The 288,358-nt window shown below is 44.2% G+C and overlaps 1 protein-coding gene across 4 annotated transcripts; it reads left to right on the top strand.

Moving 5' to 3' along the window:
* Window positions 1-163,716: 163,716 nt before the first annotated feature.
* On the top strand, window positions 163,717-278,331 carry ZHX2 (zinc fingers and homeoboxes 2). Of its 4 annotated transcripts, none has more exons than XM_037892063.2 (4): window positions 163,864-164,091; window positions 165,715-165,878; window positions 268,999-271,698; window positions 277,164-278,331. In XM_037892063.2, the coding sequence occupies exon 3, from the start codon at window positions 269,184-269,186 to the stop codon at window positions 271,692-271,694; it is 2,511 nt and encodes an 836-aa protein (XP_037747991.1). In that variant the 5' UTR covers window positions 163,864-164,091; window positions 165,715-165,878; window positions 268,999-269,183; the 3' UTR covers window positions 271,695-271,698; window positions 277,164-278,331. The 4 variants fall into 4 exon arrangements, with proteins under 4 accessions (XP_037747989.1, XP_037747991.1, XP_037747992.1 ...); XM_037892064.2 differs by lacking the exon at window positions 165,715-165,878 and adding an exon at window positions 170,280-170,427 and having other exon boundaries at window positions 163,895-164,091; XM_037892065.2 differs by lacking the exon at window positions 165,715-165,878 and adding an exon at window positions 177,859-177,890 and having other exon boundaries at window positions 163,925-164,091.
* The last annotated feature ends 10,027 nt before the right edge of the window (window positions 278,332-288,358 follow it).

Raw genomic sequence — 288,358 nt, 5'->3', positions numbered from 1 at the left:
CCCGGCATGTACTTTAGGAGGTGAGGGCCAATTTGCCGCCCGCTCCTCGGGTTTACCTCAACCGGGTCCTAAGAGAGGGCACGCCCCGCCCACCCTCCACCCCAGGCACTCCGGACCCTCTGCCAGCGGGCCTTGATCTGGGCGACCTCACCCCGGCCCCCCTTTCCCCATGCTCCCTCCCCCTAACTGCTGCTTCTGCTCCCGCCTCCGAGGGTCCCCTGGACTATTCCATCTGCCCGGCCGCAGGTGGCACCCCACTGATGGCCACCCACTTCCTGGATCCCAATAGGATCACTCTTCTATAGCCATCTGGCTGGACCCTGTCACAATATATAATAGACCATATATATATACATATATGTATAGCTCATATACATACAATAATTGCATTTTCCTTTAAGTGACAGGTTAACCACTGGGCCAAAGGGGCCTGTGGCCAGGGGCCCTGGCCAATTGCGGGGCCATGGAAAAATGGGCGCCTCGACCCTGCTCACCAGGAAGCCCCAGCACCCCGATCTCAGCTGCAATCCTAGGATTGGAGGAGCGCCAGCTCCCTGCTGTGGCCTCAGAGCTGGGGGAGTTCTCACTCCCTGCTGCGGCCCTGGCAGGGGGGGAACAGAGCTTCTCTGATCTTGGGGCCGCAGTGGAGGGGGCAGAAAGGAGCAAATGTTAGCAACAAGAAGAAAGTCAAGGAAAGTGTGGGTCCCTTTCTGAATGAGGGAGGCAACCGAGTGACAGAGGATGTGGAAAAAACTAATGTACTCAATGCTTTTTTTGCCTCTGTCTTCACGAACAAGGTCAGCTCCCAGACTACTGCACTGGGCAGCACAGCATGGGGAGGAGGTGACCAGCCCTCTGTGGAGAAAGAAGTGGTTCGGGACTATTTAGAAAAGCTGGACGAGCACAAGTCCATGGGGCCGGATGCGTTGCATCCGAGAGTGCTAAAGGAGTTGGCGGATGTGATTGCAGAGCCATTGGCCATTATCTTTGAAAATGCATGGCGATCGGGGGAAGTCCCAGAGGACTGGAAAAAGGCTAATGTAGTGCCCATCTTTAAAAAAGGGAAGAAGAAGAATCCAGGGAACTACAGGCCAGTCAGCCTCACCTCAGTCCCTGGAAAAATCATGAAGCAGGTCATCAAGGAATCAATTCTGAAGCACTTAGAGGAGAGGAAAGTGATCAGGAACAGTCAGCATGGATTCACCAAGGGCAAGTCATGCCTGACTAATCTAATTGCCTTCTATGACGAGATAACTGGCTCTGTGGATGAGGGGAAAGCGGTGGACGTGTTGTTCCTTGACTTTAGCAAAGCTTTTGATACGCTCTCCCACAGTATTCTTGCCAGCAAGTTAAACAAGTAAGGGCTGGATGAATGGACTATAAGGTGGATAGACAGTTGGCTAGGTTGTCGGGCTCAACGGGTAGTGATCAATGGTTCCATGTCTAGTTGGCAGCCGGTATCAAGTGGAGTGCCCCAAGGATCGGTCCTCGGGCCGGTTTTGTTCAATATCTTCATAAATGATTGGAGGATGGTGTGGATTGCACCCTCAGCAAGTTTGCAGATGACACTAAACTGGGAGGAGAGGTAGATATGCTGGAGGGTAGGGATAGGATACAGAGGGACCTAGACAAATTAGAGGATTGGGCCAAAAGAAATCTAATGAGGTTCAACAAGGACAAGTGCAGAGTCCTGCACTTAGGACAGAAGAATCCCATGCACCGCTACAGACTAGGGACCGAATGGCTAGGCAGCAGTTCTGCAGAAAAGGACCTAGGGGTTACAGTGGACAAGAAGCTGGATATGAGTCAACAGTGTGCCCCTGTTGCCAAGAAGGCCAATGGCATTTTGGGATGTATAAGTAGGGGCATTGCCAGCAGATCGAGGGACATGATCGTTCCCCTCTATTCGACATTGGTGAGGCCTCATCTGGAGTACTGTGTCCAGTTTTGGGCCCCACACTACAAGAAGGATGTGGAAAAATTGGAAAACGTCCAGTGGAGGGTAACAAAAATGATTAGGGGACTGGAACACATGACTTATGAGGAGAGGCTGAGGGAACTGGGATTGTTTAATCTGCGAAAGAGAAGAATGAGGGGGGATTTGATAGCTGCTTTCAACTACCTGAAAGGGGGTTCCAAAGAGGATGGATCTAGACTGTTCTCAGTGGTAGCTGATGACAGAACAAGGAGTAATGGTCTCAAGTTGCAGTGGGGGAGGTTTAGGTTGGATATTAGGAAAAACTTTTTCACTAGGAGGCTGGTGAAACACTGGAATGCGTTACCTAGGGAGGTGGTGGAATCTCCTTCCTTAGATATTTTTTAAGGTCAGGCTTGACAAAGCCCTGGCTGGGATGATTTAGTTGGGGATTGGTCCTGCTTTGAGCAGCGGGTTGGACTAGATGACCTCCTGAGGTCCCTTCTAACCCTAATATTCTATGATTCTATGAAATGGGTTGCGAGGCTGCAGTGGGGGGACGAATGGGATGGAACTGTGGGGAGAAGGAGCAGAATGGGGTGGAGCCATGGGTGGGGCCGCAGGCAGAAAGCGCGGAATGGAGGTGGGATGGCAGGCAGAAGGAGTGGGGAGGGGCCCCCACTTGCTCTGGCTCAGGGTCCCACAAAAGCTTAATCCACTTCTGTGTCCTTAGATCAGGTTTAGTAGCAGTGATGTTTTAGACTGTGGGCTTGGCAAGTCTCTCTGATAACTTCCAAAAGATTGGAAGGTCCTCAATCCACAGGTCAATGTGCTCCTTTTAGTTGTAAATCCACAGTCCAGAGAATCAGGGCAGGAAAGAGGCAAAATGGAGTCATTCCAGGGGTCTTTTATACCCTTTGCCATATGCCTGGAAACTTTCTACCTCAAACAAAGCTCACAGCCCAGGCTGTGGAAAGTTACTGTGACAAGATGGAGTCCAGGGTCACATGAGCATATCCATATCCTTATATGACTTGATGACTCACAGGCAGAAGCCATTGGCCTCTTGGAGGCTGAGGCATCTGCAGGAAGAGCCATCTGGGCGGAATGAATTTCTTCTGAGGCCCACTGTGAGAGCTAAGTGTCCTTGATGGGCCATCAAACTTAAATAGTCCATTCACAATGTGCTGACTAGACTGGATGTAAACTACCTTGTGGGTGTCACCCCAGGAACAAACACAATTGTGATACTAGTATATAGACAATATTCATAACTTCAGAAACAGTGATGATACATGGATTTAAAAACAATAATCTTATTTAGAAAATCTTAATTTTTCCATTGACAGCTTGGACCAGGTGTCCAATAATATAAACATTATTATAAGAGGCAAGCTTTTGAGCTCCACAGAGCTCTTCTTCAGGTCTTCTTCTTGATCTGAAGAAGAGCTCTATGGGCTCGAAAGCTCATCTCTTTCACCAACAGAAGTGGGCCAATAAAAGTGGCTACCTAACCCACTTTATCACTGTCATATCCAGGGACCAACACGGCCACAACAACACTGCAAACAAATATTTTTAAAGTGAATTGAAAAACGTTCTACCTGTTAGGACCTGTTCCTAGTACCGTAGCTATTGACATCACCAGCACCTAAACAGTGGAGGGAGCTGAATACCTTACATTGCTTTAGGCGATAATGATGCCAGTGAAAATACAAGATTCTGAATCCAGGACTTGGTGTAAATGAGGAACTAATCTTCCATTGCTTAGTTTTAAATTCCTGAAACGGTATATATTCTGCTAAGGATTAGGAATCTTTAAACACTAAATATTCAGTATATCATATATTAATATAAGTACATGAACTTACTTTTAAGATATACATTTGCTTTTAGTCCAAAGTTCTTCGAGACAACATGTTCTTTTCCTAAATTATTTTTACTAGACAAGTACTGAAGATAAAATGGACCAATACAAAATTTAAAACTACACAATCCTTCCAGCCAAAACATTCCCTTCTTCAAATGAACTTTTTGGCCCTGGAAGCTTGTGTGTTCTTTCTAATATACTTGTTGGTCCAATAAAATTGTTCACACTAGCTACCTTGTCCACATTTTCTGATTTTTCTACTTTGGTTTATTTCATTTTCATGTGCTTGCAATGTTCTAAAACTTAAACAATGAGTGAAAAAAGTAATGTTTTCATAGTACAGTATATATCCTTCAAACCACAAAAAATAAAAATATCACAAAACAGAAGGCCTAACGGGTTCTGAAACTAGTTTAGTCATCCCATTATCACTGGAGATGGGCCCAAACCAAAACCATGGGTCCAAACAGCCTCAGACTTTGGGAAAGTTTTGATCCAGTGTCGAATGTTGCAGTTTGAGGCCACTTCTAATTACAATAAGCCAAACGTAAGAAACATATGTAGGATCTGTTCCTGCTCTTATTGAAGTCAGTGGCAAAGTTCCCATTGATTTAAAAAAAAGCAAAGATCAGGCTCAAAGTGTAAGTAAAGGGAACCTCTGAGGGAAATATATAGAAGAAAACTGCGGGGGGGAGGGGGAGTGGGAGGAGGGAATGGGGCTTTCAACTACAAGTCCAAATTTTCTGTGGAAAGCAAGCACTTTCTGTGACATTTTTTGTTAGACAAAAAGCCAATTTTCTGTCAAAAAGAAGTTTAGATGGGAAATCTTCAACCACTCCTACCCATTATTATATATGGAAAAAGTGGTCTACATCCCCTGTTTATTTCTTGCAGAGATGCAGACTTTTTATAGTGTGTCCTTTAATTTTTAACCCACTGCCAGTTTAAATATTGTATCACTAACTAACTATCACTCTTACTTTTTTTTCTCTCTCTGGATTCTTATATAGCCCCTTATATCGCATTTATTTTTAAGTTTCATGAGATCACCCTGGTGTTTATTCTTTCCAGTGAGAATAAGCCCAATTCAATTAACTTTTCCTCTTAATTTATATTTTTGAGATTCCATCTTCTTTGCTGCTGTGACAGCGTGCAAGGGAGCAAATGCAATATCAGGCAAGCAAGGCATTAACCTCAGCTCAGCTCCCCCTTACAAGGATTATGGGGAATGACTATAAATTGTCTTTTGGGTACAGGTGCACAGGGAATGGAAGGTCTTTGAGAAGGTCAGGTTGAACACCCAGGGACTCAAAGGACTGAGTTATCTCCAATCTGGGGAGATTTCTGTTTCCTTTTCTAATTACGTTAATTTATTTTGCTTTCATGCCATGGTCCTTATTCCTTAAGGAACAGATTTTGCTGACTGCCTCTGCTTTTATTTCCTCATTGGGCATTCCTCCAGTTTATGGTTGCCCTACCTCAGACCCTCTCCAAGACAGGCATATCCTTCCAGTTGTGTAATAACCAGCATTGCATGGAGTTTGCCAGATGGAAATCTGAGGTCTAGTCTACACACACCTTTTTGTACCAATGTCAGAACATCAGAACATAAGAATGGCCATACTGGGTCAGACCAATGGACCAGCTAGCCCAGGATCCTCTCTTCTGACAGTGGTCAGTGCCAGATGCTTCAGAAGGAATGAACAGAACAGGGCAATTTATCGAGTGATCTATTCCCTTTCTTATTTGCTTTCTCCACGCCATTCACGATTTTATAGACCTTGTTAAGAAAAGTTAGCACATGTGACTCCATTTTGGTTTGGGGCCCACCATTGTCTAAATGCCAGCACATCATACACCAGGAGGAGTAATCCTTAGATACCGAATCCGTGTGAAAATCCTCCTCCTTGTCTCCAGCCTGCCTTGATTTGCAGTATCTGGTTTTTGTCAGCCTCTGACTCCCTGTCTCTTGGCCTTGATGTGAGGCCTCCCATCCTGATAATAAAAGTTACTGATGCATGGCTTTAGGACCATGCTGTATAATTAACATACTGGTATAGCACGAGGAATGCACCAAGCAGGGATAGGTGGTAGATAAGACAAGGGTTTGTTTATTGGCTAAGGTTTCCGATGCACGAGGGCAACATGCTTTGCTAAAAAGTATATAACCTTTGTATAATCTGTATTCAGGGTCCCCTCCTGGCTAGCAGGGGGGCACCACGCTCGAGCGTAATAAACTTAGTGCCTTTTGGGAACTCTGCAGTTGTGGACTTTGTTTCTGTGCCTCAGCCTAGATTCGAACTGTGCGTGTCCTATCAGGTATAATTCGCAGCACTTGTGTGCGTGTCCTAACAAGGTGTAATTCGTAGCACTTGTGTGCGTGTCCTAACAAGGTGTAATTCGTAGCACTTGTGTGCGTGTCCTATCAGGTGTAATTCGTAGCACATGTGTGCGTGTCCTACCAGGTGTAATTCGTAGCACATGTGTGCGTGTCCTACCGGGTGTAATTCGTAGCACATGTGTGCGTGTCCTACCAGGTGTAATTCGTAACAGTTTTGGCGACCACGAAGGGACTCTAGGCTCGCCCCAACAAGCGAGACTACACTCCTCCTCTCGGACAGCTCCAGCCGGCACAGGGTGAGTTCACCTTTGAGTACTCCGAGGAGGGGGGGGTGTGAGCCGTCGCTTAGGCGATAAGGTGGCACATTTTGTGTTCTTTTGGTAGCCCACTATGGGTTCTGGGCAGAGTATAAGTAAGGGGACCCCTTTGGCTGAAATTCTCAAGAATTGGGGAAATATTTCTGGCACCCATGGGTTAGGAAGGAAAAAAGCTGTTATTTTGTGTAAGGTTGAGTGGCCAGCACTAACAACTCAGACATCTGTTGAATGGCCACCGGATGGGTCTTTTGCTGGGGATACATTAACGGCGCTTAGAAGGAGGCTGGAGGACAAAGCTCCAGCCCAGATGGATTATTGGTATGTATGGGACAACTGGGCTTATGCGCGTGCGAAAGGACGTCCTCTTTCCTCCTCCTATTCCTATCTATCTCAGGGGTCTTCAGCCCCACTCTGTGCTATGCCTGTTTCTTCTCCTCCCCGGCCTGCTTCTGCCCCTCCCCCGGCTTACCCCCAGCTTTCTGATTTATGCCTATCATCTCCCTGCTCGCCACCCCCCTGCCCGTGCGGGCCCACCATTGACCCACCGGTTACTTTGCAAGCTCCCCTCATTCAGCAACCCCTTGTTACTCATGGCACGGACGGGAGCGAACGGTTTGCTTTCCCCTATGTTCACCGCCCTTTTGGCCCAGGCGATTTAGTAACATGGCAACAGCAGATGCCTCGCCTGCGTGACGATCCAGAGAAGGTTCTGCAAACCATTCGGTCTGTATTTACCGCATTTAACCCTACATGGGGAGATGTCCAGGTAATCCTGGACACACTTTTTACCCCTGATGAGAAATATTCCATTCTGGATGCTAATAGGCGCTGGGCAGGGGAGGACAGTACCCGGGCTTCTTGGCCCCTGACTGATCCCAATTGGAATCCTAATATAACCCCTCAGATGGGCCTTTTAAAGGCGGGTAGAGACGGCCTTTTAGAAGCTGTACGTAAAGCTGGTAGTAAAACGGCTAACTGGTCTAAAATTCGTGAATGTCAGCAAGAGCTCACTGAGCACCCCTCCGCCTTTTTGGCCCGGTTGTCCAAACAAGTTCGTGTATACGGGGGCGGCATAAACCCTGAGGCGGAGGAAAACCGTCCTATGATGGTCTCCTTTTATGTTGATCAGGCAGCATCAGATATAAAAAAATACTTTTCTAAGCATGTGCCCGATTGGCCAGGAAAACCCCTCCAGGAGGTTGTCCGCCTGGCCACCTTTGTGTTTAATGGCAGGGATGAGGAAAAAGCACGGGAAAAACGTAAACAGAAGAAGGAGGAGGTAAGTATGTTAGCTGCTGCCTTGCAGGCTCCTTCGGGAAACCAGCATTGGCAAGGGCGCGGAGAGATGAGGGGAAGGGGGCATGGACGGGGGACAGGAGGAGGGGGAGGTTGGAATAGAATGAGGGAAGGGAATTGTAATTATTGTAAACAATCAGGGCACTGGAGGAGGGAGTGTCCCCTAATTCCCCGAGGGGCTCCTTGGAAGAGCCAGGTAGAGGCTAATCCTTCTTTTCCCCCTAGCTCCCCCCAGAACCTTGTTAACCCCCAGTGACTAGAGGCGGAGGTTTTGGGGGTTTTGGGAGAGCTGGAATGGGACTTGGGATTACAGTCACAAATTTATTTAAAAGTTGGGGGACACCTTGTGCCTTTTCTAGTAGATACTGGGGCCACCCTCTCCACTTTAACTTTTGTTCCGGGCTCTCTGTCCGATACCAGGGTTTGGGTGCAGGGTATAGAAGGCAATCCCTGCCCGGCTCCGTTATCCTACCCTGTCCCTATCGAGCTTGGTTCTTTAAAGCTATCACATAGGTTTGTTGTAATGCCGGAGGGCCCCGCGAACCTCCTCGGGCGGGATGTGCTGGGCAAATTGGGGGCACACATATATTGTGCCCCCGAGGGGCTCCGCATGTCCGTCCCGGATTCGTCGGTTGCTTCTCTTATGGCATCGGTTACCCCTATTCCTGGTGTGCCCTCTGAATTGTCCAGTGTTCCCCACACTTTGTGGAGCACAAATCCTACTGATGTGGGTCTTCTTAAATCAGCAGTTCCAGTGAGTCTGGAAACAGGGGGCGGACTGCCTCCCTCCGTAAAACAATACCCCTTGCCGAAGGAGGCGGAGGAAGGCATCTCACTCCTTATTGACAGCTATTTGACTCAGGGAGTTTTAGTCCCCTGCAGTTCACCCTGTAATACTCCCATTCTTCCAGTAAGGAAGCCTAAACCGGGACCAGACGGGCGTCCAGTCTATCGATTTGTTCAGGATCTACGGGCTATAAATGGTTATGTTATAGCCCCCCACCCAGTTGTCCCTGATCCGAGCACTATTTTAACGCTAATTCCTCAGTCAGCCACTTGCTTTACTGTCATAGATTTGTGTGCAGCATTTTTCAGTATCCCTTTGCACCCTGATTCTCAATATTTATTTGCATTTACCTGGAAGGGTCAGCAGCTAACATGGACGCGTCTTCCCCAGGGGTTCTCAGGATCCCCTACTATTTTTCCCGGATTCTCACCGAGGATTTAAAAGACATTGTTTTGCCTAGTTCGTCTGTCCTGGTTCAGTATGTGGATGATTTGCTAATTGCTGCCTCAGATTATAACGCATGTTTAATTGACTCTGTTGTTTTGTTAACTGCATTAGCTAATAAGGGTCATCGTGCATCTCCATCCAAGTTGCAGCTGTGCCTAGATCAGGTAATTTATTTGGGCTTTGTAATTAGGCCTGGGGAGCGTTTACTATCCCCTAATAGGGTGCGGGCAATCCAGGATTACCCGCGTCCGACTACAAAAAGGCAGTTACGGGCTTTCCTAGGGGCTGCGGGGTTCTGCCGACCCTGGGTTGTGGCTTTTGGGGAATTGGTAAAACCATTAGTTCAAGCTACTACAACACTGAACCTCGATCCTGTCTCCTGGACCCCGGAAATGGAAAATGCTTTTAAATCCATCAAGAAGGCTCTGATCTCTGCGCCCGCCTTGGGATTCCCGGATTACGGTAAACCATTTTCTCTTTTTACTCACGAACGGCAGGGAGTGGCTAGCGGCGTCCTTTTGCAATACCTGGGGGGTCGCCCACGCCCCGTAGCCTATTATTCAGTACAACTGGACCCTGTAATTAAGGGCTCTGTCTCCTGCGTACGGTCTGTTGCTGCTGCTGCTGTCATGGTTGAACGGTCACGACCTATTGTTTTGGGGCACCCTCTGACTGTTTGGGTCCCTCATGAGGTTGAAATTCTTTTAAAACAGCATTCTACACAGGCATTGTCTCCACAGCGGGCTCACAAATATGAACTAATCCTGTTGGCTGCTGACAACGTTACTTTACGCCGCTGTAACGTCCTCAATCCAGCCACAATGCTACCCCTCCCGGAGGACGGTACCCCTCACCATGTATGCATGGATGTCGTCGCGCAAGATGGTAAGCCCCGCCCGGATTTAGTGGACTCCCCTTTAGTTAAGCCCGATTTACTTCTTTTCACAGATGGGTCCTCGTACTATTTAGATGGCCACCGGGTCTCGGGCTATTCGGTTACCTCTCAGGCAGACGTTATCGAGGCTGCCCCCCTACCACCTTCCTTCAGCGCCCAGGGTGCAGAGTTACACGCGCTTACCAGGGCCTGCTTATTGTCTTCAGGAAAAACTGTTACCATTTATACGGACTCTAAGTATGCTTTTGGGGTTTGTCATGCTACAGGCCAGCTCTGGAAGCAACGAGGATTTTTAACCTCCTCAGGCACGAAAATCGCTAATGGCCCTCTCATTTCTGCCCTTTTGGAAGCTATTCAGGCCCCTCGCCAGGTGGCGGTGGTTCATTGTTATGCGCACAGGCAGTCTAACAGTGTTGTGTCTCAGGGCAATGCATTAGCTGATTCAGCTGCAAAGGCTGCAGCTCTACAGCCCCTTCTGGTTTCGGCTTCCCTCCCCCTGGATGTGTCCTTCCCACCTGCTGACTGGACACTGCTGTATGCTGACATATCCTTGGAGGAGCTGCACGACTGGAAACGCTGGGAGGGATCTAAGGGCTCTGATAAGGTTTGGCGAATCGGAAACAAACCTATTCTCCCCCGTCGTTATCTACTCGCAGCTGCTCATTATTTTCATTCCCTGGGTCACGCTGGTATTCAGGGCACAGTGGCTGCTATACTAAAGTTCTGGGCAGCACCGCATGTTTATCCTGCGGTAAAGCGAGTTCTTGGCTCCTGCCCTACTTGCCTGGCCTTCTCTGCTAAGACTCGGCTCGATGCCAACTCAAAAGGGGGGAGACCCTGGGCAAACTTCCCGTTTCAGCGCTTGCAGATGGACTACGCAGAAATGCCTAAATGCGCAGGGTTTCACCACCTTCTTGTTATAGTGGACCAACTTTCCGGATGGCCTGAAGCAATACCAACCAGAAAGGCAGATGCAAGATCTGTGGTCAAGTTCTTAATGAAAGACATTGTACCCAGGTTTGGTGTCCCTGAAGTCATTGATTCAGATCGGGGCTCACACTTTACTGCAAAGATTTTGGAGGAACTGTACCGGTGCTTGGGGATCACTCGACAGTTACACACCCCGTACCACCCCCAGTCTGCAGGCCAGGTGGAACGCATGAACCGAACAATAAAGACTATGGTAGCAAAGTTTTGTAAGGAAACCGGACTTAAGTGGCCAGAGGCCTTGCCTATAGTTTTATGGCATATAAGACGGACGCCACGCATGCCCCTAGGCCTGTCCCCATTTGAGGTGCTGTTTGGGAGGCCAGCTTTAGTCCCGGGAACTTATGTTCCTGTACATGCTAGCCTCTTGGATGGAGATGAAACTTTGGCCAGATATGTTGCTAGACTGCAAAAGGAGCTGACTGACAACCAGTCTGAAGCTCAGTTGTTTCAAACCGCACCCTTAGGGTTACAGGTTCATTCCTTTAAGCCAGGGGATTGGGTAATGGTAAAAAAGATCCCCCGCACCGACCCCCTGGAACCCCGGTGGGAGGGGCCGTACCAGGTTCTGTTATGTACTTATTCTGCTTTAAAAGTTGCAGGTAAAGGTTCCTGGATTCACCATAGCTACGTCAAGTTGGCAGCAGAACCCCCACCTGACCCTGGCGAGCCAGCAGACGAGCCACTTCACGAATGAACACTACAACCAACCCATGGACTGAGCTTTCCAGCTACTGGGACCTTCACAGCCCACCAGGACTTTTTGTGTTCCTGTCTATTGGACTTACATTAGGGGTAGTGTTTTTTGTATGGTACAGGGGAGGATGTCGACATTGGTATGGTTTGCCTGGGGGGCCCTCTCCCTATTCCCAAGTCCAGTACAAGGATGGGAGGGCAATAGCTTCTTAAATTTAACCCGTGCTATCAAACAGGGTGTAAATCGAACGCAGTGTTGGATTTGTATTCATACCCCCACATATTTAGGTCAGGGAGTCCCGTTGGTAGGGGTACCAATCCCCCTTAATCGAACACTTCAAACTAAGCTATGGGCAAACACTACATTTAATTGGAATGTTACAATCCAAATATGGTCTATTGATATGGTGGCCCAGGGTAATTATGCTTTATGTGTGTCACGACGTAAGGGCATAGAAAATACAGTTTTTGTAGGAAATTTTGTGGGGTGCAAGGACACCACCCAAATTAGCTCTGGGGCAGGAGGCCCCTCTACCTACTCCAGAGCCCCGTGGCCAGTCCCCGAGGGGTCTGGCTGGTATTGGTTATGCAATCATACAGCCTATAAGGTTCTCCCAGCAGGATGGTGTGGTACATGTACCTTAGGGGCTGTAGTACCCGCCGTGACAGTACACCAGAACCTGACCCGGGGAGAGATCCGCAATCTAGTATGGAGGGACCGACGAAGTACTCCTTTAAACCCCCTTTCTCAACGGCCCAAAGGCTTTCACTCCTTTGTGCGTTGGTTTCTGCCATGGTTGGGAGTAAGCGAACTGGAAAAAGCTATAGTTAATATTTCAGCTGCTTTGGAATTAATGGCAAATGCTACTGCAGATGCTCTGTCGGCCCTTCAAATTGAAGTCACTCAGCTATCCCAAACTACATTGCAAAACCGCCTAGCCCTGGATTATCTCCTTGCAAATCAGGGGGGGGTTTGTGCTCTGGTCAACTCAAGCTGTTGTGTATTTGTAAATCAGCACCATAGGGTGGAAACTGACATCCACATCCTCAAGCAACAGGCAGCCCTATTCCACCGCATCAGCCTCGACACTACCAGCGCCGGATTCCAGGAGGTCTGGGACTGGCTCACCGCATGGCTCCCGGATGTGGGGACTTGGGGACGGCGTATTTTGTATTTACTTTTTTTGACTGTTATTGTTTTTGTGTTATTTTTTGTATGCCTGCAATGCTGCAGTATGTGCTGTCGGCAGTTGCTAACCCTGCAGCGCGGTTACTCAGCCCCGATATAGCTTACTGACGTACAAAAGAAAGGGAGGACTGTTAAGAAAAGTTAGCACATGTGACTCCATTTTGGTTTGGGGCCCACCATTGTCTAAATGCCAGCACATCATACACCAGGAGGAGTAATCCTTAGATACCGAATCCGTGTGAAAATCCTCCTCCTTGTCTCCAGCCTGCCTTGATTTGCAGTATCTGGTTTTTGTCAGCCTCTGACTCCCTGTCTCTTGGCCTTGATGTGAGGCCTCCCATCCTGATAATAAAAGTTACTGATGCATGGCTTTAGGACCATGCTGTATAATTAACATACTGGTATAGCACGAGGAATGCACCAAGCAGGGATAGGTGGTAGATAAGACAAGGGTTTGTTTATTGGCTAAGGTTTCCGATGCACGAGGGCAACATGCTTTGCTAAAAAGTATATAACCTTTGTATAATCTGTATTCAGGGTCCCCTCCTGGCTAGCAGGGGGGCACCACGCTCGAGCGTAATAAACTTAGTGCCTTTTGGGAACTCTGCAGTTGTGGACTTTGTTTCTGTGCCTCAGCCTAGATTCGAACTGTGCGTGTCCTATCAGGTATAATTCGCAGCACTTGTGTGCGTGTCCTAACAAGGTGTAATTCGTAGCACTTGTGTGCGTGTCCTAACAAGGTGTAATTCGTAGCACTTGTGTGCGTGTCCTATCAGGTGTAATTCGTAGCACATGTGTGCGTGTCCTACCAGGTGTAATTCGTAGCACATGTGTGCGTGTCCTACCGGGTGTAATTCGTAGCACATGTGTGCGTGTCCTACCAGGTGTAATTCGTAACAACCTCTATCATATCCCTTCCCCCCCCATAATAGTCTCTTTTCTAACAGTCGCAGTCTTTTTAATCTCTCTCCTTATCTGGAAGCTGTTCCAAACTCCTAATCATTTTTGTTGCCCTTCTCTGTACGTTTTCCAATTCTAATATATCTTTTTTTGAGATGGGGTGACCAGAACTTCACAGTATTCAAGGTGTGGGTGTACCATGGATCATATAGTGGCCTTATGATATTGTATGTCTTATCTATCCCTTTCCAAATGGTTCCTAACATTCTGTTAGCTTTTTTGACTGCCACTGCATATTGAGCAGGTATTTTCAAAGAACTATGCACAGTGACTCCAAGATCTCTTTCTTGAGTGGTAACAGCTAATTTAGACCCCATCATTTTTTGTATATATAGTTGGGATTATGTTTTCCAGTGTGCCTTACTTTCTATTTATCAACATTGAATTTCATCTCCCATTTTGTTGCCCAGTCACCCGGTATTGTGGGATCCCTTTGTAACTCTTCACAGTAAGTTTTGGACTTAACTAACTTGAATAATTTTGTATCATCGGAAGACTTTGCCACTTCAGTGTTCACCCCTGTTTCCAGATCATTTATAAATATGTGGAACAGCTGCAGTCCCAATACAGATCCTTGGGGGACCCCACTATTTACTTCTCTCCACTGTGAAAACTATTTATTCCTACGCTTGGATTCTTATCTTTTAACCAGTTACTGATTCCATGAGAAAATCTTCCCTCTTACCCCATGACTGCCTATTTTGCTTAAGAGCCTTTGGTGAGGAATCTTGTCAAAGTTTTTCTGAAAGTCCAAGTACACTATATCCACCGGATCACCTTTGTGCATGTATTTGTTGACTCCCTCAAAGAATTCTAATAGATTGGTGAGACATGATTTCCCTTTACAAAAGCCATGTTTACTCTTCCCCAATATATCGTGTTTATCTATGTGTCTGATAATTCTATTCTTTACTATAATTTCCACCAGTTAGCCTGGTACTGAAGTTAGGCTTACAGGCCTATAATTGCCAGGATTGCCTCTGGAGCCCTTTTTAAAAATCGGTATTACCTCATTAGCTATCTACCATTCAACTAGTAGAGGCTGATTTAAACAATAGGTTACATACCACAATTAATAGTTGTTAAGTTCCTTCAGAACTGTTGGGTGAATACCATCTGGTCCTGGTGACTTAATTTATCAATTTGTTCCAAAATCTCCTTTACTGAAACCTCAGTCCGGGACAGTTCCTCAGATTTGTCACCTAAAAAGAATGGCTCAGGTGTGGGAATCTCCCTCACATCCTCTACAGTGAAGACTGATGCAAGGAATTCATTTAGCTTCTCCGCAACTACCTTGTCTTCCTTGAGTGCTCTTTAGAACCTTCATCATCCAGTGGCCCCACTGATTGTTTGTGAGGCTTCCTGCTTCACAAGGATTTCCCTACACTCCCCCATGGGGGTGTTTAAACCCCCCTCCCCCCGAATTTCCCCAACACCTCCCCAGTTTTGTGAACTAGTTAAATGCAGTGTTGCCAATGTAGTGATTGTTTGGAAATTTGAATTGAAATTGAAACATGAATACACACTTTAAAAGCATATACAGTGTATGATAAAGTACGTGTGTCTGAAAAAGTATAATAGATTTGAAAAGTATGAACATAGACTAGCTTCCTTATACAGCTGTTGTTTTTATGACCATGTCAGTGCATTCATTTCGGTGATGTTGGCCAACCTAATAATTTCAAATTATGATTTGTAAGCAAAGTCTAAATGAGCTCTCCCTGACAGCTAGTGATGAGCTGGGGGCCGGGGGAAAGGCTTCAGGACCAGATTGTATTTACATTCGCACCTAATCTACTAGGTATCCAGCAAATAGAGCTGTGTTGCCCAAGTGATAGATTTTGGCTGGGGTTGGGTTACAAATCACTCGAATGTGCGGGGTAAAGAAATGTAGTTATTCTTATTGTATGAATAAAGGGCAGTAGAACTGTACTTAGCCTCTGCTGATTGAGGGCATCAAGAGAGAGGGTGGGGACAGGTGTTTTGCTTGATGGTCTGCCTGAGTCACAAGTACTATTTGACCTGCCCCTCTCCACTGTTTAAAGACAGAGCTGATTAGGCTCCATAGATAGTCTTTGTTCTGTTAAGTGAGCCCTACAGCTGAAATCACTGATAATCAGGTCTAAGTGCTTAGACCTGCTGTGGGACAGTGTTTCTGTGGAAGAGATGGCCCAGTCTGCACTAGCAGCAAGGTTCCCCCACTGAGAGCTCAGCTGAAATCACTGAGAGCTGGGTGGAACCTCAAGAGACCAACCTACAGAGGTCACAGTGGCAGGTGGCAGCAGAAGGTGACGGCGCAGGGCCATTGGCAACAGAGTGATGGAGTGAACAGTGGCACAATGAACAACAGTGGCCAGAGCAAACAGTGAGCAGCTGGAGGAACGAGCAAGGTGCCTTCTTGCCCCCCACCTGGGAGGTGAACTCATGTGAAAGCACCTCTAAACTCTGAGTCTCCACTGACCAAGGACAACACTGGTGAGTGTTAATGAGGCTGTTACACAACACAGTTCATGTGAACAAACATGGCTGTGGCATCATACTTTCTATTTAGGCAAGAGGTACCACACACTACAAACTGGAGACCAGTGTTAAGTGCATTGTCACTTGTTCATCCTGAAGTTGAACACTGGTTCCGAACAAGACCAGCAAATGCTCACTATCTTTCTGCAAGAAACTCAACTGACTGGCAAGACACATGTGGTACAACAGTGAAAGACTCAACAGTTGAAAAAGTGAAGAACTCTCTCACCACATTCAAAAAAATTGCATACATGGCTGATGAATGCACCAATGCAAATGGTCATCAAGTATTAAGCCATTGTGTAGGTTATCTTGATGTCTGTGGTAGGTCAGTGCATGCATTTCTAGATGTTCAAGTTATAGAAGACAGATTGGCTGCATCTGTGACAACCCACATCTTAGAAGAGTTAAATGCTTGTCATTTGGACCCCAAACAGATGGCTGCTTGTGCATTTGATGGAGCTGCAAACTTCTCTGGAAGACATGGTGGAGCACAAGCTTTGCTCAGAGAAAAGTGTAACCCTAGTCTCTCCTATACACACTGCAGAGGCCATCTACTGCAACTAGTGCTAGTACGAGCTGCAGACTCTTCAAAAGACATTTTAAAAGCTATAAATTTAATATCTTCATTATATTCTTTTTTCAGCAAGAGTCCAAAAAGACTGAATATCTTGGAAAATATAGACGATACACTGGGACTGAAGTTCAAATTAGTCCAACCTGGGAAAACCCTCTGGCTTTCTCATGAGCAATCTTTGGCTGTTGTCTTAAAATTACTCCAGCCATTATTACTGGCTTTGGAAAGTATCTACAGAGATGGGATGGATCTAAGGAGTGAGGCTGGTGGATTACTTTTGCTACTACATTCAGAGAAGACTATTGCTATTCTTTCTCTTGTAAGTCTACTGTTGAAACCACTTGGGTCATTAAACAATGCCATCCAGGCATCTGCTACAATAGTAGTAGATCTTTGTCCAGCAATAGAAGCTACATTTGGATCAATCAGAGAGCTATCCATTGAAAAAGTACTGGAAGAAGCAAAGACTTCAGTCCAACTGTTGACTAATGAAGGCATTTATATTGAATCCTTAAGTGAAGAGAACAAGAAGTGTTTGTTAAGATAACTGAAAAAGTACACAGACTTGATTCTTAAAAATCTACAACAGTGACTTCTAGATTCTACTCAACTTCTACGTAGCTTTTACAGATCCCTGTCCTATAAAACAGCGACAGTTGAGCGGAGTGAGACACTACCAGCAAAGGGGTTGCCATGTGCTCAAGACAGGATAGAGAATTTGAACACAGAGTGGAATATCATAAGACGAATTAATGAAGATTTGACTTCAACTTCTTTTTTGCATCACTAGTGGCTCAACCCGATCTTTCTGCTGTGTTTCCTGGGCTGAAAAAAGTAGGAATTCATCTCTTGCTACTCCCAGTCACAAAAGCTACAGTTGAGCATTCTTTTTCATCACTGAATAAAATTTTGCGTTTTGAAAGAAGTCGCTTTCTGCCTGATAATGTGAATGAACTAATGAGCATATCAATTAAAGGAATGGAAGTACCAGACATATGAGAAGCCACCAAAGATGAATGCATTGCATTCAAGAAATTCATTAACAGGGTAGTGCAAAATTATAACAAGAAACCAAGAAGGATGTAGATGTAGTGCTTCATAGAAGGCTTGAGTAGCCAACCTTAATTTGTGTGATGATTTTAAAATCTAATAAAACGGTCATGAAACATTTTTCAGTTTTACTATGGTGCCATATAGCCCACCTTCACCCTCATAGTCTCACCCCTCATTGGCCTGTAAATTTGAAACCCCACCACCACCACCCAGTTTCAATTCCTGGGGGAAACACTGCTTCAGATGTACTTTAAAAAAAATTGCTGTTAGTTTTTCTGTCTTTTGCTAGTTGCTCTTCAGTTTCTTTTTTTGGCTTGCCTAATTATACTTTTACACCCGACTTGCCAGAGTTTATGTTCCTTTTATTTTCCTCAGTAGGATTTGATTTCCAATCTTTAAAAGATGTATTTTTGTCTCTAACCACTTTTTAATCTGTTGTTTAGCCATGGTGGTGGTCTTTTTTCATCCTTTTACTGTTTTTTTGTTTTTTCTTGTCCTCTTACTGTGTCACTATGTTGGTTGGGGTGTGACTTTATTATCAGTAGAGTTACACCAGTATAAAGGTGCCTGTAACGGTATAGTATATTCCCTTTCCTGTACAGGAATAAGCTGTAAGAATTAAGCATATTTATATGGGTACAGCTGTGTCCACACTAGGATAGTTAAAGTGGAACAACTTATGTTTCTATACAAGGCCTTAAAAAGTATTTTTTCTATTAACTCTTTGTATTCCATCCCCCTACTAATACATGTTACAACCTTGGATCGTTTGTATGGGGCTCTTTCAGTAGAAGTTACAGTGTCCAGGCAGATGATGAGCTGATTATTCCATTTTATTCATACTCTCTGTCATAAATATAAAGGGAAGGGTAACCACCTTTCTGTATACAGTGCTGTAAAATCCCTCCTGGCCAGAGGCAAAATCCTTTCACCTGTAAAGGGTTAAGAAGCTAAGGTAACCCTGCTGGCACCTGACCCAAAGTGGCCACTGAGGGGACAAGATTCTTTCAAATCTGGAGGGGGGAGAACAAAGGGTTTGGTCTGTCTGTGTGATGCTTTTGCCGGGAACAGATCAGGAATGCAGCCTTACAACTCCTGTAAAGTTAGTAAGTAATCTAGCTAGAAAATGTGTTAAATTTTCTTTTCTTTAATGGCTTGTAAAATAAACTGTGCTGGAGGGAATGTATATTCCTGTTTTTGTGTCTTTTTGTAACTTAAGGTTTTGCCAAGAGGGATTCTCTATGTTTTGAATCTGTTTACCCTGTAAAGTATTTACCATCCTGATTCTACAAAGGTAATTCTTTTACCTTTTCTTTAAATAAAATTCTTCTTTTAAGAACCTGATTGATTTTTCATTGTTCTTAAGATCCAAGGGTTTGGGTCTGTGTTCACCTGTACCAATTGGTGAGGATTATTATCAAGCCTTCCTCAGGAAAGGGGGTGAAGGGCTTGTGGGGGATATTTTGGGGGAAGACATCTCCAAGTGGTCTCTTTCCCTGTTCTTTGTTTAAAACGCTTGGTGGTGGCAGCATACTGTTCAAGAACAAGGCAAAGTTTCTACGTTGGGGAAGTTTTTAACCTAAGCTGGTAAGAATAAGCTTAGGGGGTCTTTCATGCGGGTCCCCACATCTGTACCCTAGAGTTCAGAGTGCGGAAGGAACCTTGACACTCTCTCTCTCTCTGGGATTCCTGTTCCTTACGTTATACCCCAAAACAGTTATTTCACCCATGTCTTCTGTCCTAATCAGCCTGTACTGTATATGGAAGATATACAGCATCATTTTCCAGTATGGAAAAGTGCCTCTCCACAAGCCAGGAAATATACATCTTGAAGCCTTAAAGGATTAAATCTATTTTGGCAGTTAGTGTAAATACAAAAGAACGCCAAAAAATGTATAGCCATGGTGCAGTTTAACAAGCTTTCAGGTTAATATCATGTTCCCTTCCTTTGGTTCAGATTGTTTGATCCCCTCAAGAGGGATAAACTAGCCTAAGAAATTCTTTGGAAAAAAAATATTGTTCATAAACCACATAAGAAACATAACTTTACTAATTCTCTGAAAGCCATCATTTACATGTCTGTGACTGTGTTTTCCCCCAACTCCCAAAGGCGTAGTCATTGTATACTAAGAAAACTTAGTGCTTTCTCATAACAATGGCATGTATCTTATGGTAATAATATATATTGGTCCATAAATATTAGGGATGGGAAAAATATTTGTAACAAATTTTATTTTGCGGTTGAGTTGTGGTGGGCAGAAGGTGGTGAAAGAAATTTGTCTCATTTAAAATTTGTTTAAAACTTCTGTGAAATTGGAGCAATTTTACAAATAGTTTTCACTATCTGGATGTTGCAAAAAACCCACTTTGATTGAAAATTCACACTTATGAATTCTGAAAAAGCTGCGAGAGGAGAAGGTGGCCTACAAAAGACACATGGTCTGTAGAAAAGCAAAGTGCCAGGAATCAGGAAGTCCTGAGTTCTGCCCTTAATATTTTGCACCTCTAAAACACAGTGAAGCACGATTGAGCAGGCAAATATTACTTACTTCCATATGAGCAATATGGAAATGTTGGATCTAATTCTGCTTTTGTAACACACACACCTCCTGGGTGTGGTGCTCTGTGGTGCCACAAGTACTCCTTTTCTTTTTGCAAATACAGACTAACACGGCTGCTACTCTGAAACCTGTCCCATCTAGTGGCACCAAGACCACTTTGAGATTAATGAGTCTGTTCTACAGTCTTAGCTAACAGCCATATGGTTTTTAGCTCATGCAGTAGTGGCTCATGCACTAAGCTCCAGAGGTCCCAGATTCAATCCTGCCCGCTGCCGCCGGGCATCTGTCTGTCTTACGCTGTCATTTGCAATCAGTATAAAAGAGTTATTTCACTAGAGCCATTGGGGTTGCCTTCATCGAAAGCTGGTGTACGTGAGATGAGAATAAGGCTCAGTATTTATAAAGTCAGTCAATGGTATTTCACAGTGCAAGTCCATACTTGTATATGCTTTTGACATTATGCTGCTGTGTCAATAGTGAGATTAGAATTTTAAGTCCCAGTCAAGTGAGGTAGTTAAATCTGTGCCTAATTTTAACCACGTGAGTAGTCCCATTGACTTCAATTGGGACTGCTCATGTACTTAATGTTATTCATGTGATTGCCTTCTGATTGCCAACCTGATTGCCTTCTATGATGAGATAACTGGCTCTGTGGATATGGGGAAAGCAGTGGACATGATATATCTTGACTTTAGCAAAGCTTTTGTTACAGTCTGCCACAGGATTCTTGCCAGCAAGGTAAAAAAGTATGGATTGGATGAATGGACTATAAGGTGGATAGGAAGCTGGCTAGATCGTCAGGCTCAATGGGTAGTGATCAACGGCTCAGTGTCTAGTTGGCAGCCGGTAACTTGGCATCAGAGTGCCCCAGGGGTCGTCCTGGGGCTGGTTTTGTTCAACATCTTCAATAATGATGTGGATGATGGGATGGATTGCACCCTCGGCAAGTTCACGGATGACGCTAAGCTGTGGGGAGAGGTAGATATGCTGGAGGGTAGGGATAGGGCCCAGAGTGACCAGGACAAATTGGACTATTGGGCCAAAAGAAATCTGATGAGGTTCAACAAGGACAAGTGCAGAGTCCTTCACTTACGACGGAAGAATCCCATGCACTGCTACAGGCTGGGGGCCGACTGGCTAAGCAGCAGCTCTGCAGAAAAGGACTTGGGGAGTACAGTGGACGAGAAGCTGGATATGAGTCAACAGTGTGCCCCTGTTGCCAAGAAGGCTAATGGCATATTGAGCTGCATCAATAGGAGCATTGCCAGCAGATCAAGGGAAGTGATTATTCCCTTCTATTTGGCACTGGTAAGGCCACATCTGGAGTACTGCATCCAGTTTTGGGTCCCCCACTACAGAAAGGATGTGGACAAATGGGCATAGTCCAGCGGAGGGCAACAAAAATTATTACGGGGCTGGGGCACATGACTTATGAGGAGAAGCTGAGGGAACTGAGCTTATTTAGTCTACAGAAGAGAAGAGTGAGGGGGGATTTGATAGCCTTCAACTACCTGAAGGTGGGTTCCAAAGAGGATGGAGCTCAGCTCTTCTCAGTGGTGGCAGATGACAGAACTAGAAGCAATGGTCTCAAGTTGCAGTGGGGGAGGTCTAGGTTAGATATTAGGAGAAACTATTTCACCAGGAGAGTAGTGAAGCACTGGAATGGGTTACCTAGGGAGATGGTGGAATCTCCATCCTTAGAGGTTTTGAAGGCCCGGCTTGACAAAGCCCTGGCTGGGATGATTTAGTTGGGCTTGGTCCTGCTTTGAGCAGGGGGTTGGACTAGATGACCTCCTGAGGTCTCTTCCAACCCTAATCGTCTGTGATTCTATGATTAAATACCTTGCTGAATCAGGATCCCCAAGGAGACCCTCAGCCAGAGAGATTTAAGAGGACCTTGTTAAACATGTCGGGCATTTTGAATCCTAAGCAAAGACCCAAGTGGAGTCTGGATGTCTGCTTCCAAGTACATGTCTATAAATGCGCAAGGCATGAATTCACTGGATATTCCTCATACTATCTGATATTTGGGAAAGAAATTAGACTGCCTGTGAGTTTGTGTTTTGGAGTATCTGCTAAGGGAGTTTATCCCGAAACCTCCCTCCAGTTGTTACCCAGGGTTCTTTCAACCCAAAGCTCTTGGTAACTTTTACTCTGTGCGAGGTGGTGTCAGGAAATAAATCAGTGGATACACAGCCGTCCGACCGATATATGGCTGGCACAAACAGGACAACACAAGAGTGCTTTCACTTAAAGCTAAACTTTACATAGTCTCAAGCACTAACACACATCCACAAAAGGTTAGTAAAACACCCCTAACCACTGATAATTAGCAAAGCTGAGTGTGGCTCTCAAGTGGCACAGCGGCAGGCTTCCGGTGGCCAAATCTTCCGTCTGCTGGTGGGGACTGCAAGATATATCCAGAGGGAGAGTCCAAAAAGAGTCCAACTACCTCAAACTTTTCCCCCTTATTTATACATTAGTAATAGAATGGCATGTCCCTTAAAGAAAACTTGTTAAGTAAGCAGTTTCAATAGTTAAGCAAAAGGTTACTTCTGATTATCGATTAACCAGGTGTGGGTTTTTCCAGAGTTTGCAGCCTTGAGGCCCCAATAGACATTCCTGGGGCACATCCTGCTCTTCGAAAATGTATGTATCAGCCACTTCAACACAATTCTTACCAGGAAGGATGCGGGGTCAAGCTGCCCTTTCTGTGGCGCCCAAAAAACCCCCTCCCCTCCTGCCTTGGTTAAGCTAAGCCTGCTGACTTGGCTAATTTACAGCCTTGACTTGGCTGCTTTTAGCAATAAGCCATAGTGGTTTCAGGCACTTTACTGGTTTGCCAAAGTCTCCCCGTACACAGTTTGTCACCCAACTGACAGAATAATTGAAAAAAGCCGATAAAAATAACAACAGACACCACAAAGAAGACAGAGGAGTCCAGCAAAGCCAGATATGATACCCACATGAGGCATCAAGCCCTACAGCCCAGTGACTGGATCCTGATATGGAATTTTGGACTCCAGTAAAAGCGTAAGACTGCTGACCATTGGAAGGCTGAACCCTACTTCACAGAAGACAAGTTGCCACACCTTCCTGTCTACAAAGTTCAGCCCGTGGAGGGGAGAGGGCATAACAAGACTCTCCAAAGAGTTGCCAATTGGAGAGCTAGTCGCTAATACTAACACTGCCTTACCACCTCCTGTCCAAAGATCTCCTGTCACTTGGAGAAGGAAGAAAGATAAGAGAATCTTGTTGTCTCCAGTGCTATCTCCCAATATAGCTCATTCAGCTACACACAAGGAGGAATCTCTTGCTTCTGATTACAACGAGTGTAGTTATCCACGTGGAGTATTAATATAAGAGCACCCCACACACACACACACATTTGTTCTGGTGGGACTAGCACCCTGGAGAACCTGAAATCCCAGATCCAGAAGAACCCCCTGTAACACACTGCCTATACCCTGGTGTAACCTCGTGGTCCGAATAGGAGTCTTGCCTAGTGGTCAGAGTAGAACCAAAGGGCAGAACTGGAGACATGGTCAGAAGACAAGCCAATGGTCAAAGCCAGGAGTCAAGGGCCGGAACAGAGCAAAAGGGCAGAGCTGGTGTCATGGTCTGGAGACAAGCCGATGGCTGCAGTCAGGTATTAGGAGTTCTGAGGCAGGTAGGGACTAGGGCTGGAATAGCAGCAGGCATGGATTGGAGGAAGGGCTGGTACAGGAAGTAGTTCTGGAACATCTGCAGGCATGGAAGACATTGAGCAGCCACTGTGTTGTTATTGCTACAAGGCTTAAATGGTAATGTTTTGGCCCTTCTGTCCAGTTAGGGAACACAGCCCACTTAGTGAGAATTTATTGGGCCCAGCAGAGCTCATTGAGTTGCTAGGCAACAGTGCCCAGAGTCAGCTGAGTTCCTGACACCTCCAATACCTGCCCAGTCCATCCTTGATGCACCTAGGCATGAGCTGAACCATCTAGCCAAACTCTTCATACCCACCCAGGAATCTAGAAGGAGCAGCCACAGATAGAAAGGAAAGGCCTAGAAAGGGAGAAGTTGCCGAGCCAGGCATGGAGCCTGAGGTAGGAAGTGCACACCTTACTGCCACGAAAGATCCATCAGTATCCAGGTGCACTGGCTAAGAGGAGATGCCCATCATCCAATTAACCTATGACTCCCCTGATGTTTCTTCTAATGTGCCTCTTCTTGTGACCCATAAATGTGTGTCAGGAGTGTTCTGCCCACTGTTGGCATCCCCTCTACATTGTCCTCAAGTTTCATTAGGACACTGTATTGGGGTGCACGAGTGTTATTTGTATTATGTATTATTTTGTGTGTATATTGAAGTTCTTGACAGGGACATTAAGTTTCCCAGGCAGGGGAGGGTGTTTGTAGAGTCTGCCAGCTCCTGGAACTTAGACAGGAACTTGGAGTTTGCCCAGCTCCTGGAATTCTGGACTGACTATCTAGGAGGTTCTACCCCGTAGACTACAACAATAATGGCTACCAGAGCTCTTTGACACCATTTCCCAGCTGCTAGGAGTAAGGGGTGGGGACGGAATGGAATAAAAACTCCTGCTGAGGCCAACAGAGAGACTGCAGTGTGGGGTAATATGGTCAGGAAGGTTGCTGGGCCAATGATGAGCCAGGGCTGCTGCGACCCTCAATGGGTGAAGACATCCTGACTCAGAGACAAAGACACTAGTTTTACTTTTGAACCTTGAGTTTGGGAGCTGAGAGAGAAGCAGAACAGCTCAGGGAGTCTCTGCTTAGGTCCCAGGGCCTACACAGGGAATCTTTGATCTGCTGTGGGATCTAGTGCATGGCTCAGGCAGGTCCAGCTTGCAAAGACCAGTGTCCGGAGTGGCAGAGATCTGACCCAGACCAGGGAGCGAGGGGAGGGCCCCCACACCTGCAAGCAGGACCAGAAAAAAACTCTAAGCCTTTAAAGTCACAGCTTACAATTTTAATACACTTTTCAATACATCAAACTCCTTTTGAAGGCAAGGCAAAACTTCCATTGATTTCAGTAGAAGCAGGATGGGGCTCTACACTACAGAATCAAGAAATACAGCTAGTCTGCTCACACCACGTATAACTAAATACAAATATGTAGTATGAATGCAACATTAAAAGGTGAAAAAAGAAGCACTGAAAAGTCAGGAAACTGTATGCTTTAAAGCTGAAATCCCAACTTTAATTTGGCCCCAGTGCATAGACCTCATAAAAGATGGTCTGTCTTTAGGTAATTGTAAATTAAAATATCAAATAATGCAGTATGGAATCGCTTATACAAACTTACATACAGTATATGCTATACTATTGGCACTGTACATGGTTAATAATTATATATAACAGGGTAGCTGGCCCCTTAATTGAAATCAGGCCCAGCTTTCCTGTACCAGTCCGGGTGTGCCCTAGTTTGATGTAATGAGGACAACAGGACTGGCCCCAGAGTTATAAATGAGAGACAGTCCCAAGGCAAGGGAGAGTCCAGAGCCCAGAGTGAATCCAGAGCTCAGGAGAAGAACACCACCACTGGTCTGCTAGCTTAATAGAGGAGATGGCCCTGAAGGAGGGAGCTGTGAGAGTTCCCTTGTTTAGCAGTGGAGCCAGATCATAGAATCATAGAATATCAGGGTTGGAAAGGACCTCAGGAGGTCATCTAGTCCAACCCCCTGCTCAAAGCAGGACCAATCCCCAATTAAATCATCCCAGCCAGGGCTTTGTCAAGCCTGACTTTAAAAACTTCTAAGGAAGGAGATTCTACCACCTCCCTAGGTAACGCATTCCAGTGTTTCACCACCCTCTTGGTGAAAAAGTTTTTCCTAATATCCAACCTAAACCTCCCGCACTGCAACTTGAGACCATTACTCCTTGTCCTGTCCTCTTCTACCACTGAGAATAGTCTAGAACCATCCTCTCTGGAACCACCTCTCAGGTAGTTGAAAGTAGCTATCAAATCCCCCCTCATTCTTCTCTTCTGCAGACTAAACAATCCCAGTTCCCTCAGCCTCTCCTCATAAGTCATGTGTTCCAGACCCCTAATCATTTTTGTTGCCCTTTGCTGGACTCTCTCCAATTTATCCGCATCCTTCTTGTAGTGTGGGGCCCAAAACTGGACACAGTACTCCAGATGAGGCCTCACCAGTGTCGAATAGAGGGGAACGATCATGTCCCTCGATCTGCTCGCTATGCCCCTACTTATACATCCCAAAATGCCATTGGCCTTCTTGGCAACAAGGGCACACTGCTGACTCATATCCAGCTTCTCGTCCACTGTCACCCCTAGGTCCTTTTCCGCAGAACTGCTGCCTAGCCATTCGGTCCCTACTCTGTAGCGGTGCATTGGGTTCTTCCATCCTAAGTGCAGGACCCTGCACTTATCCTTATTGAACCTCATCAGATTTCTTTTGGCCCAATCCTCCAATTTGTCTAGGTCCCTCTGTATCCTATCCCTGCCCTCCAGCGTATCTACCACTCCTCCCAGTTTAGTATCATCCGCAAATTTGCTGAGGGTGCAATCCACACCATCCTCCAGATCATTTATGAAGATATTGAACAAAACCAGCCCCAGGACCGACCCCTGGGGCACTCCACTTGATACCGGCTGCCAACTCGACATGGAGCCATTGATCACTACCCATTGAGCCTGACAATCTAGCCAACTTTCTACCCACCTTATAGTGCATTCATCCAGCCCATACTTCTTTAACTTGCTGACAAGAATACTGTGGGAGACTGTGTCAAAAGCTTTGCTAAAGTCAAGAAACAATACATCCACTGCTTTCCCTTCATCCACAGAACCAGTAATCTCATCATAGAAGGCGATTAGATCAGTCAGGCATGACCTTCCCTTGGTGAATCCATGCTGACTGTTCCTGATCACTTTCCTCTCATGTAAGTGCTTCAGGATTGATTCTTTGAGGACCTGCTCCATGATTTTTCCAGGGACTGAGGTGAGGCTGACTGGCCTGTAGTTCCCAGGATCCTCCTTCTTCCCTTTTTTAAAGATTGGCACTACATTAGCCTTTTTCCAGTCATCTGGGACTTCCCCCGTTCGCCACGAGTTTTCAAAGATAATGGCCAATGGCTCTGCAATCACAGCCGCCAATTCCTTTAGCACTCTCGGATGCAACTCGTCCGGCCCCAGGGACTTGTGCACGTCCAGCTTTTCTAAATAGTCCCTAACCACCTCTTTCTCCACTGAGGGCTGGCCATCTACTGCCCATGCTGTGATGCCCAGCGCAGCAGTCTGGGAGCTGACCTTGTTCGTGAAGACAGAGGCAAAAAAAGCATTGAGTACATTAGCTTTTTCCACATCCTCTGTCACTAGATCAGGCTAGTGAAATCAGAAGGAAGAAAGGCAGTCAGGGGGCAGGCCCACCAACAGGGAGGGGCAAACGGGGCAATTGCCCAGGGTCCCAGGCGATTTAAAAAGGCTCCAGAGGTGATCCTGGCAATCATAGGCCAGTAAGCCTAACTTCAGGCAAATTGGTTGAAACTTTTCAACATATTCATAAATTATCTGGAAATGGGTAAACAGTGAGATGGCAAAGTTGGCAGATGACACAAAACCACTAAAGATAGTTAAGTCCAAAGCAGATTGTGAAGAGGTACAAAGGGAAATCACTCAACTGGATGACTGAGATATGATAGAGGTCTGTAAAATCATGAATGTTGTGGAGAAAGTGAATAACGAAGTGTAGTCTACCCCATCACACAACACATGAACCAGAGACCACCCAATAAAATTAATAAGCAGTAGGTTTAAAACAAACATGAGGAAGTACTTCACACAACTGACAGTCAACCTGTAGAACTGGTTGCCAGGGTCTGTCGTGAAGGCCAAAACTATAACTGGGCTCAAAAAACAATTAGATAAATTCATGGAGGATAAGTCCGTTCGTGGCTATTCGTCAAAATGGTCAGGGATGCAACTGTACTCTCTGGGTGTCCCTAAATCTCTGACTGCCAGAAGCTGGGACTGGACAACAGGGGGATGGATCACTCGATAAATTGCTCTGTTCTGTTCATTCGCTCTGAACCACCTGGTACCAGCCACTGTCAGAAGACAGGATACTGGGCTAACTGAACCATTGCTGTGACCCAGTGTGGCCATTCTTATGTTCTTACTGTTTGGCTGTTTGGACTGTGCTGGGGAATTCTGGATTATGATTGTGGGACTTTTGTAATAAATTAACCCAGCAAAGGGTTATTAATATGTGGAAAGCTCTCGTGTAGAGTTAATGGGGACTCAGTCAAGAAAGGGGTAACTGAGGCAGGTGTACCAGTCATGGTGTGGCCTGCTACAGGCAGGTGCCCCAGGAACGGGTCACCTTCTCGTTTTATTATATTTTGTTAGTAAATTAACACCATACTAAAACTTTTAATTATCCAACTTTAATTCAGTTTGAAAAGTCACCAAAAGACTTGATTTTTTTCTTGTTTTGTTTTTCGTTATTTCTATACTGGTATGAATGATTTTCTTCTAACTCAAGCCCTAATTCTGTAAACTCACACATGTAGTCCAACTGAAATCCATAGGACTACTCACATGAGTAAAGTTACTTATGTGCAAGTGTTTGCAAAATTGACTTCGGCTTGTAACTCTATTGTTTTATTAATTAGTCCAATGCTAATGTTCTGTTTGGAATATACAGGAAAAAATGTTATTTGAGCATGAAATGCAAAATTCAAAAATGGCTCAACTAATTTACTCAAACTTGCTGAAAAAATGTACCTTTGAGATGAGACCAAGCATGGAATATGTTAGCCGCGGAGGAGCTAATTTGAAAAGTTCTGAGCAATTAAAAGTGAGTGGAAGGGTTAGAATAAAATCTGTATGCCAACCTTAACTGTAGTGGCTGCTTCCTAACCCCAGTGCCTAAGGGTCTGACTCGACTACTCACATGAATAAATGTTGCACTTACTCTTGCATATCATCCCACTGATTTCAGTTGGACTTCCAGTGAGGGAATGCTCATGTTAGTATGAGCTGGAGGATAAGACATTTGGGCACTGAAACAGTTAATACTATATGAGATGGGTCCATAATATACTGAAAATCATACACTTAATGCCACACTCTCACAGTAACCATGAGAGACACCCTTAAAAACATTGTTTAAAGAGTGGGAAAAGAACTTTGCAGCTTGAAAAATGAAACTGTTCATTACAAATTAAGTCTGACTGGCTTCAGTAGACCTGATTCAGTTATTCTGAGTCATCAAGTGAAAACAAGCGATTTGCCATCTGGTAATTACCTTTGGGGCTGAGGTGTAAATCCCTGTTCCTTAATTTTACCCCCTTTAAGAAAACATTTTCTCATAGGTGGTCCAGATGGTGAGATGCCTTTAAACAATGAATAGAGGTGACCAGTGATATGAGGCCCCAGTGCAACAGGAAGTCACTATGGAAAATGCACTAAGGGAGGGATAGCTTTCGTTTCTAAATGGCTCGTTAGACAGCTGACAAGTGGCTGCTGGAAATGAAAGATCTATAACTGATGGCACAGTTATCCTGCACGAGGCATTCCCCTTCTTATTTTGTTGGAGGCAGTAGATAGGGATGGGAATAGGCATATACAAAAATGGTTGGCATTGTTGTTAAGGTCACTTATATAAATAATCAACACCACACACTTTAAATGTCACTGTAGACTGTGGTTCTGATTAAATGACAATCATTTACAGTTTTTCTCTCCCTTTGGTACAGACTGAAATTCCTGTTTACTTTAAGGATTTAAGTTAAAGAGTCTACTGGACATCAAAGCCAGTTAAATAGGAGTAAGAAATAATATTATTTCAGAGGCTATTTAGTCACTGTATCTGTAGAGCTTTACTATAAGAGGATGGTGTCTTCCGCTTACTCTCAAGTTTAAATGTAGCCAGAGGCTAAATCAGGTTACTTGAGCAGGGAGGCTGTTGTTTCTCAAACCATGTCACCACCACTTTGAGGAATTCTTGCAAGATGCCAAACAGCTCAACATGGGTTTCTTAATATTTTTGTTAATAGCAGCTCCCATACACTGCCCTTGAGCGGCTTTACCAAGATTAATGCATGAAGTTTCATGACCTCCCAGTGAAGTAGGCAAGTATCATCTCCTTTTTTCCATTGAGGAAAATCAAGCATGCGGAGTAGAGAGAATTTTTTTTTATTTGCTCCGCAGTTCACCTTTCTCATCACATAGGAGCTAGCTTACTAGATAATTGATTGATTTTTAGAAAACTACCATGTCCCTATTTTCCTTACCATTCAGGTGGCTGATATCCCAGCAGAAAAAGATGCAGCACTGGCATGTCTTGATAAGTGAATTTCTATAATAGAGAGGTAAATAAATATATTAAAAATCTGCTCTCATAGGGTGTGAACCCCAAAGCTCAAGGCCCATTGCATTATGTAAATGTTAGGACAATATGCAGGAGTTTTAAAAAATTGTTCAAAGGTAGCATGAGAATCCAGGGTTGGTTGAAACTGACCACCTAGTTGGGACATACCTAAGTCTCCAGAAATAGAAAGGGAAGGGTTCTGCCAAAGTCACACTAGCCATACAGCCCTTACTCATCAACCAATGCAAGTACCACCAACGACAACCAATTAAAGTAAGAAACCATTATAATTCCCCCATGCGTTCACTGATAGTTGGCTTTCAAAGATAGGAAAGGTGATGTTAACAAAACTGCTTCTTGGGAAAGAAAATGTTTACATCCATTTTTCTCTTATAGATAGCAGCAAAAATAAGCTAAATGCATCGGTAGTGAGTATATTTTAAAACAAACAGAGTATACCAACTTCTATAAGAACAGATAGTCAACAGGGCTTGAAAAAAAATGGTTTCCATGGAGATTAATTTAACCCAAACTGAATATTTTATTTAAGGCTCCATTGTAAATATAGTCTCCCGCCCCCAAATTAAAGCCATGTGACGTTTAGATGTCATTTTCCAAAATGCTAAAGTCAAATAAAATGTACAGTTAGTTGCAACTTTAATGCCTAACTTGGCATTCATTCTGCTCCTAAACCATCTGCTAACTTTCTATTTGTTATTTGTAATAAATAGCAATATTTTCCCTTTATATTCAGGGAGTTTTTTAAAATAAATAACACCCACAAATGGGGAAAAGCAGCATGAGTGCCAAATAGGATTGTGATCTTTTCAGTGTGCAGTGTTCCATATAGATTAGCTGCAGGAAGTGCCACACCACATCACACTAATGGTCTTTTTAGTCTGGTATCTTGCCTCTGACTGATGCTTCAGAGAAGATGCAAGAAATTCTACAATAGTTATGGACTAACTTGCTGGTAATAGAGGTTTCCTCTTAGTCCCCACCAGTCAGTGGCTGGTTTGTACCCTTTACACATTTTATCCTCTCTCTCATAACTGTAGATGTTCTTATTAGTAGAAAGGTCTAATCCTTTTTTCATCCCAAGATCTCAGCTTGTGTCAGTGAGCACTACAGGTTAATTATACACTGCTTAAAAGAAGTATCTCCTTCAATCTTAAAAGTGTTGCCCTTTAATTAAATGTTATGTCCCCCTCTACAGTACAACTCCAATCAAGCAATGCTGCTTGTTAAATAGCTTGCATCTCTAGAACCCCAAATTGACAGAACAAGCCACATTTCTGTCTATTCAACCGCCAGCTATATATGTGGCCTTCATCACCATGATATCTGATCTACACTAGCCACTTCAACCTTTTCCTCTATTGACCCCAAAACAAACCACTTTTTGCTGCCATAATGCACCCAATCCTATAATCCTTTGTGGCAAAAAAAAATTGGGCATTGAGTGTCACAGTAAGAAGTTGCAGGTGGTTTGGGGCGGTGTGGAGGCGGGATCATCACCAGAACAAACTGCAAGTTGAAATGCAACTATATTGCACACAAACATATTTGAAATGTAGCCCTGTGAACCTGTGGACTGGTCACGATGTATTATGATTTTTACTTTACAATTATGGCCAGGTGCTCAACTAGTGTAAATCAGCATAGCTCCAGTTACTTCAGTGGAGCTATGCCATTTACCCCAGCTGAGGGTCTGCCCCTTAATATAGCACAGTAGAATCTTAACAGTGACCTTGGAGGTGTTAAGGCAGAATAACTTCCCACACGCATGGAATGTGGGACAGTGAGATGTGCCAGTCTGCTGGGATAGTGGATATCAAAACATATGAGGTCACTATTAAGGTGTTACATTGGATGCAAGTTTGGTGAAGGTGTGGGGATCTATTGCCTTGAGCTATCTGTTGAAGATGGAAGTGTAAGCCTTCTATGAAACACTGAAGTGTGTTATCAGCACCACTGTAGGCAATCCAAAGGTGGAAAGGAATACACAAGTCTTTCCCTTTAATTTCTTATTTTCATACTTTTAAAGTTTGGGGTAAATGGAGTGTGTCCATCGCAAACTTAACTGTCACTAATGTAGTTTGTATTGGGTAATGTATACATATTTTATTTATTTAGGTCCCAATAAAATGTCCCAATAGAAGTCTCTGAAAGAAATTGGGACTCTGAGGGCAATATCTTCATTTGGCAAAATAAAACAACGCTGCAGAGTGTACATTGAAAGAAAGATCACTGATGATCATTGTTTACAAATGAGAAATACTTTAGAGGCTTTCAGAAATGCAGGGGTTATTCAGCCATCCAAAAGAAATAATCATAAACCACATTTCTTTAAAACAAAACTGACAAAGTAAACAACATTGAGTAATTTATCTAGTGTTGCATCATTTGACATTTCATTTTCCTCCTGTTTAAAGGAAAGTTGAAATGCAGGCTTTGTAGTCACCTTCTCCTGGTTACAAAGCCCTTTCTTGTCTATAGTGAAGTCACAGATCATAATCAAACACAGTTCCCAAATCAGACACTGATATGACACTACATTGTGTTTTCTGTTTTAGCCCATACAATAATAGGAGTCATTATTTTTTATATTGCAATGGTACCCAGAATGAGCTGGAGGCATGGAGGCTTCCAGTCTAAAAGAAACACACTAGTCCTTGACCTGAAAAGCTTACAATCTAATAAGACAAAACGTTTGCCTTCATTAGCACAATGTGTCAGCAATGGGTGAAGTTGAAGCAATACTGAATAGAGTTGATCTGTCAGCATAGCCAAGGACAATCCGTGCTATTTCAAAAAATATAATTAAATGTAGGGCTGGCCAGAAAACAAGAATTCTGTTTAATGAAAAATTTTGAGGTTTCAGAATTTATTTTTGTTCTACAGCAGAACAAACCTGAGATCTTTTTAAATATGTCATGAAAACACCAACCAAATACTAGTCAATAGCTTGGCAGTTAGGGAACCCACCTGGGATGTGGAGAGCCATGTTCAAATCCCTGCTCCATACCAGAAAAGCGACTCAAACTTGAGTTTTCCATAGTTCAAGTGAGTGCCCTAACACCATAATACTCTAATTTGGCTAATGGCTATTCAGGGGTAGGTGTCTCTCTCATATTCCATCCTGGATCTGAGAAACCTTCCTGATGAAATGTTCATCGAAACAAATCAATATGTGCCCCTGAAATGTTTATTTTGATAAATCAGCAATTTCTGATGAAAAAACATTTTGTCAAAAAAGTCCTGACGAGTTCTGAGGAGTCTAGAAGGACTTCAACCAGCTCTGCAAGCGTTTTCAGACCCTCCAGTGAATCTGTGGGTTAAATCTCATTTGATTTGCTGCCATTCTCCATTCCCTGTGTCCTGGGGAAGGAAAGCCAATCAGAACAGCTGTACATTCTGAGAAACAGCCTGACTCCTCAGCATGCGAAACAGCCAGAGATCCCTTTCTTCTCCTCACACTAACGGGCTGGGAATGCTACTGGAGCACTCAGCCCTCCCCCATCAGAGTTGGCTGGGATGTCCCTGGTCCTGCCTTTCTGTCCAAACCCTGAAGATGAGTGTGATGAAGAGCTGCCAGTTCTGGTCCCCTAACCCTAGGTGTGATGCACGGAGTTATCTTAACTCAATAAGCAGTGACCAGTAAAGTTGAATTCCACTGTATTTATTTCCATGAGCCTAAATCCAACTCTGAGTCTTTCCACTGACTTCAGTGGGCCTTGTATCTTGCCCATACCAGCTTCAACCTAAAGTTAAACCTACATATGAGGAGTAACATTTTAATATGAGTGGTGTCATGGGTATTATATTAATATATTTTAATTTTTTTTTAAATATTAGATTGCCAGGATTGGTGTTTGCAGGGTCCTGATAACACAATTCAAGAGTTTGGGTGTACTCCAGGAATGGTTGATCAGAGCCTAAATGTTGCATTATTTGTTTGTATTGCAAATGCAATGTGCAGAATACACCTTACAGTACAACTTCCATTATCTGAGCCTCAATTACCTGAAACATCTTGTTGTCCAAAGTAAGGTCAAGTCCTCCAGTGTCTATTAATTACTCCAAAAATGCCCTCAGTTACCCCAGAAACCCTGATCATCTGAATTTATTTGGTGAATAGAAATTGCACTGTGTTATAATCATTGTATTTTTTGTGCATTGAAATCTTGGGCAAGTTATTGTTTGGTGTTTCTTTTCCCCCACACACTTCACCCAGTCCTAGCAAATGCAAATGTACAATATCATTCCTTATAGTAAATATGTGGTAACTTTATTGTCTTCACCCTAGCAAGCAACTAGATGAATGGCAGTGGTGGATGATTCTATAAGAGAAACGCCCAAAAGGGGGTCTGTGATAAGCTAGCCAATGAAAACTGAGCACAGCACTGTTTAAAATCATCTAAACTTTTTCCATTAACATGAAACATTTGAAAATGTGGAACTCAATGTTTGATGAAACACAGTGCCCTGTTGTCTGTAGCCCTGTTCTAGCCCCTTTTTTAAATGTAATCTTTTATCAAAGTCACATATGGTTTCCATAAATTCACATGTGGCTGCAGTTATACCAGGAAACTGATTCACAAGTACTTCAGAGGCTCCCCTATCTTTCAGGCCCACCTAAAGCTTCTTTCCATCATTTTTTTAGTGAGTGTACGGGGGGAAATAATCAGTTTCGTTTGCTTACCACATAACCTCCATGATCTGAATCATAAGTATGACATTGTTCAAAGGAACAGCTGGTACCTAGTCCAGAAGTGCAAGCGTCCCCTCCGAACAAAAAACTCTGTTCAATGTGTTAGTCATCAAGTCCCCCAGGTATGATTCAAGGCTACAGTTCTGCCTAGCCCTGCCCCGGCTAAAAAGATTAGCTGAAAGGTTTTCGGAAGGGAACGATTCCACGCACAAGCAAACATACAAATGTTTCTTTCTTGTCTTCTAATCTTCATGGTTATTGTATTTTTTTTTAATCGCACATGGGCCAATTGCACTTTAACAGAAACAATGAAGCTTTAAGAACCATTTTCTGCAGCAGTGGATTTACAAAGCCAGCTTTTGACCTCGGGAGCCTGAACTACATCAACAGCATTAAGGGCGTCTTTACTGGAAATACTGTTGAATACAACTGACTTTTTCAACCAGGAAGGACATATTTTGTGATGGGCTCTATTTAAAAAGATATTCTGGCACAGCAGGAATTGAACTCCAACTATACCAGACTTTCAAAGCAAACTAAATATGAGTTAACTTATTTCCGTGCTTCTAATTGTATTGCCCTTCCAACCCAACCCAACCCAAAGGAACCGCTCTGAAGAACTCCTTAACCGACTTTGGGAATGTGCTTATTCAGTGCTTTTAAAGTGACCTCATGCTAGTGACTTCATTGTATATTTTGAATCTACATCAAGGTGTTCTAGGATGTTACATTGACAATGAGTGTTCATCATATGTTTTACCTTCAATCACTTCTATTGCTTTAATCTGTAGCAGGGCCAAGCTCAGAGTGGGATATAGGGAAATTTCCCAAGACCCCACCAAGCAGGGTAGTTTAAGCACAGGTCCCTTTAATCTGTGGACCTGAGTTATGGCAGGTGAGTTCAGGGGCCAAAATAACTTAGTCCCCTCCACCGACGTGAGGGATTAAACCACTGGAGGAGAGTCAAGCCAGGAAATGGGGATTCAGGTGCTAGTGAGAGCTGGCTTTGGCTGCCCTCTATTGCCTCTTATTTGAATTCAGCAGGCTACTGTGTGAAGCATAAGGCCATGTTTTGAGACACCCTGTGAAGCATAGTGCGGCAGCGTGCCAAATTCAAGCACAAGTGGCAGAAAATAGCAGGAGAGCAGTGTGTGTGATAGGCCAAGTACTGAGCGTCACCCAAAGCCTAGGTGGAAATCACAAAGACTAAGCTACTCTTTCAACCTAAAAAGGTGATGATCCTTTCAGAATAAAGTTAAGGAACAACGGTGCAGAAGCTCATACTCCTGCTGTCCTGGTTTGTACCTCCAAGACTGTCAGCCCATTATCTTTCACTAGCTCTAACTTCATATTTAAAAAAAACAACAAAAAAAACTGTATTATGGTGCATGACTCCATAAGCTTCCTCTCTCAAAGCGTCATTTATTTCAGCTATTCCAGACAGTGGGCTTTCCAGATCAGGCTGAATGCAGGAAAACAAACATAACAGCAGTGCTGACTGGAGCTGCCAGGCAGGGGTGGCAGGTTTGTAGAAATTTGGGAGATGCCCAGAACCCGCCCCCCCAAACTTCGCCCCCCTCCTGCCTAAGGCTCTGGGAGGGAGTTTGGGTGAGGGGAGGAGGTCTGGGATGCAGGCCCTAGGCTGGGGATTAGGGTGCAGGAGGGATGCAGGGTGCAGGCTCTGGGAGGGACTTTGGATGGGGAGGGGGTCTGGGGTGCAGGCTCTGGGATGGAGTTTGGGTGCTGGGTGTCGGCTCTGGGAGGGGGTAGGGGTGCAGGCTCTGGGAGGGAGTTTGGGTGCAGGCTCTGGGCTGGGGTTGGGGGTGTAGGGGGGATGAGGGGTGCAGGCTCTGGGAGGGAGTTTCGGGGCAGGAGGGGGGGTGTGGGAAGGGGGAGGGGTGCAGGCTCTGGGATGGAGTTTGGGGATAGGAGGGGGTGCAGGGGTGAGGGCTGTGGGGCTGAGGATAAGAGTTTTGGGGTGTGGAAGGGGGCTCAGGGCTGGGGCAGAGGATTAGGGTGTGGGGGGGATGAGGGCTCTGGCTGGGGATGAGGGGTGTGGGAGGGGCTCAGGGCTAGGGTGGAAGGGCAGGGTAAGGGCAGCCTGCCCTGCCATTAGTGAATCGGGGGCACTAGGGCCCTGTAGCAGCAGTTGATGCGGGGAGCCAGCAGAGCAGAGTCAGCGTGAGCTGCAGGCTCCGGGGCCGAGGGAGGTGAGCGGGGGCAGCAAGCTGGGGCCGGGGGACATTCGGCAGAGGTGCAAGGGGCAGCAGGCGGGGCCGGGGGAGAGACCTGGCCCCAAACATTGGTGGAGCCGGGCCCCCGGGCCCTGAATATTGCTGGAGTCTGGGCACCACGAGTGTATATAACTCACCGCCCCTGCTGCCAGGGTCCCTTTCTGACCAGGTGTTCTGGTCGAAAACCAGACACTTGGCAACTCTAAATGTCTATATTAATATATGCAAGGCACTCCATTACTACTGTAATGGGGGCCAAAGAATAATACCTACCTCTTGTATAACACTCTTCAACAGTAGATCTCAAAATGCTTCATGGAAGAGGTCAGTATTATTATACCCATTTTACAGATGGAGAAACTGAGGCAGAGAGGGGTGAAGTGACTTGCCCAAGGTCATAAATAAAATAAATATAAAGCGACTACAGGATAATTTACCTGTTAACATAATATGGAGAGACTAATTATGTACACTATTGTCTCCATTGTTATAGGTGTGTCCTATCCCCCCTATGCTGAAGACATAAAGATATTTTAAAATACAATAGTTGCACTTCATATGTTTTACCAGTTTGAAAGTTGTTACTGGTCTGAGAGATATTTCCTGTCTATATTATGGGAATCACAGTAGAAACATTTTAAGAACCATCCGTATAGATTTATATAAAGTATGAGTGACGAGCTACTCTTTAAATATAAGCCGCAAATTTTCTACTACCCAGCTGCTCTGTAAATGGCTTTGTCTGATTATTTTGTTGAATGTTTTAGTTATACAGGAACTCAAAACATTTGTTTCAGAGCTCTTTTCGGGAGCAGAAGTGCCACAATTGCTCTGTGACGCAGTAGTACAGTCCATTGTTATGTCTAGCCTCTGTTTTCTCCTTGTTCAAGTAATGTCACACATGGTACAAATGACATTATGGTTTCTATGTAATTGTATTTATTACCTGAAACGCAATGATCAGGTTATTGTTTTAAAAGACTATATAAATCAATCTGTTATTCTCAAAGGATGAGAAATTCGGTCTAAAAACAGACCTGAAATTTAAAACACAAATTCGCAAATTGATTCACAAATCTTGTGCCCTCAGACACAGCATCCGAAACTAAATTTAGTTTTCTTGTATTTTAAAAGGAGACAGAAAATCTTATTCCATTTTACAGCTAATACACCATGGTATGCAATAAGTGTTCACAGAAATGCAATTTGGGCCAAATTCTGCTTATTAGCTACTCCACGTAAATCCAGACTATCTCCATTAACCAAAGATTCCAAGATAAACAGTAGAATTTTAATGGAGTTACTTTGGATTTAAACTAGAATAACTACAGAATTTGGTCTGGTGAATACAGCTCTCCTGGAAATCTCCAGAACAAATTCAGGAGGGGTGAATGTTATGTTTTAAGAGTAGGTTGGTCAAAAATGGTATAAATGGTACAGTGATCGCTTGGACCAATTTGGCATTCAGCAAAAAAGAGCATAACTTGCATGCTGAAGGAGCCTGTAGAAGCAACTAACAGGAGGGAGTAAGAAAAAGCAAGCCATTTGTTTGCTCGGATGAGATTCTGCTCTCAGATAACATAGATGTAAATCTGGAGTAACTACTGACTTCATTGCAAACACTAGGTCTGATCCTCCTCTCACACTGTTGCAATTCAGCAATCCTGTTGAAGTTATTAGTGTTACATGAAGGGGAAAGTAGCATAGGTTAGATCAGAGTCAGCCCCACTTTTTAAGTGTATTTTTAATGTCCATGTAATTGAAACAATCAATGACTAGGACTTTTTTGCAGTGTCTCAGCTGTGGGAGGACTACTTGTTCTCTACGAGGGGGGGGGGAACACTTTCTTAATTTTAAGTGCAGTGCTTCCGAAATGGGTGAAGAACTTAAGAATGTGAGCATCTCTCCTTGTAAATGGAGATCAGAAGGAGAGTGAATTGTGCAAAAGTTGTATGGTCCAACCAGTAATTTATTTGTAAAGGAGAAAGCCAAGGAAATTCTCCCCCTTTTCTTTTTCTTCTACATAGTCTGTTCTCTGGCTTTAAACATGGAATAATGTCGCAGGCAGGGAATATAACATCCCTCTTCTCTATATGTTTCTCTGGTTTGCATTATCATGTGATAAATGTATTACAACATGTTATTTGCATCCACAGTTTTGAGATCTTTGAATGTTTTTCTCTCCTCTTAAAAATTGCACAAATTAAATTACTGGATCCCACTAGATTCACGATGGCACCCTGGGGAAAAAAATCATGCAACAGTGCTGCATCTGGCACTGAATGTTTATGTGTTCTAACCACACATGCTATGTTTCTGCAAAACAGAGTTTCTTGAAAAGCACCAGTGTGGAGGAAACGGACCAGTTCACTGAAAGGACCTGTACTGTTCTCATAGTCAGCATGCCAGTCAACGCTCTGGTTGAGTGACTTTCATGTACACTCAATGATTTGGTGAGCCTCGTATTCAGCAGGAATTCCTTCTGAAGTCCAAGAAGGTAAACGATCAGAATCCAGAATGAAACCTAAGAACTGTATGCTTTACTTGTGCCCAGGATCAATACTGAGTTCAAAGTCAACCAGTGAAAAAAAAAGGTACAACACTCAGATCAGGATGTATTTTAATGTTAACTCTATATTGCACAAAAAATCAATAACTATATTCTCAAAATTCAGCAAACATTTAGGAGCAGCATCAATTAATCATCTACAAACACGACTAAGAACCTGATCCAAAGCCTATTTAAGTCAATGGAAAGATTCAATAGGCTTTAGATCAGGCCTTAATTTGAAAAGCATTATGTCTATCCTCTACTCAGCGCATTATATTCCTATAGAAGGATTTCTTTATCCTTTTTACTGGTTACCTAAAGCTTTGCTACCCTGCAATATGTCTGCCTGCATCTCCATACGAAGAATCACCTGAGTCAGTTCAGGAAAGATGCTAATTATATAATTATTGCCGGTCAATAAATCAGAGAAACCTCAGGATCATGCTGATCTTCCAAATCTCCTTGAGGTCTGAGAAACTAGTTGTATAATACCATGTACGGCGTTGTTACAAAGGAGGTAGCTAGCAGTTAGTAGTAGGTGTAGTTGCAGTCGTAGTAGTTGGCAGTGATGAGCTGCCAACAACTGAAGAAGCGGTTCCTTCAGTGGCTCCAAGTCTTCGGCGGCACTGAAGGACGTGCCGCCAAAGTGCCGCCGAAGACCCGGAGCACTGCCGGGGGTAAAAATTAAAAAGGGATTCTCAGGGGAGCCTCCCCAGCCAAAAGCTCAGGCAGGCCAGACAGGACGGTCCCACGGGCCAGATGTGGCCTGCGGGCCGGAGTTTGCCCACCCCTTTAACAACCGGTTCTAAACCGGCTTCAAAATTTAACAACTGGTTCACACAAACCGGTGCGAACCGGCTCCAGCTCACCCCTGGGTATATAATGATTAACAGAGATAGCCCTGAACCAAAACCACAGCTTCAAACACCCTTGAATCTTTGCGGGAGCTTGGATCCAAATCAACATGGCACAGCATCACCCTCTTTCCTCTCTTGGGCCAAATCAATCCCCAGATGAGAACATCACTAAAGTCTGACAAAGATCAGATGAGGATTCAAATTTTGCAGCTCAGCCCTATTATTTGAATTAATTAAATGATCAATTTAGAATGTAAAATTGAGTCCCTTTATTCTGCAGCATAAAGACACAATCTCGCAACTTGCTTGACCAGAGTGAACCTATTAACTCCATGGAGGATCCACACTGGTAATCACCAAAGTGGAACAAGTCACAGGTGTATCAATTACAAAGATACACTCAGGAGAGGAAAATTTAACTACACCTTTCTTACCTATTTTCCCCTTTGGTACCCATGCAGTTAACAAGTTCCCTGTTGAATACTAGCTCATAACAGTATTGATTAATTATAATATTTAGAGAAACAACCATTTCTAATTCTTCCATAAAAGGCAGGGTTTACCCTTTCTACAATTCTTGTTGCAGCAGAATCTGATGGAAAGGCTACATAATAGGTATTTTGTCTGCTCCATTTAGCATTCATTTTCTTTTTATAATTGGCCTATTTATTTTATAGACTTGTTAATATTAAATATATATATATATTTATTAAGCAAAAACTAGAGACAGACCAGAGCCATAGAAGTGGCAATCCAGGTTAGAGTCCAGATTTCAAACCCCTTGCAAAGTTTGGGGGGTGTTTGGTTTCAGGTCCCCAGTTTGGTCCCACATCTTCTGCAAACCGTAACCTAAACAATATGTAAAACCTAGGCCCAAGCAACGGAATCCCAGACAAAAACTATTGTTAATGTAACTGCAGAGTTCATGCAGCACCACGTATGATGTTTCTCATGGGTAAGAGAGACTGTGTGGGTCTAAGGGATATCATTCTTCTGGGGTCAGAGGCCTGCACCTGGCTGGCTAACTAGCCCTGCTCACTGCTGGATAAAAGAGCTGGAACTTAATTAGCTGGTCCTTATAAAGAGGGCTGTAGGAAATGAAATGGGGAGACTGCAACACCCTTCAGAGAGCTGAGGGGGGCCTAGGTGTTGTGCTTCCCATAGATTGCTGTTGGCGCTACTGCAGAGAGGAATTGCTCCAGAAATCAAAGGGATAGAAGAGAGACTGTGGAGTCCTTTATTACTGAGGCTGTGAGGTAAGAGACAGGAAATTTTGGGTTGCTGAAATTACTGGTGTGAAGGACAGACTTGAGTAAGGGACTACTTGGCCTGCACAAACTTTTGAGAGAAGGGTCTGTGAGGTTTTGTTTTTGTTAAGAAGGCTTACAATAAAAACAGCCAGCCCTGCCGGCAACTGCTTCCCTGGATTCTGTGAGAGGGCTCAGACAGAATTACCCCAGGGAGTGAGCTGGCTCAGCAACAGCAAAACCTGGTTTGGTAGCATGAGGGTGCTTTACAGACAGTCCCTCTTTTCCCCCACATGCCTACCCTTCCCCAAGCACTAATAAGGATAAGATGTGGAGCTGTACAAAATTTGGTAGGTGGGTGCTGGGCTAAGAACGGCCATACTGGGTCAGACCAAAGGTCCATCTAGCCCAGTCTCCTGTCTACCGACAGTGGCCAATGCCAAGTGCCCCAGAGGGAATGAACAGAATAGGTAATCACCAAGTGATCCATCCCCTGATGCCCATTCCTAGCTTCTGGCAAACGGAGGCTAGGGATGCCATTGATGGACCTATCCTCCATGAACTTATCTAGTTCTTTTTTAAACCCTGTTATAGATTTGGCCTTCACAACATCCTCTGGCAAGAAGTTCCACAGATTGACTGTGTGTGTGGAAAAAAATACTTCCTTTTGTTTGTTTTAAACCTATTATTAATTTCATTTGGTGACCCATAGCTCTTGTGTTATGAGAAGGAGTAAATACTTCATTTACTTTCTCCATACCAGTCATGATTTTATAGACCTCTATCATATCTCCCCACCCCCGCCATTAGTCATCTCTTTTCCAAGCTGAAAAGTCCCAGTCTTATTACTCTCTCCTTATATGGAAGCCGTTCCATAGGCCTAATCATTTTTGTTGCCCTTTTCTGAAACTTTTCCGATTCCAATATCTGTGGGCTCTCTGGCAGTGCTGGTTGAGACTGGATGAGGGCTGTCTGGTGGCATCAGGGTGGAAGTAATGGAAGGTAGCTGGGTGGAGGAGTCTGGGGCCAGTATTGAGTCCCTGTTGCTCTCTGTATTTGCTGCTGGTGCCCACATCTTCTCCCAGGTGCTCCTTCTTCATTCTGATTCAGCAGGGGGAGCAGAGAGGCTGCTTGCAGAACTTCATGCTTTTCAAAGAACAGCTGCTATGGGCCATTTTTGTGGCCCAAATAAATGAGACCAGTGCTACAAGACAGCATTTCAGGGCTGCCGGGTGCATGAGCATGATGCAAGATGGGTGATGTTTGGCCTCAAGTAACAATTGGGGTAACAAATTACAATATCCTAAAATGCCTATGTGATCCCCTCAGTGAGATGTATCCTCCGAGGGAGGTAACTGTGTGGTGGGGAAAAGATCCCAATACAGAACTGGGAAGCATAGCTGCTATCCCTCTCTGTATGGCCCCACTACAGTTTTCTCTGCACATTTGCTCCCTTCTATGCTGCACAGCAGGGGTCACATATGGCCAACAGAAGAATAAATACAGCGGTAGGATCTCCTCGGCAGCTTCTGCATCAAGAGCAATGCTGGCATCTGAGTCAGGGACTCTAAGTAAGTATTTTGAAGAACTTAGATTTGCAGCCTCATAAATTGTACAAAATACCTCCTGGGCATTGGAAGAAGCATGGGGAAACTGAATAAAATGGAAACAGCTGAAGTGGGGGAAGAGGGATAAGTGTCTAGGAAGTTCCAGCTGTGATGATTTATTCTCTTTTCTCTAGAAAGGACAACACTTCAACGAACAGAGTGAACAAAGAACAAGCACAAATCTATAGAAGCACGTAAAGTTTGGGGTGTTCCAGAGGAATCTGAACCTGGTGATTTGGTGGCTTATTTCCTGAGTGGTTTGCTGACTCTATGGGAATTTTATTGATGACTGATGTTTATCCTCAGATAACATTAGCATTCTTGGCCTGGGACTCAAATCAAAATTATGTAAAATAAGTGATCCATGTGTCTATTTCTCTGCTATCTCTGGCTACATACAGCAATTCTATCCTTTTCCAGTAGCATACTTCTAGGAAATAATTCCTTAAGTCCGTTCAAGATGCAGCTATAATATCTCCCTTGATCATTGTTCTGGCCATCTCATCCATCTCTGGGAGTTCTTCCACTGGCTTCTCCTCATAATGGCTGCGCAAGGGGTGAGCTGTGGTCACTGCTGGTAACTGGTGAAGAACTGTGCACACCCTGTTAGATGTTGTCCTGTATCCCCTACCCCAGCCTGCTTGTTTCTGAACCATCTTTGTCTTCAGTCCCTGCCCCCAAAGAGCTTAGTCTATCATTTATTCTATTTGTACAGTATAATGGGGCCCAATCTGACTAAGACTGTTAGGCACTACTGCAGTATAAATATCTAATAATAAATACTTTGCATTTACATAGGGTTCAAAATGGGGAAGCCCCCAGCACGTTTAATAGGAATCATGTAACCCACCGGAGAAACGCAGCTACTGCCTCAGTGGAACGTGACACTGTTTAATCATGTAGAACAACACTATGCAACAGCTTAGGACAAGTGAAAAATCCTTTAAACTACAATCTCAATGGGAATTTAGATACACCCAGTATTTTTGGCAAATGTGGATAGCCACATTAAGCTCTTATTTTTGAAAATCTTTGCCAAAATGAGGTGCCCAAATCCATATTTAGGCACAAATTTTTTAAATAGAGCTAATTCTCAAATGTGACTAGCACCCAAGTGCTCCCATGTTATTGGGAGCTGTTGGGGGCTAAGCATGTTTGAAAAATCATGCCAATTTTATTTAGGTTCTTAAAATGAGGTGTTTAAATCCCTATTTAAGTTCCTATTTTTTAAAAACTGAGACCTTGGTCAATTCCCAGTCCTGAACACACTTATGCATAACTTTACACATGTAAGTCGCCTCCCTAAATTCAATGGGCCTACTCACCAAAGCAAAATTAAGCATATATGTAATTGGTTGCTGGATCAGGGCCTAATTTCTCATCTCTTGCAAAAAGTGTCATGAAATCTTTAATGCTGAAAAGTGATTAAGACCACAGTTCTCCATTGCCTCTAAAGGATGACACCCTTGCATCACCACATGCTCCTTACCACCACACTAGGGTTTTAGTAGCAACCTATATGGAATTCGGAGGGAGAAGCACAGGCTGCTGAAGGGAACAGTTTGGCAAGACACCAGGAAGCCAGTCTGTGGACGCATGGCTGGAATGCTAGCTGCAGTTGCAGCACTTCTATAAATAGTTCTCTTAACAAAGAGCCAGTTTAATTTTAGACACATAGAATCCTCTCATGCTCTTAACCAGCACCCAGTATGTGAAACAGTTCCTATCCAGTAAGAACCTAGCAGAGTAGGGATTGTTCTTTGTGCTGCTGTATAGTAAAAGCTTACCCTGTAAATAAGATTTACGGAAGCTTAGAAAGTTCATTAACAACTACAAAAGTAGAAGGATAGGGATCCCCTACTGGTAAACAAGCCCTGTCTCACCTCCACCGTGTATTTAAAAGAATTACAAGAGTAATTTTTTTTTAGTATTACTGAATCCTGTGGATTATATTTAATATTTCTGGCAAGCTACTCCACTGTGATCAAACAGTCCAAAACAAGAACAGATGCTATCAAACTTATCGGTATCTAGGATCTTGAATATCTTCAATTGTGCATGCAAAAGGAAGACCTGTGTATTAGGATTTTTTTTTTTTAATAAAAGGGAAATAGGAAAAAATGCAAAGAAGATTTTATAATTAAAATAGGGGACTGGGCAGTTGACCAGATTAGATGGAAGGTTTTGAATTTTCACCTTTGTTACAGGGTCATCTTTACCCAGGACTGGAAGTAACCAAGTGTTAGTGCCATCCAAGGAGTGTTCTGTATGCTTTATGTAATAAGCTGGTGCCCTCGTATCTGTTTCTACTGGACACCTTTCAGCAGTCTGTAGCCATAGACTATGACAAGGTGACCTTTCAAATCATTTAACCTCTCTTTCTCTCTCTCTCTCTCTGCCTCAATTCCCCATCTATAAAATAGGGATAATACTGGCATACTTCACAGGGATGATTTGAGGATACATTCATTATTGCTTTTGAAGTGCTCAGATACTACTGTGCTGATGTCATATGGGTAAATAGATAGCTAATCTATATGCATGCAGCATGGGAAATGGAACGCATGTTCTTCTCCACGAAACTACTAACCTCTACTATGTCACATCAAGAAGAATCTCCATTGGTTATCATTAGTATTAGGATTTACACAGTCTTCCCTTAGCAGGCCAGCCCAGGGCTTAGAGTAATAAGTAGTGGGGGTGTAAGGAAGTGCAGCTCCACCTCCTCTGCTAAAAGTAGAAGGTAGTCAGCCCCCCTGTTGCTCTCTGTCTTAGGCAATCAGTGCACCCTCAGAACTCTTCTTTCCTCCTTTGCTGGTGAGATGACTCTACTGCTTCAGTCTACTTCAACCACTGGGCCACAAGGGACTACTACCACTGGAACTGGGTGAAACATTCCCAACAAGATTGACTAAGGTTCTCCAAGTTGTGAAAGGTCAGATCTTCGCACCAAGTCATGCACAGACTCCAACTAGATTTTGTAAATAGCAAGCGAGGAGGAAATGTCTCGGCGGCATAATTCCCCCCACTTGCTAAAGCAAAACTGCGAATATGGACTTTGTGCATAGCCAAAAATAAATAAATTGCTTTAAACCATATAGATTCATAGAACAGAACAGCACGTGCTGCAAAGGGATGCTTGTATCGGAGCGCCAATCCTACCCCAAATGAGCAGACCTCTGTGCCTGCACCCACTCAGCATTGGCTCAGCGGGTGCAGGAGTGCTCCTGGAGCTCATTGGAGGATCAAGGCTTTGAGTAATCCGGTTCACAGTTAAGCAAATTAATCCAATGACAAGGTACAGTGTGCCCTCTTTATAATTCCACTGGCAAAAGCCAAAAAGTTATAAAGAAGGCTTAATTCTAATGATGGTATTCACTGTGGCCCAGAACAAAGGAATAATAGATTTATATCAGAGAGCATTTATACAGTTTGATCTCTCTCTTGATTAAAAAGACAGAAGCATATTAGGGGCAATGCTGTGCAGTTTTTCCCCACATCTATTAAAATTTTTCTCAGCAGCTACAAGGAGGAAGCCTTTTCTATTTAGCACAGATTAGAGACTCTCTCTCATGTTTCCTGAATCATAGAGTCTCTTGGTGCCAAAGCCAAGTCAAATGATGAGAAATGCAGGAGAGGAGTCAGTAGGTAAAAAGCTAAGTTGTCTAATTCTCTATGAATATCTTTTAAAGAAAAATCAAATCACTTGATTTTTATTGAAATACTTCCCCCTCCTGATAGATTATTAAACTGACGAGGAGTAAAGTTAAAGCAGACTGACTTTTACGGTACAATGTGATAACAGAATTAGAAAGCTGAGAAAATCCTAAAACTTATTTTGTTTGGCTTAAATCCTCACATTTGTAGTAATTGTGAGCAATGTATGGGTATGCTTCCTATTTAAAAAATTATTTGCTAAGTATGAGTCATTCAAGACACAGAAACAGACAATTCAATGTTTTATCAATTTACTCCGAACATTATTCAATTTCTTTGTTCAATCTAAAGTCAAATTACAGCTTAGCTTAATAGACACAGCAACCTGAATTCAAATTTAGCCTCTGATCTTGAACCAGTCTCCAATAAATTATGTATTTCCCATGCTGTAACACCTCACGCTATATCACAAGACCAAACACAAATGGAGCAATGGGTTTAAGCTGCAAAAATTCAAATTCAGATCTGGAGCTAAATTTTGAACACCTCAAAGTTCAGAGGTGTTTAGATCTGGCATTTTGGTTCTGCCCATTATAGAGATGGAATCTTTTGGGAAAACAGAAATCCAGATCTGAATTTTAAACACCATTAGAATTCCGGAGTGTTGGAACGTTCGTTGTTGGCTCAAGCCTGTTTCCCGGTATAATAAAAATATTTAAAATATAGTTCATGGCCAAAAAAATAACTTCATACAAATTGAGGGAGAACATTCAAAAATAACATACTCCACTGTAATTTCTGAATGGCTTAATTTAAAAATGAAAAAACAAAAAAGCTGTTCAGGCTATCTACAGTTTGACTGCTTTTGGAGCTGTTAAATAATGGTAATTTGCATTGTTTATGACAATTTGAATATGTTGGGTTTTTTCATATTTATTTTCTACCTGTTTTCTCTGGTCCCCTCACACCAATCAATTACAGTGACTGCAAGAACTCATTAGCAAACATTTCATTCCCTGCCATTGGATCAGACCTTCTTCTAGGCGCAAAAAAAAAAAAAAAAAAAAAATCACATAAGAGATGGGGAACTCAGTTCTGTTCAGAAGTGTTCGCCAAGTCATTTCTGCAAATACGCTGAGTCGCTCATCTGATAACATTTCACTGCAAGAACTTGACGTGTGAAAGTCAAGCTCTTAGTTTTGATTGGACATATAGGTCACATGGTATTTGCTTCTGTTCCCAGACTGGATAAGAACTCTTAAGGTATGTCTGCACTTAAAACACTAAAGCAGCACAGCTGCAGCTCCACCCTTTGCAGTGTAGACACTCACTACACCGGCAGGAAGGGTTCTCCCATCGCTGTAGTTAATCCACGTTCCTGAGAGACGATAGCTAGGTCAACGGAAGAATTCTTCCATCAGCCTAATGCTGTCTACACCGGGGCTTGGGCTGGTATCGGTATGTCTCTCAGGGGGGTGGATTTTTTACACCCCTGAGCAACATAGCAATCCCAATGTAAGTTTCCAGGGTAGACCAGCCCTTAGAATCAAATTTTCAGTGCAAAGTAGGAATTTTTAAAATTAGAATTTAGAAATTTGAAACTTACTTTCTACAAATATTTGTGGAAAGCATTTGATCAAGCCCAGATTAATTAATATGTATTTGTATGGGACCCCCAACCACCTGGCCCATTTTTTAATCACCCAACTGCTTTTTTTCCCCCATGCTTCTGATTGCAGTGTGCTTGGGACAGGAGGTCCCTTGTAATTTACAAGTTATTTGTGAGTTATAAGTGGGGATAAAATGCCGTCACATTACATTCAGCAATTGTTGCTGTGCACACTACGGCATACAAGTAATGTGGCTGCTGGAAGTGCTACCAGCACGGCACTCAGGTCCCGCTTCACAAGCTGGGCCCTCAACATACCAACATGGTTGCTCCTGCTCCCCTCAGTGCCAGGAAGCAGGACGGACCTGATTCTCACCAGCAGAACAGAGTAAGGAGTGAGGACCAGAGTGTGGAAGGCAGGGGCACCTGGGAGTTTGGGAGAGGACAGTAGGGGGCTCCCTGGACTGAGGCTCCTGGAAGGGGGTGAGTACTGGGGCTTATGTGCTGGGGAGGGGGGTCAGGCTGATGGGGAGGTGCCTCAGAGAGGAAAAGGATGGTCAGGCTGGTGGTGGTGGGGCACCTGGGAGGAGAAAAGGAGGGTCATGCTGGTGAGAGTTGGGTCACGGGTAGGTTTTCTGACTCTTGGATGTGGCAATCCTATTTGGGCCCCAGTCAGGTTTGGTCCAGGCACACACCCCCACCCCAGGTCATGACTCATGATAGAAAGTGGGCATGCCAAACTTCAATGAGTGTCATTGCAACCTGGTGCCTGGAGTTGCAGCACTGTTCAGGTTTCGTACCCTAGGCAGATGCACAGGGAGTTTTGGCCCCTAGGCTACCAGGCCTCTTCTCAGCGCCCTCCCAGATAGCCATAGTGATCAGAGCCATGAAAGAGTGGGGCTAGTGGGGGGGGGGGGGTTTCTCGGAAGGGTCAGGTTCCCCAGGTCCCTTTCCAGGGCTCAGCTCTTCTTTGGCTCATTCTGCTTCCTTGCTGGCACTGATGTCATGAGCCACCAGAGCCATGGTGTCCTCTTGGGGGTCCGGGTAGTTGGATATCATGGCACCCAACTCCACTGTTTTAGGAGGAAAAGCACCAGCTTTCTTGCTCACTCAACTACTGAAGCCCAATCCCACAATCAGTGTCTGAGTCAGTCCCTTATTTGTATTGATTCAGATCAAATTTGTGTCCAGACCCAGGTAGGACTCAGTCCCCCTTTCCCTGCCTGTTTTTCAAAAGGCAGCAAAATGTCAGGAGGCTCAAATATTCAATGCGCTAATGTCCTTGCTCTTTTCTGATTTGTATGGTCTCCAGCAAATTCCACTTTCACCAGGAACCCTTTCCCTTATAACTGGGGAGCCAGCTCGGCATGGTCGAGTTCATTTCTAAGTCACAGTTCATAAATACACACAAGTGATTAGCCTACGTAACAGATGTTTCCCACAGCAAAAGAGGAGAGAGGTGTGGTATTCAGCTTTAAAAAATCCAGTTGCCATGTATATTTAAATATTTTAGATCTATTAATATATTTGTTAGATTTTGTCTTCTCCAATCTAATAATTAATGGAGATGTTCTCATATTCACAGATGGTTTATCACACGCTCTGTGTAGTTTAAGGAAGGTGTGTGGGGGTTGGGGCACTTTCCATGCACAGGGCCCCAAATTTCTGAGCTTGACCCTGCAAGATGCTGATATGACTCAAGTTAAAAGAGTGAGTCTTTGTCTCCATCTACTGGCTTTTCCCCACTACTGTTTCCAGCTAACAGATGGATGCCTTTACCTCAAGCAGCAGAGGTTCGTACATGCTTTTAGCACTGAAGGTCCCAGGTTCTCATTTCACTGACAGCTCAGGCAGGGCCTGTTACATATCAGGGTTCAGCACCTTGCTGGACCAAGCCCTCATGCATTATGTCAGCAAACATTCCTGTTTGTAGACTCAGTCACTAGCTAGTGATGGAAAGTGAACCTGAGATGGGTGTGAACAGAGCCAAAGGGCATGTGTTTAAAAATGTGAATAGGTGTGTGGAAAAGCTTTTACAGCATTCCTGCAGCTCTGATTAGCAAAGATTCATTGTGCTTTTATACAGCCAGTCATCCACAGCAAGACCTGATCTGGGAGAGGCAAAGGAACCTTTCTGTTATGGGGAAGCCTCCCACACTGGGGGGAGATGAGGAGGGGCTATTGGAAAAGAATACATGCTGAAGAGAGTAGGTTTGAGGAAGGAAGGAGTGGGGTTTGGTGAAGGGCAGAGTCAGTAGAATGAGAGTCTAAGGTAGCACGAGGCAAAAAAAAGATCAGTAAAGGCCAGAAAGAGTCCAGAGCTGCAGCTGGGGAATGAATGGGACAGCTGTGAAGTAATTTAGGCTCTGACATTGGAGGATATTGCACAGGCTAAAAAATTGCCTCCCCCACTGTTGCTATGTTGTTCTAACTGGGGCCTCAGGCAAAGTGAGGTTTTTAAGCTTGCCTGCCAGGGCCCTGGTAGTGGAGGCCATACTGGAGGTCAGTGAGGAGGTTGCAGGATGAGGGGGGCACTGCCACGTTTTTAGCCCTAGTACTCCTGAGCAAATTCCCCATGATCTGAGTAAATATAGTTTGCTAGATGGTCGGGTAGCCGGAGGGACAGTATGTCACCCTTTTGCTTGGTGGAGTCAGCAGTGACAAGGGGCAGGTTCAATAGCTAGGAGTTCCTCTTAACAATATAACATAGAACTGGCTCAAGTCCCCACACAGTAACCTGGGAAAATGACACACCCCAACTGGGTGCCTGTAAGAGGCAATACTTCCCCACTTACAAGCAGAGTCTGAGTATGAAAAAAGAAGACTTCATTTTTTAAAGTGGAGGGGGGGGGAAAGAATCCTGCATTCATTTGGGGAAATTCCACAAGCATGATTTGCAAGCATACGGCCAAGAGTAAAACACCCGCCCCAGAGTACGTTGGGCAGTGAAAGTCCAACAGACAAATGTTCCTTTAACTTGCCACTCCCTTCTCCCTCCACTGCACCCCTCTCACAGGTGTTGTCCTTGGTCAGCAAAGACCCAGAGTTCAGAGGTGCATTTCTGTGAGTTCACCTCCCATCTTTTGGGGGGGAGGGGCATTGAGCAATTCACTCTTCATTGCTACCTGCTGCATCATCCGCTCTGCTGCTGCACCACTGCATCACTGTTCACTCTGCTGCTGCATCCTTCTACTACAACCTCTGCGATGTTTTGAGGTCCCACCACTTAACACAGCTCTCAGTCATTTCACCAGTTAGTGAGGGAGCCTCACTACTAGGGCAGGCTGGTCAGTCTCTCTCACTGGAGATACTGCCCCACTGGTAATCTGGTTATCAATGATTTCAGCTCTGGGGACACATATGTAAGCAGGGTCTGAATGAACTCTCCCCTGACAGCTAGTTCGGGTTGGGGAGAGACTGTAGGAGCAAACTGTATTTACATGAACACACCTACTCTGCATAGGTATCCAGTAGACAGGAGCTGTGTAGCTCCAAGTGATCAGCTTTGGCTGGTGTCGGGTTACAAATCACTTTAGTATGCAATGCAGGGGTAGTGAAATGTTGTTATCTTCATTGTATGACTAAAGGGGAGCAGAACTGTGCTGAGCTAGTCCTGATTGAGGGGTCATCCCCAGCTGAAAGGAACTCACTAAGCCAGGGGCTCAAATGCCAGACCCCTGTGAAAGCAAGAGGGGTGGGGATAGGTGTCCTAGCCAGGAGGTGTGGCCGCTCCCTAAGGGTCGCCCATCTAGTTTAACCTATTCCTCCCCACCATTCAAGAATAGAGCTAAAGAGGATTTATTAGGAGCTTTTTTATTACGTTAAAGTGCTTAAATGAGAGCTGAAATTACTTGTGGTGGGGTGGTGTTTCTGTTCAGCCTGCAAAGAGCTGAAAAGCACTAAGAGACTAATGTGTAAAGGTCACAGAAGAGAGGCAGGTGAGTGACAGTCAGCCTGCAAACAGAATGAGTGGCTGGCAGGGTGACTGGCAGAGAGGAACCATGCCTGGTGGGATGGATGGCGGAGAGGAACCGTGCATGGTGGGGCGGCCAGGTGGTGAGGAACAGTGGTGGCCAGGCAGAGCAAGTGCTCAGATGGTAGAGCAAGCCAGGTGTCTTCTTCCCCAGGTGGGAGGTGAACTCACACAGATGCACCTCTGAACCCTGGGTCCTCATTGACTAAGGGCAACCACTGTGAGTGGGGTCTGGTGAGGGAGCAGAGAGGATCTTTTGGTTGTAGAACTCAGGAACATGAGGCAGAAGAATCTACCTCATGCAGTCTGGGGTGGGTGTCCTGCTCACACTTTTATGTTTATGAATCCTGCTTCTAGCATTTTCCCTAATTGTTGGGAAACTTCCCTGCTTTTATTAAAAGTTTCTTTTCTACACTTAGACTCTGTGCTTGCAAGTGGGGAAGTATTGCCTCTCAGAGGCACCCAAGGGTGGTGTGTAATTTTCCCAGGCTACTGGGTGGGGGGTTGAGCCAGTTTTGTGTTGTATTGTTGAAGAGGAACCCCTAGGTATTGAACCCAGCCTTGGTTGCTGCCAGCTCCACTTGGCAGAAGGGTTACATATAACAATTGAGTTTAATAAGCTCTGTCATTAAATAGCAGAGAAGGGAAGAGTCAAATGGCAGCTCACATTCTTCAGGCAGACAATACACCACCAAACACAAATATCTATCCCCACCCTCTCATCTTCACTGGCCATTGGCATCCCTGCTTAGTGAGTGCAGTTCAGTTGAGGGTGACCACCTGCAATCAGGGCATGCCAAGCACAGTCCTGCTGCCTTTTACTCACACACATGGGTAGCAACAATGTATTACCCCTGCAATCCAACACCAGCCAAAAATGATCATTTGGGTAAAGCAGCTCCAAGGTGCTGTGCACCTAGGCTGAGTAGGCATATCTATGCAAACCAGGTCAGTTAATGGAGTCTTTTCCCCTAGCTCATCACAGATGTCAGGGGAGAGCTCATTCAGACCCTGCTTACAATAGAAAACTAGAAGAGGAGAGTCACAAGCCAGATGGAGCAGGCCTCAAAGGAAGTGAAGGAGTGGGAGGGCAGAAGTAAAAATACAGAACCCATTGCCATCAGGTCAAGGAAAATAGCAACCACCTGCCAGCAAGAGATGGTGTTGAGTAGAAGAGCAAGCTAGGTGTTAGAGAAGTCAGGTATCAACGTGAATTTCTTGGCAATGGTATTCTAAAGGGAGATGCTCGACAGAACAGACAGAACACGCTCATGGAAGGTTGTTAAGCTGCTGTTTTTCTCTCCATCAATCCTACCTAGGTTAAAGCATTTTTTCTAAATGAATCATAGTGGATGCTTTAAGACCTTTTGATATACAGCCACTTGGTCATTAAGTGTCTCTCATTAACTCTCCCGAGGGAAACACATCCCTGAAGAGCCATTACCCAACTACAAATTGGTTTGCAGTTCTTTGCCCCAATTGATGCTCGTGGAAATAGCTCACTTTGCATTTATTCAGATTAAGTCTCTGATGTAAGAAGCACACACAATTTAGAGCAAAGGGGAATGTCAACATACAGAGGATTAATTATCGTCTAGAAAAGGAAGGACAGTCTGGTGGCTAAAGACCAGGACTAGGAATTGGGAGATGTGACCTCCAGTCACAACTCTGCAATGCTTCCTTCATGACCTGGATCAAGTCTCTATACCTCAGTTTCCCCATATATAGAAGCACTACCTCATCAGCAGTAGTTAATCTTCATTCATTAATGTGCACAAAAGGAATCTGAGATCCTTAGACTGAAGTTGTGATATCAAAATGCTGATAATTTTGTTCATCATTACATATTGCATTAAAAGACTTTAATAAAGTTGCAAAGTTAAGCATTCAGATGTTGGGAAATACCAGAATTAAAGTTGTCTGTGCTATCTTAATTCAGTCTCATTGTGCATATGTATTATGGTACAGTCTTAATAACATACTATTTTTCCCACTGGACCCCTGCCTCCTTCGGTGCACAGGATGGACGGTGCTCAAGGAATGGGTAGCTACTCAATAATATTTCTTGTTATGCTCATCATTCAATGGGTGACCTATTGCCTTATTTACTGCACACTATCCAAACCCTGCACTTTTAATACAGAATTATTAATTTTCTCAGACTTTTCGATTACATTTATCGTTGCAGTATGAGCATTGCGCAAACATTAATGGTGTTATCTTTACAATACTCATGTGAGTTAAAGTAACATTAATATCCCCATTTTACAGCTGGGAAACTACAGCTCAAAGACTAAGGCCAAAATTGTCATGTGGCCACTAGTTGAACAGAGTGTCAGACAGAAACCGTCTGGTTACATTGTTAACCTCTAACAAGATACAGGCAAACATAGACTACATAGACAATCACTATCTTCTTCCAATTCTTTAACAATACAAGCCTACATTTCAAAGCTGCAGTCTGGGATGACCAACCTGAGCCTGAGAAGGAGCCAGAATTTACCAATGTACCTTGCCAAAGAAATACCTCAGCAGCCCCCCAACAGCTCCCTCCCCCCGCTCTCAGCACCTCCCACCCACCAGCAGCCCTGCCGATCAGTGCTCCCCCTCCCTCCCCACACTTCCCGATCAGCTGTTTCGTGGTGTGCAGGAGGCTCTGGGTGGGAGGGGGGAGGAGCGAGGTCATGGCAGGCTCAGAGGAGGGGGTGGGAAGGGGTGGAGTGGGGGCAGGGCCTGTTGCATTGCCAGGGGTTGAGCAGTGAGCACCCCCTGGCACATTGGAAAGTTGGCGCCTGTAGCTCCAGCCCCGGAGTCGGTGCCTATACAAAGAGCCACATATTAAATTCTGAAGAGCCACATGTGGCTTTCCTAGTTGTTTAGAAGGAATAGCCCTAATTACCATTTACATACTTTCCCAATATGTCTTTAAAGGTAGAATTTGGGTCATTTGGCCTGCAAGTTGCTTAACCCTTTCTGGCTCAGTGTCACAGCAGGACCTGCTGCCAACTGAGGAAGATAAGGAACCTGAGTGGGCCAGCCTCTACTCCACTCTGGCTCCATGGCTCGCCAGGAATATCAGCTGGTGGCTCCTTCACAGAGCTGTGAGCATAGGTGTGTGCCTGGCATGGTTCATGAACTCTCCCGACACCTGTCCCTTGTGTGGCGAGAGGGGCACTCTGGCACACATCTGTGTAGAATGCATCAGGTTGCAGCCCCACTTCCAGCTCCTTCAGAACCTCTTACTGAGGTTCTGGCTGCAGTGTTCCCCACACCTCCTGATCCTGGCCCTGAGAATGTACAGAGAGCTTTTGGGCAGAGTGCTGGCTGAAAGGAGCTTGGAGCTGTGAACAAAGAAACTAGTTCCACTTTGAGGCCTTTGTGTTCAGGGAAACAAGATTTCATACACTCTTTATTAATAAACAGGATTACCTCAAAGAAATATCTAACTTCATCATCAATTTCTCCTCCTAGCAGAAAGAACCCCCAGAGCCCTGAACTTCAGCTAGCAGTTCATGTAAAAAAGGATTACAATATCCTGAGATCCTATATAACTCACTGGTTATAGCCACTTTTTAAGCCAATTCAAAAAGTTATAGTTTTATTACTTTTAATTTTAACAGTTAGGCATATCTTAACTAAGACAGAGCTTGCATTTTGTAATAGCCGATCATGAGGACCTCAGGCTTGTTCTGTCAATGCAATTAGACAAAATTGTCACCCAGGTGTGTCTAAATACAATTATAAATATGATCCCCAGTTTCCCATCTCCTGGAAGTCTGGACTGAGCTTTTTGGTGGTCCTTCACCATTGACTACAACAATAGTGGCTACCAGAGCCCTCTGACACCATTTCCCAGCATGCTTGTGTAACTCACATACCTTCTGGGTGTGGTGTTCTGTCCCATCTAGTGGCACCGAGACCACTGAGAGAGAGAGAGAGAGAGAGTGTAATGAGTCTGCTCTACAGCCTTAGCAAACAGGCTTTTACCTCATGCGATAGAGGCTCATGCTTTAAGCTCCAGAAGTCCCAGGTTCGATCCCACCTGCTGACGACCATAAAATGGACTAGAAACTCCTGCAGAGGTCAATGGGATGCTTCTGCATGCAGTGATATGAACAGGCAGTTTTCTGGGCCAGTGATGAGCCATGGTTACTCACCCCTCAGTGAGAAAAGACAGCCTGACACAGAGACAAAGAAAGAAAGACTAGTTTTAGTTTTGGGAACTGAGAGAGAAGCAGAACCACTCAGGGAATCTCTGATTAACTCCCACAAAGGGAGTCTGAACGGCTGTGGGATCTAGTGCATGGGTCAGGCAGTTCCAGCCCTACCGAGACCCCACCCAGCACCAGCTACCAAGAGCCAGCCAAGACCTACACAAGACTTCACACCAGGCTTCCCAGTTCAACTTGCCAAACAGGCCACAACTTGAAACACTGACATCCCTGGATGGGCTGGTCATCAGCAGCGGGGATCAAACCTGGCTCCTTTGTCTCAAGTCCTATGGAGGTTTCGGCTGGCTCTCGGTAGTGAGCACCGGGCTGGAACTCTGTCACTCTGGATGCTGCACTCTGCAGGGATGGAATTGCCGAACCCATGCAGTACGCCCGCTGCATTTCAAAGACTCCCTTTGTGGAGAGTGGGAGTTACTCAAAGACTCCCTGAGATGTTCTGCTTTTCTCTCAGCTCCCAACTTCAACAGCTCAAAACTGAAATCAGGATGTCTTTGGACAGACGCCAGTTCTGTAGTTTTAGTACTGGTGACTAACTGTCCAATTGGTAACAGACAGTTTCTGTGGCTAGCCTTGCGAGTCCCTCTCCTCATACAGGCCATTACTTGTAGCACAAACACACCAGGGTGAGTTGTCAGCAGCAAGGACCAAACCTGGGATTTCAGGATCTTAATGTATGAGCCTCTACAGCTTGAGCTTAAAGGACTTATCTCTTAGCCAGGGCTGTACGAGGCTCATCAATCTTTAGTTTGCGTCGCCACCACTAGAGGGGGAGTGAGGGCACACAAGCTAGGCATAGTTGACATAAAGAAAGGTTTTTAGTATTTCTGTCATTAAAATTGAGTGACCAGAATCTCATAAGTTCTGAACATTCACTGTAGTACATGCACCGTATACAGCTCATTTATTTCTCACATTTCTATGCTGCTAATCATCATAGCATCTGCATGCTACAAGGATATGCCATCATCTCAGCTATGAGAGCATTTCAAAGCCAGGAGAAACTACAGGAGGAACCAGAATATTTACTAGATGGAAAAAAGAGGGGTACTACGTGCAGCAGCTAGCTATAACACTGACCACTTTAGAGCTGCAATTGGTTGTATCTTCCAGATTGAAAGGGCCAGCTACCAGAGCGAAGCATGCTGGGAAAGTCCCTTAAAAAGAGTGAGGCCGAAGCAAAGAGCTCAGTGGGGTGAGCATACAGCTGAAGACACAGCAGCTCCAGTGAAATGAGATAATTTCCCCTTTGTGGGCTGGAGTATAAAAAGCCTTCCATTTGGCAATCAGACAGGGTGGGGGTCAGTTAAAGGGCAGTGGTTGAGGTGATCACAAAAGCAAGACTTTAGGTTTCAGCAATTCCATGCTAAAAGGAAATGCAACTTCTGTGGCTGTGGAACCTTGGACACAGAGAGCCTTAGACGCACTTATAAGCAGAGGGGAACCCTGATTTATTATTATTGTTTAGATCAGTTTGTTTCTTATGGTACCTTGGGATTGGGTGATCACAAAGGTTTACAATAACTAACATACTATAGCGCAAACCAACATTCCAGAACAGCTTTGTTGTCCTGCCAATTAGGTAGTGAGGGATCCATGGCTGACAAACGTTCCTGCTTAGAGGGGGGCAGAATCATTACCTAATTAGCTTCATATATTTTTGGCTAAGAAGCTTTCTCATAGTTGCAAATCATTTTCTTATGGCATCAGTAGCCTTATTACATATGCAACTAATTTGTGCTGTAATTTAAAGCAGCAACAAAATGAAAATTAAGCTCTTATCTCTGATATCTTTTCTGAAATTCAGTTATGAGAGGCTGTGCTGGTTCTTCTCCCCCCCCTAAAAAATAGTACCATATACCTGGCATCTCAAAACCAGGAATGGCATTCTGCTTTCAGCTGGCAATAGAGAATGGAACAGTAAACAGTACATAACAATCCTGGGTCTTTCTAACTTCCATGCATCAATAGGCAAATACCATTCTCTGCCAAAGCTACACTACAAAGTCAGTTTTAAAAACAAGTTGTATTGCTCTGATTATTTTCTTTATCACATGGAATTAATGAGCTCCATCCTGTTCCCAATGAAATCCAAGAGCACAGCTCTCAATTGACTTCACCAAGAGAAGCAGCAAGACTTTGATCTGATTTGAATTTGCTGATTTTTGAAGAATTAGAGAATGTTAGTAACAGCGCTGAGCAATATAAACATGTACATTAGTCTCTAGCAAACAAACAGGTTTTAAGTAGTGTGACAAAGTTCCTGCTCTACCTTGGTGGGTCTTGCGCTTATTGGACCACAATATCTTTGATAACCTATTTCTGGTTTGGGACCTTTTGGAACTCAGGTGTAGAGACGGTCTGTCGTTCGCCCTCCTGTTCCTAGATCAGGAGAAGGCGTTCGATAGGGTGGACCACGGGTACCTCCTGAGCACTCTGCGGGCGTTTGGCTTCGGACCCCAGTTTGTGGGTTTTCTCCGGGTGCTGTACACTTCCACAGATTGTCTGGTTAAGCTCAACTGGACCCTGACCGAACCGGTCAGCTTCGGGCGAGGAGTACAGCAGGGGTGTCCCCTCTCGGGCCAGCTGTACGCTCTGGCGATCGAGCCCTTCCTCTGTTTCCTCCGCAGGAGGTTGACAGGGTTGGTGCTGCGGGAGCCGGAGCTGCGGCTGGTCCTGCCGGTGTACGCCGATGACGTGCTCCTCGTGATCCAGGACCCCGGTGACTTGGCGCGGGTGGAGGCTTGCCAGGCCATCTATTTGGCAGCCTCCTCCGCCCGGGTCAACTGGGTCAAGAGCTCTGACTTGGCGGTAGGAGACTGGCAGCAGGCGAGCTCCCTCCCACCGGCGCATCAGACCCTCTGGTGGAGCGCCGGTCCGCTGCTCTACCTCGGCGTTTACCTTTCTGCCACGCATCCCTCTCCCCCGGAGAACTGGGAAAATTTAGAGGGTGGGGTGATAGAGCGGCTCTGGAAATGGACAGGACTACTCTAATGTCTCTCCCGCCGAGGGAGAGTGCTGTTGCTTAATCAACTAGTCCTGTCCATGCTCTGGTACTGGCTCAACACCCTGGTCCCGGCCCCGGGTTTCCTGACCAACCTCCGGACATCGATTCTGGGGCTCTTTTGGTCAGGAACGCACTGGGCCCCTGTAGGGGTTCTTCATCTACCCCTGAAGGAAGGAGGACAGGGCCTGAAGTGTCTACACACTCAGGTCCATATGTTCCGCCTCCAGGCCCTACAGAGGCTCCTTTATGGTGCAGGCAGTTCGGCGTGGAGCACACTGGCGCACGCCATCCTGTGCCGCATCCGGGGGCTCCGATATGACCAGCAGCTCTTTTATCTCCGGCCGGGAGGTCTTCCACGAGACCTCTCCGGGCTGCCAGTCTTCTACCAGGACCTCCTCCGGACTTGGAAACTGTTTTTAATGACCAGGTCCGTGGCGGCCACCGAGGGGGTAGATCTCCTCGTGGAGTCCCTGCTACACAACCCCCAGCTCCGTGTGCAGGTGGCGGAGTCCTGCTCGGTGCACCAGAGCTTGATCCTGGCAGAAGTCACGAGAGTCGGAGACCTCCTGGACTACGACCGGGGAGACTGGCTGGATCCCCTGACGCTCGCCCGGTGCATGGGGCTCTCCAGACCTCATACCCCCTGGTGCGTACTTCAGGAGGTGAAGGCCGCTTTGCTGCCCGCTACTCGAGCTTACCTCGACCGGGTCCTGCTCGAGGGCACGCTCCGCCCACCCTCTACCCCAGGCCCGCCGGACCTTTTAATTGGACCCCTGCCCCGCAGACCCAATCGACCCCCTCACCCCTTCACTGCGAGCCAGCTGCATGAACTGCAGCCGGTACGCTTCCAAACCACGCCAAGGAAACATCTATACACGCTCGTGCTCCACACCCTTCCCGCCCTCATCCTAGTGTCCCGCCCCGACACAAAGTGGCGAGACCTTCTGCCACCTTTGGAGGGTGAGCAGCCCCGGTGGGCCAGCCTATATTCCACCTTGGTTCCGAGGCCCATCGGGGACATCAGTTGGCGGCTCCTTCACGGAGCTGTGAGCACGGGCACGTACTTGGTGTGGTTCACCCCCATCCCAGATACTTATCCCTTTTGTGGTGTGAGGGAAACCCTGGCACATGTATATTTGGAGTGCGCCAGGCTGCAGACCCTGTTCCAGCTCCTCACAGATCTCCTATTATGTTTTTGGTTGCATTTTTCCCCTCACCTTTTTATTTATGCACTCCCCATCCGTGGCCTCACAAAGTCACGGGATCTCCTAGTTAACCTCCTCCTGGCCCTGGCTAAAACGGCCATCTATAAAACCAGAGAGAGGAGGTTAACCGATGGAGTTTCCTGTGACTGTGGGGCCATTTTCCGATCCTCGGTCCGTTCACATATCAGGGAGGAGTTCCTCTGGGCGGTGTCCACCGACTCCCTTGATGCTTTTGAGGAGCGTTGGTGCCGTCCGAGGTTCTCTGCTCGGTGTCCCCATCCGGGTCCCTTTGTCTGACCCTTTGATTGGGGGAGAGAGTAAGGGACCCCAGCCCAGCCATTGCTGCTGCAGACACCACCACCTTACAGGGGTCCTTTCACACGTGGGTGCACCTGCCCCCCCCCGGATTGTCCGCCCCATAGCCTGCCCCTCTTGTTGGGTGCTTTCAGAGGAGGGAATTGTTGGTGACACTCGGGTGTGGCGCCAGGTAACTCGAGGGGGTGGAAGACCACGAGAGTCGATGAAGCCCCCTCGCTCTGGGCCACCAGGTAACTCGGAAGGGTGGAAGTCCACGAGAGTCGAGGAAGCCCCCCGCTCTGGGCCCAGACAAGCCTGAACACTTCCCTCCCCTGAAGCTAATGAGAAAACAATTGTGATTGGTTGCTGTGTTACACATTGCATATGCTGCTGTTTTTACTTTGCAAGTGGGTTATGCAAATAAAAACATCTTTTGCTTCAAAAAAAATGAGCAGATTGTTACAGCTTAATGTACTGCTATCTATCGAAGAAGTTCTTCTTTGTGCAATCTATCCTTAATAGTAGGTGAGGGGGAAGAAGAGAAGTTACAACTGTTAAAAAAATGTGTGTTGTGGGGAACATTCAGTGGTTCCTAATTGTACAACTTTGTTTGAAATGAAATACTGTTTTTTTAGCCATCATGGTTGTAGAAATAAACATACAAAAACATGACAAAAAAAATTACTCTCCTATAGCCATCTGGCCTGACCCTGTCACATATCCCCCCCTCTGCTCAACACTATGGGGTTGGGCAACTTGGGACGTCAGGCAGTGTACTCGTGACAAGCCATCTGCATTGCCATGGTGGCTTCCAGCCCGGTGTTGTATGGTGAATTGGAAAGGTTATAGGGACAGGAACCATCTGGTCACCCTTGCGTTCTTCTCTTTATTTCGCTGCATCCGCTGGAGGGGTGCATGGTCGGTCACAAGGGTAAACCACCGTCCCAGAAGGCAATAACGTAGTGTTTCCATGGCCCATTTCACAGCTAGGCACTCTCTTTCAACCACAGCATACTTCTGCTCTCTCAGGAGGAGTTTCCTGCTGAGGTAGAGGATTGGGTGTTCTTCATCTCCGACCATCTGCAATAGGACAGCTCCCAATCATACTTCAGATGCATCTGTTTCTAAAATGAATTCTTTGTTGAAGTCTGGGGCTATAAGCACGGGGTTACTGCGGAGGGCTGTCTGTAGATCCATGAATGCTTTCTCTGCGGCATCTGTCCACTCCACCATGTCTGGACCCCGGGCTTTTATCAGGTCTGTCAGGGGACTCGCTCTGGTAGCAAAATGGGGAATAAATCGTCGGTAGTACCCCACCACACCCAGGAATGCCCAGACTTGCTTTTTCCGATTCGGCCGGGGCCAATTTTGGATAGCCTCTTGTATTTGTTTAGTTGGGGCTTGACCATGCCCCTTCCTACAATGTAGCCAAGGTATTTAGCCTCTGCTAGCCCTGGAGCACACTTGGCTGGGTTGGCTGTGAGGCCAGCCTGTCTTAGCGTGTCCAGAACCGCTTCCACCTTTCCTAAGTGAGTTTCCCAGTCGGGGGGTGTGAATAATCACATCATCCAGGTATGCCGCTGCATAACTGGTATGGGGCCGTAGGAGCTTGTCAATAAGACGCTGGCAGGTGCCCCATGCAGTCCAAAAGGAAGAACAGTATATTGAAACAGACCCTCTGGTGTAGAGAATGCCGTCTTTTCTTTTGCATCTTTGGCAAAGGGAATCTGCCAGTATCCCTTTGTTAAATCAAGGGTGGTCAAAAATCGGGCATTGCCCAGGTGGTCAACTAACTCATCGATACGGGGTATGGGGTATGCATTGAATTTGGATATCTCATTCAGCCTGCGAAAGTCATTACAAAACTAGTGGTGCCATCAGGTTTGGGCACCAACACAATCAGGCTTGACCACTGATTGTGGGACTCTTCGACGACTCCCAGCTCCAACAGCCTTTTTACCTCTGCCTTGATCTCCTCCCTTTTTGCTGCTGGGACCTGATAGGGCCTTAAAGTTACCTTTGCCCCAGGGTCTGTGATAATGTGGTGATATACTTCGGTGGTCGGGCCTGGTTTGGTTGAAAACACGTCCTGGTATTGGTTGATCATCTCAGTTACCTCCTTCTTCTGGTTTGGTGTCAGATCAGTGGATATCCTGATCTGCTCCTGCATATTATTTCCCTGGATCGGGGTCTCTTGGGCCACTACACACGCCTCTCATTGGTGCCCAGGCTTTAAGAGGTTAATGTGATAAATTTGTTCTTGTTTCCAGCGTCCTGGCTGCCATACCTTGTAGGTTACTTCCCCCACGGGTTCAACCACCTCATAGGGCCCCTGCCATTGGGCCAAAAGTTTGCTTTCTGCCGTGGGTACCAACACCATCACCCGATCCCCTGGTTGGAACTGTCGGACTTTTGCCTGGTGATTGTAATGGGTTCACTGGGCCTCCTGCACCTTTTCCAAATGTTCCCATACAATAGGGGTGACCTGGGCTATCCGTTCTCGCATCTGCAACACATGGTCAATTATATTTCTCCCCTTGTCAGGTTCCTCTTCCCAGATTTCTTTTGAAATATCTAGTATACCATGGGGGTGGCGTCCATATAATAATTCAAAGGGGGAAAACCCAGTTGAGGCCTGAGGTACCTCCCGGATTGCAAACATAAGGTAGGGTAGTAGGGTGTCCCAATCCTTCCCATCTTGACTTACCACTTTCCTTATCATTGCCTTGAGGATTCGGTTAAACCTTTCTACCAGCCCATCAGTCTGCGGATGATAGACTGAAGTTCTCAGGGTATGTATATGGAGCAGCGTACAGAGGTCCTTCATTAGCTTCGACATAAATGGGGTACCTTGGTCTGTTAATATCTCCTTTGGTAGCCCCACTCGGGCAAAGATTCCCACCAACTCTTTAGCTGTCGTTTTAGAGGCCATGTTCTGCAGGGGGACGGCTTCTGGGTAGCGAGTAGCATAATCCAAAACGACAAGTATATATTGGTGGCCCCGGGCTGTCTTCTCCAGGGGTCCCACAAGATCCATGGCTATTCATTCGAAGGGGACCTCTATGATGGGAAGGTGTACTAAAGGTGCCCTCAAGTGGGGACGGGGACTGTGCAGCTGACACTCCGGGCAGGACGCACAGTACCTCCACAATTCTTCATGTACTCCGGGCCAGAAGAATCGTTGCAGGGCCCGTGCCAGGGTCTTCTTTACCCCCAAATGCCCCCCAAAAAGATGACTATGGGCCAGACTTAATACAGCATTCTGGTGTTTTTGAGGTACTAGGATCTGCTGTACCTTCTGCCCCTGTACTCGTGCAACCCGGCATAAGAGATTCTTCTTCATTATGAAGTAAAGTCCTGGTCCCAGGGTTTTCCCCTCCTTGGGTTCCCCATCTATTTCGGTCACCTCCTTCCTAATGTTGTCGTACCTTGGGTCTTTAGCCTGGTCCTGTCCAAAATTTCCTCTCCTGGGGCTAATCTGCCTGAGATCTAGGGGGCCAGTCTCTGTTGCCTCTACTGGTTCAGAGGCGTTAGGGTGTGGGTCAGACTCAGGTGCTTCTCCCTCCTGGATGGCCTCCTTTTCAGCTGCTCAGGTCTGCCTACCTATGAGAGCGACTCTTTGGCTTTGGGCCAGTATTCGGATTCCCAAGGCCTTAGCTGCCCTTCTTTCCCTTTTTGTCTTTCTATGCTGTCTGGGAGTGGAGAACAAATCTGGGGATACTTCAGAGAAGGTTGGGGGTTGACAGTCTACTGTGGATGCCTCACTACTTTCAGGGCTTCCCCCTTTCTCCAATTCCCTTACTGGGAGTATGTCTCCAAACCCTGGGAAGTCCCTCCCTATGAGCACTGGGTATGGGAGTTTAGGGACTACACCTGCTGCTACCTCAGTAGTGTTTCCCTGAATCTCGATTTTTACTGGGATGGTGGGGTAATAACCAACTGTCCCATGGACACATGTTATCCCCGTATGCTTAGCCCACAGTAGCTTCACGAGCTTCCCCAAGACAAGTGTGATAGCACTCCCCAAATCAACCAGTGCTGTGGTCTCTACCCCATTTAGCTTCACTGGTCTGGTGTACATATGTGGGATTAGTGAGATCCCCACAAGGTGGATTAGGGAGCATGGGTCTGCCCAGTTTCCCAAGTTACACTGCATAGGCTCCTCGGCATTGGGACACTGTGCAGCTGTGTCCCCATTCCCCGCAGGCGTAACATCTGTATGGAGCCCTAGGCATTCCCCGGTCTCTTGGTTTGGGTAGTCTAACATCACAATCCTCTTCCCCCTCAGTGCTCCGACTCTTTGTGGCTTCTGGTGGGCCTTCAGCCCCTCTCTTCTTCCACTTGGGTTCTCCTGGTGGCCCAGTCACCCGAGCTTTAGGGCTTGGTGCTGCTAGTTTAACCCGGGGTGCTTCTTCCTTAACTGGTCAGGTCAGCTCCCTCGCCGTCCTTCGCCTTTCTACCAGCGCGACAACCTCGTCGTAGGTACAGGGTTCGTTCTGGCTTACCCAGGTGCAAAGGTCTGGCGGTAGTCCTCTCATGTACAGGTCGATGACCAGAACCTCTAGTATCTCCTCCGGACTCTGGGACTTAGTTCGTAACCACTTTCATGCGAGATGGATGAGGTCATATAATTAGGACCGCGGGGTTTTGTTTTTCCTGGTACCTCCACTCATGATATCGCTGGGCCCGCACTGCGGTCATTACCCCAGATCTGGCCAGGATCTCTACTTTCAGCTGGGGGTAGTCTGCCGCAGCCTCTTCAGGCAAATCATTGTAGGCCTTCTGGGCCTCCCCACACAGGAATGGAGCGAAGATGCCAGACCACTGTTCTTGGGGCCAAGCCTCCCGCAGGGCTGTCCTCTCAAAGCCCAGGAGGTATGCCTCTACATCATCCTCCCGCGTCATTTTCTGCTGCCAATTGCTGGCTCGCATGATCTGCGTCTCATCATGGCCGCGGTTCAGCTCTGTAAGGGCCTTTACCTGGTTTACCAGTTCCCGCAACATTGTCTGGTCTTGAGCAGCCTGGTCCATCAGCAGGCGATTAGTCTCTTGCTGTAGCCGCACTGCCACCTGTTGAGCGGCTGCCTGGACACGAGTAGCCTCCTGCTGGGCAGCCGTGGCTTGTGTCAGTGCCCGCACTATCTCCTCCATTGTGGTGAAAAAAAATAAAAATAGACCCTCTTCCCTTTTGTTTGTTTTTTTTCTTCCTTCCAAACACCCTCCTTCTTCCGCCGCGCTGTGGACACCAGATCCCACTTCCAACACCAGTTGTGACAAAGTTCCTGCTCTACCTTGGTGGGTCTTGCACTTATTGGCGGATTTGCTCGCCTTGGAGCTTCACGGCAGCCCTCAGCTTGGCCATTTTTCTGAACCCACAGTCCAGGTCGACTCCTCCTGTGTCTGACCAGGAGCTGGGAGGATTTGGGGGGAACCTGGGCCTGCCCTCTACTCCAGGTTCCAGCCCAGGGCCCTGTGGAATGCAGCTGTCTAGAGTGCCTCCCAGAACAGCTGTGTGACAGCTACAACTCCCTGGGCTACTTCCCCATGGCCTCCTCCCAACACCTTCTTTATCCTCACCATAGGACCTTCCTCCTGGTGTGATAATGCTTGTACACCTCAGTCCTCCAACAGTCCGCGTTCTCACTCTCAGCTCCTAGTGCCTCTTGCTCCTAGCTCCTCACATACACACCACAAACTGAAGTGAGCTCCTTTTTAAAACCCAGGTGCCCTGATTAGCCTGCCTTAATTGATTCTAGCAGCTTCTTGATTGGCTGCAGGTGTTCTAATCAGCCTGTCTTAATTGTCTCCAGAAGGTTCCTGATTGTTCTGGAACCTTTCCTGTTACCTTACCCAGGGAAAAGGGACCTACTTAGCCTGGGGCTAATATATCTGCCTTCTATTACTCTCCTATAGCCATCTGGCCTGACCCTGTCACAGTAGTCTTGATTATAGCTGGTCAGCGCATTTCAATTTGTTGGTGAAAAATCAAAAACTGAAATATTTCAATTTTGACATGCCACCATTGTGCCTCATGGGTGTTATAGCTTGAGTCTCTTAAGTGGCTGGATGGCCCAGTAGTATCACTTTTGCCTCCAAGGCCGGAGTTCAAATCCCTTAGGTGCTGGGCCTACAGGATTGAAAATTATATGCGGCTGGATGGCCTAATGGTACGGCCCTCATCTATAGGGCCAGAGTTGCTGTGCCTGGGGGATTGAAAATTATGACACACTATTGGTGCAGGGAGGTGGTGCATCATGGAAGTTGCATAACCACAGTGTATCATGGGCGAGGCAGGCCATTAAGGATACATAGAACTCTTTAACAATGATTAATAGCCAACTTTCAAAGGCTTAACAACCATGCTCAGAAAATGGAACTTGCATTTAGGGAGCAGATGGATTACTTTCCTGTGAATTTCCCAGCTTTTTCAGTATCAAGACCTTGTACTTTCCATGATTCTGTGGCTTTGAATCCCCCGCTGTATAATTGTTAGGCTTGGCAGAGTTCAATTTTTATTATTTTATCATTTTGCTGGGTAACGCCAATGTTTATTTTTAAGCATATTTTTATTTTTATCCATTTAAATATTCACAGTTGTGAGAAATTATGGCATGGGAAGACCATGGTGCAGCAGATGATGGTTATTTCATGACAGTAGATGTTGCGACTCAAAAAGATAAAGCTTCATAACCCTTAAAACACAAATGGTCAATATCACATGTCAAAATGCACAAAGTAAATATCCTTAAATCAAAGTTCTCAAGCAGCATTTCTCTGACTGTGCCTATCTGTAAATTTCAAATATTAATGATGACAATATTTTTCGTCAGTTTGTGTGTGTTCGGTGAAATCAACATTTACTGACATATACCAATAAATATCTAATCCTTCCAAGGCTAATAATTCTCCTTCAGAATCCTGAGCTTTTATTAAAACAGAACATTTTGGTCCATTATGGTTGCAAAGAAAATCTGCTAAATGGGAAACCCTATAACCCAAAGTGGTGGTCTCTTCCTGAATCTTCTAATATACAGCATGACCCAGCATCTCCGGAAAGCTGTTAATTATCCATTGAATCTCAGGAGGGGAGTTCACTCTGAAGTCCAGTGATTGCAATTTAAATGTCAACACAACTATTTAACTGGAAATATTAAAATTACTCTGAAGTTTAATGTTGTATGCAGTGTTGTTGTAGCTGTGTCAGTTCAACAATATTAGAGAGACCAGGTGAGTGAAGTAATATCTTTTAGTGGACCAGCTTCAGTTGGTGAGAGAGACACGCTCTCAAGCTACACAGAGACCTGAAGAAGAGCTCCGTGTAGTTCGAAAACTCTATCACCAACAGAAGTTGGTCCAATAAAAGATATTATCTCACCAACATTGTCTCTCCAGACTTTTAAGTCATGCAAGGGATAACTTGGCCATAAACCCTGACTTAGTATGCACTGGTCTCAGTGGAAAATCTGGGGTGGATTCGTAGGATACACTCTCATCTTTGGGTCTAAATTCCTGCACTAGACTCCAGAGAGGATCTCTATGGGGCATTATGTTTTTCTATATATTAAAAGGATTGACCCACAGCTCAAAACAACTACTTGTTGATGTTTCTTTTTTCATGTGTTTCTGCACTTTCTGGTATGATCAGTGACAATTGGGCTCAGAATTTGACATGACATCTCTATTGTCTTACACCCATCCCCATGTGTGCTGGTGCAGTGGGAAAGCAGATAGCTGGTTCAATATCTGGGATGAAGGCTCCTGTGTATCCAACTCTATAGTACAGAAGAAACAGGTTTTTTTTTCCCCTCTTTAAAAGTGATTTTTGCCTCTCCTCTCCCTGAAGCTCCTCTCACTTTCACAATAGCTTAAGAAGTTGTGTAGACAAAGGAGAGTGCCAGGACTTTCTGTTCCACTGCTCTTCATGCTGCCTGGATTAGCAACACTGGTAGAAGAGGCCTCCTTTGGACTGTGAGTTAGATATTCCATTCTTAAGTGAAGAGTTTTGTAGATAGACAACATTTACAACTAGAGCCCAGTATTACCACCTTGATTCTTAAAGAGAATGTTGTCATCATTATCAATGGCCTATACAGACAGAGGAAATTCAGGATTATGACCATGAGCCTGTAACCATAATTTACTTGCTTTGCTTTATTGATAAGGACTGCGGGACCAGGCTTTCGGCACTGGAACTAATGTTGATTTTAATTTCTTCAAAATGTGGCATTTTCAAGAATGACTAATAAAAAAGTGAAAACACAGTAGTAATATTTAAGGTTGTCTGCCTCAAAACCAGAATCAGCTCCTATTGCCTGAAAGCACAAGAGTTTCACCTTTTTTATTTTCTGTTGCAAAGATTAAGTGGAGCACAGAGGCAGGGACTTTTTGTTTTGCTCCAAGCGTACTTGGACTGTCGACAAGAGTAGTTTCAAAGAGGGGTTATGTTCAACGGGTGCAAATTGTGGTTTTCCTTCTCTACACTTGTCGTTTGCATCAGTGCAGCTATGCTGGTCGCTGGCTACTGATGGTTGAATCCCAAGTAGATACAAAGCCTAGGGCAGTTTCACCTTAATCAACCTGTGTTGACTTTAACTACCTCTTATGGAATGACAGACTTCTCTGATTGCTCATTATCTTGCCAAAATAGTTCATTTCAAGTGTCTCTTTTAAGTGTCTCCAGAGCACGGGTCATGCAATGCCATATAAATCTCAGCATTTACAGGGTGCCTATATTATATGCAAGATAGTCAGGAAATTGTGCCTAATAGGAAACTGTTAGCAAAAGATGATAAGAGAAATATACAAGACAGGTAATGCTGGTGCTGTAGATTTGCAGGAAGGTAGGGAAAGCACAGGGTAGGAAACAAAGGCCAGTTCTAAACTAGAAACTTTTCCTACTATAGTAAGGACAGGTAAAGGGCTAATTTTTATGACATTTCTATACAGGCAAAAAGCTCTAGTGTAGATGCAGTTATACCAGCATACAAGTGCTTTTATCAAGATAGCTTATTTTGCCCGGGGAAAACTGTTATATATATATATATAGGCAAAAGGACTTTTTTGCTGCTCCAAACTGCATCTGCAGTAGGCAGGTTTGCTGGTATGGCTCTACCAACAAGTTTTTTTAGCATAACCCTGACTGGACATCGGTTGGCTCCAAAGGGAATTTCAAGGTGGCATGACTTCTGAATGTTAGTGATGTGCTTTTCTCTGGCTGACAAGTCTGTAAGGTCAGCCAGGAAGAGTTATTTATGGGAGCCATTCGCTTCTCCCTTTTTTAGCACTGATAAGGGGGTGAGTGGAAGGGTAGAGGTAAGTGGCTAGATTAAACAGCTCTTCCTGGCTGACCTCAGAAGGAAGTGTGCCCGCCAAGGAAGAGCAAGAAAGGGGCTACACATGGATCAAAGATTTCGTAAAAGTAAAGAAAGCTGGTCTTGATGATCCACCAGTGCCAGTACTCACTACTCAGAAATCCCTCCCCTCCCCACCTGCTACCCTCCACTCCAGCTAGTTTGGATGGCTGCTACCAAGCCCAGCCACCACATGGTATCCCAGCAGAGTTCCAGCCTCAGCATCCTTTTGTAGCAGGACAGTGGGCTGAAGGAAAGCCCTGGGTATTTTCTGCTGAATGGGCTGTCAATGAGATGATGCATGAGGCAAGAAAGATAAGCTTGACATTCTGCAGGCAAACTGGCTCTGCATCCCTGACAGTAGTAAAACCTCCCTCTTGTTAGTAAATAGAAGTGCTTTAACTCAGAAGGCACGCAGGGAGTCAATATGTGCTGTGACCAGGTGAAATCTTTAGAATCACTTTTCAGACCATAACCCTAGCTCAGAGGGTATGTCTACCCCATATTGTAAACCCTGGTCTGTGGACCCAGGATTGTGCTTTTCAAGCCCGTGTTTGAGTGGCCACACTGCATTGTAAACCTGGGCTTACAAGTGCTGGACCTGGGTCTCATGGCCATGCTAATGTGTCCACACTGCACTACACATACCTTCTGACTTGGGCCTGCAGCTTGAGCCGCAGTCACACCACAAAATGACAGGGCTTGGACCCAAGTTACGGGGGCACTTGGACTCTACTCTATCCCTCCCAAGTGGAGTCTTAGGACCCTGCGTGCTAGCTGACCTGAGTCAGACTGATGTGTGTGGATTGAAGGGGGGCTTGGGCTCAAACCTGAGCCAGAATCTAGGCTCAGGGTGCAGTGTAGACATACCCTAAGGTCTTGTCTACACGGCTGGTGGCATGTAGAGTATGTGTAGCTACATGACACAGTGAAAAGCAGGCTGCAGCCACATTACAATGTGTAGCTACCTGCAGCAGTGAAAGGCTCTGGCAGGGAGCCTTTTCACACTGCCTGCCCCCTGCTGGAGTCTTTCCCTGTGATGGGGAAAGGCTCCAGCAGTGGGACACCACACTGCTAAAGATAGCAGGGTAGATGGCAGAGAGCCATGTAGTGTATATTCCCTAAGGTTCTGGCATGTCTTTACTTGCCTAAGCAGGGCTTCAACATTTACACTGCTATTTCTACCTGTGCTGGGCAGGGGGAGTACAGTGTATGTACTCTACACCCCACTGTGAAGGAGTGTGAAATGTAGACGTGCCCTCAGAGGTTTCCTTGTGTTTAGGGACTACATGGATTGCTTTCCTTTGAATTTCCTTCCTTTTGTCAAGGTCCTATTGAGGTTAATAGGACACTTAAAGTTAAGCATGTGCTTACGTGCTTTGGATTGGGGCCAAAGTGCTCTGCACCTCACAGGATAGAGCTCATGGTGTGTACACGCTGGAGTCATTCAGATGCAGCAACAGAATTCTTCTTCTTTGGACACGAACTGCTTGGGCAGTGCAAATGGTGAAGCCCTGCATATGCTTAAGTGCTTCGGACTGGACACAATTTACTTTTAAAATATTTTTCTCCCTGCAGTTTGTGATGGGCAGTGGCTAATGCTAAGCTCTCTGTGTTGAAAAAGCTAAACTCCTCTCTGCTTTTTAGTTCCCAGTCCTGCTTTTGTCTGATCCTCTTTCGTTGCTAATCTCGTTGTGGCTCCAGAGGCAGAGCTCTTATTGAGTTCAGTGAGCACGCATCACATTTTTTGTTCAGAAATGTTTTGTATTTTAAAAGGGCCTATTTTAAAGCTAAAACTTTTGCAGAAATTGTTCGCTTTAAAAAAAAAAATCAATTCTCACCGGAAAAAAAAACAACCCAACCATTCGGACAAACCAAATAATTAGCAAATTTTCAAAATGGAAAAAAAAAAATGTTCTGTTATTGATTTTCTCCCTTTTTCCCTCCCTCCCTCTCGCTTTTAGTGGCAAAATGGAAAAAGGGGTGTGGCAAAAGAGATGGGCCTCTGTCCTTTTAAGCTCTCATTTCTGATAACTTATCTGACATTCAGGTACGAGAGGCTGTGGTAATTTTTCATCTGTACCAATAGCACTAGATACAGGGCATCTCAAAGACAGGAATGGCATTCTACCTTCAGCTGGCAGGAAAGGATTGGCATCCTTTCTGCAGTCCTAGCAGAGATGTCACAGGCAGAACTACCCTGCTGCCCTCAGATGTGCACACTTCAGGTCATGGTTGAGGCTTACACGGGGCTAACAGCCTTTCCAGCTGTTAAGATCTGAGTCAAGTTAAACTTTGAAAGCCCCGATTATGAAGTTGTAGGCCCCTCGTTCAGCAAAGCACTTAAGCACATGCTTAACTTGAAGCGTAGTACTAGTGCCACTGACTTCAGTGAATGCCTAATCAGGGCCTTAATGAAGTAATAATATAAATTTAAAGTGGGACACAAAGCAGCGTGTTTTCGTTCAGCAAACTTCACCCATTACTCAGTTGGGCTAACACATCTGATTCCCTTTTTAGCCACTGAGAAACAGCAGCTTTTATTTGCATTTGGGTCCCTCTAGTGGAGCAAGAGAGAACTTGAAAGCACTGCAAAATATACACAAAATAAAGCTGAATTATGGAACTGCACAAATTACTTATATTGATTTTCAGGAAGGGAAAGAGCCACTTTGAGCACCAACTCACCAACCTAGTGAGGAGGCTGTTAAACTAGGTTCAAGGTATGTAAGCTAAATTATGACTTAATTGGCATCACAGAGCCTAGGTGGGATAAATCTCATGTCTGGAATATCGGTACAGCGGGGTATAGGTTGTTCAGGAAGGGGAGACAGGGCTAAAAAGGGATGAGGTGTTGCCTCATATCTTAAGAATATATACACTTGTGATGTCCAGAAGGGGGTGAGAGGCAAAGTAGTTGAAAGTTTTTTGGTGACGATAACAGGGGGAGAACAGCTGTGACATCATTGTAGGAGTCTATATTGGCCACCACATCAGGAGGTGGAGGTGGAGGAGGCATTTCTAGAACTAATAAGAGAAATATCCAAAACACTACACCTGGTAGTAAACAACCCAGACATTGGTTGGAAAAGTAATACCGGAAACCACAAAATTTCCAGCAAGTTCTTGGAATGTATTAAGGACAATTTTTGTTTCAGAAAGTGGAAGAAGTAACCAGTGGACCAGACATTTTAGATTTGATTCTGACTAACAGGGAGGAATTGGTTGCAAATATGAAGGTGGAAGGCAATTTAGGTGAAAGTGATCCTGAAATGGTAGACTTTCTGATTCTAGGGAATGGACGGTGTAAGAACAGGAGAATAAGGACAATGGACTTCAAAAAACAGACTTTACCAAACTCAGAGAAAACTCAACCATCACCCGCATTGCTTTTGTCTCTAAACTTAATGCAAAGACTCTCAACAGGATTTTCTCCAGTTTCATACTGGAGCTCTGAGCAATCATACTGCTCTCTTATGTACAGTGCAACTCGTCCACCTTTTCTCCCCCGCCTGTCCTTCCTGAACAGTTTATACCCATCCATGACAGTGCTCCAGTCATGTGCATTACCCCACCAAGTCTCTGTTATTCCAGTCACATCATAGTTCCTTGACTGTGCCGGGACTTGCAATTTTTCCTGCTTGTTTCCCAGGCTTCTTGCATTCATGTACAGGCATTTAAGGTAACTAGCCGATTGCCCTGCTTTCTCAGTATGAATCAGGAGGCCTCCCCTGTTGCACCCTCCTCCTTGTGTTTCCTCACAGTTACAAGCCCAAGCACGGATTCAGGGGAACCACTGCTTGGTGGTCATTCCCTGAATTCTTGGTGGTCTCTGGTCCATGGCTGTGAATACCCAACCCTCCTGGCTCACAGTGGTGAGTTCCCCAGACTCAACACCACCATCCTGCAGTGGTGGGATCCCCGCTCTCCCAGTGGCCTACTGCCCCTCAGCTGCATGCATTTCACTATTCTGGTGGCCTCATCGAGTCCTCATCGCTCCACCGACTCATGGTGGGGAGCGCCATACCCAGGCTGGTGTGGGTGCCACCAACCCAGTGGCCTGGACAGCCCTTACAGGCATGCTTCCCACACAGCTGTTAGCTCTATAGCCCAGGGCTGCAGGCACCTCCCGCTCTGAGCCTTCCTAACCTACTGGTATGAGGGCCCCCTTCTGCCAACCGGCCACTGCATCCCACAGTAGGGGGTGCCTCACCCCTCCCACATTCCCATCCTGCACTGGCAGGAAACTCCCCACCCCAGAGCCTCCCTGTCCAGCAGTTGTGGGTTCCCTCCCACATCCTCTGTAGCCCATGCCCTCCAGTGTCCTTGCTGATTCCTGGTGGTCACCTTCATGGCCTGCCACAGGGCTTCACCAAGCATGGTGAGTGCACTGCAGCAGCTCAGGGTCTCTCCCTGATGCAGAGTAGCTGCTACTATACAGCTGAGAGTCTAGGGAATGGATGCTACTCCTGAAGTATGGAGAGATTGAAGAAGTAGAAGACTAGTGACCCCACTGATCCCGACATTCTCATGAGACCTGGATTCTCCCTCCTTCTGAACTCTCTGTGGTCTGTCAGCTGGTGAAGAAGTGGATGTTTCTTCCCCAGAGGGCCAGCAATTAACTGGTGTACATCTCGCACAGGCAGGGCAGTGCCAACATCCCTCAAATGGGTGATCCACGCAACATTGCTGTGATCACTCACACCTTCCACCTTCTGACTTGCCTAGACACCACAGTGAGGAACATCGCGGAGAGTGCTCGGCAGGATGCCATCAAGAAGCAAATCGCCAGGGTCCTCTCCAACCAAGATGTCGTCACCTACCTGAGCAGCTCGCTGGAAGTGGAATTTGGAAGAGAGGGGGGAGACTTTGCTTCGCTCTGGACTCATGCCTGCAATGCTACACAATAACTGGGGAAGTGTATCGGCTGCCACTGGATGTGGTGCAAGGAACACCAGGAGCTGCGAGCCCTGGTGCCACAGGTGAAGAACACGGAGTGCACCATCACTCCAAGAGCCAGAACCAAACTGGAGAGGACCCTGAAGGATGCCACCCGCTGCCAATACGTGGAAAACCCGAAACGGAAGCCAGACCAGGACAAGGCCTTAGAGGTGACGTGCAAGTGGGACACCAGCAACCACTTCCTCCCCAGGGGTAGCTTCATCCGATTTGCCGACTGGAGGTTCATCCAGCAGGCCCAGCTCAACTGTGTCCCGCTGAACTGAGCCATCCGCCATGGGAATCGGGACAAGCGATGCAAGAAGTGCGGCTATGCCAACAAGGCAGTACCCCACATCTTGTGTAGCTGCAAGCCCCATTCCAGATCCTAGCTCACACCAGGATGGGCAGGGCTGGAATAAAGCAGGTTCTTCTCTCCTCTGATGACATGTCAATAATCTTCCCTTCGGCACTGTGCTGAAAGCTCTGATGCCAATGAGTGGCCTGTGATCAGGGGTCAGTGTTGTTGCTGTTTCTTTTTCGGGGCTCATAGTTCTTAAAGGAAAAAACGGGACATGGCCTGTTTGCTTTGTTCAGCTGCCTCTCTGGAGCAGGGGCTTGGTGCCTTCTCCTCCTCTGCTGATTGCCTGTCTCACAGAGTTCTCATCTTCTATCCACTCTCTCTGGATTGAGTGATCCTTTAAGAATGGCTCATTCCTGTCTGGACCACTCTGAGACTCCTGACACACACCCCACAACTGACAACAAGATTGGGCTTTCTCCCTTCTACCAGCCCTCTGTCTCAGGAGGGGAAGTGGATCTTCTCTCCCATGCAGAATCTCCCAGGGATGAGCTACCATTTTGAGAACAGAAAGTCCCACTCATTCAACCACCTCACTGTGCCCTGCAGAGCAGGGTCTAGGGGCACAGCCAGCTTGGTTTGTTTGCTTGCAAGGCTGAAGCTGTATTTTTAAGGAAGAGTCTGGCTTCCCATTGGTTCTTCTCGGGGACCCAGTGTAGGCTCCACACTACTTCCTACCCAGGTGCAGAACCCAGAGCAACTCATAGAATCATAGAATCATAGAATATCAGGGTTGGAAGGGACCCCAGAAGGTCATCTAGTCCAACCCCCTGCTCAAAGCAGGACCAAGTCCCAGTTAAATCATCCCAGCCAGGGCTTTGTCAAGCCTGACCTTAAAAACCTGTAAGGAAGGAGATTCTACCACCTCCCTAGGTAACGCATTCCAGTGTTTCACCACCCTCTTAGTGAAAAAGTTTTTCCTAATATCCAATCTAAACCTCCCCCATTGCAACTTGAGACCATTACTCCTCGTTCTGTCATCTGCTACCATTGAGAACAGTCTAGAGCCATCCTCTTTGGAACCCCCTTTCAGGTAGTTGAAAGCAGCTATCAAATCCCCCCTCATTCTTCTCTTCTGCAGACTAAACAATCCCAGCTCCCTCAGCCTCTCCTCATAAGTCATGTGCTCTAGACCCCTAATCATTTTTGTTGCCCTTCGCTGGACTCTTTCCAATTTATCCACATCCTTCTTGTAGTGTGGGGCCCAAAACTGGACACAGTACTCCAGATGAGGCCTCACCAGTGTCGAATAGAGGGGAACGATCACGTCCCTCGATCTGCTCGCTATGCCCCTACTTATACATCCCAAAATGCCATTGGCCTTCTTGGCAACAAGGGCACACTGCTGACTCATATCCAGCTTCTCGTCCACTGTCACCCCTAGGTCCTTTTCCGCAGAACTGCTGCCTAGCCATTCGGTCCCTAGTCTGTAGCGGTGCATTGGGTTCTTCCGTCCTAAGTGCAGGACCCTGCACTTATCCTTATTGAACCTCATCAGATTTCTTTTGGCCCAATCCTCCAATTTGTCTAGGTCCTTCTGTATCCTATCCCTCCCCTCCAGCGTATCTACCACTCCTCCCAGTTTAGTATCATCCGCAAATTTGCTGAGAGTGCAATCCACACCATCCTCCAGATCATTTATGAAGATATTGAACAAAACCGGCCCCAGGACCAACCCCTGGGGCACTCCACTTGACACTGGCTGCCAACTAGACATGGAGCCATTGATCACTACCCGTTGAGCCCGACAATCTAGCCAGCTTTCTACCCACCTTATAGTGCATTCATCCAGCCCATACTTCCTTAACTTGCTGACAAGAATGCTGTGGGAGACCGTGTCAAAAGCTTTGCTAAAGTCAAGAAACAATACATCCACTGCTTTCCCTTCATCCACAGAACCAGTAATCTCATCATAAAAGGCGATTAGATTAGTCAGGCATGACCTTCCCTTGGTGAATCCATGCTGACTGTTCCTGATCACTTTCCTCTCCTCTAAGTGCTTCAGGATTGATTCTTTGAGGACCTGCTCCATGATTTTTCCAGGGACTGAGGTGAGGCTGACTGGCCTGTAGTTCCCAGGATCCTCCTTCTTCCCTTTTTTAAAGATGGGCACTACATTAGCCTTTTTCCAGTCATCCGGGACTTCCCCCGTTCGCCACGAGTTTTCAAAGATAATGGCCAAGGGCTCTGCAATCACAGCCGCCAATTCCTTCAGCACTCTCGGATGCAATTCGTCCGGCCCCATGGACTTGTGCACGTCCAGCTTTTCTAAATAGTCCCTAACCACCTCTATCTCTACAGAGGGCTGGCCATCTCTTCCCCATTTTGTGATGCCCAGCGCAGCAGTCTGGGAGCTGACCTTGTTAGTGAAAACAGAGGCAAAAAAAGCATTGAGTACATTAGCTTTTTCCACATCCTCTGTCACTAGGTTGCCTCCCTCATTCAGTAAGGGGCCCACACTTTCCTTGGCTTTCTTCTTGTTGCCAACATACCTGAAGAAACCCTTCTTGTTACTCTTGACATCTCTTGCTAGCTGCAGCTCCAGGTGCGATTTGGCCCTCCTGATATCTTTCCTACATGCCCGAGCAATATTTTTATACTCTTCCCTGGTCATATGTCCAACCTTCCACTTCTTGTAAGCTTCTTTTTTATGTTTAAGATCCGCTAGGATTTCACCATTAAGCCAAGCTGGTCGCCTGCCATATTTACTATTCTTTCGACTCATCGGGATGGTTTGTCCCTGTAACCTCAACAGGGATTCCTTGAAATACAGCCAGCTCTCCTGGACTCCCTTCCCCTTCATGTTAGTCCCCCAGGGGATCCTGGCCATCTGTTCCCTGAGGGAGTCGAAGTCTGCTTTCCTGAAGTCCAGGGTCCGTATCCTGCTGCTTACCTTCCTTCCCTGCGTCAGGATCCTGAACTCAACCAACTCATGGTCACTGCCTCCCAGATTCCCATCCACTTTTGCTTCCCCCACTAATTCTACCTGGTTTGTGAGCAGCAGGTCAAGAAAAGCGCCCCCCCTAGTTGGCTCCCCTAGCACTTGCACCAGGAAATTGTCCCCTACGCTTTCCAAAAACTTCCTGGATTGTCTATGCACCGCTGTATTGCTCTCCCAGCAGATATCAGGAAAATTAAAGTCACCCATGAGAATCAGGGCATGCGATCTAGTAGCTTCCGTGAGTTGCCGGAAGAAAGCCTCATCCACCTCATCCCCCTGGTCCGGTGGTCTATAGCAGACTCCCACCACTACATCACTCTTGTTGCACACACTTCTAAACTTAATCCAGAGACACTCAGGTTTTTCCACAGTTTCGTACCGGAGCTCTGAGCAGTCATACTGCTCCCTTACATACAGTGCTACTCCCCCACCTTTTCTGCCCTGCCTGTCCTTCCTAAACAGTTTATAACCATCCATGACTGTACTCCAGTCATGTGAGTTATCCCACCAAGTCTCTGTTACTCCAATCACGTCATAGTTCCTTGACATCACCAGGACCTCCAGTTCTCCCTGCTTGTTTCCAAGGCTTTGTGCATTTGTATATAAGCACTTGAGATAACCTGTTGATCGCCCCTCATTCCCAGTATGAGGCAGGAGCCCTCCCCTCACAGACATTCCTGCCTGTGCTTCTTCCCGGAATCCCGCTTTCCCACTTACCTCAGGGCTTTGGTCTCCGTCTTGAAGTCTTAAGTATTAAGTCTTAAGCTATGAAGTCTTAAGTAGCCTGGGACCTACTCACCTACAAAATTGACTCTCTCCCCATAGTTGAGGTTAACAGTGGAGCCCCATTGGTAGAAGAGAAAGGGAGCAGCTGGCAGGGTGTTCTCCATCAGGACCTTGGGAATTCACTTCCCCAGCAGGAGTAGGTTAGCCTTAGGGGAGTGTGCCCTGGCCCATCTCTTCTTCCGTGCCTGTGAGGAGATGGGTGTTGGTTGGGGCTGGGTAGTGGCAGGAGAGGCTTCTGGGGGGACTGTGCTTGGAAGTGAATTAATTTCTGGGGTTATTGGATTGGATCTCGGGATAACTGCTGGGGTTGTTTATTTATACCTGTGTCTTTAAAGGATTGCCAGGGCATTAGAGCAGCAGCTTCCATTGCAGAGTAGAGAAAATCTGCAAAAATAAATATATAACCCTTCTGCCAATGGTGTCAGCAGCAACAAGGGCAGGTCCTTACTTTAGGGGATTTCTTAACAATTTCTTAACTCTTTTTTTTGGCTCCAGCTCCCTCGCAGTAATCTGGGAACCTATAACCACTCTGCGCACCTTTGCTAGGCAAATCTGTACCCTACTCACAAGCACAAAGGCTTAAACAAACAAACTTTATTGGCTGGAAGATACAAAAGGAAAGCCAGGTTGAGCAGGGACAAATATTGACAATTTAACACCGGCGCATAAGTCACCAACCTAAACAAATGGGACCATGACTGGCTGGTGCCGTTTGTTCTGCCTCTCAGCCCCCCACTCTCAGTTCATGGACCCCCAACTTCCTCACTCGCTGTTTGTAGTCCCAAGGGTCCAGGAAAATCAATGTCTGTTTCGTAAACTGCTCTGAGGCTCTACCTCCTGTCCTGCTATAATGATTTCAGCAGCCAGGATAGGGAGGCCTCATCAGACTTGCTCGATTGATGTAGAAAATTGCTACGAATTCCTCTGCTCCACCATAGTGCATGCAACTGCTCTCGGCTTGCTGCTCCACTGTTGGAAGCTGTGGCCTGTGGATGATACTAAACTGGGAGGAGTGGTAGATACGCTGGAGGGGAGGGATAGGATACAGAAGGACCTAGACAAATTGGAGGATTGGGCCAAAAGAAATCTGATGAGGTTCAATAAGGATAAGTGCAGGGTCCTGCACTTAGGATGGAAGAATCCAATGCACCGCTACAGACTAGGGACCGAATGGCTAGGCAGCAGTTCTGCGGAAAAGGACCTAGGGGTGACAGTGGACGAGAAGCTGGATATGAGTCAGCAGTGTGCCCTTGTTGCCAAGAAGGCCAATGGCATTTTGGGATGTATAAGTAGGGGCATAGCGAGCAGATCGAGGGACGTGATCGTTCCCCTCTATTCGACACTGGTGAGGCCTCATCTGGAGTACTGTGTCCAGTTTTGGGCCCCACACTACAAGAAGGATGTGGATAAATTGGAGAGAGTCCAGCGAAGGGCAACAAAAATGATTAGGGGTCTAGAGCACATGACTTATGAGGAGAGGCTGAGGGAGCTGGGATTGTTTAGTCTGCAGAAGAGAAGAATGAGGGGGGATTTGATAGCTGCTTTCAACTACCTGAAAGGGGGTTCCAAAGAGGATGGCTCTAGACTGTTCTCAATGGTAGCAGATGACAGAACGAGGAGTAATGGTCTCAAGTTGCAATGGGGGAGGTTTAGATTGGATATTAGGAAAAACTTTTTCACTAAGAGGGTGGTGAAACACTGGAATGCGTTACCTAGGGAGGTGGTAGAATCTCCTTCCTTACAGGTTTTTAAGGTCAGGCTTGACAAAGCCCTGGCTGGGATGATTTAACTGGGACTTGGTCCTGCTTCGAGCAGGGGGTTGGACTAGATGACCTTCTGGGGTCCCTTCCAACCCTGATATTCTATGATTCTATGATGAATCCAACTGCCACTTTGCTCTGCCTGTCCCTAACTGCTGCGTTGTTCTGCCTCCTGCTCAAGTGACTAGAATGGCTGCTTTGCCCAGACTTCTGCTTGTCACTCACTAGACAACTAGACCTAAGAGAATAATAGCTCTTCCCTCAATTCTTTCAGACTCAAGGAGATCAGCAGCTTTAGGAACCCATCACGCTTCTGATCATTCAGAGAAACAATCCCAGCAACATGTAACTTCTCTCCCCTTGCTCACTCTCACTCTCTCTCTAATTCTGTCCAGGGCCACTTACCCCCACCTTGGCAAATATTGGTTTTCAACAGGATGACCCCATACCCATTCATTGTCCAGGCTTTGCCCAGCAGGGCTCCCAACATGGTAATCTCAAAAATATGGGCCCCAAGTACAAAACTTAGTCCAATTATACCCAAATTTCCCCCAAACTACCATTTTTATGCAAATAAAGTATTGTCTTACTCAAGTCAAGTCCCCTTGCCCTCCAGCAGATGGCATCAGACAGCTCACTCAATTGCCTCCCTTCCCTTGTAGGCTTTAGGCCACAGATCTAACAAATAAAATAAATACCCTGTGCCCTCAGGAGAAGCTGGTGGGCTGCCTCTATGGAACACCCCATACAGACCCTGCAGGCCAGCCTGGTCTCTCCTGGCAATGGGAGCAAGGGGAGGAAGTAATTCTCTGCCTGATTTCCCTCAGTCTCTCCTCCTCTATTAACTTGAGGGCTTCTAGCCTATAAGCCTAGAAGACTGATCGCACACTGGCTTCCTTACCATCTGCTTTGCTTCCAGACTCTGCCAGGAGGAAGTCTTCATCCTGAGTAAAACATTCTAGACACTGATCATAAGAACCTCACATGGGCTCTCATCTTTCTTACATAGGAGGCAGCATGATTTAGTGAATAGTGTTTGAAATGATCAGATTTATAATGAACCTAGATGTAGTGAAAGCTCTGAATAAATCTATGAACAGCCTTATGACACTGCTGAAAAAGAAAGATGACTATGTTTACACTAAGGTATCACCACTGATGTATCACCTCTGTTGCACAATTGTGATAAATCTTATATAAAGTATGCCTTGGAAGGTATCATTGGAAAAGTTGAAATCTGTTAAACAATGTTATCCTGTTTCTATGTGTGTATTATCATTGTACATGAAGTTATGAATCTTTGCTATGTGTTTGTATCTCAAACATGTTGTGTTCCTGATTAACACCCACAAGACACATTTGCATCCAGACCAGCCAGCTAAGTTGATGGGCCATTAAGGAGAATCAACTCTTCCAGTGGGTGCCTCCTGAGGACGCCTCAAACAGTATATGGACAATGGAGGCCCAGTGACTCAGCAGGGCAGGTGGAACATGTGCTCCCTGACTCCATGTTTGAGACAATAACTTTCCATGAACATGGGCTGAGGATATAAATGGAGACTGTGACATCATCCCTTTGCCACTTTCCTGCTCCACATCTCTGGACTATGATTTCTAACAAAGGGAAGCTTTGAACAATGGACTGAGGACCCCCAAGCTTTTGGGTGATCCAGAGAGACTTATTGCAAGCTAGCAGATTTAACATCACTGCTATTATCCTGATCTACAAACTCTGAAATCAACTCCAATGTATATAATTCATTTTAACCTTTTAATAACTCTCTTCTTTTTTTTATTAATAAATCTTTAATTAGTAAAGATTGGCTGCAGCATGGTATTTGGTAAGATCCTGAAGGATATATTGATCTGCTGTAGGTGTCTGGTTCTTTGGAACTGGAAGAACCTAATATATGTGATTTCTGGTTTTAATGATGATTTATCACAGAAGTCTAGTTTGCCTGGGTGGTGCATGAGGGGCTAGAGGTTCCTGAAGGGGACAGTCTGTGGCTCAATAATAACTAGCACAGTATTTTGGAAGCACATATTTGTTACTGGCTTGGTGAAATTTTATGATAGTGTATACCACCAGTCTAGGGTATATGCCATGTATTCTGGCAGTCTGACCTGAGATTGGCGCTCTTAGCTGTGTCTTATACCAAGCAGTATGACAAGCATGTGCATCCAACACAACCTAATGTGGTGCTTGACAGATGAGAAAAGAAAAGCAGAGATACTATAGGAGAAGAGAGACTTAGAATCCTTTGTGCTCACTACCCAAAGGGCTCCTAGTCCTTCTTAGGGTTAGAGCACCCAGAAAACAATAAGGTGATAAGTAACAGTCAACGTGGATTGTCAAGAATTAATCATGTGGCACCAACCTAATATCCTTCTTTGACAGGGTAGCAAGCCTTGTGGATAGGGGGGAAGCAGCAGATGTGATATATCTCAATTTTAGTAAGCCTTCTGATACTGTTTTCACATGACTGTCTCAAGAAAATTAGGGAAATATAGCCTTGACAAACCTATTGGTGCACAACTGCTTACAAAATCATATTTCAAAGAACAGTTATTAATGGTCACTGTCGAGTTAAAAGGGCAAATCAAGTGAGGTCCCACAGGGATCTGTCCTGAGTCCAGTTCTATTCAATATCTTCGTAAATGATTTGGATATTGGCAGAGAGAGTACGCTTATCAAGTTTGCAAACAATACCAAGCTGGGAGGGGTTGCAAGCACTTTGGGGGACAGGATTAGAATTCAAAATTGGACAAGCTGAAGAAATGGCCTGAAATAAATAGGATGAAATTCAATCAAGACAAATGCAAAGTACTACACTTAGGAAGTACTACCCTTGTTCCTTCCTAAGTGTAGTACTTAAATGAAATGAAAAATGACTGCCTAGGAAGGAGTACTGCAGAAAAGGGTTATAGTGGATCACAAATTAAATATGAGTCAACAGTGTAACACTGTTGCAAAAAAGTGAATATCATTTTGGGATGTATTAGAAGGAGTGTTGTAAGCAAGACATGTGAAGTAATTTTTCCACTCTACTCAGCACTGATAAAGCTCAGCTGGAGCACTGTTTCCAATTCTGGGCAAAGAAAGATGTGGACAAATTAGAAAAAGTCTAGAGGAGAGCAACCCCATGACCTATGAGGAAAGATTGAAAAAACTGGGTTTGTTTAGTCTGGAAAAGAGAAGATTGAGGGGGGACATGATAACAGTCTTCAAGTATATAAAAGTTTGTCATAAAGAGGAGGGTGATAAATTGTTCTCCTTAACCACTGAGGACAGGACAAAAAGTAATGGGCTTAAATTGCAGCAAGGGACATTTAGGTTAGAGCAGGGATTGGCAACCTTTGGCACGCGGCCCGTCAGGGAAATCCACTGGCGGGCCAGGCAAAGTTTGTTTACCTGCAGCATCCACAGGTTTGGCCGATCGCAGCTCCCACTGGCCACGGTTCGCCGTTCCAGGCCAATGGAGGCTGCAGGAAGCTGCAGTCAGCACATCCCACGGCCTATGCCGCTTCCCGCAGCCCCCATTGGCCTGGAACTGTGAACTGCAGCCAGTGGGAGCTTCTATCGGCCGAACCTGAGGACGCTGCAGGTAAAACAAACCTGAGGATGCTGCAGGGCCCGGCCTGCCAGCGGATTTCCCTGACAGGCCGCGTGCCAAAGGTTGCCGATCCCTGCAACAGACACTGCTACCAGCTCCACCTGTAATATGTCCAGCTTAGTTTACAGTGCACAGAGCACTTAGCAGAGACCCTAAGAGTTTTCACTGTTGTTTGCATTGATGTTCGCCATGAAAATTGTGATTAGTCATCTAAAAATAAAAACCATCAAGCCCAAGCAATTCTGGCATTACACATAAAACTTTCCTTTCCTCCCACATGTTAACATGGAGATTTTTGGGTATCTAGACCTGAGAAGCTAAATTCACTGTATAAATAATTCAGTATCGAAACCACTGGTGGGAAATCTGGAAAGTCACCATCTAACCTACCATATGTGGTTACTATGGAAATAGCTCTCTCCTTTAACTTAATGTACTCGGGAGTGGGAACAGTTTCCTTATGATTCACATGAATCTCTGGCATGTGCTTCACTGCTAAGTGCCAGAGAAAAGCTGCATTAGTTGCAGTGATACTATAATATCCTTGACTGGATTACAGAGTTGGGAATTGGCATGACTCAGATCTGAATTAAACAGAGTGAGTTTAGAATATCTGTCAGTAAAAACAAATCAGACAGTTACTTAGCCCCCAGTACTAGCAACTGGTCATGTTAAATGCTCATAACTTTAGTCCCAGAACAGTCATAATGCTACATTCACATTAAATAAATACAGCTTCAGTTCCAGTCCACAGACAAGATTCACTTTGACCTACTTGTGAGACATGTTTCTGTTTAGAAATTTTCTTTTTAAACAAAGACTGGCTAGTGGGTTAAGTGTGATCTAAAGCAGTGCTTCTCAAGCTATCTGATGTGGGGGACGGGCAATTTTTTTTCCAGTGTGCGCGCAGACCGGCAGCCGATGGCTCGCGGACCGTCACCGGTCCACGGACCACCACTTTGAGTAGCACTGATCTAAAGGAATAAACCCCAGCCTTCGGAGTCAGGAAATCCTGAATTCTAATCCTGTCTTGGCTAACGACTCACTGTATGGCCTGCCTCATGCAAATCACTTCACCTGTCTATCTCATTTACTACTTCCATAAAATAGGGATGATAATACTCACCTGCCTGCATCACAATTATTTGAAGAGGAAAAGGGCTGATAGGAGGTCAGATATCATGGTGATAGAAGTAGTATAAGAATCAGGATAGAACAAAATGTTCACTACTATTATTAGTCTGAGAGGTTTTTCTGAAGTCTACACTTTAGGAAATGTGCTAGAGTTTTTCCACAGAGTAACCTAAGTAGCGAAATATATCTCTAAAAAAAGTTTGCACTATCTTTATGGTAACAAATCACAGATCTGACTCGGCAAAAAGCATGATCACCTAGCTGTGCAGAAACTGTAAGTACTTTTCAGTGAATCAAACCATAAAAAGGTTATTTATACATTGATAATAATAATCACCTTACATTCCAGAGGACAAACCACAGATTCATTCTGTAGCCTCCTTAGGCACAAGTGTCCTGAAGTTGATTGAGAACCAAACAAAGTCAATAGGAATTATGCAGAGAGAACAGCTGCAGAATTGTACCTCATATTTATAAGTATTCATTTCACCCACCACAAAAATGCTGCCACCTCAGTGACGACATGCAGCAGTTGTTTAGCAGTACACATTAACAGCGGTCGTAGCAAAGGGCTACTACAATATTTTATGGTATTTATTAGGTTTTATAATTTTTTACAGACCAGCTATAAGTTATTAACATTGGAGAGTTATCATTTTAATTCTATAATTAAATGCAGACTTAACATTTACAGCCCTTTTTCAATTTACATAAGCCAGGGTTGGCTCTGGCCTTTTAAAGAACGTGACAAATTCAAGACATGCCCTGCGTAACGGAAAGCTTAAACTACATTGTAATGTTTAGCCACTAGGTGGCACTGTGTGAAGAACACGGACGGATGCACATCCTTGCTAAGTGCCGGAGACCATCTACATTCGTTCTTACGATAAAGTTGTTGTTGTGCCTAGCATCCCTTTTGCCTCTGTCTCTGTGTGACTGACCTGATGTGGTATCAGAAGAAAAGCCATAGAAACTGCACAATTTCATCAAAATGCCAAAGTTTCATGCCTCAGAGAGCTTCCACTTCAACAAACCAGCAAACTGCACTGATTGGAAAGAGTGGTTTGCACATTTTCATATTGCAACTAAATAAGGTTGCCAGACATCCGGTTTTGGACCAGAACACCCATTAAAAGTTCAGTTTCAAACCTTATAGAAGAACTTTGCAATCACTTGTATGTATTTGATCTATTAATCATTTACAACTCTTTTTTTCTTGTCTTTTATTAATAAACCTTTAGTTTTTAGTTACTAAAGGATTGGCATCAGCATGATTATTGGGTGAGATCTGAGTTATATATTGACCTGGCTAGGTGGATGGTCCCTATAACTGACTAAACTGGTTTTCAGTAACCACTCATCATAAAGGCTGGTGTCTGGGTGGTGAGCTAAGGGCTGGGATGCCTAAGGAACCTGCATTTTTGACTTCTTGTTAACCAGTGTGGTGAGACAGAAGTTCATTTTTGTTACTGGCTTGGTTTAATCTAATGACAGAATAACCAGTTTGAGTGAGTCTGCCCTATTTCTCAGTAGTCTGTCCTGAATTTGGCATCCTCAGTTGTGACCCACTGAGGCACGGTGGCACATGACAAAACCCTCAATGAAGTTCTTAGCTGAATCAGTGAGTCTGGACTCAAGCTAAATAAAAAAAGTGTATTTTTTGCCTGTACCAAATTGAATTTTTGGGACAGATAATAAGAAAAGATGGAATTAGTCAAAGCCCTGAGAAAATAAAAACAATTAGAGAAATGAATGCACCAACAAATGTACCGGAACTGAGACTCATACTGGGGATGGTAAATTGTCTTGGCCAATATTTGCAAGACCTTTCTACTGTGACAAAACCACTGAATGAACTATTAAGTTCAATACATCCCACCTATGGGGGCCAGATCAGGAGACTGCCTTCAAAAGGATAAAAGAAATATCTCAACTGCTCCAGATTCAAAGTTTTAGGATGTGAACAAACTCAAAATGGTCAAGTTAACGCCAATAGCTATGGCCTTGGTGGTGTACTGTTGCAGCTACCTGAGTGGAAGCCAATTGCATTCTGCTCTTATACACTTATAGAAGCAGAAAATGGCATGTGCAGATTGAAAAGGAGTGCCTGGCAAGTGTATGGACATGTGAGAACTTCTATGGATATTTGTGTGGGTTGGGTTTTTTTAAACTGATAATTGACCACAAACATCTTGTAACCCTTATCAAATGAAAAGACCTGGATCAAGCGCTACCAAAATGCCAGTGCCTTTCACTAGGTTAATGCTATTTAATCCAATATCTAAATATGTTCCTGGTAAAAATAAGGTAATAGCAGACACACTGTCACAGAGCCCAGCATTGCACTGAAACACCTGTGGGCCAGAAGAAGATGAAAGGTTACAAGGATGCTGTGGAAGCTTACAGACCAGTGTCAGGTAGGAGACGATACCTTCTACAAAAAGCAAACTTGGCAGATAAGCAACTTCAAGAACTTGTTAGTTATATTTGGCCCTGATGGCTCAAGTATCTAAAGATCACTATGGCCGTGGCAAGTGACCATTTTGATATACATAGATATTTAAGTGAGTCAAGTGGACCAGCGATTAATGGTGATCATATTGTCATCCCAACTTCCCAAGTACTTTGATAAGAGAAATTTTAGACCTTATCTAGTGAGGACATCAAGGACTAACTAAATACCGAAAATGGGCCAATCAGTTGGTATCATAGAATCATAGAATATCAGGGTTGGAAGGGACCTCAGGAGGTCATCTAGTCCAACCCCCTACTCAACGCAGGACCGATCCCCAATTAAATCATCCCAGCCAGGACTCTGCACTTGTCCTTGTTGAACCTCATCAGATTTCTTTTGGCCCAATCCTCCAATTTGTCTAGGTATGGTGACCTGGAATCAGCAAAGACATGAAGAATAAAGTATCCTCATGTAAACATTGCAGAACTAACAGACCAGCACAATACAAACAGCCTCTAATAACCACCTCTACCGTACAGACCCTAGAAGAAGCTAGCAGCTGACTTATGAGAATTCAGAGGACATCATTACCCAGTGACAGTGGATTATTTTTCTAGATATATTGAAATAGTATATTTGAATTAAATAAAATTTCTCAGTGTTATCAAGAAATTAAAGAACTCATTTACCCATATTGGTGTTCCAGAACAACTATTGACAGACAATGGGCCACAATTCAGCGCAGTTGAATTTAAGTAATTCCAAACAAATATATGATTTTGAACATATCACTCACAGTCCATGTTACTCACAAGCAAATGGAGAGGCAAGTAGAAAGATCCATTCCTTGCTTTTCTGAGCTACTTATCAACACTGATAACAGCAACTGGATATAGTCTAGCACAACTCCTGATGAGAAGACAACTCAGAACTACTATTCTGACTTGGGTTCTTTTCGTGTCTCCAGAGTGCCCGGACATAAAGAGAGTAGCCAAATCAGATAAAAAGGCAAATAGAACTTACAAACACTTTTATAACAGACATCACTCAGTTAGAGAATTGCCTGATCTGGAATCTGGTGACCATGTTTGTGTCAAACTGGATGGAGAAAAAATATGGAGCTCCAGCTGTTGTAAAGAAAAAGAACGCATCACCCAGATCACACACTATCGAGACAGTGGAGTTGAAAAGAAACTGTCAGCATGTTCAGTTCATTCCAAAGAATGAACAATGGAGCAAACTCTACAAATTGCAGCTGCAGAACCAGAAGAAGAAGGTTCATCTATTCCAAAACTCCCAGAGACAGCCGTTGCAAATAAAAGACAGGCTAGTCACCAATTTGTTACTCGTTCTGGCTGTGTAGTTAAAAAAACAGTATGCTTTAGGGATGAGTAACAGATGGGCACATGTTGAGATTTAAAGCTACTTTGAAAATATATATATTATTTTAAAATTGTTAAAATGCAGAAGAATAAAGCTTCAAAGGGGGAGATGTGGTGCAAAGCTTAAACTGAATGATAACATTTGGTCACTAGGTGGCACTGTGTGAAGAATACTGCAGCACATCCTTGCCCAGCACTGGAGACAATCTAAGTTTTTTTTTTTTCATAATGAAAGTTGCTGTTGTGGCTAGTGTCCGTTTTGCCTCTGCCTCTGTGTGACTAACCTGACACCCAGCGCCTTACAAACTCCCAAGGAAAGAGGTGAACATCCTTTTACTTTAATTATTTAAATTTGAACGGGGCAGAGAGAGGAAAAGCCCTTCAGAAGGAGGTCTCAGCCTAAGGGCTGTGACCTCCAAGAGGTTAATGACTGAGTGTCACAAACATTTTTGTTGCTAAAAGGGAGAGGAGAGGGTTCCAGCTACACTGGAGAGAGAATATGGTGAGTTCCACTGTAGAAGAGGTTAAACTGCACCATAATTACACTATATGTAAAATCCTCATATAAATTGGTAGGGCCAAGGCAGTCAGGAAGTGGACGGAGGTAGCCTTTTTCCACAAATTGACAAATTAGGTATCAAATATCAGTTTGCCTGGTGGCGTTGGAGAATGGATTTGCTTGTGGCACGAGAGGTCTCCAGCTCAAATCCTGAGGGAGCCCCTTGTAAGAGGTGTGAAAAATATGAGATTGCTCGCTCACTTTTTTTTTTTTTTTTTTTTTTGCCGTGTTCATGAATCCATTGCTTATTTTGTGTGTGAACATTTGTACGAACTGACTTTCATTCATGAACAAAACAAGGCACCAAAGTAATCAGAAAATGTGTTTCATTTCAAAATGAAATTCATTTCAGGATGAAAATGGAAATACCATGTGATGGCAAGTGGCCAATGGTAATACACTACAACATCACTGTCTCAGCCTTGCCCATTTCACGAGCTGTCTTTGTGACACTTTTTTTAAGCTATAGAAAGAGTTTTTGTTTTGGATACAAAGAGCTTGCAAATTGGCTCTGCATCTTAGTTGATGGTGCTCAAAACAGCAGATAATTTACATGGCAAAGATGATACATTAGATCATCTGATACAGAAGAGAAGCCATTAGGGCTCATCTTCTGGGGCATTTAAGCTCCTAATTCCCATTTAAATCAATGGGAGTTAGACACATACATCCGTTTATGGATCTGGGCCTAGTTGCCATCAAAGCAAGCTGATGCTGCCCTAAAAGGAACACTCTTTTGTATCATTGTGCTAGTTAGTGTCATCAAAGGCCTCTCTTGCCTCCTAGGACGGGCCGTTCTGCAACTCTGCTCTACTCTATTGTTTGAAGTAAGAACAGCTATGTGACTGTCTTGCTATTAGAGTTCTATTTATTTTGTTTGAAGCTAGGATGAGTTTCATTTGCTGGGGAGAATTTTATGGGGTTTAAATGAACTCTGTGAAAAATTCAGCAGTGAAAACTGGGCAAATCTTAGCAATTTCCTTTGAACCCCAAAGTAAAACCCAGGGAGTAGGAATCAAGGTAAACTGAAAAACAAATCCGCTTCATACTGAAAGAGCTACAGGGAGAATTCAGTTTAACATTTACAAACAATAAATGCAGCATCCACATAAGGGTAAATTCTGCTCTCACTTAGACCAATGTAAAAGCTCTCTGAAGTCAGTGGTGTGACTCTGGATTTATAGCAGTTTGAGGGCAGAATTTGGCCCATTATGTACAATATAGGCAACATTTCACATGATACTTTCTCTTGAGCTGACGTGCAAACTGCACATTTTTTTTGAAACCTATTTAATTTACCACATCCAGTTCCACCTACAATCCCTTTAATGCTCTTTGTAAGTCCCTAGTACCTCAGGCATTAGGCTGTTCGCTCTAGCAATTCCTGACTCGTGTTTGCTCGTTGCTATCCCGCTTTTTCTCAGGCACACCACAATAATACAGATTTTAATACCCCTAATGTCGCACATAAAACAGGATGCAAAAGCTAAATTCCTCCCGCGTTAACACCCATGGAACCCCAGTGAATTGAATAGGTGTAACTTCAGGCAAAAAATTCAACTGTCAAAGTAACAACATACCATCTGATACAGAAGAGAAGTTAGGCCATTATGTCTGGTCACACTGATGTCCATTAATATTGTAACAGGGTGGCTTACCTCTTAATGGCTGGTGGGGGCTGGGTCTAGCTAGCCATGGCTACTAAAGAAGGTATACCTGTGTGAGGGAAACTGATTCCCTGTAAAGAGCAGCAGTGGCTGCAGTGCGTGAGGAATGCTCCGGAAACAAAATCCTGAGAAGCTGTAGCTGACTGCAAGAAGCAGCAGCAGGGAGCAAGACGGGCTTTTGCACATACTTTAAACGGCACCCCAGCTTCGGAAGAGAGGGCTGGGAAGCCCTCCCTAAGGGGAGAGAGACACTGAACTGGGAACGTGTCTAGGGGACCAGTGTATACTTGAGGACTGAATAACTTGGACCCAGGTGATTCCCAGGTCGTGTAGACATATTCATGCTAGATCTCATGGAACTAGCATGCTAAAAATACCAACGCAGCCGCAGCAGCACCGGCAGTGGCATGAGCTGGCCGCCCTGAGTACAAACACTCCTGGACCCCATGAGTACCGACTCGGGGTGGCAAGCCCATGCCGCCACTCGTTGCTGCCCAGGCTGCCACAGCTGTGCTACTGTTTTTAGCCGGTTCGCTCGATCAGCACTAGCCTATGTCCGTGTGAGCTGGGAATCACGCCCCCAACCCGAGTGCAGGCATAGCCTATGAGATCACTGGACTGCAAGTCAAGAGACGTGGCTGTTGTTCCCAACTCTGCCTCTGACCTGCTGTGGAAACTTAGGCATGTCACTTTACATCTTTTTTGCCTGTTTCTCCTCCCATCCTTTGTCTGCCTTATCTATCGAGACTGTAATCTCTTCAGGGCAAGGACGGTCTTTTACTATATGTTTGTTTGTACAGGGCCTAGCAAAATGGGGCCTCACTCTTGATCATTACTTATAATTACTTAATAATAATCAACCTCTGCGCCTCAGTTTACCTATCTGCAAAATGGGAGTAATACCACTTTGGGGTTGTTGGGTGGCTTCAGTAACTAATGCTTGAGGTCTTTGATGAAAAGATGCTATAGAAGAAGAAAGTCTTTGTTCCTGAATTCAGAATTTTTCCCTGTAAGCAAAATAGAGTCACAGTAGAGATTAAAAAGCAGGCAACTGCACTGCAAGCTCCCTGCAGAGCGTGCTTCCAACCTCAGATCTGCATTAGAAAGAGCATGAGAGATTTACACCAGATTACCTACTGCTGCAGTACTGTGTTAAACGAACTGCATTTTGCTAACTCAGGCAAATGGAGTTTTACAATATCAGCTAAATCAGGCTCAGCAAAACGTCTGTATAGCACACTCAGGCTACTTATGAAGGAAAAGTTCCATAATATGAACTGGGACAATGTTCCCTCTAATTTTTGACAGGCCATGTACGCAAAAAATTTCTTCTGTGCAAATTTTTGTGCTTCTTTGCATGCGGGGTTTCGCCGTGTGCGTGGGGTTTAGGATCTGTGTGCGCACGCACATGCGCACAGCTTAGAGGGAACAGTGCTGGGGGAGGCTTGGAAGTCCCCTGCTAATGGTGGAGGGAGGAAGGGGGAGGGCTGAGGGTGGCGAGAGGGGGTACTGAGACTTGGCAGGGGCTGGGAAGGATTGTTCTGGGGGTTCCTACCTGCCCCCAGGCCCATTCCAGGCCCTTTTGTTCTCACTTCCTGCTCCCCGTCCCATCCTGGGCGGTGCAGCCACCACTCTAGCCCCTCTGGGTCCCACTCGTGCCTCTGCTCATCCCCTGGGTGTGCACAAATTTATGTGGGGGCAGAGCCCCCCACAGTATTTCCACTGAGGGGGCGCTAGCCCCCTTATCTCCAGTTCCACTGCCCCCATGAAGAGCAGGGCTACATTATACTTTGTCCCATCTCAGCATCTTGATATCCTTTTCTAAACACTCACAACAAACCACCATTGTGTTTCTGCCATTGAGCATCTGAACCCCACCCCTCATTTATATAATAAATAATAAAATAATATAAATAGTAATAATTAATATAATCTATCTAACAATCAAGGACTTGGCGGACAGGGCAGAACTACATTGCCCCAGCAGGAGCTCTGGAAGGCAATATGGCTCAGAAAGGTGAAATGGGTTAAATTCACAAGACTAGGGCTAGAATTTGCCTAATGGCATTCATGACCCCCAGGCTCACAGCTAGGTGCCTAAAAAGGGATTCACAAATACCAGCATGCTGAGCTGGGAGCTGCCCTAAATTAGCCAATAGAAAATGTTGAGGAAAGGGGTGTGATCTAAGCCCTGCCCTTCAAAGGGACTTCTGAATCCCCCACGCCCTGGGCTCTGGGGTATTCAGAAGTGCACGTCTCACAGGCACCCCATTGAAGCTGTCCCCCTACATATAACTATTTAAATAGTCATAGGGTGAGAGTAGCTCAATGGTTTGGGCATTCACATTGGCGGCAGAAGACCCATGTTTTAGTCCCCAGGCACTAATGAATATTTCATTACATGGCAGAACAGCTTCAACAGAAGAAACTGAGAGAGCCAGTGGTTAGGGCGCTTACCTGGAAGGTAGGACACCTAGCTTCAAGTCCCTGCTCCTCGGTGTGACGACTGAGCATATGTCTACATTTTGACTCGGAGCTGTAAATTCCAACATGAGGAGATATACATGAACTAGTGTCCTAAAAATAGCAGTCTAGCCATGGGAGGGGCGATAGTCCTGTCTGTGTAAGATCTGAGGCCTTTTTCTGCCGTAAGCAGCAGGAGCTACAGTAGGATAGCAGCAGCCATGAGCTAAGAACCAGAGTCACATCCTCACATTCCATCCAAATTGCATCAAAACAATGTAATATCGCGCTGTTAAGAAGATGCTCCTGTCCTAATAGTACCTGCCATCACCAGATAAAGAAACAGATTTTAAGATCTTTATTGTTTTGCCTTTATGGTCCCTACTTCTCTGTTGTTTATCTGTGTGGTTTCTGTCTGATTCTTTGATTGTTTCTGTCTGTTGCATAACTGATTTTGCAAGATTTAAATCAACTAAGGTGATGGGGTATGATTGGTTAAAGAATTGTTTTGTAATAGATTAAGATTGGTAAAAAATATTGTATTGTAGTACTGTAGTTTAAAATTATTGCTTAAGGTATAGCTAAGTAGGACCCAAGTTTTAACTATATAAACTGGTGTCCAAAAGGAAGCTCTTTGGAACCTAACTCCAGGACACAGTCCAAGATCAGGGCTGTCAGACCTCAACACCCTGCCAACCATACCATGCAGAAACTGGAGCTCCAAATGATCTAATCTTGACTGGTCATCAAGAAAAGTTCATCTGCCTTATTGGGAATGGTGAGCATTGTCTGCTTAGCGTGTGTATTCTATTTAGGTAACTGTTAATAAATGAAACTTAAGGATATTACTGTGTAAGGCTCTTTCATTGGTAAAAGACCCCGCAAACACACAGAAGATTACGCCCTGAGCCCTAGGAACTGGGAAAGGGTGGGGGTGCCAAAATTAACCGGATTACACCTTGAGCCCATGGAATGGTAAAGGTGGGGTGCCCTAGAGTGTGTGGGTAACACCTGAGATGCCAGGCACATAGTTGAGCAGCTAGCCACTTGCGGCTACACTCCTATTTTGAGGGCACTAGCTCAGTCAGAGCTAGCATGGGTATGTCTCCTCAAGCTGGAATTTATACCTCCATCTCAAAGTGTAGATGTACCCTTGGGTAGCAGTATGCATGCCCAGCCACTGAAATTTAGGCACCTCCAGGAGTTTAACTGTAGAAACTTAGGTGCCTAGAGACCTTAGGCAGCAGCTGAGTAGTGGCTTTGTGAATGCCAGGGGCACCGAAATGTTGGACTTAGGCACCTAAAGTGGTAATTAAGCAGCTGAGACCCCCTTGTGAATCTAGCCCTGTGCCTCCCATTGCTCCCAAACATGCAAAACATCTACAGTTATTTCCATTAATTGGTGAATAACAACCACAGGAGCACAAGTGAGGCAGCCCTGAAATTATGACTGCATAGGGAGAGGTGGGATATGAGAAGAGAACTGTTTGCATGCAGGGGCCAGCAGCTATCTGATGCTGAAATGAGAAGATATGCAAATGCAGGCGATGCCTGATAATATCTTCCTAATCCAGACAAATATATTAAATTGCTGTTCTGGCTTATTCAGCCACTTCAGTTTGGATTTGTTGCTTTTAAAGAAAAACACAAGACAATCCAGCAAACTGCATCATTATTACATTACTTAGTCAATGGGAGTATTTCCACTAACTGTAATGGGGATTGGATCAGGCCCCAGGTCTCTTCTGCTTTTCTAGGAGTATGTATCTGTCTGAGGGCAGCAGGCCTCCTGGAACTCTTGATAGATTTCATGCCTTGTGTGTCCTCAAATATCACTGTTGTAGCGCTTAGGCTGTACGCACTGCATTTTCTGCAGTAGGCAGTCTGTCTCGGAGCACTGTAAATTGGAGGGCTTGGTCTACCAAACTGGCAGACCTCTTGTAATTCAATAATAAGCTGCTCTGTCACTGCCTGACCTCAGAATCAAAGACTATTACACTGACCCTCCTTACATCCTCCAACTTTCATATGAGAGCAGTTGTACTCTTAATGATGAAAATGATGGATGATCCCTAAATGGGCAGAGAATCTCAATCTCTTCACATCTGATTAATATTATCTGACCTGTTCCAATCTGAGCTACAGTGAAGAGATATGCTCCACATATAAAGCTATCCTTTTTTACGTAGGTTTCAGAGTAACAGCCGTGTTAGTCTGTATTCGCAAAAAGAAAAGGAGTACTTGTGGCACCTTAGAGACTAACCAATTTATTTGAGCATAAGCTTTCGTGAGCTACAGCTCACTTCATCGGATGCATACTATAGAAAGTGTAGAAGATCTTTTTATACACACAAAGCATGAAAAAATACCTCCCCCCACCCAACTTTCCTGCTGGTAATAGCTTATCTAAAGTGACCACTCTCCTTACAATGTGTATGATAATCAAGGTCGGCCATTTCCAGCACAAATCCAGGGTTAAACAAGAACGTCTGGGGGGAGGGGGGGGGGGTAGGAAAAAACAAGGGGAAATAGGTTACCTTGCATAATGACTTAGCCACTCCCACTCTCTATTCAAGCCTAAGTTAATTGTATCCAATTTGCCGACCTTGGAAATGGCCGACCTTGATTATCATACACATTGTAAGGAGAGTGGTCACTTTAGATAAGCTATTACCAGCAGGAGAGTGGGGTGGGGGAAGGTATTTTTTAATGCTTTGTGTGTATAAAAAGATCTTCTACACTTTCCACAGTATGCATCCGATGAAGTGAGCTGTAGCTTACGAAAGCTTATGCTCAAATAAATTGGTTAGTCTCTAAGGTGCCACAAGTACTCCTTTTCTTTTTTACGTAATAGCACATAGAGGTCTCTAGCCTGCTCTAGATGTTTGTAATGTAAATGACAGTCCAGGGTGGCTTTGATCTACCTTTTATGGTCATCTTGTCATTATATGAAACCATTCTTGGGAAAGAATGTTGTGGTTTTTATCAGATATTTTCTGGAGACTGAACTTGCTATGCCCTTTCTGGTATCCACAGGTTTTGAAAGGTTGCTTGCTTTTTTGTATAATTGGTCTGCAGAAGAAGCTGGAGATTTGTGATCCACTCTAACCCCCAGATCCTTTTCAGCAGTACTACCACTGAGCCAGTTATTTGCCATTTTGTATTTGTGCATTTGATTTTTCCTTCCTAAAAGCAGTACTTTGCACTTGTCTTTATTGAAATTCATCTTGGCGATTTCAGACCAATTCTCCAATTTGTCACGGTCATTTTAAATTCTAATCCTGTCTTCCAAAGTGCTTGCAACTACTAGTAGTTTGGTTATTATTATAATTAGATAAGCATACTCTCCAGTCCAGTATCCAAGTCATTAATGAAAATATTAAAATAGTACTGGACCAAGGACTGACCCTTGTGAGATCCCACTAGATATGTCCCAGTTTCTCACTGATAAACCATTTGTGAACCATTGATAAATACTCTTTGAGGATTGTCTTTCAACCAGTTGTGAACCCACCTTATAGTAGTTTTATCTAGATCACATTTCCCTAGTTTGCTTATGAGAATGTAATGTATCAAGAACCTTACTAAAATAAAGATATATCTTGCTTCTAACCTATCCACTAGGCCTGTAACCTGTCGAAAAAAGGAAATTAGGTTGATTTAGGATGACTTGTTCTTGACAGATCCATGCTGACTATTCTTTATAACTCTATTATCCTCCAGGTGCTTAAAAATTGATTGTTTAATCATTTATTCCAGTCATTATATCAAATATCTTATATCCAATTGTAAGCAGAGTCAGGATGAGCTCTACCCTGACATCTGGTGGTGAGTTGTGGTGGGTTGTGGAAAAGAACTTCAGGGGCTGATCTCATTTGCATAGGCACACCCACCCTGCCTAGATGGTCACTTTGGCTGCTGTAGGGATCCCCAGTTTCTCTGTTATTGGGGCAGGAAGAATAAAGTGTTATTATCCTGATTATGTGAATCAAGGACAGTGGAACTGTACTTGGTTTTTTGTTATGATGGAGGGACTCGCCATGAACGAAGTAGCACTAGCTAGGCAAGGGACATGGGTTCCAAAATTCAGGGATTTGAAAGAGGTTGGGGTAGGTATTTGTACCTTGTGGTTGAGGGCCCTAAATACTAGCTGCAGCTCCACCACTACTATTGTGTAATAGTAGAGCTAATTTTGATTCCATTAAGAGTCTGACTACAGATTATAGAACTGAATTCACTTTAGGCCAATGGTGTACCAGCACTGCAGCTTCTCTACTATGAGCTGAAATCACTGAGTACTGTGTTAAGTAGGAGCCTGAAGATCTATTGGTGAGCAGCTCGCAGGATGGCTACCAGAGAAGAGTAGCTGGTGGAGCGGCTTGCAGGATGGCTACTAGGGAGGAGTGGCTGGTGGTGAAGGCTGCAGCAGAAACCTACAGAGAGGCAAGGCAGTTGGCTGTCAGAGCATGTAAGGTGCCCCTTTACTCCTTCTCTTCTTCCCTCGCCCCCATTTCCATACAGGCTGGGCGGGGTAAAACTCTGCAGATGAACTTTTTGAACTCTGGACTCACCAAGGACAGAGACAGAGACTTTTGGGTTGCTGGACTTTGGGGTTGTTGGACTTTTGGGACTTTGGGTGACTTTTGGGTTGCTGGACTCAAGAATCAAAGGGAAAGGACACGCCCCAATTTGCTTGGGGTGGGGTTTTGCTCATGATTTGTGTTATGAATCCTGTTGATGGTGTTTCCCCAACATAATGCCACATTGTTTCTCTCTGTTATTAAAGGCTTTTGCTACACTCCGACTCTGTGCTTGCGAGAGGAGAAGTCTTGCCTCTTGGAGGCGCCCAGCGGGGGTGGTATATATTTGTCCCAGATCACTGGGTGGGGGCTCGAGCCGGTTTTGCATTGTGTTATTGGAATGGAACCCCTAGATACTGAACCCAGCCCTTGTTGCTGCCAACTCTGACTGGCAGAAGGGTTACACAATCATTATATGCAATCATTATATCTTTCCAGGTATGGAAGTTAGGCTGACTGGTCTATAATTCCCTGGGTCCTCTTTGTTCCCCTTTTTAAAGATAGGTACTATGTTTACCCTTCTCCAGTCTTCTGGGACCTCACCCATCCTCCCAGAATTCTCAAAGATAATTGCTAATGGTTCCAAGATTTCTTCAGCTAGTTCCTTAAGTTACCCTAGGATAAATTTCATCAGGCCCTGTCCATTTGAATACATTTAACTTACCTAAAGATTCTTTAACCTGTTATTTCCCTATTTTGGCTTGCATTCCTTCCCCCTTGTTAACATTGATTGTGTTGAATATCTGGTCATTATTAACATTTGTGGTGAAGACTGAAGCAAAATAGGCACTAAACACCTCTGCCTTCTTGACGTCATCAGCTCTCCTTCCCCACTAGGCAGAGGACCTACACTTTCCTTCCTTCCTTTCCAATATTGAGTTGCAAGCTCATTTGTGGGTGCCATCCAATAAATAATAATAATAATAATTTTCAGAGTTGTACACAGTTAGCAAGATTTGTGCATGCAGTAGCTGTAACTCCACATCCAAATTACACATACTTACACACACACCACATGCAATTTATGGAAATCTGGCTCTAGGATACAGAATTGAGCATCTTTATTAAGGGCTCATGGTTTTGGTACTGTAAATGTTCTCTCAAGATTATAGTGATGGAGAAATGTCAACTTTGATAACTATTTCACTGCTGATAATTTTAGAAGAGGGTTGCAACGCGTGAGTGGATTTCCTGCTAGCTGATCTTGCTGATGGGTCAAACACTGGCAAGGCCAACACCGTGGTATATTATGTGGGAGCAAAAAGAAAAGGAGTACTTGTGGCACCTTAGAGACTAACCAATTTATTTGAGCATAAGCTTTCGTGAGCTACAGTGATCCAACAAGGCCACAGTCCATAGGTCAGGGACTGCTCAAGACAACCTACTGCCCTAGACATAAGTTCAATGTCCAGTACACCTGCTGCCTCATAGAATGAAGGTTCTCAGTTGGGGTGGGGGAGCATGTCAGACTATGGGGGTGCAGAAAGCCTTTTGATTGTTTGGTAGTTATGGTAGAAGTGTGGGGCGTGGGTGCTAAGCACCAAGTCGCAGCACAACTCACTCAAGTTTGGCCCAGTCACCCTTCTGTCATGACAGGGGCAGCTGGGCCAAATCTGAGTGAATGGCATTGCACCACTTAGCCACCCCTGCTGCCTTAGACAAAATCTACTGCTCTAGGCAGTTGCTTAATTTGCCTAAAGCTAGAGCAGCCCCTGCCCAAAGTCCCACTCCAGTCTCTTCTTGGTACAACCCAGGTACCCTTAATGGGTAGTGAATAGGAGGGGGTTCCCTAAATTTGAGGTGGCTGGCAGTCTGGTTACCTACTTAAGCCAAGAAACTGACAAATGAGCAAGAATATCTGTTCATAACCTCGGCCCTATCCAACCTTGGCACCTGAAAAAAGAAGATGATGATGAATTTTAGAAGACGCATCCACAGCCAGCGTGCTTATTCCACAATCCCAAACCGTCTCTCACACCTCCTCAGCTGCCAAGCTCACCGCCTGACCTCATCCAGCTTCCTGAGCCTCTGACTTCCCTTCCCCCACAGCCTCATCCTTGCTTCTTTGATGCAGCTAGGCATTGCCAATACAAAAATGAGTGTCACGTTGAAAACTGAAAGTACGCAGATAGTGTGAAATAAATCATATGTAATATCAAAATGAGCACCATGTGGAATGTTATACTACAGACTACACTAGTCGTTTTCATAATTAACTCGTGTAAAAATCTCCTTTTCTCAATATAAATGAAGTTGCCACAAAATTCTCAGTCCATTGCAGCAGAATAAATTGGAACCCAAGGACCTTGCTACAATAATTAGGTCAAACAAGTTTACAAAAGGAGATTTGGGGTGAGATTTTCAAAGACACGACAATGCCCAGCTTCAATGGAAAGTCAATGGGAGTTGGGTGCCTAACGGCACAAAGGGAGGATTAAAAATCTCCCTTTTAAAATATAATGGTAGGATTTTCAGAAGTGTTCAGCACAGACTTAACTCTGCTTCTACTGAAGTCAATGATAAAACTCCCTTTGATTTCAGTGGGAGCAGAGTTGGGCCAGCAACGAGTGCATTTGAAAATCCCACCCTAGCCGTCTAGAGGAATATATAGTCCAAAAGAGAGTTTACAATCTAATCTAGAGCTTATTATAAGCATTAGGAAAAGATTCTCAAACTAAAGATTCTCAAAACTGTGGCACAACCATAATAGTGACTACCATATGTTTACAGCTGAAATGGTGCTAGTCATGTGGATAGACTCAAAGTGAAATCCCACAGTGGAGTCTTTCTGCTAGAGACATGTTTTATACGGATATATGTTTAAGATAAACATGAACCTAAATGAAAGATCCTCCTTAGAATCTTATTTCAATAAGGAGATCCAAAGTTAACCAGAAGGCTCAGAAGGAAACACACAGATAGCAAAGAATCATATATCAAGAAATTTAACAGACGGGAAATTAAAATCACCTCCTACAAAGAGAGTGACATCAGTGAATCTCAAGAGAAGGCTATACTGAAGGTTTGAACAACAACTAAGAGGAAGAATCTCATGGAAGATACTGGAGCCAGAACTTTCCTGGATCTTAGACAATAAACAGGCAGCATTCATACAAAAAGCAGATACATCAGAATCTGCAAAATGTCTAAAGTAGTAGAGACATGTTATATACAGAGACTTTTAAAACAAAAAAGGACAAAGGCTTTATAGCCCAATGAAATCAGTGAAATCACTGACTGAACAGGCTTTGGATCAAGCCCAGGCCAAAAATATATATGGTAGGAAACAATCCTGCATTGGTAGGAAGATGGCCCTATTAGATGACATATTAGGTCTTTTCCATCTGTAGCTTGTAGAGATAATAATGAAGAAGGAAATTACCCGCTAGAAGAAAATTAATGTATTAGTAAGTACATCAGTATGAATGGAAAATTATAGGGCATTTATCAGCCGGAGACAAAAAAAACGGACAGAGGAGGAATGTTTAAAGAATATTACATTTTTCTGAAGCAAATCCCAAGTTTCTCTGGAGATTGGAGAGCTTCAAGGAAACAAAGACAGCAGAAAAAAGATCGTCCAGTGACTTAGCAAGAACTGTTGATTATTTCAGATTTATGCTGGAGCAGCCAAATCATTCCTAAAGAAGTGCGTTAGTTTGGACCATCCAAATATAGTAATACCGAGTATATTGCCATTCAAACAAGAAAGTGTTGTCTTTCAAAATCTTCTGCAGGTGTTACGCCAGAAATAGACAAGTAGCCAAGGAACTAGTTCAAGCTGCATTTGCCAATAGGTTCTAGTTTATTAGTTTGGTTATGTCAATAATATTTCAGGACATTTTGCCATATTTAGTGACTATCATGGGCCCAATACTGGGTTTACAAAAAATTCCTTGGCAGGCTGAACTCAATGGGACTTCTCACCTGCACAATGTTAAATGTTTGCAGGATTGGGACCTTAGCTTGTAGGCTCCCTGGGGAAGGAACCATATCTTTGTACATTACCTGTCACAATTCATATATTCCAAGGCCAGAAGGGACTAATGTGATCATCTAATCTGACCGCCTGAATAACACAGGCCATAGAACTTCCCCCAAAATAATTCCTCGAGCAAATCTTTTAGACAAACATCCAATCCTGATATAAAAATTATCAGCAATGGAAAATCCACCATGACTCTTGGTAAATTGTTCCAGTGGCAAAATGTGGCTTCTATCCTGATTAGGGCTTTTTGAGCCTACTGTAATAATAATCACCATAATTCAATAAGTGACAGTTTAAAAAGAAAAAGAAAAGGGGAAAGGAAAAGCTATTTCTATTCATTCTAATATCCTTAATGTGGATTATGTTACTAAAATATTTTAGCAAACAGATCAGACCAAGCCAAAATCATGTGATAAATACACAGATATCAAACTATGCAAAGTCTTACTGAAAAATGATTGAACTAGCTTCTCCTTGGCATTCCCAGTAGATGGAGCATTTCTCTGTGCAATGCAGTCAACAGATTTTCCACATGAATCTGTCTTCCAATTGTAAGCAGGGTCTGAATGAATGCTTCCCTGACAGCTAGCTGGGATGGGGGAAGAGACCCTGGGTGTGTGTATGTAAACACAGTTTGCTCCTGCTTTGCTTAGATTTGCTAGATATTCAGCTCATGGAGAGGTATTTTGCTCATTGTAATCAACTTGGCTGGTGTTGGGTCACAAATTATGTTAGTACTGAATGCAGGGATAGTGAAATATGGTTACCAATGTTTGTAATTATTGCGGGAAGACAGAAAAGAAGGACTGTGCTTAACCCGTCCCAAAGGAGGGAGTCACTTTCAGTTTAAAGAAGCTTAGTAAAACAAGGGCTCGAATGTCTGAGCCCTGTAAAAGTAAAAGGGGGTTGAGTTAAAAAGAATTAATCTGTGATTTGAAAGCAATGGCCTTACAGGTGAGCTCTGAGAGGGCGTTCCAAACAGCATTATGTGTGTGATGTGAAACTGGCCATTTTGCAAAATTATTAGGAAAACTAAAATCTCTAGGAGGCAAAATGGCTCCAAATGAGATGACAAATATGTTAATATGAAATTTCACACACACCAAATATCACCGATAGTAAATTATTTTAACTGCATTTCATTCTATTTAAAGAAATCTCAACGAGACTGGCTTGGACAAGCACTGGGAATTAAATAAAACCCAGGCAGTTTTATGTGATTTGATCCAAATTAAAAAAGTGAAATTGAAAAATATTTTTAAAAGGAAATATTAAAAATAAAACTTGGGCTATTCTGTACCTTGATCAAGGAAAGCTGCAATTGGTGGGATTATCTTGAATTCATAAGAATCTAGCTCTGTGATGCCCCAAACTGGCAGCTAGGAATGGATATCACTCTTCATAGCAGCATCATATGTATGGGGCTAAGAGGGGGACCCTCCAGAACCAAAAGACTGATCTCTTTGACAGGCTGTTCACTCCCATTATAGAGGTCCTACTGAATCTAAGATGTCTGCCAAGAGTACTACCACACCAAATAAGGATTCTCTCACTTTTTCCTGTTTCAGAGTAACAGCCGTGTTAGTCTGTATTTGCAAAAAGCTCGCTGTAGCTCACGAAAGCTTATGCTCAAATAAATTAGTTAGTCTCTAAGGTGCCACAAGTACTCCTTTTCTTTTCACTTTTTCCTGGTAGCCAAGGGAATCACTAGTGCCATCAAAGAGGACAACCAGAGCAAGCTGAGGAAGAGAGGGAAACAAAGGATGGAAAGTATTGAACCCAGCTGGCTCATTCTCTCCAACTCCAGGCCCTAGAAGCTGAGAGGTAAATAGAAGGCACTGAGGAGAGAACCATCACTCTGGACACACTGAGGAGGGGAATAATCAAAGATGTTTTAATCCTGAAGGAGAAGAGAAAGAGGATCTGGAAAAAAGAGGTTGAGAAGAAATAATGTCAGAGTTGTGGGCAGAGTTTACCCAGAATGAGGGACAGTTCCTCAGTTATGCCATGATCTTGCACTATTAGTCAACGGGAGTTTTTCCATTCATTTGAATGCTAGCAGGATCCATCCCCTCACGATAGCTCCACTGCGGTCAGTGATTTCAGTACAGAGGTCAAGGGGATTGTGGATTTCCCTTGGGCTAACTGTAAGCATGTTTTCCTTGCCCCAAAAGTTTGCTGATAAACAAAGTGTTCTTGGGAAGCCAAGAGTTTTCTCGTGCTGAGTGGTGGCAAACTCCCCCACTATTGGGCTCTTCTCCCTGACCTGGTCCTGAGTGATGGATATCAGTAGGGTTTGTGTGTTGTTTTGTTTTTCAGAAAATCCTCAGGGCCAGATCTTCAGCTGGTGTAAATCAGCATTGCTCTATTGACTTCAGTTCTCTCAGGAGGATTCACAAGAACACTTAATTTTTTTTTATCAACTTAAGCTTTTAGGACAACAAAAATATTCTTAACATTAGTCAGGGGAAAATCCTGATCCCCTTCAGCTCTGTACACCTTTGTTCTGTCCTTGATTTCAGCCCTGGAAATCCAAGAAACATCAATCAGAACTACTTGAAAGTCCAGAGAAACAATAAAATACAACAAAACATTCCATGTTACATCCAGCATCACTCAGGACTGAATTAAAGGGGAAAGTAGAATTTTTACAAAACCCCCTGAGGAAGCGTTAAATTTTGTAGCGTGTCAGCAAAGCAGAGAACAACCTGTCTCCCACTGCAGAAACACACAAGCAACTATAAACAGCTGCAGTAAATCTGAGAATTATGATCCACTGCTTAAATTAAATTTGTTGGAAGGCATTTTCTGCAACTCCCAAAATGCTCCCTGTATTATTACATTTTATTATATCACCTAAATAAGATTTGAAACGTATACTGGGAACCACGTATCTAAGTGTCCATTGTGTCTGTAACCCAGAAAGGGGGTTTATAAATGGCAAATATCTGGGGGGGAAATATTTTTAGCTGGGTAATTATACTTTAATATAGAAGCTAATATTGGTTCTGATTTCTTTTAGCCTTGATATTTTAGGCCTCGAGCCTGTTATCCGATCCAGGCATGTCTCATTAGAATCCGGGGGGTTCCACACAGCCCAGGGGCCTGCTTATACAAATTAGATTGTACGATTGAGACCTTTACAGGCCAAGGTCTCAATCCTTGCCAACACTTATGCGCGTACTTAACTTTAAGCATGGAAGTAGTTCCACTGAAATCAATAGGCCTACTCACATTCTTATGGTTAATAAGCACCTGTATAAGTTTTCAGGATTGGGGTCTAAATTCCCAGACCAAAAACATTATCAAGATTGAGTTAAAATTACTAATATTTAATTTAAGGGGAAAGTAGATTCAAAGAACTCTGAAGAGTAAAATTAAGCCAATACTGCCACCCCAGGAAATATTACGCTACTGTAAATATTTTTTTAAAAAATCCAGTAGTGGAATTAATGGAAATGCGCAGTTAAGGTCAATTATTATTAAACATTTATAATATAGTAGCACCTAGAACCCAACCACATTGGTTTCCCCATCTGTAAAATGGGAATAAAGATCCTGACATCTTTTGTAAAGTGCTTTGAGAACTACTGATAAGTACTAGATATTATAATTGTGCTTGGTGCTGGTACCAACATATAGTAATGACAGTCCACGCCCCAAAGAGACATCCAAATGCTCTTCACTCCACAGCCTTTGCATCATCCAGCATTAATGTAATGTTAGGACTCCTTTAAACATTGATGTTTTTATTTATGTTATCAAAGGTCTCAGAACAAATTGATCTGATGAAATTTACTAAATATATTGATTACAGTGGTTTCTATTTAATACCTTTTATTGAAGTAACATTTAGTTAGCTTAAAATGAATGTCAGTAGCACTTAATTTAGAAGGTTAATCCACATGACTGTGCATTACATCACAATGTATATATGCACTCCATTGTTGCCAACTCTTGTGCTTTCATTACGAGTCTCATGGTATTGGTGTTATTACTTCAATGGACCTCAATCAATTTACACCAGCTGAGGATCTGGCCCATCATCCATAAGGATGATCTGTGTCAGGGGATACCCAGAAGGGTTCACTGAGGCAAGCATTAGGTTCCATTGCTAGTTGTTGTGAATTAAATCAAGATGGTTTGTTGGTCATTATAATCTTGATTGTGTCAGGCAACCAAACAGAATATATTTTGTAGAACATCAAAGCCACCTTACCAATTGTTTATTATGAATAAACTTAAAATACATTCATGTGATGTAGGGGGACTCAGCCATCCAAAAAAATCAAAGAATTGCTAGATTGGATGAGACCCAAGGTCTGTCTAGTCCAGGATCCCATCTCTGACCGTAGCCCATACCAGATGCTTCAGAGGAAGAAGTAAGAACCCCACACTAGGCAGATGTGGGATAATCTGCCTTCCATATCAGGTCTCTTCCTGATCTCTAATAATTAGAGATGTTAGAGATTAGTTTAAGACCTGAAGCACAAAATTTAATATGAACATATTAATATCAAAATATTAAAATACCTCAGAGCTAAAAAATAGCAAATAACTTCATAATGAGAAACATACATAGTAGAAACAGACACAGATATATAACCCTTCTGCCAGGTGGAGTCAGCAGCAACAAGAGCTGGGTTCAATGTCTAGGCGTTCCTCTTGACAGCACAAAACAGAACTGGCTCAAGCCCCCACTCAGTAATCAATACTTCTCCACTCATAAGCACTGAGTTTGGGTATAACAGAAGAGAACTTTTATTAATTTGGGAAAACACCACAACCACAATACAAAAGCACATGATTACAGGCAAGCACCCACCCAACAATGTGTTGGGTAGTGTCTTTTGCCTCAGATTCTCACTTTGTGGTGTGAGTCTGACAAATGAATGTCCGTTTAACACCTCACTCCCCTACATCCAACTCACAGTTGGCTGTCCGTGGTGAACGAAGACCTGGAGTTCAAAGGTGCGTTCATGGAGATTCATCTCCGACCCCTGGGGGAGGCGTCCAGCAATCTCTCTGCTGCTGCCACTGCAACTGGCTCACAGCTGCTGCTGTTTCTCTGCCATTGCGGCCTCTCTCTGTTGCCATTGCTTCTCGGCTGCCGGCCACGGCTGACGCCGCTTTTCTGCCATTGATCTCGGCTGCTGCCCCAGCCAGCACTGCTTGCTGCTCCTGGGACATCACAATCTGAGGTTCCACCACTTGTCCCAGCTCTCAGTGATTTCAGCAGGTAGTGGGGAACCTCACAGCCAGTGCAGTCTCTGAATTGTCTGTCACTGTCTCCACACAATATCTAAGGTATAGCGTCTAGATCTGTTCAGCAGTTATGTCAGTTCTAAGAATCACCAACCAGAAACAAGGACTGTCAAGTGAGTCTAATCAGTTCTGCTATTAAACACTGGAGACAGGCAGGTCCAATGGTATCTAGGACTCTATGGACAGCATCCACACCACCAAGTGAGCTGTAGCTCACGAAAGCTTATGCTCTAATAAATTTGTTAGTCTCTAAGGTGCCACAAGTCCTCCTTTTCTTTTTGCGGATACAAACTAACACGGCTGCTGCTCTGAAACCACCAGGTAGGGACACCTAATCCCACCCACTCTCATCGTCTCTGGGATTTGGCATCCCTGCCTCCAGCTTAGCAAGTGAAGTTCAGTTTGGGTGGCCCCCTCCATCAGGGCATGCTAGGCACAGTTCTGCTGCCCTTTACTCATACAACAAGGATAACAACATTTAATTACCCCTGCATTTGACTACCAGAATGATTTGTAACCCAAAACCAGACAAAATTATCATTTTAGCAAAGCAACTCCATCTGCTGTGCACCTAGGCAGAGCAGGCATGTCAATGCAGACACGATCTGCTCCTAAAGTCTTTCCCCCAGCTCATCACTAGATGTCCAGGGAGACCTCATTCAGACCCCGCTTACAGCTAGAATTAAAGAGATGTAGGTAGGCTCAAAATATCATATCACTCCTCTTTGACCTCCAAAGGAAGAGGCACTTACATCCTAGTTCATAGAAGTGCTTTTGTATTCTGTTGTATCCAAACAAGGGTCCTCATCCTGAAAAGACTTATTCCCATGCTTACCTTTATAATTTGTGTGCTAGCTCCATTGAAGTCAGTAGGAGTTTTCTATTGGCTTCAAAGGAGCCAGGATTTCACCCTGTGAGTAGTTCCATTGCCTTCAACTGGTTTACTTCAATGAGACCACTTAAAATATGTAAAGCTAAGCACATGAGTAAATCTTTGCAGGATGAGGCCCTTGGAAAGTTCCTGAGGGAAGACAGATGTTGTTTTAACTCCAAAAAGTTAATTTTAGAAAGCATATACAATCTTAACTGTGCAAATTCAGAATTCTTCCAGGATATTGCAGTCATATGTCTTCTAGAAAGAATATTTCAATAATCCTGGGTGGTGAGTAGAACACAGTAGTAGACAAACATCTTTAATAAGGAACACAATTGTTCATACTTTTCTACAGTTCATAGTTCTTGTTGCAGGATGTGTTTCCTCACTCATCTCTTCACTGGTGATTCCTGCATGTGTGGACCACATTCCAGTATTTCTAATCTTAAATGGTAGATTCTAACTGTCTCTCTTTTGATAGAGCAGAAGTTCTACTTATCAATAGAGACTTCAATGGCCAATTTCAGGAATGAAAACGTTAATTCTGTAAATTCAGACAGTATATTTTGTGAAACATTTAAGGTTACAGTAAGGACAAGTGTATAAAATATTCTTCTCGGGGGCTCAGGGGAAGGAAAGAGTCTGGGATTATTAGATTCCTTAACCAAACAAATAGATTAGAGAATGAACATAAAGAAGACCCAGAGAATTGCACTCTTTTATGCACTCTGTGCCAATGCCAATATAAATACACTAAATATCTATCCAATCAAATTGAATATATGCTTGATAGTGGAACAAGCCAGTAATAACATCTCGTCACTAATTCAGCAAGATGGGAGTGTTACTCTTGAATTGAAATCTATAAATAAACAGTTTTAAGATATTTGATCAAACCTAATATTCCAGGGATAGAATTTTCAAACGTGCCTAATTCCCTTGAGAGTTTAGGAAAATTCCACACTTGATCTATTTATTAACATGGGGAAGGATTTCAAGCAGAGGGATTCTTCAGTAATAAAAACTGTCACAAAAATATAGTGTGTAACTATTGTTGTACTCCTCTTGGTTACTTGCATAACTGCAGTGCTAGCTATTTTATTTAGATGTATTTCTGGGAGCTCGAAATATAATCAAAAGAGGAGAGGGATGAAATTGTAGTTGCTTGAATATCATGAACAATGCCAATTTGTAGAGCTTTGACAGGACAAAAAAACATAGTAAGAATTTTCCAATCAAGGAAAATGCAGATACACTCAGACCTCCAAATTAAGGCAATAGTGGTCAATTCACTCCAACTTGGAACCAAATAACCCTTTTGATCCCACCTTGCATGCCAGTTAGTAGTCCACAAATGTATTTCCATTGTGATGTCTACATGGGTAGCAAAATTCCTCTTTATAATGGAAAGGCTATTACAGTCTTACCACTTCTCTAATACTCCCACAGAAAAACTGAACTTATTTATTATTATTAACCTGGTTAGAGTGCCCCAAAACCACATCATTAGCAATGAGTGAGCTAACAGTCTCCAGGGTAATTGTTTGTTAATTTTGTTTACTGGGAGAGAGGGGGGATTTATTCTGCTCTGCTTCATCTCCAGGAAGTCCAAAACATTTCAATTCACATGTATCTAAACTGTGGATAGCTAGAATTATTCATGTCATGATAAAAGTTTGCCAAACAGAATATAAGATGCTAAACGTAGTGTAACCCTTCTGCCTGTCAGAGTTGGCAGCAACAAGGGCCGGGTTCAGTATCTAGGGGTTCCATTCCAATAACACAATGCAAAACCGGCTCGAGCCCCCACCCAGTGACCTGGGACAAATATATACCACCCCCGCTGGGCGCCTCCAAGAGGAAATACTTCCCCTCTCGCAAGCACATATAGTCTGAGTGTACCAAAAAACCTTTTAATAACAGAGAGAAACAATGTGGAATTATGTTGGGGAAACACCACCAACAGGATTCATAACAAGAAAAGGAGTACTTGTGGCACCTTAGAGACTAACCAATTTATTTGAGCATAAGCTTTCGTGAGCTACAGCTCACTTCATCGGATGCATACTGTGGAAAGCACAGAAGATCTTTTTATACACACAAACCATGAAAAAACGGGTGTTTACCGCTACAAAAGGTTTCCTCTCCCCCCACCCCACTCTCCTGCTGGTAATAGCTTATCTAAAGTGATCACTCTCCTTACAATGTGTATGATAATCAAGGTGGGCCATTTCCAGCACAAATCCAGGATTTAACAAGAACATCTGGGGGGCGGGGGGATGGTAGGAAAAAACAAGGGGAAATAGGTTACCTTGCATAATGACTTAGCCACTCCCAGTCTCTATTCAAGTCTAAGTTAATTGTATCCAATTTGCAAATGAATTCCAATTCAACAGTCTCTCGCTGGAGTCTGGTTTTGAAGTTTTTCTGTTGTAATATCGCAACTTTCATGTCTATAATCGCGTGACCAGAGAGATTGAAGTGTTCCCCGACTGGTTTATGAATGTTATAATTCTTGACATCTGATTTGTGTCCATTTATTCTTTTACGTAGAGACTGTCCAGTTTGACCAATGTACATGGCAGAGGGGCATTGCTGGCACATGATGGCATATATCACATTGGTGGATGTGCAGGTGAACGAGCCTCTGATAGTGTGGCTGATGTTATTAGGCCCTGTGATGGTGTCCCCTGAATAGATATGTGGGCACAGTTGGCAACAGGCTTTGTTGCAAGGATAGGTTCCTGGGTTAGTGGTTCTGTTGTGTGGTATGTGGTTGCTGGTGAGTATTTGCTTCAGGTTGGGGGGCTGTCTGTAGGCAAGGACTGGCCTGTCTCCCAAGATTTGTGAGAGTGTTGGGTCATCCTTCAGGATAGGTTGTAGATCCTTAATAATGCGTTGGAGGGGTTTTAGTTGGGGGCTGAAGGTGACAGCTAGTGGCGTTCTGTTATTTTCTTTGTTAGGCCTGTCCTGTAGTAGGTGACTTCTGGGAACTCTTCTGGCTCTATTCATAACACAACCCATGAGCAAAAAACCCCTACCCAAAGCAAATTGGGGAATGTCCTTTCCCTTTGGTTCTTGAGTCCAGCAACCCAAAATCACCCAAAGTCCCAAAAGTCCCATGACCCAAAAGTCTCTGTTCCTTGTCAGGGCAGCCCCAGAGTTCAAAAGTTTATCTGCAGAGTTAACCTCCCTCCCCCCCAATCTCCATCCAGGTTGGGAGGTAAAAGAGGTACCTTACATGGTCCAAAGCTGATGGCCCCACCTCTCCATGGGGCTCCGCTCTGCCAGCTGCCCCATAAGCTCCTCTAGGCATCCAACAAGCTGCTCTGCTCTGCATCCTGTAAACTGCTCCCCCACTTCTTAACACAACACTCAGTGATTTTTAAGCTCTTTTGTGATTTCAGCTTGTAGTAGGGGAGCCTCAGTGCTGGTGCACTATTAGCCTAAAGTGAATTCAGCTCAGCAGCCCGTAACTAGACTCCTAATGGAATCAAAATTAGCTCTGATAGTACACAGTGGAGAAAAGAGGAAATGCAATTAGCATGTAAGGCCCTCACCAGGGGGCCCATGCCACCAACTATTAAAACCTGTTCCTAGCCTCTCTCAATTCACAGTTTTGGAACCCATGTCCCTTGCCTAGCGAGTGCTACTAAGTTGATGGCGAGTCCCTCCATCATAACAAAAGGCCAAGTACAGTTCCACTGTCCTTGATTCCCATAATCAGGGTAATAACAATTTATTCTTCCTGCCCCAATAACAGAGACACTGGGGATCCCACAGCAGCCAAAGTGACCATTTGGGCAGCTATGGCCTCATTCTAGGCGGGGTGGGTGTGCCTATGCAAATGAGATCGGCCCCTGAAGTTCTTTTCCACAACTTGCCACACCTCACCACCAGATGTCAGGGTGGAGCTCATCCTGACTCTGCTTACAATAGCAAGATCCAAAACACATTAAAGGCAATGAATCTACCTCTTTATCACTTGCTGTGTAATGAGTAAACACCACTGTATGGCAAGTCAATGAATCATACATATATGGACTGTCCATAGGCTAAATAATCTAATCAAAACAATGCAAAAACAGCATTTATTAACAATTTACTGGTCCAAACCTACTTTCATCACAATAGAATCAAAACCTCCACAAGTATCAGATAGGATGTCTTTAAAGCAACCAGCAGAGGTAGTTGTCTATTCTACCTCCATTAATGAGCCCTGCAGCAGCATCTAAAATATAGCTCAACCTGCTATTAAAACATCAGGAATTAGAATAATACATTTATGATCAAGCCCCAGAAAATGCATCATGGCTCAAAACTGCTGAATGGGAACCTCATATTCTAGAAACCCACATTTCTTGAATGCTTCATCCTTTTAGCCCAAAGCCAAGAAGAGAATAGGGAGATTGAAACTGGAGCAAGCTACATGCCTTCTCTTAGACAAAAGACTACAAATACAATTTACTTTCTAACTCCAGCAGCCATAGGTAATAAGATACAATGTGATCCATTGTGTAAGAAAATGGACTGTGAGTCAGGAGACCTGGATTCTATTCTCAACTCTGCAAGTGATCATGGACAAGTCACTTAAACTCTCTGCCTCTATTGCATGAACCTTCCTCCATGCCCCCCAACAGGGCAGGATTTATGCCCATGATTCCAGCCCTTGTGCCCAAGTGCTTTAGAGCAGTAGTTCTGACCCAAGGTTATGTGTACCCCTGGGAGTACGCAGAGGTCTTCCAGGGGGTACATCAGCTCATCTAGATATCTCCCTGGTTTTACACCAGGCTACATAAAAAGCACTAGTGAAGTCAGTACAAACTATAATTTCATACAGACAATGACTTGTTTATACTGCGCTATGTACTATACACTAAAATGTAGGTACAATATTTATATTCCAGTTGATCTATTTTATAATTCTATGGTCAAAATGAGAAAGTAAGAAACTGTTCAGTAATAATGGGCTCTGACACTTTTGTATTTTTATATCTGATTCTGTAAGCAAGTAGTTTTTAAGTGAGGTGAAACTTGGGGGTACGCAAGACAAATCAGACTCCTATAAGGAGTACAGTAATCTGGAAAGGGTGAGAGCCACTGCTTTAGCCAAAGGAGGAGAAACATCAAAGGGGTGCCGCAGTAAGGATCCAATGGCAGGAGAACCTGGGGAATTAGTAGGGTATGTTATGAGAAACTGTAATGTCCAAAAGAAAAATTGTAAGAAATAAGCAAGCCAGAGTTTAATCCACTGTTTTCACTGAAGTCACACAAGGGGTGGATTTGTCCCAACAGGGGTGAATTATCATTACATGACACATTATATATTAAAAAAGTAGAGTTAGGAGAACCAAGAATATTACTTGTTGAAACAAGGACTAAGCAAAGGGGAAATGCTTATTACTAGTTTCTCCTGCCATGGAGAATGGGGTTTTCTCTCAGTTTCAAATTAAAGTTCAAGGCACTTTGGCTGCAGGCATGACTGATATTTTTCCACTATACTGGTAAGAACAATTTGCTATATATCTATTCCCTATTTTTATAAATTATTGTGGAAAAAATAAAAGCAAAGCTAGCATACGTTAGTCATCCTGCCCCTTTGGAGCAGAGTAATATGATTTTATAACACTTTTTTGGTTTTGGCACCCGACAAAACAGCTGTTCTGGCACCAATTATAAAAATCCTACAAGCTTGAAATTTGTCAGGAACCCAGCCTTTCCCTGAATTTGGACCTAGTGATGATTTGGAGTGATATCTTTAGGTGGGAAGAGTTTTTACATTTAAACATGTGACACAAGCCCATTGGCTCAGGAAAAGAAGAATTAAATGATGCTTTTGCCCATTTCACTGTTTTTAGAGCGCTCAGAGAATTGTACTTCCTCCTTTTTCCCTCTCCCTAAGTGAGGGACCTCCAGTTACATATTAAAGCACAGCCTTCTCATGTAACTGCAGTCCTGTCTGCAGTAAGACTCATTTCAGAGGTAAGTGACGGGTTCCCCTGTTTCTGAAAACAAGAGGCAAATCCTCTGCTGAGTTTAAAACCACTTGCTTTGCAACTCGGACCATTCTTTGCTAGTATGTTCTGTTTGCATTTACAACCTGGGTTTGAGATTAAGAGTAAGTGCAAAGTGACATATACAGTGGGTGTCGTTAAAAACTCATCACAATCCCTCCTGGTATTTTTGTAGACACATAGATTTTAAGGGCTGCGGGGCCCATTGAGATCTGACCTCCTGCATAACAGAGGCCATAGAATTTTACCCAGTAATTCCTGCATCAAGACCATTAATTTGTGGCTGAACTTGTTGGTTGACAGTTTTCTTCCGAGGGTTGGTTCAGAAGAGTTCACCGTAGCACAATTCCTAAGGAACACTAAGTAGTCCATTTTTCACGTTGCCCACTTGTACAAGAAAGTAAATGAAAGCGAGGTGAAGAGCATGGGAACATGACTAGAACATAAAGGGACACATTTTAAAAGGATAGCACTTAAGCTGTGACTCCATGAAATGCACACACACATTAAGTATGTTAACCTCACATTTGCATTTGCAAATTCAGTATCTGTTCGTGCAATAACTGTCTGTACATTTTATGCACAGGTAATTCATACAGCAGAATGTGCAGCTTTATCAGTATTAAAGAGGGCAGTGATTTGAGTACACACATTTTTAGTCAAGAACTTACACTAAGGACAGAACATGATTAGCCATATTCTGCTCATGCATCCACAGTGAAATGTGCAGGTCTATGGGAGATCAAAATAGGGTTACATTAGCCAGGGTAGAATTTAGCCAAGTATTATCTCAGCTGTCTCATGTTAATCTTTCAGCAACCTGCTGGAGCTCAATCTTGGAAAATGTTATGTACTCCATAGCCCTGAGCCAACAGAGCTATTAAGCATTCGCTTAACTTTAAGTACATGATTAATTCCAGTGTCTTCAAGTTAAGCATGTGCTTAAGTGCTTTGTGGAATATTGGCTGGAGTGCTCAGCACCTTGCAGGATGAGTTCCTCGTGATTAATAGCAGTCAGGTATATAGCAATATCCAACCAAATCAACCTTGTATACCCTAAGTCATATGTTCAACTCAGTCAATTTAAAAATCCATAGATCTAATGTTGCCCTCGGATATGTAGATGAAGCGAGCAATGTGTGCTGTGCACATTTCAGAGAGCAGAGGTTCATTTCACAGTTTAGGATAACACACCCGTCAACTTTGCAGAAAGAAGTCCAGGATGATTTATAGCCTCCACAAGGGTGGGCCTGGAAAGATGGTGTCAGGTGATGGTTCAGCCACTGGGGCAGGTGGGACATGCCCCATTCTGAAATATGAGAAAATATAATCAGAATAAAACAACCGCACCATGCCCCAGTTCCATGAACTATTCCCAGCTGTCAGTCACTTATCCAGATGATGCAAGATCCATGATGGGCAGCAGCTCTCAGACTGTAAAATGAATATTCCACAAGGGGGCTCCAAAACAGCAGTAGTTGACGGACTTTAGGGAGGCACCTCCACTTCCTAGAACAGCTCAGCAGCCCCAGCAGAGAAGAGACACTTTCAAAGGGATGCTTCCCTGCTGAGGAAATATGCAGCTACAGGGAGTGCTATTGTCCCATCAAACATTTGGACTTAGAGCAATCACTGGAGTGTTCTTCCTCCTCATACACTCCTTTGGCCCTATGACAGTCACAGTGAGCCCAGAATCACACCTGACAAATCAATGATAACCAATTTCACTGAGTGTGATGGTTCTGTATTTTTATGTCCAAATCCTGAGAAGTGCGTAGCTGGCCCTGTATAAATAACTTCCCCTGGAGGAGAAAAGATAAAGAACATTCTGAGGTGGTAAGTCATTAAACTCATGGCTAAATGTGTCAGTTTCCAGGACACTTCATCCCTGAGGTTAGAGGGTATTTAAAGAGATGAATCTGAGCCACCCAGACTGGTTGGGTGGAGAGGCATGTGATGCCCTACACAAAAGTTAATCTGAGATCAGACATGAAAACCAGCTGATCAGGGAGGTCAATACCTTTGGTTAACACAGGACAGTGTCACAAAACCACAGGGCGGGAGAGGAGAGAGCAAGAGGTACTCCAATGCTGAGGTGGAATGCTGACCAAGTAGCATGCCAGGACAGCAATTTCCAGATAGTCCAGACTGGTTGGTATCATTAATATTTGTAACCATAAGATTTTATTTCTAACAAACTGGACTCTTGCTGAGCTCCTACTTTCAGGTAAATTTATTCTCTTGTAATGGTTGGGGTATTTTTACATTTCTCTCTATTTTCTCATACATGGGGCTTTCTTTCAAATAATCTTTATTTAAAATGTAACCCATTTGCTAGTTCTATTGCAGTTGCGCCTAGATGCCCTGCCGGAGATTGTATGGGCAATGTACAGACACATCATAAAAGAATTTACAATCCAAACAGACAAGAGGCAGGACACAGGAAGTGCTCTTATCTCCATTTTACAGGTAGGGAATTGAGGCACAGAGATTAAGTGACTTGCCCAGCATCACACAGGAAGTCTGTGACAGAGCCAGATCTCCGGAGTCTTAGTCCAGAGCTTTAACTAATATAGTCCTGAGCACGACCACTCTCTCCAGGGCCACTTCTGAGCAGCTGCCTGAAGGCTCAGTTGTACGATCCTCTGCTGGGCAGCACAGAGTGAGCTACATGCAGTGTCTATCAGGCTGCACAATGCATGAGGCTTAGAAGTAACATGGATCATGAGTGGTGGGGATACTTGTCATGCAGTAAGGGGAAGGGGGCTCTTCTTGGCAAAAGGGGGAAGCAGCCAACCACATCTTCTTCAGGTCAGCTAGATCTCGCACTCACCCTCCAAAATACCTTTAAATGAAGGGGATCAGCGAATTTAGGAGAGCTAGTGCATGAAACACTGAATGGTCAGGTATCATCCCAGTGAGCTGAGAGGACCAAATTAAAAGAGTCAATGGCACATGCTAAATGCTGCCACAGGCAACAGCTCAAGTTCTGAGGTTTGTTTTCAGTTTTTTCCCCACACTCTGATCCATATGTTGACACATTTTTCCAGCCTCTGCAATGTGATTCATGAGGCATGTTGCCTAACGATGCACAAAGTGTGCCCGTATGAGGGCTCAAAAATGCATTTGAGAATGCTAGAATAACTTTGCAGTAAGGCAGGCTCTACCCCATAGGCAGAGTGAGGCCAACATCCTTATCCCATGTGCTTCTGTCCATCTCTTTGTGAGCATGTGGGGCCCCAACAGCAACAGGACCAGTGCCATCCATATGCTCAGGAGAAAAGTGGAGACAAGTTAGAAAGCCAGCACACAGAGCATTCCATATCTTCTGCTTCCCATGGAACTGTGATCTACATGGGTTCTAACCATAGTACCGTGTAGGAGGGTTCAAGTGTCCTCGGGGAAGGAAAAGGGCAGTTGGATTCCCAACAATACAGTCCAGTCAAACTCCCTTCCACATGGGGTCACAGGTCATAGACTGCAATAGGATGGAAGATCCCATCTCTGGAGTTCCACAGTATACCTGGGGATGGGGAGGGCTTGCCCTCCAGATCTTCTTTAACATTCTGAGCCAGCACCACTTATTCTGCTGATGGCTGTAAACTACTTACAGTTGTCCTTTGATATCATCTGGTCTGTGCTGTGCACTGAGATCCCACTTAGATTTCCAGGTCCCAGATATAAAGATCACCGCAATATAAATAGCATCATTTACCCAGAAACATAATTGCAACCTCTCAATCGATTTTATGACAAATAAGATATACAATAAAACTGAAGTAAGCTATTAATGAGAATCATTACCAATAAAAACTTGTGTAACTCTGCAAATAAAGTTGAGTGATCGCTATGAGCATATAAACTGATGTGCAAATACTATATGATGTTTATTTTAGGTGCTTTTCATGAAGTTTGAAGTTTTGGATACATACATTTTAACCTAAATATTACAGCATTTAACCACGCAATTATTTCATCTCAAGTGTCATCATTTATGCTTTATGTTATGTATAAATGCTTTATGTTCTGGCCAGAACGCAACAGATTTGACATGACAGTAAAGGAGAAAATGGTAGGCTTGACTGTGCTTAGCTCTGCATAGGATTTGGGGATAGTGTCCTTTTCTTTCACCAAGGACTGAAGCCTGACACAATTTGGGGCTTATGCTCACAGGCTGAAATTTACTTCCGTGCAGAGGGCCAGTGTGTAAGTGGCACTTTCATGGTGCATTGGCCTTGGCGGGCCATCTGCAAAGGACTGGGAGGACAATAGTGCTAAAAATCCCAAGACTGATGGGGCAAGGACAGGACTATGACCCCAACTTCCGCTCTCTACTAACCATTAAGAGCTGAACAGTGAAGGGAGTGCATGCCACATCCTCTGATTGGAAGTGGTAGACGCCATTCCTGTGTGCATTTCAGGGGTCTTCATTTCTGGGACACTTGAAGGGATAGGTGATCAGCATTTTCTAAAAATCAGGCTCCATTAAGGCAACTCAAACTGGACACCCAAAAATGAAGGCACCCAAAAATCACTCGTCACCTTATAAAATCTTGGCCTTACCTTTCTTTGTAATTAGGGATAATAGGCCTGATTTTCCTTTCACTTCCACCAGCTCAACTCTGACATGTCTGCTGAGTTGCTCTTGAAGAGAACTAGGCCCAGTGATTCGAGTGTATTTCCTGTTACTTGGTAGTTTCCCGTTAAGTGTCTGTTTTATACCTGTAACGGACAGAACACTGTTTTTTTTCTACCAGGTTAATTCAAAGGTATTTGCTTGGGAGGCCCTGGCTGTAATACTTAAAAGATAGTTACTGTACTTCACTGCAAAGCAAAGAAAACAAATTGCTTTAACATGTGCCCATGGAGGGGCAGATCATGGCCCACTTGAAGTCAACAGCAAAAGTCCTACTGATTTCAATGGGAGCAGGGCTGGGCCATGAGTTTGGCTACACCTGTACAGTCTGATTTTCAGTCAGTTGAATTCATCAGCATTGTGGGTGTTCCATCCAGCACTGAACAATCAGTCCTAGAAGAAATACAGCCTTGTACATATGGCTGGACAGAACCCTCTTATGCAGTGTGACAGGGTGTATAAACCAATCACTGGACAGCAAAGGGCTGAAGAGCAGCTCTGGGCTCAGGAGGGCCTGCCCCTCCATCCCAATGGGCGTGCTCCACTCAGAGACGGGGCTTAAAAGGGAGCAGGTCAGCTCAGTTGGGTGAGGACAGGGCAGGGAAAAGGACTGGTTCTGGGAGCTCAGCAGGGGGACACAGCCAGACCCATGCTGGAAGGAGGAGCATCAGCGGGCAGCAGCTCTTATGGGGCAGAGATGGTAGTGCTTTCTGGGACAAATGGCAGCAGGCTGCAGGAAATGGTGAGATAGGAAGTGACCCCAGACTCCAGAGACTGACTGCCAGGCAGAGCTACCCCCAAATGCTGCAACCACTAGGCAGCAGACCTGGGACCCATTCCCAGCTGGTGGAGAACGTGGGCATCATGACCAAGGTCTGCGTGTGACCAAAGGAGAGAGCGAAAGAGAGAGAGGAAAAAGAAAAATGGAGATCAAACTGTTGAAATGGCTGGCAGACAACCAGCGGCAGCTGCAGCAGACCCAGCTGTTCCAGCAGATGACCACCCACCACCAACAACAAATGACGCAAGAAAAACAGCAGCAACAATAGCTCATGCAGGAAGTGGCAACCCAACACCAAGAGCAGCAACAGTGCCTGGTCCAGCAGGGTGCCACCCCAAGGAACCAGCATGAACCAAGGGGCAGGGACCCTGAATCCCATGGCAACCGCCAGCCCCCTGGTGAAGCTCATGAAGATGGGCCCTGAGGATGACCCGGAAGCATTCCTGGTCATTTTCAATAGCCTCCAGAACACTGGGCTATTCTGCTAGCTTCATATCTTACAGAGTCAGCCCAAGTCACCTACCACAGCCTTGATGTGGCAGAGGCCCAAAACTACATAGGGTCAAGGCTACCATCCTACATGTTTTTGATATCACCACTGAGACCCACCGGCAACACTTCTGCCAGGAAAGATTTCCTCAGGGTGCCCGGCCGTGAGTGATGGCCCAATATCTTAAGGAACATTGCTGGAGGTGGCTTTAACCCTAAAAGCAGACAGGGGAACCGGTCGCCAAACAGATAGTGCTGGAGCAATTTACACAAATTCTCCCCACCGGCAGCTGGGAATGACACTGACCAGGGACCTTGGCCGACACAATTAGGCTGGTGGAAAACTTCCTGACTGCAAACAGCATCACAAGAACCACATCACAATCACAGGGCCCTAGACCCACTCACAGAAAGCCAGGCTTGGGAGACCATCCAGTGTGAAAGGCGCCTGCTGGTGGAATCTCTCAGGAAGCAGGTGGGAGAGCTACAGGCGGAGGTGGCTAGGCTGAGGAGCATCCGTGCCCATGAGGAATTCATTGACAGTATTCATATGGAGACTTCCAAGGCTAAGGAGGTTATCCAGCCTCAGAGGATTGCTGTCACGCTACCCGGGGAGGAGGATATGGCTCTGTCACAGGGAGGACACTGGCCTCTGGTTACTTCTGGCAACAGATAGTGCTCCACCCCTACTCCCAATCCACCCACAGTGATCATGGAAAACCGATATGCTGCCCTGGCAACGAGCGATGAGGAATCACCCACAAAGGTGGAGGAGGAGAAGCCATGTACCCCCAAATCTGTCACCCTGACATGGCATCCCAGGAGATATGCTGCCTGCCAGAGGCCCGTATCTGAGACATTATGGAGGGATTTTCAAGGATCATCTGGCCCTCTGACTACTACCCCATGCTACTCATCCATGTGGGCACTAATGATACTGTGAGGTATGACCCTCAGCAGATCAGAAGTGACTACAGGGCTCTGGGAGTAAGGGTGAAGGAGTTGGGAGCACAGGTGGTGTTCTCTTTGATCCTTCTGGTCAAGGATAGGGGCCCAGGCAGAGACAGATGCATCGTGGAGATGAATGCCTGGCTGCGAAGATGGTGTCACCAGGAGGGCTTCGGCTTCCTTCACCATGGGATGCTGTCCCAGGAAGAAGGACTGCTAAGCAGAGATGGGGTCCATCTATTGAGGAAAGAGAAGAGCATATTTAGATACAGACTGGCTAACCTAGAGAGGAGGACTTTAATCTAGGTTTGAAGGGGGCAGGTGACCAAAGCCAACAACATGGAGACCTGGAAGAAGGTTCGGAATTTGGGGGGAGCATAGGCTGTTATAGCAGGGATAAAGGAGAGATAAGACGGAGCTGGGGGATGGGGACAGGAAATCAAATCAGTATCTTCGATGTCTGTATACTAATTCGAGAAATATGGGGAATAAGCAGGAAGAACTTGAAACGTTAGTAAATAACACAACTATGACATAGTTGGCATCACAGAGCCCTGGTGGGATAATACACATGACTGGAATATTGGTATAGAAGGGTACAGCTTGCTCAGGAAGGACACGCAGAGGGGAAAGGGAGGAGGTGTTGTCTTATATATTTTAAATGTACACACTTGGACTGAGGTTGAGATAGAAATAGGAGACAGACTTGTTGAAAGTCTCTGAGTAAGGATAAAAGGGGTAAAAAACAAGGGTGATGTCATGGTAGGGGTCTACTACAGACCACCTAAACGGGAAGAAGAGGTGGATGAGGCTTTTTTTAAACAACTAACAAAATCATCCAAAGCTCAGGACTTGGTGGTGATGGGGGACTTCAACACTCAGACATCTGTTCGGAAAATAACACAGCAGGGCACAGATTAGCCAACAAGTTCTTGGAATGTAGTGGAGACAATTTTTTTATTTCAGAACATGGAGAAAGCTACTAGAGGAGAGGCTGTTCTAGATTTGATTTTGACAAGTAGGGAGGAACTGGCTGAGAATTTGAAAGTGGAAGGCAGCTTGGGTGAAAGTGATCATGAAATGACAGAGTTCCTGATTTGAAGGAATGGTAGAAGGGAGAACAGCAAAATAAAGATAACGGATTTCAAGAAGGCAGACTTTAGCAAACTCAGGGAATTGGTAGATAAGGTCCCATGGGAAGCAAATCTAAGGAGAAAAACAATTGAAGACAGCTGGCAGTTTTTCAAACAGACATTATTAAGGGCACAAGAGCAAACTATCCCACTGCATAGGAAAGACAGGAAGTCTGGCCAGAGACCACCCTGGCTTAACCAGGAGATCTTCAATGATCTAAAACTCAAAAAGGAGCCCTACCAAAAATGGAAACTAGGTCAAATTACAAAGGATGAATATAAACAAATAACACAAATATGTAGGGACAAAATTAGAAAGGCCAAGGCACAAAACGAGATCAAACTAGCTAGAGACATAAAGGGTAACAAGAAAATATCCTACAAATACATTAAAAGCAAAAGGAAGACCAAGGACAGGGTAGGCCCGTTACTCAATGAGGGTGGAAACAATAATAGAAAATGTGGAAATGACAGAGGTGCTTAATGACTTCTTTGTCTCAGTTTTCATCAAGAAGGTTGGTGGTGATTGGATGTCCAACATTGTGAATGCCAGTGAAAATGAGGTAGGATCAGAAGAGGCTAAAATAGGAAAAGAACAAGTTAAAAATTACTTTAAAAATGAGATGTCTTCAAGACACCAGGGCCTGATGAAGTGCATCCTAGAATACTCAAGGACCTGACAGAGGAGATATCAGAGCCATTAGCGATTATCTTTGAAAAATCATGGAAGATAGGAGAGATTCCAGAAGACTGGAAAAGGGCAAAGATAGTGCCTATCTATAAAAAGGGAAATAGGGACAACCTGGGGAATTACAGACCAGTCAGCTTAACTTCTGTACCCGGAAAGATAATGGAGCAAATAATTAAGCAATCAGTTTGCAAACATCTAGAAAATAATAAGGTGATAAGTAACAGCATGGATTTGTCAAGAACAAATTGTGTCAAACCAACCTGATAGCTTTCTTTGACAGGGTAACAAGCCTTGTGGATGGGGGGAAGTGATAGACGTGCTATATCTTGACTTCAGTAAAGCTTTTGATACTGTCTCACATGACCTTCTCATAAACAAACTAGGGAAATGCAACCTAGATAGATGGGTGCAAAACTGGTTGGAAAACAGTTCCTAGAGAGTAGTTATCAGTGGTTCACAGTCATGCTGGAAGGACATAATGAGTTGGGTTCCACAGGGATCAGTTCTGGGTCCAGTTCTGTTCAGTATCTTCATCAATGATTTAGATAATGGCATTGAGAGTGCACTTATGAAGTTTGTGGATGATACCAAGCTGGGAGGGGTTGCAAAAATTCAAAATTATCTGGACAAAATAGAGAAATGGTCTGAAGTAAATGTGAAGTACATGTCACCTCAGGACGAAATGCTTCTTCCCCTCCCGATGGTCGGGACCTCCTTTGAAAGAATTGGCATGGATCTGGTCAGACCACTGGAGAAGATGACCGGGTACCAGTACATTCTAGTGATAGGTTTCAGAGTAGCAGCTGTGTTAGTCTCTATCCGCAAAAAGAAAAGGAGTACTTGTGGCACCTTAGAGACTAACAAATTTATTTGAGCATAAGCTTTCGTGAGCTACAGCTCACTTCATCAGATGCATTCACTGGAAAATACAGTGGGGAGATTTATATACATAGAGAACATGAAACAATGGGTGTTACCATACACACTGTAACGAGAGTGATCACTTAAGGTGAGCTATTACCAGCAGGAGAGCAGGGTGGGGGGACCTTTTGTAATGATAATCAAGGTGGGCCATTTCCAGCAGTTGACAAGAACATCTGAGGAACAGTGTGGGGGGGGGGGGGGGGAATAAACATGGGGAAATAGTTTTACTTTGTGCAATGACACATCCACTCCCAGTCTTTCTTCAAGCCTAATTTAATGGTGTCCAGTTTGAAAATTCATTCCAATTCAGCAGTCTCTCGTTGGAGTCTGGTTCTGAAGTTTTTTTGTTGAAGAATTGCAACTTTTAGGTCTGTAATGGAGTGACCAGAGAAATTGAAGTGTTCTCAGACTGGTTTTTGAATGTTATAGTTCTTGATGTCTGATTTGTATCCATTTATTCTTTTACATAGAGACTGTCCAGTTTGGCCCTCTACACCAACATTCCACACAAAGCTGGACTACAAGCCGTCAGGAATAGTATCCCCGATAATGTCACGGCAAACCTGGTGGCTGAACTTTGTGACTTTGTCCTCACCCAAAACTATTTCACATTTGGGGACAATGTATACCTTCAAATCAGCGGCACTGCTATGGGTACCCGCATAGCCCCACAGTATGCCAACATTTTTATGGCTGACTTAGAACAACGCTTCCTCAGCTCTCGTCCCCTAATGCCCCTACTCTACTTGCGCTACATGGATGACATCTTCATCATCTGGACCCATGGAAAAGAAGCCCTTGAGGAATTCCACCATGATTTCAACAATTTCCATCCCACCATCAACCTCAGCCTGGACCAGTCCACACAAGAGATCCACTTCCTGGACACTACGGTGCTCATAAGCGATGGTCACATAAACACCACCCTATACCGGAAATCTACTGACCGCTATTCCTACCTACATGCCTCCAGCTTTCACCCAGACCACACCACACGATCCATTGTCTACAGCCAAGCTCTACGATACAACCGCATTTGCTCCAACCCCTCAGACAGAGCCAAACACCTACAAGATCTCTATCAAGCATTCTTACAACTACAGTACCCACCTGCTGAAGTGAAGAAACAGATTGACAGAGCCAGAAGAGTACCCAGAAGTCACCTACTACAGGACAGGCCCAACAAAAAAAATAACAGAATGCCACTAGCCATCACCTTCAGCCCCCAGCTAAAACCTCTCCAACACATCTTCAAGGATCTACAACCTATCCTGAAGGACGACCCATCACTCTCACAGATCTTGGGAGACAGGCCAGTCCTTGCTCACAGACAGACCCCCAACCTGAAGCAAATACTCACCAGCAACCACACACCACACAACAGAACCACTAACCCAGGAACCTATCCTTGCAACAAAGCCCGTTGCCAACTGTGTCCACATATCTACTCAGGGGACATCATCATAGGGCCTAATAACATCAGCCACACTATCAGAGGCTCATTCACCTGCACATCTACCAATGTGATATATGCCATCATGTGCCAGCAATGCCCCTCTGCCATGTACATTGGTCAAACTGGACAGTCTCTATGTAAAAGAATAAATGGACACAAATCAGACATCAAGAATTATAACATTCATAAACCAGTCGGAGAACACTTCAATCTCTTTGGTCACTCGATTACAGACCTAAAAGTTGCAATTCTTCAACAAAAAAAACTTCAAAAACAGACTCCAAGGAGAGACTGCTCAGTTGGAATTAATTTGCAAACTGGATACAATTTAACTTAGGCTTGAATAGAGACTGGGAGTGGATGGGTCATTACACAAAGTAAAACTATTTCCCCATGTTCATTCCCCACCCCCTCCACCCCCCACTGTTCCTCAGATGTTCTTGTCAACTGCTGGAAATGGCCCAACTTGATTATCACTACAAAAGATCCCTCCTTTCCCCCCACCCCACCCCCCGCTCTTCTGCTGGTAATAGCTCACCTTAAGTGATCACTCTCGTTACAGTGTGTATGGTAACACCCATTGTTTCATGTTCTCTGTGTATATAAAATCTCCCCACTGTACTTTCCACTGAATGCATCCGATGAGGTGAGCTGTAGCTCACAAAAGCTTATGCTCAAATAAATTTTGTTAGTCTCTAGGGTGCCACAAGTCCTCCTTTTCTTTTTGCGAATACAGACTAGCACGGCTGCTACTCTGAAACCTGAGACTCTACCAAGTTTTTACCATGAGCATTTTTTGTTAAATACAGCATGGACATTAATGTGTGTCATGCTAAATACCTTCATCTTTCTCTTCTTAATGTATCTCCAGTACATGAAGTATGTTCATTTTTTCCATATTTACCTAATATTCAATAGCAAATTCTCCCTTTTAAAATTGTTCTTTTAGAGTACGTAAAAGTTTTCAAGTCTTTTGGTAAAATTTTCCGAAACTCAAAGGACTCAGGAACTTAAATCCCAAATTCAAAAGTGACTTCAGCACTTAGGGCCAAATTTTTAAAGAAATTTAAGAGACTAAGCAGGCAGATAGGCACAAGTCCACCATCTGGGCACCACTGACGTTTTCAAAGCTGCACATCAGGTGCCACTTAATCACCTACCGCTCTAAGTCCCCCTGGCACCTAAGTTTCCGCTAGTTGGAATTTTCAAAACAGCCTAAGCAACGCTGCCATGCCACAGCTAATGAGCTGCTCAAACCAGAGCAGGAGACACAGCAGACAAAGGCTGCATCCAGAAAGCCTACTCTGGATCGGAGCAGACTACGGAAAACTTTCTACTATTCTACTCCTTTAATGTCCGTATTTGGGATCTAATTACTTTATTAAAACTAAGAGTTACACTGTTGCATGGTGAGATTTATGGACAATTGGCTTTTGGCCTTTTTCAGACACCAGAGAATTTGGCATCTAACTCAGTAAGAAAGGACAGATATTTGCCACATATTCTCTTTGAGATTGGCATTATTAATGCAGTAGTTTTATACTGCCTATCAGGGCCACACAGAGGTTTTGGAGGGCCTAGGAAAAAATCTGAAACTGAGACACCCTCTTCCCCCCCTCCCTCCCCAGCCCTTCTGAAAAAAACAAAAATCAAGAGTGCAACATCACTGAGGGGATGCCTGGGGGGATGGTGGGAGTGGAACACGAGCATACCCTGCACTCACCCTGCAGCAGTGGCTTCTGTCCCATGGGGCTGGGCCCAGCTCCCCGCTCTGGGCTTTAGGACCTGGCACACGGGTCATGGTGCCAAATCTGAGTGTTGCTGCTATCCTGTGCTTGAGGACACAATGCCATTCAAGTTTAGGGAACCTCTCAAATGGGGGGCTAGGGGCAAACTGCTTCTTTTTGCCTTCCCTGTCCCCACGCAGCCCTGCTGCCCATGACACAGCCACTGTTTATCCTGTCTTCAGATGCAGAATGGCTCTCTCGAAACTCTAGTTCACAGTATTTGGACCATTCAGTTGCAGTCATTCAGTTGCTAGCTATGGCTGAGAAAAAACAAACGAGTTCAGCAAAATGGCAGTTGGCATGGGGGGCCTATGATACAAAACAGACCTTTTAGTTCTCAGGGCAAAGAGTCTGGAGTGGGGTGACGAGGGTTCAGACATTTGCTTTTTGTATCTGTGATTTGTCCCAGTTGTGACTGTCATTTTTGGTTATTGCTCCGGAGTTTTATTTAATCAGAAAGAGTCGGTTTCAGTTGCTGGCACATGGGCTACATAAGTGGCTGACCTGGCTTAGGTGCCTAACTCCAGGAGAGGGTCCAGAGCTGAGGACGTGCCTACCATCAGGTCAGTCATTTAGGTACCTAAGCCCCACTTCTCTTCATGCCCTCTCCCCACACCTTTCCTTGGCATTTCACACTTGGCTACCTTAGGTCACTCCCTACTCAGCTGGATGGCTTCTGAAAATCCTGGTTTTAGGCTCTTAACTATCCCCATGCACTCTGCAGGGAGCTGAGGTGGCCCAGAGCCACCTAACTCAGGGCTGAAAATTCCACTAGGCAGTGGCCACTTCGGGGTTAGTGTTGCTCCACCCAGCCAACCAACACCTAAATCCCTTTAAAGATATGGCTCTTAGGAGCCTAAATCCGGTTGACTGTCACTGAGACTTAGATTCCTAAGTGCCTAAGTCACTTTTGCAAATGGAACGTAGGCTCCTACATCACCTAGGCGCATTTGAAAATGTGATGTTTTGTAGTGTCTGCTGGCAGGTTTCCAAACAAAGAAAAGTGGTGGAGCTTGTCAATAAAAAAAATTAAATTAACAATCTCTTTAAAGATATTAAACTTCCAAAAAACAGAACCGTTTGCCCAAAGTGGGGATTAAACTCCCCATTATCTGGTGTATTAATCCCTATGGCCAGTGCCATAGCATAACTGCGCTAGCATTTCAGCACACAATCTGAGTACCAATCCCAAGAGACCAGCAGTCTGTGCTTTCTTTCTGTTTATTATTCAACAGGAATGCATGGTGCTTTGCAGACAAGTAAAAATATAGGTCCCTGCTCCAAGGCACTCACAGCCTTAGGGCCCAATCCTGCAAGGCCAAAGCGTGTGGAATTCTCATTGGCTTCCACTGAAATCAATGGGAGTTCTGTGTGCAGAGAGATTGCAGGATTAGGCCTTGATTAAAAATATCACAAAGGAGGACAAAGACAAATGGGAGAAGGTGAGCACGGGAAGAGCCCATGTTGGAATCAAGGTGCTGTTCTGCATATGTAGCTGCAACCTACTCCCTTTATCCCCACAATCCTGGCACCAAGCCATAGCATCACTGGAGTACTGAGCTTTTAGTGACTCCCTTTTTAATATGTCTGTCGGTGTTTCTCAGTCAGCTTCTGAGAGACTTCCTATCAAGGAGCCCTAGTTTCTATCTATTCCTCTCACTGCCCCGATTCACTCTGCCTCCTTGAGCAAGTCACTTACATTCTCCCACCTCAGTTTCTCCATCTGTAAAATAGGGATAATGATACTTACCCACCTTCACGAGGCACTTGGAGAGCTATGGCACTTTGTCAAACAGGCACGCTACTCAAATAGAGTGGGGAAGGGAAAGTTTGTCTACTAGCCCCCACATATGAGGGATGGGAGTCCCACTAAGATATTTTTGGATGCTGAATCAGGATCAGGTTTCCATGGGAGTGAAGCCAGAAGAAGTCCTATACAGGCTGTACAGCCAGACCCACTAAAACACAGTGTTCTTCTTTGTGCATTACTGAATATGCAGCGAACTCATTTCTTTAAGGCAACAAGCTCAGACATTTAATTACAGTGATGCCATTCACAATGCCACAGTGAAGCATCTGTTGGTATTTTCAGTATAATCTCTATTCTGTTCTACAAGAAAATGCTCTGGGCTGACTTTAGGGTGACCACCTTTTCAAAGGGCAAAAGTGGGACACATGCAGTGGGACACCCACTGTCTCCCTCTGTGGCCCCGCCCCTGGGTTCCTTCTCTCCCTCTTAGCCCCCCCCCACCATAAGGCCACGCCCCCTTCCCCTTCTCTTCCCTGAGCCCCCACCCCCTGCTCCTCCTCTTCCCCTGAGGCCCCACCCCCTGCTCCTTCTCTTCCCCCTGAGGCTCCGCCCGCTGCCCAAGCCAGAAGCCAGAGCCAGGCCATGGTACGAGCCACCCAGGAAGCCCGGGCTGCTTTGGGTCGCCCCGGATTCTCCACCTGCCCTGGGCAGGGGACTGGGGTGCCCAAGAGCAGCCCCTGGCCCATGTCCCCACTGCCCAGGGTAGCTGGAGGCGATGGTTTCCTTCCCACCCTCCGACCCTGAAGTGTTCACTTCCATCTGGGAATCTCTAATTGGTGTATATATAAACCTAAAATTGTACAATATTAACAAGAATTGCTATTGTCAAACATGAAAAATGTGAGCCAAAGAAATGCCGACAGCAAAAAGAGCTGTCCTGTGGTTCAAATGGGAAAACTATGCTTAGAAGTCACACCACAGAGCAAAATACAGTAGAACCTCAGAGTTACAAACACCAGAGTTACAAATTGACTGGTCAACCACACCTCATTTGGAACCTGAAGTACACATCAGGTAGCAGCAGAGACAAAAAAAATGCAAAGACAGTACAGTACTGTGTTAAACATAAACTACTAAAAATATAAAGAGAGGTTTTTTAAAAAGTTTGACAAGGTAAGGAAACTGTTTCTGTGCTTGTTTAAATTAAGATGGTTAAAAGCAGCATTTTTCTTCTGCATAGTAAATTTTCAAAGCTATATTAAGTCAATGCTCGGTTGTAAACTTTTGAAAGACCAACCATAATGTTTTGTTCAGAGTTCCGAACATTTCAGAGTTATGAACAACCTCTATTCTCAAGGTGTTCTACTGTAGCATGGATTTCTGACACACTCGGTATTGGTTGCAGTATTGCATTAAGCATCTACAAGCCCCAGTCAGGGATCAAGACCAGATTGTGCTGGGTACCAATATACATACCCATATATAATAAAAGATCCAGACGTATGACATACATCCCCCAAAAATACATAAAATACCTGAACAAGTAGCATGGAAAGTTTAAAGTAAAATAACGACATTTTCACAAAACTGTAAGCACACGGAAATGAGTTTGTAATTCACACTGGTCTTCAACCTTAACAATATAATTTGCTATCAAGTCAACATTATAACACAGAAATTCCAAGGAGACACAAAACAAACTTGACAGCTACCAATTAGCACAACCATTAACTGCACAGTTCAAGAAAATAGGTCCTCAGCGTAATGATCCTCAACATTACCGTGTCAATAATAACTCCCTCTCTAAATCAGTTGGGTTACTCACACCATTCCTCTACACTGCTGTTTGAAGTTTCCTGGCTGTTTCCCAATTCTAAAGAATGGCTCTTCTGGCAATCACGTTGGTTTAATTTTTTTTAAATGAAAAGAAAATCTCATGAGTTTACTAGCTTCCAAGAGGCTCGCAAGCTCACCAGTCACAAACTGAAAATGAAGTCCTGCTTTGCTAGTGGGTGCTGTGTTGAGGCCAGATCCTGCCCTGTTGAGGTTAAAGGGAGCTTTGGCATGGACTCCACTGGGAATGGCCCTGGGCCGCCAGCCATTACAATGCTGTTCTACTCTGAGCATTGACTTGTAAAAACTGGAATGGGGGACTCCACATTCATTTTGTCACAAGGATTGCTGGATTAAATGTGCCCAGTTTCCATGTAAAATCACTTCTGTGGGGCGGCTACCAGAATCTGCTGGTTACCATAGGCAGGGAGATAATCAGCAGCAGGCTCCATTTGAGCTCCAACCAAGGCCCACTAAGGAGGAGAGAACACCCTGTGTGGACAGAACAATGGGGAATCACACAGGGTGAGGGCAAGACGAAGAGAGAATTTTGTAGTGAGGGGAAGAGGAACAGTGTCAGAGTGAGGGAGGGAGTGAGGACAAATCAGGGAAAGACTAAAAGAGCTCGAGAGTGATGGGGGCAGACAGAATGTACATCACAAAGATGCCAGAAGAGAGAACCGACTGACTGACCACTCCCAATCACACGAGGTGAAAGTAGCTGATCCCTGGGCTTCTCACCTAGATGACAGAAAGTAGTGGTGTGCTATGGGCTGTCAGGGGAAGGGTATCACACAGGGTAGTGTCATGGGGCTACTGAGAGCTGGCATACATTTGGATAAGAATCCGTGGACTCATTTTCCAGGGGTGCCACCTACCTGCAGCTGCCTTTGGCTTCAAAAGGAGCTGTAGGTGCTTAGCACCCCTGAAAATCAGGCTACCGAATTTTAAAATTCTCATTCAAACTCTAAACATTTGGGGTTCTCTCTTGACTAGGTTCATACATATTTTTGCTTTATGGATTTGGGGTGGGGTTTGTTGCTTTTATAATGTTTTGCAACACTGTGAACATGCAACATGCACTGAAGCAAGGCCAATGCAATATCTAGGTTGAGAGATGTAAGACTGAATGCTTAGTTCTGTAGAAAGGAAACTTTTTAAGAGGAACAGCCAGACCCTGTAGTATTTTTGAGACCGTGGATGTCAAGCTATTCCTATTTTTTCTTAAAGCCTATCAAAAATTAATCAGAATTAGCACACAGCCTTCCAGCAGCTCCCAAGCCCACCCACCGCTCGGGTTCATTTGGGAAACAGTCTCTGAAAAACATTTACAAAATGCTGGCAACTATGTATCAGCTGCTTCCCAAAAGGCCTAATGGTCTTTTATTATCCAAATAGCTCAGATAGTTTGGAAAATGCACATCTGTCCAGAACAGCAGAGTGGGGAACAGGGAAAGAGGAATATCAAATGTAAAACACAGAACTTCTGATACTTGCCTTGTAAATTACTTTACAAAGCAGAGAGGAAAGAAAGAGCTTTAGCTTTTCTGGTTTGCCCTCTTGCCCTTGGTTCCTGAAGCCCAAATGGACCTAAGAGGGTCAAGGTTCTTATAAAGCAATTGAACCCACATCAAATTAACCAGCACGCTCTGAAGGAGCAGCCCCATGGGACACCGTTTCCATGAATCCCACCAGTGACCATTGCATTGGGCTTTGAATTAAACAGCCAAGACATCCGTTTGTGACACAAATCAACCCTTTAAGTGGGGATTTAAAAAAAAAAGCTTTGATATCAGAGCTGCTTCCTGTAAAGGTTAATCACTAAGAGTATGTGTTATGGCTGTCCATAACTATTCTTACTCTTTCTACCTCTGGCCAGCGGGAAAATACCAGCACGCTTTCCTTTGCCTTTTCTGCTCTGGCAGCAAATAACATTGAAGGTGTTACTCTTCTCTATTTGCTAATGCTGCCAGTTGAACAAGGCAAGACACTGGCATAGAGAAAGTTGACAGGAGAAGATGCTTTTGAGGTGAACAGATGCTTAGTACTCTTAGTCCCTTTGTACGCAGGGATTTAAGAAACAACCAGGGTGTGATATTTGGAGGCAAACCCAGAATTTCCATTCTTGTTAAACCCTGGATTTGTGCTGGAAATGGCCTGCCTTGATTATCATACACATTGTAAGGAGAGTGATCACTTTAGATAAGCTATTACCAACAGGAGAGTAGGTTTGGCGGGTGCTGGGGGGTGGGGAGAAAACCTGGTTTTGTGCCAGAAATGGTTCACCTTGATTATCATACATATTGTAAGGAGAGTGATCACTTTAGATAAGCTATTACCAGCGGGAGAGTGGGGTGGGGGGAGAGAAAACCTTTTGTAGTGATAAACACCCATTTTTTCATGGTCTATGTGTACAAAAACGTCTTCTGTATTTTCCACAGTACGCATCCGATGAAGTGAGCTGTAGCTCACGAAAGCTTATGCTCAAATAAATTGGTTAGTCTCTAAGGTGCCACAAGTACTCCTTTTCTTTTTGCGAATACAGACTAACACGGCTGTTACTCTGAAACCATTCACAAACAGCGACCAAATCATTCCCGTCAGGATGAAATTTATTTTAGATTAAAAGAACAACTAAACAAGAAAGAACAAAAGTAAGGTGTTCAGAAGAGAGCACCATCATCTCCACTTGTCTCCTTTGGAAACACAAAATGGCAGAGCCCACTGCAGCAGGGAGGTGGTCTTCCAGTTTTTAGAGTCCAATACAGAGAAACACATCAACATAAGCTGAATCCATCAAAGTGACTTTCTACAGGAAAAGAGAGAGTTTTTGAGATACTGAAGTTAAATGTTGCATACAATCCCATAGGCTTTAATGTAAAATTCAGGGATTGTTCTGTTAGGAAGAATTGACTATTCAAACTGGAAAACTGCATGAAATGAATGTGAAAGTTGAAGCCAGGACAGTCAAGCCTAGATCCTCAAAGGTATTTAGGCTCCTAATTTCCATTAATTTCAGTGAAAGTTAGGATCTTAAATACCTTTGAAGATGTGGGCCTCAGAAATAAAGCTGCTTCTCTCTCTGCCCACGAACTTGGGTTGTGTTTCTCTCCTGATATGTAGCTATGACAAAAGTCGTTGATTAAATGGTCACATTGTTTCTAGGTGGGGGCCAACAGTACACACCACTGAACTAATACTTATTTTTGCATGCACTAATCAGAATAACATAGAGAAATGATTCATGCACTAATTGTCTCTCTTTTGTTGTGTTTGATGATGGCCTTCTTTAAAAGTTCGAGCTTAGCATCCCAGCCACAGAACAGGTATGGTAGCAGTGCAAACATCCCCACATCACACTGCTGCTAGAGCAGTGCTACTCAAAGTGGTGGTCCGCGGACCGGTGCCGGTCTGCGAGCCATCGGCTGCCAGTCTGCGCGCACATTGGAAAAAAAACTTGCTGGTCCCCCACCTCAGATAGCTTGAGAAGCACTGTGCTAGAGGACAGTTCCTCTCTGCCTCAGGGGGTAGTAACTTTGCAAGAGAAACACCTGTCTACTGGGATCTGGACTGAGTCACCCAACTTATGTCACGTAGACAACCAAACAGCTGTTATACTGTGTCTGACCGGGGCTGGATTTGAATGTATAGCCTAGGTAGAAGGCTCTTTAGCCCATTACCAATTCCAGATTCCTCCAGCCATACCACATATTACACACAAGCTGTATACTACTAGATTATACAGGTAAATTGGCCTTTAGGAAATTCCCTATCAGGTTGTACTACTGTGACCTTAACATTGCCATTTTATTACGTTTGAGCGTTTACATTCATAACACGACACTAACATAAGGTTAGCGTTTGAATTATGTGCCTGGAGCGGCATCCTGCCCCACTGAAGTCAATGGGAGTTTTGCCACTGATGTCGCTGGAGACAGGATTTCACTGACACGGTGTGTCTACACTGCCATCAGGGCAGCATACCCAACTAGCTTTGATTGCGCTCGCTCACTGAAAGGCGCAGCAGAGCCACAGCAGCAAAGGCAGTGGCATGGGTTAGCTGCCCAAGTACAAACCATCAAGCAATTATCTTTGTCATCAGATCACTTCTTAGCTTCACCATCTTCACCACTCAGATTCTTCCCCGCGGCCAATTCATGGTCTGCTGATCCGACACGGTGCCTGTTTTTTTTTAAAAAATTGCCAAAGTTTAGCTGGGGTACAGAAGCTCCCTGAACAGTTCTATCCTGGAAGAACCACTTAGCTGCTCTAATCTCTTTCTTTTCTGACTTTGACTCTGCTGAGGTGAGGGTAAGTGAGAATCCTGCCCACCTCCTGCATTTCTGCCTTGCCTTTTTTTCCTCTAGTCTGAACTTTACAATAAGCTCATCTCAAATTTGGGTGCCACACGGTCATACATTGACCATGTTACGTGATCATATATTGAAAGATCCCAGGCAGTCCATTTTTCAATAGAATTCCCTGGGCCCTCCCTGCCAGGTTTACCATAAACCTTAATAGCAACAGCAGGACAAATTCCATTAACACCAAGCGGATGATTTGCACCTGTTCTATGTTACCTAGGGTGTTACGAATTTAGCCACTAACATTAAGCAGAGCTGCTACCAGACACTATTCAGTTTTTCAAATTAGAATAGTTTGGGAGAGGGGAAGGGAAAGGGAAGGAGGGGCAGATAGCCTTTCCCAGCATGGTCTCCTTAGGTGGCTGCCCATTTAAATCTGAGAGCAACAGCTCCAGCCCTAATGAGACCATTTGATAACTAGCTCCCTCGCCTTCTCTTTCAGCCAGTGACTGTTTTTGTTCTTGCTATATTTTTTTCTTCTGTATTTCCTGTTCTCTCATTTTTAAACTGGGGTACAAATTCTGTAAGCATAAAGGGGAGTTAATTTTATTAAGTTGCTGTGCTGCCAATTACATTTTAAAGTTGAAATCTAACAAACTAGATCTTCCAGTGTGATAAATATTGGAACAGAGTTTAATTAGGAGAGCACCTTTTTTACTGGGTCCAAGGAGCATTCGCTATTTCTATTTGACCATAAAATACCCTGAGATGATTAAAGGCAAAGCCTCATGTTGGTATATTTGTATCTCTCTTTTATGGTCTTCTGTTAAAGTATTACATTTCTGCCAAAATCTGGCTCCTTTTTTATAGCTCTGCTCTCTTTGCTGGAACATCTTCCCACTAGTCTAATAAATAGAAGGGAGCAGAATGAAGGATGCCCGACCTCCGACTTTCCCAACTTTGGCCATCTTGACAGAGGCATGTTATTAATGTAATATCTTTGATTGCTTTCCCTCTTATTGCGCCTTTCATTAGAGGATCTCAATGTGTTCTACAGATAGTAAAACTCACAACAGCCTTGTGAGGCAAAAAATATACAAAAATCAATTCATCCACCTCTGAAATACACTCACTTCTATGGTGCACTGTAGCTTTTGTTTAACATTGCACAGTAAGATTACACAATGGTCTAGAACAGGAAGTAGAGAGTATGGTATCAGATGGAAACTGCTGGGGGAATGCAGGTAGGCAGAAAGAAATAATGTGTTAGAATTTGCTTAGAACATCAGAGTAAACCACCCTACTTTTATGGAAAGCACTACTGACTCTTTAAGGTCCACAGTTACTTTTTACATCTCATCTAAAAGACAGCACCCTTCCCACAATACTGGGGAAATGAGTCAGTTCTGTCTCAGAGTACCATCTCCTGAATCATCACCACCACTTCCAGCAGGATCTCGGTGTTCTAGGAAGGCTCCCTTCTAAACAGCAAGCTATTCTGGTAAAAAAAGATTAATTTTGTGGTTAAAGGACCAGCCTAGAAGGGAGGAGATCAAAGTTTGATACCTCGCTCTGCTGTGTGAACATGGGCACATTATTTAAATTCTATCTGCCCCCATTCCTTACTGTAAAATGTGGATAGTAATACTTCCTTTCTTCTACCCTTTGTCTTGTCTGTTTAGATAGCACCCGCCCTGGAGAGCTTGCAATTTCCTACTGTGCGTACAAACAGTGCCCAGCACAATGGGCTGATCTTAGTGATGGCTATTGTGATACAAATAATGATATTACCTCTGCTTAGCTAGTGATATCTGACAGGCTCACAGATCAAGATGGACTGGCTGCATTAGGAAGCTTTACATTCCAATCATGTTATTGCTGAAATCTGTTGTCTTTATAGTAGTTTTACCATTAACTTCAATAAGAGCAGGAACAGGCACTCACGACCCAGAAGAGACAGATGAGACAATCCACCCCACTACCCTATTTTAAATTTTACGGTACACACAAAAATTGCTGCAGACTGATAGAAGTTTTTGTTAGTGGCAGTTTGCCTGTCCTTCTCTGATGCCTCCTGCTAGGTAGGCTAATCTATGGAACTCTGAGGGATGCAGCCCAAATCCTTAACAACATTAAATTTCATTCAGTTAAGTTTGTTGGAGGAAAGTTTCTGCTGTTTGTTACCCTGTCTTAGGTTTCATGCCATTCTACAACAAGGCCATGCATCCAGCCTTAGGTGTGCAAGACTGATGTAAAGAGATTCAAATTCAGAAACTCCAGCTAGGCAAGAACTGCACAATTATCAAATCAGGCAATAGCACTGTTTCTTCAAAGGCAAGTTATTAAATATACATAGGAGGGAAAAGGTTGGGGAAGGTCACTTTGATTTAGTGTGGCTAGCTAGAGAACTGTGGTATCAACAGATGGGAAAACCCTCACAAAAGCCAGCCACATGGTTCATATGTGTAAGAAGTAAAAAAAAAGTATCTGAGAGTGGACAGCTAAAAATAACAGTAACAGCAAGTGAAGAACCTGTGTCACTAGATAGAAAAGTGCACCGGGATGGGTATCTTTATTTAGCTGGGTAACTCTGCTAAGAACCCAAGGGTCCCTACCTGCTTTGCATTAAGTAGAATGGGTCTTCAGCCTTCTGCATTTCTGAGACAGAGGGGTAGCCCACAGTAGCAACGTGCAAATGGCCTATCTTAAAATTGTCTCCATTTAGGTTGCATGTGGCCTCCAGATCTCCCCAGCCCCCATCTCCACGTGCTCCAAGACAGAACCAATATAGTGCTGTGGATTCGGACTGTATCTCCTGCCACTGAGCCAATAAAAAGGTAGAGGTGACCAATTTCGATGGCTGGGTCAAACGCGTCCACGACAGGCCAAAGACAGCCAGCGAAGTTGCTCTCAGTACAACTAAAGACACAGCCCAAAGTAGGAAAAGGACTTATGATCGCAAGTCCAGTGGGGCTCTCATCAGACCTGGTGACTGTGTACCAGTTCATAGGCACAAACGCCAGATACGTAATAAAATACAGGACAAATGGGATCCAAATCCCCACACTGTGGTCACCCACAACAATCCCGAACTTCCAGTGTACGCTATCCAGCCTGAACAAGGACGTCCTGAGAGAGTAGTACATAGGGACCAGCTAAAGCATTGGACTTTTAGTCTTACCTGGGCTCATAGGAGGCATAGAGCAGCATTTCCCGAGGAGCCTAAAACCAATGGGGTAAATCCAAACCCTAACGAGAATGGCCAGATCCCTCAAACTGACCCAGTATTACCCGAGGATAGGGAAATAGAAAATATGAGTAACGAACCACCGGTTTTAAAAAGGTCCCAGAGGGCTAATAAGGGTGTACTTCCTGTTAGATTTAGAGATAATTATGTTATTGGTTCTATGTAGTGTTTTAATGAATATTGTTATGTATAGTATGAAGAAGTAGATGTGGAATATTAAATATGTTAAATGTTCTTTTGATAATTTTTAATGGGTTTTTGATATGATACGATATGATGTGGGTATATGTTGTTACTATGGGGCCCAGATGTACTGGTGTGAATATTGTAGCTGTGGCAGAATTTTAGCAAGGGGGAATGTAAGGGGACTGTTGCCCCCTTACTAACATTCAGTGGGGGTATTTTAGTTGCAGCTCCCAGTACTAAAAGGGGGAAGGGTCGATGGGGAATCAGGACCCTGAGACTGCCAGACCCTAGGAGCAATGGGGAGAGGCCAATGCTCCAGGTCATCCTGAATGACAGGGAGGGCAGGCTAATCAGGGAGCCAGGAGGCCAGGGAGGTTCCGTCCTCTGTGTGAGCTGAAATTGCCTGGGTCAGACAGAGTGGGGCCAAGCTAAGGAGAAAGCAGGAGCCCAAGCTGAGCTGGGGAGCAGAGCTGTGCCAGATCCAGAGGGGCCAGAAAAGCAGCCCAGAGAGAGCAGACCCTGTGCTGGGAGCAGAGCTGCAGCAACCAGAGCCAGAGGGTCCAGAAAAGCAGCCCACGAAGCAGGTCAGTGCTGGGAGCAGAGTCACAGAATCAGCCTGCAGAGCAGACCTGTCCTGGGAGCAGAGCTGCAGCAACCAGAGCCAGAGGGGCCAGAGAAGCAGCCGTGCTGAGGCAGAGTGGAGCTGGAGCTAAGACAGAGTGGAGCTGGAGCTGGAGCTGGGGCTGGAGCAGTAGCAGTCCGGGGCCGGGTGTCGTGAGCAGCTGGGGAGAGTGAGGGGGGACCCTGGGCAGTGGGCCCAGCATAGGGAGACGCCTCAGCCAGGAGGCTCTGCAGGCCAGACTCGGAGGGGGATTGGTAACCCCGACAAGGAGGGGGCAATGCTGGGAAGAAGGGCTCTGCCACCTAGAGCCTGAGAGCGTGTGGCCACCACCAGAGCGAGTGTCCAACTCACAGCATCTCTGCAGCACAGCCAGAGCCTGAGAAGAAGGCCTGGGATTTACAAGGAACAGATTGTGAACTGCCCTGACGTTCCAGAGACACTGTTTGTGATGTTCCCTGCCACAGAGCGGGGTGATGTGTTTCCTTTAACCTTTCCCATTTTTCCTTACTCTTTTTTAAATTAATTGTTGATTAAATAACTTGCATTTGCTTTAAATTGTATGTAATGGTCAGTGGGTCAGAGAAGTGCCCAGTGCAGAGAGAGTACCCCGGAGTGGGGACACCCTAGCTCCTGTCCTAGGTGACCACAGCAGGGTTGGGGGTCGAGCCCCCCAGGAATCCTGGGCCCAGCCTTGTTGGGGTTAGGAGGACTTTGCCAGACAGGAGAGTGGAAGGGGAGTCCTCAAGGGCAGGGAGGTCTCTGGGTAAAGGAAATGGGAGCGAGGACTCAGATCCTTTCGCTAGCCTACTTCACCGGGGTAATGCAGAAGCCAGGAAAGTTCCACACAATAGCGGGACTATTCCCCCTCTTACATATGGAATGCTCCCTGGTAATTTGCTGCCTTCTCATGGCATGCCAGATTTCTAGCCAGATTTTTCCAGTCCTTTGTTCCTGTAGAACCCAATGTGCTGGAACATTAGACTGGAAGAGTCTGCAACAAAAACAATATGCAGCATTCTGGGTTTTTGAGTCCATAAGCCATGGCCTCTCCACTTTGTCACCATTGGGGATTTCACGCCAGTAATGTGTTGGATGGAAACTTTTATTTTCATTGTCTCTGGGGAACATGAAGTTTTTCACTTGCTGTGGCCCATGCAGTACAAGGAAGTCCTTCAGGCTACTGCTCAAACTGTCCCTAGCTATTTTGGTGCCTTACGCAGCCCCCTTGTGCGGGGGGGGGCGGGGATGGGACTGTGTGGGGCCCAGGCCTCCACAGGAGGGGAGCAGGGGGGACTGGTCCCAGGCATCCGCTGGGGGGGACAGGGGCTGGCCCCAGGCCTCCGTGGGGGACGGGGGTTGGCCACTTCCTGCGGGAAGTGGAGTGACCCGGCCCCAGTTCTCCCCTCCCCCCAAGCCTGGGAGGCAGGGGAGCGGAGCAGGCTGGGGCCAGGTCACTCCACTTCCCGCAGGAAGTGGCCATCCCCCACGGAGGCCTGGGGCCCCAGGCTGCTCTGCTCCCCTGGCTCCCAGGCTTGGGGGTAGGAGGGAACCGCCCTCCCAGCACTCGCCGGCAGCACGGCTGGGAGCCAGGGGAGCGGAGCAAGCTCAGGCCGGGTCACTCCACTTACCATGCGGTGAGTGCAGTGTCGGGCCTGGCTGTAATCTTCAGGGGAGTGGGGGCGGGGCTGTGGCGGAGCACGGGTGGGAAGAGGCAGGGCTGGGGCAGAGCAGCAGCAGGGGCCTGGGGAAGAGCGGGAGCAGGGGCTGGAGCAGCACACAGCTGTGCAGGGCACCAGGAAATTTGGTGCCCCAAATTTCCTGGTGCCCTAGGCAGCTGCGTGCTTTGCGTGTGGGTAAGGACGGCCGTCCACAGTCTTGGATCATCTAGACTTAAGGAACTAAACTCAGCAGCAGCTGTTTCTTGCACCACCACCACATTCTTCTCTGATCTATACTTTTCTTCACAAATGTGCATGGTTACATCCATTTGGGATGGAGATATGGATGCTGCAGTAGCTGCCAGGTCACCTGCACTCTGACTAACTGGAAGATCAGGCATCTCCTCACCACTCACGTCCTCACTGGGGCGGGAAGGCTCACCGTGAACATTTGGGTCTATGTATCTCAGGAGAGCTCCTTCCTGCTTAGATAGAAAAGCTTCCTTTGTTTGCTTTCTTTTTTCTGAATGCTGCCCCAGAGGGGCGTTTTCTTCTTTCACTCATGTTCTGTGCCAGCTATAGTGGCTCTCAACACTCAATTGAAAGGGACAAATAAGCAGGCTGGTAGCAGGGCCTGAGTGAGGGAAGATATCAGCGTCTTAAGGGCCTAACTGGCTCCTACTACTTCAGTTGACTGCTCGCTCTCCTCAGGTGGATTCAGGGAAGCAGCAGGAAACAGGAAGCTCCCTGAGATGCTGGTGTTAATCAATCCAGGCTCCTGGGGGTGCTAGAGAGGCTCCTCCTCATCTCTCTCCCTGCGGCTTCTGCTGCTTTCTGTTATTCCCTCTCACCTTTTCTCCTGCCTGCCTGTTATGTCTCTTGTGCCCTCCTTCCTCCAGCACAGCACTCCACCATCTCTGTGCAGCTAGAGCAGAGAGACTACATATGCACCAGCAGCAGACACAATTTTCTACACTCTGGGTCCTAGTGCCCCCTTCCCACACACACACACAGTCTGGCACCTGAGGCAGGCGCCTCAGTTTGCCTCACGGTAAGGCCAGCCCTGTGACCACTGGTGATGTCAAAATGCCAGTAGTGATCCTGGGGGACCCAGTCTACCCTTTGCTCATGAAGCCATACACCAGCCACCTCAGCTGCACCAAGAAAAGGTTCGATTACCAGCTCAGCAGGGGCAGAGTAATAGTTCAGTGTGCTTTCGGTAGATTGAAGAGGTGTTGGCATTGTCTGCTCACAAGATTTGATCTCAGTGAGAAAATATCCCAATGGTTATAGTTACCGTCTGTGTCCTGCATAATATCTGTGAAGCAAAGGGGGGAAACTTGCTGCCATAGTGGAGGGAGGACGTGGAGTGGCTGTCTGCTGAGTTTAAACAGCCAGACACAAGGGCTGTTAGAGGAGCAGAGGGAGGCTGTGAAAGAGCACGTTAGCAGTGAGCTACAGTAATGCAGTGGGTAGTACTGGGTGTTACCTGTCCCTGCTGTTCTGGGCCCTGTTAGGAATTGTGTGGTGCTCAATGTATGTGTACAAATATAACACTGTCAATGCACTTATTAATTTTGTGGTGCTTGCTGTACATTTATGATTATTACACTATTTGTCACTCATCCTATGAGTTGTTGCACTGTACTGTAACCAGGAATTGGTTGCTTTCAGAACTGCTAGGCATTCTTCAGCATATGTTGTGAACTAATAAAGATGAATTATATTCCAAATAATATAATTTTATTCTGTAACAAAATCAATGAAAAGAAAAATCCATGCAATTGTAAAGCAAATGCATTAAAAACTTAATACATTAATAGAACAGAACTTATGAAGGGGAAAGAACATTCATGTCCCTTTTAGCTACACATACACTGACCTGTGAAAGGCACAGTTGGTGTATGTGAAGCTGGGGTTGTCTGTAATGTCTCCCCAGGTGGCAGGGCCATCCCTAGTGGGGTGCGGGGCCCGGGACATAGGTCCCAAGTTTCTATCTGCAGGGGGTGCTCCCAGGCCCCTGCCCCCACTCCACCCCTTCCCCCAAGGCCCCACCCCACCCCTTTCCCATCCAGTTCTGCCCCCTCCCCCGAGCATGCTGCGCCCTCACTCCTCTCCCCTCCCATCCAGCGCTTCGAGATGCCACAAAACAGCTGATTGGCGGTAGGCACTGGGAGGGAGGAAGGGAGGGGGAGGCACTGATTGGCGGAGCCTGCCGATGGGCAGGAGGCACTGGGGGGAGGGGGAGGTTGGTCAGGGGGCTCCTCCCTGCCTCCTCACAAAGCGCGGGGCCCGAATGGCCGTACTCTAGGGACGGCTCTGCCAGGTGGAGTGCAACAGCCCCTTGTGCCACATGGAATATTTAAGGCAGGGTCTAGGGAGATACTGCAAGGGAGTTCTTGATGGACTGCTGAGGGGGTTGAGCCTGAGATTGTTGAACCTGTAGTCACCAAAGTCTGCAGCATCTGTGTTTGCTGCTGGAGAAGCCCCATTGTGTCCTCATGCATCTCCTTTTCTTGCTGGGACTCCTGGGCCTTTCTCCTCTCCACTCCTTCCTTCCCCAGGCTGTCTGCAGGGTTCACCCTCCAGGCCATGTGCTCATGGCCAGCCCCGCACCCATCCAGCCCATGGCTCCTACTGCCACCCCAGATGCCCCCTCCCATCGCCCCTGGCCCCATTGCCTCCACCAGATGCCCACCCATCCACCCCATGGCTCCTGCTGCCTCCTCCAGACACACACAGCTCATCGCTCTTTGCCCCACTGTCTCCCACCAGGTCCCCACCCATCCCCATGGCTGTTGTCCCTTGCTGCCTCCCCCAGATGCTCACCCCTGGCCCCTGCTGCCTCCCCCAGCTCCCCACACAATCCCCCCATCCCTATGGGTCCTGCTGCCTCCCCCATCCCCCCACCCATCCCCATGGCTCCTGGCCCCTGCTGCCTCCTCCAATCCCCCCTCCCCCAACCCCACACATAATTCCCCCATTTCCCATTGGTCCTGCTGCCTCCCCCAGCCCCCCACCCATGCCCATGGCTCCTGGCCCCTATTGCCTCCGCCAGACCCCCACCTAACACCCCTGGTCCCTGCTGCCTCTCCTGGCCCCCCACATAATCTCCCCATCCCCCATGGGTAGAGCCCTGCGTGGATACAAATTTATATCCGCGGATGCGGATATCCGTGGATATAAATCAGTATCTGCAGAACCGCAGGGCTCTCCCGGGAACCACAATGGCAAAAGGAGCAGAACATCGGGCCACCGCTCCCAGGAGCCAGCACCCCACGCCAGCAGCTCCTTCCACGCAGCTGTATCGCCCCCAGCCCTGCCCCTGTCCCTTCCACGCAGCTGTCTGCGTCTCCTGTCTGGGGTCAGTACAGCCGCGTGGGAGGAGCTGCCGGCTCAGGGCGCTGGCTCCTGGGAGCGGCGGCCCCCGGTTATGCTCCTTTCGCTGCTGCAGTTCCCAGGAGAACCCTGTGGTTCTGCGGATACTGATTTATATCCTCGGATATCCGCATAGATTTGTATCCACACAGGGCTCTACCCCTGGGTCCGGCTGCTTTCCCCGGAGCCCCCTTCTTTCCCCCCCATTGCCCCGACTCCCCAAGCTCCCTTTGCTCACCCCAAGCAACGACACTCAGGCAGGCTAGTCAAGGCATGTACCTGAGCAGCTGCCGGCCAAGAAAGGACAAAACTCCTTCCCCGTGCCCCCCTGGCAGGGAGCTGGGCTGATAGCCCAGTCTCGCTTCCTTGCTCTAGGTGCCACCTAGTGGGGATCAGCAGGATTTCTAGCTGCTGGTGCCTTTCCCAGGCACATCTCTGCTGCTGCACTCTCTACTTCAGTGTGGCAGAAATCTGGCGGGGGGGGGGATGTGACCTTTGTGCTCCCTCTCCCCCCACATGTCGCCTATGCATGGTGTCATGCAGCACTGGCTTGCAGGTTCTCACAGAACCTCTCATCCTGAGTCCTCTTATTTCTCTTCCTAAGATGGCTCAGGTGTTCCGTAGGCGTGGAGGGGGAGACGCTGAAGGCTGCAGTGGTACCATTGATGGTACCACAGAGGTACCATCGTCCGTATAGTCACAAAGGAAAGCATAACTTAGGATTCAGAACTCCCTTCCCTTGCTCCACTAAAGTTTTAAACAAGATATGCTTATTGACACTTTGCTTTGGAGTGCTTGTGCTCGTCGCCACTCACAGCACCAGCCATGGTGGGTATGGGCCACCAAAGGTGAGGGAAATGAGGAGGGAACTGCTTGGTTGCATGAAACTATGAGTATAGGGCACTGGCACTGGATGCTGGCACCGTTTTCCACAGGCGGTGGGGATTTTAGCTGATATCTCACTCCTATGGGTAACAAAAGCAGAGAGAGCACAGCTGCTCCTGGCGTCCAGAAGCCTCACGGGCCTGTATGCTGCTAACCTGTGTACTGAAATCATGCCTGCCAAAGTTATTGCTGACTGGCATAGGAAATGTCCTACAGCGGTGGAAGAAATAAGGCAGCCATCCCTAGAAACCTTCGGCAGAGGACTGTAGAGTACCTCCATGGAAGTTTCTTCAAAATCTCTCAAGAGGATTCAAGGGACATCCCTCTGTACATAGACAAACTGCTCCAAATGCCCTCCCTTACCTAACTTTACAGGGCAAAGGAAAGCAGATAACAAACCTTGCTTTGTTGTACCACTACCTCTTCTAGTGCAAGTAAATTAATGAAAAGTCCATCACTGTGTGCTGTTAAGTTGGGGGTGCCATCACTGTAGTGGGAAATAAATTTACACACTTACCAGAGGATCCTTCCCCTGCATTGGGCTTATCTGTGCTCAACTGCTGGGATGGATTGGAGTGTGGTGGGGTTTCAAACAGGTCCTGGGTTGCTGCATAGTTGGACCCCCTGATCGTATGTCCTCCATCCTCCTCCACCTTGTACTCGCTGTTCATGCCAGGAGTCTCTGGCTTGGGCTCCTCGGAGGTATCGACAGCGGTCTAATGGATGGTGGTGGGTCTCCGCTAAGTATAGCATGCAACTCTTTATAAAAGCGGTAGGTCTGTGGCTCGGCACCAAGTCGAATGTTGGCCTTCCTGGCCTTCTGATATACCTGCCACAGCTCCTTGGCTTTCACACAGCACTGCTGCTGGTCTGTGTCATACCCCTTCTCCTGCATCCCCCCATGCAATCTGCTCACAGATATTGACGTTTCTATGGCTGGTCCGTAGCTGTGCTTGCACAGCCTCTTCTCTCCACAGGCCCAGTAGATCCAATATCTCCTGTCTATGCCAAGCTGGAGCACTTCTGGAGCATAGAGCCAACACGGTCATCTAGGCAGTTGCACACGAGAGAGACAGGCTAGGTGTGCCTACCAAAGTGGGCAATCAGGAAAAGGCATTTCAAAAATTCATGGGGCTTTAAAAGGGAGGGGAGGCCTGCCGGTCTATGCGACCCTTGGGCAGCGGAGTTCACAATTGTGACCAGAGAGGCCAGTGGCAGGCATTGTGGGACACCTGCTGGAGGACTGTTAATGTCGACATAGGTAACACAGTGTCTGCACTCGTGCTGTGTCAACCTCAGTACATCGACCATGGCTCAATGCCACTCGACGAGGTCAGTATAAAAGGGCACTTACATTGGTGGGAGACAAATTTAACTGTAGAGACGTGCACAACTAGTTTGATGCATGGTGGCTTACCTCAACCTAACTTTGTAGTGTAGACCAGGCCTATCTCTCACTCTATTTGTTTAACATTAGATGCTACACAAATGTTGGCGGCATGATGTTAAATTTAATTTGTGTCTTAGTTATGTAAATTCACCCAGCAGTCGTGGCAACAAATACATGTTTTTGTGCATCAAATTATACAAACTGTATCATGTTTTTCCCCAAACACTCTGGGAGTTCAGGAAAATCAGCATTTTGCAAGTAGCACTTGAGCCAAGCTTAACTGTGTGGGAAAATGTCACCATAAATTTGTCACTGAATAGGTTGACATTTAAGGTGACTCCTGTGACAAAACATTTTGCTCTGAAAAAGCTGCATTTTTTCCAGGGTTTATCAGGATGTGACAAATATTCCTCCTCAGTTTTAGTGATACATCAACTATGAGAGAACTTGATTTTTAAAACTAATACTAGCTCAAGGGATATTACTAACAAAGCTTTCCCACCAGAATAAAATCATAGAGTTATTGCAGCCTGTAGGGAAGATATATGCGCTGTGGATTCAGGTTGGGTCTCATCATCGTCTACTTCTAGCCTTAGTCCCATCTATATGGGGTCAGTTCTTTGAGTCCTTCTCCATTCCAGTCTGTCTTGACGCAGTTCCTCAGAAACTCCACAGCTATTCAAATCCTTTTGTATAACATCCATCCATCTAGATTTGTGTCTTCCAACCCTTCTCTTACCCTCCCCTTCTAAATTCCTATATATTCTTCCAATCTTCTTTTCACATTCCCAAACCACCTAAACCTGGATTCTCTCAGCTTTTCTATAACTGGAATCACCTTTCACACTTCCCCTAACACTTCATTTCTAACATAGGCATATCCCACACGTGATCAGAGGGCCACCACCGTCGCTTGAGTATTGTGGGACAAATATTTCTCAGTCTATGGATTCCCGGCTTGGATACACTCTGATCAGGGGCGGGATTTTGAGAGTCACCTTCTGAAGGAGGTGCTGAAGATAGCAGGAATTAAAAAGTCTAGGACAACGCCTTATCACCCCCAAGGTGATCCTCAGCCAGAGAGGTTCAACCGAACCCTATTAGATACGGTGGGAACTTTGCGACCAGAGCAGAAGGCAACCTGGAGCCAGCATGTCGCATTTCTGGTGCATGCCTACAATGCCACAAGGAACGATGCTATGGGAGTCACCCCATATCTCTTGATGTTTGGGCGAGAACCAAGATTACCCATAGACTTGTGCTTTGGTGTATCAGAGGATGGAGATAGCTATGAAACTCATCAGCAATATGTATCCCGACTAAGAGAAAAGCTGCGGGATGCTTATCATTTAGCTACCGCTGCAGCTCGGAAGAACGCAGACCGCAACAAACATCGATATGATGCTAGAGTGCGTTCTCAGGAGCTCCAGCCGGGGGACAGAGTCCTGCTGCGAAATTTGGGTATTGCTGGCAAACACAAGATAGCTGACAGATGGAAGGCAATACCTTACCTGGTGATGGAAAAGCTGGGAGATCTGCCGGTCTACAAGATCAAACCTGAAGACAGTCCAGGGCAAATAAAGACAGTGCATAGAAACCTTTTGCTCCCTGTGGGGGAATTGGTAAGCACCCCTTACGAGATGGGCCACGACAGGGCAGCCGAGCAGAACAGATGTGCTAGACCAAAGCTGCCATCCAACACAGACAGTGGGCTCCCTACAGCTAACTTACCCCTATTCTGCACATCTGAGAGCGAGTCTGAGGAGGAAGACACAACCGTGGTGTATCCTGGGATGGAGACAAGATTTCAGTCTCGATCAGCTGAACCAAACGAGAGTTCTCCCTCTTCCACCCTAAACCCCATGGCGGAATTATTTAGGCCCATTTCTGACACCCTTGTGCCGCTGATGAGACCCCCGTGTGATGACACACACAGGTTATTGGACAGTGGAGACACAGAGGTAGAGGACGTCCTGGGCACCTTGGACCCTCCAGCGTTAGAACTAGGAGTGCAGGGGCCTACACCAAGGGACCCTCAAAGGAAGCCTCTCCATCCGTCAATCAAGAGGATGTTCCCCCTACCTCGGCAACAGAGATTCTCAATAGACGAGACAGGGTGATAAGACCAGTAAAACGGTTAACTTATGATGCACCTGGGGTGACTAGTGAGGAGCCAATACATTTAGCACACAGGATTGTGGAAGCTAAAGTGGGCTTCCTGAGGCCCTTTGGAGGAAACCAATGAGTTGGTATAAAGGGAGTGTGATTTGTCGGGACAACAAATTCTCAGTTGGGGGGAGGATGTAAGCAGAGTCAGGATGAGCTCCACCCTGACATCTGGTGGTGAGGTGTGGCAAGTTGTGGAAAAGAACTTCAGGGGCCGATCTCATTTGCATAGACACACCCACCCCACCTAGAATGAGGCCATAGCTGCCCAAATAGTCACTTTGGCTGTTGTGGGATCCCCAGTGTCTCTGTTATTGGGGCAGGAAGAATAAATTGTTATTACCCTGATTATGGGAACTGTGCTTGGAACTGTACTTGGCCTTTTGTTATGATGGAGGGACTCACCATCAACTAAGTAGCACTCGCTAGGCAAGGGACATGGGTTCCAAAACTCTGTGAATGGAGAGAGGCTTGAGACAGGTATTAGTACCTGGTGGTGTGGGCCCCTTTCTGAGGGCCTGAAACACCCATTGCACCTCTGTCTCTCTCCACTGTGGCATGTCAGAGCTAATTTTGGGTCTATTAAGAGTCTTGCTACAGGTACTGTGCTGAATTCACTTTGGCCTTATGGTGCACCAGCCCTAAGCCTCCCACTACTATGAGCTGAAATCACTGAGAGCTGAAATCACTGAGCACTGTGTCAAGTAGTGGGGAGCCGGAAGATCTAGAGTGCAGTGGTGCTGTTCATGGATAGGCTGGTTGAGTGTTCATGAGACGCTGAGCAGAGCCGTTTGTGGCGGAGCAGAGCCCTGTGGGGCAGTCAGCTTCAGGTCACGTAAGGTGCCCCTTACCTCTTTCCCTCCCCCCCCACGCACAGAAGCACATTTTTTTAGCCAGACTAAGGAGTAACACTCTGCAGATGAACTTTTGAACTCTGGGGCTGGACTTTTTGGACTTTGGGTGATTTGTGGATTGCTGGACTCAAGAGACGTTTGGGTTCTGAGACTCAAGAACACGAGGAAAAGGATGTGGCCCAATTTGCTGGGGTGGGTCTTTGCTCATGGTTTGGTTAATGAACACTAGTTGTGGTGTTTCCCCAATTTAGTGCTGATGTCGTTTACCTCATGTTATTAAAGAGTCTCTGCTACACCGACTCTGCTACAGAGACTCTGTGCTTGCGAGAGGGGAAGTATTGCCTCTTTGAGGCGCGCAGGGGGTATGTAAGATTTTCCCAGGTCACTGGGTGGGGGCTTGAGCCAGTTTTGCATTTGCTTTGATGAGAGGGAACCCCTATGTACTGAACCCGGCCCTTGCTGCTATCAACTTGGCCTGGCAGAAGGGTTACACTTGTAACTCCAGACATACAAGATTCAGTTCTCACTGAACATGTGAAATGTACTATAGTTGATTCACTGAGGAATAAAGATTCCAACTTATTTTAATGAGCACCAGAATATTTCTCCTATAAAAAAAAAAAGAGGGAACTTCATATAGAAGCTGTTTTCTGAGGATGAAGGGAGGTTTCTCTTATCACATCTAAAATAGAGAAAACAGGAAGGAATTCCACTTCAACTTTAGTCCCTGATCCTACAAACACAGTGTAGTGCTTAGAACAGTGAATAGTCCCACTGAGATCAATGGCAGCTCACTGAGATGAAGGATGGGCTTGTGGCTAAGGCACTACAAAGTGACTCAGGAGATCTAGCATTAATACCCAGCTCCATCACATTTTTCATTTGTGATCTTGAAAAAATCAAATGGCCCCAGTCTTGCAATGGCATTTGCATGCACAGACCCCTGCATGGTGTTCCAATTAAATTAGGGTAGCTCCAGACCAGTAAGGGACAGAAGTTCACCAATGCAATGTCATTGCAGGATCAGAGCCATAATCTCCCTGTTTCAGTTCCCTATCTGTAACATGGGATAACCATATTTGCCTGCTACACCGGGATGCTGTGAATAAAGTAGGCAAAGTTTTTTGGATAAATAGTTTATTCACCAAAAAAACAGTTTCAGGTTGACAAAAACGATTTGGTGAATAATTTTAGCAGAACAAAATGTGTGTGTGGCGGGGGGGAATCCTGAAAAAGTCAAAAGATTTTGTTGAACATATTTAAAATGTTTAGCCTTTTCATTTCATTTCAAAATTTTTATTTTTTTTTAAATTTAGCTGGATTTATTATTAAAGGGATAAAAAATACCCAAAAACAAATTGCAAAAAAAAAAAAAAGGCCAAAAAGTCATTTCTGATTGAACAAATCATTTTGTTTCACCCAAAATACACTTTTTCAGTTTTCCATATTGGTGAGAAAAACTAAATTTCTGTTTCAGGTTGAGCTGAAATTATTTTCTTTCCTCTGTTGGTTTTTCTTTGTTGGTTTGGTTTGGTTTGGTTTGGTTCAGCCACCAAACTGAAAAATCAGTTATTCACCAAGCTCTAGATGAGAGGTTTATTCTGTTAATGTTGGGAAACACTTTGAGATCCTTGCATGGAAGGCACTATAAAAGCACTATTATATTTTTTTTCATTTAGTATACACCAACCAGGGATCAGTAAACTAATTACATCCTCTTATTGAAAAGAGAGTATATTGGTAACATTAAAGCTGCCCAGGATAAACATGCTTATATCTTTCTGCTGTTAAACTGCATTGACATAAGTGTTTAATATAACATTTGATCTATCTCTCTTCATTTTTTCTTGATTTCAATTGGGCCATTTGCACTTCAATAGTTCAGGAGCTGAGCTTTATTTTCAGGGGGTCGGAACATAACTAAGCAGTAAAAATTTCCTTGAGGCTGAAACTTGGCATAAAAAGGCTGAGCCCAGGAACATTTTTAATGCCAATTTTGGAGAGAGAAAATTATTCCATTGTTTTTGTAATTTTTGTTTTTTGAGTCTTAAAACTCGAGGTTGTCTCTCCAAAAATAGCTTCCGTTAAAAGAATGCAGTTCAACAACAGTTTCACAGCTTTTTCATTTTATGGGTTAATTTGCTAATCTTTGTAAAGTGCCTCGAAGATTAAAGGTCTGTGTAAGTGCTAGGTATTATTTCTAGTAATCATGGGCTATACAGATTATATATAGTGAGTGGCAGTGGGAGGGAGACGGAGTGCTTGAGATTTTAACTAGGGTGGCCACCTGTCCAGGTTTTCCCAGGATTGTCTCTTTTTTAACGTAGCTGTCCTGGAAAATCTGTAAGGGTGCTCAGTACACACTGCCAGTTGTCCAGTTCTGAGGGCTCAGGATCATCCCAGATGTCCTGTTTTTTGTACCTTGGAGATGGCAATCCTAATTTTAACCCCCTACAGCAGATATAAAATAAAGAGGTATTGACACACTGGTATTCTCTTGGTATTGACACCGCCTCATCAATTATTGGGAGTGGACCACATCTACCCTGACTGAATTGGCCTTCTACACTGATTCTCCACTTGTAAGGAAACTCCCTTCTCTTCATGTGCCAATATATATTTATGCCTGTATCTGTAATTTTCACTCCATGCATCTGAAGAAGTGGGTTTTTTACCCACAAAAGCGTATGCCCAAATGAATCTGTTAGTCTTTAAGGTGCCACCGGACTCCTCATTGTTTTTTTAAAATAAAGAGGAACATTTTGGGGCAAAGATCTGTGTTGTCCTGTGTGTGTGCACCCTATTGCCAACTCTCACCATTTTCTCACAACTCTAGTGATTTGGGCGTGGTATTTTTTACTTATCTCATCAAAACACAATGAAAGTCATCAAATTATGAATTTTCCCTTCGTTAAAATGGCCACCATCTCCATTTACAATCAAGGGGATGACACCATCAAGATGGCCGCCATTTCCCTCCAGTATTATTACATGTGGAAGTGAGGCTGCCACTTCCCACTCATTTCATTAGATTGAAGCCACACCCATGGGCAACATGGCTGACAGTCATTCAAGGGGCTGGACTGAACACAGGGACTGTTAGGAGCAGCAGAGTTTCTGTGAAAGATGGATGGGGAGAGCAGGGGAAGCCAGGCATTGGGGGAAGCAGGAGGCATATTAAGGGTTGCAGGAGAATGGGGTGCTGAAGGTTGTGGTGGGCAGAAGGGAAGGGGAGCAGAGGGAGACAACTCATGGGTAAGGAGAAAGAGTGCTGCCCAGTTGGAAAGAGGGGAGAAGAGAGTGAGTGAAGTGTTGTTTCTTGCAAAAGGCTAAACTAATCCCTTATTGTTTTTATAGTGACATTATTGTTGATATGAACTATTGATATAAGTTTAAAGTTCTGTAATATGTATAGCTGTAACTCATCAATGCCAAAAAGTAATATCAATTCTATATGCAAGTGTGAATCCATGATGCATTAATTAGGCCAGTGGTTCTCAAACTGTTTATCATCCGGCTCTTCTCTTATTAAAGGAAATAAACTAGGAGGGGAGGGAGTCAAGACAGTAATAGGACGTGGATGGCAGTTCTCCTATTTTAGGGCAAGGAGCGGGTAAATTGAGTCTCCATATGAGCAGAAGGGAGACGCATTAATTTCTGTGTCCATTAAAAGTTGATATTTTAACCTGAAATTATCATACCCACATTGGCAAAGGAGTAGGGAGAATTTAAAAAGTAAAAAACAGACTAAAAACATGATTTGATGTTTGTTTGTTTTTAATTTCATGATGGGTATGTTCTGACTCATGATTTTTGATTTTTTGAGGCTGGCAGTACTGGTTCAGCGTGTAACAGAATGAGGCCAAAATCCCAACTGGGTCCTCTGGACACCACCACAATATAAATGTTAAATTAGAATCTGATGTATATTGTGCCAACCAAGAAATTGCATAACTTTCTGTATTCTTTCCTCCACCTTGCCTGTATCCTGTTTTGTCATTCTCGGTTTAGATGAAAGCTCATTGAGAGAGGGACCACATCTTAACTCCCAGTGAAAAGCACCAGACACACCTATAGCACTGTATAGAAGTGCAGCAGCCCATACTTAAACTTTGTCTCGTCTGTTAGCTTTTTCCCTTTAAATTGCCAAACATGGGGCATACTGTGCCATTGATTTTTTTGTTACTATTATTTTTTAATCAGAATCCCCATCACAGGCTTCCCATTAATCAATTCTGACTAAAAATTAATGGCACATTATGCCTCATTCAAATCCTGCCTAGGGAATTGATCCTGAAAGTACACACTATGTAAGTATCTTTCTGTATGCAAGTAGTCTCAGTGAATTACAGTTACTCATGTGAGTATGTATTTGCAGTGTTGGAGCCTGGTTTGTAATTTATAGTCTGATTCAAAGTCCATTGAAATCAGTGAAAAGGCTCCTATTGATTTCAGTCTTTAGTGACAGACAATGGATAGCATTTGATGTGATGGCAGTTAGATAGCCCATGTGAAATTAATTTGGTCATTTCAGTCCAGTTGTCCACAAAACATCACCACAATTGTCACCCTCACCGGCAGTTTGAGCTGAGCGGTTGAAGATTGAATGGGCTGAAAACTGGGCCACTCGCCCCCTAGTGGTGGTCTCTCTGGCAAGGGTTGAAACATGGTGATAGAGTAGCATGGGGAAAATGTGCGTTGCCACTGCCCACACAGTATCTGTTTCTGAGGATAAAAAGAGGATTTTTGGTTTCCAGGGCTGACAAACAGGAACAAAAGTCCCCCCCAAAATGCAAAGAATTTTGAAAAATAATTTGTTCTACAAATAATGTAAAAATCCAAGTGGTGAGGACTTTTCCATTAAAGCAAAAGAGAAATGTATGTGCTGTGGGTGAAATTCACGCCTGTGCAGAGGTTCAGCATAAGGCTTTAGTCCTTCTTCACAGAATTGGATTTCCCCCTGTCTGTAGCTGAGTTCCTGTTACTGTTATTGTAGAGATTGTTATTTTATCCTTTATCCGGACACAGCCTTGCCTGCCTGATCCTTCAGTGAGGTCATAATTCTCGGTTGATCACATCACAGTATGCTGCCATGGAAATGATTTTAAAGTCACAAATTGTGTGCATTATGATTTCACAGCAGATGGGCTGTGAGGGAGGAAGTCCTCATTTAAATTTTTTTTTTTAAATTGCTTTGGTAACTAGCAAGCACAATAAGAAAAATTATGACAGTCTCATCAAAGGTTAATGGATTCATCTCTCTCTGATCTGTGGAAAGTCCAAGAGGAGGAATATTAAGCAGAGGCTGCTTCCATGAGCCCACTCAGCACTTTGGTTCTCTGACTGACTGGAAAATCCTGTAATCTGCCTGACTGCAGAAAACCAAGAGCAGTGATGTGGAATTCAAACTTCCCTGCATCTCAAAGAACCCTTCAGTTAGTTGGTCTATTCAAAGGCCTAGCAGGAGGTGGTAGATGGTAGGGGTGCAGAAGGCATGTGGCTTTGTTAAAAGACACCACACAGTGAAAGAGGGAGATTTGGACTCCCGAATAAGGAAGACTATTTGGAGATCTATCTGAGGTACTTATATGGCTCCCATCACCAAAACGTCCGAGCCCCTCACAATCTTTTAAATATATTTATCCTCACAACACGCGTGTGCGGTAGGGAAGTACTATTATCCCCATTTAACAGCTGGGAACTGAGGCACAGAGAGACTGCCATACAGGAGACCGGCGGTGGAGCAAAGAATTGAACCCAGGTCTTCAGGCTAATGCCCTATACACTAGATCCCCTAACCCCAACAGAAGAGATGTCTCTAAGCTAGACATTTGGGTCCTGATTCTCAGAGCTGCTGAGCATCCACAGCTCCCGGGGACCTCACTGGTGGTGTTGGTGCTCTGCATCTCCTTTGATTTCCAGAAGGAGGAGGGAGAAAAGTCACCAGAGAATACGCTCTTCCATAGCAAAGCAGCTCAGCAATCTCAAGGCAGAATTCTGAAGCTAAATATCTCTCTTCTGTGTCTGCAGCATTCATTGTGATCAGCATTTCAGTGGCCGCAGATTGAGTCCTATGTATTTAACTGATAGCAGAGTGAAATGCTGCATGTTCTACTTTGTTCAATGACTAGCTCTTGATCACTATAAGAAGAAACCAGATGGTTCCCAAGATAAGTGATCAGCACTCCTGGAGGTTTTGAAACAGAAAAAGAGAGATGCCAGTGTGCCTTTTGCCAGGACCCATTCTTAAGCACAGGCAATACAAGCAAATACTTGGAGGGGTTGCACTTTGGGGATTCTCTCACTCTAGACTCAGCAACTAGTCTTCCCTGTCAGCCATAGGCCCAGAGGGGGAACACATCTTGCCTCCAGATCTCCTCCATCAGCATAGGGCCCTGAAAATCATAAGGTCAGTCCTACCCAAGATTTGATCCAATTAGGTTGCTGTGCTTTTCTGTACATGTATTTTAATGTCTTGTTTTTCAGATAATGCATCAGATCAGCCTCTCTCTGCTCTTCCTGTGCTTGTGATTTATACAACTGAATGAGTAAGAAAACATATTTAACTGATCAAAAACCAAAATGCCCTGGTATGTAGGAAGCTTTCATTGGGTCCTTTCTTTGCAAAAAAAGAAGAAAAAGAAGAAGAAGAAGAAGAAAGGGGTGAGGTTGGGGTTTGGTTTTTTGGGAGGGTGGATTGGACAAACTGATACTGATATAGAGCCTTGTTTTGCCACCATTCATTTGCACCATGTGTCCTGACCTTCAGCCAAACACCACTTCCTACCATTAGCACAGAGATCAAGATCTCTGCAAAAGAATACAGTACCAGCTTTTGTGTTTAAACAATGTATTACAGGTACCTTAGTTTCCACTGACATAGATGATGGTACAAGGCCCAATCCACCCCTTAAGTTGTAATAAAATCACCATTTAATTCAATTGAAGATCCATAAATGGATCCATAGCAGAACTAGGGGGCAAAGAGGACAACGATCATAGCGAAATTACCTATTGGGGCCTAACCTAACTCCCACTGAAGTAACTTGAAAGACTCCCACTGATTTCAATAGGAGCTGGATCTGATCCTACAGTAGCAATTCCACTGTCTTGCAAGTCTCCAGCCAGAGAATGTACCCTATATTAAAGGGATAGTGTCAGGTAACTTTGGTCCAAAATATAAGGGTCTCTTTAATGGACATTGGAAGGTTTTACAACTCCCAATATTAAAGCTGGGCAAATAACAAAAAAAACAACAACTTGTGAATCTTTTAAAGGGAAAAATATTTTTAAAAAAATCAATAAGAATATTAATCCTATAATATTTTACCATCTATACCTAATCAAAACACATTTTTTCAATTTTTTAAAAATAAATGGAAACAGGTTTTGATTAGATTTCATTGCGGTGTTGGAAACCCAAACACTACAGCATGTGAAAATCTGAAAGCAAAACTGACTAGAAACAAAAGTCAGACTACCTAGTATATTTTCATTATCCAAGCCAATCAAATTGCAGCATGCAAAGAGCGTGAATAGTGAAACATGCACTGGAACTGTACTCTGATTTCAGTTGTAATGAACAAAGGGATAATGAATAGTGATAAGCTTTATTTTATTTTCAATCTATAAAATGTCTATCAACCCCTTTGGTCCCAAATACAAAAAAGATGTATACATGTGATCTAAGCCAAAAGGCTGAGAAGAAGACAAACATCTTTTAGCCTCAAAGACTAAGGTCCCAGTCCCAAAAGGAGCTATCCCTGGGCAGACCACTTTAGGCTATCTTCTGCAGTGTCTAGAGGCAGGGGGAAGTCTCTCCCAGCTGTCCTGGATATGAGGCTTTTCAGCTACATTTATGCTGCTCAGGCCCTTTTACTCAACATAAAGAGGTTGGAGAGAGGGTGAGGATCCCGTCCTTAGTGTCACTATGAGTGAAATTCATAACAGAAGGCATAAGTGGGACTTAAGTAGTACATAGACCTTTTGCAGCTGCTCTGCCTAGGAGGTAATTTAAACCTGTGTGTGAACCTCCTGTTACGATCCACAGGAGCTCCACTACTTATTATAGTCTTTATATGCTCTTAAGGACTGACCTTTCTTCAAAAGAAGATATAAAAAGCAGGTGGATCTCTGCCTCACTGAGGGCAAAACTTAAGTCACAAGCTGACTTTTATTTTATTTTAAGCTGTGGTCAGGATTCCCCTACCATGCTTATGTAAAATATAGTCATGTGTGGAGTTGAACTGAAGCATTTCTGTGCAAACCACGTGTCTCCTTCAACCCAGAACAGACTTCCTAGTCATTTCTCTAGTAGACCTAGCGCATTAACTCTGATTAGTGTTCTATGAAGAATAAATAATTGTTGAATGAAACTGTAAGGTCCAAAGATGATCTACAATATGTGACACCAAAGAATGGAATATGCCCTCATCATATCCTATTCCTGGCCATAAGCAAAAAAATCCAAATAATTCAGCAATGTAGGATGGTGTCACTTTACCCACTTTACAGCAGAGCTGGCAGTTTTAGGTGTAGAGCTCAAATCATCATATTATCTAGACACCCTGATCATAAGAAAATAAGAAGCCATAATATTTAAAAAAAGAGGGATCTCTGCTCTCACTGTCCTGGGAAGCAGTGCATGTGTGTTTTGTGCTATGTAATCAACGTGGCTTTTGTTTTGTTATCCATTGAGAACCAGGTCCCACACAATGGAATGTTGCAACTTACCCTTTCACACAATGTATAGGCAATTCCCGCTCTGTTACATTGCCATCAATCCATTAAACACAGTTTTAAAGTTGTATTAATTATAAGTGATTATTATCTATTGAAAGTTAAGAAGAGTATTCGTATATCTGTCATAAATATACATATTTTAAAGGTTACATATGGAGGAGTTAGGCCACTGATTGGGTTTTTAAACCAAAGTCACAAATCAACATGATATCCAAAGGCAAAATAGAGCTTGTGCGGATGAGTGAATTAACTGAAATGTGCAAAATCATGTGACCAGACTGACAATGACAGAAGTTGTGCATCTGCTGAGTATTAGCAATACCCGTTATTCCAGCAGGAGATTGAAATAAATTTCTTGAGAGCAGTTTGCTCCCAATTTGTTCATTTCAAATGGCAGGACACAAATAATTTTTGCATAAGACCAAATTCTCCAATTTTTAATCAAATTGTGGCTCATTTATGTGATAGAAGATCACTAACCTTTTTTGATGGAATACATATTTTTGGAGGACAAACAAATCCCAACAGATAGTTTACTGCAGAAGCCATTGTTGGCACAAGTTATACAGTCTTTGCTATATGACTTTAAGGACCCAAGGGTAGAATCAGCCCTTTAAATGTTTAGGATACTTTTTAGGCTTGATTTTCATTTACATCTATGTCCATTTACACTGTGTAAAGGCGACTTTAAATGGATACAAATGACATTTACGCCTATCCACAGATCTCTTTGCACTGCCAGACCCATTTAAAGGGGCTGTAATATAAATGAAAATCAGAACATTTCAAAAGCAGGTGGATTTTTACCTTCTTTTTGTTCATCTGCTCCTTTAGAAACACAAACACACAGATGCACCAAAACATTGTGGCTTTTGTTTCTTTTCATTTTACAAATTATGGACATGAGGGCAGTCATCAGAGATGATTTTTAAAAAAATTGTTTGAAAGTTCATCCCCTTGTCAGAAATCTAAAAATTCTGAACTGGCTCTGTAGCTGGTCATCCTGCCCCTCGCTAGGATCTTCCACCCCACCCCCCAGACCCACAATTTGCAAATATTGAGTTGAAGTTTTTTTTTAATAAATCAAAACAGTCAATAAAAACATTTGACCAAAAATAACTCAAAATTTGGAAACTTTCAGCTATTTTCACTAGTAATCTTTTGTGCCTTCAATATAAGTGGAGAGTGTGTATGTCTATCCACCCCTATTACCTAAATCTAGAGCATGAAAAGGTAAGCATAAACCTCAGTTGGAACCACAGAAGAGAAAGGCAGAAATCAATTTTGGTATGAACACTCACAGATATTAAGCTTAACCAGGCAGTCAAAAACACACCTACTCAGTTGAGAGTGCCCCTGTAAAAAAGTCTTCTGACATCACTTTGACATATTTACCTTCTTAGATGATTATTCAGTTACAATAACGTGGTGCTTTTCTTCAAACATTCGAATGCAAGCATCTTGCAATCCCCCATTCTAGACAGAAAAAACAAAATGTTCAATAAACAAGGTTGTATAGCTGGTTTCAAAGGTGCAAGGTGGGGTCTAACTATGCACCCCACAATACTGTTAACATGAAACCAATTTAAAAACTTCAGGGGTGGTTCTAAAACCAAGTCCAGATTCCAGGTTTTTGGAAAGTTCTATATACACAATTAAAATATGAATTTAGAATAGATAACATGTCCCTTCCATTCAGAGGACAGCATGCTTCTCACAAGTCATATTAGCCTGTGATTGCTATAAATGGCTGGTATTTAGAACTCAGATGCAATCAGTACATATGAATTTTAAATGAATTTAAGTAAATAGAAAATAGCGTGCAACCTATCTCACTACATCCTTGTAGGTTAAAGCCAAAAAGACATTAAATCTTAATTTTAAAGGGTGAAAGGATCCCTCTGTTTACAGGAGATGAATGGGAATTTCAGGCATTAACTGAGAAACAGTATTTTCCAGAAAACAATAAACAAGAGTGATTTGAAGTCTTTAAAAAAATACAAAAGGTTTAAAAAGCTACATTAGAAGTAGAGCATGAAGGAGAAAAAAAAACCTCCTACCTCCCCAGGTAGCCTGACCTGATTCTAAACGAGCTAGTTATATAAGGAAGACAGTTTCATCAATGCCCTTACAATGTAAACAGTGATTGGAACTTTGTTTTCAGCTGATACACAAGATGCACATAGTCACAGCCTGAAAAGGCCAGGACTGTCATTCCTGCCTCCTCACAGATCTGTTTTGTTTCACCAACAGACAGAATTCAGGCAGATCTGAACACTGGGTAAACGACGAGCACAGGCTGTGTAGCATGCCGCCTCTTTCCTTGTTCTCACCGGCTTCTCTGGCTGCTACACGTGGTCGGGATCAACAGTTTGCCGAGCTCATCAGTGACACCTTGAACTTTTAAAGAAAATGGGTCTCGCCTTGGGATTTTCGGACACTGCCCCCTTCAAACCTCACTAGAGAAGAGCGTCCCGAAGGGGGCTGTGTAAAACCTGGATCCTGCCTTTTCTTTGTACCCAAGACCTCAAATTGTACCATCATAATAGAGACTGAATCGAGCCGCTCCTACTGCTCCCCAAAACACCCGGTCCCGATGCACTCCTCCAACAGTGCTGTTAAACGCTGGGTCGTGCCAATTTTGGCCTTGACCCCCCCCCCCATTATAACGCTTAAACAAAGAGCAAAACACCCACCCACCGTGCATCCTGGAACAAGAGGGCTGCTAATAGCAGGTCCATTCCGCCGCCCCCCCCCCAAGACTGGATCCTTACAGTTTTTGACCCCAAGCCGCAAAATGCAACTGTCTACCTGAACTACGTTTACACAGGAAAACTGGGTGTGAGGTATGCAGCCAAACATTAGCTGGATCCAGCAAGATTCAGGTGTCAAATTAGAGTGTTTGCATCTCTCTGTTAGGAGGATGCGATGGGGCCAGGGGGGTTCTCGGGGGAGAATGGTAGAATCATGGCTTATTCTGTGATCCCATAGTACAGCTTCTGTGTTTGTGGCCAAAAACACAGCGGGATCCAAATGCCAGATTTGAGGTGTGCAAAAAGAAAAGGAGGACTTGTGGCACCTTAGAGACTAACCAATTTATTTGAGCATGAGCTTTCCTGAGCTACAGCTGAAGTTAGTCCTCCTTTTCTTTTTGCGAATACAGACTAACACGGCTGTTACTCTGAAATTTGAGGTGTGGTTCATCATGGGCTGGATAGTCAAGGTGCAGCAGGAACAGCTACTGCTTGCTCGCTTTTTAGGAGGTCGCATCTGGGGGGACTAGGACCAAAAACTGACAGAGCCCTGTTCTGGGCCCACGTCCGCGTATTTATGCCGCTGGCGCTGTGGGATGCATTGGGGTCCAAGTGGTTTTTTTTTTTTTGGTGTAAGAGGAGCGTTTACACTTGTTCTTCGTGAAGCGTTACCATTTGGGGCGGGAGGGGGAGGGGGGAAATGAGTAGGATCCAGGTGCCAGAATCGGATGGGGAGGGGCAGTTGCATGGGAATGTGTTGGAGGGGCTGGGGTATTTTCTAGGGGGTGGGGAGGAGACAGTGGGAGTGGTTAGCCTTGTTCTCTATTTCGGTGGGATCGATTGGGGTCTTGGGTACCACATCAGCAGGATCCAGGTAGATGCAGGTTTTGGCATATCCAATGATCTCTCTCCCGGCCCTGCCAACTCCTAGCTAAATAATAATATAAAAAAACTGGCGGTAGCGATAGACTTTTAAGTTACACAAAAGGGAGAGAACTCCCCCACCCCCGACACACAGACACACGTGGATGGATCGCGGAGGGGGAGGAATTTTTTTTATAATGAGACTCTTAAAGGCGCCTGGGTCAATTTCAGTTTCTAACTTTCTCCCAAATAAAGGGACCCCGGTGGAAGAGCCGCCGGTGGTATCGTATGCAAATACGCATGCTGACGTCAGAGATCATGTGGGTTTTGGCGTAGATCCCCACTGATCGAAGGATTTTTTTTTTAAATTTAATTTTATTTTTTTGCCAGTGTTTGTGCTGCGGGGGGGGGGAGGTGGTGGTGGCGGCGGCGGTGGTGAGGGGGGCTTTGCCCAGGCTCCCCAGCCGGCTCCCACGTTCCCCAGCGTGGCGACAGGCAGAGCCCTTCCACTGGGGGAAAGTTCGTGCCGCCGCCGCCTAAAGCCCTGGGCGCAGGTAAGAAACTTCCCCCCCCTTTCCCTTCTCCCCCCCCGCTTGCAAGAAACCCCGACCCGCCAGGGGAAGTGCCGAGGGCTCCCTCGAACCCGGGAACCTCGCTGCCCACATGCACTTGCGAGCGCTCCTGCTCCTCGCCTGAGCCCAGCGCAGCGCAGCCGGTCGCCAGCCACTCAGACCCAACTTTTCCTCCCCGACTAGCGCCTTCGGAAACGGGCTCGCGAAGGGAACTTCAGCTGGGAAGGAGGAGGGAGGGGGGAGGATTGCAGCAGGGAGAGAAGCTGCAGGCTGGAGGGGGGGGGGATCTGATTTTGTTTAAACGTATCCGGCCCCCCCCCCCATGCAAGTTTGGGTGAATGGGGCAGAGAAGAGGAGGAGGGAGAAGGAAAAAAAACATGTCTACGTTTCCCTGTGTCTGTCGACATCAGCAACACAAAATATGGCGTCCGCTTTCGACAGGGCGTTACGTAGAGGCGAGCAGGGCGATTTTTTTTTTTTTTTTTTTGGTATTGCCTCCTTTTAAAAGCTCCCTCTGGTTTAAAGCCAAAGCAATCCGCGGATCTGGGTGCCCAACTGGGGGGGGGGGGCAGGTCCCCTGGCTCCTGCTGGAACGCGTAGCGTTTGCACCGCTCGCCGCCCCACTCCTCTGAGTTGGCAGAGATGGGGGGGGGGGATATTCTTTCCCAGTGACGATTTGTCCTTAACGTGGTGGCAGGCACCATGACGCGCTGGGGCGCAGCCCCTTTAAATTCTAACAGCTCCTGGTAACTGCAGATAAGAGGTGAGAGAGAGAAGCAGCTGCTGAGATATTGTGTTACAATCATGAGCTAGAGTGTTTCTATCCCCGGCCCTGAGGTGGGTAGAGGTTGACACCCCCACCCCAACACACTGCCCCCACAGAAAACTTGCCACGACACTGATCATCCTCCAAACGGAGTTGCTCTTCTCTTTTTAGTGCATCCATCTTTCCTCCTTTTAAGAAAAAAAGTCTCAGTGGCTGGTGCTTTAAACCATCCCATCAGAGGTTAATTCCTCGTTGCTGGTGGTGGTGTTTTCAGTTCTTTTGTTGCAACTTGCTTTTCAAAGAGAACGTTAGTAAACTTAGAAATCTTAGTTAAACTTGTCTCTTGGCTTCTTCCGACCACTTTTGGGAAGAGTCTTCCAGAATCCTGGCAGAGTTTTTGATTTTTATAAAGCATTACATCGGTGATTTTTGTTCTTTTTTGTCTTGGCTGAGACTAGTGGGAGAGAGGAAGAAAGACAGATTCTCCCGCCCGTGTTGATAGGAATAAAACTTGGTTCTCAGGAAGTGAAGTTGTGATTTGCTGAGGAGTTCCACCTGATTGATTGACTTCAAAGACATGTGGGGGTCTCTGCCCTCAACTGTTTCCTGATTGCCTTTTGTTTGCTTTTACTGTGGGAATCAAGCCTTCGCAATGCCAGCTTTTTAAATGACAGGTTTCAGAGTAGCAGCCGTGTTAGTCTGTATTCGCAAAAAGAAAAGGAGTACTTGTGGCACCTTAGAGACTAACACATTTATTTGAGCATAAGCTTTCCTTAGCTTTTAAATGGGGCTTCTCTGGTAACTTTTTTGAATGAAAGTTCCTGATCTTGTCAGTGCAGATGCTGTTTGCAAACGATTGGAGTTGTAGAGGATTGCAGGAGGCCTGCCAAAAGAGAAGAACAAAACAAACAAAACTTCTGTTAAAATTTGAAGTATAAAGGGGTGGGGGAAGATACTAAAGAACTGGGGAAGGAGAGCGAAGCAGGAGGTATTAAATCAAAAGGTAACTTTACATTTAGACGATCTCTGTGTTTTATCATCTCATTACATTTCTGTCCCAAGGCAGCAATGCCACAAAGCATCAGATGACTACCAACAAGAATATATATCTTGTAAAATGGCATATTTAACATCACCAGGGAGTTATGAAGCCCTCATAAGTGCTTGGTCACCAGTGGAATACTACTTGGTTTTTTTGTTTGTTTTAAATATGAGAATACCAGCAACCATAGTGTGATTTCTTCCCCCTGCTGCCATTTGACTGTGCAGATATCAGGGCCCCAGTTCAGGAAGATACTTCAGCATGTGCTTAACTTCAAGAACATGAAGCCTCAACTAATTTCCTGAATCAGGGCGTAACACATTAAAAATGACAACTACCTGAACTCCCTTTTTAAAAAGAAATATTCCGGTTGTTAAGCACTCTCTGATCTCTAAAAAAGAAAAGGAGTACTTGTGGCACCTTAGAGACTAACCAATTTATTTGAGCATAAGCTTTCGTGAGCTACAGCTCACTTCATCGGATGCATCAAATAAATTGGTTAGTCTCTAAGGTGCCACAAGTACTCCTTTTCTTTTTGCAAATACAGACTAACACGGCTGCTACTCTGAAATCTCTGATCTCTGTTTCATTTTTTGGTTTGCATACAAGTAGTTTGCCTCTTGCTTGTTAATGCTCTGCCTTTATTTGTTACACTCAGTGCTATGGGTTAAGCATATGGTCAGTCTCAGGTATGAGGCACTAAAAACCCTGTAAAACCACTTAAATTCATAACTTTATGTATTAATTTCCCCATCAAAGAAAGCAATGTACTGCACAATATGATAGTTGAAAATTTAAATGCTAAGAAGCCTTTTAAAGTTTTAGCACCAGCCTTTATTCTCATTCTACACCTTTAACCTATTCATTCTTTCCAAAACCTCTACCATATATGGGTGGCAGATTTCACTTGTCATCTCCTCTCTCTGTGCCCCTTATGGTCCCAATCTAGGAAAGCACTTAAGCACATGCTTAATTTGAGCATGTTAATAGTCCAATTGATGTCAATATGACAACTCATGCCTAAAATTAAAGCTAAGTTCCCACCTGCTCCTCCACATAAAGAGCAGAAACTCTGTCAGGTTTTCTCCAGATAGGTTGCCAGTTGAAAGTGTTTGAAAGTAGCTCATTCTTGGATAAATAATTCCTCTCAAGTTCCAAAAGTCCTCTTCTCCAAGTTATGATAAATATATGATCTCTAATCAGCATGTATAAAATTAATATGTTGGTCCTAGTACTAGATGTTAGTACCATCACATCTGTTCTTTTTGCTGGTGAAACTTTATAAGAGAAAACAGCACTTGAGTGTAAAAAAGGTATCCTTTTTTCTTTTTCTTTTTCTTTTCTTTTCTTTTTTTTTCTGAATCCCCAAAGTATCTGATTGCTGTTGACCAGGCCTGGATCTGCTTGTCCCTGTACAGAATGTTGATTTTAAGGCCAGAAATGACATCACAGTATTTGCATGTATCATGACTTCACTTTTTACTCCCCCTGTTCTTGGATGGTCTCGCAGAGTATCTTAGCTGCAGCACAGTTAATGTTTGGGGTCTGTTTGTGGTGTAGTTTGTTTTTGTTTTTATCCTGGCCCAAATTACTGTTCATCATGTCCACTGAGTTTGAGGAATAAAAAGGGCTACTGACAATAAATAAAATAATATGTTGTGTATAATTTACGGCAGTATCGCTGTAAAACCAAATCCCTTCACAATTGAGGGGATGTCTTGTAGATAATAGGAAAATTAAGTTTAACTTTTCAATGAAAACAGTGTGATCTAGATTTTTGGCTTTTAAAAAGGAATTTCTTCCATGCTTTAGCATCACTTGACTAATAGTGTTTTGCCCTAATTTGTGAACCTGTCTGGTGGTAGCATATGCACACTTTAAAATAAGTAATAAAACGAAACACAAGAATAACACATAAGATTTGAATTTAAACCCACCAAAGTAACTCACTGCGTAGCGTGCAGATATGTTTATGGGTGTCACGTCAGCTGTAATTCATGTTTATTTTGTTGGTTTATTTTATAAACGATATAAAAATATATCATTCTGAAATTTATTACACATCTGCTTGTTACCCAGCACATATTAGTTTTGGTGCAAAAATACACTTTAAGCTGTAAAGACCCTCTTGACTCCCAGATCTGCACTGAAAACATTCTTCATGTGCAACAGCTTTTATGGACACCGCATTCTATTTCCACCGGCCTTAATATGTAGCAAAGCCTGGCTGAAATGAAGAGGGTATTTGCACCATTCAAAAGAAAGCAGTACCAGCACTACTAACCTCAGTCATTCAAAAATCATGAATCCGGCCCCAAAACATCATGACATTGACTTAAAAATCACAAGATTTTTAAGAACAATATATTTTGAGTTCTTTATACATACCTTGTCATTTTTGAGCCTCTACGGTTCATGTTTTTAAGCTATTCTCTACAGCCACAAGGATTAGAAACTTTCTTTATGTGAAAGCTGAGATTTACGTCTCATGCCAAATACTGAGACTAGTGATAAAATCCTGAGAGTTGGCAACACTTGATTCCTGGCCTGGCCTAAAGTTACTGGCCTAAAGTAAAGCTTGCCTAAAGTACTAAAAAGTTAGGTCAGTCCAGCTACGTCACTCAGGGGTGTGAAAAATCAACACCCCCGAGCAATGAAGTTAAGCCACTCTAACCCTTGGGATAGACAGCGCTAGATCGATGGAAAAATTCTTCTGTCAACCTAGCTACTGCTTTTTGGTGAGATAGATTACTTATACTGATGGGAGAACGCTGAAGTGCTGCGGCAGCTGTGTGTGCCACTGTAGGATTTCAAGCGTAGACAAGCCATGAGTGCTGTAGTATTGCAGAGAAAGACACTGTGTAGTGTGATTTCATACATTCAGTGTTGGAGAGGCCAGGGCTGGATTAACGTACAGTATAGGTAAAGCAGGCACAAGACTACAGCCCAAATTTGTGGAGGAAAGGGGGGAACAATTTTGTTTTGCTTTATTACCAGTGCAGGTTTGCACACAGACTGAAAGCACTTCGCTTACTTGAGTCGGTGGCTTTGCAGCCTGGCACACGGGGCCATGGTGCCACTCACTAAAGTAAGTAAAGTTGTTGTGCAAAGGCACTTCCCGCAGCTCCCATTGGCTGGGAACGGCGAACCGCGGCCACAGGGAACTGAGGGGCTCCGTGCCTGCAGATGCACTAAGTAAACAAAACGACAGTGTATTAGATATTCAATTCAGTGATTTCATCGAGTTTTTAAAATCATCAGATTTTGGAGTAGACCCCTTTGTAAGCCAACCCCCGCTCTTTGATGCGTCACATTTTTACCAAAAATATTCAGCTTATGAACAAGTATGTACGGTATTTAGATTTTTACAGTTGTACAAAATTATGAGTTTTAAGTATTTTTTTGGTTGATCTGAATTTTCAGTTGCAGGAAATTTGGGGCATGTCAGACAATTTATTTAATGAAGTAGCTGTTACAATTCAAAAAGTTAAAGCTGTATAACCAGTAAAACACCAAGTATCAACTTCGCGCCAAAACATACTAGAGCTTGAATTACGGATAAGTACTTTTGTAAGTTCTCAGGCAGCAGCTTTCTTAATTCACCCATCTATAAATTTCTATTATCGATGGAAATATTTTTTCATCAATGTGTGTGCAGTCAAATCAAATCGACATTTACCATAAAAATACTTACCGATAAAAATTTTAATCCTTCCAACCCTACATAAGACGTACCTTTGAAGACATGCATTCTAATAGACGAATACATGCATTACTATGTTAAACACACTGCAACTAATGCTGAAAGGATCTTGAAATTCACTCATGTGAGGCCACATCTCTGTGTTACGAAATTAAGGTGTTGAGCCAGGACAGACCTATGCTACTGCTGCCATTCAGTCATCCAGGAGCCAGTGGGGATTTTCATATTTGGCAGTGGGAACACAGTAGCAGGAGCCAGCAGGGAGCTCGACTGGGCAAGGAATGTTGAGGAGGGGACTGGAAGCAAATTGTGAGGAAGCAGATCTATGTATTGTGTACCATTAAAAACAGCGCACTGGGTGAAATTCTGTTGAGGGCCTGCTGAAAGATCTATGCCTCACATACATCCTGGGGTAAGAGCATGGATGATAAATAGAGAATTCCAGGAACCTCCTTAACACAAATGTGTTTCACCCTGTTAAAAGTACAAGGCTATGCAACCAGAGTTCTGATGACTACATACCCCATGAGAATTCCTTGATTGAATTCTAGCCCCATAATTTGGATGAATGTGTATTTATTTTCCAGACTTTTGTTTATAAAGACCTTGGTTAATATTCCACATGTATTTTGGGCTCTCTTGCTCCCCTCTCTCCATAGTGGAATGTTCCACTAGAGGAAAACGGAACAACCATGCCACCCAGTCAGGCTTCCCTGATGGTGTGAAAGCTGCACGAGCTGCGACTCTTATTAAAAAGAGAGCGTCAGAACACTGGAGAGCCCTGTGTGTTGCATGGCCGCTGGGAAGGTAATGTTTATAAGCAAAATAGCAAGGTTGCTGGTGTGCATGTGATAGGAGTGGTTTGGGCAAGAGAACAGTTGAAATGAAACGGTGCTCTGCCAAACTGCTCATGATCCCACCGTTGTGAGAATGCAACTGTGCTCCCTCAGGAGTGGGTATTCAAAGGAGAGATTGAGTACAGTTTGATATAGGATCCTGTTGTTCGTAGATATGGAAGAAAAGACATCCGAAGGCCAGGTCTACAGCAGGAGCGCTTTGCCAATATAGACATACTGGTGCGCTACACTGGCAAAGCACTTCTAGTGTGCGCACAGCTGACACCAGCAAAACTGCACTTTTGCTGGCATAGCGTATTCCAACCCTGTTAGTGAAATAACTGCTCTTTTGCAGACGTAGCTTTTGCTGGTGCAACTGCATTTGCATTAGGGGCTTTTGCTGGCACAGCTACGTCGGTCACAAATCACACCTCATCACACCCCTGACCAACATGTCTATGCCAGCAAAAATTTGTAGTGAAGACCTGGCCTGAGACATGCCAGAGCAGAGCTGTTTGCTACAGTATATTTCTCCATTTCTTGGTCTCTTCAGATCAAGACTGGGTGCCTTTCTGGAAGTTATGGTTTAGCCAAACAAGTTGTTGTGCTCAGTATAGAGTAACTGTGTGAAATTTAATGGCTTCTGATATACAGGAGATCAGATTCAGCAATTCTCAAACTGTGGGTCGGGACCCCAAAGTGGGTCGCGATCCAATTTTAATGGGGTCGCCAGGGCTGGCTTAGAGTTGCTGGGGCTGAGCTAGGTTACAGTCCCCCGGCCTGGGCTTGGGCTTGGGCTTTGCTCAGGCTTCAGTCCCCCCTTTTTGGGGTCGTGTAGTAATTTTTGTTGTCAGAAGGGGGTCACGGTGCTATGAAGTTTGAGAACCCCTGGATTAGATGATCTGCTGGTCCCATCTCAACTTAAATTCTATGAATCTAAGAATTTCCCAGTGGTTTGTCCAGGCTAGTTTTAAATATCTTAGGGATCTACTTGGGTGGCTGTTCTGCACCCTAATATATCTTTCTTGCTGCCAGGAAATTTTTCCTGATATTTGGACTCCGTTTTCCTGTCTTAATTTGTGCCTATTAGTCTTAGTTTTACCCCCTTTACCATCCTAAATAATTTCTCTGTTTATTATTTGCACCCTCCAGTTAACTGCAGATTTCAGATCCTCTCTTAGTTGTCTGTTTTTACCATACTATTGGTCAATAAATGATGAAACTGTTTTTACTCATTTGGGCTTTGAACAGTAAAACAGATTCTGAGAGCTTTTCTGACCTGCCTAAGTGAATGATCAGAAATAAGGAAGTTTAAGGTTACTTTACACTGCTTTTTAGGAGTTAGTTAACCTACTGTCTAGACTGGTGTAGGGAAGATGAAAGAAATAGTTTCTGGTACATCTCTTATGACAGAAGTTGTCATGTGAAAAATGTGATTCCTGCCTTTTTAAACAGAATCTTTGTATTTAATTGTTTCTTTTTTTAAAAAAAAAAAAAGAAAAAACCAAAACCCTACAAAAGAAAAGAGCTAGCAGTTAAGTCTGTAGACAGCATGGAAGGGGTTTGATATAATGCTGAAGAAAAAAGCCCATGGACCTTTTGACATAGGTGTTCTTTTTCCCTGCTCTCTGAGCTTTCTGGGATTTTTTCCCCCTCCTTATCCCTAAACTTATATTTCATGCTTGTTAGTTTCAGTTACATAATATTACACTTTAGTAAGATGTTAGAAGCTGGAGATTCTTGCTCCTTTTTTATATATATATAAGATAAAAGCCAAAGAGTAGAAAGTTTCATCTCAAGTTTGAGATAGTCTGTGTTCTGTATTTCAAAGACTCCATGGTTAGAAGCTGTAAGGACTAATCCCGCAAGGTTTTGAACACCTTCAGTTTCCATTGAGCATCTCTCAGGTACAGGCCCTGGCTCACTGAAGGCTGGCGATTATCTCTCAGTAAACAAAGTCTGAATAGTTTCACCTGCAATGTTGTTTGATGTGATTTTTTTCACCACCAAAACAGAACCCTGTTGTTGAATTCCTCCTGCCTACTGTTTAGCACTAGCTGTAAGTTACTGCAAGGAATTTTTCTCATCTCGTCTCCACGGATATGCTGAGAATGCACCGATGGTGCAAATTGTATTGCTAATGTTCTTTCACGTTTTGATATGGTTTCCCTGAAACTTACGAAATATCAAGTTATCAGAGAGAGAAGGGATCATGATCTTGCTGGTTAAAGCTAGGTGTGAAAGAAACCTAAAGGACTTATCGGTATGCCGGAGTCCTGAGCAGGGGGCGGGGCCTCAACCGAAAGGAGCTGGGCCTCAACTGGAAGAGGCAGGCCCTTTAAATCCCCGGACCCTTTGAATAACCGCCGGAGCCCTCGGCCGTCGCTGCTACCCCGGGGCTCTGGCAGTGGGGCTCTGGTGGCAATTTAAAGGGCCCAGGGCACCAGCCGCCACTACCACAGTGGAGTCCCAGGCCTTTTAAATCGCTGCTGGAGCCCCAGGTGCTCCTGGCTGCCACTGCTCCCCCAGGGCTCCAGCAGCGGGGCTCTGGCAGCTGCCAGGAGCCTTGGGCCCTTTAAATCGCCGGCCTGGGGAAGCTGCCCCCTGCCGCTACGGTCAGCTGTGTACCAGCTCTTGCTTTCAGTACCGACTTACTTTCCGTACCGGCTTACTTTCACCTCTGGTTAAAGCTAAGTAAACCCGCTGCGTTTCTCAAAAAAAAAACTGCAATTCACTCTTTTGGAGCAGAGTGATACTAGGTCAAATCTAATTTGTTTCCTGTAATTCAGAAGAAAGGATGTTGTTTTAATAGTTGGCTCCCTTCCATTGAAAGTTTTTGATCGTAGCAGACTGCTCTAAAGGCTACACCTCCTTGCCGATTGTCATCACCTTCAGTCTTAGTGCTGTGGATGGCTTGCAGCAGGCTGACTAACAGCCATCCATGTCCTGGGTCAAATGTAGTCATTGATGCTGTACTGCTTGGTACATGCGCTTACTGATGGGCCCAGGCCACACTAACCATTCCATTAGTATCCATTCTAGTATGCTACGTTTATGATGCTGCTATCTCCTAGCTCAGTTCTAAAACAAAATAGGAAGGGGTCATGATCTAGTGATTAAAGCACAGATTGGGAGTGGAGTCTGGGTTTGGTTCCTGATTGCACATTCTTGCTGTGTAGCGCCGGGCAAGTATCCTAGGAACTGATTTCAGAAGTTCTGAGCACCAGAAACACTCAGCGACAGTAAGGAAGGTGCAAGGACTGAACACCTTTGAAGATGAGGCCTTAGGCTTCTCTTTGTCTTCCCTTTTTGTAAAATAAGGATGATCATGCTTATCTCACTGGGGTGTTGTGAGGTTCATTCACTGTAAAGCACTGGGACATCTTTGGATGGAAGGTACTAGATTGCACAGTGGGGAGCGGAGAGGTCTGTCCCTTTGGAATAATCTGAATTCCCATGTAGATCATTCTCCTCAGTTTGCGAGAGAAGGCTAATGCCATTTGGGGGAAGGACAGGATTGTGTTGTGACTCAGCACTGTCCTAGATATCATTATCCCCAACCTCATTCGTGAACTGTTTGTCCTCTGTAAAGTTCATTGAGAAAGCAATCTTGAACTTCTACAGTATTCACACCCTGAAACAGTACAGCCAGTCTGTTAGAGAAGAGACGTCCCATTGTACCCACCCATTCCCTTGTTTTTAAAGGATTCAATTATTTTCTTCTTTTAGGAGTACAGGTGATCAAATGTCTTGGGGGAAAAAAGCATTAACTTTTCTTACCAATAAACACGTTTGAGGGAATCCTCCATGTAGTGGCACTATCCACTTGAGAAGCCTGAGGAAATTTTTATCTTAAAACAATATTTTCCTGCCCACTCTGTCTAGCATAGACTGGCTTACCAGAGGAACAGATTGTGAACTTTTCTTAAAGGGGATTGTTTGGGATGGAGGTGAAGAGAGAGCAAATAAAGGAAGCTGTTTTGCTTAAGATGCCAAGTTGGGAACAAAATATCCATTCAGACTTAAAAAGTGCAAGCGCTCTTTACATTATCAAACACAATATTTATTGGGAGCTCTTCCTCCTTTACCTGCTGAGTCTGGGATTTCTTTCATTTGCCTTTGAAAACAGATGATCCCAATTGCAGTTACCAGCAAAGGGGCATTATGGGGTTGGCAGGCGGTTGTGCTCGCATTGTTTGGCGCAAGACAAGTGCAGATTCCAAACCCCAGATCTTAGAAGGTTAGGAAAACCCATCTACTCTCTAAACTCTTTTGCTTTCGAGCATACAGGTATTTGAAACACCCTCAAATCCCCTTGCGTTCTGTTACCCATTTGAGACCTTTGCCTTTCTCAAAAGTTATTTTATTCCAGAAGCTTTTCATGCCTGCCATGCTGTAGAGATTTGCCTCTTGGGAAGGACTGACTGAAGGTGTGTGGCTGTCGACTAACTTGGAGAGTAGAATCTGCTCTTCAGGACAGTTGTCATCCCGCTCATTGGTGATAGTCCTTCTTTATCTCCATTTTGATTGAGAGCACCCTTAATCCAGATGATGCAGCCAAATGTGAGCTATTTATGGTATCTCCAAGTAGGCGGAGAAGGAATGTCACAAGCGATCTTGTGCCAAACCATACAAAAGATCTTCACTCCATCCCATCTCTTCTCAAATACCAGAAGATCACAGCACTGTCTTGTGGGTATAAATTAATCTCATGAAATCTGAACTCTTTCTACTTCACTCTTGCATCTTTACAAGTGCACTGTCTCATTATTGCTAAAACTCTATGGGCAGGCACCTAAATTTCCTCTTCTGGCATTGGAAGGATCAAAGAGTTGAGACTTGCCTGTAGGTCTTAGTTTCTTGGCAGGCCTTTCTAGTATCCTTTCCATTTCCCCCCACGGCCGCTGCTTTCAAGTGCTCTGTATCATGACAATGAGTTTGCGAGAGGGGGCTGCTCCTGGGTGATGTGGCATTGATCTCCCTCTGCAGAGTGAGCACATTGCCTTCACAGAGTCTCTACTAGTCTGGGAAGGGAAGGACCAAGCTTGGCTCCCATTTCTGAAAATCTGACCAATGTTTTGGTGCCTAAATGGGAGCTGAGCTCTTTTGAAAATCTGGCTCTGATTGTGGGTACAGAATTCTTTTGAAAATTCTGGCTTTACTGACCACAGTGTTAGAAAACACCTGGCTCTCTCCGCAAGGGTTAGGGGTGTTTGCCACAGTGACAGATTGTATGATGGGGTTGCTTGTGATGGTAGCGGCCCTCGAGCAGGGCTCAGCGGCCCTAAGGCTCATTTTTGGTTTTTGTCATAGAATATCAAGGTTAGAAGGGACCTCAGGAGGTCATCTAGTCCAACCCCCTGCTCAAAGCAGGACCAATTCCCAAATCCCTAAATGGCCCCCGCAAGGATTGAACTCCCAACCCTGGGTTTAGCAGGCCAATGCTCAAACCACTGAGTTATCCCTCCTCCTCTCATTTGTTCCTAAAAGCTAGGGTTGCCAATTTTGATTGGATGTAGTCCTGGAGATTTCATCACATGACATAATCTTTAATTAAAGATTAATCTTTGGCCTGGAGTCTCCAGGAATTAAACCTGGAGGGTTGGCAACCTTACTAAAAGTATATGCTTCACGGTTACAGCCAGCCACCTGCAGGGGTCAGGAAGAAATCTTCCCTCCCCCACCCACGCACACAGACATGTGCACTCAGTGTATTCTGGGTTTGTTTTGTTTTGTTTCTCCTTTCTTTGAAGCATCATGACCACAGCTGGTGAAGGGACATTGGACAGAATGGGCCAGGGCTCTGAGGTGGCACTGAGCCCTCCCTCTCTGATGCTTGCCTGGCTGGTTCTTGCTCACATACTCAGGGTCTAACTCATTGCCATATGTGGGGTCAGGAAGGAGTTTTTCCTCCAGGCTAGCTTAGCTGTGACCTTGGGGGCGGGGGTCACCTTCCTCAGCAGTGTGTGTGGGTGCAGGTCATTTGCAAAGATTATCTGGGTATATCTCACTTAATCATTTCCCTGCCGTTGCAGGGCAGTCAGGCACAGGTGCACCTCCGTCCCTCCTGTTCTGTCTGTGGCACATCATAGTCTAGCCTCTTGTGGGCTGTCATACATTGGTCTACTTTCCGTGGTTGGGCTTAATGGGCAGGAGGTGTTAGCGGCTTGTGAGATATAGGAGGTCAGAATGGATGATCAGGTGGTCCCTTCTGGCCTTCAACTCTGTGACTCAATCCGATTACAGTTTGGGTGACTAGCATTCTGCCTGCCTAAATTCACACTGCAGTTCCGGGCGGATATTTCACGTACTGTCCTAAACTTTTGCGGTGAGCTACTGGGTAGTTTTTACTTTCCATTTCAGTGGTGAGTAAAGGTCTTTGTGAGGCAGAGAGAGTCTTTGTGATCCTTTGGGGAGAATAAGTTGTGTATAAGTCTAAGCCTATTTTTCCGTGATGCTCCAGGTTTATGTGAGATAAACGCAGATCACAAACAAGGTTGCAAGTGGTATGTCTTTGTCTCAGGATTAGGGAGTTCAGGACTTCCTCCATCTGCAGCTCTGTTATTGGAGTCCTGACTAAATTGTCCTCCTTCAAGGATGGTGTACAATGCTCAGTGTGTCCAGGTTAAAGCCTTTTGCCTGGTTCCCAAAGCCAAAATTGCTGTCTATTCTATTGTGTCCATCACAGTCACTGTCTTGAACTGGGTCTTCACTTTACTTTATGTACCTTTTAAAGCCTGTATTTATGTGTACTCTCTAATCTGCTGCATCTCAATAGTCTCTCATCCCTTGGACAGGATACATTTCTAAGCTAGGAGCATTCTAGTTGTAAAATCACATTTGACAGGTTGCAAAACTAATGTCCCATCCAAGAACTGGACTTTCAGTTTTCTGACAACAAGGAATTAAAAAAAAAACACACTATACATTTACCATTGTTTGTGTCCACTTGTTCGAGCAAAGTAGAGTCCTAGAAGGCCAAATAAAATGGAAGTAATATCAGGGCTCACTGAAATGGCATCTTTCCTCTCTACTGGAGTTCTGCAATTGGAATTCTAACAGATCCCCTCCAAAAATTGATGGATTCTGTCCTGTTTTGTTAAGTGGAATGTAAAATTTGCTTCTTGACTGAAAAGGTATATAATGTGACTAGTGTGTGGCCATACCACTGCTGTCTGGAATCAAAACCTCTGTGGCATAGGCACTCTACTGCAAACAGGTTCTCCTGTAAGCACAAGTGGTAGGAGGAATGTGATTTTGGAGTAGGAAGATTCTCTAAGAGTTTCCTAGGGACCACGGGTGTACAGCACAGTAGCAAACATAAATTGCTAAGTGATCATGGATGTTTTATAATATCAGTTTGTTAAAATACCTATATCTAATGCATCCTTTACTCTCACAGATTGACTGGGTATCAGCAGTGCCTTTTGCTAGGTAAGATTTGGTCCGACTGGTTCACAGCTTTGTGTCATGCTTTTTCTCAGTAATGAGGTGGTTTTGGAAATCAGTCTGTTTTTGTTAACACCATTGGAGAGATGAATTCCACTTCTTTCCTCTCCTCTCCCTTCCCCCCTCACTCCTCCTTTTTGGATCTCTAGATGGAGGCAGTTACCTCATGCTGTAATGTTATGCTGGCATCCCACTTGTTTCATTCAGCTAGGCACTGCAATAGCTTCCTTCTGAAAAACCTCCCCCACGCTAGCTTTCTGGCATAGATCAGTTGGGAGACCATTCTTCTGCTCGAACGTTACAGCTGGCCTGCACAACAGAGCAAAAGGGACTGTGCATTGACATGGTTCATTATGACTCTTTTTCAAAGTCCAGACTACTCATTCTGAAACATCGCTTGCCTTTTGGTCTAACCAGTTGGGTCTCTTTGGTGCCAACTAGATACATTTTTGGCTTGCCCGAGCATCATTGGCGGTTTGCTGCGTTTTAAAATCTGTAAGCAAAACAGTACACTTACAAAGTACTGAAAAACCAGCAGTGTGCATGGTTAATAACACACCCTTCCGGACACTTATGAACCCCCTACCCCTAAATTCATATCAGTGAATCTCATTATGTTTGTTGTAAAATAAAGCAGTTATAATATGAATATAGGAGGCCGGTTAAAAAGCATCTGAAGTCAGTTAGGTTAGTGGTTCTCAACCAGGGGTACGTGTACCCTTGGTGGTACACAGAGGTCTTCCAGGGGGTACATCAACTCCTCTAGATATTTGCCTTGTTTTACAACAGGCTGCATAAAAAGCACTAGCAAAGTCAGTACAATCTGAAATTTCATACAGACAATGACTTGTTTATATTGGTCTATGTACAATACACTGAAATGTAAGTACAATATAAAATCCATTGTAATAGAAATAATGTAAAAATGATAAAGTAAGCAAATTTTCAGTAATAGTGTGCTGTGACACTTTTGTGTCTGATTTTTGTAAGCAAGTAGTTTTTAAGGGTGAAGCTTGGGGGATGCAAGACAAATCAGACTCCTGAAAGGGGTACAATAGTCTGGAAAGACTGAGAGCCACTGTGTTACATGACATTTTTAGTTATTAAACTTCTCTGGCTGTTCAGTACCTCTAAAAATCTATTTTCAAAGATGTAAATATTGTTTTTTATTATTTGTAAAAAACCCACACACATCTGGGCTTGACCATTTTTTTTTTTTTTTTGTAGGCAAAGTTTCAGCCCAATGTGATTTAAACAGTTTTAATGTATTAAAGTCTTTAAATCAAAGGTTATAATCAATTTAGGAGATTCCACACTTAAAATATGAAAAATGTTACTTCCCATAGGTTTTAAGGGGAAGCTCCTGTGACTTTGTTGCTAATTATGCATGTTATTATTTGGTCCAAGTGATAATTTTTGTACTCAAGTAATTTTTACTAGAAATGTACAATAATAAATTCCTATTTTAAAGGGCTTTATACATCGAGGATTTAAAAAACCAAAACACCTCTCTTCTGTACTGAAACTTGACAGGTAGGGCCTCATTGATGTGGAAGGAAGATGACTATTTTTGTTTAAAACTAGAAAGTAGCTAATTTTATAGCAGTGCTCATACAGAGGAGCACAAAATCTTACCTGAAAATACTGTTTAGGGTATAATTATTTTTGGTGGGGTAGGGATGAGAAGAGAACATTCTTGCTCTGCCTTTTCAACGTGCACATGCAGGTTTCTTAGTCCAAATCTTAATTAGTTTTGTTTTGTTTGCAAAACACTGGGCCAAATGCTGCACTCAGTTGTACCAGAGTAACTCCAGATTTGCACTGGTATAACAGAGACCAGAAGCTGGTCAATAGTTTTGCAAAGAAAACTCCCTCTTTTTTTACGTTCTTCCTAATTAATCTAGAGCTCCTGAAAGGTTCTGAATTGATAGCCTTCCACCAAAGTGCTTGGTGTAGCTTCAGAACAGGTACAGCTCAGCCAGCAACAATGAAAGCTTCCCCACGCTGCCCTGCTAACAACCTGGAAGGAACGTCTCCTAGGAGCGAGAATGCAGGTCAGTTTCATTGCCCATTCAGTTCTTGGCCTGTCTTTTGAGATGGCCTGTTTTCACACCAGTTGTAGTTATTGATGTTAACGATGAAGACCAGTGGTGGGCAACCTAGCCCGTCAGGGCAATCCGCTGGTGGCCGCCGCTTCCTGCAGCTCCCATTGGCCAGGAATAGTGAACCGTGGCCACTGGGAGCTGCAGGCGACCGTGCCTGTGGACTGTCAATGTAAACAAACTGTCTCATGGCCTGCCAGCAGATTACCCTGATGGGCCGTATGCAGGCCGCAGGTTGCCTACCACTGATGTACACTCTCTGCTCAAGTGGGAATCGGTTGAGGTCCCCAAATTCTTGTCAGATGGGCCTCTGAGTAGCCGTCAGGTAGTTACAACTTTTGTCCTCTGACAGCCTGGGCTGTATTTGAGCTAATGGCCAGGACATGTTTCTGTTATTAAAACAAACCTGCAAATACATCTTTTGGCAGTCTGCTGTTAGTGTACAGGGCCTGATTCTTCATTCCTTAGTTGAGTAAAACGTCCATTCAGAGAAAGGAGAGTTTTGCACAAATAGGAAATGCTGAATCATACCCATCCTCCCTGCGAGTCTAATGCCTCCAGGTACTGAGCACCCTCAAATCCCTTGTACTTCAATGGAAATTAAGAGTGCTTAGTACTTTCCAGGGCCACTGCAAATGCACATGACTGTATAAAGAAGGGAATATCAAGTAGGAGTAGGGCAGTGGGTATTACCTCTGTATACAGAGTATTACAGTAATACATGTATTACAGGGAGACCAATCCTGTAATACTATGTTCAGTTCTAGTGTCCGTGCTTTAGAAAGGATGTTGGAAAAACTTGGAGAGGGTTGCAAGAATGATCCGTGGTCTGAAACAATCTAGTGGACAAAGGTATAACAGGATCTAATGACTGGAAGCTGAAATCAGAACATTTCAAACCAGAAATCAAAGGTAAATTTTTACAAGTGAGGGCAACCAACAAGCGGATACCACCATGGCAACGGATTACAGATGTAGTAAAGCCTCCATCTCTTGGGGTTTTAAACCAACGATGGATGACTTTAAAAGAGATGCTCTAATTCAGTGGTTCTCAATTTTTTCCATACCATGGCTCTCTTTTAGCAACAGAAAAATCTTTCGGAACCCCCTTCCCATCTAGCCCTAAAGACAGAAGATGGTTGCAAGCCCCTGAAACCAGTTTGGAACCTCACCAAGGGTTGCAACTCCAAGGCTGAGAACCCACACTCTAATGCAACCACAAATTACTGTGCTCAATGCCGGGTGAAATTCTATAGCTTGTACTTTGCAAGTAAGTCTGCCTAGGTGATCATGGTGGTCTCTTCTGGCGTCCAACTTACATCCAGTGGGATTTTTGTCTGGGATAGTTTGGAAATGGTTGGGGGATGGGAGCTGAATGCTCACCATGAAAGGTCCTGACTTTAAGGGTCAGATGTGGAAATATCTGAAGATAAAGGTATTTCAGTTGGCTCTCTTCTGCACAGAGCGTCAAATTCAAAACCGGTGTAAACTGATGCAACTACTCTGGTCAGTGGAACGACACCTGCCTACAGTCAGTCTGAATTTGGCTCATCAGGTGCAGCTCAGAACAAGTAAATAGCTAATGCTCCGAGAACACTCAGGTCTAGGAGAGCTTTGCACAAATGAGGACTGGGATCTTACCATGTGTGTTGAGTAAATTGAACTTGTCATATTGCTTTTATAAGTAAGGAACAGCGTTGATATGTTCGGATAGGGGTAATTGATGAAAGGATCTTGCCATTCTTATACTGTACTAAATGGGCAGACATTTCTATTCTTGCCTCCCCTAGCTCCAGCCACAGCTGTCTCATCAACTATTAATGACCCGCTCATTAATGCTATAGAGGGCTAGGACCAATCTTGCAAGTTTTCTGGGCTCTTTCCTGAAATATTTATGACTTGCTCACTATGCAAAAGGGCAAGAGCAACAGCAGATAACAACATGCCTTCAAGTTTCATTTAGTATTATTATTAATATTATGAATATGAACAAGGCAGTTTCTTTCTTCTCTCTTTCTGAAGTTGCACTGCGCATCTAGCTGGAGGGTCAAACAGCCTGCCTATAATTGACAGTTTTGAAGCACCAGCTAGTCAACGGGTCCCAAGCTGTATATTTGTCATACGCTCCAAGCTAAATTCTGTAACAAAGCAGATTCATAACCAAAGCAATGCAACCTACATACTTGTCCCCACCTTCCTGCAAAGTTACAGCTAATTTGCAAATGATTTGCCTTTGCTGTAGTGTTTGCCTCTGATATCAATGTGAGTTAGAGACGTTAAACCAGTTAAGCCTCACAACAACCTTACTAAGTCGAAAGTATTATTATCTCTCTTTTGTGGGGAGATGGGGAAATTGAGGCACAAAGGTTAAACAGTTTGTCCAAGGCTGAGTTGCAGTAAGTCAGCCGGGTCTGCATGTGGTTTTTCTAAATTTTGCTCAGGCTTTCAATTAAATAGCATTCACCACTTCCTCTCGCAGGATTGATAGCTCCGGCTCCATGCTCTCTTTTCTGTCATCCTGTTTTTATGAGTGGCTCTGGTGAGACATAAAGATTGACACAGTAATCTCTCCACCTGTATTTAATATCATCACCCTCAGTCAGGCTCTGCCATCATGATCTTTTATTAAGTTTGGTCACAGAGAAAACCTTTTGGTAAACAGTCTGCCCACATGAACATACCTTTTGTATAATTACTCTTTATAATTCTCGAGTTCCATACGTTATACTGTTATATATTCGTTCTTGTCTTGTCTAGTCTGTGTGCTCAGTTCCTTATATTCTCTCCTTCGGAGCCATTCTCTTCCATTCTGCATCCTTTTTCCACCAGCTCAAACACCGTCTCAGTTAACCATTGTGCGGACCAACTCTGACTTTCCTGGATGTGTGCTTTGGCAGTTTCAAGCATAATGGTTTTCAGTTTATTCCAGGTTTTGTTGGGGGTTGTTCTCTTTTCACCTGTGCCAATGCTTTACACACATTCTGGACAGAAGTTATATAAGTGCTACTGGGGACTTCTTATAGGACAGTACTAGGGGTAGATAACATACCTGCAGAATTGTTGCACTGGAGAACGGAATGAAAGGAATTTTTCTGCCCTTATCAAAGAAGGGAGACACATAACAGTGTAGTAAATATCGTGCCATCTCCCAGATCATGCACGCAAGCAAAATTCCCATTCTTTATAATCCAGGATCACAAGAAGCCAAGGATAGAAGCAGAACTACCACCACAGTAAGCTGGTCTCAGAGAGAGCTGAGCCACATATGACCAAATCGCAAATATCCATTGAAAAATGCAGAGAGTACAATTGCCCATTGATCATGTGCTTCATTGATGACTCAAAAGCATTGATATTGTGTGACACAACTGTCTTTGAAGGACACTGGCAGACTTGGGGATTACATACCATCTCATTGAGCTCATTGCAAGTCTCTACCAACCACAGACCACAGTGCAAACCACAGTAGGCCACAGAGACTGGGTTTCCATAAGACAGGGTGTAAGACAAGGGTGTATTTTGTCCCCAAGCCTCTTTACCATGTACACAGAATTTATTATGAGACAAGCCTTGGACAGTTTTGAGGAAGTGGAAGGACTGGGATTTCCACTAGTGGACGCCACTTAACCAACTTCAGACCTGCTGATGACACAATGCTCTTTTCTACAACCACTGATGCAACACAACAAATGTCGGAGTCTGCAAAAACAGTTAATGAGGACTATGGACTATTCCTGAATGCGACAAAAATAAAATGCATGTACGTTGACACAACTAGCAAAAACAGGATGTAAGCAAACATCACAATGTTGTGGACAAGCTGTACAGGCAGTCCACAAGTTTAATTTTCTGAGGTCATATATATATGCAACCTAAGAGGCTGTTCCAATAGAAGACTAGGGATGATGTGCTCAGCTATAGCCTCCCTTAAGAAAGTATGGGAAAACTGTAGCATTTCAACATGTACGAAGGTGCAACTGGTGAAAAGCCTGATTTTTTCCATAGCAGTTTATGGATGTGAATCGTGAAAAGTTAATGCTGCAGACAAGAAGAAAATTGAAGCTTTTGAAATGCGGTGCTGGCAAAGGCTCTTGTGTATCTCCTGGTTGGGAAAAAAAGACTGTTAGAAATATTATTGGATAGAAGCAGACACTGATGTCCGATGCAAATTTATGTACTTTGGCCGCGTTAGGCATAGAGATAGAAATCCCCTTGAGAAAGTATTATGGAAAGAATGATGGAAGGCCCTCCTAGTAGGGGATGACCAGTGGAAAAAAATGGATGGATGGTGCGTGACAGATCACGGGAAGGTTAGTTGCTGAGGCTCAAAGTTAGCGATGGATCGTGAAAGTTTCCAAAACTTCTGCTGTGCTGTCACCGATATTCATACATGAGTAAATGGATTTACTGACTTCTGATTAAAATACTCTCTCTTTCTTTCATACTACGAGTACATGTGTACCATGTCCAACAGCGCTCTAGCTATTGCACTTGGTGTATGAATGAATTCTCTTGCTGGGATTCAGAGCTTCATGCCCCATGCTGACAGGTCATTCCTCTTTCTCCTGCCTCCTCTCACTACGTCCATTATAGTAGGGTCTAAAAGAGATGCAACAGGAGGGTGAAAGGCTCTCAGCTGGAGTATTGTGTCCAGTTCTGGGTACCAATTTCAGGAAATATGTGGAGAACTTGGAGTGAGTCCAGAGAAGAGCCACAAAAATGATTAAAGGTCTAGAAAACATGACCTATGAGGGAATATTTAAAAATTTGGATTTGTTTAGTCTGGAAAAGAGAAGACTGAGGGGGGGACATAACAGTTGTCAAGTTCATAAAAGGTTGTTACAAGGAGGAGGGAGAAAAATTATCGTTCTTAACCTCTGAGGATAGGACAAGAAGCAATGGGCTTAAATTACAGCAGGGGAGGCTTAGGTTGGACATTAGGAAAAACTTCCTGACTGTCAGGGTGGTTAAGTACTGGAATAAATTGCCCAGGGAGATTATGGAATCTCCATAATTGGAGATTTTTAAGAGCAGGTTAGACCAACACCTGTCAGGGATGGTCTAGATAATACTTAGTCCTGCCATGAGTGCAGGGGACTGGTCTAGATGACCTCTCAAGGTCCCTTCCAGTCCTATGATACCATGAAGGCTGAAAAGACCTTCAGTCCCAGAGCGCCAAGTAGCCAGTCTGTTTCATGTTCCTTCCAGTTTGACAATCATGTGATTTGTCATTAGTTTGACCATCATTGGAGTTTGCCCCTTCCCTGTGAAATGGGCAGGTAGGGGGTGTCCTTTAACCAGAGAACAACAAAAGATTGGCATGGATCTTGGCCATCCCCTCTCCCAACATCATAGTCCCATGCTGCCATAGGCTGCCATCTGTAGGCATTAATGTTGTTTGAACGTTCATTGACTCCTGGTTGGATATATTGGCTCAATGAGCGCACATGCCTCTGTGAATAGCTGCTCCTCACCTCCAGCCCTCACTTTCAGAGTCCAGACTCTACAGATCTAGATCACTATAGTATGTAAGCATCTCGCAACATTTGATGGTTCCACCCTTAGGACACTCGTGTGAGGCAGGGAAGTGTTATCCCTATTTTAGGAAAGAAGAAATTGAGGCGCAGAGTGATTAAGGCCCAGATCCTCAAAGGCATTTCAGCAACTAACTCTCATTGATTTAAATGGGAGTTAGGCACCTAAATCACTTTGAGGATCTAGGCCTAAGAGACTTAACCCAGGTCATGCAGAAAGTCTGTAGTACAGCCTGGAAATGAATACACATCTCTTGAGTCTCAGTTCAGTGCCTTACCCACAAGCCAGTTCTCCCTCTCAAGCAGAGGAGCTCCATTGAGACACAGAGAGGAAGGAGAATGCCATGGATTTGCGTGACCCTTCCCTGAGCTGTCTTCAGTTGTTTTGGCTTGTCTCCACCCTAAAAGCAGGAGGGACAATATTTTCCCCAGTCCGGAATTTGAAAATTAAGCTGTGCTCTTCCTGCCTTTTACATCATCACCAGCAATGAGCAGTTGGGAATCAGTGGGCAATTTAGCTGGTGATGCACCAAGGAAATTAGCATCCAGCTCTTTCCTACAGCTGGCTTTGGGGCAAAAAAAAAAAAAAGAAAAAGTTAAGGAAAAAATGGGAGGGATTAGGTGATCAAAGCAGATAACATGCCTTCCAGGGAGCAGGCAGCTCAAGTAAGAATGAGCTCATTTTACCGTAATCCCTTTGAGTATAACCACACTTGAAGAAACAAGGTTATTCTGTATAAAGTGTAATGCCGCCTTTTTCTGTGCAACTTGCCTTCACCAGTGTAATAAGAGCTCTGTTTTAAGCATGCAGAGTATATCACAAGTGGCCTGTCTTTAATGTTCTTCTTGCTTCTGGACTTGCTAATGGCACTAAAGTGGAGGACACAGACACACATCAAAATGCTCTCTGCTTTATTTGTCTTTTTTTTTTTTTAACAGTGTTTTTAATCCAATTTCATGTCAAATTTCAAAGGATATTTGGTTTCCTTACTAGACTCATTATTTCCTTTTGTTGGAGGCGGGAGAGCAAAGCTGAAGTGGACTCAGGGTAGCCCACCTCTCAGTAAAGCAGGTGTCTAAGGACTTATCTGCTTTACAGAATTTTCTCCTGGTAGGACACTGTGGAGAGTTGAGTTAGCTAATGCTCTGGTGACCATGAACTTTCAGTTAGTGAAGAACAAGAATAGGTCATGGTCAGTATCCTGTTAGCTACTCATGGCTAAATCCTTGTCCCAGTAAAGTTTAGCAATGACCAGCTGACATGATGCTGAACATTTTGTCCTTGTTCAACACTACCTGCAAAGCCACGGTCAGCATCTTGTGAACTAATCTGACACTTCACAGTCATGTCCTAATACAATAACAGTTTGTACTGAAGATAAGGCCTTAGGCTCTTGGGCATCGACTGATCTGGGAGCTGGGTCCAGACCTCTGAATTACCGCCAGGCGCTCTGAATATATTGAAGTGATTTACTGAAGAACTAGAGAACAAGTAGATGGCTGGGCCATCCAAGGATGCATATTGATTTTAGAATGCCTTTAAAGTGGCAGAAATTGGACGCTTAATTCTTCATCTGTGCAACTACTCCAGAGGCCACAATAATAGAAGCTATAGCATAGCCAGAGCTAAAGCACTATTTTACCACTGTCATCTAAGCAGCTTTGGACAGCATGGTGATAAATAACACCTGAGCTTGTTTTGCACTATGCTTGCATCTCTGCTACCATCTGTGAAGAATGTTGGGTGCCCCATGAGCGGTCTCTTGCTCCTTCAATTAATTTTAGTTTGCGTTTTAGATACGGGCTGATACAGGATTCTGTGGGAAGCCAAGTACAAAGTCGATATGAGTTAGGTTATTTCAGTAAAGGTCCTAATTCTGGGTTTGATCCTACTCCCACTGAAGCCAATAGCAAAAAGTACCATGGACTTCAATGGGAGCAGGTTTGGTGGTGATGAAGATCTCCAGTAGGTCAGAATGTGACAGCCTACAGATTACCAAGAAAAAGTGGGAAATCCTCTGTAGAAACAGCAAAATTTGGTTCTCCTCCAACTATTGGTGGCATAACTTGAACTAAAAGAAGAGCTGCTCCAAACTAAAGTGATTGAAGATGCACCTTCTATTTCCCACCAAACTGAGGGATACATTTCCAAGGAAAAACGTGCATTGGCTGGGAAATATCCTCACAGGCCTGAATAGAATCCTGACTTCAACAGATTTACATGCATGAAATCCTGAGCTGCTCTTGCGATTACATTTCATCTCATTCTCCTTTCTCCTTTGTTGCTATTATATTTTTGAAGTGTCTTGTCAAGATAAAAATGGTTGCCCGAATTTTTAAATGTAGATGCCTAAAGTTGGGTACCTAAATCTGTCTTTAGGCACCTGAATGAATGGCTTGAGCCCTTCCAGTTCAATGGGAGTTGTGGGTGCTCAGCACCTTTTGGTAAAACAAGCCATTCATTTAGGTGCGTAGATATGAATTTGGCTGCCTGGCTTCAGGCACTCAAGTTTTTTAAAATTTCAGCTCATATTTTCATGTATTACTACAACTGCTGTTACTCATCTCACACACACACACACACACACACACACACACACACGTATTGCTGGTCACCCTGGTATCCGGATAATTTGATATGATTTGGGGGCAAGTCACAATTAACCAAGCACAATAAGAAGAGCAAGTAAAAACCCACAGCAACACAAGTTTAAAGAACTGAGCCTGCGTAACTGAATCAGTGGGCTGTATGCCCGGGATTCCAGAAGCTGCAAGTGAAAATCCTGGACAGAGCTCTCTTGCAATGCATTCTAAATGTGGTCACCTGGGAATAGCCCCTTCAATTTCAGTCATTCTTTGATTTGTATTAATCTCTCATCATTCACCATGGACACTGTTTATTTCTTGCATATCACTCAGACTGAGTGATGAAAAGTAGGCTCATTGCTTCCACTCTTGTCTAGTTGTCTTCATTCTCTGGTGCTTAAGCACAAGCACACTGTGGGTGTGCCGGAATGGCTGACGCTATAGGGGAATATTTACGTGCATTATAGCTTCTGTCGAGGGGCTGATTCCTTTCCAAAAACCGTGTTAATTTAGGGTTTGTTTATTCATGAAAACTCTTTTACTGGGTTTTTGTAAAACTTTTTATATTAGCATCCGCATCTTGGTGCTTCTGTTACAGCACTTGACATGCTCTTAGTGGAGTGTAATGTGTGGCTTTTGAGGGGCATGTAGATAAAGGTTGAATTTTGTGTGGATATTCTGAAATGGTGGGTTGTAACTCAGACTATATAAAGCTAGATTGGATTTCTCCATTTCTTCTGAAAACACCTTAGTTTTATATAATGTTAAAAAATATTTTCAGACCCTCATCAACAAGCAGAGGACAGTCATGAAAACTAAATATTAATGATGTAGCACCTCTTCTCTTGTGTCATTTTTTGATGTTCCCTAAGCATTCTGGAACAGGTCACTGCTGGCTGTTGTTCTAGCTATGCATGATTTAATATTGTATAATGTTGCAAGATCCAAAAATAAAAAGTCAGAAAAATTGCATACAGAGGAGGCAAAATGGAACTTTACCTCTCAGATCAACCCAGTGACTTCCCTACCCCACCAATGCTGTTCTCCCTCTAAAGGATTGGCATCTCCACCAGACTTTTATCTTCTCTGCTGTCCCAGCCCTGGATTTTAATCCTCTGCCTCCTTCCCTTTCTCACATCTTTATGTTGCTATTACAAGTCTCACAGATCAAATACAACAATTTAAGTTGTTGTTCTTCCCCCTCCATCATTTTTAAAGTTCCCTGCTTCTTTCACTGGAACGTACAACCCAAGGTCATTCCATACACCCTCAATGAGCCATGGAAAAGGCATCTGTCTATCTAGGTCAGTGATTTTCATCCTTTTTTTCATTTGCAGACCCCTAAAAATTTTCAAATGAAGGTGCGGACCCCTTCGGAAATCTTAGACATTGCCTGCAGATCCCCAGGGGTCTGCGGACCACAGGTTGAAAACCACTGATCTATGGTACTTATATGGTCCCTATCCTGTAGTAGCTGCACATCTCTGTCGTTAATGTATTTATGCTCACAACACCTGTGTGAGGCAGCAAAGTGCTATTTGTTACAGCCCTTTGTACATGTTAAATATGGGCAATTGAGGCACAGGCTTAGTTACTTGCCCAGGGTCACCCAAGAAGTCTGTGGCAGAACAGGAAACTGAAACCTTCTCTCCCACAACCCAGTTTAGCCTGATAGCCACTGGACCATCCTTCCTGTCTGGAGAGCACGTGCCCTCTTTCCTCATCTATCTTCTCAACCCCGGGGGCCCTCGAGCAGTCCCAAAATGCACTGGGTTCCAGAAGGTTCTCAGAGCTCAGTGGAGCCAATGTTTAAATGCCACAAATGGGAATATGCAGAGGCCACCTTGGACTAGATGTTTTTCATCAACCAGCATGGCAGTAAGTTTTGTTTACAATGTTGCTTAACCCCTTTGGTAAAACTAGTGCATTCATTCAGGCCATTGCAATTGCAAAATTAAAAATTGACTCCACTAAAAACCTGTTTAGATGTAATTATTTAAAAGAAAATGGAAGTCTCCTTACACTGAAGAATGACCTCTTAAACCCTAACATATATGCTATAGAGTTATATTATTATATATAGCTAAAGTATAAAATATTTTTGTTTTGTTGTTTTCTCCCCCCCACACACACAGAGACTAAGTCAGAATGAGGAAGAGTCCAAAACTCACTTTACTGAGTTTTTGTGTACCGGGGTTTTCTCACACATCAAAAACTGGCATTTCCCCCTCACGCTCCTCTCTGGGTCCCTGCCGCCATGAGAATTTGGCTAAAGCAGGGTCTCTTCCACATGCAGAAACATCTTGGATGATCCAGGCCTGATTTAGGGTCTGATATCCAGCAAACTGTATAAACGCTTAAAACAATACTGTTTACAGCAGTGAAAAGCTGGATCCCTGGCTTTCCGTGGCATAAGCATTCGTGTTTGGCTTGCTCTGGCATGTCACAGGATCTCAGACCTGAACATGGCAACGTTCAGTTTATCATCTTGCTTTCAGTGTCCCCGCACACCATGTTGGAATTCCGGCATTATTTCAGAAGCCATGAACTTAAGCTGCTGTAGCACTAGTAGCCAATGCCTGGACTCCAGCATTCAAAATCAAATGCTTCATATTTCATTTTTTTAATTATTTTTTCCAAGAAAAATGCAAAACAAAGTACAACAAACAAAACAATGAACAAGAGATGTAAATGAATACACATTCTTATTACTGATATCAAGATAGAGGAATGCAAACATACAAGTCTGTGGCTTTACACTTTTGTCCCCAGGGTTGTGTTGTTTTGTTTTTAATTTTGGCCACAGGAAAGAGCCAATGTATGATCGAATACTCAGGGTATATAGTTACAAATGTCATCCAAACAATATATTGTTATAGCAATGCAATGTCATGTATGTGTTACGTCATTTAATGTATCCAGATGACTCCAAATTTAAGTGTATTCTTCCTACCCCATTTTGTCACCAATATAGTTATTTCCTCCATCAGAATTGTGCAACCAGGGGTCACCAATGAAATTAATAGGCAGCAAGTTTAAAACAAACATAAGGAAGTACTTCTTCACACAATGCAATGTCATCCTGTGGAATTCAGTGCCAGGGGATGTTGTGAAGGCCAAAAGTATAACTGGGCTAAAAAAGAATTAGATAAGCTCATGGAGGATAGGGCTACCAATGGCTATTAGCCAAGATTGTCAGGGATGCAACCTCATGCTTTGGGTGTCCCTGAACCTCTGACTGCTAGATGCTGGGACTGGATGACAGGGAACAGATCACTAGATAATTACCCTTGTTCTGCTCACTCCCTCTGAAGCAGGGGTGGCCAACCTGAGCCTGAGAAGGAGCCAGAATTTAGCAATGTACATTGCCAAAGAGCCACAGTAATACGTCAGCAGCCCCCCAACAGCTCCCCCCTACCCCTGCTCCCAGTGCCTCCCGCCCACTGGCAGCTCCCCTCCCCACACCTCACAATCAGCTATTTCATGGCATGCAGGAGGCTTGGAGGGGGAGGAGCAAGGGCATGGCAGGTTCAGGCAAGAGCGCGGGAAGGGGTGGAGTGGGGGCAGGACCTGTGGCAGAGCCAGGGGTTGAGCAGTGAGCACCCACCGGCACACTGGAAAGTTGGAACCTGTAGCTCCAGCCCCGGAGTCGGTGCCTATACAAGGAGCCACATATTAACTTCTGAAGAGCCGTGTGTGGCTCCGGAACCACACGGCCACATCTGTCTTTGAAGCATCTGGCACCAGCCACTGTTGGAAGACCGAATACTGGGCTAGATGGCCAGCGTGGCCATTCTTATGTTAACCATTATGAATAAGCAAGAGTTGGTAATAAGCAGGTGGACGGGCAAAAATCACATTTGGAAGACTTGCAAAGGGATTTCAGGCCTGAAACAGGACAGCCATTAGCATGTGCTTAAGAACCATTGAAGTCAATAAGATATAAGCACATGTTTAACTTTAGGCATGTGCTTACGTCCTGCACTGATTAAGGATGTTTTCCTGTATTGGGGCCTTAACAGCTCTCCCCAAACCAATGCTTTCAGGGCCAGCAATCTCTTTCCAAGCACTGCAGAGATCAGAAAGAAGAGCAAATGACCCTGGATTCTTATGTCATAAAGAGAGATGAGTGACTTAAAGTGAGGAATAATCAGCAGGGGTATATGCAAATATTTTCATGAAAAGTAACTCACCCATGCTTTTATTACTAAGACAAGACTTTTCAGCTCAACTGTCTCTACATTCTCTCATTTTTCAGAGATTTCCATCCATCTGCAGTTCTTTTAAACAATAGCATTTTAATGGTTTTAGCTAGGCTCTGAAGTTAACACTATTCTGAGGCAGTGATATTTAGGGCGGAGAGGTTCACACATTTTTGCCATTTTTAGGGAGTGTAGTCTTGTGAGTAGGCTGTGGAGGAACAGAGATTTAGGACTCTGGGTCCTAATCCCAGCTACGCTGCTTGCTTGTTGCGTGTCCTGTGGACAAGTAACCTAATATCTTAGGGTATGTCAGTGCTAGAAATGCTACAGTGACACAGCTGCAGCGCTTTGGTGTAGATACTGACTACAGCAACAGAAGGGGTTTTTCCATCGCTGTAGTAAATCCACCTTTCTGAAAGCAGTCAGGATTGCCACCTGTCTGGTTTTCACCTGGGCAGTTCAGGTCTCGACTTGTGTGTCCAGGTGCCATTTGACAAGCCCTGATGTCTATTTTTTTTTTAGTGGGGGTGGGGTACAGGTGGTGCAGGGGTGGAGTCTTATGAGGAAGAGACCGAGAAGGGAGCAGGGCCTTGGGCATCGAGTTAGCAGCCATTTGAAAAGTGGCAACCCTAGAGTCAGTAGCTAGTCAATGGAAGAATTATTTAATCGACCAGCAGTGTCTACACCGGGGCTTAGGTTGACTTAACTGTGTCGCACAGGACATGAAATTTTTCACAACCCTGACCGATGTAGTTAAATCAACTTGAGTTTGTAGTGTGGACCAGGCCTCGGTGCCTCCATATGTGTCTACCTCAGAGCATTTTCATGGAGACTGATTAATATTTGTGAAGCACTTTGAGATCAGAAATGTGCAAAGTGGTGTTGTTATTGATAGCTGAAGTTGTAACCTGGAGTGTTTTCTGAGAGGCCGGGTGAATTTGGCAACACTTGATTTAAATCGTAAAAGCTATTTTGGAAATGGAGGGATTATTAATGTTTAATTTCTCAAGCATCTATCAGCATGTCATTGAGATGCTTTAACATGAATTAAAACCAAATAAATATTCAGTCTATCTTCAGCTGCTAGATCCAGGACCTTTGCGTCATGGAGGGTCAAGCTGGTAGCTTGCCAGGAGCCGCAGGGCTGGGATGGTAATTTTGCCAGATGCTGTATGGCTGCACTGATAATTTGCCAGATGCCAGAGGGCTGCATCTAATTTTCACCTATATTTACATACATATTCTACTTAAAAATAAATGAACACCACCACATCTGCCTAGGTAGATTAACAGAAAAGGCTGCTGCTTCTTTGCATTCACCAACAATAAACTCCTACCTTGTCTTCACCCTACAATAAGAGCTTGAATCTGATGGCGCGGTGACTTCTCAAGCTATAGGCTAGAAACTTTAAAAAGGAATTGTAAGTTCTGCAGCAAACTTGTGAAAAGTCTGAGGGCCAAACTTTGCCTTCATATCCCTGCATCACAGCGACACCAGTGGGAGCTTCAAGCTTGTGAATAGTGGTAGAATTTGGCCCCCTGGATCTGTATATCTGGGCATTTTTGCACTCTTTGATTTACCAGTGTCATTGCAAACTGCTCATGTTTTGAAGGCCTTTGTAACGCTTCCCTAATAAGTTTAATGGGTAAGCCTTTGAGAGCTGAAATAATGTTGTATGGGCAGTCTCCTCCACAAGTAATAGCCCCTGGCACTGTTCATTATCCAAGTGCTACAGACATAGCTCCTCATGCTTCAGGTTTTCCACAGGGACAGGAGTGGAGTGCCTGAGTGCAGCCCCATTGACTTCCATGTGCTGGACCCCCGCACTCATGCGGAGTCCCATTGAACAGCTGGAAGGATTGTGGCCTTTCTTTGTGCTGATGGCATAGCACCTTCCATCAAAGAATCTCAGAGCACTATGAAGTAAATCCTTGCAATGCCCGTGTGTGGTAGGTAAATCCCCAGGTTACAGATGAGCGAACTGAGGTTCAAAGTGCAACTTGTCTAGGATCACAGATGGGAGCCATTGACAGAACTGGGACCAGAACACTGGAGATCCTAGTTCCTAGGCTTCTGCTTAGACCACCGATGCATTCACATGTCTGGCGGTCTGGAACATGTATGAAAGGATAACTCTGAATTATAAATAATCCCCATTCTGAATTAAATGTAATCTTCAGCAGGTTCAGTTCCCATGTGGACAGCGAGGAATGTCAGTATTACTGTACTGTTCTCCAGTTAATGGGGAATATGTCATAGAACATCACCAAAGAGACCCACCAGATAGCAAAGTTATGACTGATATTTAATAAACCACTTTAAAAACACACCAAGGACAAGCCTAAGGGAGAGCTATAACCACCCAGGAAGTATTTATAGGGTTGCTGAGCTTCATTTAAGGATGTTGCCCAATGGCAGGGCTCTGTATAAAATATTTCAAGCCTCCGCCTTCACCCTCCAAAATATTCTGTGCTTCGCTAGGCACGTTCCCTGACGCTTTCTAAGTAAACATGGCTCCATTCATTTCTGGATCCAGAAGGAGGGAGTCAGTTCAATTTACATAGCGTGTCATGTGTTAACTAATTTGTAAAACAGTCCTGTTAAGTAGTATAAACTGTGCTGTGTCTTGAACTTCCTATGAGAACAATGGCCAGATCTATGCATTGAAGTCAGCGGTAAGTGTATGTGTATAATATATACCATCACAATAGGCATTTTAAATGTGGAGATTCCCTCAGTCCTCCCAAGCGCTCATGTGATCCTGGAGATAGGTGACATGGTAGGAAGGAGAGCCTTGTGGTTGAGGCATAGGACCCAGAGTCAGTTCTCCACTCTGCAACAGACTTCCTTTGTGTCCCTGGGCAAGTCATTTAATCTCTCTGTGCCTCATCTGCGAAATGGGGGTAATAATACTTTCCTACCTCTCAGTGTAAAATTCATTAACATTTGTGAGGTGCTGTGCCGTTCAAAACACAGGTGATGGGTGCAGTATAAATAAAGCCACCCAACATCTCCACTCTTCACATGATGTGAGGAAGAGAGGGGATGGGTGCCTTCTGGTCCCTCCAGCCACAGAGAGGAGGGAAGGCACAGAGGGGGGACAAGGCAGAGCTCAGCCTTTCCTAGATCAGCTCCAGGTGAAGTTTTTCCAGCCCAGATGGACCTGATCAAAGTAAAAAGCCAGAATGTGGAACATATTTGTTTTGAAAATACAGTCTATTTCTGTATAAGCATCTTTCTAGGTAGATGGGTTTCATTCAGCCAGCCAGTTAAGAAGGATACTTTTGCTGATTCTTTGGGTCCATCCTAGAATAATGATTATTTTAATTTGAACCCAAGAATCATGTTTTAAACACCATGTTTTCCACAAGACCTTCGTGCAGCATATCTTGCATGAGTAGAGAGAGCTAGAAAAGGAATTAAATGAGCAGCATGGTGTTTATGAAAGGTTTCCTTTAAAATTACTAATGACTGTATAATCTTAAAATTCACTGCTAATGCCTTAAATTTACTAAGCACTGTAAGCCAGCTTTTAATCAGCAGACATTGTAACAGTGTGTGCATATCTTAAGGATCTTCATATCCTTTTACTGTCTGAGAGATACCGGGAGACTCGGTAAAGAGAACCGTGGCCTAGTTTTTTCAGCATAGCTAGCAATTCATTTTCCTTTCTCTGTTTAATGTGATTCTATCCAATCTTGTTTTTCAAGGGGCTTTCACTAAAGATCACAAGCTCCGAGCGATCAGTTAATGCACAACATAAGACAGAAGTCAAAATATAGTACACCAGCAGTCTTGCAATTAGTACATTGAAAACTGGATTTAAAACCTTGAATAGAGTATATAAGAAAGGCCATTCCAGAATGTGTAAAATAGCACAATAACTGGATCCCCAAGCCCATTATTAAGGAGGCATAGGCCCTGACTTAGGAAGGCACTTAGGCACATGCTACAGCAAGTGTCCTGACTTGGAGCTATAATTGGTTATAATTCTCTGATTTACCGCTGAAAAATATGGGGGCGGGAAGGAGACACAGATCCATGTGTATTGTAGGAGAGGAGTGTAGTATACTTCACTTAGCCAGTCAGAAATGTCAAGGTAGACTTAAGCAAATTGTTACCTCATATATAGGGCTTGTTGGAGGAGAACTAAGAAGAAGAAATTACAAACTGTTTTGGATGGAGAATGAGTGACTAATCTGTGGATTGTGAAGGAGATTTTCTGAGCGAGAGGGGATCTAGAGCCCTGCCTGCATGAAGGAAATTAGCACCACTGTACCTGTATTGCTGTAGTTACACCAGTACAAGCCTTTCATGTGGACAACGCACCAGCCCAAAGCAGGGCTTACATCAGTGCAGCTGACTTCCACCTGCTACCAAAGTGTCACTAGGTCAAGCCTGGCTTCACACCAGTACAATGCACTTACACTAGGGGTTTGCAGGATGTAGCTACACTGGTGCAAATTTCTTTAATGTAGACAGGGCCTAAAATGGCAAAATTTTACCTTATCCTGGGGCTGGGGTGAGGGAAGTGGAGCGGGCTGCTCCCCACCCCCCGCTAATCCCCTGGGCCACTCTGGGACTGCGGGGCCCTCAAAAGTGCCCCCCCACAGCTCCTGCCTCCCAGACCCTCGGCGGGGGGGGAGCCCCTGACCACCCCAAAGACTCTCTGCCCCTTATCCAACCCCTTGGCCCCAGCCCGGCACCCTTAACACGCTGCTCAGAGCAGCATGTTGGAGCTTTACCGCATTGTATGCAAACCCACCTTATATCGCGTCACGTTATATTGGGATAGAGGAGTATTATTCACTTTCCTACTCTCAGCCCTCTATTGGGGAAAATGAAAAAATTGTAGCTCCTTGACATGGATTAGAGCCAGGATGACCCTCTGGGTCTGACTCTGCCAGTTTGAGCCCTGCAGCAGTCAGGAAAGAGATCAGCAGCATTAGGCAGTTTGCTCATGGCCCTTAAAATTCAGGCGTGTGCACACACTGTTCCTGCTTGTGTGCTGATTCCCCTATGAAGCAAGAGCCTTGCCAAAATGCTAAACCAGCTTTCAGCAGAAGCACACTTGTTAATCAGGCTCCTGGGCAGCATTTAGATCTTCCGGATGCTGCAACACCAACAAAATATGCAAGAGCATCTCTCAGAATTAAAGGAACTGCATCCTGAAAAGCACTTGAGAGCCAGCTCATTAGCTCTTTGTTTTCATTGTGAGTTAATTAGTCTTCCCTGCCTCTTATAAATTCCTTTCAGCTGTCGGCTTGAGTTTCCAGTGAATTTTCTGAATTGCCACAACTCCAAACTGTGTTGTTTCAAAGGCCGTGCCCGTTAGAGCACATCTTCCCCACTTCCCTTATGTCCACAGGAGGTGGATGTGTCACATGAAGATCTTTGCAGCAGATCACTCCCAGAACAGAATCCAGCTTTTGTCTGCTGATATCTTTCTCTTCTCTTTTCTCTCTTTTTTTCTTTTTCTTTTATTACACTAGAATCTTCAGCACCCAGTGAGGGACCAGGGAGTCATTGTGTTGGCTTCGGTACAAGCATAAAGAAAAAGGCAGTTGCAGTGCCAAATAATTTACCATCTTGGTTTCAACAAGGCCCAACAAGTGGATGAAACCAACAGGTGCAGGGTGGCAGGGAAGTAGGGTTACCAAATAGTGTGAAAAATCGGGACGGGGGTGGGAGGTAATAGACGCCTATATAAGAAAAAGTCCCTAATTTCAGGACTGTCCCTATAAAATCGGGACATCTGATCATCCTACAGGGAAGTGGAAGAAGGGGATAATAGTGACACAAGTGCATTTTTCACTGCAAGCAGTCTCTGCTTACCATCTTCCTAGCCATTGTTAGCTGTCATTTGTAAGCCTCACAACAGAGGTGTGAAAGCGCATTTCTTCAAAACAAAGGTAACGTGTTAAGAGTTTCCTGTATACAAGAATCAATCCAGACATGTAGTAAGTGTTTAACCTTGTAATGAAAACCAAAAGCCAAAAATCCTGCCTTTGTTGAGGAGTTACCCAGCAAGACTAAACTTTAGCTCAGGTGAATGTCAGACTTAAATTCTAAAGAACAGTGGGGAGGGGGGTGTTAACTAAAAAAAAAAAAAGCTGATAAAAAAGTAAAGTATTTGCAGAGTCAGTAGAAACGCTGACCTAGATAAAAGTGTGTGAAAATTAATTTCATGCCCTAGAACTTTTTCTGCATGTTTTTTAATGCAATATATCTGATCCTCCAAAAAGGAAGTAACATATAAGATCTCAGCAGCTCTGAAGAGTCACACTGGAATAATAACAAGAAGAGAGTTGGAGAAGGAGTGTGCACCTGTACTTTTTGCACGCATTAAATACACTAAGAAAGGAGAGATTAATGCCATTATCTTTCAAGATATGGGTGTACATTCTGTGCCATCTATTCTATGAGATTTTTAAATTGTGAAATGCCATCATCCTGAACAACTCCCCACAATCGAACATGGGTTTTAGGGAGAACAATAAAACCTGGTCTTCCGCCCCACTGTATTCTAGTTCCATCCTGCTCCAGTTGAAATCCTTAGCAAATTTCTGTTTTAAATGGCAGCTGAATTCATTATGTCCTGGATTATTCATCAGCTGGAAAGCTGCAAAACCAGCTATATCTGCTGCTGCAAACATGACCCAACGTTTCTAGAGCACATGATTTTTCAAATTAATCGATCCCCAAAAAATTAACCTCCAGGCAAATTTATTTTGGCCTCTTTTACAGTAAGCACCTGATCCTGAATTCTTTGTGCTCCCCAAACTCCCATTAATGTTCAGGGAGTGGGACAGAATTTGATGTGAAATAACAAATTATTGTTACTATTAGTGTAATTGTGATTAAACCGATGTGATGCAGGCTGCAAAGGGAAAGTTCATTCTATTTCTTTACATTCCCAGCTTTTTAAAAACATTTAATCTATAGATGGAAGGGGGGAAAAGGACACAAGATACTGTAACTTAAAAGCCAAATCCATCAGTGCAGTACCTAGCTGTGTAGCAGGCTGTGAGCTGGACATCTCCATGGTAGACCGCAGAGCAGCCACCCTCAGTAGCCTCTGCAGATCCAAGGTGAGGGTTGGACCAGAAGTGGATGCTCTAGCAGGAGAACCACTAGAGCAGTGAGATGATATATAACCCGCATCCATCCCCGCCTAGTACAGTCACCACTGTAGAGACCTTCCAGAGCCATGGATGTGTGGCTGGATGTGCCCCCACACATCATCTTAACTATTTATATGTTTTATTCAGTCTGAAAAATATTCCCCTTTGGCCTTTGCTTTGTGTCCCAAGTAAATAATGACTTGGAAGGTAATGGTGGCTCTTCACTTCTATGTACAGCACCTGAGATTTGGGAGCTATCTAAGGGCTTGTCTACACTACCGCGTGGGGTTGATCTAAGATACGCAACTTCAGCTACATGAATAGCGTAGCTGAAGTTGACGTACTTGGATCTACTTACTGCGGTGTCTTCACTGCAGTAGGTCAACAGCTGACGCTCTCCCTTCGACTCCGCTTACGCTTCTCGTTCTGGTGGAGTACCGGAGTCGACGGGTGAGTGCTCAGTGATCGATTTATCGTGTCTATACTAGACACGATAAGTCGACCCCTGCTGGATCAGTTGTTGCCTGCCGATGCAGCGGGTAGTGTAGACAAACCCTAAAAGTGGCCAGACTTGCTTTGTTAGCTGTTTCGATGTTTGGGATTTCTTTCATGATTTCACCCTAGCTGAAAGCATATATAACATAAGGTGGTTTGATGGTTTCTGATAATGGGAGCACATGAACCTAAATGACGAGAGACTGTAAGTGACCATACACCAGCGTATAGTGGACTCCTGGTATCCTCTCCCACAATCTTTAATGCCTCCTTGATGATTACTTTTAGCTGAAAATAGGTCACCTGGCCTGCTCTTATGGGCTGCTGTCCAGATTGCTCCGCGTTTAACATCATAAATGTAAATACATACATGCACTTACTGAAAATGAGAGGACAGATAATGCCTAATGGCAGCCACTCCAAATGAAACACAAGTACAATCACCTGAAAAGGGAGTGAAGTGATTTCTTGTTTTATTGTTACATCCTGTGCTCATATTATTTCCTTTGCTGCTTTTGCACTGGCTGCTGCTGTGTTTGGCAGGAAATTGCAACCCTGATCCCTCCAGCTCAGTCAAAACCAGAAATAGTCCAAACAGCCTGATAAGAGAAACCACATTTTTAATAACAAAATTTGGATGTAGGCAGCCTGCTCAGTATTTTCTTTTCTGTTTTCTTTTTTATTTTTCAAATTAGGGAGAAAGGGAAGAAGGGGGACGCTTTTCTGTGTGTAAGCAGAAGCCTGGGTCAATGGTTGGGAAGCTATCCGGACTTGGGAGACCCAATTTTAATTCCTTGCTCTGCCACAGACTTCCTGTGTGACCTTGGGCAAGTCTCTTAGTCTCTCTGTGCCTCAATTTCCCCATCTGTTAAACAGAGATAATAGCACTGCCCTACCTGACAAGGGTGTTGTGAGGATAAATACATTCAGGATTGTGAGGCACTCAGATACTGTGATGATGGGAAATGTATAAGTCTCTACGATAGGTAGAAATGTTGCTATCTGCAGCCCAACACAAACTAGTCACAGAATTTACTCTTGATCATACACGTTATGGTATGACACCTATTCATTTTAATAAAAGTGAACTGATTATAATTTATCCTATCTTCTTTCCAATTTGCCAAGCTCACTTTAACCAATAATTAGTTCAGGGCTTGATCTTTCAGGATTTGAATCAATCTATTTCTGTATTTTATTGCCTTAAGTTCTCTCTGAAATGTAGGCATGTTAGGTTTTACTCTCTTCCCTCCCTGTCACAAACTGAATGATCTGTGGGGATTGGAAAGAGGTGTGTGGTAACTGAGCTAAGCCCTGTATGCATTATGGCGGGTAATATCAATCCTGCCTATTCCTTTGTGTATTTCTACCAAGCATATCACTGTGGTTCCCAGACGTGCTCTAACATTGCTTAATACAGTGTTCAGAATTGGGTTGTAATTTAATTAGTTGGGGGGAACATTCATAGCATGGTGGATTGCTTGTTTTTTAAATCATTGTATGTGTGCTGGAGAGGAAAACAGTCTTGCAACACTGCTACTGTAGCAACAACTATGATGGGAAACAGTTATCAATCATGGTTCTGGCAAAACGGTGTCTGAAATAGCTTTCCAATACATATTTAACTAGCACAATTTAAGTTAGTGATAGACAAGCCCTCAGTGTGTTGCATAGTGTGTAACTTTTTAAAGGGTGTCCATCTCAACTGTGTAGGAAGAGGTTATGTAAATATTTTGGATTATTCCTCTTTACATCTACTTCAAGCCAAATAAGTTAACGATGACCTTTCTATTGGTTGGCTAGAACCCCTCAGGACAAACACCACTCTTTGGCTGAATTTTCTTGTGTAGTCAAACAGTGTCCTCCTGTCTCTAAACTACTGACTGCCAATTTAAAATAGTACTCAAAAGTAATATTTCTCAGCCATTCTGAAAACACAGCACTTCTATTTGATGAAGGAATAAAGAAGCAAGAAGAAAAAATAAATAAGGTAATGTGATTGTTTCATAGGTAACATATACAGCTAGAAGGTGTAATGACAGAACTGCTGAAAAACATCTTCGAGCAAGGCTTTTCACTAGAAAAATTCTGACAAGATTTAAAGATGGGGATACTGAGGAATTGAGAGACTATGTGAACTGTCTAAATAAGTGTGTGAAGGAATAGATCCCCAGATGTGTACCTTTTTACTTTTTATTCCCAGAAAGGCTCGGTTGCTATTGATTTTTACATGGAAGGCACTCAGATACTACAGTGATGGGCAGCAATATAAACCCTCACACAGATGCCCTAGTCCATGATTTGTCTCTCTCTTTTGTAGGTCTTCAGATCACATGCACCATGGTGAAGTGTAGAAGCACCATGTGATGAACTAATTTCTAGTACCAGATGTTCAGGTAGCTGCTGTTTACCAGGTTTAGGCATATAGAGCATTACATCCTAGTGTTGCCCCCACTAAAATCTCCCTGGAAACATTCCGATGAGCAAGTAATTTTCTGCTTTTTTCCTCTCTTTTTTTATATATATACCACCTTTCTCCCTTGCCTCCTCACCTGCTTCCAAATACTTGGAGGTAACTGGCAGAATCTAGGAAATTTTTGAATAAAATGTTAGTCTGTTGTTTGTCTTGCTGTAATTTAAGATCAGTTTGAATTAGGAAGATAGGCACAGATTGACAAAGTTATTTAGGCTTCTAAATTCCATTGAAATCAATGGAAGTTAGGAGTGCAAATATCTTCATGGTTTTGGGCCAAAGAGAACTCTGAAATACAACCCATGTTATCATCTGGCTTTAGTATGGAGGTGGACAACGCTTCATCACTAGTATAACTTACCTTGGATGCTGGCTAATATAACAGTGGCTGTCTATGCAACATTAATAAGGAGCTCCAGTTATAGACTTTGAGCTCATTGTGTGATTTTCCTAACACACCGGCTTTTGAGGAAGTTTAGTGTCTCGGAGCTCTCTGGTGTCCAGGGGAAGTGTGTACTTTGCACCACCTCTTAGATGTGGTATGCCTCCCCTTTTCCTCCAGATATGCCTGGCCAGGTCTGCAAAATGATGCAAATGGGATGGGTGAGATAGGATCTGTCCCCTCCTGGGGTAGTAGTAAAGAACAGGTCCAGGGACAGAGCACAGCGTAGCCCTTGGTGTTTCTAAGTTGTGGTTTTGTTTCTGTTTACTGTGTCATGCACCTCACAGTTCAAATGGATTTGATACATTTTCTTCTTGACCTTCACCACCTTAAATTTAAAGTGCTTCTGTCAAGGTTTCCAGGCCCCAGACTCGTCCTCATTAGAGTGTAACATTTTAAGGTGTATCAAGTCCTTAGTACTTCTCCTATTCCCTATTTAAATAAATACCTGATGTCAATAGTCAAAAACCAACCACCACTTCAAATGAGCCTCTGGGGGCAGGGATATTGTTAGATTCCCATGGCTGGCTATGCAGTAGCTATTAACTAACCAAACAAGATTTCCCCAGAGCTGTGCTGACCTTGATCAGTGATGTCTGTGCACAAACCAAGATGTTTAGACACAAGGTGCATGTAAGGTGAAACTATTAAATGCAAACATTCATTTGAAAACCATGTACTTTATTTTCTAGGTTATTCTTGGTTCAAAAGCCTTTTATTGAATTGGTGTGTTTCTCTGGGGTCAGTGTAAAATGCTGGGGTCCCTTTAAGGAAATCATGGTTTCCAGCAACAGCTGCTGTTAAATGAAAATAGCCATATCCATTTCAACTCCATTCAAAACACAAGATAAAGCCAGTTAAGTGGGATAAGGACAAATTAGTGGGAATGGAAGGGCAGGGATTATTGTTTCCAAGAGGGTCAGACACCTTGCATGTTTTGCAACATTGTAGGTGTTTGTAAAACACTCCAAAGTGTATCCTTCAACTTCATTACTTTATATTTCATGTTGATGTTTTTAATAAAAAAACGTGTTCCCTTGCTTTATGGGTTTGTCTGGGAAACAAAGGGGAAGTGGATTAACTAATCCTCAATACACCTATCAGGTATGTAAGCATTATTTATTCGCATCATAGAGATATGTATAGGACTTGCCCAGGCTTACACAGAAAGTCTGTAGCAGAGCCAGAGAAGCACCCAGATCTTCTGATTCCAGTCTTGTGCTCAAACCATAATTGTTATATGTGCTTTTTGTTATTGTAGCAATGTATATTTAGTAAATTACACAAGGTTACTGACTAAAAAGGGTACTCGTATGAGGTTTGCTAAATAGCTGATGAAGGAATGATTCTCTTGCAGCAAAGCTTGCCTAGTGCTTAACGAAAAGAAGCTTAGAAATCCAAAATCTTATATGTTAAAACCGATGTCTGTCCTGCAAAACCAGGATCTGCCAGGATGAATTGAATTTTCAGCATGTTGATATAGATTTCCAGACAGTTTATAGCTGCTAAGTATATCATAATAACAGCATATAATCTACAAACTGCAGACCATACATTGCCTATGCAGCTGTGAATATTGAATTCAATATCAAACAAATAATTCAAGTAAATAGGGCTGTAATTTTTATTATGGTAATTCTTTGGGGAAATCCATGTATTAGGGTGAAAAATATCAGAACCCTTAGGGCTGTGACTTAAACACCCAAAAGGTACAAGTCTTGGATTCTCATTTAAAGGGGTCATTTCAAGAATTGTGCCCATAATGCCCTTTTTGATGCTCTGCCTACCTGAGTGTTCCCTGTGTTTGAGTACTTTATGGGAAATAGTTGGAACATGGACCAGAGGGAGATCTTGGCTACCTTTGTGACAAGTTTGCAATTATCAGCACAGTTCACACTGAGTTGCAAGCTTATGTCTTGCCTCCTCCCCCAGTACCCCTCCCTCCCTCCCTCTCTCTCTCTCTCTCTCTCTCTCACTGGTATGAGTCAGAACTCCCATTCCCAAGAGCCCCACCATTCCAAGTAGGGGCTTGGTTAATTTTTAGTGCATATGCCCCTGACAGAGCTAAAGTCTGAGAGATTTTGTGATCTTGCAGCGAGAAAGCTCTATATAGGCAGTAAAGTACATCAGCATTGGTGAGTAGAGAATCTGAGTTGGAACTTGGAAGGCCTGGGAAGGGTCACAAGTTCAGGCTAAAGCTTTGCCTCAAAAAATTTGTCACCGCAGCCTGGATGTAGTAAGTTTATCGCACTTCCTCTGATGTCCGTTCTTTCCTTTAGACAGACCTCTTCCATCCAGACAGGGAAAGGGCAGGGCAGTGCAAATGCTCTGAGAACATTTTCTTTGATGAGAGACGCTGACTGCATAACATGTAGACAGAAGGATAATAACCAAATTGAGTAAGTCTCTCTTGCTCAAATCTGGAATATGTTGGTTAGACAGAGGGCTTTCCTAACTATGAATCAGGACATTTATACTCCATGATCAAACAAGTATAGTAGAGCACAGTGTCTTTTTAAAAACGAGAGACGACCAATTTATTATGATTTGCCATTCTTCTTTTCAGTAATAAGACTGAAATATAGGCTTATTTTAGCTCAGGAGGGAAGCAGCGCTTTGTGATACTTATTTTTATATCTCTGTCGATAGGGGGACGTAACACATACCAACTGCCTGCCCCACTCCCACTAGTGTTTTGCATTGTAGACAGCCTGGGGAATGCTGAAGCCAGACGGTTTGTGTCTGCTCACCAAAGAACTGGGTTAAGCTTAAATAGGAAGAGCCAGAGAGTCCAAAGGCTGTTCTCTGCCAGCAGATGTTTTGCATTATCTGCTGCACACTGATGCTTTCTGTGAACCTCACTAGGGCTTAAACTACCATGTTGGCATCTTCTGGGAAAAATCTTTGCTTTAAGAGCAAGGGTAGCTAAAGAACGCAAACAGTTCAAGGACTCCCACTTCCATCATAAACATTTCTTATACCAAACTGATAATTTTCTTAGTTTCAGTGAATCTCAAAGGAGTTTCTTTTTACCTGGCTATTAAAAGGTATAGTTATTTTCCCTTCCCCACCCCCTTCCCACATATCATCCCACAGAAACATCTGCTCTAGATCTATGTTCCAGATCACCGGAGATCTTGACATTTGGGGATTTGTTTCCTTCAGCTTGAACAATGAAAAGTCACTCCATTTTCAGATTCTCAGTGCCGTTATGTTTGGGCTGCAAAAAACTGCACGGGAATGTTTGAGTTTATAAAAAAGAGTTTCTAATAGGTTTTTTAAAAATCCTTACACCAATATAAATAGTTTAAGATTTTTGTCAAAACTTTTTTTTATAGCAATCTAAATGTTGCGCTCAATTTGAGACCCCTTTGAGGGAGACAGCATAGAATCACAGAATATCAGGGTTGGAAGGGACCACAGGAGGTCATGGACCATACAGTCTGGGGTACAGAAGGGGGAGTCAAGAGATTCATAGATCCGAGACCAGAAGGGATCACTATGATCATCTAGGTTGACGTCCCATATAACGCAGGCCATAGAACTTCCCCAAAATAATGTGATGTGAGTTCTGTCAGTAATTTGGTGAGTTAATTTGGGCAAGGCTCAGAACCTTTCCCATGCCTCAGTTTCCTCACCTGAAAAATGGGAAGGATGATTACCTACCTTTTGTAAACATCCTGAGATGTCTGTATGAAATGCACCATTATATGTGATTATTTATTATCTGATGTAATTTCAGTAGTGCCAACCCCAACCATTCAAAAATTAGGTCAGGTCCCCAAAAATCCTGAGATTGGCTTTAAAAACATGAGTTTTTAAAAAATATATATATTAAATTTGAGACCTTTTTTATTTGCCTTCTGGTTTCTTAGCCTTTAGGTTTACCCTCAGGCTATGGTTTCAGTTTTTTCTCCACACCAGTGAGGAGTAGAAACTTATGTTTAGAGCTGAGAATCTCACATAATCGCTGTAGGAGCCGGGGCTTTACGAAAAGCATCAAACATTGTAAGACTCACCATAAAATCCTAAGAAGTAGCAACACTGTAAATTTTTATAATCCTTCCTTTAAAAACAGAGTGGAGATGGGGCTGTCTCTGTTGCGGTCACAATTCTCATCACCTTCCAGGAAAATAGCTGTCTCCAGCCCTCGGCTCAGGAATGCCTACTGTTACTGTGGTAGATTTGGAGCTGCCTGTAACTTACCACTACTCTGTGTGTTTGTCTGACTGCTGTAAGGGGGTTTACTGTATGAGATGAAGGGGTTAATTCAAGACAAGGCTGGCTGCACATAGGCAGGAAAGAGTACAATGTCTTCAGATAGCCACTCATCTACCAGCACTCTCAGGACACTGCAAGAGCCATTGACTTTGAAGCTCCACCTCTGACACCCTGCTGAGCTCACCAGACTGGTTTTGGGCAGCAGGGCAAAAGGGGCCTGGGAAATTGAGAACAAAGCACTTTGGTTGGATTTAAAAGCCAGACCCTCAAGAACATGGTGAGGGAACAGATTGAGACCCAGGCTCCCTGAGGGTAGAAGTCTGGGGTAAGATAGGCCTGCCTAGGATTCTAGGTAAGGTAGGCATGCATGCAGACCTTTTGTTTTAAAAAACCTTTTCTCTTATGCTGTGTTTTGCTCCTACTGGTAAGATTAAGCAATACTTGGTTTTAAGAAGGCTGTTTTGGGTCACTGTAACCAGTGGTCACAGCTCCCGAAGGGAAGAACTACAGGTACTGAACCCAGCTGGCTTGAGCAAGGTTGATACACAGGGACTGTGGCTGGCTGGGACTCAGTCTAAGAGAGAGAACTGGAGGATTCTGTCCGAAAGAAAGTAAAGGCACAAGGCCTGCCAGCTGAGGGGGTGCATTCAGAGAGACCAAAAGAGGGGTAAGCAGTGTAGTGATCTCTGTAACTATGACAGCAACTAAGGGTATGTCTACACTGCAGTTAAAAACCCAGGGCTGGCCTGTGCCAGCTGACTCAGGCTCACAGGCTCAAGCTGCAGGGCTATTAAATAACAGTGTAGACATTCCAGCTGCAGCTTAGGCTGTAGGACCCAGTGCGGGGGGAGCCCAAACCCAAGCCCAAATCAGCTGGCCCAGGCATGGATGTCTAATTTCAGTGTACACATACCTTGTATTGCTTTTTAAAATTACAGTTCAGGGGAATTAGAGCTTCTTTGTATTTTGAGACCGAGCAAAGTAGGTGCAGTTTTCCTTTAACTATGTATAAATATGTAACTTTTTCGACTCAAACTTCTTGAAAATGGTTTTGGTTGTATCACACACCCCAGTCTCACAGTTATTGGAATTGCTTTGATGTTCTTTCCAGAAATCAAGTCGTATCTTCTTTTGGGAAGAGCCAGAAAACATCTTCCTCACTTGCTGGAAAGGAGCAAAAGACTTATGGTGACTCTCTTCCTATCCAATTACGGATTTTCCAACTTCCCATTTAGTTGAATGACAAGACAGTCTGAAGTTTATGTCCAAATCCTTCAGAATGAGTTAAAAATGCAGGTGGTTCTCTGTTTGCTGACTGAAATGACAATTTCCTTCAATCCCTTCTGTTGAACCATTCACTTAATCGTGACATTTGCTTCCCGTGTTCTTCTTGCTCTTACCACTCCCATGATTATTCTTTACCTCCAACCTCATTCCAAACCCACCTTACTCTACAGGCTCAAGGGTTTTCTGTCTGCCTGTCTCCCAGATACACGCACTCCTTCTGAGTCACGCTGAGCTTTTATCGTCAGGGCTATTGCTACAGCTGCTGAAAATGGGAGTAGCCCTCCCTACTCTATCTTCATTCTGGTAAGAAACGGAGATAGGTAAAGCAAACGGTAACATTTGGGGCACATCAGATGAGTCCTTCTGGTGAGGAAAATGGCAGCAGGACTTCTGTCAGCAGGTGCCACTACTCTCTCCAGAGTTCCACCACACCCTGGATGGGTGACCTCTTTGTCAAGATGCCATCTCCCCATGGCCTAGCAGAGCAGATTGTGTTTTGGAGGAATGTGTCTATTGCTGGTGGGCCTTTTGGGGTTAGTTACAGTATATACAATTAGCAGCAATATTTTAGGATTCCAGAATGTATGATAGGTCTCCACTGTCTGCTCAGCTTAAGCAATATGAAATCTTGTTCCAGACACTTCCCAGGTAAATAATGCTACCTCCATATGAACTGAAGTCCAAGTCTTCTGGTCTAGCACTCTGTCTTAGTAATGGTGAGCCAGAAAAAACTATTGTCCCTCACTCTGCTCTGATTTTTGTTTTACTTGCTGGTCAGAGAATTGAGGTGGGTGTTTGCTTTTTTCCCCCTTCCTTCTGATTAGTTAAGTTTTTATTCCTTCCCACCTCCTGTAGGTGTCTGAATTTCTGCCTGTCTTCAGTGCAGTTAAAAATACTAAAAATCCCATGATGTAAGTGATACGTTTTTCTCTTTTGTTTAAAATGAGAAATCTGGGTTTGGTCAAGCAGAAGGAAGGAGATGGAAGATTAAAAATCAAAGTTAAAGTGCCCTTATTTAAGATATTTTGTACAGTGAGAAAATCCACTGTTTTTTGACCTCTCCTGTAAATCACAAAATAAGGTCCATACTGTATGGGCTGAATAATAGCCGTGCTGAAAACATAGACCACATGAATGTGTTTAACTGAGAAAAGGGACAACAAAATGGACCTGTGGCACTATCCAAAGCTCATTTATTGCTTTATTTGCTGTGCCACAGACAGATGAAATTTTGATTTTCATGTTGTTGGAGATCTAAGTTAAGAATTCTTCTGTGGTGGAAAATCTGCATATTCTGAAGGGAAAAGGGAAAAACCGGATCTGTCAAGATTCTGATGACATTTGTATCTAAGACGCCAATTGTATCATCGAAATAGACAGCTGGTCTAGTTGTTCCTACTGCTCCCCAAAAACCAGCCCCCATGTGTCCCAGAGCAACAGCACCATTAAACCACAGGTCTGACACCTAGATCCTGCTGGATCTAGCCAAGTGTAGAGGACTGGGACAATGAGAAGCACAAATACCAGGGGGGAAATTGGGGCCAAAAACTCTAGGATCCATGGGTCGGATCCAGGTGTTCACATGCTGTTTCTCCAGGATTCACTGGGATCCAGATTTATTTTGGTGTAAGAGGCATGCCTACACTTGCTTTCCATTTAGGCATATCAATTTGGAAGGCGGGGAGAAAAATACTGGCTGGGTCTAGGTGCCAGACCCAGGGTTTAGTGTGGTATTGTTCTGGGGTACGTATGGGCTTGGCGGGGGAAGGGGCGAGTTTACAGCAGTAAACACAGTTAGTCTGCTCTCTATTTTTATGTTCTAATTTGTTGTCTTGCACACTAAAATGGGCAAGATCCAGGTAAACCTATCTTTTATCCACACCATACAGTGATGCCTGTTGTTGCTTCCAAATGAGCAGAACTTCAAGTTGAAATACAATCCCATTTTATTTTGCTTCAATGGAAAGAATCCCTTTGCAAGGATGGGTCACAGAGAGAGCAGAATGAGACCACAAACTGAAACCATTTAGGGAAGAAAGTTGTAAGGACTATATTTTGCCAACGAGAGAGAGAGACCGATTCCAGCTCTGCTGAGAAAAGAAATGATCACTAAAACATCTAGCAGTCATTTAGGAATTGAAAAATGTAGGTATAGAGTAGCAATTTTGCAATAGAAAATCCTGTGTTTCAGTCATTTTGTGAAATGTTAAAGTAAGCATAAAGAGGCAAATATTTTGGAAGAGAAGCTATTTTTTAAAGTGCAGTTATTGTTAGAAAAGTGACTCTGAGTTATCCGGGGATTTTTTATTCTCCTTGATAACTTCCATAGCACATATTCTCCAGTTGAATAAAAAATGTTTTTCTCTAAACTACCAGTGTTTCCAATGCCCCCTGAGCTCTGAAAATCTGCCTGTGTTCTTTCAGTCAGTAGCTAAGACTCTGCAGTCAGGACAGAGGCCATTCTGCTTCTGATGCATGAGCCAGACCAGAATCCAGCTCCTTTGCCTGCAGCTGTGTTGGCTGTGCTATGCCAGCAAGAGTAGAGCTTGTTTGTGTCAGTAAACCCGGCAGATATGACGGGTACAGTCACAAGGGATCAATGTATTAGGAAGATGCCCTGTTTACCTAGTGTCTCTTTCTGAACATAACCATGGGTTAGAGGGCCACTTTAAAGTTGTTTGTTCACCTAGCTTGAAAAGTAGCGTTCATTTGTTTTGAAAATTCATTCATACATTTGAACATTGGTTGGGGGTGGGGAGGTTGTTTGTTTTTTGTTTTTGTTTTTCTCTTTAAGGATATTTAGAACGCTCACATCGTGGAACTGCACCTTTCCTGTACAGTAACAAACCACTTCTCCAAAGGTGCACACCATGGCAGTCCTTCCCTTCCCTGCTGTTCGTTTAGACACACTTCTACTGAGCCAGGGGTGGGCAAACTTTTTTTGAGGGCCACATCGGGATTGTGAAACTGCTGTGCCTCCCCAAACAGCCTGGCCTCCGCGCCCTGACTGCCCCCCTCAGAACCCTCAACCCACTTCTTGTCTCCTGACTGCCCCCCCCCAGGACCCCCGCCCCAACCACCCCCCAGGACCCCACCCCCTATCCAACCCCCCCTGCTCCCTGTCCCCTGACTGCCCCGAACACTATCCACACCCTTGCCCCAACCGCCCCCCCAGGACCCCACCCCCTATCCAACCCCTCCTGTTCCCCACCCCCTGACTGCCCCCCGGAACCCCCTGCCCCTTATCCAACCCCTCTCCGTCCCCCCCGCCCCCCCCCCGCCACTCAGAGCAGCAGGAGCTCGCAGCCCTGCTGGCTGGCCAGAACCAGCCACGCTGCCACGCTCCCCTGCAGGAGCGGAGGGTCAGAGCGCTGGCGGTGCAGTGAGCTGAGGCTGTGGGGGAGGGGGGACAACAGGGGAGGGGCCGGGGGCTTGTCTCCCCGGCCGGGAGCTCAAGGGCCAGGCAGGACGGTCCCGCGGGCCGTAGTTTGCCCACATCTGTACTAAGCTGTCAGTATTGAAACTGGCAAGAATCCAGCGCTCCAGCATTTCAGAGGCCACTCTTCTTATGAATTCTAGTGTAGTGCTAGCTTCCAGTGCAGCTGGAAGATGGGGAGACTCACTCGTATCTGCCTGCTCATTCTTCAAAACTCGGCTGGTAGCTCAAGTTGAACAATGTCCGTCTTCTAAGTCAGACCAAAGTGGAGGGATGATTTTGAAAGAGGAGTGCAGCCTGTATGTGCCACTAGTATATCACAGCAGTGCTGAGAGAGTGAAGAATAAAAGTGAGATAACAGACCACTTGGAAGCCACACAGGTAATTGGTGTGCATTATTCTCATGAGGCTATAAAATTATTTGCGGTGTGATGTGGTCACTGCAACATAGTAAGAGCAGACTGTAAAATTCCCAGCTACCTGTCTCCTAATATACTGGCACATTAAATCCTCTTGGACAGAAGTGTGAATGAAGAGAGTGATAAACTGGGGAATGCAAAATGTCTGCAGCAGAGTTCTGCTGACTGACTGAGGGAAATGATACTGCTTGAGAGGTGGGGGAGAAACTGGAGGTGGAAGAGTTTGGTTTCTGCACCTTTGCTATCTGCATTTCCTTTCAGTAGTTTCCTGTAGTTAGCAATGCCTAAGGGCCAGATGGTTAGTTATTCAGAGATACGTTTTAAGTGTAATTGTCATGTTCAACCTGGTGAGATTTTGAGGGGTCCAGGGGAAGGAAAATCCTTTAATATCCCTTCACCATTTTTTCTCTCTTTCAGTTCCCCTGACTCTCCTCATGGCAAGCTTTCCCTAAGCCAAGGAGAGCTAGATATTGCCTATCTTTTTTCCCTTCCTTTCCTCCCTCAAGAGCTGTCAGTATTGTCCCAGAGGTCACCCAGACAGGCTGCTTAAGAAATAGCTGAGGGTCCATCCAGGAACTGAGCCCAAAACCACCACAGTGTTCCAGGATCTTGCCTGGTGCAGGGCTCAACGACCAAACTTGGGTCCAGTGTATTGAAGTGCAGACCTGCGGCAAAAATCAAAAATCCCTTCTGTGTAAGGGAATGTGCGTTACACATTGCTAAGTGGGTATGAATCTAACAATCTTGCTTAAGACTCACCTCTGAATTTGTTCCCAGATGTTTTCTTCATGTTCAGATAAATCAGATATTCACCTGGATTATAATAATGAGAGAATCCTCTTTCCTAGTTTCCCAACAGCTGATGATGTGCCCGAGAGGCCTAATCTCAGATATACCAGTGTAAATCAGGAGTCCATTGAAATCCATGTATTGACTTTGGCCAACTTCTTTTGTGATGTCCTGTTGACTTCATAGTGTGTGGTTTGTTTAAAATGCACATTATCACTTTTAGTATTGGATTCAGGATGTAGTGATTTTGTGTATGACACAAAATTCCCGATTTATCTGTGGGTCACATAAAGGAGATGTTCGTTGCGGCTGACTGTTCCCTAACAGGAAATGTTGGGGTGGTTTTGTAGTCAGTCCTGAATTTGCTAACCGTTTGTAACCACGTTGAAGACGAACAAAGCAAAGGAGAAACTTCACTGAGTGCGCACAATAATGACTGTTCAAAATGTGGCAGCATGACAGCGGTTTGCTGGGCTTCCCTCTCCTCTTTTATGTGAGCTGAGAGATTCAGCTCCAGCTGTGGAGTTCCTTGAAGGCTAAAATGTTCATTTTCACTTCCACCAGAAAGTCCACCTCTCTAAACATCATCAATTAATAGGCAGATATTCCCTGTGCTATATCAACCCCTTGCCTGAGTAGTATTGGGGGGGGACTGTGTGTATTGTAATTTCTTTAAAAAACTGAACACACCTAGTAGTATATAGGGGGGAGTGAGGGGAATCCTGTCTCTAAGGAGTCCGAGCTTAAATAAAGCTACCCTTTTTTGACCTCAGAACTTGAGACCAGAGATCATAGTGACCAGAGATGGAAGGCACTTATTGGATCACACAGTTCTCGCCATGGCAGGATGAAGAGGAGACTTATTCCTTATTGCCATGAAATTACATTCAATCTCATATATGTGGGGGTTAGAGTTTCCAAAGCATTCACCATTGGCCTAGCTCTGCTCCCTTGACAGTTGTAAGGCTGCAATCCATTATTCTGTTTTTTCTGGACTTTGATATGGCACCCATTTCATTAATATCTCAGGATCCTACCCAGTAGATCAGAGCCTGACAATTCCTTATAGTGCCGAAAAGGAACAAAAAAAATATTTTTTTAAAAAGTTTAACAGTTCGGGGGAAGGGGCAGTTTTCATTGAGCAGGTTGCCACGAATTGCATCAATCCAAGAACTGCTTGTGGTTGTCATAGTCACAGCCTACAACACCCAAACAAAGCAGCAAGGAACCAAAGCTGGCATCCAAAAGCTGTTATATTAATAACATTCTTCTGGTTAATAACTACTAATTTATGTATGTAGTTTTCGTTTTTAAAAAAAGGTATGAAACCTAATAATCTTTTGCCCACAGCTTGGTTTGGGTTTTTAAATAAAGCCTCATTTTTCATCCTCCCCCAAAATTGGACTGGAATTTCTGATTCAGTAAGAATCCCTGCAGCAAGTTCTATTGGTATGACACATAGGTAAAATCCTGACCAGTGAAGTCAGTGGTAACACTTCCATTGACTTTAATGGGGCCAGGGTTTCCCCCATGAGAAAGGTGATTCAAAGGTGATTGCCCAGTGGGCAGTCTTTCAAAGGTCATTGCACACATGACAATATCCATGTGATAAATTGCACAGGGCTGTGACAAATAAATTTATTACAGGCCTATGAGTGTATTGCTTGCTTCCTAACCCATCTCCCCAAGACTTATTCTGACATCCCAAGTCCTAGAGTAGCTTCAAACTCCACCATTTTTTCAATAAAACAACCTGAGTGAGAAAAGTTTTATCCTTCCTCCTCCTCCACCCAAATAAGAAATTTATGCCCCAAAATTTACCTGCACAATGCCCAGGATAAGTGAGATTCTGTCCTGAGCCAGGGACTCATTTTCGTCTCTATAAAATATCATAGCTGTAAAATTTGGTACCTTGGGATCCTGCAAAGCTAAAAATACGAGCTTTATGCAATTGGAAAGATAAGGCTCAAATTCCTACCTTCCCAGTGGAGCCCAATGCCTGGCAGGGGCTGAGATATCAAACTTAAAAGTAGTGACGTGTGTGTGTGTGTGTGTGTGTGTGTGTAAAAAGCTCTTCCAGGCTAGTTTTGAAAGGGTTTTGCACTTACCAGATTTTATTTTTCTCTCCCTCTGAGACCTGCACAGTTGGACTTATGGCAGTGGTTCTCGTGACTCCAAATGGGGTTGTGCCATTAGCAGATGGGGTCACGGCAATCCCTAATATGTGGAGGATGCCATTTTGCTCCACACCGCATGACCGGTTATGTATAGTGCATACGAGGTCACCATGCGTGGAGCACACCATTTTGTGCAATGAAGAGGCATCCCCTGCACAGCATGACCTCACCCGCACCATATGTATGAGGTCATGCTGTGTGGAAGATGCGATTATGTAGGGCAAAATGGAGTCCTCCATACATGTGACCTCACACATGCAGGGAGGGTGAGGTCACACTGTGCGAAAGATGCCATTTTGTTCTACAGAATGGCGTCTTCCATGCTGCCTGGCTTCTGGGAGGCAATAATTCATTAAAATGGGGTCATACCGACAAAAAGTTTGGGAACCCCTGGATTATGGTAACTTCAGGCCCCTGCTACAAGAAATAGTCCTAATAATTTTTTTTAGACTTTACTAAAATAGATTTTCTGTGACATATGGCACATAAATGGTACAACCTACATGGTTATGCGGTGTGAGCTAAAGGTTTCATGAGCACTCATTTAGAATAACCTGCATAGTTTATTCATGCTTTCATCACTTGTGAGTAAAGCAGCCATTCCAAACTTATGCCATTAAAACCTCTATACCATCCCATTCCATCATGTAGTTCCTATTTAAATGGGTTTACAATGCACACTCCAAAAGCATTTTCTTCCCATGTTGGGGGCAGACACTGAGTGCAACAGGCATTAGCCATAACAAAGAGGTCAGAGTCCAGAACCAAAGCGACCAGAGATGATCGCTGTACTCAGGGATTATTGATTCAGCGACTGCTGTATTCTTATCAACTCGGTCGTTACTGTAAGACCTTGCAGGGGGCTCTCGTTAAATAATAGCTAGTGGTTGATTAATGTGCTGTGAGTCAGCAACGCAGTATTTTAGCTTTCTCTAGTTGCTATGGTAATGTTATTTTAACAAATAGCTTTTTAATATTTAATGAAAACTATGCTTCTGGCAAGCTAGAGTAAGAACTACTCCAATTACTACTACAAAGGGTTAGCAATGAAGAATATTTCAGAGCCACATTTTTCCCCCCAGAACTGTCAGCTCCCTAAAAATCACTTTAATTCATTAGTTGCAAGGAAATGTAAGCCTGTTCCCAAGACACGAAGCAAATGTAATGCAAATCCGCAGTTACTCTGCAATTGAAGGTTGTCACTTCTTTGGTGTGTAATGTCAACTCACTACATGAGGACATAGCAGTATGATAGCATTTATTAAACATTTATTTGTAGCTGGAATTCCTCATTTTACCTGTGCCTGCCTGATTTTGTTTGCTTCATGTTCCTTATGCATCAGGTTGGATGCTTTTTTCCCCGCATCAGCTTGTACAGGAAGCAGTTGCTGAATCCAGATCAGACTCTGGAGTGAATCTTTTTTTAAGGTGAGCACCTGTGCTCCCTAATAAACCAAATATTCTACAGGGGAGACAATAACAGAGAACCAAGTTCAAAAAATAATTAAAAGCTCTTTTTATGAATTACATTATTTTATATTTTATCATCTGCATAGTATCAAAAGTTGCTGGGCTTTTCAGATAAGAAAGCTGCTCTGGAGAACTTATTGTGTGTGTGTCTCACAAATAATATAAGAAAGAAACATAACGTGAATAATTCTATATAATGTGAGTTTCATAGATAACATATTTATATTACATAATTTTATATCAAGCATATAACATTATTTGAATGTTAATTAATTTTCTTTGTGAAGTGCTTTGACATCTTCAGAAGATTCCATTCTGTTCTAGATACCTGACGTAGTTCTCTGGTCCACAGCACTGTTGTATCTGAGCACCTCAGTTTTACACATATATCCTCGCCACAACCCCAGGAGGTAGGGAAGTGCTGTTACCTGCATTTATCGTTGGGGAACTGAGGCACAGAGAGAGAAACTGACTTGGTTAAGGCCACATAGGAAGTCTGTAACGGAGCTGGGAATTGAGCCAAGTCTCAGGCTACTGCCCTAATCCTGGACCATCCTCCTCGTTCTATACAGGTTTTTATACCACCCTTGTCATCTTAGTATGTGAGCAACATCCAAAGCAACATGATTAACATCTGTCACATTCATAGATAAGCGTTATAGAAATGAAATAGCCCAGTGAGAGGCAAACATTATTAAACCCAATGAGTTTCCATATGAGCAAAGCAAGGTGCAAAGACGTTCAGACCTGCTGAAGACCTTCTAGAAAGACAGTGACAGAACCAAGGCAAGAACTTAGGAATCCTGCGTTTCCTGCTCTACTCATTAGACCATTGTCCCTCCCATTTATGCTAACTAAATTATAAGATCACGTAAAATAATCAACGAGGGAAGAAAAATAGACTCTCACATTCTCTCTCATTTTATTTTTCTTTCCCCATTGATTATTTTAAGTGATCTTTTACTATGTTGCTTAATATTGCACAAGTCTAAAAACCTTTATTACATCTAATACCACACCTCTTATTTACATGCTGAACATTTAGATTCATCTTATAGCCTTGTAGCTTCTGTAAAAATGTAGTCGGTGTCAGTCCCTTTGACATATTACCCTTTGAACTGAGAAGGGACTCGACAGCTGAATGTGACAGACAAAAGAAGGAAAGGTGGGCAGGGGAGGACAAGGTTAATTTAGAAGATCACACAGTTATATAGATTCATTCTTTTACCATTTCTGATGGTTCCAAGAGAGGAGATTTTTTTGTTTTACAAAAATACATTAAGTAAAACGCGGCTACCACAGAAGCAAACTCAATGGTCTTGTAGTGAAAGTGCGTCTCTAGGAGGCATTTAAAAGAGCATCGGGTAGTGGCTTTGCAAATTGATTCAGGGAGGGCATTCCATGCCTAAGGGCCAGCATGGAAGGAAGGCCTGGAGATTGTTGTGAGAGAAGCTGACAGACAAATGGAAGAGGGTTCAATTGCTGGTGGAATGGAGGAGGCAAGTGTCAAGATGATAACGTACAAGAGCTGACAAATTATGGAGGAGCAAGAGCCTTAAAAGTGAGGATTAACAGTTTGAACTTAATGCAGTGGAACAGGGGGAGTCTGTGGAGGGACTTGGAAGGTGATCTGGTGACAGTGACTAACAAGGAAGGATGATTATCCTAGCCACTGTGCTTTGGAGTGCATCAGAGTGGGGTGCCGTGTGTAACCAGAGAGGAGGCAGCAGTAGCCAAGAAAGGAAATGACCAGGGCCTGAACTGGAGCTTTAACAATGTGGTCAGATTTTGGAATTAACGTGGAGGGGAAAGCAGCGGGATTTGTGTGCTACCTGGATGTGAGGGGTACCAGGCAAGGGAGGAATCAAAGATGGCCTGGGTCTGAGTGACATATGTTGTCAGCAGTGCTGTAGAATGGGAGAGGAGAAGGAAGGGTTTGGGAGGAAAAGTCAGGAGTTCAGTTCCACTGTGCTCAGCTTGCTGATGAAACAGTCAGGGGATGATGTCGGAGGGATTGCTCTGGGGGAAGGTATGCAACAGAGTGGTAGGGATCTTCTGTTCACCCTGTTAGCAAGTTTTGGAGCCCTCCTGGGTGATGTGATGGTGACTGATAACAAGCCAGACCTGCCAGGAGTCAGCAGTTAACTGTATTATCCTGGATAGAAGGGAGATCAGAGGAGCTCTGAGCGGAAAGGCTAGGGGGATGGGATAGAAAACTGTCTGCCGGGAAATGCAAGGATCAGCCAACCTTGGGAAGAAAGCTTAGACTAAGGGCAGGTCTACACTACGGGGCTAAGTCGACCTAAGTTACGCAATAACGTAGCTGGAGTTGACGTACCTTAGGTCAATTTATTGCGGTGTCTACACTGCGCTGGGTCGACGGGAGAAACTCTCCCATCGACTTACCTTATGCTTCTCGTTCCGGTGGAGTACCAGAGTCGACGGGAGAGCGATCAGCGGTCAATTTAGCGGGTCTTCACTAGACCCGCTAAATCGACCCCCAGTGGATCTATTGCCACGTGTCGATCCTCTGGTAAGTGGAGATGAGCCCTAAGGTTCAAGTTTTTGTTGTTTGTTAGGACAGATCTACGCTAGAAAATTTTACCAGCCTGGCTACGTCAGTCAGGGGTGTGAGGTTTTTTTTGTTTTTGTTTTTTCAATGGCATAGATATGCAAGTAAAAGACCTAGTGTAGATGCAATTATACCAGTATAAAAGTGCTTATACCAGTCTAATTTGTGCCAGTTCCCCACCCAGACTTTCCACTGTAGACTAGGCCTTTGTAATTCAAATGTAACCTCCAGGAAGGGTGTCAATTCCAACCAAATATAATATGTAGAATCTGTTTACAGCAGGGTTAGAATTTTGCCTGCTTGTAATACAAGGGCATGATCTAAACCCTAGCATATTCCAGCAATACTATTTCACATTAAAGGTAATGAGCGTATGGACTTAGGCTGTGTCTACACTTAAACTGCTACAGTGGCATAGCTACTGTGCTTCAGTGTAGATACTCACTACAGCGACAGGAGGGGTTCTTCTGTTGTAGTTAATCTACCTCCCCAAGAGACAGTAGCTAGGTCGATCGAAGAATTCTTCCATTGACCTAGCAATGTGTACATCAGGTTAGGAAGGCTTAACTACCTCGCTCAGGATATGGTCAGAATTTTTCATACACCTGAGTGACGTAGCTGGATCAGCCTAACTTTTTAGCGTACACCTGGCGTAAGTTACTGGGGAAGTCTGCTCTAGAACAAAGGGTGTAGTACTGTAAAGAGAAACTGAGGCCTGGTCCACACTAAAAAGTGGTCAACACAGCTATGTCACTCAGGGACGTGAAAAATCCACATCCTGAGCAACGTAGTTAAGGTGATCTAACCCCCTGTGTAGACAGCGCTAGGTCGATAGAAGAATTCTTCTGTTGACTTAGCTACTGCGTCTCGGGGAGATGGATTAACTACAGCCACGGGTGAACCGCTTCCGACACTGTAGTGAGCGTTTGCGCTGAAGTACTACAGTGGTGCAGCTGCAGCTGTTGAAGTATAGGCATAGCCAAAGTACCTAAGATCAGAGTTCAGGATTCCGTTTCCCTGTAACAGATGATGATACCATGAGCACCCAACAGCAGGGTGAAGAATGCAGCTTTAAGCATTGTTGTAAGGTATTTGTGGTGATTGTTTACACTTTCCTCTGAAGTTTCTGACACAATCCACTGCTGGAGACAGGATAGAGCGCTAGGTGGAACGTTACTGGTCTTTTCTGATTGGCAATGCCTGTGTTTCTAGATCAGTTTCTCATGGCTATTCAAGAATAGCTCATTCAGTGAGAATAGTTAATGCACAATCTTCAGCAGCACTGGGAAAAGAGCCCCACTGCAGAGAGCTGCTTCAATAACACCAACAGCATGATAATGAAGTGTTCCACAGGTAACCTTTGCTAGCACTATCCTCCCAGTGACTGCTCCTCGGGGCATCAGCTAACACGAGTGTGGAAATCAGTCAGGGTTGGTTTTCTAGAGAATGGACTGCTTATGACTATGACTCCAGCCGTGCATTAGAGAAACTGAGTTCTGTCACATGCCCCTGTTGTGCGACTCGCGTGATTTGCATCATAATTAGTCCCATGTGATGCAACTATGAAATTTGCATTGGTTAATTTGTGTTTAGCACTGAGTTTGCTTTTAAGCAAATCAGGCTAGTATTTTATAAATGCACTGTGCACACACTGGGGTACAATAATAGTCTGAGTTTTCTCAGTTTTTACTGTCAACATTAGTCATCACTCAGTCAGATCTAAACAAATCTGGCATGTTTTCCTTTCTACACTGCCCAAAGTACAGTCCTCCCACTGAAAAGTCTAAAACCAGTCTGCAAAAAGTCTAAAACCAGTCTCCATTCAGCACAGTCTGAATCCCAGTCAGCACTGCCACGTGTGAATTTAACCTAGTACCTTTTCACAGTACCTCCTTGCAGGTTTAAGGGGTTTGTGTGTGTCGGAGGGAAGAGAGAATGCAATGTTGAGAACCACTACAGTAAGTCGTAAGATCCAGTGTTACAGGGAATCGTGCTGCATTTACACTGGCATTTTTCAAAATGTAATTGTGGGTGAGAAGGAGCATTTTTTTTTTTTTTTTTTTTTTTTTGTGGAAGGAGGAAGTGGATTTTTGGTTTTGTGCTAAACCATTTAAAGGGGTTTCTACTGTTAGTACAACCTTTTTTCTCTGGCAGTTTCTCTGGTGTGCCAAAGAGGCCGAAACATGAGAGTGAGTCACCATGAATAGGCTTTCCCCTCCAGTACCAGTGGAGTGCCTCCTATGGTGATGATAACACTCTTTCCATTCCACTAGTATCTCTGGAGGATTTTAAACAGAACCTACTAAAGTTAGAGTATTTTAAATCAGCATCCAAGAGTTTTAAAAGAGCTGGAGCTCACTGGACTGTTAATGTTGATTTTCAATAAGTCTTGGAGCACTGGGGAAGTCCCAGAAGATTGGAAGACAACTAATCTTGTGCCATTTTTTTAAATGGGTAAACAGGATAACCTGGGTAATTATAAGTTGGTCAAGCCTGCCATCAATCCCAGGCAAGATAATGGAGCAGCTAAGACAGGACTCTATTAATAAAGAATTAAAGGAGGGTAATGTAATTAATTCAAATCAGCATGGGTTTATGAAAAACAGATCCTGTCAAACTAACTTGATACCATTTTCCATGAGATTACAAGTTTGGTTAATAAAGATAATAGGTAATAGCCTTGACGTAATATACTTAGACTTCTGTAAGGTGTTTGACTTGGTACCCATGACATTTTGATTAAAAAACGAGAACAATATAAAATTAACGTGGTACACATTAAATGGATTTAAAACTGACTGACTAATAGGTCTCAAAATGTAGTTGTAAAAAGGGAATCGTCCTCAAGCTGGTGTGTTTCCGTGGGGTCCCTCATTAATAGCCTTACACTATTTAACATTCTCATCAGTGACCTGGAAGAAAACATAAAATCATCACTGATAAAGTTTGCAAATGACACAGAAATTGGGGGAGTGGTAAATAATGAAGAGGACAGGTGACTGATTGAAGAGCGATCTGGTTCACTTTTTAAACTTGGTGCAAGCAAATAATATATTTTTGACTACAACCAAATGTAAATGTATGCATCTAGGAACAAAGAACGTTGGCCATACTTGCAGGATGGGGGACTCTATCCTGTGAAGCAGGGACTCTGAAAAAGATTTGGTGGTCATGGTGGATTATCAGCTGAACATGTGCTCCCAATGTGATGCTGTGTCCAAAAGCGATCCTGGAATGCATAAACAGGGGAGTAGACAAGTTACTTTAGTTCTGTATTTAGCACAGTGAAAATACTGCTGGCATACTGTGTCCAGCTCTGGAGCTCGCAATTCAAATACATTGAAGAGGGTTCAGAGGAGAGCCATGAGAATGATTAAAGGTTTAGAAAACATGCCATATAGGAACTCAGTTTATTTAGTTTAACAAAGAGAAGGTTAAGGGGTGAGTTGATTACAGTCTGTAAGTATCCACCTGGGGAACAAATATTTAATAAGGGGTTTTTCAGTCTAACTTAGGAAGGTATAACATGATCCAATGTCTGGAAGTTGAAGCTAGACAAATTCAGACTGGAAATAAGGTGTAAATTTTTAACAGTGAAGGTAATTAACCCTTGAAACAATTTACCAAGGATCATGATGGATTCTCCATCACTGACAATGTTTAAATGAAGATCGGGTGTTTTTCTAAAAGATCTGCTCTCAGAATTATTTTGGGAAGTTCTATGGCCTGTGTTATACAGGAGGTCAAACTAGATAGGGGTGGGCAAACTTTTTGGCCCGAGGGCCACATCTGGGTATGGAAATTGTATGGCCGGCCATGAATGCTCACAAAATTGGGGTTGGGGTGCAGGAGGGGGTGAGGGCTCTGGGATGGGGCCACAAACGAGGATTTCAGAGAGTAGGAGGGGGATCAGGGCTGAGGCAGGGGGTTGAGACATCGGGGCGGGGGAGGGAGGAGGGTTCAAGCTGGGGGTGCAGGCTCTGGGGTGGGGCTGAGGATGAGGGGTACAGGAGAGTGCTCTGGGCTGGGATCAAGGGGTTTGGAGGGCAGAAGGGGGGTCAGGGCTGGGGTAGGGGGTTGGGGTGCTGGAGGGGCTCAGGAGTGCAGGCTCCGGACGGTGCTTACCTCAAGCAGTTCCCGGAAGCAGCGGCATGTCCCCTTTCCGGCTCCTACGCGAAGGTATGGCCAGGCGGTTCTGCGTGCTGCCCGATCCGCAGGCGCTGCCCCTGCAGTTCCTGACCAATGGGAGCAGCGGGGGAGGCACTTGGGGCAGGGGCAGCGTGCGAAGCCAGAGGGGGGACATGCTGCTGCTTCCGGGAGCCGTGGCACACGCGCGCAGAGCGGCCCCCAACCCTGGTCCCCGGCTGGAACGTGGGAGCGGTGCAAGCCCCAGATCCCACTCCCCAGCGGGAGCTCGAGGGCCAGATTAAATTGGCTGGCGGGCCAAATGTGGCCTGCGGGCCATAGTTTGCCCACCCCTGAACTGGATGATCAAAAGGTGCCTTCTGGCCTTAGAATCTATAAATCTGTGGAAGGGGGACAGCCTGTTTCCTATGTCTTGCAGTAATATGCAGATGGTATTTGATCTTGCGCCTCTTGAAGTTCAATGGCAAAATTCTAATTGACTTTTGTGAGACAGGATCAGGCCCTTAAACAAGTGCTTACTAGGCATTAAGAAAACATGCAAGTAGACAAATAGAGTGAATGCCCAGGTGGACGTATGCATGCATGCAAAAAACAAACAAAAAAAAGTCATAACTGTGCATTCCCTTCATAAAGACCTCAGCCCATACTGTAAAAGAAAAGAATCTCTGCAGCATTCTGTACCAATGGTCTGAAACATACGGCTGCTTACTGTGATGATCCTGCAGTGTTTTGGTCCACTACTCTAGCATACTGGCATTTACTTTAATAAGAAAGGATCCAAAGCTACTTACTCCTCTTGTCTGTGCTGAAACCCTGAAGTGTAAATTTCACGTATATGGTGAGAATCTGGAAGTATCTCTTTCAAGACCTTTCTGGCTGGGTAATTGTGCCTTTGTGACTAACTCAGGATTGCTTGCACTAGAGTTGCACGGATGTACCTCCATAGGGTTCACTGGAGCTAGACCTGATTGATACAGTGAGATCAGCACTAGGCCCTTGCTGGTTAGAGAGGTATAAAGCTGTCAAGCTCTGTGATATTTAGCACTGTGGTGAGTTTTCCAGGAGCTGTAATTTTGGATCTTAAAAAGCTCAATGGATTTTTTTTCTTTTAAATGCTTACTTTAACACATGACCGGATGTGGTGGCGTGCACCTGTAATCCCAGCTATTTGGGAAGCTGAGGCTGGCAGGTTGCTTGAGCTCAGGGATTCTGGGCTGCAGCGCGCTACACCAATCGGGTGTCCGGTGCCGCTGACAGCCTGGCCGGGGTGGCTGAAGGACTGGCTAGAACAACACGAACGACGTGTTGTGATCGGCGCTCTCTCTGTGAGAGCTGATGGGCCGATCGATCAAGGTGCCTTTAACACACACACAGAGAGAGAGACACAGACACACACACAGTTTAGACCAGAGTCACACTCCTAGTGATGCCAGAATGGAGAACAGATTCTGACACATCCTCGGGCGTTGGGCTGGCAACACAGAGAATGTGCTGAGCCCCCAAGAAGACCTCCTACCCCTACTGTGCTAATGGCATAGCCATGCAGCTGAAGGAGTGGTCGATGTAGGAAGGAGAGAAAATGGAGTCAAATGGGAGCATTGTTGAACAGCTGCTGTTTTAGCAGCTATGGTGTAGCCACATATTTGGATTCCTTTCCTGTGCTGCCTACAGCTAGTTTTAAAGGAGAGGGGATCTCCAATGAGCTTTTAATGGCAGAGTGAATAGCAAATCTGTGATGGGAATGGGCATATCCGGGATTAAGATAGCTGCAGCATAAATAAACATTGAAATCTTGCCTATAAGGGGATAGGATTTCTACATTCATTCATGAGTGGAGAGCACAGTATTACCTGTTGTGTTTGAAGGCAATGCAGCAATAGGTAGACCTCAACTGGGGTAGTGAACCAGTTTAAAAGTTCCAGTGGCTTGATTCTCCTCACTGCACAGGTCCTTACGGAGTCAGCTCTGTACCTTACAAGCACATCCCTCTTCCTTCTATTCCAGCAGGGTTTTCTTGGCCAGAATTAGCTCGTGGGCCTAGAGGCACTTGAGTTCCACAAGCAAGGTTCACTGCACTGCTTATCTGACAGGAGTGGCAGGGAGTTTCCTGCAAACTCGACTGGAGGCAGACTCTCTCTCCCTCTCCCGGTGCACAGTCTCTGTCAGTATTTATCAGCCACTCTTCAAGTCACCAGTTCAGGCCATGGCCTAGTTTGTAGATTACATTCTGCTTCATTACATATTGCTGCCGTAGCAGAATATGCCGCTGCACTCCTGGTCCTTTGAACTGCCCTTTCATGCTGCCTGTTCAGGATATTGTCACAGGCTAGATTCAGTGATCATAACACTACCAAATAAAAAGAATAAAAACTCAAATAGATTTAGCTGGTAAATTAGATCGTTAAAATGGAATCCCAAAGGGACCGTCTTCAGCACCTCCCTTTCGTAACACAGCTTTTCTCTCTAGCTGATACAGAATTGCTTAGATCAAGCAGCTGAATATTTTTTTTAAATATATAGAAACCATTTTATTGCTTTGTCTTTTAAAACACATTTTAATGTGGGATGAGGCAGTTTACGATACTGTACCCCTTGCTTCTAAAAGACTTAAAGGAAACAGTTAGATAGTATTAATTGTTAATACACAGTATTAATTGTGTATTAATATGCAGAGGGTTGTGTTTGCACAGTGCCCAATTGTGGTAGCCTCTTCTCTCCTTCCAGCTGAAATAAATGCCTGAGGCCTAAAAATACAGTTATGGTCCTGACATCAACATAATTGGCTTCAGGCTGTGCTTTATGGCATGATGTTTAAGGGAAATGCGATGTTGGGCAGTGGGCTATATTTTCATATCTCTTGTACTGGGATTTACACATGCAATGTCTTGAGCACTGAGATGATGCTGTATCAGCCACGCTCTCTCCCTTCAAAGCCCTCAGTGAAACAGGCCTCTTCTATGAAGCTTTCAAACATCATTCTCACTGTAAGTGATGATTTTAAAGTAAATCATTTTGACTCTTATCCAGTGCATCATGTTTATACTATATTGTCTGAATCAGGCTCAGGGTCTGATCTTGCAAATACAACTGACGGTAGCACTCATTACCATAAACGTTTGCCGGATCAGACCCTTTGACGGTAAGGACTTGGGGTAGAGGCTGTGCCCTCGTCTCTACAGCCTGATTGCACTCAGTGAGCTCATGCATGCAGTTCTTTTACATGTAAAGGTCTAAAAAACATGACCTAGGAGGAAAGATTGAAAAAACTGGCTTTGTTTAGTCTCGAGAAGAGAAGGCTGAGGGGGGACATGATAACAGTTTTCAATACCTAAAAGGTTGCTTCAAGGAGGAGGATGAAAAATTGTTTTCATTAACCTCTTTAGATAGGACAAGAAGTAATGGGCTTAAATTGCAGCAAGGGAAGTTTAGGTTGGATATTAGGAAAAACTTCCTTACTAAAATTGCCTGGGGAAGTTGTGGAATGTCTGTCATTGGAGGTTTTTAAGAACAGGTTAGACAAACACCTGTCAGGAATGTTTTAGTTATTACTCAGTCCTGCTTTGAGTGCAGGAGATTGGACTAAATGATCTATTGAGATCCCGTCCAGTCCTACACTTCTATTATCCCCTACCCTACCTGACTTCTGCCAAGATTTGTACTGGGGACATCTTCTAAATCCTTTTTTGTCTGTGCTGCTCGTAAGGAAATACATTTTAAATTTAATTCCACAGATGGCTCTCTCAGTAACTCTTATCAGAGTCCTCTTCCTTCCTTACTGCTCAGTCAGCAGATTTCCCTAGTTAAGAGGAAAAGGCTTACCACACCTTCACACCTGACAGAGCATCCTACTCCATAAAGGAAATAAAAGCACTAGATGACCTAGGTCAGTGATCCCATAACTGTGGGGCATGCCCTAGGCAGACGTGGAGGAACATCCAGGGGGGCACAGAGGGCCCAAGCCAGCCCCCACAGGGGTGTGGACAGAGCGCCACCCAGCCCCATTCTGCCCCCAGCTCTGCTCCAGCCCCGGCCCCGTTCCATTCCCGTCCCCGGCTCAGCCTCTGTCCCCAGCTGTGGCTCCGGCCTCTGGCTGCGGCTTCGGCCCTGAGCCAGCCGCCACTCCACTCCTGGCTGGGAGGTGGAGGGGGGAGATGGTACGTACACATTCCATTACAGGTAAGGGTGGGCACAAGAGGAAAAGTTTGGGCACCTCTGACCTAAATTGTGTGTCTCACAGGAAGCCAGTGAAGGTGACTGGCAGAATTTTAGTTGTTGGGATAACAGGATCATGGAATTAGTTTTTACAACACCTTTCTTTTACTTTCCTGTTATTGCAAAGAAAGGTTTGCCAGTTTCTCTCAGCCGTTAACTTTAAGGGCAAGTATGGTGCCATATACTAGTTTGCACAGTTCTTCTCATCCCTCCTCAAACTTCACCTTCCCCATCATTTGCAAAAACCCCAGTTAACCACCCCCATTGCAAGCACCCTCAACACCCCACACAGCTGCTGCTCTTTCCCTTAACTCCTCTGGCAAGTATCCCATTCTCCTTCCAGGTACAAAGCCTTCCTTCTGCTCAATACACGCCTCTAGTTCTAACATCCCTGTTCCTCACATACACTTCCTCTGTGCTACCAAGCTCTCCGACAACCACCAGGTCCTCAGCCCCTAAAATTAACCTGGTTTCCAGGTGTCATCCACCTGGAAATTAGTGGTGTTCAAAGGGTTAAGTAACTAGCTTTTTCCCCCTTAAGATGACATTTATGCTTTTTCAGCAAAGGAGCCATTCATGCTGTTAATGAGACTAATTCAGGTTTTAAAATGTTAAAATTATATAATACACAGGTTGAGAAAAAAGTGTCTGTATGTACATCTGGGTATAGTGCTTGGATTATCCACAAATACAAAGTTTGTTTTTAAAAGTAAGATGGTATATAGAGTACATAATCGGCAATAACCCAGATTTAGGTGAATAAATTTAAGAATACAGTTTAGATATTAGCATCCAAGTATTCGGGTACATCACTCATGAAAAGTTGTACAGAGAGTTGGTTGAGGAAAGCAAAATATATCAATAAGTGAAGATTGTCTCTCAGTAATTGAGAATTAGGGTAGGTTGTCCAATTAGAAAATACAATCCATCAGGGAAGTATTTCAGTTACTTTCTCTACTGCGCTTCTCATCGGCACTCCAGCTCATCCCTCCTGGTATTGCCGATGTCTGGTGATGTGTTCTATGTAGATATCCCTTGACCACGTGATGGCGTCCGACACCATGAGTTGCCACATCAGCCGAGCGTAGCATTGACCGATTCTGCATTCCCGCAACACTTGCTCGTTATTGGGGTCCCATGTGCCCAGGGCTCCAACGATCAGCGTGTGTGTGTCTGAACCTGGCAACCCCTAGCTCTCGAGGTTTCGGCCAGAGGGTTATATTTCTCCAGCTTCTGAGCTCGTGCATCGCGGAAGGCTGGGGTCCTGTTCTTGAAGGGGACTGTGACGTCCACCATGATGATCTTCTTCCGGTCCTCATTGGTGATGACGATGTCCAGCTGTAGTTGGTTCTCACTTCTGGGGATGGTGGAGTTTATGGCACCCTTCCCTACAGGTGGTGGGATGGCACTAATCAGGCAATCTTGGATGACTTTGTGTCACAGCTGCCAGGCTTTATTTTTCTGAGGTGCTGAGCACGCAGGGCTCCCAGTACTTCATCTGGAGTTTTGGGTGCTGAACATTAGACCCAGGCTGTGTTTCAATGGCCAACCCATAAAGTGTGCACATGAAGTTTTGCTCTGTAATTGTATTGGGGAATTTGATACTTGTGAAGGTTAGGGACCAATACCATGACTAGAGCCATCTACATATGCTACTGTACTATGCATGCTTTCCCATGCAGATTTACCAGTACACTATGATCCTGAGAGTCTCTTGAGCAGAGACTTGGTGCCAAATTATGTTGTGATGTGTTGATGGAATTGGAAGGCAGCGCTACCTTAAACAGAATAGCAGTTAACTAAAGTGAGTGCTGTTTTATAGACTGTCCAAGGAGTGGATTCCAGTGTAGAAGAGGACAGAAGACTCCCTGACAATATCAACTATTCTCTGATTTTTGCAGGGTGAAAGTATTTTCTGCAGTCTTCTTACTCATCTCAAAATTGCCTAGTTGGCAAGTGTGGATGGGGTGGCTATGAGAATGCTGTTAAACTCAGTTTAAACATGCAAGGGACGGCTATCACAGATGTCAGTGATAAAGTAGCTTTTTGCCACCAACCAATCAATGATAAAGTGTCTCCAGGATATTGTTCAAATTTAAATTTTAAAGTGTTATAAGTGGTTAACAGAGTTCAGAGGAGGATGTGGTGACTCAAGAGAACAACAATACTTAGCACATACATATTTTTTACCTTCAAAGTAGTTCATAATTAATAATCCTCACCTCCTCCTGGCGAGGAAGGTCAGTATTAAGATTGTAAATTGTTTGTGGGCAGGGACTGCCATTTACCATCCAATTGTACAGTGCCGAGCACCATAGGGCCCTGATCTGGTCAGGCTTCTAGGGACTACTGCAGTATAAATGCTAAATAATAATTATTCTCATTTTCCATCTACGGAAGCTGAGATACAGATGTTAAAGGACTTGTCCGAAGACCCAGAATCAGGATTTTCCCAGTAATATGCTAACCTCTAGAACATGGCTCTTTCTTTCTAGTCTATGAAGAGAAGTTTTCTGTCTCTTTGGGGAGCTCTGTTTCGCTGTTCAAAGTTCCATAAGTATACATAGGGATTTAAAACTGGATGAAAACTATATGTTTGGTATGTGACCCATTTAGTGCGGCATTCTTGATCTAATTTGTAACTTAATTCAAGAGAAAATGCAAGGTTCTCTTGGCTTGTTCCATTAAAAGGGTATATATGAAACAAAGTACCTGGCATGTCATTAAACATATCGTGATTCAATACCGACATGTATGCGAATAAGCATCAGAGACACTGGGACCAAAAATGTCATTTGTTATACATGTTTCTCTACTCAAGTAATTGCATGGAATATAATCTTCAGGGAACCATAGAAATATAGGGCTGGAAAGGACCTCAGGAGGTCATCTAGTCCAGCCCCCTGCGCTGAGGAAGAACCAAGTATTCCTAGACTGTCCCTGAAAGTATTTGTCTAATCTGTTCTTAAAAAGCTTCAATGATGGGGATTCCACAACATAACATCATAATAACTGTAATGGGTCAGACCCATGGTCCATCTACCCCAGTGTCCTGTTTTCTGACATTGGCCGCTGCCAGATGCTTCAGAGGGAACGAACAAAAGAGGGCAGTTTTAGAGTGATCCATCCCCTGTCATCCAGTCCCAGTTTCTAGCAGTCAGAGGTTTAGGAACATCCAGAGCATGAGTTTGCGTCCCTGACAAACTTGACTAATAGCCATTGGTTGGCCTATCCTCCATGAATTTATCTAATCCTTTTTTGAACCCAGTTATATTTTTGGCCTTTACAACATCCACTGGCAATGAATGAGTCCCACAGGCTGACTGTGTGTTGTGTGAAGAAATACTTTCTTATGTTTGTTTTAAACCTGCTGCCTATTAATGTCAGTGGGTGACCCCGGCTCTTGTGTTATGTGATGGCGCTAATAACACTTCCTTACTTTCTGCACACCAGTGTTATACCAATAAAATAAAAACCAGCAGGATCTTATTAAAGGGGAAAAGGCAAAATACCACATTTATTGTGAATATAGAAAGAATCATAGTAAGCAGTTAGTTATAGCTATAACATTCCATTCAATCTCATATTTATTCATACATTCATTCATATACACACACACACAGAGGTTCTGCAAGGTTGTTATCATAGTTACCAGCCTTAGAGTTGCTTGTGCCAAGCCACTGGCCAGGTGGCCTGGACATGAGGAGGGAGCAGGGCCTTGTCAGGTGCACATCTGATGCTCCTGGAAGTTGGTTTGCAGAATCAGACCCCAAAGTTCTCACTTTCTAGAGTCCATTTTTATAGGAATTTTTTCCTATGCCAGTCTATGGGAATTGCTTCATCATGCTGTTGCTGAATCAATCATCAGATGTCACATTCGTGACGGCTCCGTGCTGCCAGATGTTATCTTGTTCTTTGGTTCTCCCATTCTTGAGGCTGTTGGGTGGATTCCAGTCTGCCCTCCGGGGGTCCTCTGGTTATTTCCACTTGGCGCCTTCTTCAGCCGATGGACACTGCATTCTTAGGCTGGCACCTCCCTGATCATTCAGTTATTATCCACACCAAGCATCCATCCACCCACATACATCCTCTATCTCTATTTTAATCACAATTGTTAACAAAGCGAGATGAATACAACAAAAGTGTAGGGAGTCTCTGGGTGCTGTTTCTGTTGTTACAGAGTATTGCTTTGAGTCTCTCTCTGTGTGAGTGGTTGTTGTTACAAAGAATTGCTTTGAGAACAGACTCTGTCTTAGAATGTACTAACACAGTTAGCAGCTTGCAAGTTTCACACATAGAGGGAGAGAAACAGTACCAAAAACCAAGAGGCCTCTTAATTAGTAATACCCTGGAATTTAAACTATGGGGAATCAAACTCATTTGTGATTTTAAGACAGAACTTCTTTAATATGATCCAACACCAGTCATGATTTTACAGACCTCAATCCTGTCCCCCTTTAGTCATCTCTTTTTCTAAGATGAACAGTCCCAGTTTTTTAATCTCTCATCATATCCAAGTAGTTCCGTACCCCTAATCATTTTTGTTTTTCTCTGTGCTTAGAATTGGATATATCTTTTTTGAGATGGGGCAACCAGAACTGCACACAGTATTCAAGGTGTGGGCATATCATGGATTAATGTGGTAGCATTATGATATTTTCTGTCTTATTATCTATCCTTTTCCTCGGGGTTCCTAACATTCTGTTCACTTTTTTGACTGCCGCTGCACACGAGTAGATGTTGTTGTCAGAGAACTATCCACAATGACTCCAAGATCTCTTTCTTGAGTGGTAACAGCTAATTTAGACCCCATCATTTTGTATATATAGTTGGGATTATGTTTTCCAATGTGCATTATTTTGCATTTATCAACATTGAATTTCATCTGCCATTTTCTTGCCCGGTGTGGTGGTGTATGCACACCCTGTTTCCCTTTGGGGTGGATCATGGGTGTGGTGACACCGCAGGTTCAGTCTACCAGATTGTCCTGGGCCTCACAATGGTGCAGCCCAATGGCCAGAGTCAAAGCAGCTTCCCTTGGGTTCTGGGCTGCGTGGCCTTATGGCCAGAGTCAATACAGCAGCCCTGGAATGTTGGGCAGCGTGGCCTAGTGGCCAAGAGTCAATATTGTGGCCTTCGAGTACAGGGCAGCGTGGCTTAGTGGCCAGATCCAGGGGGCCACTACCAAAGTGGGGGTGGCAGCTAGGGTAGGGGGACCTGGCCCACCCGACTCTACTGGGTCCCAGCTCAGGGCCCTAATGGTGGCGGAGTGGTTCACTACTGGGTCAGTGGGGAATCCAGCCGCAACACGCTGACCTTACACGGGTGGGAGATACCACTCACTCCACCTCCCTGGGATACTTCCTACTGTACTTCCTGAAGTTGCAGTCCATATGAGATCGGGGTCTCCAGGCTCCTTGACATAGGTAGCTGCCTGGGGCTCCGACTCCAGCCAGTCAGCTGTAGGTGACAGGTCTCTAGTCTGTGTCTTGGGATCTCTGGCTTCCACAAGTAAGGGCTGTAGTGGCTCCTGGGCTGGAGCCTCCACCAAGTGTCCTTCCTCCTTGGCAGACTGCCTAGATTGAGCTGGGCAACTCGCCTTTATACTAGCACAGCAGTTGGAGCATGCCCAGCACGGTCTGAGGGACGGGACTTCCTCTGCCTATAGCAGTGCTCTTCACTATTTTTGAAGTGTGGGGCCACTTTGGCAAAAAACCTTCAATGCGAGAGCCACATCAACCCAACATAGACGGTTGAACACTCCAAGTTTTTTGTTGGTTGATATAGTAATATTACTGTTACTGGTAATATTGCTTGGGGTGCAGGAGGGGGTATGAGGGGCTGGATCTGGGAGGGGGCTCAGGGCTGGGGCAGGGCTTGGGGTGCAGGAGAAGGTATGGGGGGCTGGCTCCAGGAGGCTGCAGGTTGGGTGGCTGAAGACCTATTCAGAACCTGCCCATTGAGGGGGACGACACTTACTTCAGGTGGCCGCAGCCGCTCCTGGAAGAGGCCAACACGCAACTGCGGCCCCTGGGGTGGGGCATGTGGCTAGTGTGCTGCCTCTCTCTGCAGGCACCACCCCCACAACTCCCATTGGCCACAGTTCCCCATTCCCGACCAATGGGAGCTGCAGGGGCATTGCTTGTAGGCAGGAGCAGTGCGTGGAGACCTCTGCTCCCCCCACTCCCTTATTCCCCAGGCTGCGGGGGCATGCTGGCCACTTCTGGGAACAGCATGGGGCTGGGGCAAGCAGGGAGCCCTAGCTGCAATCCCACTGCCCCACTGGAGAACACGATCGACAGGGAGCCGCACTCAGGGTCCCTAGGAGCCGCCACGGCTTGCGGGCCTTGCAGTGAAGAACGCTGGCCTATGGTATGGAATTAACCCTTTCCTGCATAGTGCGGGGTATGCACACTCCATCACACCCAGTCACCCAGTTTTGTGAGATCCCTTTGTAACTCTTTGCAGTCTGCTTTAGACTTAACTGTCCTGAGTAATTTTGTATCGTCTGCAAACTTTGCCACCTCACTTCGTACCCCTTTTTCCAGATTATTTATGAATATGTTGAACAGCACTGCTCCCAGTACAGATCCTTGGGGGACCCGGCTATATACCTCTCTCCACTGTGAAAACTGATCATTTACTCCTACCCTTTGTTTCCTTTCCTTTAACTGGTTACTGATCCACGAAAGGACCTTCCCTCTTTTCTGATGACTCCTTGCTTTGCTTAAGAGCCTTTGCTTAAGGACATTGTCAAAGACTTTCTGAAAGTCCAAGTACACAATATCTAGTGGATCACTCTTGTCCACATGTTTGTTGGTCCCCTCAAAGAATTCTAATAGATTGGTGAGGCAATTTTCTATTTACAAAAGCCATGTTGACTCTTCCCCAACATATCATGTTCATCTATTCTGTTCTTTACTATAGTTTTCAACCAATTTGCCTGGTACTGAAGTTACAGCCTCCCTTGGAAGCCTATTCTAGTGCTTAACTATCCTTAGATAGTACAAAAACATTTTAACTATAATCTAAATCTCCCTTGCTGCAGATTAAGCCCATTACTTTTTCTCCTACCTTCAGTGGACATATAAAAGAGGGTGGTGATCAATTGTTTTTCAACAGCCATTAACGTATTTGAAGACTGTTATCAGGTCCCCCTTCAGTCTTCTTTTCTCAAGACTATACATACCCAGGGGTTTTTTTAACTTTTCCTCATAGGTCAGGTTTTCTAAACTTTATATCATTTTTGTTGCTCTCCTCTGGACTCTCTCCAATTTGTCCAGATCTTTCCTAAAGTGTGGTGCCAAGAGTTGGACACCGTACTCCAATTGAGGCCTCACCAGTGCCAAGTACAACAGGACCTCCCATGTCTTACATCCTATACATCCCAGAATGATATTAGACTTTTTCGCAATTACATCATGTTGTTGACTCTTATTCAATTTGTGATCCATTCTAACCCCCAGATCCTTTTCAGTGGCATTACTGCCTTGCCAGTTAGTCCCCATTTTGTAGTTGTACATTTGATTTTTTTTTCTTTCCTACGTGAAGTACTTTGCACTTTTCTTTATTGAATTTCATCCTGTTGAATTCACACCAAATTTTCCAGTTTATCAAGGTCATTTTGAATTCTAATCCTGTCCTTCAAAGTGCTTGTAACCCTTCCTAGCTTGGTGTCATCCACAGATTTTAGAAGCATGCTGTCTACTTCATTATCCAAATCAACCCAGGACTGACTCCTGTGGGACTCCTTAGATATGTCCTCTCACTTTGACAGTGAAACATTGATTATTATTCATTGAGTATGGTCTTTTAACCAGTTGTACACCTACCTTATAGTAATTTCATCTAGACAGTATTTCCCTAGTTGCTTATGAGACTGTCATGAGAGACTGTGGCAGAAGCCTCACTAAAATCAAAATATATCTTGCCTACTCCTTCCCCACTATTCGCTAGGTCAGTAACCCTGTCAGGGAAGGAAATTTGGTTGGTTTAGCATGATTTGCTTGTGGTAAATCCATACTGGCTATTCTTTATAAACCTATTATCCTCCAGGTGCTTACAAGCTGATTGTTTATTAATTTGTTCCAGTGTATTTCCAGGTATTGAAGTAAGGCTAAGTGGCCTATAATTCCCCAAGTCCTCGTTGTTCCTGTTTTTAAAGATAGGTTCTATGTTTGCCCTTTTCCAGACCCCTGGGATCTCACCTGTCCTCTGTGAGTTCTCAAAGATAATCGCTAAGGATTCCATGACAGTTTTTGCTAGTTCCTTGAGTATTCTTGGGTGAATTTCATCAGGCCCTGCAGACTTGAATAACTAAATATTCTTTAGCTTGTTCTTTCCCTATTTTGGCTTGCATTTCTTCCCCCTTGTTGATAATATTGTGTTAAGCATCTGATCACAATTAATCTTTTTAGTGAAGACTGAAGCAAAATAAACTCAGCCTTCTTGATGTTGTCCATTATTCGCTCTCCTCTTCTGCTTAAAGGACCTACACTTTCCTTCATTTCCTATTCTCTTAATGTATTTATAGAATCTCTTCCTACTGTCTTCTATCTCCCTTGCTAAATCTAAGTCATTTGCTGCCTTAGCCTTTCTAATTTTGTCCCTGCATGTTTGTGCTAAGCTTTTGTACTCATCCTTATCAATCTGTCCTTGCGTCCACTTCTTGTAGGAATCATTTTGAATTTCAGGTATAAAGAGCTCCTGATGGAGCCATATTGGCCTATTACTATTCTTCATAACTTTTCTTCACATCATGATAGTTCACTGTTGTGCCTTTAATGTTGTCTATTTGAGAAACTGCCTGCACTCCTGAACTCCCTTTTCCCTTAGATTTTCATCCCATAGGACCTTACCTACCAATTCTCTGGATTTGTTAAAATCTGCTTTTTTGAAGTCTGTTGTCTTTATTCTGATTCTCTTCTTCCTTCCTTTCCTTGGAATCGTGAAATTTGTCATTTCATAATCAGTGTCACCCAAATTGCCTTCAGTCTTCAGATTGGCAACCAATTACTTCCTGTTAGAATCAAGTCTAAAATGGCTGTCCCCTTGGTTCCTTCCTTCATCTTCTTAAACAAAAAGTGGTCCCCAATACATTCCACGAACTTATTGGACATTTTTTGTGTTTTCCAACTGATGTCTGGTCAGTTAAAAGTGTTATTACCTGGTCTAGTATTCTGGATAACTGTTATATGTTCTAGAAATGCCTCATGCATCCCCTCCTCCTGATTTGGAGATCTATAGTAGACCGTGCCATGACATCACACCTTTTCTCCCCCTGTTATCTTCACCCAGAGACTGATTTGCCCTTCTGCCTCCTTCTGGACCTCAGAACAAGTGTATATGTTCCTAATGTATAATGCAAGACCTCCTCCCTTTTTTCGCTGCCTGTCCTTCCTGAACAAACCCTTCCATACCAGTGTTACCGTCAGGAGATCTATTCCAGCAAGTCTGTGATGTCAGTTAAGTCATAATTTAGTTTAGGTACTAATTCTTCCAGTTCTTCCTGTTTGTTTCCCATACTCCTTGCATTTGTGTATCTTCATCTAAGATGTTGAGCGGATTTCCCCACCACTGTAATCCTTCTTGTTGCTCCTATGACGCTGTTGTAATTTTCCATTTACCCATCTTCCCCAAAATTTAGCCCTCTGTTAAGGTCATCCTTTTTTATACCTACCTGTGAGCTTGTGTCTCTGCACCTTTGAACCTAGTTTAAAGCCCTCCTCACTAGTCTCGTCTGTTTCTTGGTCAGGTGGACCCCATTTCTTCCCAGCATTCCTCCTTCCTTGAACAGGATCCCATAGTTGAGGAAGTCAAAGCCCTCCCTTTGACACTATCTGCACAGCCATGCATTCATCTCCAGGATGCTCATGTCCCTACCTAGGCCTTTCCCTCAACTAGGAGGATGGATGAGAATACAACCTGCATCCTGACTCCTTCACCCTCACTCTCAGAGCCCTGTAGTCAGGGCTGGCTCTAGGCACCAGCAAAACAAGCAGGTGTTTGGGGCGGCACATTTCTAGGGGCAGCATGCCGGCGCCAGACCCCAGTGCCATTATTGCAGCAAATTCATGGACTTCGATTTCCTTGACACTTTTAGACCTCTTCATGCCCTAAATTCACCTTTCCTGAAGCAAAATAAATCCCATGCACCAACCTTCGGCGTTGATACCTACAAAGTATATTATGGAGGTTAAGGCTGAATTCCAGTTTGAACTCCATGTTTCCAATCTGTCAGTTCAGCATTCATGAATGGAGAGCCATTCTGGGTAAGACTGCTCCTAGATAATATAACATCACATCTTCCAGGGATGTTGTATTGGATTTAACTTCCTTTTAAAGAAGGTAAATATTGACCCCTAAGCATTTCCTTTAAAGAGAAACTTTTCAAAAATTGCATTAATGGGCCTTTTTGAAGATAATCCATTTTAGAAAGAAGGTAGGCTTTTCCAAAAACAGGTTTCCAAGCCTTTAGAACTTATTTCCAGTCCATGTTTTAAAAATTAAGTCCTGCTTCTACCCAACCTTCTTCAAGTTCAGATGGACAGTCAGCAGGGTCAAATGTCAGTTTACTGACAACTGTGATAAGGTTTAACCTTTTTACATGGTCCTCATTTAATTTAAACGGAACGTCAAGAGGGAATTAAAAACAAAAGCATTATGGGGTGCATTAACTTTCCCCTTTTGTGTGTGCTTTGTTTGGAGAGAGTCTGGGGAGTCTCTTCGTGTGCACATAAATGCAAAGTATTATAAAAATTAGTGCAGGGAACATGTTTTGTGGTGGCTACCATATTGGCTGAAGCACCAGAGACTGAGCTGGAGACCTCGCAAACTAATATATGCGTGTCTATAGCTTGACCTAAAGAACCAGTTTCTGAAACTGAAGCAGACCAATTTCTTCTGTGCATCAGGCACAAAGGGATGAAGCATATTACACATTCCCCAATGGATTATGTCTCCATCAGTGGGGCATGAAGATATTCACCTAATCAACCATTTGCATGTCTCTACCAGTTTCACTATGAGGAAGAGTGATGGAGCTATCACAGAACTGGATGATGCTTTTATCATGAAAGTATTGCAGGCAAAACTTGCCTGGTTCCAGGTTTAATGGCAAACCCAGAACCTGGGCTGGTTTCTGAACCTTCAGAAACCCTGGCCAGACTTACAGTCTTGAGAATGTGCCATTGGAATCTGCAGCTTGTAATGGCTTCAGACTGAAACTGGTCAGAGTTTGGGAATTTGCTGTGAACACCTGCAGTTAGAAACAAGGGGAGATTGGCTGGACCATTGTAAACAGGAGGTGCCAGATGCTATTGGGAATTCAATTAGAGCTGAGGTTGCTTAGCTCCTCACAGGTTCAAGCCCAGAGATCACAGAGCTTCTCAGAACTCTGCAGGTGCTCAGCCTCCTTTCTAGGCCAGAGCTGCTTTAAACAGCCTCCACAACCCTCCCCAAATAGAACTACTTCTCCTGCCCCAGGGATGAGCCCTGGGGACCAAGGGAGGTGCTATGGGAGAGAGGATGGGAGCTCCATTGTGATTGGTGGGAAGGGTGAGAGAAAGTGTTCTAGTGTGGTTGAATTGATGAGCAGAGGGGAAGGCATCAGGAGGATGGGGAGGGGGCAAGTTATTCCTTTATTCCCGACCCCCATTTTCCTCTGGGTCCTAGTGACTTCATAATTCTGTTCATTTTCCCCTTTTTTCCCAGCTGATGGGGTGTGACCCAGCAGGTGCCCTTTCATGACCCACCTGAGGATCACACCTCACACCACATCCGATGAAGTGAGCTGTAGCTCACGAAAGCTCATGCTCAAATAAATTGGTTAGTCTCTAAGGTGCCACAAGTCCTCCTTTTCTTTTTGCGAATACAGACTAACACGGCTGTTACTCTGAAACCTCACAAACTGAGACACACCCCGCTAGAATCCATGCAACAATATAGACACAGGTACCAATCTAACGGCTTCTACATGGTAATCTCTTTATTAAAAACTGGAAAGGCTTATGCAACATCATCAAAGCTCTGGTGTAGGAAGGCTGACAGAAAATGTCCTGCTCACCTAATGCCCCTTTATAAAGCATCTGTAGTAGGTGTAAATGGACTAGATTTTTCTTTTCATCCCTTTTTTTTTCATCATTTCTCTGCTCCTTCTTCATAGGAACTTCACTGCTGCATTAAAAAGATTACAGGTGCATTTCATCTCTACTTTTTTCCCCATTTTACTTCTTCCCAGCAAGCCTCAGTGGGGGGAAGGAAAAAAAAAAAACCTATTGATTTATAGCTTGCTCTCCTGCTAGGAGAGATTGACCTGCTGCTATGCATCTTCAGACAGTGTTCCTTTTGAGACACTGAAGGTTGGAAGCAGGGCTGTGTTAAAAGGTGTTCCTCCCCTGGAGCTAGCTGCACCCCAAAGAAATTGTGATCACATGCAGTGTTGTTTTATATCTTCACATCCGTTCATTTTTTGTGGACTCAGGGAGGGAAAACACATTTTCTTTTATTAAATAGCCTTTTGATTTCTCACGCTGGATCTAGGAGAAAACTTGTCTCACTCATTCACTCACTTTTCTCTCCCCCTTTTCGTCTCAATATGTTTTCACACAGGCCTCGGGCTGTACTTTTTTCCCCCTTCTCCTCTAAAATGCTAAGATTGGATCACATCCAACATTTCTTTCAGTGGGTTAAATAATTTGTGCTGCTCCTCCAGGTTTAATGCAAGAGTCTCTCCCTTGTAGCTTATGGTTCTTGCATCTTTAGGACCGGAAACACAGGGTAAGCAGCATTCTTCAAGCTGGATGTTGGTACATGAACTGGGAATGGCCTCTTTCAGAGCAAATACTTACAGATACATTCAGAATATAATGCATTTATCGCAGCAGTCACCTTGTTATTTCACTTTAAAACATTAAAATAACTCTTTAGAAAAAGGAACTTTTCTAGTTCCTGCTATTTGCTATCAACAGTATATTGCTCCAACTTCAAACATACTTGATACTGACAACAGGATGTCCATCGCTTTCTAAAAGGTGAACTAAACTACATTAAACACTTTGGGCTAGATCCTCTGATTGATGTTAATGGCGTTAGACCAGTTTATACAATGGAATTAGGCAGATTTTACACCAGTTGAGGAACTGGCCCATTCTCTTTTGAAGTTCAGCATCCTGAATCATTAACAGAGTACAGATAGACCTAAGATCAAGGTTTTGTTCTTCCTTCTCCCGCCCCTTCATGCAACAGTTGATGACTTCTGAGTCCAAAAGCAGTGCTAGGAGAGTAGCCCCTGGTTCTTTCTGAGTGTGGTGATGTGCTCCAATGTTACAAGAGAGCAAAAGGTTCTGAGCTCAATCGCTGGCAGCTGAAAAACTTTCCAAGTTCACATTAAATACAGGCAGAGATTTGGGATATAATCCAAATACTAGAGATAGGCACAAACTTGGAATTATTCCCCCCTTCTCTCTCACACACATAGAACAAAAGAGTGGTTTGGATTTTGATCTCATTTTATCTGAAACTCCAAAGTTTGGGATGGATAAATGATTCCAGTTTGAGGCTGATTGTGACAGAAACCATTTAGATCTAGAATATGTCTCTGCATAGTCTTTTTGTTTTCACATTGTGTTTCACCAGATTGGCTTTATTTTATGTCTTTGTCTATTGTTATATACACAAGGTAACCTATTGGGAAGTGTCTGTCGTACCTCTTCAAAACTGCTCTACTTTTCCTTTCTCCTTCTCATGTGAAAGGTGGGAACTTTTACTTAGGATTGAAATGTTTCAAAAGAGAAACAGAAGCACAAGCGGCTTCTTCTGCTCCTGATGTGTGGGGAAAGGGATGTAAAGGGCCACTGATCTGTACCATTCCCAGCCTCACCCACTCACCTACAGCAATACCTCTTTGTGTCTGACCTCTGCTATTTCATATCTTGTCTTGAGGCCACCGAAGATGCCAAGTGAACGGATGCATTTTGCTGTATAGGGCTCTGGAGTTTTTTAACACAGTATCGCTCGTCCTCTTCAGAGGCTACGTAAAAGAGTCCCTGTAGGTACTTTCTCCTAGATGGTGGGAGACCCTGGCCACGCCCAATTATCTACAGTGGGTGGCTTATACACAGGCCCCTGTATCTGAGCTTTTGCCAGGGGAACCCCTCCCTTTGCAGGCCTTCTTAAGTCTCTTCTGAAGGGGAATCAGTAGGATTGCCAGCCCTCCAAGATTGTCCTGGAATCTCCAGAAATTAAAGATTAATCTTTAATTAAAGATTATGTCAGGTGATAAAATCTCCAGGAATACATCCAACCAAAATTGGTAACCCTAGGAATCAAAAGAAAAATTAAATGTCACAGCGCACCTGAGAATAACTTCTTCCCAGAGCCTCCTCAAAAGGAAAAAGGCCAACAGTATGTCCTTACTTCAAGGCCATCTGCATAGAAGTTTTCGAAGTGGCCTTCTGTCTGGGCTGCTGGGAGTTTGCCTGTATGGTCAGGATGGAGATCGCCTAGATGGGAGTGCCCCCTACAGCTTCCTGCTCAGGGTGGTCTCTCCCCTCAGCTGACTGCAGTTTCCTCCTCTTTAAGGGCCTTCTCCCTACCATACATGATTGGCAGGGCAGGGCTAGCCTGCCCACAGGGCTTCTCTTGCACCTTCCTCATCAGTGTGGGGTCTATGCACCGCGTCACAAGCTGGCTCAACAAATGTACCCCTAAAGGTTTCCAGCCATCTTCATTCAAAAGCATGACCTCTACCGGTGGTCTGTCCAGGGGACAAGTGTCCTTAACACAAACACCCCCATAGCGGGAACTAACTGGCACCTTCCCAGTGGCCTTAGCAAATAGATCCAGAATAGAATCGGCAATAAGACTGAACTCTTAGCCTAAGAGCTGGTGTGATGGTCGCTCCCCTTCCCTTCATGGTCAGGGTTCTAGTACGCTGGTAAAGCAGCAAGAAGAAGACTGTGCTACCGCAAACTGTGTTGCACGTGTTCCATAGGTGATTAAAAGACTTGAGACTCGCAGGCAGGCGGTCTCTTTAAGTGAGATTGAGACAGAGATCCCAAGAGGCAGGAAAAATATCTCCTAGGTTTCTATTTGCTGATGCCTACTGATAACTCGCCCATTTAAACCACCAAGTGGGGTGAAGGAATAGTAGGAGGCACAGAAAGTTGCTTAGCATGGGGTGATAGGGGTCCCCAGCTGCAACCTGGATGGTGGGACCACTGAGCCCTCCAAACCCACCAGCCTGGCTGCCTCTCACACTGTGATGCTAGTGTTAAGCTTACAAACCCCTGACAGGCACTGCACTTACACAGCCATCCACAGGCAGGGACACACCCAACTGAGTTACATGAATGATCTCCCAGCCACGCATGTACCATCAATAGAGAGGCTCCAGCCAATTCCCCCAGCTGTGCAGCCCAGAACTGTACTGTCTTGCACTAGTCAGAAGCCTGGCCAGTATAAATTCATTACTTAGTTCGCCGCCACTTATTAGGAAAGTGGACATACACCAGTCTTTATAATCTGAGCTAAGATTTCCCACTGGTAAAACATATATATATATACACTGTAAAGTTAGAATTTAGACTGCATTTCTATTTTATTTCTTAATATCTAAAATATATAACAGATTTATAAATACAGAAAGCTAGATTTTAAGTGATTATAAGTACCAGGCATAGAGATCAAAGTTGGTTACCCAAGAAATAAAACAGAAATGCAGTCTAAATTCTAACTTTAACAGACTAAGCAAGAGTTGAATCAAGCAATGTCTCACCCTAACAGATGGTACAAGCAGGTTACAGTTCCTCCATACATAAACTGGACACCCTTCCAGCCTGGAACCACTCTTCCCCAGTTCAAAGTCTTTTTCTTCCAGGTGTTCTTCCAAGTGTTGAGATGCGGGGGTGGGGGGGAAAAGAGGCCAAGTGATGATGTCACTGTCTCTCTTTTATACCTTCTTCCAGCTGCTTGAAAGATCCTGGCTGTGATATGGGGGTCTGTCAGTCTTAGGGTGACCAGCTATCCGATTTTATAGGGACAGTCCCGATATTTGGGGCTTTTTCTTATATAGGCTCCTATTACCACCCCTCCTCACCCACCCCCCCACCCCCCCCCCCCCCCACCCCCGTCCCAATTTTTCACACTTGCTATCTAGTCAGCCTAGTCAGTGTCCATTGGTCAAGCAGTCATCAATGCCTACCTCCTCTAAGGAGTCTCTGGGATAGTGGATTGTTTTCTTGATGGGCCATTAACACTCTCTGGGCCCTCCTTTGTTGCAACTTGTTTCCCAACCTCACAAGGTTTTTCAGTAACATATACAGCAATACTTCATAGCTTCACATACAATGATAGCACATACAATCCAACAGAATATTAATGTTCAACAGATCAAGACTTTTAAAATGATACCTCACAAGGCTTACTTTGTACAAAACATATAATTATATAACAGTGGTGAAGACGAGGGTTCCAGGGTGCTTACTCTGAGTTACAGAGTGTCATACATGGTGCAAAAGGAGATTTGAAGAATAAAGGAAAATGCAGTTTGAATTTTTCAGATCGAGTCCCAACCAGTGAAGGCACTAGCAAAGGGCATATGAGGGGACTAGTTAAGGGAGAGAGACACAAAATGTGTAGTGTGATCCATCTCCTGATGTGCCAAACTGAAATTGCATTTAAAAAAACTCAGCCTGGCTATCAGAAAGCTGGCCTCAATAAAATGGACCCACAAGCAGATCAGTGCAATGCCAGGAATGGAGATGATAGAAAAGAATGATGATGTCATCAAAAGACAGATCACAACTTTGGCACAAATTGCATCTCAGCTGGGATTTGGGAAAGGGGAAGTGATCACAGCAAGCAGATCACTGCCACTGCAATAAGAATCTGAAGAATAAAGACAGGTTTCAGAGTAGCAGCTGTGTTAGTCTCTATCTGCAAAAAGAACAGGAGTACTTGTGGCACCTTAGACACACACACACACACACACACACACACACAATCTATATCTTCTTACTATATGTTCCATTCTATGCATCCGATGAAGTGGGCTGTAGCCCACAAAAGCTTATGCTCAAATAAATTTGTTAGTCTCTCTAAGGTGCCACAAGTACTCCTGTTCTTCTTAAGAATAAAGTAACTTTTATACAACAAAGATAATTATAGCAGTAGATTTCTTTTTCTTGGACTCCCAGAGAATACTAAAGAAAATGGGCCCTATATATATCCTACAGTAAATGGATCCCTGTTGCTTTGGCTCTACAAGTATAATTCTGCCAGATCTAATTCTCTCGGTTTTACAGAATTGTCTTGAGAGTATGGGTGCTAGAACTAGGGGTGCTGGGCGTGCTGCTGCACCCCATGGCTTGAAGTATTTTCCATCGTTTACAGTTTGGTTCAATGGCTCTCAGCACCCTATCTTTACAAATTGTTCCAGCACCCCTGCGTGAGACCCTCTCAGCAAGAATAACTCTAGATTGCTCCATTAAATAGGCATAATCAGCACAGAATTTTGCCAGTGATAAGGAAGCAGGATATTGTTTAGAAGGGACAGAAAATCCCTGGATTTTGCCAGTGATAAGGAAGCAGGATATTGTTTAGAAGGGACAGAAAATCCCTGGATTTTCCCTGCTTTAACTAGAATCAGATTTGGATCCAAAATAGTTACAGAAAACTATTGGACTGGGTTGCATGGCTAGATTTTACGCATAAGATCTATAGGCATGTGCCCAGGACCCCAGCCGCTGGAGAGGTGTGATAATGCTAAAACCTAGGCTTTCATTTAAATGAAAAAATTGTTTCTAGCCTTTATTGTCGCAAAGGAAAGCTTGAAAATGTGACCCATGTTTAATTGTTGCAGGGCTGTCTTCAGACTGCTTCCAGCAGAACTCCAGGAGCAACTTCAAGCATCCTTCACTAGAGCCAGGGGGAAGCTGTCAAGCTTCCACCTGCCTCCATGCAGGGCAGGCCCCTTCTCTGGATGGGGGGAGCCTGTCACTTCTGTGATTCTGGGAGCAATCCCCTGCTGCCGTTCAGGGGATGAAAGTAGCCTAGGCTCCCATCACTGCCTGAGGAGAGGGCACTAGCACCAGTCCACCCGCTCTACTGGAGTGGTGGCCGTGGGGGTCCACATGAGACAGTGCCTATGACCCCAGATTGCCTTAATCCAGACCTGTGTGGGCGAGTAGAATGATTTTAGGCAGCATTGCCCAAGTGATTTATTAATGTAATGTGCCTTTTCTGTTTCGGAAACAATATATTGAATATACTGTAGTATAAAAATTAAACATCCGGGGGCAGTTGGGGTGTGCTATAAAAACAAAACACCACCACCTGTGAATGCATTTAAAAGCTCTACAGAGCTGGTTACCAGTTTGAGATAAGATCCATTCAAAAGTGAGATGTAAAATTGTTGCCTTTCTCTGATGTCTTCAGTTTCCTGAAGTAACCCAATTCTTAGATTAGAGAAACCAAGATGGAGCTTTTTAGCACTCTTTCCCCTCCCCCTTCTCCAGCCTCCCAAAAAATGTATTTTAGTGCTAGCTGGTTACAAAATCAGCAGTTCTTGGAACTTCAGAGTAATTTGTGAATCTTTTCCTCTTGTGAGGGTTTTGTGTATTTTACTGCCAGATGTACTACTGGCTGTTGACATGTCTGTTGTCGTTTAAAGACTGATTGTTTATTTGTTTGGGGCCTTTTTTGCAGAGTCGAGGAAAGGAGGAGTGGAACTGTGTGTTAGCTGAACTGAGTGAGAAACTAGTATATAGTCTGGTCTAGGGTTGCCAGGTGTCCGGTTTTTGACTGGAAAGTCCAGTCAAAAAGGGGACCTGGCAGTGTCTGGTCAGATGTACTGACTGAGGACACCAAAAATCCAGAACCACAGGGGGTGGGAGGGAGGCACCGGGTCATCAACCTGCACCAGACCCTGTTCAGCTGGGGCCGCTTCCTACCCGCATCTTGTGGGAAGGCAGCAGGCTCCACATCAGGCTGCAGTTCCCGTCCCAGCCCTGGAGCAGAGGAAGCAATGAGGAAGGAGGAGGGGAAAAAGCAGAAAGCAATGGAGGGAGAGGAATGAGAAGGGGGGTGGGGCCTTGGGGGAAAGAGGCGGAGCAGAGGCGGGGCTTTGGGGGAAGAGGCGGAGCAGGGGCGAGGCCTTTTAGGGGAAGAGGCGGAACAGGGGGCAGGACCTCAGGGGGAAGAGGCGGGTTGGGGGGGGTCCAGTTTTCAGAAATTAGAAATTTGGCAATGCTAGTCTGGTCTCCTTGCTGTCCTCCTTCTTTAGACCTGTCTGTAGCTCTTCTCATGCTTTTCACACTTTGTGATCCTCCTGCACTGCATTGTAGATTATTAACGTCTTGTTCTGACTGAGAAAACATGTATTTTAGCACTCTGCAAAACTCAGCCTTTTGTGTTCACAGGGGCCTCATGAAGAATTTTTTTTTTGCAGGGGATGGGGAGCGAGTGATTCATACCTTTAGTTGCACCTTCAATTTGTGGATTATTTTGAAATTAAGATTCCAAGAGAAATTCACATGACACTGTGAAGTTCTGTGCAGTGTTTGGATTCAAACAGAATTTTGACTGGCTTCTGACTGAAAACATCTTTCCGTTCCATTTGGCTTGAAAGGCAGTCCAGGCTGCGCAAAGTAGAGTTCCTTACTGAAATAATTATATGTAGAATTTTTATAACATCTTCCATCTGAGATTTTCAAAGTGCCTCATTGACAAACAGGCCTCACCACATCCCTGCAAATTAGGGGCGTGCTGTTGAGCACACGTCAGAGATGTGGAAACGGAGGAATAGAAAGATATTAACACTTTCTTTCGATTTCCCCTTCCCCCCTGCAAAATTTAGCTTTTAGAGAATCCATCATGTCTAGTAACCACAGAACAGCACTGGGGTTTAGAGCAGGAGGAAAGAAGTTGAGGGAGGAATAAGAGCCATAAAACATAAAAGGAAAACTGAAGTATGACATTGAAGTGATGTTATAAACCTAGGCCTAGATCCTGCTTCCCTTCCACTGATTCAGATGGGCGTAGAATTGTGAAGCTTTGAGTTTATTTACACTTTTGTACTTCCATCAGCTGTGTTTTATTTTGCACTTGCTGTATTTCATTCATCCTAATATAATCCTTTTGGAGAGGGGCTAATACATTTTGCCTTTTGGATGAATACACTAGTTACAAGAAGTATTTAAAATAATTTCTTCGAATACTTGATAAAGGAATAAAGCTGTTAAATGCCTAGACTTGGCATGCACCAAAAAAGGCAAAATCAAATAACAAGTGGACCTACTAAGTGGGAACTGAGAATTATTTCTCTAAGTGGATGTTTTCTGTATACCTAAGCCAGTGTTTTCTTTGTAAAACAAGAGATCCCTCCTACTCATTGAAATGTCCATATGTAATTCCCTGTTTCTGCTTTTTTGACCCATTGCTCAAGATACATTATAGCAATCTTATTTATCTGGACATATTTCTTCCCTGCAGCTGCATGGGCTGAAAGCAGGCAGTAGGACCTGATAGCAGTAGACAGTAGCTCTTATTGTGAGGACCAGCCAGGGCAAAGGTGGGACAAGGCTGGATTCACTGCAGGACAGTCTGACCCAATCTCTCTACTCCAAGGCCACAGATACTCTCTTCTGCCTGACTACAGTGTCCCCAATAGCCTCATCAAAACCCTGGAAATTACCTGATGCCCAGACTACATCTCCTTGGTAACTGGCTGGATCACGGGCGGTTAATTTTTTGAAAAAGGAACATAATTACACAGGTAATAAGCTTACTGTGCAATTTTCAGGGGTTGTCGGTTCCTAAAACTCTTGTTCAGGGTCTTATCACCTATCTCTGGCCTCCCTGACATCCATATTGCCTTCTCCCACACCAGTCCATACAAAGCGGTGCTGCTAAGGACCACATTCCTTGCCTGTGGATCTGATCTGATCTTGTCACATGCAGTACACCCCTCTGAATTCCTCTCTTGGCTTACCCCTGTATTCCATTCCAGCTTGTTCAAGCTTCCTGTCCTCCTCTTCAACACCAACACCACCCCCCTCCACACACACACACACTCTTATCTGATTTTTGTCTCTTATGATGTCATCCCAATCCCCCACTCCACCAGTGATGTCAGCATCAGTACCCCATATGTCTGCTTTTCACAACCACCTCTTCACTTTATTCCGTGCTGCCCCCTCAGCATGGGCCATCTTTCCTGAGCTGCAGTACAAAGCCACTGCTCTCTTCTCATTCAAATCCTTCTCAAAGACCCTCTCTTTCTGCAGAGAGACGAAGGGCCAGATTTTCAGGGGTGCTGAGTACCTTTTCCTCTCATTGACTTCAGTTGGAATCCTGGGGGCTCAGCACCTCTGAAAGATTTCTGGTCCGCTGAATTCGATGGGAATCCATTCATTGGTTTCATGGCCACTGAACTAAGTCTAAGTCACGTCAAATACTTACTAATTTTATTTATCTGCAGTCCATCATCCTGTGCTCTGTGTGTTGCAGAGCAGTTACATAATTTGATTAGGTTTCAGAGTAGCAGCCATGTTAGTCTGTATTTGCAAAAAGAAAAGGAGTGCTTGTGGCACCTTAAAGACTAACCAATTTATTTGAGCATAAGCTTTCGTGACCTACAGCTCACTTCATCCGATGAAGTGAGCTGTAGCTCACAAAAGCTTATGCTCAAATAAATTGGTTAGTCTCTAAGGTGCCACAAGTACTCCTTTTCTTTTTGCATTTTTTGGTTACTGTTCTCTGTGTGCAACTACTAACTGACAGGGTTTAGCAAAAAAAACTTCTCCAAAGAGGAGGTTATTACAGATTTATTCACTACTTCTTGCACCTTCCTTTAAGAATCTGGTATCTATCTGAGACAGGACATCAGAAACCACGGGCTGTTCTAAGGATGAATGTGCCATGCAAGTGCAAAGTGTAAAGCAAGTGATTGATATTGCTCTAGTTTGATCACACCATCTATAAAGCTGCTTGAGGGCAAGAAGAATCCTGGAATTCAGTGAGCAATATATTTGAGTCTCTAGTAAAAGAACATAAGAATGGCCATACTGGGTCAGACCAATGGTCCATCTAGGCCAGCATCCTGTCTTCTGACAGTGGCCAATGCCAGGTGCTTCAGAGGGAATGAACAGAACAGGCAATCATCGGTGATCCATCCACTATTGTCCACTCCTAGCTTCTGGCAAACGGAGATTAGGGACACTCAGAACATGGTGTTGCATACCTCCCCATCCTAACTAATAGCCATTCATGGACCTTTCCTCCATGAACTTATCTAGTTCTTTTTTGAACCCTGTCATATTTTTGGCCTTCACAACATACCCTGGCAAGAAGTTCCACAGGTTGACACTGCGTTGTGTGAAGAAATACTTCCTTTTGTTTGTTCTGAACCTGCTGCCCATTAATTTCATTGGGTGATCCCTAGTTCTTGTGTTATATGAAGGAGTAAATAACATTTCCATGTTCACTTTCTCCACACCAGTCAAGATTTTATAGACCTCCATCCTATCCCCTCTTAGTCGTCTCTTTTCCAAGCTGAAAAGTCCCAGTCTTTTAATCTCGCCTCATAAGGAAGCTGTTCCATACCCCTAATAATTTTTGTTGCCCTTTTCTGAACCTTTTCCAATTCTAATATATCTTTTTTGAGATGTGGTGACCGATTTGCACACAGTATTCAAGGTGTGGGTGTACAATGAATTTATATAGAGGCATCATGATATTTTCTGACTTGTTAGCTATTCTTTTCCTAATGGTTCCTAACATTCTGATAGCTTTTTTGACTGCTGCTGCACACTGAGCAGATTTTTTTCAGAGGATTATCCACAATGACTCCCAACATCTCTTTCTTGAGTGGTAACAGCTCATTTAGACCCCATTATTTTGTATTTATAGTGGGGAATTGGGATTATGTTTTCCAATGTGCTTTACTTTGCATGGATCAACACTGAATTTCAGCTGTCATTTTGTTGCCCAGTTTTGTGTGAGTCCTCTGTAACTCTTTGCAGTCTGCTTTGGATTTAACAATATTGAGTAATTTTGTGTCATCTTCAAATTTTGATACCTCATTGTTTTATCCATTTTTTCCAGATAATTTATTAATATCTTGAGCAGCACTAGTCCCGGTACAGATCCCTGGGGGACACCATTATTTATCTCTCTCAATTCTAAAAAATGACCATTTTTTCCTCCTATCTGTTTCCTATCTTTTAATCAATTACTGATCCATGAGAGGACCTTCCGTCTTTTCTGATGACTCCTTACTTTGCTTAAGAGCCTTTGGTGAGGGACCTTGTCAAAGGTTTTCTGTAGGTCCAAGTACACTATATCCACTGGACCGCCCTTGTCCACGTTTGTTGACCCCGACAAAGAATTCTAACAGATTGACCAGGCACAATTGCCCTTTACAAAAGCCATGTTGATTCTTCCCCAACAAATTGTTTTGTATGTTTCCAAACCAGCTAATGTTGCAAAGAGCCCCACTGATAGGGTTGCCAGGTGTCCATTTTTTGACCAGAACACCCAGCCATTAAAAGCCCAGTTGGCGGAGCTGCTAGGCTCCCTACGTGCCTCTGGAAGGGGCCAGCATTTCCATCCTCTGGCTCCTAGGTGCAGGGATCATCAGGGGGGCTCCAGGCGCTGGAGCCTGAATCCCCTCCCATGCCTGAATCACTGCCCCAGCCCTGAGTAGGGTGACCAGATGTCCCAATTTAATAGGGACAGTCTTGATATTTGGGGCTTTTTCTTATATAGGCACCTATTAACCCCCCACCCCCATCTCGATTTTTCACATTTGCTATCTGGTCACCCTAGCCCTGAGCCCCCTCCTGCACCCAAACTCCCTCCTAGAGCCTGCACCCCAATCTCCTGCCACAGCCCTGAGCCCCCTCCCATACCCAAACTCCCTCCTGGAGCCCACACCCCCTCCTGCACTCCAGCCCCCTGCCAGAGCCCTGAGCCCCTTCCTACAGCAAAACTCCCTCCAAGAGCCTGTACCCCCTCCCACACTCCAACTGCCTGCCTCAGCCTGAAGCCCCCTCCCACACTCCAAACCCCTGATCCCCAGCCCGGAGCCTCCTCCTGCACCTCAAACCCCTCATCCCTGGCCCCATCCCAGAGCTCACACCCCCAGCCAGAGCCTGCACCCCCTCCTGCTACCCAACTCCTTGCCCCAGCCCAGTGAAAATGAATGAGTAAGGGTGGGGAAGAGTGAGCAACAGAGGGAGGGGGGATGGAGTGAGCGGGGGCAGGGCCTCAGGGAAGGGGCGGGGCCTCAGGGAAGGGGCAGGAGGCGGGACAAGTATGTTCGGTTTTGTGCAATTAGAAAGTTGGCAGCCTTACCCACTGAGATAGAACACCATAATCTGTCTGAGACTCATCACTCTTTGCTGTAATTCAGATTAGAATTAGCAGTAATTAATGCTACAAACAATTTGCTTGCTTCCTTGTGTCTTCCCTGCCTGACCATTTAAAATGGGAAGAAAGGAGTGTAAGTTTGAGAGAGAGGTTTGTGCATAGCCCAGTGGAAAAAAACAATCAATTTTGGGTGGCAAGGGGAAAGAATTGCCTTGTGCACCCAAATTCTAGCATGTACAGAGGCCTTTTGTGACCTTGCCAAAATTTGTTGTAGCAAACCATTACTGTGCATAGAGGGCAATGGCTTTACACTGTGTCAAATCTGAGTGGTGAAATACGCTTAGGAGAGGAAAGGGAAGCTCGTTCTATCATGTGATCTGAAATGGCAAAGCGTGTTTGTTTGCCATTGTGCCTAATAGATGCCTGATTTGCAAGTAGTAATGCTTAATAAACTGTAAAAGGACACCTGAAATGTCAGGCATTATATGGTTGGACAGTCCTTTTCCCTAGGAATGGGCACTGTTTGAAAGGTTTTCTAGCAGGGATGTGTGTTTGCAAACTATCCTTATATTCTCACCCACTTTGCAAGTGAGGGGTGCATTGTCCTAAAGGAAACACGTATCTGAGTCTAAGTTTAACTTCCTGTATTTGAGACTCTTTTCTTAACTCTTGAAGTAGTTATTGTCTCATTTGTTACAAAATGAAACCAACTTCATTAACTATAATTTCATAGAGTGCATTTTTGAAAAACTTGACTATATCCACAATTTAGAGGTTGATGGGAAGGCCGAATTCAGTGTAATTATAATGATGGTTTTCATTTGTGAAGTGGCTACCATGGAAGCTAGGTACAATGATTCTTGAGCCAGTTCGCTGAAAGCAGCATGCTGTTCAGTTTCTTATTATTCTAAATAAATGTGTTGCTTGTGAGAGACGCTGGGAGAGTGTGTACCCTACTGTTATTAAACATTGGGTGTTGTGAGAATAAATACACAAAAAAGATTGTAAGGTGCCCAGATACTACAGTGATGTGGGTCATATAAGTTCCACAGATAGATAAGTACCTAAGCTAGAAGTCTGTGTGTTTAGAAGGGACACAGAAAGGTATACTTTCAAATTGCTGCAAGGGATTTTAGCTTACATTAATGGAAATCACCTGGCAGCACTTGAAAAAAAAAAAAAGTCCCCTAGCTGTGGTGTTGCATTTTGATGGGCATCTACAGAATACTTTTGAAAATGATTTTTCCTTTCAACAAGTTACAATAAGATAAATTTTAATTTAAAAATATGTGACAAGATTAGATTGGATCCCAGTTATATCTTTGCACAAAAGCCTCTCATTTAAAACTAAATCCTCTAATCACCATGGGATTAAAAAAATAGAGAGACAAGAAAACCTAACCATTGTAAAATACTCCCTAGTCAAGTACTGTATTCCTTGTATCATTTTGGCTACGCTTAAAAAAGGAAACCATCACCACCACCACCTGTACAAAGTAATCCGTCACAATGGGGCCGTATAGATTTGGCCAACTGATCTCCATCAAAAGCTTCTCTGTCTTATAAAAATACTTTTGCACAAGATCTTTGTCTTATCTTGGGGTGTGTTTCTTTTAAAAGCTAGGAGAGGCAAGTTTTATGTTAATATCATCCAGTGCTGACCGTGACTGCAGGGGAACTAGATCAAACTTTAGGAAGAAGCTGTACCAAACAAACTGTTTTCTCCACTGACGGGGAAAATAAAGGCTGGAGTACAAGGCTGAGATTTTCAAAATGGGTGCCTGAGGTTCATCTCCTAAGTCCGTATTTAGGTCCTGACTCAGCCAGGTACTTAAGGATGTGAGTAGTACCAAAGACTTCAGTGGGACTGACTTTTCTGTGCTTAAAGCTAGATGTGCATAAGAACCTGGCTGAATCAGGGCTTTAGGTACCAAAATAAGGGGCCTGATTTTCTTGGGTGCTAAGCACACAGCAGCTACCCTTGGCTTAATTTGAGAGGTACTGGATGCTCAGAACCTATGAAAACCAAGCTATTTATTTAGATGCCTAAATATGGAATAAGGACTCCTATTTTTTAAACATATTTTTGAGAGCATAGTTATTGTGCAAATACTTCTGCTGTGGTTTCCCCTGTAGTGCATCCTGCACCATTCCTTATAGTATTAAGGCACTGAAACCTCAGGAGTTCACTTTTAGTAAAGGGTTTTAAATCTGGTTTACTTTAATTCCAGGTTGGAACCGGTGATTTAAAAATGGGAACTACTGACCTGTCATGAGATGCTAAAAAAGGGCTCTGGGCTGAACTGAAGTTCACATTTCATGAACCTTGCCAATTTAAATGACTACAAGTGATAGGTGGCATCAGTGGCAAGAGAGAGTTAAAGGAGGAAAATAAGGGAAATGGGGAAAACAGCATTATATTGGGAGTCAGGTTGAAAGCACCATGTGGTAGGAAGATTTTAAGCTATACCATTCTCAGATTACCCTCTCCTGATCTGTAAAAAAGGGCTCAGTGAAATAGTGATCCTCCTTCAACAGTGTAAAGATGAAGTACATAGAGAAGCCCCTGAGAGAAAGGAAATAAAGTCGTTAGATAGTGACCCACCTGCATAATAAATCATTTAAATCGTGCAGCCCATCCAATTGTTTTGATAGTGCATCTTGATAGGTTGCCACCCGTGCAGCAGAAACGTCTTAAGCATTTGATAGCCCCTTATTTTATATATAACTTTTATATATATACATTTATTTTGCTTTCCACCTCTGCTAGATTCTCCTGTGGAGTCCTACTCCTATGCAACAGTAATATTACAAACCCTAAGCTTTCAAAAATCATGAGCCAGGCCCCCCAAAATCATGAAATTGACTTAAAAATCATTATATATATATGGTTCTTTCTATTTGCCTTCTGGTGCTGAGGCTTTAAGAACTTCAAATATCACAAAACTAACAAAATTACAACTGCTGGCAACACTGAACAGGTGTCCAATATGTAAAGGCAGCACAATGGGTGTGTCATCGACAGCAGGGATCAAACCCAGAATCTCTGGATCTGAAAGCATGAACAGCTATGCGTGAGCTAAAAGACACATCTCTCTTAGCCAAGGCTGATTCTGTAGGCTTATCGACCTCTCTGTGTGACCCAGTCAGCAGATTGAATAAGCATGAGTTACAAATGTACATCATTAGTTTTTCAGTCTTTTGTTTTGTTGTTCCATTCTATAAGGTATATACTAAGAACTTTCCTAACTGGTCAATAATCTACTCAAACAAAAGTCTATGGGGCGGGGGGGGAGGCTGAAAGGGGTATACGTCATTCAAACATGTCCTTTTGATTATATGCAGGTTTTTTCGTTCCCTTCTGGGTTTTTTTTTTTCCAAATTAAAAAGTTTTCAGTGCTTGTGAAAGGTGCCAGATTGTTGATGCTGGAAACTGAAGCCCAAAATTCACAGAGCAGGTACAGCAGGGAAAGCTTTCCCACAACAAACCCCAGCGTGCCCCAACCTTCATTGCAGGAATCACTTGCAGAAGTGAGTCTCCACATATATTTAATCCTTGGCATTTCTGCTGAGACTTAAATCAGGCATTGAATGCCCCTAACTATGCAGGTTTACCAGGGAGGGGGAGCTTTTAGCACAATGATAAGTTTTCTCCTCTGTGAAATCCTCTGGGCACTGCCTGGCTTCCTGTATCATTCGTGACATGTGCCATATGTTGTGTTTGTCAAGCCAGAGAACAGTGCTTTATGGGATATTTTTCAGCAAACTAAAGGTCTTTTAAAAAGGCAGTTAAAACTTGTTTCTGTGCTGAATGCCCCATACGGTAGGAATGTCCAGCAGGTACATCTAGGCTTAACTCTGTGTTTTCTTTAACTTTGCAATTCAACTTTAAAAGCATTCATGAGTGCCTGTAAATTGTTGTTGCATGGAAAAGGTAATTTTTGTCTGGTTAGGTGGAAAGATTGTATAATTCTTAGTGTAAACAGATGCATTTGTGGAGAGGACTGGTGCTAGAAACACAAAAGGGTAAACACTTTGTCCTATTGCTTAAAACTGTAAACATATGAAGAGAAGAAATCAAATGATGAAGGACCTGGCTTGATCCTATACTGTCCAATTTTCCTTGTGCTCTGGGGACACATAACCTGGTAGAGTTCTTACCTTATGTTTGAAGTGGATAAAAGTACTTCAGTGTGAGAATGTATTCCATGTAGGTGGGGAACAGCTGTAATGGAAGACACAGGAAGGAGAAAAGAAACCCAGGAGTTGCCATTTAGATGTTCGATCTTAACAAATGGAGTTGATTTCTAAAAGTTGCTAGAATGAAGAGTGGTCCTTTAACCTCCCCTCCTCCCTCCCCCCACCCCACCCCCAGGGATAACTCACTCTTCTGTAAAGGCATCAACTGTGCTACAAAAGAGAAGAAACTAAATACTCATACAAATAATTTTCTCCATGTCAAATCAAATGTGGAAGCAGCTGGGGTTTACCAGTGTAGTGGAGGGTGCGATCTAGAAACACATTTTCTATTCTGTATCTGTAAATCATGTGCTTCCCATCTTATGGCCATAGTTAAACCCAATATGGAGAAAGTTAATCCAGGGATGGGAATTCAACCAGCTGACTAGGCAGGGAATTAGAGTGGCTAGGGTAATTGTGTTGTAATTTTATACTTTTCCTATTAAGAAAACTCAGAGTCAACTTTTTAAAAACTCTTTTTAGAAATCCAGAGTTTGATTTTATTTTTTTACATATACACAAACAAAAACAAAAAACCCAACAAACCACAACTTTACTACCAACATTTTTTTTACACAGTGCACAATTAACCCACAGAACTTACTGCCACTGGAAATAATTGAGGCCAAGGACTTGAAAAGAGGACAGACATTTCTGTGACTATTGAGAACACTCACTATTACAAATAAGTAGGATATTTTAAAATATAGTTTTGAAAAGATATAAACCTTCATGCCATGCCTGCAGAAACAGTCTGTTCCAGTGGATAGAGCACTGCACAAGAAGTATGGAAACATGGATTCCATCCCCAGCTCTGCCACTGATCTGCTGTTTGACCCTTGGACAAGTCACTTCACCTCCCAGTGTCCATTTTCCCTCCCACCTCTTGTCTGTTTAGCCTGTAAGCTCTTCTAGACAGTCTCTTACTATGTTTGTGCAGTGTTTGCCAGATGGAGGCCCTCATCATGGGTGGCACCACCATGCATTACTGTACTGCAAATAATTATGTTTCAGGGTGTAAACTAACCACAAAGTGAAAAAGGGTTAGGGGAGAAACTTCCCTTTTGGACAGATTAGTCCGTGATGATCCAAAATACAAAGTCAGGGTCAACATTTTTTGACCTTAGATTGTAAGAGGCAGGCTTCTAAAACTGTACTCGAGCATCTAAATATAAGCAGCCTGATAAGGTGCTAAGAACTTGAATCTCCCGTTGATTTCACTGGGACAAATGAGTGTCTTTTGCACTTATATTTAGGACCCTAAACATGGATGTAAGTGCCTAACTTTAAGCCATCAACTGTAAATATTCCGACTGATGATCCTAGCTGGGAATTTTTTTTTTTAAAAGTCATGGCACACAGTATTTTAGTTTAATATTAAACTTAACTGGGAAGGGACTGTCCACTTGTGTATGTACAATAGCTCGTGTAGCCCTGATTCTGTCTGAGGCCTTGGACTCTTAGCAATGCAAATGACAAAGTTTATTTTTCATTATGAAAGTCTTAAAATAGCTGTCGTCTATAGTTTAAAAGTATGCAATGAGAACAAAGAACCTGTATAAATTATATAACATTTACTGGTATGTCTTGGTTTGATAAGGCCTCTCCCAGTATACATGATTTTATACCATTATAAGCCCAAATCACTATCACACTGGTCATATACAAGCCAAATTTGTTTAAAGACAAAAGGGAAGATTTTCAATGACACAGAGGGGAGTTAGACACACAACTCCTATTGGCTTTAATAATAATAAATACCTACCACTCTTAATCAGTAGATCTCAAAGTGCATCACAATCTATAATGCATTTACTCTCACAACGTCCCTACAAGGTAGGGCAGTGCTATTATCTCCATCTTACAGATGGGGAACTAAAGTTCAAAGAGGCGAAGTAACTTGCCCAAGGTCACACAGGAAGTCTGTGGCAGAACAGGGAACTGATCCCAGGTTTCCCAAGTCCTAGGCTAGTGCTGTTACCACTGGGTCATCCTTCCTCTGCAGTCAGTACCCCTTGGTGCCTTTGAAAATTTCCCCTCTTCCCACCTACCCTCCCAACGCCCCCAAAAAACAACATGGAATCTTGTTCTATATTTAATTGGCTGGCTATAGTGATGAAGACCAGTGACTAAAGTGACTAGTGATTTGGGGTGCTTCCTTTAAAGGTACCTTAAGGGGCACCTTAAGAGGGCCTGATTTTGTCGGAAAGTCCAGTCCTTTGTAGTGTTCCAGGTTGGGTGCCGAAAAAGGAGAGTGCCCAGAATCACTAGTCGCTTTTGGAAATCTTGACCATATGATTTTATAAGAAAGAAAAACTACAAATCACTTTTTTTCCTTTAGTCACAGAATTCTAGGTGTCAACAAACAGCCATAATCATGAACACCTGGATGTTTTCAAATTGTGTTTATGGCAATATAACTTTTTTTTGTTTCATTTTGTCACTACTAACATACATGAAGTAGTGTATGGGGGGAGGGATAGCTCAGTGGTTTGAGCATTGGCCTGCTAAACCCAGGGTTGTGAGTTCAATCCTTGAGGGGGCCATTTAGGGGTCTGGGGCAAAAATTGGGGATTGGTCCTGCTTTGAGCAGGGGGTTGGACTAGATGACCTCCTGAGATCCCTTCCAACCCTGATATTCAATGAAGCTAAAGTAATAGAATAATTCAAATTGTACAGAAGTTTCTCTTTAACATTAACCTAATAAATTAACATTTCCACACAAGTATTATAAATCTTATTCAGAACCATTTCCATTTATCTCACCTTCTAATTCCATTTTATCCAACCTACAAAGAATCAAAAGGGTCTCAAGCCTCTAGCCAGCTCCAACATGAATAGAAGTTTAGAAGATCCAGTCTGTATTCCCCAGCACATTGTCCAAATGTAAACCGTGTTCCGACTTCCAAGTGTGAGATCTTCCCAAAATTTTTCCCTCCTTCTACTGATTTTCTTCTGTAAATCATGTAAGTCATAACCAGCCGCTATATATGAACCTTCATATGGGTCTCATTTGCCCGGGTCCATTTATGCTTATTCATTGTACATGATTAAAATGTGCTAAGCATGTAATTACAGTAGAATGTAATGGCATTTTCACTATCCTAGTTGTTATGCTTTTTTAAATTACTGCAACTGCTGCATGCTAAAAACAGTTGTGGGGAGAGGAAACACTATCCCGTGTATGTTCCTTTTCGTACCCTGAAATGTAACTCTCATCCCACATCCCTGGATTTGTAAGGGAATAATATTCTGTCAACATGAACATGCATTTAGCTTTTCTGAATGGGGACAGGATAATAACTCTAATATACAGCACACCTTTACCCTCTCCCCTCCCATGTTCTTTGTGTGGTGAAAAATGGGCGGCGGGGGGGGGTGTTGTACGATGATTGACCGTGTAATGTTAATTAAAATCTGCACTGGCCTAAACTCCTCGAGTATGGCTTTTGCATAGCCATGCCTCTTGGAATCAAGTGTTTCAAAGTCAAGCATGCACAGCCACACTTTGAGTCTTGTAGAAGATGTGCACACACAAATCTAAAAGGTATGGGGAGAGGATGCCATCAATGAAGCAAGTCAGAAATTAACTAGCCAGTTCAGGTATAGAGTAGATGCAGCATTGCAGAGTGCTTGGCTTTAGAGCACTGATCGTGGTAAGAAATTCTGTTGCTAAGAGGAAATAAATGCAACTGATTTTCTACTTTATAAAGTGCTCATGCAGTTTGTGAGTTGGTAGAAACAGTGTCTGAATGGCATCTAAGAGGAATGAATGTAGACTGTAGTTGTTTTTCAATCAGATTGATTTGTTGCACTGTAAACTGGGATAATATCCTGAAACCTGAAGGCATAAAGGCTTGGATGCTCTCTGTCAGAGATGTCCCTTCTAGCAAGCTTCAACGTGTGTTCCCCAGCTGCTTCATCTGTAAATCACTGCGAGGAACGGGTTCCAAAGAAAAGAATTGGAGAACTGTGTGAGGCAGTTCAGAACTCAGTGAAATTAGACATCCGATCTGGGGCATTGTTTCTTGTAGCTTTTATATTGTTACAGTTTTGAGTCATAGGGTGCAATTCATTCCTTGAGTTGTGGAGACTAATGTTTGTGTTCAGGAAATTTATTATCAAGAACATACTTTTTATGGAGATTAGGCTACTGATCAGTTAAACCAAAAGATTAGCGACACCACTCCGCTTAGTGGCGACACCACTCCGACCCTTTCTATATCTTGGAAGTGAAACCCCAATTTTTTGTTTGTTTGAATTTATATTTTATTTTGATTGTTGTTCTTTTCCCTGCCACAAATTCCTGGACGAAGACAGGTGCTGGGGTCTCTCTGTGCTGATGTATGGCAGAGCAGACAACTGAGTAAGACAGATCAGTTAGATTCTGTTAGCATGACAAGCCATACAAGGGATGCCAAAGTGTGTCCAGAGGAAGGTGGGGGTGTCTTTTTTTTTTTCTTTTTTTTTTTTTTGAAGCAGACAGACCTCTCGGGTATAAATCTGCAGTAGATACAATTCACCCAGGACAGGGTTGCAAACAGTTTGGGGTTTCATCCCTTACCCATTTATCATATCTGGCCAGTTTTGATACAGTAACAGGATGCTGGGTAGCTTGATCCCATCTTTGCTACTCTCTCCTTTCTCTCAGAGTTATGCAGATTTTCTTATTGCTTTTTAAGGAGAGGTTTCTTACAATTTCTGATGATGTGAGGAAATAACTTTCTCACGCCCTCATATTCTCTGTCACATTGGTTGCAGTTGCTCCTCTCTGGGTTTTGGGCTGTGCTTTGTGCAAATGGGCGGTGTCCCAGCTGTATGGAAAATTTCCACGCTGCTGCTTCCTCTGAGGAGCCAGCTTAGAGGGAGCACCGTTCCTCAAGCAGATAATTGTGGGGAAGGAGCCCCAAAGTAGAGATTAGGAGGTGCAACTGGCCAGTGGTTAGGGCCACAAGTGTTGAAAGAGAGGGATGTGAGGGTATGAAGAGGAGCTAATGCTCACTTGTCAAGAGGTTCAGCATTCAGCCGGTAAAGATTTTGATTCTTGGTTTGATCAGTCCTAGGCTAGAACAACTCCTGAAGCCAGGTCTACACTAGAAACTTTTGACAGTACAGAAATGTCAGATCGGGGAGTGGATTTTTTTTTTTTTACATTTCTATACCCGCAAAAGCCCTATTGTAGATAGTTATACTGACATGAAAGTGGTTTTGCCAGTAGAACTTATTTAGCTCAGGGAACTGGCATAAGCTATATCAGTAAAAGCATTATTTTGCCAGTATAAGCTGCATCTACACTGGAAGGATTTGCTGATATAGTTACACTGGTATAGCTATACTGGCAAACCTTTTCTAATGTAGACCTGGCCTAAGCAGTGGTTCATTTCCCGCAGCCTGTCTCTCTGTATGGTTCTTAAGAACCCATCAGGAAAAGTCATTGTGAGGGGGAAGTTGAGTTATTCTGACCCAAAGCTAAACAGTAACAAAGCCGTTCACTGTGGCCACTCATGCAAATGCTATAATGTATTTTTAAGAAGATATATTTAAAGGAGCAGGCCACTTTTGACTTGTACACTATCAGCTCAAATCAGTTGTCAGTTGCAGGGCGTGCGTACACACACACACACACACACACACACACACACACACACACACACACACACACAGAGTTTGGCTTGGATCAAGCTCAGGCATACAGCTGTGTGTTTAGAGACAAGTGATCTCATATTTAACCTTGTTGTCTTTAGCTCTTTGTGTCTTAGAGCATGAAATACCAGGATTTTGTGTTCTAGCGCGGCAAGACAAAAAAGTAATATGGCAGCCTAGGTTGAGGGGGTGGGGGTGCAGGAAGGAGGTGAGGGTTTGGCTGTGCGAAGTCTGCATGTCATCACCATGTCCGGCTGAGTCATGTATGCTCGGCCTGAATGAGTCACTGGTCTAAGGCCTCTCTGCCTAATGTGCTCGCTGGGGCCTAGTTCCATGGCTCGTGTGGTGGAACACCAGTAACAGCTCATCTTTGCACCCCCACACTGCCTGAGACTGCTTCGGTCAGCAAAAGCAACTGAAAGGAAGGTCAGTGGGTTCCCAAATCTCATGAAACATAAACAACAAAACAGGCTGGGTCGTGGTGAGGGAGGCTGTGCATGACTGGGGCAAAAAATCCATTCCTGGCATAATACCACTGGCTTCATAGCAGGGATGAATTTGGCCCCAAAAAATCGTAGTATTTTTGAAAAATTAAATGAAGGCTGTGAGATGAGGTTTAACTTTTGTTTTCTATGTAGATTTGTTTGTTGCTGTGGAACAAAGCTAGGCTGTAGCTGAGTGAGTTTGGGGTTTGTTTGGTTTTAAATCATTAGTAGTTACAGAAACAGCCATCTGTAGTACAATGTGGTGACTGATGCCAGCACATTGGTTCTCAACCAGGGGTCCAGGGCCCCATGGGGGGCCACGAGCAGGTTTCAGGGGGGCCACGAGCAGGTTTCAGGGGGGCCACCAAGCAGGACCAACATTAGACTTGCTGGGGCCCAGGATAGAAAGCCAATGCCTCACCGCATGGGGCTGAAGCCCGGGGCCCTGATCCCCGCCACCCAAGGCTGAAGCCAAAGCCTGAGCAATGTAGTTTCATGGGAACCCCTGTGGCATGGGGCCTCAGGCAGTCGCCCTGCTTGCTACCCCCTAACGCCAGCCCTGGCTTTTATTTGCAGAAAACCAGTGATTGTGGCACCGGTGGGCCGTGGAGATTTTATAGCATGTTAGGGGGCCTCTGAAAGAAAAAGGTTGAGAACCCCTGTGCTAGCAGGTTGATATTCTTCCTTAGCAGCTGATCGAGTTAACTTTTAAGCACAGGAGTGTCTGTGAGGCTCCCATTTCAGAGGAGCAGAGGCAGAATCATTTAACAACTCTGTCAGAAGACCCAACGAAGCTAAAAGCCATCTTTTGTGGGTTTTGATGTCCTGACAAGATGCTTCCTTTTGAAAGCTCTGAGACACTTCTGTTATTTTCTCTGACATTCCCAGTGAAAAGCTATTAAATTAGATGTGGCAGCCCCTCCAAATTCATATGGTGTGATTCTTTGAGATTTGGCATATGTGGTCCTCATTTAGTATGAGAACTGACTGGTAGCTTCAGGGCCGGAGGGGACTTCTTAACAACTTTATATTAATTTATCCCAAATGAGACGTGAGCCAAGGTATTGGAGGGGCAGGCACCATGGACGTCTGAATTCATAACGTCTCTGCACTTTGGCAGACATCCCATCGAGGAGGTCAAGTGCTGGAGACATGTTTTTCTCACCCTGACAGCAAAAGACAATGTATGCATCAGCTGGTTTGAGATGCATCTCCGGGGGCTCTAGAGACTTTGCCCTATTTTTCCTCCTCTTGCAGGCAGGCCATCTCACATAAAGGTCAAGGGGTCAGGGTGGTTTTCTGTGCCATCACAGAGATCTCACTGATGTCTGGGACTGGGGAGAACCTCTGTGGATCTTTTCCTGCAAATAAACACGATGATCAAAATGGATTTAACTTTTTACAAATCTCTAAAGGGAAGCATCTGATTTGTCTTTAATTTGCACATAGGGTCATAATTTTTTTGAGCAGAAAAACTAATTCTTAAAAAGAAATTTACAAACCGTAGGTTTAATGGAAAAAAAGTCCTTCCACATTGTTCTGCGTAAGAGCTGTTCGAGATCATGCCCAAGTGGAGCCTTGTACAATTTTTAGCCTTAATCACAATCTTAACTGGAACAGTGTCTTGCTTTCTTCTACATCTATCTATCCATCTGTCCGTGTAGCTATTTATAACGTACCCATCGTGGTATCTCAGCTCCTTCACTCTATCTGAGCATCCTCACATGCACACACTCAATAAGTCTTGTTTTGGCTTTGATGCCTCTTTGATTCTCTTTCTTTTGCTGATTTTACCACATGGTTCTTTTAGAGAAAATAAAACAAAAACAATAAAATAAAACATGTTCTTAGGGAGGCACTGTTGCCTAGTGGATAGAGCACTAGACTGGGAATTGCACTCCTGTCTCTGCCTCTGGCCTGCTCAGGGACCTTGGGAAAGTCACTTCACCTTTCTGTGCCTCAGTTTTGGCACCTGTAAAATGGGGATAATGATAATGCCAGGGTAATGCACTTTGAGCTCTGTGGCTGAAGAACGAGGTGGTATTATTATTTAAAAGTGGTGAAGTGAAAAATGAGAAAGGGAGATGACTAGAAACCAAAGTGGCCTCTTTGTCTCTCTGTCTCTCTCTCTCTCTCTCTTTTAATCTTTATTTTAGAACAAGAATAGTGGAAGCTTAGAAATAATTATAAAATGTTTCTGCAGTTGTATTTCATTGTGTGATTTCTGGATTTTGCCATGTTATGGAAACTGAAACATGTAAGAGGAGTTACTTCAGGGAAATTCTATGGCCTGTTATGCAACAGATCAGACTAGATCAAATTGGTCCCTTCTGGCTTTATAATCTATTAATAAACTGACTGTGATCACTGCAGTATAAAAATGAGTTTCTTCTATGGGCAAATTTGAATTTGTTCTTTTTGATGGAATAATCTGTCACATATGGAGGGGGGATAAGGATGGATGGCCTTGCATCCCCCAGCACTTCTCTAACAATCTCCCAGCACCAGCTCTACTACCACCAGTAGTAGCAAAAGATTTCACCGCTGCAGCATCTAACCCAGCTCTGAGTAGATTTAGCCACAATGGTGGTGAAAATGCATGAGCCCTTTTTACTTCCAGAAAACAACTGTTTCTACTAGTGACGCTCAGTGGAGACAGGGGCCCTCAGTAAAGGTGGTATGTGACCATGTAATTAAAGTCTGTATCATAATGCACAAGACAGTTAGGCAACCTGAATTCTGCCCCCTCATGTGAACTCTTCAAATAAAAAGAGAAATCTTGTTTGAGTCAATCCAAATGTGTACAGTACCCCGATGTATCGCATCAGACTCTGCAAGGCTTTGGACATCACTATCCTTTCTGGTGTACAATATCGGTGCTGTCAGATCAGAGGAGTATGGAACATAATAGCCCTGATTCAAGAAAGCATTTCAGCATATGCTTAATCTGAAGCACATGACAGTCCCATCCCTATTCATTGAAGCACCTAAAGATGTGCTTAATTCCCGTTGAGTCCCAATGGGACTTAACCATGTGCTTAACATTAAGCACATCCATCAGTGCTTTGCTGAACTGGGGCCAATATGTATTAGCATACTTCCCCAGCATGCCAAGGCATAGTCTCTGTTAGTATGTAGAACAGAGCTGTCCATACTAATAAAAGGTGATGAGAGGAAGCTGACTGTGACCAAGACAGCATGGATCTATGCTGAGACGTCTATTATATAACAAACAGCATCTTCAGCCGTGTTCTCCTCCACACTTTAGCTGTATCATTTTAACAACTCACATTTAGTGAGAGCCGTTCGTGCCCAGGTGCTCCACACTGTGAAATCTAGGTAATCACTTCACCCACCATTGAAATGCAGACACTTTTTGGGCTGGGATGCCGTATCTGTTTAATAGTGCACGGTAACCCTGGACAGGAAAACAGTGTATCCAGTTAAAACTGCCATTGAATGTTATATCATTATTTAATTTAGATTCCTCCGATGTCTCTGCTAGGCTCTGGACTCCTCCCAGCATTCAAAAACAGGCAATTAGAAAAAATTAAATTATTTCCATATAGTACCTTGATTCATAAATTCTCCAATTAATAGTCCCCCTACAAAAATAAAGGCCCTCTACCTACTCATTCCGTAAGTCCCCTTCCATATCCAGCTTCTCCATCTATGAACCCTGGCTACCTTTTAGTAAAGATTAGTTCTGCAGCATGCACAGCAGTTTACAAAATCCAGGCTCTGACAGATCAAGGAAGGAAGCAAATTGGAGTTAAGGACCCATCAAAGAAAACGTTCTGTCAGTAGGAGGTGTCAGTTCAAGTGCATGTCTTTGCTGATCACTGGGAACATGGCATAAGGAGAGGAATCAGTCAACTGGGTCCCAAACCATTTAGTGTTTTATAGCTTAAAACCAGCACCTTGAGCTCCACCCAGAAATTTACAGGGAAGCAGTTCTCTGGTGTTATGTGCTTCTGCCTGATGCACCACACACCAAGTGGGCAGTGACATTCTGCACTACCTTGAGCTCTTGAGTGGTCCCAAAGTGAACCAAATCCAGGTTTGATTGTGAATTAGAGAAATGCCTCTGCACCTGAGTGAGATGCACTTTCAGGACCTGAGCCATTGGAAATGTGAACAGCATTTACAAGATTTTTAAAGCCTATTTCTGAAGTAGCATTACCTGAGTTTGAATCAGACAGTTAAATCCATTGGCGTTGAAGCCCATGGATGCAGTTATTTTGGGTTTATACCTGTGTAACCAAGAGAAGAATTTGACCTTTTTTGAGTTTGACCTGGTTTCCAGCAGTACTGAGCATCCATAGCTCCATCTAACTTCAACGGGAACATCAGATTCTCAGCATCTCTGAAAAATCTGCCATTATTACAGAGAAACAGATATTTTCAGAAGGTCTCTGTTATACCAATAAAATAAACACCAGCAGGATCTTATTAAAGGGGAAAAGGCAAAATACCACATTTATTGTGAATACAGAAAGAATCATAGTAAGCAGTTAGTTATAGCTATAACATTCCATTCAAGTTCATATTTATTCACACGTTCATTCTCACACACACACACACACACACACACACACACACACACACACAGGTTCTGCAAGGTTGTTATCATAGTTACCAGCCTTAGAGTTGCTCATGCCAAGCCACTGGCCAGGTGGCCTGAACATGAGGAGGGAGCAGGGCCTTGTCAGGTGCACATCTGATGCTCCTGGAAGTTGGTTTGCAGAATAAGACCCCAAAGTTTTCACTTTCTAGAGTCCATTTTTATCGGAATTTCTTCCTATGCCAGTCTATGGGAATTGCTTCATCATGCTGTTGCTGAATCAATCATCAGATGTCACATTCCTGATGGCTCCGTGCTGCCAGATGTTATCTTGTTCTTTGGTTCTCCCATTCTTGAGGTTGTTGGGTGGATTCCAGTCCGCCCTCCGGGGGTCCTCTGGTTATTTCCACTTGACGCCTTCTTCAGCCGATGGACACTGCATTCTTAGGCTGGCACCTCCCTGATCATTCAGTTATTATCCACACCAAGCATCCATCCACATACATCCTCTATCTCTATTTTAATCACAATTGTTAACAAAGCAAGATGAAAGCAACAAAAGGGCGGGGAGTCTCTGGGTGCTGTTTCTGTTGTTTCAGAGTATTGCTTTGAGTCTCTCTCTGTGTGAGTAGTTGTTGTTACAAAGGATTGCTTTGAGAACAGACTCTGTCTTAGAATGTACTAACACAATTAGCAGCTTGCAAGTTTCACACATAGAAGGAGAGAAACAGTACCAAAAACCAAGAGGCCTCTTAATTAGTAATACCCTGGAATTTAAACTATGGGGAATCAAACTCATTTGTGATTTTAATACAGAACTTCTTTAATATGATCCAACATCTATGTCTCTTTAACTCTTCCATTTACTTACAAGTGAAATTTACACTGACGTCAATATTTTGTTTAAGGTACATTAAGTTGTTGTGACACTTAAATTCCATTCCCTTTATCGGCGCAGAGGGTTCATAATACAGCTTGTGTCATTTTGTTCTTGTTTGCTATTCTACTGACTGGTGTTGATGTCACGTTCTTTAAAGAAATAAAACATTAACTTAAAAAGAAATCCATGCAGAACATCAAATCAAAAAGGACTTCAAAGTCCTACATTATGTGAATCCAACCCCTGAAACAGTTAAATAGAGCTAAGGAAATCCTTCAGAAAATTCAGTATATAACTTATAGTTTGATCATAACAGCAGCAGGAACAAAGTACAGTAAGGGTGGGTGGGGGTGGGTGTGTGTGTGTGTGAGAGAGAGAGAGAGAGAGAAATGGGCCTTCTAGAAATTTCCCTCAGTCATTTTTATCGATTTTCAGTGAAAAGTGTTCTTTAAGGAAACTTTATTTATATAGCTGTAACTTGTAGATCTTCACAAAGGGCTGACGCAGCAATTTGCCATCTATTTTAACCTATTCTAAATCAAAATGTAGCGCTTTGAAATTGAGTGGCTGTGTATAATAAATATTTGCTTTGCCCTAACTCTCCGTCTTTACATTCTGCATGTACTAACACAAGTGAGACCACCATATATCTTTGTTTAGAAATCACCCTGGATTAGTAACCATGCTCATTCAGTAGCCATATATTTACTATGCAAGCCACAGTGGGGCGTAATGAAGTTTCATATAAAACACACTCAGTTTTAAAATTGTAGACTTAAAAATAATGGTAATAGAAGCTGCTGCTTCTAAAGAAAGATACATGTATAAATACTGTGTATCTTCTCCCTTGCCCAGCTAAATGTGTTGGCTCTGTAATGGGTCTTAAACATTATGTCTGACCATCTTGACTTCTGTTCCAGTGCCATTTTCTACCTTTAATGAATTTTTCATTCTGGGATGCTCATTCCTTTTGTCCTTTGTCGGCCTGATCCTGCCCCTGAATTCATTGGGAAAAGAATATTAGATGCTCTCATGCCTTGTGACACATGAAGCAAACAGTGTTTTCATGTCCATCTATTTAGTATAAGGAAAAGAGGGTGCTCAGCATTATCCAGGATTGAATCCTAGATGCACGTGTCTTGGGGGCTGACTTTTTTTTTAAAATGCATTATAAATAAGAATCTAATTGTGTGTGTGTGTGTGTATGTGTGTTTTTGTTTTGCAGGTGTAATGCAGCCCAGTATGTTTGGGGGTTGGAGCTGACGATCACAGATGGCACTTAAACTCTTTTGGAAACAAACCAGGCCATAACATTCAAGGAAAATCAGAGCCATTAGCGGGAGCTTCTTTGGGTTTGTTCCCCCAAAAGAGAGTCACCGTCTGAAACAGTTGCACATCATAATAGGTGCTATGGCTAGCAAAAGAAAGTCAACAACTCCATGTATGCTGCGAACACCTGAATTAATGGAGCAGGCTGTTCCTGAGGATGGAGAAGCCTTAAAAGAAAGGGGTGCTGGCACTCCCCAGCAAGATTCTAAAGATGGCTGGGCTGCTGATACAGAAAGCTCTGTAAAAGAATGTGAAGTGGTGGATGGGAAAGCCCCAGTTGAGAATCAATCCAAGAAACCCCAAGGTGGTTATGAATGTAAATACTGTCCTTATTCAACGCAAAACCTAAATGAATTTACGGAGCATGTTGACACACAGCACCCAAACGTAATCCTCAACCCTCTCTACGTGTGTGCTGAATGTAACTTTACAACCAAAAAATATGATTCCTTATCTGATCACAACACAAAATATCACCCGGGAGAGAATAATTTTAAACTGAAATTAATCAAACGCAATAATCAGACTGTGTTAGAGCAATCCATTGAGACAACGAATAATGTTGCCACTGTCACAAACAGTGGATTAGAAAATGCAGAGTGTGATGAAGCCGTTCATGGTGAGATCAATGTAAGTAAAACCCCAATCATGAAACAGGGAAAGCCTAAAGTGGAGACCAGGAGGGGTCCCAAAAAGACAGAAGAGGGAGGTATGGAAAACCATGTGGAGGGGACACTCCCCCGTGTCATTACAGAAACCACTGAATCTATTGCTTGTATCAATGGAGCTGACCTTCTTCATGATGTATTGGCTCATGTTATGCCCTCTGTACAGCTGCCACCAAATATCAACCTTGTCCCCAAGGTCCCGGTCCCTCTGAACAGTACCAAATACAATTGTGCACTGGACACTAATGCAACCATGATCAACTCCTTTAATAAATTTCCTTACCCAACCCAAGCAGAGCTGTCATGGTTGACAGCAGCATCAAAACATCCAGAGGAGCAAATCCGAATCTGGTTTGCTACCCAGCGTTTGAAGCATGGAATAAGTTGGTCTCCAGAAGAGGTAGAAGAGGCAAGAAAGAAGATGTTTAATGGAACCATCCAGTCAGTACCCCAAACCATCACTGTCCTGCCAGCTCATCTGACAGCTGCAAAAATGCCACAGCCAATTATCCAAACAGCTTTGCCTTGCCAGATACTCGGCCAGACTGGCCTGGTTTTGACTCAAGTGTCAAATGGATCAACAGTTTCTTGCTCACCGATTACACTTGCTGTAGCTGCTAATCACGGACAGAAACGGACAATACAGACCTTATCGGGTGCCCCAGAAGTCAAGCGTCCACATGTAGTTCATGTGCCTGAGGTCTCACCCAAGCTGAATGCTGCACCATTGACGCCAACAAATGACCGAAAAAAGACCAAGGAACAGATAGCAGAACTAAAGGCTAGTTTTATCATGAGCCAATTTCCTGACGATGCAGAAGTCTACAGGCTAATAGAAGTAACCGGTCTCTCCAGAAGCGAGATCAAGAAGTGGTTCAGTGATCACAGATACAGAAGTCAAAGGGGCATTGTTCACATCACTAGTGAATCTATAGCAAAAGATCAGTTAGCCATTGCAGCTGCACGGCACGGGCGTACATACCACACGTACGCAGATTTCACACCCCAGAGGTTCAAAGAGAAAACACAAGAGCAGCTTAGGATTCTTGAAGAAAGTTTTCTTAGAAGTTCTTTTCCAACCCAAGGAGAATTGGACAGGCTTAGGGTGGAAACCAAGCTGAGTAGAAGAGAGGTTGATTCCTGGTTCTCTGAGAGGAGAAAGCTAAGGGATAGCATGGAACAAGCTGTCTTGGACTCTATGGGATCCAACAAAAAAAATAAGGATCAGGGACTCCATAATGGTACAATAAGCCAGTCTGAGCTGCTGAACAGCTCCCAGCTACCCAGTTCTTTGTCCGGATCCGAATCCTCCATAGCATTTAACAAAAAAACCCAAGAGCAGATTCACCTGCTGAAGAGCACATTTGCAAGAACCCAGTGGCCGTCACCCCAGGAGTATGACCAGTTAGCTGCTCAAACTGGGCTCACTAGAACTGAAATAGTCCGCTGGTTTAAGGAGAATAGATCCTCCCTAAGAACTGGGACATTAAAATGGATTGACCGATACCAACAGCAGTATATTGCTGATAGTCATAATGAGCAAAACCAGAAAAAGGGATCAAAACAAAATGAAAGTCCAAAGAACAGCAACCAGGTGTCTCGGCAGCACTACCAGGAGCATAAAAAGCTGAACGAAGAGAACGTGGACAAACTAGTCATGAGGTCAACCAGAGACTATGATCCACCAAAAGACTCTTTGTTAGGGAATCAAACTGAGGACAGATTGGAATGCAACAGCCAAGACGGCCATGGTAGTGAGGAAAATGAGGACACTGGCGATGTGAACTGGGTGGAGGTGACAGTAGGGGATGATGATGCTGTCTCGGACTGTACAGACAGCTGGAGTCAAACTGCACCTGAAGGCCAAGCTGAGTTAGCAGATTTTGATTCGGAAAGTGTATCTGGAGACAATTCCCATATTTAGACAGGTAACGCTACCACTGCCCTTGTAGTCTGACCTAGCCTTAGTCCTGACAAGTGTCAATAGTCCCTTTTAATTTAAATCCCAGGAGTGCATTCCTGATGCATGCTGTGTGTTTACTGGATTTCTGAGCGCAAGGGAGGCTGTTCTGTCTTCTGTAGATTAAATATGGGAGGGATTGGGAACATTTTCTTTGTTTGTTGTGTTTTTGGTGTTTGTCATGTACTGGATAAGAGAGGATGCTCGGAATAACTCATTATGCTGAAACACTCTGCCTTTAATTGACCTCACATAACCTCTTTAGAGCCTGATATAAAGCATGCTGATGAAGCCATACAAAGAAAAAGTAGGTAACCATAGTTACTAATGTCCATGTTGCTCACATAATGATGATCTCCAGTGAATAGAGGCCGTGACTATTTTTGCAACAGGTCAGCATGGATCTTGGCTCAGCAGCAGTCTGCCCGGCTCAGAGAAGAGGTCGAGCTGATGCCTGGGCCCAGTTCAAAAACATTCTTTTGTTACTTGCAACAGCAAGTAACAAAATGTTGAGCCAAGTGGGAACAGAAATGGCTTGTGCAAATGAGCTCTCTTCCCCCTGCAGATGAGGGGACCTTTCTAATGTTAAACACACAGGGACATGGGGCAGGCACACTATATTCTAGAAGCCCAGGAATTACTCCAGTCCGAGGCCTGCGTGTGGGTTAGCAGCTTTTCTTCACAAGAGCTTCACTGTAAAAGTGAACTGCGGGAGCTTTGCTAAGAAGATTTCTAATTTTAAGATCTCTCAAAGTGTAAAAGGAAGTGTGGTTTGAAGACTTGGAACCAGTTTCTGATCTCAGTTATACAAATGTAAATCTGGAATAACTCCATTAACTTCATTGGACTTCAATGACTTCTTGAATTCATTGAAGTTACTCCAGATTTACCCTAGTGTAACTGAGATCAGAATCTGTTACATGAAGTCTCCCTCCTTAAACTTATCCTCTCCTTAGTCCATGAGATAAATAAAGTAGCATGTATGTATTAGAAATTTATTGTTAAATAATACCTGGTTTTCAAATTAACAACAATTTTCCTTTGAACTACAATAAATGCAAAACACATGCAATTTCTAGAAAACCCAGAAAATTCAAAGCTATGACTGACACTTAGCCCTGACTACACTAGAAAATTGTACTGTTCAGTAGAACTGAACCACTGTAAGCTACCCATCCTGGCTTAGAGCAAAATCTTCAGCATGTCTACATGAAGCATATTTTCAAAAGTTGCCGGCACATCACCCCTTGGTGATAATCTGAAGATGTAGCAATCAACCATTTTGAAAATAGTTTAAAAAATCTGTACTATCATTTTGTAAAATTAAATGGCACCAGTATGACACAAAAATTTAACTAAAAAGGCCATGGAGATTGCATGCAATGCACCATATTAAAAAAAAATCGTGCATTAAATTTTCAGAAGCTGCAGTAGCTTAAAGCAAGAAAATGATCCTGAGCACAGCAGATGATGCATATTGCATCGAGTGGTCACTGATGGGGCTACAGGTGCATTGTGGGACTGTGCTGGAAGAACTAATTGCAATAGTGCAGATGCAGTTGCCTGTACTTTTAGTCCACGCTACCAGTGCAGCAATAGAGGATTAATTGATGCTTAGACTTGTTCTGAGAGAGATTTACAGTGGTGCTGGTAACACTGGTACACCATTGCAACGACTTTTTCATGCAGAGACATTCTTACTGGGATGTGTTCAGAGACTTTTTTAAAATATAAAACATTTTAACATTGATTAGATTTCAACTTGTTTATCTTTTTGACAGGGAATTTTCATATAAAGGCTAGTAAAATAAAAGTACACTTTAAGGAAGAGTGATTCCATCATATACTGGTTTGGGTTAATAGCACTTTCACCTATTAGATTGTTCAAGAAATGAAGACTTTATCCTCTGTTAATATATTCATTTCTTAGCACATTGGCCCTAGTGCTGGATAAAAGCCTGAAGCCTTTATCTACAGGTATTTTGTTTTCCTTCATACAAATCTATCACTTCAGTACTCAGAATGTGAGCCCATGCCCTCTAGTGGCAGAATGTGACGTTCTTCTGACATGCTTGCCACTATTTATTGGTATGTTTGCCTAAAAGTAATGCGCTGCTAGTACTCTTCTGGCTCTGGCAACCCCTGAAATATCATTGCAAGCTCCTGGAAGCGCACACAGAGACACAGTGGAATATTCACCTCATCTGCCAAAAACATTATGAATGATTTCAAATTGGGAGGAAAAGAAAATAATTATTCATTTTTTCCACAAGACAGATTGTTCTAATTTTCTTTTTTTTTTTTAATCTTTGACCCCTCTTCATAGCAGGTTTTGTACAACTTATTTTATTAAAAACTAAACCTAAATTTTCGTCCTAACCTACCTAATGTTGGACCAGATTCTTTTCTCAGTTTAAAGCAGTGAAAGCCCAGAGTAACTCAATTAAAGTTACTGGAAGTACCCTGGATTTTCCCTACTCAAAATATGCCCTTCCGACATCCCACACCAGCACTATACATCAGTTTAAAACAGAAAGTGACTATTAATACTGTATCTAGTGAAAGCGGAGGAGGATTCTTGCTAAGCAGGATATTACTATCCAAACTGGAATTTGACTAAAGGATTGACTGGGAGGGGAATTAATAATAATAATAATAGATGTCTAATTACTGATTGATCATTGCTTAAATAATGCGATACCTTCTTTTCCTAATGTGATTAGATGCAATTAAATTGAAAACTAGTTACATTTAGGACTGAGTAGTGTTTATGAACTTTGAAACCTACAAAAATTAAATAAGATTCCATAATCTCAGTCCTTTTTTTCATACCCAGCACATCAACTGAAAATGAGTGGGTTTTTTTTAATGTTAATTTAACAATAGCATTCTAGAAATCCACTCCTAGGTATTACTTTCAAAAATGAATGCTGAAAACATTTATACTTCTGTTGTTGCAGAGTTCATGTCAAATTTCCCTAAAAATTGATAAAAATTTCACAAATTTCTTAGGTTATTCTTAATGGATAAATGTAATTTTAGTAGGTCGTTAAATTATTAGTAGCTATTTATATAGTGAACATGTTTCTTTAGAGAACGAGATTTTCAGAAGCATTCAGCATTCCCCAAACTCTACTCCCAGTGAAGTCAATGGGAGTTTTACCGCTGTCCAATTTTAGTGGGAACGGAGTTTGGTCAATACTGAATGATTTTGAAAATTCCACCCATAGAATATAAAAAGCTCTATTATTAAGTCATATAACATAGGATCACAAGACCTGTGCCCTTAAGGAGCTTACAGTTTAAGGGCTAAGAATTCACTCCTGCCAGGTGCTGAGTGCCTTCTGCAAGGTGCATTGAAGACAATGATTTTGAAGATGCTCTGCCCCAAATGAGACCCTAAATCCTACTCACAATGATGTCAATGGGCCTGATTCTGATCTGATCTGCACCATTTTTATATTGACCTCAGTGGAATTATTCCCAGTTTACAATTTGTGTTAGTAAGACCAATGGAATTTGGTCCTAAATTAAATACAACACAAATATGGGGAGGCATGAGAGTGGGAACAGATAATGCCAGCAAGGTTAGTAATTACTGCTGGTTTTCTTCACGCCGCAGGCTCCCACTGGGGCGCTCCCAAGACCAGTGTCTCTCCGAAGCAGGGCTTTTTACTTTCAAAGACCACCAGTACAAAGAAGTGGTTTTTTCCCTTTTCTGACAGTTGCATGAGCTTCCTGTATAGAGTTGTTACCACTGCCTATGAGAATCTTATTCCTGAGCTGCTGAAACACTTCTGTGTGCCCTCTTTGTTCTAGGCAGTCCGTATCTCCACCACAGTCTTCTCCACTACCTCACTGCAGAGGTGGTACAAGATGTTCCTTGCTTGCAAGTGAGTCAGGCACAGAGTGGTGCTTTGCAGAGATTTACCAAAGGCAACCTGGGAAGTGCTTACAAAGAAGTTTCCGACTCACTGATTGCCAAATGTACACATCACTCTGTGCATTCAGCCCCTGTACTGCATGGTGCCTGCTGGTGCCCTCAACCTCCTTTGACTTCAGTGAGAGTTGAGCACACTCAGCCTGTCACATAACCTGGCCCGGCCCTAGCTGGGTGGTTGGTTTGGTAAAAGGATAGTTGCAATATTGGGGTTTCCCTCCCTTTTCATTCAAGTTCTCATTTCTTTAGGGATTTAGGGCTATATCCTAAAAGGCATCTGCCACTGGCACCATTGATGTGTTTGTGTGTTAGAATAAGGACGGCAGGGTTGCGCCCCGAGTGCTTGATCCTGTTCCCACTGAAGTCAATACAGGTTTTGCCACTGACCTCAGCAGGGGCTGGATGAACCCAAAATGGTCTAGAATGCCCTGTGGGTTTGATCCTGAGATGCTGAGCACTTACAACTCCCACTGAACTCAGTGGGGCTTTTGGTGCTCAGGGCCTCTTAGGAGCAAGGTGTAAATCCCTAAATAGATTAAACAACTCAGCCTGATACAACAATTGCAAATTCCCATTGATTTCAATGTGAGTTTTGCTGAGCAAAGACAACAGGGCCTGGGAATTTTTTTACTGCCTATGTGTGTGCACCATTTCACACTAACCGACTGGTTTGCCCTGCGTCCTGAATGATGAATGGTGCTCTCAGAAAATATCAGACTAATTGGCAATATTAACAAAAGGTCTGGAATGAATGACTAGCACAAAGTTTTTAAACATGCTTTAGCACAATGGTGTATGATGGGTTTTGAAAACTGTACCGGATCTGCCTATCTGTCATTACTAGACTCCACTTCAGAGTAAACTGATGTTTGCACTTTCACCCAGACTCAACACTTCACTAATTTTCATATTTCAGAACAGATCTCTACTGTAATAACCTCATTGTAAATTGGTCCAGTACATCCCCACCCAAAATGCCCTGAGAACTTGGTGGTGTCTTTTAGTTTGTTGAGGGGTTTGTTAAATCCCTGCTTCAAGAAGGGTTCTTTACTCATGAAGCATTAGGGCCAATAAACCACAGGAAAGCTAGCAAGAGAGGGTAGTCCTGAAACTATGTGACATAGAGAGGCCTGATTCTTCATTACCTTGCACTTTGTATAATCATTGACATCTGTTCAGAACAATAGCGTATTATAATCACTTCACAGAAGCGTCAGCGACTACACAAGGTACAAGGCAGTGAAGAATCAGACCCTGTTAAATCATCAGATTCAGTGAAGAATCAGGCCTATTTTATGTTAGCAATAGAAATCTGTATGGGGAAGTATCAGTTAAATGCTCTGTAAATTGAAAAACTCTGGCACACTATTGGGAAGGCCTCAAAGTACAGTTAATGTAAAATATAATAGCACTATAAATGTGAAGAGATACATTGACAGTGCAAATGTGTGCTCATCATTTATTAAAAAATAAAATATTTTTAATTTTTGTAGGGATGCCAATCAGTCGTGCTGTCGTGATAATCAAGGGGGAAAACTGTCTCTGAGAAGAGGATAACCGTCTATTTTCCTGCTTGGGACAAGATAACCAATGAGTTGCAACTCTGAGTCCAACCACGCTTGCAGAGGCACAGTGAGAAATATCGTGGAGCATTGATATGGAATTGTTCATAGTGCCAAAATCCCACTACCGCATTAAAGAAGAAAGGGTCCTTGTACATAGTTTTCTCCTTAGCTTCCCTTCCTCTCACCCTCTTCCTCTGCTGGAACTGATTTGTACAAAGTGGGAATTTTGTTACCTTTTTAAATGGTGCAAGTTACTTTTTCAGATCATACCGTTGCAAGGTTTGGGGTTTTTTTGTTTTTAGAATTAGTAGTAACCACTATATCTGCTTCGGTTTTAAAATATTTTAAAAATTTGAAATCTTTTCAATGTGTTGCATCAGTAGCAAATCCTGGATTTTCACCCCAATCATGGTTTACATTTCAGCCCACCGAATGCATCAAGGGGTTTGTGGTGTTTCTTGTTCAGCTTTCTTTAAAAATAAAAACAAACTACCCGCTGTTGGCTAAATTATTTAACTCTCCACATTTCTGTGCAATGGAGGGGCAAATCTCCTTTCCAACTGCTGTATCTCTCCCTTGCCCAACCATCAAATACCAACTGGAGCCACAGACCTCTGAAGACCTTAACAGCATGCCTCTGTCATATTTGAGCACCTTTTTCTTTTTTTACATGCATTACAACCCCAAAAAGGGGTGACAATGGGAAAATGAAGATTCTTCATAAATGAACTTGTTCATATTTCCTTAGTCGGTACAAAGATGGACTATATTTTTTTTTCTGCCCTTCAGCTTTAGATGTTGTAGTGTACAACATACATTTCCTTTAACCCTTGCCACTAAATTGTTAGATCAGTCCTAGATCCCCCACGTGCACTTTTTTCAAATAACCCTAACCTTTTTATTTTAGAGTGAGCCAGCACGCATGAGAGATATCTGGTGAAAATGTTGCAATCTGACTAGTTGTCTTTTGGAGACTTACCCATATTTCAGTACACTGCACAAATATAATTCTAGGGAATTGGAATAAAATCAACTTTTCTAACTTGTTGCTCATTTGTTGTAATTCAATAAAACAAAGACTGAAAGTTTTTTGTAACCTTTTCCTCCTTTTTTTTTTTTTTTAATTTAATTTAAAATCTCTGCGCTGTGGATGGGAGCTAAATACCTTATTGGTCATGACTAGTCATCGCTAAGAGTGGCTTTTACTAGCCACCTGAGTGGCACTGGAGTGGCTGAGGTTTAAAATGGAGCCACTTCAAGCTAGCTTTCTTATAACAAGGTTGTTTAGTTCATTGTTGAAAAGGATGGTTGGTTTGGGAATTAACTTCCATTTTCCCTCTGTTTACTTAAGGCTAGTTTGTGCAATCCTTACTCTTCTGGTGGTGAGCACTTGCTCACATGAGCAATCCCATTGAGCTGAATGGGTCTAATTGCATGTGTAAATTCACTAATGTGAGAATAAAAATTGCAGTCTAGTCTTTATACAGCACCTTTGTTTAGAGCCTGCTTCCCTTGCAGTCAATGGGAAAATTTACATTGACTCCAGTGGGGATTTATGGGCCCATAGATACTGCAGCAATGGAATGCTAGAGATGCATTTCAGAGAGCTCTCTTCTACAAGTTGGAAATTGTAACCAAAATTAGTTGCCATGGCTTATGGCTTTGTTTATTTGAGAGGACAATGATACTTTTAACTGCCATTTTGCACTGCTTGATAATAACTACTTGGGAGCTTCAAACTGAAATTTGATTTCTTCTGTTGTGTTTGCAGACAAGATTTTCAGGCTAGGTCTACTTTTCTTTTAACCAGCCATGTTCCCATTGATTTCAGTAGGAATTTTAGGGCCATTTTAGGGAATTTAAGGACCATCTTTTTGTTTGTATAGCACCTAGCACATTGGGCTTGGGATCTGTGACTGGAGCTCCTACATACTATACTCCTGGGGAAATTCTGTGCTACTGCGCAATGCAGAATTTTGCAGAAATTAATGTTGTGCACGCAGAATTTCCTTTCCCCCACAGAAATGGTCTGCAGTGCTTCTAACCACCACTAGGGGCCACTGGACTCTGAAGAACCCACCTTGCACATAGAAGACATGGCTCAGGGGAAGGAGAGTGAGCTAGAGGGTCCCTGGCAGCTGCAGTTCCCAGCATGCCCTGAGGGAAGGAGAGGGCTGCATGCAGGAAACTCTGTGCAAGCTGGGACCAAGCATCAGGCTGTTTCTCCCTCTGGATCCCTGGGCTTGGGGGTAGGGGGGGAGAAAGAGGGAGGAGTCTGGGCAAAGGGGGGCTCCGTAGCTGGGCTCTGGAGGAGGGATAGTGTATGGGTATCTGGGCTGGGGAGGGCCACGGTTGGGCTCTGGGGAGGAGGGGGTTTGGGTGTATTGGCTGTGGGGGGCCCACAGGTGGGCTCTGTGGGGGAGAGGTTGTGGGTGTCTGGCCCCCCCAGCTGGGCTCTAGCAAGGGGAAGGAAGCAGAGAAACAGGAACTAGGTTGTCATAGGGGTTTCTTTAACTCTCTACTCCTGGGGGAAATTTTGTGTGTCTGTATTATTACAGACATACTTGCTGACAGGTATTTTGAAATAAATTACCAGAATAATTGAAACTGGCGTGATGATGTAGTGTTATTTTGACAAATAAAATTTGCAGAATTTTAAAATATCGTGCACAGAATTTTTAATTTTTTGGCGCAGAATGCCTCCAGGTGTAATACTACAACAATACAAATAGTAGATACTAATAGCAGCCTTAGGTCCTTTAATTTGTTGTTGCATGGTTGGTTGTCAGTGATGGGTTGCTGGCTCTTTTCCTCTACAGTTAATCAAAACATAGGCATGATGCAGGCAGGTTAAAGTACCTTGTCAAACTCTAAAAACAACTCTAAAAACTTCACACAATGCACAATCAACCTGCGGAACTCTTTGCCAGAGAACTTTGTGAAGGCCAAGACTATAACAGGGTTCAAAAAAGAACTAGATAAATTCATGGAGGATAGATCCATCAATGGCTGTTAGTCAGGATGGTGTCTCTAGCCCCTTGTCAGGAACTGAGAATGGGCGACAGGAGATGGATCACTTGATGATTACCTGTTCTGTTCATTCCCTCTGGGGCACCTGGCATTGGCCACTGTCGGAAGACAGGATACTGGGCTAGATGAACCTTTGGTCTGACCCAGTATGACTGTTCTTATGTTTTTAAGGTTTTAACAGGAAAAACTGCTTCGGTTTCCTTTTTATCTTAAAATGGATTTCTTGCGTATCCCAGTTCAGCACAAGAAATTGTTTTACTGCCCACGTGGATGGCTGAGCAAGATTACAAAGGAGGTTCTTCAATCAAGCTCTTTTTTTTTTTTTAATTGTTTAGTTCATAATGAAGCCCTGAATACATTTCTGTCAGATGATAAATACCAGCGTGTAATAAGAATACCAGATGTGCTGTACTAATCTTCAGGGAGTGCTTGGATTTGGGATGTTGGACTATGGCCATCTCATTACAGACTAATGGAAAGAGTTCATTGGCATCAAGGTCTGTCATTCACTTAAGTTTGCTTCTGTGGTGAACAAATCTGACACTTTCTCCATTGTTTATTACTTTAGATGATCATCATCAGCCAGGGTGAGTCTTGGGTTATAGAAAGCTTTGTGGGCCAGATCCTCAGCTGGTGTGAACTGAAGTAGCTCCATTGACTTCTTTGAAGCTACACTGATTTACACTAACTGAGAAGCTGGCCTTAAGGATGGAAAGAATATGAACACCATGGATCTCAAACTTCTCCTGCTTTAACTGTATTAAAAGAACATTATTAAGGCTGCCAAGTCAAGCACTACAAAGTTAGGAGATGCCAGAAATCAGGTTGCCTGTACAATCTTAACTCTGTCCTCTTGTGCATACACATTATGATCTAGTCTTTAATTACATCATCACATGCTATTTTTTCCATAGAACCATTTTTTCCATCCAGGGCACAGGATGGACAGTGCTCACTGAACGAGCAGCTATTCAATATTTTGTTTTTCCCTAACTGCTCAATGTGTGGCCCTAGACTTTATTTGCTGCAAACTATTCAAATCCTACTAGGCAGATTTATTAATTTCCTCATGGGCTTTTCTCTGGCACTCATCATTTTAGGATCTGGTGCTTCGGAAGTATTAATGAATTTATTTTCACAACACCCTTGTGAGGTGAGGGCGTGGTATTATCCCACAGGTGGGGAGCTGAGACACAGAGATTAAGGTCAAAAGTTTGAGTTTTGGGTGCCCAATTTGAGTTGTGTAGAACCTGATTTTTAAGAGTACATAGCATTACATAGTACTTAAATGTTCAAAGCACAACTCCCATTGACATCAGTTGCAGCTGTGAGTGCTCAGCACTCTGCAAAGCAGACCCCAGGATCTCAAGTCGGGCACCCAGAAAATGAGGAACACACAATTGGTGCCCAGCTGTGAAAAGTTTTGGTTAAAGTGACTTGCCCAGAATCATGTAGGAACTCTGTGGCAAAAGCAGGGATAGAATTAAAATCTCCATGGAGGCATCTGACTGCCTGAACCATGTGATCCTCCTTTCTCTTCCTGCAGTCCCCTGCCTGATTCCCTACTCACCTTTCAACTCGACACCAAGTGGCAGAACCTGCTGCCACCAAAGGAGGGAGAGGACTCCCAGTGGGCCAGTCTGTGCTTTCCTTTGGTCCAATGGCCCACTGCGGATATCAGCTGACAGCTCCTTCATGGAGCCATGAGCAGGTACCTGGCACAATTCACAGACTTCCCCAACGCTTTCCCCTTTTCCAGCGAGAGGGAGACCCTTGCACACATCTACATAGAGGTGTCAGGTTGCAGCCCCTCTTCTGGCTCCTCCAGAACCTCTTACTGAGGTTCTGTCTGCACTTCTCTCCACACCTCCTGATCCTGGCACACCCCATCTGTGGCCCCACAAATTTGCAAGGCCATCCATCACTCCAGGAGGAGGAAGCTTGTCAGAGGGGTGTTCTGTGACTGTGGGGCCTATTTCTGGTCCCTTACCCGATCACGCCTCTGGGCAGAGTTCCTCTGGGCAGTATCCACTGGCTTCCTTGATACCGTTAGGCACTGTTGGGGGTTCTCTGCTCAGTGTCCTCTTCTGGACACCTGATTTTTGCCTAGTGACCTTCACGCCTGTCCCTGTTTTTTTATTTGTTGTCGCCAGTAATCAGTTGTTGCCTAGGATCAATGGTTCCTTCCCCATAACTGAGGGTATGTCTACACTACGGAATAAGGTCGAATTTATAGAAGTCGGTTTTTTAGAAATCGGTTTTATATATTCGAGTGTGTTTGTCCCCACAGAAGTGCATTAAGTGCATTAACTCGGCGGAGTGCTTCCACAGTACCGAGGCTAGAATCGACTTCCGGAGCGTTGCACTGTGGGTAGCTATCCCACAGTTCCCGCAGTCTCCGCTGCCCATTGGAATTCTGGGTTCAGACCCCAATGCCTGATGGGGCTGAAACATTGTAGCGGGTGGTTCTGGGTACATGTCGTCAGTCCCCCCTTCCCTCCCTTCCTCCCTCCGTGAAAGCAAGGGCAGACAATCGTTTCGCGCCTTTTTTCCTGAGTTACCTATGCAGACGCCATACCACCGCAAGCATGGAGCCCGCTCAGGTAACCGTCACCGTATGTCTCCTGGGTGCTGGCAGACGCGGTTCTGCATTGCTACACAGTAGCAGCAACCCCTTGCCTTGTGGCAGCAGATGGTACAATACGACTGGTAGCCATCCTCGTCATGTCCGAGGTGCTCCTGGCCACGTCGGCTGGGAGCGCCTGGGCAGACATGGGCGCAGGGACTAAATTTTTGGTGACTTGACCAGGTCATTCTCTTAAGTCCGGCAGTCAGTCCTATTGAACCGTCTTATGGTGAGCAGGTAGGCAATATGTCCTTCTGCACCGTCTGCTGCCAGCCAAAGATGTAAAAGATAGACGGAGTGGATCAAAACAAGAAATAGACCAGATTTGTTTTGTACTCATTTGCCTTCTCTCCTGTCTAGGGGACTCATTCCTCTAGGTCACACTGCAGTCACTCACAGAGAAGGTGCAGCGAGCTAAATCTAGCCATGTATCAATCAGAGGCCAGGCTAACCTCCTTGTTCCAATAAGAACAATAACTTAGATGCACCATTTCTTATTGGAACCCTCCGTGAAGTCAACCCTGTAAACCGTGTCCTCAGTCGCCCCTCCCTGCGTCAGAGCAACGGCAAACAATCGTGCATCTGAGTTGAGAGTGCTGTCCAGAGCAGTCACAATGGAGCACTCTGATTGGGCTAAAACATTGTCGCGGGTGGTTCTGGGTACATATTATCCGGCCCCCGTTCCCTCCCTCCCTCCGTGAAGGCAAGGGCAGACAATCGTTTCGCGCCTTTTTTCCTGAGTTACCTGTGCGGACGCCATACCACCGCAAGCATGGAGCCCGCTCAGGTAACCGTCACCGTATGTCTCCTGGGTGCTGGAAGACGCGGTACGGCATTGCTACACAGTAGCAGCAACCCATTGCCTTCTGGCAGCAGACGGTGCAGTATGACTGTTACCCGTCCTCGTCGTGTCCGAGGTGCTCCTGGCCACATCGGCTGGGAGCGCCTGGGCAGACATGGGCGCAGGGACTAAATTTTTGGTGACTTGACCAGGTCATTCACTTTAGTCCTGCAGTCAGTCCTATTGAACCGACTTATGGTGATCAGGCAGGCAATACGGATTGCTAGCAGTCGTATTGTACCGTCTTCTGCCGGGCAGGCAAGAGATGACGATGGCTAGCAATCGTATTGTACCATCTTCTGCCAGGCAGGCAAGAGATGAGGATGGCTAGCAGTCATATTGCACCATCTTCTGCCAGGCAGGCAAGAGATGGGGATGGCTAGCAGTCGTACTGTACCATCTTCTGCCGAGCAGCCATGAGATGTGGATGGCATGCAGTCCTTCTGCACCGTCTGCTGCCAGCCAAAGATGTAAAAGATAGATGGAGTGGATCGAAACAAGAAATAGACCAGATTTGTTTTGTACTCATTTGCCTCTTCCCCTGTCTAGGGGACTCATTCCTCTAGGTCACACTGCAGTCACTCACAGAGAAGGTGCAGTGAGCTAAATCTAGCCATGTATCAATCAGAGGCCAGGCTAACCTCCTTGTTCCAATAAGAACAGTAACTTAGGTGCACCATTTCTTATTGGAACCCTCCATGAACTCCTGCCTGAACTACTCCTTGATTTAAAGCCACCCCCTTTGTGGATTTTAGCTCCCTGAAGCCAACCCTGTAAGCCGTGTCGTCAGTCGCCCCTCCCTCCGTCAGAGCAACGGCAGGCAATCATTCCGCGCCTTTTTTCTGTGCGGACGCCATACCAAGGCAAGCATGGAGTCCGCTCAGCTCACTTTTTGGCAATTAGGAGCACATTAAACACCACACGCATTATCCAGCAGTATATGCAGCACCAGAACCTGGCAAAGCACTACCGGGCGAGGAGGCGACGTCAGCGCGGTCACGTGAGTGATCAGGACATGGACACAGATTTCTCTCAAAGCATGGGCCCTGCCAATGCATGCATCATGGTGCTAATGGGGCAGGTTCATGCTGTGGAACGCCGATTCTGGGCTCGGGAAACAAGCACAGACTGGTGGGACCGCATAGTGTTGCAGGTCTGGGACGATTCCCAGTGGCTGCGAAACTTTCGCATGCGTAAGGGCACTTTCATGGAACTCTGTGACTTGCTTTCCCCTGCTTTCTGAAGCGCATGAATACCAAGATGAGAGCAGCCCTCACAGTTGAGAAGCGAGTGGCGATAGCCCTGTGGAAGCTTGCAACGCCAGACAGCTACCGGTCAGTTGGGAATCAATTTGGAGTGGGCAAATCTACTGTTGGGGCTGCTGTGATGCAAGTAGCCCACGCAATCAAAGATCTGCTGATATCAAGGGTAGTGACCCTGGGAAATGTGCAGGTCATAGTGGATGGCTTTGCTGCAATGGGATTCCCTAACTGTGGTGGGGCCATAGACGGAACCCATATCCCTATCTTGGCACCGGAGCACCAAGCCGGCGAGTACATAAACCGCAAGGGGTACTTTTCAATAGTGCTGCAAGCTCTGGTGGATCACAAGGGACGTTTCACCAACATCAACGTGGGATGGCCGGGAAAGGTACATGACGCTCGCATCTTCAGGAACTCTGGTCTGTTTCAAAAGCTGCAAGAAGGGACTTTATTCCCAGACCAGAAAATAACTGTTGGGGATGTTGAAATGCCTATATGTATCCTTGGGGACCCAGCCTACCCCTTAATGCCATGGCTCATGAAGCCATACACAGGCAGCCTGGACAGTAGTCAGGAGCTGTTCAACTACAGGCTGAGCAAGTGCAGAATGGTGGTAGAATGTGCATTTGGACGTTTAAAGGCGCGCTGGCGCAGTTTACTGACTCGCTTAGACCTCAGCGAAACCAATATTCCCACTGTTATTACTGCTTGCTGTGTGCTCCACAATATCTGTGAGAGTAAGGGGGAGACGTTTATGGCGGCGTGGGAGGTTGAGGCAAATCGCCTGGCTGCTGGTTACGCGCAGCCAGACACCAGGGCAGTTAGAAGAGCACAGGAGGGCGCGGTACGCATCAGAGAGGCTTTGAAAACCAGTTTCGTGACTGGCCAGGCTACGGTGTGAAAGTTCTGTTTGTTTCTCCTTGATGAAACCCCCCGCCCCTTGGTTCACTCTACTTCCCTGTAAGCGAACCACCCTCTCCTCCTCCCTTCGATCACCGCTTGCAGAGGCAATAAAGTCATTGTTGCTTCACATTCATGCATTCTTCATTCATTCATCACACAAACAGGGGGATGACTACCAAGGTAGCCCAGGAGGGGTGGTGGAGGAGGGAAGGAAAATGCCACACAGCACTTTAAAAGTTTACAACTTTAAAATTTATTGAATGACAGCCTTCTTTTTTTTGGGCAATCCTCTGTGGTGGAGTGGCTGGTTGGCCGGAGGCCCCCCCACCGCGTTCTTGGGCGTCTGGGTGTGAAGGCTATGGAACTTGGGGAGGAGGGCGGTTGGTTACACAGGGGCTGTAGTGGCAGTCTGTGCTCCAGCTGCCTTTGCTGCAGCTCAACCATACACTGGAGCATACTGGTTTGGTCCTCCAGCAGCCCCAGCATTGAATCCTGCCTCCTCTCATCACGCTGCCGCCACATTCGAGCTTCAGCCCTCTCTTCAGCCCGCCACTTACTCTCTTCAGCCCGCCACTTCTCCTCCCGGTCATTTTGTGCTTTCCTGCAGTCTGACATTATTTGCCTCCACGCATTCGTCTGTGCTCTGTCAGTGTGGGAGGACAGCATCAGCTCGGAGAACATTTCATCTCGAGTGCGTTTTTTTTTTCTTTCTAATCTTCACTAGCCTCTGGGAAGGAGAAGATCCTGTGATCATTGAAACACATGCAGCTGGTGGAGAAAAAAAAAAGGGACAGCGGTATTTAAAAAGACACATTTTATAAAACACTGGCTACACTCTTTCAGGGTAAACCTTGCTGTTAACATTACATACATAGCACATGTGCTTTCGTTACAAGGTCACATTTTGCCTCCCCCCACTGCGTGGCTACCCCCTCAACCCTCTCTCCTCCCTGTGGCTAACAGCGGGGAACATTTCTGTTCAGCTGCAGGCAAACAGCCCAGCAGGAATGGGCTCCTCTGAGTGTCCCCTGAAGAAAAGCACCCTATTTCAACCAGGTGACCATGGATTATATCTCACTCTCCTGAGGATAACACAGAGAGATAAAGAACGGATGTTGCTTGAACGCCAGCAAACATACACTGCAATGCTTTGTTGTACAATGATTCCCGAGTACGTGTTACTGGCCTGGAGTGGTAAAGTGTCCTACCATGGAGGATGCAATAAGTCTGCCCTCCCCAGAAACCTTTTGCAAAGGCTTTGGAGTATATCCAGGAGAGCCGCGAATGCCAGGGCAAATTAATCCTTTCACATGCTTGCTTTTAGACCATGTATAGTATTTTAAAAGGTACACTCACCGGAGGTCCCTTCTCCGCCTGCTGGGTCCAGGAGGCAGCCTTGGGTGGGTTCGGGGGGTACTGGCTCCAGGTCCAGGGTGAGAAACAGTTCCTGGCTGTCGGGAAAACCGGTTTCTCCGCTTGCTTGCTGTGAGCTATCTACAACCTCCTCATCATCATCATCTTCTTCGTCCCCAAAACCTGCTTCCGTATTGCCTCCATCTCCATTGAAGGAGTCAAACAACACGGCTGGGGTAGTGGTGGCTGAACCCCCTAAAATGGCATGCAGCTCATCATAGAAGCGGCATGTTTGGGCCTCCGACCCGGAGCGGCCGTTCGCCTCTCTGGTTTTCTGGTAGGCTTGCCTCAGCTCCTTCAGTTTCACGCGGCACTGCTTCGGGTCCCTGTTATGGCCTCTGTCCTTCATGCCCTGGGAGATTTTGACAAAGGTTTTGGCATTTCGAAAACTGGAACGGAGTTCTGATAGCACGGATTCCTCTCCCCATACAGCGATCAGATCCCGTACCTCCCGTTCAGTCCATGCTGGAGCTCTTTTGCGATTCTGAGACTCCATCATGGTCACCTCTGCTGATGAGCTCTGCATGGTCACCTGCAGCTTGCCACGCTGGCCAAACAGGAAATGAGATTCAAAAGTTCGCGGTTCTTTTCCTGTCTACCTGGCCAGTGCATCTGAGTTGAGAGTGCTGTCCAGAGCGGTCAAAATGGAGCACTCTGGGATAGCTCCCGGAGGCCAATACCATCGAATTGTGTCCACAGTACCCCAAATTCGACCCAGCAAGGCCGATTTAAGCGCTAATCCACTTGTCAGGGGTGGAGTAAGGAAATCGATTTTAAGAGCCCTTTAAGTCGAAATAAATGGCTTCATCGTGTGGACAGGTACGGGTTTACATCGATTTAACGCTGCTAAATTCGACCTAAAGTCCTAGTGTAGACCAGGGCTAAAATTAGTTGGCAAGGTGATTAGCTCAGAGACTTTGTATTTTTATGTGTTCTGTAAAGCACCTAGGCCCAGATCCATAAAGGGTTAGAACTCTCACCTGGGATGTGGGAGACCCAGGTTCTTGAATCAGGGACTTGATTCTGGCTTTCCCACATCCAGGTTATA

This window comes from Chelonia mydas, chromosome 2 (genome assembly GCF_015237465.2).
Source record: "Chelonia mydas isolate rCheMyd1 chromosome 2, rCheMyd1.pri.v2, whole genome shotgun sequence".
NCBI classification, from domain to species: Eukaryota; Metazoa; Chordata; order Testudines; family Cheloniidae; genus Chelonia; species Chelonia mydas.
Note: the sequence above shows the minus strand (reverse complement) of the source record. Positions and strands in the feature narration are given on the sequence as shown.

Excerpts from the sequence above, each read along its gene's own strand:
- ZHX2 (XM_037892061.2), top strand. The coding sequence starts at position 269,184 with ATGGCTAGCAAAAGAAAGTCAACAACTCCATGTATGCTGCGAACACCT.